The sequence below is a fragment of the Notechis scutatus genome, chromosome 8 (assembly GCF_049901735.1).
Source record: "Notechis scutatus isolate UNSWTSFEM ecotype Mainland chromosome 8, rNotScu1.2, whole genome shotgun sequence".
Lineage (NCBI taxonomy): Eukaryota > Metazoa > Chordata > Lepidosauria > Squamata > Elapidae > Notechis > Notechis scutatus.
The window spans coordinates 21,699,391-21,976,705 of record NC_142016.1 but is presented as its reverse complement, the minus strand read 5'-3'; the positions used below and the strand labels follow the sequence as shown (position 1 = coordinate 21,976,705).

At 45.4% G+C, this 277,315-nt stretch overlaps 2 protein-coding genes across 2 annotated transcripts; one reads left to right on the top strand and one right to left on the bottom strand.

The window, feature by feature from the left end:
• The first annotated feature begins 72,563 nt into the window (after positions 1-72,563).
• CADM4 (cell adhesion molecule 4) lies at positions 72,564-235,029 on the top strand. Its single transcript, XM_087971087.1, has 9 exons — positions 72,564-72,721; positions 216,754-216,900; positions 217,169-217,321; positions 219,151-219,285; positions 220,457-220,618; positions 224,317-224,407; positions 227,259-227,431; positions 229,182-229,310; positions 232,405-235,029. Exons 1-9 carry the CDS (start codon positions 72,643-72,645, stop codon positions 232,512-232,514), a joined length of 1,179 nt encoding a protein of 392 aa, XP_087827213.1. The 5' UTR covers positions 72,564-72,642; the 3' UTR covers positions 232,515-235,029.
• Positions 235,030-244,937: 9,908 nt separating this feature from the next.
• Positions 244,938-263,342, bottom strand: LOC113421145 (cell surface glycoprotein MUC18-like). Its single transcript, XM_087971080.1, has 8 exons — positions 262,832-263,342; positions 255,326-255,450; positions 254,142-254,343; positions 252,795-252,937; positions 251,817-251,982; positions 250,913-251,048; positions 250,543-250,643; positions 244,938-245,366 (listed from the first exon to the last, which is right to left on the bottom strand). Exons 1-7 carry the CDS (start codon positions 262,908-262,910, stop codon positions 250,556-250,558), a joined length of 939 nt encoding a protein of 312 aa, XP_087827206.1. The 5' UTR covers positions 262,911-263,342; the 3' UTR covers positions 244,938-245,366; positions 250,543-250,555.
• Between the last annotated feature and the right edge of the window lie 13,973 nt (positions 263,343-277,315).

The following is a 277,315-nucleotide window of genomic DNA, read 5'->3' as shown; positions in this document are numbered from 1 at the left end:
TTCTGACCATTGTTTTTCAACCTTGACAAGGTTAAGAAGCATGGACTTTTGACTCCCAGAATTCCCCCGTAGAATGGGGAATTCTGGAAGTTGGAAGTCCACATACCTTATTGAGCTTGAAAAACACTGTTCCAGATGTTTCTGTATATTGCTCTGTTTGGAAAACTGATACCTCTTTATTAAATCATTGTCAAATGACATCTCTATTCCACCATGTAGTTCTCTTTTTGTTTGCATAGTCTTTTTTTTTTTGCTGCAGGAGAAAAAAAAAACTTTTGCCTACAGCTTCTTTTTGCATCACCCACTGTGACAGCTACTTTCGAGTCCTCTCTGACTGCCAATTTTATCATTTCTGTCTTCTGCTTTTACCTATCTTTGGTTTGTCAGCTTTCTTTTCTTTTCAAAATGGAGACAGAACAACCTTAAACGTCATCAACTTCCCCTTGTTCTCTTCCTCAATTACACCCTCTCTAAATGCAGCACATCCACATCTTCTTAACATTAACTTGCCCACTGGCTTGGAGAACACGATAAGAAACTGTTTTGGAATTTAAAAAAATAAAAATAACAGTTCCATTTTTCCTCAGTGGGCCTTCCAAAGAAAAATATCAGCTTTCAGTATCTGTTTTCATGTCCCATCTTTACAGAAGAGCTCTGGCGCTGGCTCTTTCAAAGAAAATAAATTACTCTCCCTTGGAGACCGTATGAGTAGAGGGCTAACCCCAGGGGTTTTCTTCCTCAAGTTTATGAATGATTTAAGACCTCCGATTCTGGAATCAAACTGCCTCTTTTCAGCCTTAACTGTAGTTTTAAAGGATGGGGCTGAAGCCCCCCCAGAGTGTTCTCCGTGTAGCTTGATGCTAATGCGTTCTTTCAGAATATCTCTCAGGAGCTCGGCATTTTACAAACTCAATTAAGAATTTGTGCCACTCCTGGGAAAAAGGGAGATCTCAAGATACCGTGCAGTCAAGATGTGGACATAATGGAAAAATTGGGTCAGGTACGCAAAGCTCGCCTGCGCTGGCCAACCATTGCTTTCTGGTGAAAATGTTTTTAATAAGAACAAAACAGCATAGAGGCCGTGCTTAACAACCGTTCGTTTAGTGACCATTTGAAGTTGCAACAGCATTGGAAAAAGTGACTTCTGGTCGTTTTTCACACGGCCTTTGTGGTCACGTGACCAAAATTCAGACACTGGGCAACTGATTCATGTTTATGACCGTTGCGGTGTCCCTTGCTTCACGTGAACCCTGTCATGTCTCCGTCCCATTGGCTGTGGAGGAAACTGGGGAAGGGCAAAGTCAGGCTGGGCAGAGCAGGGGCGAGGTAGAACAAGGGAGAGGAGATTCAGATGAAGACCAAGGCTCATCCCCTCATCCTAGGGCATGCAGGGAACACAGAGGAGAGCAATATGGGTTGCGTGGTGTACGAAGAAGGAAAGGGCTTAGATTCCCTTCACAGGGCACACCTGGGAATGGAGTTTAAAGGAGAGGCTGTTGGGAAGGCCGTTTGCCGGGAACAAATGCTGAATTCATCTAGCGTTATGACGGTTAGCCTGCATTCCTGGCATTCCTTCTGTCTTTGAATTATTGCCCTGCTTCTGTGTGCTTATCTGCCTTGCTGGAATTATTGGACTCCTTATTTTGCCTTGCTGGAGTGATTGATCGCATTCATTCTGCTTACAGCATTTGGATTGGAGCATCTGCAGCCAGAGGCTGTTGTAGGTTCATGGGAGAGTTTTTCTTCAGGCCGGAGAGTAACCGGGATGTTGGAGGCAAAGTTGGAGCAAATAAAGGGACTTGTACCTTTTTCTCTGGCTGTGTTGCCTTTGTGCCACGCCCCAGGTCATCACAATCCCCTTTTGCAACCTGTCAACCAAGGCCTTTGAGGAAGACTGATTCACTTAGCACTTGTGTTGCTGACGTTAACAACTGCAGTGATTCACTTAACATTTGGAATTACATTTTTTAAAACTTTCACATTCCTTAAAAAGTTGCTAAGGTACAAAAAAGCTGGATTAGAGGGATGAGTTGGCATCTTCCAAATGATTGGGATATACTTTGTGTATAAGATATCGTCGCTTATTGAAGAGGAAATGTCGGCATGCTTAGGAGCGCACAGGAGGCATGGCGTGAGAATCTCAGTTAATGGCAGAGCACATGAGCCACCATAATTATAACTATTTAGTAGTGGATGCCACTGTTTTCACTCCTGGAGGGTCACAGTGTAAGTGGGCAAAACAGCCCAACATTCCTTGGAATTTGGGGAAAACATTGGAAGAGAAACGTTTCGTATCTACTAAGTAATTACACACAGCTAGTAGGTTAACTCCCCATTTAACATTTACAAAGTACAATTTAGAAGTAACCTCCGGAGGTCCTATGAGACTACAATAGAATTTCTTGTGACATTGGGACTCGGCTTTTGCACCCTTGTTCAATAGGATAGGATTGTGAGCTACAGCAATTAGGTGGCTTGCAAGGGATTTTTTTTAAAAAGAAGGTTGGTAATGGGTAAGGTTATCTATATATATAAAAGTGAAATACCACTCATGCATCATCACAAAATCTCCAGAACCGTAAAGCCTACAAACTTGAAATTTGGCACATATGTTCCTCTCGGCTTCTAGGTGCTCACTAAGAAAGGATTTTTTGAAACGACCATCAGAGCCTTAGAATTTCATACATTATTATTAACACGCTCTGATGCTAAGGAGTTCTAATTCCCCTCCCCACCTGAAAAGAAATCTGTTCCAAATGCAAAACACAAGCACAGGAGAGGAGTTTCTGTTTCAGTTTTAGTTTCACAGCACCAAGCAGCTTTAGGACAGAACAGTTGAGCTAAGCCATGCCCAGGCTCCTTGTCACAGGAAATAGTTTCAGTTTCCAAATAGCCCTCAACTCTCACACACTGAAAGGACGCTAGCCAGATGAATACCAACGGATGCTGGTAGGCAGAAGGAGAATTTTTTCTCACTTTATTTTCCTCCCCCAAAACTAAGCCCGACCACATAGTTTCGTAGCGAAGCACAGGTATCAAACTAATTTATCCATAAATGCACATCTAGGCATTACATGTATGGAATTAGAAAATAGCTGAGCATAATTCTACATTAATGGAAATTTTTAATAGTGAATCTGGGTTACAGATATAAGTACATGGGCTGCAGAGATGTTTTAGTATTAGTGGCTGACTCCAATGTTAAATCTCTTATCCTTTCAAAGCCAAAACAATTTTGGGGGAAAAAATGCAAAGAGGATCAGACTTCTGTAGTCTCTCAGTGGAATAACTTTTGGTCCAGTTTTGGGAGAGGAGAGAAGTTAGAAAAAAAAAGTTCAGGTTCAAAATTGGGCTGGATCCTGACAGAGACTGAAGTGAGGGGGGAGGACCGCAAATTCTACCAATGAATTCCTGTGGAGGAAGACTTGGGCATCAGCTTGAAATGCTACCAACTGCTCCATTGTAAGCCTCCCTTCGTCTTGGTCATGGGATCTAGAGCAGAGCTACGATTAAATTCCCTTTTTACAACCCTTAATTCAGGGGTGGGATACGACAGGGTTAACTACCGGTTCGGGATTTACGAGGTTCAGTGATTTATGATGTGCTTCCCTGCATGCTGCGAGCCACGCACCTGTAAATCGTCATCAGCACGCTGCTTGCAGAGAAGCAGCCTTTGAAACAGCCCTCTTTTCCTGCTTTTTTAACTGCAGCTGTGCCTCGCACGGCAGCTGAAGTTGAAAAATCAGGAAATAAAGATCAATTGAATTTCTTGGGGTTAAGATACTTTCACATTCCTTAAAAAGTTGCTAAGGTACAAAAAAGCTGGATTAGAGGGATGAGTTGGCATCTTCCAAATGATTGGGATATACTTTGTGTATAAGATATCGTTGCTTATTGAAGAGGAAATGGCGGGTGGACAAAAACATCAGCAGACATAGAACCGGTTCTATGTCTGCTGCTCTTCAGAGCTACCAGTTCTACAGAGGTGGACAGAACTGGTAGAAACCCACCCCTGCCTTAATTCAGGGGAGAGTCGGGGAGACTGGATGGAGCTGAGCATTTACTGACTGGATGCCCTTCCTGACACTTACCCAGAGTCTGCAGCAAATATTTTTTTCTTGGCGCCCTAGGAAAGAAACATCTGCTGCTATCTAGGATTGAACTCTCAACCTTCTGAGGGGGAGGTAAGCATCTTCACCACTAGGCCACCACACCGCTAGAGCAGAGCCATGATTAAAGAGTAGAAAAAAATCATATGGTTGGTTTCTGCAAGCTTTCCTGATTCTATCTGGCTCCCACTCTTCAGCTAAAAGAGATTCCCTTGTTTGTCTTGACAAGCGGGGCAGATGGAAACATTGGGTGGAAAATAAATAAGGGGAGAAGCAACCTAGAACTAAGGAGAAGTTTCCTAACTTTGAGAACAATTAACCGGTGGAAAGGCTTGCCTTCAGAAGTTGAAGGTGCTCCATCATGGAGGCTTTTAAGAAGAACTTGGACAAGCATTTATCTGGAATGGTGTTGGGTCTCCTGCTTGAACAAGGGGTTGGACTAGAACACCTCCAAGGTCCCTTCCAACTCTGTTATTTTCTGTTTAACCACAAATGGCAGGAAATTTGTGGGTATAAAGCCCCAGCCTGTAGCTTTGCAGCAAAACTGACTTTAGCAAAGCGTCGAAAAGAGGAGGAAAGGAACTTCTTGTGATTGGAAGGGGTTTGTCATTTATTTCCGTCAAAGACAGCTGAAGGTAGACTTCCGATCTTGACCCGGCTAATGAGTAGATCTCTGGCAAACCAGGGTTTTTAGGCACCTCCTGGCTTCCAGGGATCTCTGTAAATAAAAAAATAAAAAAAGCCCTTGGGGTTCCATGAAAAATTGGCTCTCAGAAGCCTGGACAAGGCCTGCTTGTTAAATGCTGAATCTCTCGGCAAGCAAGATGTTTGTGCACGGGACTGAGGGGAAATCGTGTGGAATGTTGGTTGTTTTTTTTTAATATGCTGCAGCCTCTCTCCTCAGTTGCCTTTGAAAAGAGCCCCTTCTGGAAATAATTAGAGCTGCTAAGAATGGTTAATTCAATATACCTAGCAGCGGGGGGCTCAATAGGCCTTTTCCCCCGCCTGCCACTCCTTTGCAACCCATAAAGAGGCATGAAAATGGGGAGATTTACAGCCTTCAGCATGGTGGAGCATTGCAAATGTTTTTTTTTTTTTTTAAATGGCGCCTTCCTCCAGCCAAGGCAGCAAAATGCCATGCCTTGCGAATACAGTTGCAGCGAATCTGGACGCAGCAGCTGTTGTTTACCACTGCATGGTTTGTGTGAGGCAGGGGGGCACTGTTGTGGCTGAAATTTATCGCTAGGGGAGGCAAAACACTTCTGCAGGGGTCTTCGGGGTGCTGTCTTTAAATGATACCCTATAACTCTGGGGTGGGTCCTGCATTGACAAGGTGCCCCTTTGCCTTCCACTTTAATCAGACCTGGCCATTTTATGGCCCTCTGCAGGAGTGGGATTCAAATTTTTTAACAACCGGTTCTCTGGGCATGGTGGGCGTGGCTTGGTAGTCATATGACTGGGTGGACGTGGCTTGGTAGTGATGTTATTGGCTGGGCGTGGCCAACTCAATATCACTCACATCGAGGCACGCATCTCCTCGCTTGGCCTCTCATGACTGTGGGGATGCTGCAACAGTCATAAGTGTGAAAAATGGTCATAAGTCACTTTTTTCAATGGTCACTCCACACAAGCAAAGTACCAGCAAAGGAGGGGGGGGAAACTCCAGAGAAGTTCCAGAGACAGGAAGTCTAGTCCTGCCAAGAATGTAATAAGGGTTAACCGAGAGGCAGTTTCTGTAAGCAACACCAGAATGTTTCCTTCCTGCCTTCCTTACAGGATTAGGCCAGGAATTTCTTCTAACAAACGGTTCTCCGAACTGCTTAGGATGTTAACAACCAGTTCTAGTGAATAGGTGCGAACTGGTAGAATCCCACCCCGGCCCTCTGGCTCTTTGGCCAGTGGTGGGCTTCAAAAATTTTAGCAAACGGTTCTCTGCCTGGTTGCTGGGTGGGCGTGGCCATGGTGGGTGTGGCCTAGTTGCCCTCCTGCACCATGGCGGAGAGGGGGCGTTTTTGCCCTGCCTGGGCTCCGGAGACTTTCCTTGAACCTCCAGGAGGGAGAAAACGGCCTCCCCAGGTTCCGGAGGCTCTCTGGAAGTTGGAAACGAGCCCATTTCCAGCCTTCCCAAACTTCCAGGGGGTCCGTTTTTCTCTCTCCCGGAGCCTCCATGCGTGCCCTGCACTTACCTGTGTCCAAAACGGGAACTCCTAGGAAGGGAGGGGCAGGGTGGGTGGCAGGAGTGGGATTTGGGAGTTCTCTGAACTGCAGAGAATCTTAGCTAGGGGCTCTCCCGAAGCCCCCAGAAGCCCCACCCCTGCATTTGGCTGTTCCTGTCCAGATCATATGAGGTCAATCAGAAACTAGAAATCAAATGTCAATCCAGGTCCTCGACTTACGACAGTTCGTTTAATGACCCAAGCTACAACGGCACTGAAACGAAGTGACTTACGATCGTTTTTCACACTTATGACTGCTGCAGCCCCCCTGGCCCCCCCCCAGGGTCATCTGATCAAAATTCAGACGCTTGGCAAGCGGACTCCTATTTGCCACGGTTTCAGTGTCCCCGTGGTTGCATGATTCCCCTTTTACGACCGCCTGATGAGCAAAGTCAACCGGGAAGCCCAGATTCATTGAGCCACCATGTTACTAACTGAACAACTGCAGCGATTCACTTTACAACTCTGGCAAGAAAGGTTGTAAAACAGGGCAGAATTGACTTAGCCAATGTCTCACTTATTAAGAGAAATATTTTGGTCGTAAAGTCCAGGATGACCTGTAAGTGTACGCCACGCCTGCAATACAACTGCATTGCTTTTAATTTGATAGGGACTGTTGCTGATGTTTTTAAATTCACATATGTGCACGTGTGCATGTCCACACACCTTCTCACACAGCCCTCCACAGGTCTGGCCCTCCACAACAGCCCCAGTTTTTGATGGGGCCCTTTGGGAAAATGAATTGCCTGCCCCTGATTTAAGTAATTAGAGTTGGAAAGGAGAAACGAGGAAACAGGGATAAATCTTCATCAACAAGGCAGGATCATGATTCATTCCATAGTTGTAGCCTTCATCAACACAGGGCATGATTGAGTAAATGGCTCCAATGATGTTTTGAGCATCATTACGGTTTCATTGGGATTAGTCTGGCTTAAATACCAAGGTGGGAAGGATGTAGGAGAGATTTCAAATGAGCAGATCTTCATGCCAACGGAGCTCGGGAAAAATAAATAAATCGGAGATGCTTCCTGCATTTGGATTGGGGGAAATGTGCACTTCCCAGTTTTAAAATATCACCAGGTTGAAAAGTTTGGTCCCTTGTGACTAGAAACTCAGTGCTCAGCCAAAAGAAGACCTTAAGACGTGGACATTCCTGCACTCAAAAAAGACATGATTTTTTTTTTAAATTTGACTTTCAAATTGTCATGTTCAAGGCCCAAATGTGTGCTGCTTGAACCTGCCCGCTTCTGATTTCCGACAGAACTGACATTTAATAAGAGTTGAGCACAACGTAGGTAGAGTTGGTACAAGCTGGTTTGGGAAGGCGTCGTTGATTTTCAAGACAATTCCCTTGTAGAGATTTTAAGACTGTGGGGCTGGATGCGATCCACCAGATGGCACTCGAGTGAATCTTTTTGGGGCTGCTTACCCCAAAAAGGAGATTTTAACACTCACCCCCCCACAAGGTTTAGGGCAGTTCTTCCGCTGTGGGGAATTTCAGTAGCCCGCAACCACGATGAGAGAAAGCTGTCTCCACAACTTCTGTTGCTTGGTATCTAAATGATGAGAAAGAACCTCCATCAAGAAGGAGATTTGACCGAGAGCAAAACTTTAGAAAGATGTCCCTCCTTGGAAGTCAGATATCTGAGTAAAAATGATCCCAGAATTTTCATCACCTGAGGCTGAGTTTAGGGGTGGGTGGGAAATTGACATTTAGTAGAGTTGAACTCAGCTAGGGAGAAACTGGAGGCTGTGCGCAGCCACGAATGATGGAGACTTGAGGGATGCTCAGGCATAAAGAAAGAATCAAAGATAGCAATGCTTTCAAGAGTTTGAACATTAGCAATAGCCATAGCCCTTAGACTTATATATTAATATCACAGCCCTCTCTAAGCGGCTTACAGAGTCAGCATATGGCCCCCAACAATCTGGGTCCTCATTTTGTCAACCTCAGAAGGATGGAAGGCTGAGTCAACCTTGAATCGGTGAGGATCAAACTACTAACAATGGGCAAAGTCAGCCTGCAATAGTAACTGTCAACTCATAAAACATTTCTATGCCCATTTTATAGTTGACAACAGAAGGGGGGGGGCGTTCTTTGCAGGAAGCAAAGACGTTTTGAAACTCCAGCCTCATGGACATTGCAGTATCTTAGTTGGTATTTGAAGACTCTTGCGTTGTAAAATATTTCTAGGTAACCTTATCTGTTATTTTTGGCAGCCTCACACAGTTTTGGCAAGACTTGCGCTTATCACAGTTAATTAATTTGCAGCAACCTTTTAATCGGGGATTTGTTAGAATCATTAAAAGGTTTCTGTTCACTTTGGTTCGTGTTGGTTTTATTGGACAAGGGTTTGTGTCAGAACAAATTCTGGCAACTACATTCTAAACACTGCGCCACCATGGCTCATGATCAGGCAGGACACGGCAGCTACCCCACATGGCAGGGGCTGCCTGGCTGTTCACATCTGTAAGAGGACACGGGCACCTGGGCTACCAAATTTGTCCTGCACCAATTGTCCATGCCCACCAATAACTACAGGTGGCTCTTGATTTACAAACATTCGTTTAGTGATCATTTGAAGTTACAACAGCACTGAAAAACAGTGATTTGTGACTGCAGCTGATCCCATGATCAAAATTTGGACATTTGGCAACTGGCATGTATTTATTTAATGTTGTTAAACTCACTTAATGACTGTCTTGCTTGGCTCAATTTTGGTCGTAGGTCAAAATAAGATTAATGAAATAAAATTTAGTTGCTTTTGTCCACCTGGCTGTTGTATTTGGCATGGACAAAGGAACTTGTCCTTGGTCCACAAAATTTCTTCAGCCAGCTCATTCAGACATTCACATTCATGAACTAATTGTAATCTTTATTATATCCCCAGGAGATAAATCTGTAATATTATCTCCTCTATGGTAGAGACACTCATTTGTATTAATATATGCATGCTTTGTTTAATTATTCTTGGGAGTTTTTTGCTATGGTAGTTAGACCTCATTTTTGAATATATATAATTTATTCAAAAGAGTGCTGTATGAATTTCTGTTTTCAATTGATCGCTTAGAGGATTCCCATGAGGATGGAGCCAAAATGATATTCATAGTTAATAAATATTAATTAATACATTTAATATTAAATAATAATATTATTAGTTGGTATTTTTGGGAGAGCTAGTTTCTTCTCCTTTCTGGAGCGGGGTTGCGTTTTCCCTTCCATTGGTTATACACATTTTAAGAATTATTTATTAACTGGGTTTCTTCAGCAACTTTGAAAACTAAACACACTTCTCTGTTGTGAAGGGGTGGTGTTTGTGTTGAGTGTGTCATCAGTCACACTGCCGACAGAAAGATAGTTCAGTTCTCTTTCCTTTTGTTAAGCGATTTCTCCTTGTAGAAAGCTTTGTTAATAATTCTGACATTTTTCTCTCTACATTTTTCTCAGTGAAGTGAGGAACATGTCAGGCAAATTTTTTAAAAAGCATTTTTTCTATTCATGCTGCCCGTCTATGAATATACATTCTGATATCCTGAATGCATAGTCTTTAAATCACAAAAATGCGGGATAATGGCGCTTCTCACAAGTACTTTTGTACATTTGAAACCCTGAAATTAGATCTTGCAAGAGCTGTGATAGTCATGGTTGTATCTTTAAAAGGAGAGGGGGGAAAAACCCCACTGGATACTGCTTAAGAATTTCAGATGCTTCTAACTGCCTCAATATTATGCATTTAGTGCAGTCCCTGTCGTAGAATATTTTAAAATGTATATCCATAACTTGGGGAAAGACTTGGGTTTTGAGAGAAGACATTTCTTCTGGTTGGCTGCTGAATGTAATTTTAAAGGTGCACATAATTTGTAAAGGCCACAAAGTAATCTGGAGGTATTTTAGATCAGTTTCATTTGGAGATCACTCAAGATCAGAGGTGGTATTCAGCAGCTTTTGACCAGTTCTGGAGAAGTGTTAGTGGAAATTTTGAGTAGTTCGGAGAACTGGCAAATACCTCCTCTGACTGGCCCCGCCAACCCCATCTATTCTCTGCCTCCCGAGTCCCAGCTGATCAGCTGGGTCTTCTTTTGTTGCCCTGCACAGGAGAACGGAGCTGGAAAGCAGGTTAGTGGGGTGGGGAGGGAAAGGGGTTTTTGCAGTAATCTTCCCCTGCCATGCCCACCAAGCCACACCACGCCCACCAAGCCACGCCCACAGAACCAGTAGTAAAAAAATTTGAATCCTACCACTGCTCAAGATGCAAGATGAAGACTAGTCTTCAACAACAGGGCCGAGAAGAAATGAACGATAACTCTACAAGAAGCCATGATTTGACCTTGGTTATTCAAGAGGGCAGGACACAAACAAGCACTCTTCTGTTCCAGGAAAGTGGATGTTGGTTAAATATTAGGAACAAAACTTCAAATACAAGTAGTCCTCTATTTACAACAGTTCGCTTTTAGTGACTGTTCGAAGTTACTACAGCACTGGAAAAAGGGACTTATGATGCTTTTCCACACCGATGACCATTTCAGCATCCCCATGGTCATGTGGTCAAAATCCAGACTCTTGGCAACTGATTCATATTTATGACGGTTGTCGTAAATTGAGGAGAACCTGTAGTAGGTTTTAACACTTTCTTAAGGAAACGGTGTGTTCTGCTTCATTAGGTATGTTCCGGTTGACACTGGATAGACAATTGTCAGGGTTGTTTTAATTTGAAAACTTCACTAAACCTAAACAGAACGTAGAACATTCTCAGTGTCCAATTCTATCATTCTAATCCAGCAGTGATTCCTTTTGTGTTCAAATACTTGCAAGAAGCTATGTAAAAGGAGATAATGTGCCTATAGAGATTGATGTTCTGCTTCGTTAAGGCCATTAGTATGTAACTGATAGACTTGTCCCTTTTCCACATCACCTAAACCAGGGGTCTCCAAACTTGACAATTTTAAGAATTGTGGACTTCAACTCCCAGAATTCTGGGAGTTTAAGTGCATGAGTCTTAAAAGTTGCCAAGTTTGGAGACCCCTGATCTAAACCAAGCTTTCTCAATTGCCTCAGCTTTAAGATGTGTGGACTTCAATTCCCAGAATTCCCCAGCCAGCGAGGATTCTGGGAAATGCTCTCCACCCACCTTAAAGCAATTGGAGATTGACTGACATAAACTATTAGTCCTCACCATATTCTGTGACAATAAAAGGCCAGGTACGTTTTAAAGAATTCTGGGAGTTGAAATCCATCTTAAAGTCATTCAGGTTGAGAAACACTGTGATATAATAACATTCTGGACTTTCAATCGGCTCAGGGAAGGCCCTTGCAATAATGGAAGGTTCTGTAAAATTTGTCATCATGATACCAAGTGTCCGAAATAGGAGTAGGCTTCTCTGGTTTGACTTTAGTGCAGAAATAGACTGTCTTTTTTAGTCCTGGGGGAGTAAAGGTGAGGGCTTCCTGGCTTGACTTTTGCATTTTGTATTTTCAGTTTTGCATTTTTGCATTTTTGCAGATACTGGTTTGGGGTTGTTTACATTTTATACCTTGTCGTGGGGTCTGATTGGTCCTTCTGCCTGCCTGCTGTGTGCGGATTGGTGGAAATTGGGAATTTTAATTCATGGAAGAGCGGGCGGCGAAGGAAAAAAATTATAATGAAAGGAGCTGCCCGTGCACACACAGCGAGAGGAACTAATATCTTCACGCTCTTGGTTTACATCTGTTTTTATTTGTTTGGCTGGCATGAGCGCACTCTCCGTGCTGCTCGGAGTGGATTAATGATCTTGTAAGCACACAGACTGTTCAGTTCTTACAACTGGCGCGGTTAAAGTGTGTTAAAATAAATGCCACCCTTCCTACCCACTTCCTGAATTTACGCTTATGCCTGCATGCTAATCCTCCGAGATGCTTTGGAATTGAATTATTCTAGCCTAAACTGTGTAGGCGGCTTGTCCTGCCCAACCCCTTGGCTGCCATGTTCAGTACGAGACAGGACGGAGTGGGCATCTCTTCTCGGAGAAGCTACTGAAAGGCACAAAATGAGGTAAATATTAAAATACAGGGAGTCACCCACTTACAACCGAGCCCAAATTTTCTGTGGCTAAGCAAGACAGCGGTTCAGTGAGTATTGTCACCTCTCTTGCCATGGTTGTTAAAGTTGGTAACATGGTGGTTAAGTGAATTAACCATCTGTGAATGAGTTCACAGTGTCAACTCATGACATTCCTATGCCTGTTTTAGTAGTTGCCATAAAAAAAAGGGGAGGGAAGAAGGAAATTTGGAAGAGCAATGCAGCAGTTTGAAAGCGAAAATACATTCCAATTCTTATCTTTAAAAGATTGTAACTAAACTACCAGAACTTTTGCCCGCGAATATCTTTAATTGGAGGACGTGAATGATGACACCCAGCCCGTGAACAATTGGAGAATCTGGTTGATGAGACACCCGGGGGGAGGGGGAAAACAGGGTCACAGGTGACTGCAAATTACGTATGCCAGAGTTGGCTTGCTGTCAGGATTCCAGCAATCGCCCTAATTAAATCATGATACTCGAGCCAAACTTCAAAAAACTTCAAAGGATGTATTAGACATCCAGGGCAGCGCCAGTATGTCGCCTTTAATGAATCCTTTGAAGTCTTTATCCCTTTAAGAGGTGTTTATATAAGGCTGACATTATAGAGGGCGTGTTCTCTCTCCTTGTGTCCTGTATTCATGGCAGAGTTCTCCGTGTAGAGTTAAGATTGATTGCTTGTCAGGTATTTGCCTACCACGTATATTTCTGTATATGTCTTGTATATAAACCACTGTTAAATGTCTTAAGTCTCTGTGTGCTGTGTTTTGCTCCTGGGTTGTCTCCCAATCGTAGTCACACTACAAACACTCAGACAATCTGGCTTCCTCATTGACGTTGCTTGTCAGAAGGTCGCAAAAGGGGATTGCGTGATCCCAGGACATTGCAACCGTCATAAATATGAGTCAGTTTTGCCAATTTGAATTTTGATCACCTGACTGTGGAGATGCTACAATGGTCATAAGTGTGAAAAACGATCCTACGTTACCCTTTTCAGTCCCGTTGTAACTTCAAATACAGGTTAATTCTCGACTTACAACAGTTCATTTAGTGACTGTTCAAAGTTACAGCGACATTGAAAAATGGGACTTATGACCATTTTTCACACTTATGACCTTTGCAGCCTCTCCTGTGACCACGTGATCAACATTCAGATGCTTGGCAACTGGTTCGTGTTTATGACCTCTGCTGTGTCCCAAGGTCACGTGATCCCCTTTTGTGACCTTCGGACAAGGAAAAAGTCAATGGGGAAGCCAGGTTCACTTAACAACCGGGTTGCTAACTTAGAGACTGCAATGAGTCACTTCACAACCCGGGCCAGAAAAGTTGTAAAAATGGGGCAAAACTCACTTAACAAATGTCTCACTTAGCAACAGAAATTTGGGGCACCATTGAAGTCATAAGTCGAGGACTACTTGTAGTCACTACATGGTTGTAAGTCGAGGACTGTATTATACAATCCTGTATTATACAGATAGTCCTCAACTTAGGAACAGTCCCTTTGTGACAATTTGAAGTTATAACGGACCCTCCAAAAAGGACTTACAACCCAATTCCACAGTTCTGACAGCCACCATTCCCATTGTCACATGACCCCATTTTGGTTGCTTAGCAACCAGCTTGTATGCAACCATTTGCAGTATCCCACAGTCGTGGGACACAGTCCACTGTTTTTGCTGGAAATCAGCGTTTATTTCTGGTTTCCAGCAAAATTTAGCCCCATAGCGAACAATCAGTTTGCTTAATAATGGCGGTGTTCATTTAATGACCATAGCATTCTCTTAATGACTGCAGTTTTGTTTTAACAACCGGCACAAACCAAAGTTGTAAAATCATGTCGGTCACGTATGTGATGACTTGCTTTCCGGCCGTCGTGACTTACAACTGTAATTGCCAGGCCCATTTACAGCCGTAAGTCGAGGACTCTCTGTATCTTCCCACAGTCCTAGAAAGAGCTGAAGAGGCATGAAAAGAGATTTCCTATATTTAAGGCTACTGTCATTCGTGATCGGTGTTTCCAAAGAGCAAGACACACCTTGTCAAAGCTTCAGGCAGCAGGGAGCCGAAAAGTTGTACCTGCCAAAATCCCCATATGCTCCCTGGAATGGCGCAGCTTGGCCCATCCGTGGTCCACCAAGACCCTGTTGCTTTTTGTCATGCAACTCTGGACGCAGGGTTGCAACAAGAATTTTAAAAAAAGGGGGGGGGGGCGATAATGTGGTTAGAAAAAAATGTTAAGATGGCATAGAAATTTTTTTAAGCCAGAACTATTTTGGTTAGGCATAATAGCAGAAAAATATGATAAGGAGAATGTATATTTAATATGACATGTTTTAGACAAGACACGGACACAAAGACAGTTTTTCCCAGAATGCCAACACTCTGCTAAACAACTAATTCCCACAATATTGTCAAATTAACTACTAAGACTGTATTACTATTCTTTTCATTCTTCCTAGTACCTATCTCTTCCCACTTATGACTATAACTGTGTTGTTTGTATCGTTACAATTTATATTATTTTATTTGTTTCCTAGTATGATTTGATTGCCTATTAGTAACCTATGACTATCACTAAGTGTTGTATCATGATTCTTGATGAATATACTTTATTTTTTTCTTTTATGCACACTGAGAGCATAGGCACCAAAGACAAATTCCTTGTAAGTCCAATCACACTTGGCCAATAAATAATTCTATTCTGTTCTATTCTATTCTATTCTATTCTATTCTATTCTATTCTATTCTATTCTATTCTATTCTATTCTATTCTACTCTACTCTACTCTACTCTACTCTACTCTACTCTACTCTACTCTACTCTACTCTACTCCATTCCATTCCTATTCCTATTCCGTTCTGTTCTATTTCATTTCATTCCATTCCATTTTTCTATTCTATTCTATTCTATTCTATTCTATTCTATTCTATTCTATTCTATTCTATAACAGCGGCAAGAATTGTATTTGCACAACATTGGAAAAGTGAGGAAACACCTACGGAAGGAGATGCAATTAAGAAAAATATTGGACTGTGCAGAAATGGACAGATTAACGTGGAAGATAAAAGAAAAAAGGAGACACAAAGTACTTTTGAGCTTGGGACATATATTATCAATGGTTGGACAACAGAGATCGAAATTAGGAACTTAAGATGTCAATGAATTGACCCAGACAGTACACTGTTCTTTAAGCACATATTGTATGTAAAGAAAAAAAAACAATAAAATCTTTCTCTCTCCCTCCCTCTTTCTCCCTCTCCCTCCCCCTCTCCCTCTCTCCTCCTCCCTCCCTCTCTCCCTTCCCCTCCCCTTCTCCCCTCCCGCCCTTCCTCCCTCTCTCTCCCCCTCCCTCCCTCCCTCTCTCCCTCCCTCCCTCTTCCTCCCTTCCTCCCTCTCTCTCCTTCTCTCTCCCCCTCTTCCCACTGTGACTACCTGTCAATTATCAGGTTGCCAGGATAGGGTGGCCTCTGGCATGGTTGCCAAGGGTAGCCATTAGGATGGTTGGCAAGCTGATTTCACAAAATGGCCGTCCTCTTGGCAACCCGAGGATCTTTCCCTGGCCCTGAAGATCTCTCTTGGCCTTTCGGTGTGTCTGGAGCGCAGAGTGTTATCAGCGCTCTTCACTGGCCTGGAGGAGATTTAAGACTTTCATTTGCAATTAGAGGCATTGAACCTATACTCAATACAGAGGACAAACTTTGCTCTCATAATGGTTTTCTAAATAGGCTTCCAAATCGAGAAAGCCACCGCTTATATGCCAGGAAACGGAGTCCCCAGTGTGCTGTACATAGGGCTCGCGATGGCTCCGGCGAGAAGCTGATGACAAGACCTTATAAAAGGATCAGAACGGTGGTTGATTCCAGGGTTCAGAATATTTTTTTTTCTAAAAAGGGCTTTATATGTTGATCCTTTACCCCTGCAAAAAGCCTTTAAAAATCCTTCCTCAAGGATAAAGGCTGGTCTGTTAATGATATCTCCTCTAGTCCTTACAGATGAAAGGGGAAGTGAACAGGCTCTGGAATTACAACCACAATCAAAGCCAAAATTTCTGTTGCTAAGTGAGACCATTGTTAAGTGAATTTTGCCTCATTTCACGACTTTTTTTGCCACTGTGGTTTAAGTCAACCATTGCAGTTGTTAAGTTAGTAACATGGTTTGTTAAGCGAATTTGGCTTTCCCCACTGACGTTGGGGAAGCCATGACCCCGGGACACTGCAACCGTCATAAATATGAATCAGTTGCCAAGCATCCAAATGTAAATCCTGTGACCATGGGGATACTGCAATGGTCGTAAGTGTGAAAAAACAGTCATAAGTCATTTTTTTCAGTGCCGTTGTAAGTTCAAATGGTTACTAAATGGTTGTAAGCTGAGAACTACCTGTATAATACTGGGAGTTCTCGACTTATGACTGCGACTTTGAACGGTCAATAAATGAATAGTTATAAGTTGAGGACTACCTATAATCAATTGATTTGTAATGTTTTTGCTGAGAGCTTTCTAGTCTTAATCGTTTAATAGGTCGCAGATTCTGGAAGTTGGACTACAGTCATGGAGTTTTCAACTTATAATGGTCCTAAGTCATGACGGTTATAAAATGGATCACCAATCCGATTTTATGACCTTTTTTGCAGCTGTCATTAAGTAAATGTGGCAGTTCTAAAGTGAATGCTGTGGTCGTTAAGTGAACCAATTGTTCTCTATGGGCCAGCTTTGCGGAAAACCAGAAAAAAAATCCTAGTTTTAGGCACAAATGTCGTAAAACAAAATCATGTGATGAAGGGATATGGGCAGACGTTGCAACTTTAGAACCAGTCAGGCTAGAGGTAGTATTCAGCAGGTTCTGACCAGTTCTGGAGAACCGGTAGCGGAAATTTTGAGTAGTTCGGAGAACCGGCAAATCCCACCTCTGACTGGAGATTTTACAGTACCCTTCCCCTGCCACGCTCACCAAGCCATGCCCACAGAACCAGTAGTCAAAAAATTTGAATTCCACCACTGAATCAGGCCATATGTCCCTCCAGGAAGGTCTGTTAAAATGAATGGTCACTAAGCAACTGTCATAAATTGAGGACTGTCTGTCATATTGCATTCAGTTTTGGTCACCATATTACAAAAAAAGAGGTTGAGACTTTGGAAAAAAAAGTGCAAAGAAGAGCAACTAAGATGATTAAAGACCTGGAGACTAAAACATATGAAGAATGGTTGCAGGATGTGGGTATGGCTAGTCTAGAGAAAAGAAGGACTATGGGGGTGATATGATAGCAGCATTTCGGTATTTGAAGGGCTGCCCCAAAGAAGGGGGGGGAGTCAGCGTATTTTCCAAAGCACAAGAGGGCAGGACAAGAAACAATGGATGGAAACTAATCCAGGAGAGAAGCATTTCCTGGATTAAGGAAAAACTTCCTCACAGTGAAAACAATTAACCAGTGGAACTGCTTGCCACCGGAAGTTGTGGGTGATCCAACACTGGAGGCTTTTAAGAAGAGACTGGACAGCCACTTGTCTCAAATTGTATAGGAACTCCTGTTTGAGCAGGAGTTGGACTAGAAGACCTCCAAGGTCCCTTCCAACTCTATTCTGATTGATGGAAAAACCCCATAGCTTCAGAAAGTAACAAGAATTGGAAGGACCCCGGCTGTAAAAATCAAAGCCAGTTTAATAAATGGAAAGCTAGCTTTCTGACAACAGCTGGAGGAAGAAAACAAGGCTACTCACAAGTAGCCAGGTGAAAATTAAGTTGTGCAGAGTCTAAAATAGTAGCGAGAGAGTCTAGATGACCTTGCTCTAGCCCTGTCAATACATCCTGCACCGAGTCCAGCTTGGCTGAAGGAAAATAGCGGATCTTCCGACATTTAATTTATAAATATAGGAACATACCTGCAAATAAGCCTCTTCTGATGCCAAGGCATATAGCTGGAGGCTTCTATTTTCTACTCTAATTATGCACTGATGGAGTTCTTCGCCATCTGTTCTATTTATTTATTCTTCAAGAGGCAGCGCCGCAGTTTTTACAACTAGGATATGTACTCTTTCACTTAAAGCTTATGCTGGAGGAGGAAAAAATAAATAAATAATAAAACACCCCAGCACAATTCCTCAACAGCAAACAAATCAAGAGCAGACATGGCAGCTCAATTTCCTATGCAGGAACAAGGAGCGTTGTTGTTTTTTTAAACCAGTAGCGCAAACTAGTTCCTCATACACAGCAAGCCATGGCTTGTTTAGCATGGATCCTAAACCACCGTTGGCTGGATTTATCTGGCTCGCTAAATCGCAAGCCTTGGTTTGTAAATGACAACAGCTGGAGTTTCAAAGGTGCTTTTTTTTTTTTTTTTTAAAGGGCAACTGGACTTCCTTGGTTTTTTTTCCCCCCTTGGAGACGTTTCGCTTCTCATCCAGGAAGCTTCTTCAGTTCTGACTGAATGGTAGAGAATGGAAGCGTTTATATGCCTTGCAGTCATCTGGTTGTTAGTCCTCTTTCTGAGAATCATTGAGTCAGAACTGAAGAAGCTCCTTGGATGAGAGAAGTGAAATGTTCTCAAGGAAAAAAAACCAAGAAAGTCCAGTTGCCTTTTGGAAAAAGCAGCTTTGGGACAACCATGACCTGGATGACTGAGAATCTCCATAGACAACAGCTGGAGACACACCAAATTCTCAGTGACAACAACTGGAGACACACCAAGTTCTCAGTTATCTTAAGCAGGATATAGGAAGGATGGTTGATGGATGATCTCCAGGCTGAGGAGGAGTTTGTCTCTCAAGAGCTACACACGTTATCAACACAACTGTGTGATTAACTTAGCTGGGCTAGATACAGGTAGTTCTCAACTCGTGTCCATAATTGTGCCATAATTAAGTTCAAATCCTGCCTTAGCCATGAAAGCTAGCTAAGTGACTTTGGACTAATCACAAGGAGACTGGGAGTTCTAGTCCTGCCTTAACCATGAAAGCCAGTTTGGTAACTTTCATTCTCTCTCAGCCCAACCTACCTCGCAGGGTTGTGTCAACTTATAACACATTTCTATGCCTGTTTTAGTAGTTGCCATTAAAAAAGGGGGAGGAGGAAGGAAATCTGGAAGAGCAGTTGAAATTGAAAGTACATTCTAACTCTTATCTTTAAAAGACTGTAACTAAACTACCAGAGCGTTTTCCCAGGAATATATTTAATTGGAGAATGATGACACCCAGCCCGTGAACATGCTTAATTGGAGAATCTGATTTATGAGACACCCGGGGGAGAGGGGGAAACAGGGTCACAGGGGACTGTAAATTACATATGTCAGAGTTGGCTTCATACAGGGCAGTGCCAGTAGGTCGCCTCTAATAAATCCTTTGAAGTTGGTTGAAGTTTGGCTCAAGAATCATGATTTAATTAGGGCGATTGCTGGAATCCTAACAGCTCTTGTTATGGGGAAAATAAGAGAAGGAATGTGTATTGGACATGTTTACTGCCTTGAGTTATTTGTGATTATTATAATGGGATAGCAATAGTACTTAGAGTTGTACACTGCTTTACAGTGCTTTACAGCCCTCTCTCTAAGCGCTTTACAGAGTCAATCTTGCTCCTAACAATCTAGGTCCTCATTTTACCCATCTTGGAAGGATGGAAGGCTGAGTCAACCTTGAGCCTGGTGAGATTCGAACTGCCAAATTGCAGGCATCCGGCAGTCAGCAGAAGTAGCTTGTAGTACTGCACTTTAACCACTGCGCCACTGCGGCTCATACAAATTATTGGAACACAAATTAATTAAATAAATACACACAGACATATATACATTCAGAACTACAACTGCATGCCTTAAAATGATGCCATACGTGTAATGCAATGTGCCTCGTGAAGACCACATCTAAGCACTAACATTCTGCACCCAGAGTCCTCCACTGATTCCAATACCAAGGTTCTCATTTGGTTAAAAGATAAAACAACACAACGTAATTGGCTTTAGGCTAGGAGCAGTTCAGAAACACACTTCAAAAGGAAAAGTGCATTAATCCTTCAGAGCTGCAATCCATCTTCTTTGTATAATAGGGACTCCAAGCAGCATTTACTGAATGTCACTCGGTGGGCAGGAGGCTTCCCACTCAGCATTTACCAGACCCCAACCTGATTAAGATGGCCACGCACTCTTGTGTCATTTCACACAAGGCCCGGGGTTGCGGTTGAAATGGCAAGCTCTGCCACAGTGTTCATGAGCATTTAATTTGATAGAGATTTAATTCGAAAGACCTCGGAGAAGAAGCGTAATCCTCAGTGGCAGCGCAGACATTTTGTACTGCTACATTTTCGAAAGGCAAAAAGAAAAAAATTGAAAGTACATATAAAAGTACAACCTAGGACAGGGGTCACCAACCTTTTGGACCTCAGAGACCACCAAACTCATAATTTTAAATCCCGTGGACCAGAGACCCTGGGAAAATACAAAAAAAAGTCTGCAGGAAAATTCCCCGCCCCTTTTTCCTACCAATCAATTGTTCTTTATTTGGGATCGCAGGATGCTGTCTCTAGCTCTGTTCTCGGGGGTGGGGGGAGAGAGACTTTTGGCTTCCTGCAAGGAAAGCAGCAGAAGCAGCAGACGTCTTTCTTTCTCTCCCCCAAACTCTGCCAGAAATGAGTCTTTGTGAGACTTGTAATGCCGACGTAGCCTCTTGGAACAGGAGGCCTTGCAGGGTCCCAAAGACTCATTTCTGGCAGAATTTGGGGAGAGAAAGACTTTTGCTGCTTTCCTTGCGTGCAGCCAAAAGCAGAAGAAGAAAGAAGCAGAAAGAAGCAGCCTGGTGGCCAGGCCAGGTGTGTGGGATGAGTGGGGCAAGTTCCCCCACTCCGCCCTTTCCCCCCTCCCTTCACTACCTCGTGTTGTTCACAATGCAAGCGATGCAAGCCTTGTTTTCCCGCGCAGCCTGGATTAATTGCTTTGGGGGTGACACTTCTCTGTGGACCACCAAAATTTTCTCATAGACCACCAGTGGTCCCCAGCCCACTGGTTGGCAACCATTGACCTAGGAGCATGTCTGTCTAAAGATAGTTTGTAGCATCCTTAACCAGATTGCTATTATTACCTTTCTTGGCAGTTTGTGGCGGGAGATGTATGGCCATAAAAATAGCCAAAAAAGCAAAAACAATAATGCTGAAAAGATTTACAGTAGGGGATCCAATCTTGTCAACTTTAAGGCCTGTGGACTTCAACTCCCAGAATTCCCCAGCCAGCCATGCTAGCTGGGAAATTCTGGGAATTAAAGTCCACAAGTCTTAAAACCGCCAAGGTTAGATGCCCCTGATTTACAATACTGAATTAGCAAACCCATCTCAGATTCCTCAGTGTGTTATAAATATGCCCTTAGTTTTTGGGAACTATCTTTTTTTTCTAAAGCAAGTACACAATACAGGAAGTCCATATTTAGCAATTGCCTCATTTAGCCATTATTTAGTTACGATTGTGATGACAAAGTAGCTTCATGACCAATCCTCGCATTTATGACCTTCATGGATCCGTAAAGCAACGGAAAGCCAAAGTCGGATTGTAAACAGATTAGCGGTTTGACTTAGCGACCGCTTTGCCTAATGACCGAATTACTGGTTGTAGTTACTAAACAAGGATTGCATGAACGTGGTTTAAATCTTATCTTCTGGAATGCCTTACAAAGTAAAACACAGAACATCTGATTCATTTGTGTAAAACAACAGATTAAAAGTTTTCTTTTCAGCTCTACTTTGAGGGCAGCTGGACAAGATGTCATAAGCAATTTTGGTTTTCATTTTCCAGTAGAAAGCAAATCTGAACTGAGTCTTGGCTGTAAAAATGTCACCACAACCTCACCTGCTTTTTGCACTTGTGTCAATGTTTCACACCCTGCGTTCACACCCAAAGAAAGGTTATTGTTGCAGAAATGAAACATCAAAGGCGAACACCCTTCAGTGACCCAGGGAGACCCATTCAGTCAGGGGTGGGCTTCAAAAATTTTAGCAACCGGTTGTCTGCCTGGTTGCTGGGTGGGCATGACCATGTTGGGTGTGGCCTAGCTGGTCTCCTGCATCACAGCAGGGCAGGAGCATTTTCGCCCTCCCCGCATGGGCCCTGCACTTACCTGCTTCCAAAATGGGCCACATGGGGACTCCTGGGAGGGGAGGGGAGGGGCCAGCCAGAGGTGTGATTTGCCGGTTCACTGAACTGGCCATAAAATTAGCTATGGGTTCACCAGAACCGTGGAGAACCGGTAGTAGCCCACCCCTGGATTCAGTGTATGAATTGCTTCCTGTGAGAAACATACAGGGACAATTGACTTATGACAATTCATTTAATGATGAGAGAAAAAAATTATAAGTTACTCTTTTATAATGGAACTTTTATGTAGTTAGACTAGAAGATTCTTCTTTGCTCTTTCTGATGCTTTTCTGTTAGCTTCCTCTTTTTCTTTTTCTGCATAGAACCCCCCACCCTAAAATCTAAAATGAAATAAAATTGAAATAAATGAAATAAAACCTAAAATGAAATAAAATTGACTTTACCCCATTCCTAAGAGTTCTCTAAGGGGCGTGCGTAAGTGCACCATTGTGCCTACCGTCCCTGTCCTATTGTCCCCATTTATTTGTACCTATTTCCTGTATTCTTACTCATATTTATTCTTATACCTATTATCTTGTAAGCAATTGACAAATAAATAAATAATATATATATATATATATATATATATATATATATATATATATATATATATATATATATATATATATATATATATATATATATATATATATATATATATATATATATATATATATATATATAACAATAAGGGACATCCTCCCAAGGTAAAGCCCAGCAATAAAACAAGATAAGACACTGAAACACAGAAAACAATGTCGTGCTGACTCTCAAGCTTATAGTTTATCTCATTTTAGAATATAGAGAATAAGGGGTGTGTGTGGAGGGCTTCTTAGGCTATTCTCCAAAGCACCAGAAGGCAGGACAAGAAGAATGGATGGAAGCTAATCAAGGAGAGAAACAACCTAGAAATGAGAAATTTCCTGATAGTTAGAACAATTCATCAGCAGAACAACTTGCCTCCAGGAGTTGTGAATCCCTGGAGGCTTTTAAGAAGAGATTGGACTGAAATGGTTTAAGGTTTCGTGCTTGAGCAAGGGGTTGGACTAGAAGACCTCCAAGGTCCCTTCCCACTCTGTTATGCTGTTATTCTGTCATCAAGCACCCTAAGAACCAGCATCAACATCTTGCCGCACTGGTTACGTGTGAAAGTGCCGGCATGATGCTTGTGTTCCTGATAGATGCCATGTCCTTACAATCTGAGAATACATTCTCTGTTTCACCCATCCTCCCTTCGTAGTAATAAAAGCTTTCGGGCCAGTGAACACAGCAGAGGGAGAGAAGAAAAATTAATATCTGGAACTTCAGCCAAGTGAATCTTATTGAATTCTTGTTACTGGGCTTATTGAAGAGTGTTTTCAGGGGTTGACACAGTGGTAATGCTGCAGCCTGGCAGAAGATGGATTGGAGGATTGCTGAGCCACTTGTGCAATTGGAGATCTATAGAAAAGTAGCAGGCAGCTATGACCTAAAAAACCCAGATGGGCCAAGATCCTGTTTATCTCTTTAGAGCCATAATATATTCTGGGGGGATATGGCAATTCTGATTTGTTTTTATTTCTTTGTATTCCACTTTTATTATTTTTACAAATATCTCAAAGCATAGAACATATCCAACATACATTCCTCCTTGGACAAGAAAAACCAAATGCACAGGTATGGTATAGGTCAGTGATGGCTAACCTTTTCATCGTTGCGTGCCAGCATATACAATCTTCCAATATTTAAGTGGCTGCCACAGAAAGAGGAGGGGGACAACCTATTTTCCAAGGCACCTGAAGGCCAGACAAGGGATAATGGATGGAAACTGATCAAGGAGAGATTCAACCTGGAAATAAGGAGGAATTTTCTGACAGTGAGAATAATCAACCAATGGAACAGAAGTTGCCTTCAGAAGTTGTGGGAGCTTCATCCCTGGAAGCTTTCAAGAAGAGACTGGACTGCCATCTGTCAGAAATGCTGTAGGGTCTCCTGTTTGGGCAGGGGCTGGTGGACTAGTTGACCTATAAAGTCCCTTCTGTTCTGTTCTGGTTCTGCATGACCAGGGATGATGGAATGGGTTACACTTGGATAGATTTGGAAGGCACCCAGGTCTTACTTTGTTTAGCATGAAGCACATCTTATACTGTTTGTGCTAAAATAAGTGATCAGTAATGCAGTGTTGAAATACAGATAAGTCCTCAACTTACGACTGTAATTGAGCCTGGCAATTATGTTCGTAAGTCACGATGGCCGTAAAGCACCTCATTATGTGATAACCTGATTTTAGGATCTTTTTTGGCAGCAGTCATTAAGCGAACTCATTGTTCACTATGGGGCATTTTTGCTGAACCAGAAGTAAATGCCGAGTTTTGGCAAAAACATTGTAAATCAAGGGTCTTCAAACTTGGCAAGTTTAAGACAGGGGTGGGTTTCTACCGGTTCGAACTGGTTCGGTAGAACAGGATGTTAAAGTTACACCTGGTTCACCAAACCAGTATTTCAACCAACTGGCTGTCCCCACCCACCCCTCCCCTCCCAGAACTCTCCATGCGGCCCATTTTTGGTGGAGATAAGTGCAGGGTCCACACGGAGGCTCTGGGAGGGGGGAAAAACGGGCCTTCCAGAAGTCCAGAAATGGGCCTGTTTCCGGCTTCCAATTGGTCTCCAGAGCCCAAGGGAGGCTGTTTTTGCCCTCCCAGAGGCCCGGGGGAAGCCTCTGGACTCTTGGGAGAGTGAAAACGGCCTCCCTCAGGCTTTGGAGGCCCACAGGAAACAGGAAGTTCCGGTAGGCCATGCCTACCATGGCCATGCCCACCCAGGAACCGGGTAGTGAACCGGTTGATGGGATTTTTGAATCCCACCCCTGGTTTAAGACTTGTGGACTTCAACTCCCAGAATTCCTGAGCTAACATGACTGGAGGAGGAATTCTGGGAGTTGAAGTCCACAAGTCTTAAAGCTGTCAAGTTTGAAGACCCCTGTTGCAAATCATGGTTACATGACCTTGGGATTCTGCAACGGTGGCCATGGGGACAGGGAGCCTGGCCATCAGAACTTTGGAACTGGCTCACAAGTACTTTTGGGGCATGGTAATCCATCATAACCTTGAACTGTCATATGTCAAGGACTACCTGTATAGAGCAATTTGTTCTGCATATCTGTCCAATAAGTACAGTGCAGAATGAGACTCTCCTTGTTATAGAAATTTCTCAATTTGGCAGCTTTAAGATGTCTGGATTCAGAATCTCAGAATTCCCCAGTCTTGCTTTATCTCTCTTGTTTCATGTACTGCTTCAAGCCCGGCTAATCGCGTGAGTGAAAAGTGTGAAAAATCAGCATCGTAGCAGTAAATTCCCCATTCTTTCCTCCTCACTTTTAAATGAGGTTTACCATTGGCTTCCTGCGACGTTTAAACCAGAACCAACCACCAGTTTGGCTTGCCGTATGAGCAGCGCTATGGAGTTTTCCATTCTGCAGTGACTGAGAGGGCGGCCATTTGGCGATAAAATGAATCAGTAACCCAGAAACCTCAATTAAAAACCTGGGAATAGCAGCTAAACGGGCATCTGCACATATGCTGAAGGCATCGCCATGCAAACTTAGTCAGGAAGGACTTCAATTTGCTGTTATATTGAGCTATAAATCCACTTGTCCTTCATGGATTCTGATTCTTCTAGAATTCTAGAATTTAGCCATAAGACAGTCAGCTTATAGTGGTAAAGGTGGCTCTCTAGAAGTTAGGAGACAGTGAGTTCTAGTCCCGCCTTAGACATGAAAGCTGGCTGAGTGACTTTGGACCAATCACCATGAAAGTGTGAGTTCTAGTCCTGCCTTAGTCAGGTAAGCCAGTTGAGTGACATTGGGCCAATCACTAGGAGGCTGTGAGTTGTAGTCCCCCTTAGGCATGAAAGCTGGCTGGGTGACTTTGGGCCAATCAACAAGAAACTCTGAGTTCTAGTCCTGCCTTAGGCATGAAAGCCATCTGTGTGACTTTGGGCCAATCACAAGGAGATGGTGAGTTCTAGCCCCACTTTAGCATGAAAGCCATCAGGGTGACTTTGGGCCAATCACAAGGAGACTCTGAGTTCTAGTCCCGCCTGAGGCATGAAAGCCGTTGGGGTAACTTTGATCCTCTTAGCCCAACTCTACCTCACAGGGTTGTTGTTGTGGGGAAAACATGTGGAGATAGGAACATGAGGTATGTTTATTGCCTTCATTTACTTATACAAAGTAATAAATGTAGGATAAAAAAATCTAATAAACAAGAATGAACAAGAATGAACAGAGAACTGCCACGAAGAGTGTATGGTCTTCTTTTACACCGTTGTATAGATAAAACAAAATACTTTTTAAGACTGTAAGAATGAAGGACATTTCAGGCCACCAGGGACATCAAACTGACTGGTACTCACGTTGTACATAATAATTAGCAGAGTAATTAGCAGACTAGGAGCATATTGTGAAAAAAATTCCCATTGTACAGCTGTAGAAACCAAAGCCGGCATATCTCAGTTCTCCTGTCCATAAATCAGTCAAGCTTTGTATTGCTTTCTTGCAAATCCAATTCAGACAGAATGCTGTGGTTGCCATCTTGACTTTTTTGACCTCTTCCCTGTGGATCCTGCTTGGGGGGGAAACTGCATGATGGGAATTCATGCCAGCCCTGATGTCGGCTTACCATGTCATTCCCAGAAGAGGTGAAACAGTTTCTTCAAAACCTTCCGCTTGCATTTTTTGGAAGGTTTTCCCGCCCTCCCCTGCTTGCTGTCTGGAGGGACAACAACATTAGTATATGCCCCTTGACAGTAGAGCCCCAAAAGGAAAATTTACCTCAGACTGACAATCTTCCCCTTTGGAGCATCGTCTTCTTTCCCCTTCCTCGGCGGGAGCTGTGCAGTCAAGGAGCGAAGAAAATATTTAAGTGAAGTTTTATGAGGGATCCCCCTCCTGCGCATTCGCTTAATTTGATATGGAATGGCAGTCTGCAAAGATACACATTACCAGTTGGCATCTGCTATTATGTGGCTGAATGTTTCTCGCTAGGTTGCTTTGCCTGCTTTACAGGCAGAGGAGAGCAAATCAAGAGGAAAGTCAGAATAACACAATAATGGGGTTGGAAGGGACCTTGGAGGCCTTCTAGTCTGACCCCCCGCTCAAAACTCATGTACCATTCCAGACAAATGGTTGCCTAATCTCTTCTTAAAAGCCTCCAGTGTTGGAGAACCCACAACTTTTGTTCCACTGATTAATTGTTCTGACTGTCAGGAAATGTCTCCTTAGTTCTAGGTTGGTTGAACATCCATTGCTTCTTGTCCTGCCTTCAGGTACTTTGGAGAATAGCTTGACTCCCTCTTCTTTGGGGCAGCCCCTGAGATATTGTAGCACTGCTATCATGTCTCTCCTAGTCCTTCTTTTCATTAAACTAGCCATACCCAGTTCCTGCAACCGTTCTTCATGTTTTAGCCTTCAATCCCCTAGTCCTCTTGGTTGCTCTTCTCTGCACTCTTTTTAGGCTAGGCATCTCAGCATCTTTTTTATATCATGGCGAACAAAACTGGATGCATTATTCCAAGTGTGGCCTTATCAAGGTATTATAAAATGGTATTAACACTTTGCGTGATCTTGATTCTATACCTTTGTTAATGCAGCCTAGCAGGGGTGCTTACATTGGGGGTGTTGCTCTTCTGTGACTTTTTAGGGGAAGGGGTTGCTCCTGATTTTGCTTCAGGATCAAGAGGAAAATGGAGGAACATTTCAGCCAAAGGGAGAATCCTTAGCTTCCCTGGAGAGGCCTAAAGAACATAAAAATGTTGTAAATGTAACCGCAGTTGGAAATACCCAGAGACCTTGGCATGGAGTAAGATCAATAGAGTTCTAACCACAGCTAGGCATTACAAATTAATTATTCCAAGCAAATAATATCTTTATAAGTTTCCAGTTTGTTTCTGGTTGTAGTTCAAGAGACTCTTGAACATTTAAACTCTGTTCTGTTCTGTTCAGTGGTGGCTTGGAGATGCAGGAAATTAATATTTTAGTTCCTCATCTGTGATCATTCTACAGTGTTGGCCTCCAACCTTTCGGGCACCAGAGATCGGTTCCATGCAGAGAGGTTTTTTCCCCCCGGACCAGAGGGGTTGTGGTTTTGTGTGCTGCCTGCATCCCCATGGATTGGGGCTTTGCTTGTTTACGCAACCTGGTTTCTGGCATGCCACAACCAGATGCTTGTCTATGGACCAGGGGTTGAGGGACCCCTGATCCTCATCTACAGAGGTCTTCTTTCAGCAATTTGGCAACCTGAGATGGAGATCTCAGAAAAACCTCCTAAGAATCCATCCTCATTTAAGCCCTATCTTAATCTGCAACTTTGCCATTTACATCTGTTTTAAGGTTTTCGCACCATCAGGCAAAACCCTTTTCACATTCAGTGGTTTTTTGCAACTTAAATACCTACCCCATATATTGGGCAGTGTTTTAATGTTGCTTTTTAAACCTGCTGGTATGTTTAAAGGTTTATTTGATCTGATGTATCTTTGTATGATTCCCTCCCCCCCCTCCCCGTTTTCTAATAGTTTCAGGGCTGCTTGATTGAATTATTCCCCGTGATGGTCAACTGATTATATTTTCTTTACATTGGTTGCAGGACAATAATTACTGGGCTGATCCTAAATTAAAAAAGGAAATGAACACAAATGCCACTTATTTTTCCTGATGGGAAAAACCTAGAGGGTATAGAGGCGATGAAACGAAAGAGGGGCAGGTAAGGGGCCCAGGAGGAATCTGCTAACTCTTGATGCTCCTTCAGGATCTGAAGACCACCCCTTTAGAAGCCCCCTAAAATGTCTGTATCGTTTGTTTTCTGCTCAGGATGCAAAAATAACCAAGATTAGTCCTGAAACATCAGAGGTTCGTGCTTTGCATCTTAAAGGTTCATATTATGTGGACTTTAGAGGCCACAGTGGCTCATTTTAAGAGTCTAGAATGGAGAGAGATGTTGGCAGGAGACCAAGCCTTTCTGAATCTCCTATTGACAGAAGTCCCCCCCCTCCCAGCCTTCAGCACCCCCCACCCCACCCCTGTTTCAGCTCTTTTCAGCACCATTGCCTTGGATAATTTTAGGAAAACAGAAACGCTCCATGAACAGCGCTAGAATTAAGCCCCAATTCCTTGCTTCCTCCTTCGCTTCACTTTCCTCCATCAGCTCTGCGAGGAAGTTGATGCTCTTTTCAGCTACTTCACGTCAACGTCTCCACACTACACACTATACTACACTACACTACACACACACAAAGTTCTCAGCGTTGTTCTTTTCTAAGGCTCTGAGTGCATTAACTAGCCGCTTGCCAGAAAAAAATCCGAGAGACGGTTACTCCCTGCTTTTTTGTCCGCAACTCCAGGAATGGAGGGCTTTGGGTAGCCCAGCTGAATCTTATATAATTCATTAGCTGATGATAGGATCAGGATTCTTAAAAAATTGATGTACACTTAATTTACAGCCACGGTTGTGGATTCCCCCACCCCCATGCACGCATTTTCTTTGTCCTGTGCTAGGATTATGCTCCTCGATGGATGAGAATATGCAAGAGTGATGCATTTCGCTCCCACGAAGGGGATGACAAAGAAGGATAGATGAAACATGTGTTCCTTATCCCACAAAATGGCTTTTCGGCTCATTTTTCAGCTTTCCTCTGAAAAGGAGGACATGATTTTTCTCCTCCCTCCTGACTTAGCTCTTCTAGGCTACCCAGCCCATGGCTCTTTTACCCATGGCTGCCTTTGCAGTGGGTGCAACCTCTGAGTTAACAAGCAAGAAACTTACAAATGACCCTGATTATACGAAGCAGGTGAGAAGAACAGTAACTTGTGTATTTACTTTATTTTATTTGTATGGCATCTATTCCTGGAGGCTCTGGGCACCTCAGCATAAAGTATAATAATATTTCTGAAGACCTCCAAATAACGAAGTGGTGATCATATAAAACTGGAGACTAACACGCTCTCCCCAATAAAATGTAGGGCTGCGGTGGTATATTAGCACATTTTGTACATTTGGCTTTGCTGTGGGGGCTAGGAACTGTAAACTTGTTTGGGGGCACATCTTAAATGCCCCCACCCATTCAATTTCAGCTAACAGCTGGAGAGCAATGGGCATATTTTGCTTTCAACGAGGGTGTAGTGACTCCATCAAATTAATTGGAATATTTAGGAAGGAATGCCCTGTCTTGAATGAAGGCTATAGAATATTGGTCCAATTATCTCAGGATTGTTTTATCATCCTGATTTTCCACATCCTCAAATTAATGTCTTCTTCAGTCCTACCTGAAGATGCGCTGGGTAATGAACCTTGTTGATTCATTTTGGTTCAATGCTCTGGAACAAAATGAATATTTACCATAATCCTTATGTCACCAGACCAGTAAAAGATGGGGAAGGCTAGTTACTGTGGTGGGAAAAAGAGAAGGATGAAACAGAAGTCGGCCAGAAATGCAGGAGCTTCTTAGATTGATACCAAGGTGCAGGGTCTGTTTTAACTCTGGGTAGGAAACCTCTGGAAATGGCTTCTGTCCTTTAATTCGGGGGGTCCCCAAACTTTCTGATTCTGTGGACCCGTGGTGGTGGCTGCTGTTGTGATTTCGGTAGTTTAAATCCTGTGCATGCGCAAATGAAACTTCACTCACCACTTTGGGAGTCTCATTCCCAAAAGTGTGCGGCCTGGTAGCAGTCTGTGGCCCAGAGGTTGTAGACAGTGGTGGGATTCAATTTTTTTTTTACTACCGGTTCTGTGGGGGTGGCTTGGTGGGGGTGGCAAGGGAAGGATACTGTGAAATCCCATTCCCTCAACACCCCACTAACCTGCTTTCCAGCTCCGTTCTCCTGTGCAGGGCAACCAAAGACGACCCAGCCGATCAGCTGGGACTTGGGAGGCAGAGAATAGATGGGGGCTGGGCCAATCAGAGGCGGTATTTGCCAGTTCTCCAAACTACTCAAAATTTCCACTACTGGTTCTCCAGAACTGGTCAGAACCTCCTAAATACCACCTCTGGTTGTAGACCCCTGCTTTAATTCTTTCCCTTATGAAAATGGTGGCTGTAGGTTTCCTGGCACTTTCCTTTTTGTGAGAAAACTTCCATTCAATTGAGCTCGGTTGGGGGAAATGTTTCTTCAGCATCTTGTGTCAGACTTGCAAATTAGCAGCTGCCCCCCCGTCCTTCCTCTGGCTAGGAGTGGAGAGGAAAAATTAGGTTGCCCCTCGTTGCAATTCACATGGTGTGGGAAGAGAATCCGTCTCGTGAATGTCGCCACAGAAATGGGTCTGTGTGGGAGGCAGAACCTGACCGCGAGTTCCCACCTGCCAGCCTTTGACATCAATATTTGTAAACTTGAAAAATATAATCAAGTTGGGTTCCCCTGCTCTTGTTTTGCTTACTTCTGATTTTTTTTTTTATGATGTTAAAAATGGCAGTCAGGAGGGATAGAATCTTCCCTAAGAAATTCTGTGGATTTTGGAAATTCATCTGCCATTTTGAAGTACTTGTGGAGCAAGGAATATGCAGCCCATTCTATATTTGAAGCCTGACTTTACTTATCAAGAATAACTCCCTTTTACGACTCTGTATTCCCTTAATTTAGGGAAGATTCAGGGCCATTAGATGGAGCTGAGCATTTACTGACCAGATGCTCTTCCTGATACCCATGTGGCGTTCACAGTAGATATTTTTTCTTTTTGCCCTAGGAGAGAAATATCTGCTGCTACCTATGATTGAACTCTCAGCCTTCTGAATGGGAGGCAAGCATCTTCACTGCTAGGCCACCCTGCCACTCATTTTACTTATCAAGAATATATGTCTAAAAATAAGGTTGTCTCAACATAGGAGATTGGGCTGGGCGAACATTACGGGTTTTAAAACACTCTTGAGATAAGAAATCAGGAATCAAATTTTGTGCCTTACTGTGCCGAACTATGATTATTATTGTAATTTCATCAATGTCTGTATTTTGAAAATTGTCCAGCAACTTCAATCCATTACTCACTGCTGCCTTTATGTAGTTACTACTGATGAAGTTTGATTTTATGGCCAAATAACTTTATCGGATCCAATTTTGTATACTGAGCCTACTCTTCATGACTACTTTTCAAATAGACACCTTCTCATTTCTTCTTTAGTAGTATAATAAAGTTGGCATATTCATGTGCACAGATTGATAGAAGCGTAGTGTTCGTGGCCATAAAAACAAACCAGGAGATGTTATCTCCTAGGTTCCAATTTTGCCTCCCTTCATTTGAATTTGCATAAGTTATTCTAAAAGATTTGGCAATTTTGTTGAGAACCAAAACATGGAATTGGGTAGGATGGAGAAGATGGTGCAAGAGGGCATGATAGATTTGGTAGGGCAATCTTGCCAGGCTGGTATTTTCCATGTTTGGTTGGTTTTCAATCCCTAGTTAGGATCAAGTTAGCTGAGAATAATAAATAAGAAAAATGGTAGACAGCTTATCTGGACACACCAGGTAGGAGAATCAGTTTTATTTTGAGGGGTCCTTGATGCTGTCTGAGCTTGGTTATTTTCTTGCAGACGTTTTGTTACCAAACTAGGTAACATCATCAGTGCTAGCAGGGAGTGGCATTTGCTCTCATTTTATATACTAGTGGCTTGGTGATGTCTTGGGGCGTGGCACAAAGGCAACACAGTCAGATAATCAGTAGGAGTCTCTTTATTAGTTCCAACTTTGCCCTCAATGTCCTGGTTACCTTCTGGCTGGAGAAAAACTCTCCCAGGAACAGCCTTTGGCTGCAGTGAATCAAGTCCAAAATGTGGTCAACAAAAACTGTATCTGTAAGTCCAATCAAGGCAAGGTGAGGTAGTTAGTCCAGCAGGGCAGGAGAAGGAATTCCAGACGTGAAGGAATGGCAGTAATTCAACACGGTTGGGAGGTTGCCAGGAATGCAGATAACCAAAGTCAACACAAGATAAACTCATGTTTGTTCCCAGCAGACACCGCACTCAGCCCGCATCTCTTTTAAATTCTCTTGCCAGGTGTGGCTAATGAAGGGAATCAGGGCCCTTTCCTCCCCGTAAGCCACACAACCCACGTTGCTTTCTTCTCCGTTCCTTCCTGCATGTCCTAGGATGAAGAGGGGGTGGGCCTGGGTCCTCTGAACTCCCTCTCCCTTGTTATATACCCCAATGGGGCCACATTCCCACTCCCTGTCAGTTGTTCATCTTCCTCCTCAGATTCAGACTCCGACAGGGGCATGACAGGCTTGCCACATCAGTGTTGGTGGTAGTGGTCTTGGTGGCTCCGTGATTAGGGTGTTGTTTATTTTTAACTTGTTTGTCTGAGTTGATAGTTTCTTGATTGGGGTAATTATTTATTTTTTGATGGTTGGTCTGACGTTATCTTGGTTCATCTAGGTGTTGATTGCTGGTGAAGAGGTCTTTTGGATTTTTCTTTCCTTTTTGGCTTTTTGATGATCTCTTTTGAATGGTGTGTTGTTTATCTTTGTGTGCCTGTTCAGGGCCAATTTGTCTGAGTGTCAGGCTTCCAGGAATTCTTTAGCGCTTTTTGGACATGGCTTGGTCGAGGATGCTTACAGCTTCTCATCTGAAACTAGGGTTAAGTCTTCCTGTGTGTTGTGAAATTTTGTTTCATTTTGTACGATGCAGAGGTGGATTTAAAGCCTTGCTCAGCCCCAAAGGCGGATGACAGAACATTTTATGAGATCAAAATCTCCACAGCTAAGCCCTGGTGCAGAACTTCATAGTAGTGTTAGCTAAAAGGAGAAGTTTCTCAGTTCAATGATTCAGACCATCCTATTGTCCCTCTACACATCCCATTGAGCCATACTCATAGAGGGTACAGCAGACTGTACCAATCCTCATTACAGATGTGGGGAACACATGCCTTTTAAAGATATTCTGCAATATAAACACGCCTTTAAAAAAAAAGCAAGTATAAAAAAGTAGACAAGAGGAAGAGGCTGAATTACACATTTCCTGCCTATAGGGCTGCATTGCTATGTGCAAGGAAGGGTTTTGTTTGAATGCATGGGGGCATTCAAAGAGATGTCCCCCCCCCAACCTGCAGTTTGAGTGAGGATTCTGCTCCTTTCTTCGGCTTGGTGCATAGATGCAATCTCAGCCCTAATCAGGGAGATACCAAGGGAATGGATGTAATGTCCAGGAACTGGCTCCAAAGGTAGACTAAGACCCAGTTTAGAGGAGGATTTCCCCCCTGCCATCTGCCACAGAAACCCTGAAATCTGAAGTGTTGTTGCCTTTCCTCTGTAAATATTTTACTCTGTAAAAATTTTCTCCTCTTCCTAAATATGGCTAAATTCGACATTATATTTGTCTGTGAAACATGGCTCAACGCATCTCAACGCATCTCTAAATAAATAAATAAATAAAATAAAACAGAGAGAGAGATGGAGGGAGAGAGAGAGAGAGAGAGATACACACACGCACACTTATATGTATATATGTATACATATACATATATAACAAAACACCGTACTTCAAATGTAGTACTGCCTACTATCCAATGTGGGCTTTGTATTTTCTTTGTGGGATTTATTTTTAATGGGTCTAATTTAAATGCCACCATTTTTCTTCGTCCAAAAAACAAGCAATTGCTTTTGAAGAACTAAGCAGACAAATTCTTTATTGGAGGATCCAATATAATAAGTACTTTGTATTTATTATAAAAAAAATACTTTATTTCCTCTTCCTCCCTCTCTCCCCCCCTCCCCCCCTCCTCCTCCCCTCCCCTCCCTCTCATTCTTCCCCTCCTCCCTTTCTCCTCTCCTTTCCCCTTACCCCTCCCTCGCCCTCCCTCTCTCCCTTCCTCCTCCTCCTCCTCCCCTCTCTCCCTCCCTCCTTCCTCCTCCTCCTCCTGCTGTTATCTTTCCTTTAAAAAGTCCAGGGAAAACGTATTTTAAAATAATATTAAGAGGGTTTTTACAAAGGCCTCTTTGAAGCTTCTTCCGCCCCTCTCCATCTTTTCTTTCAACTGCATCTCTGCCTTGGCCTCTGGGCAACTGTTGGTTTCTTTTCCCTGCTGTGTAGCTTGTAGAAATGTGGCTTCCTGCCTTGTTTACTGTTTATTTGAGTTCCAGAGTGATTTACAGAGCCAGCATAGTGGTCAGCTTTAGGAAAGCCGATGGCCTGGGCAAGCTGCGAGCTCCTGGCTTTGCTCAAATGGGCCCATTTACCGCTTGTTCTCGGACAGGGTTGGGGGAGGTTTATTTTCCTCCCCAGCCGCTCTTCCTTGTTGCCTTTTTCTTGCCTTTTCAAGCTCTTCTCTGACCTGCAGGAACCGGCCTTTGAATCAAGCATCGAATAAGCAGAGATTCCCTGAGTCAATTATCTCAGCAAGCTCTCTAGCCACCGGTGATGATCAGAGACGGAAGGAGCTCTTCTCCGTGGCCAGCTTAGAAGACCGAAGACCAATCTTCCTTCTCCAATGAGTTCTCAGCGGCTCTTGGCTGATTCATGTCTGAAGGGCCTATAACCACAGAGGCTAATGTGCCTCCTGCGTTTATGCTTTTACATCTGCCCAGGTCTTTGGTTCCACGGATAACTGGGCTGGACCGCCAAGACTGCACAGTGAAACTGCGAAGAAGAAAGGGTGTGTGGGGGGAAACGGAGGTTGAAGAAGGTAGGAAAGAGCCAGAGGAAAAGAAAGATGAAGGAAAGAAGTCAGCAGGTGCCAATTATACTTTTAAGGCTACCTCTTCTTTTCAGGTACCTTTACGATACAGGAAACGTCTCTCCTGCAGAGGTTTCTGGGGACAGCGTTGATGGCGTCTAATTGCCTCTTGTCAATTGAGGCCAGTGCTGCTCCTGGTGTCCCGAAACCTTCAGAAGCAGAATGAAGTTTTCTGGCTTGTAATGGTGAGCGTAAGGAAGCAGCTGGACAACTGAGACAAACCTCAACACATCCCCTAGCATCAGGAAGGAAGGATGGGAGGGAGGAAGGGAAGGAAGGAAGGAGAGGGAGAGGGAGAGAAGGAAGGGAGGGAGGGAGGGAGGGAGGGAGGGAGGGAGGGAAGGAAGGGAGGAAGAGGGAGGGAGGGAGGGAAAGAAAGGAAGGAAGGAAGGAAGGAAGGAAGGAAGGAAGGAAGGAAGGAAGGAAGAGGGACGAGAAGGAAGGAGAAGGGAAGGGGAAGGGGGCAGGAGAAGAAAAGAAGGAGAAGGAGAAGAAGAAGGAAGGGAAGGGGAAGGAGAAGAAGAAGAAAGAAGGGAAGGGGAAGGGAAATACTTTTTTTTGCTACTTTATAAGCTCTAGTCCCCTGTTGAAGCTACTTGCTTCATGCCTCCCTGGTTGGACTACTGAAGGGAATTACCCTGCCTTATAGGACAGGATTTGTTAATAGAAAAGAGTTTGAGATTTGGAGGAGAGTTGAAAGATGAGTTTCTTCCAATGGGTAGAGTAAAAATCACAAAACAACTACCTAGCAGAAGTTTGGGGTACATCACAGCTAAACTGGAAAGAGATTGGATCTCCAGCATGGTTGATTTCCTATTGGCATAAAATTATCCCTTGGAAATTACTTTATTGTGGACTGCGATGTCAGAATCAGGCATGAATTGGGAGTTCTCTTTATCAAGATTTATTATCATGAAAGAATAACACTATAAGAATTCTAGCAAGGGAACTAGTTTTCTATTTAGAACCAATCTACTTCAGTACATATTAAGGTGGAGACTTTCTGAGTCTTTCCCTCCCCGTTTTAAGTTATATCAATGGGTTCTGTTTGGGAGATCTTTAGCTGGTGGTTTACTTAAAGGTATCAGGAATCTATCCATCAGAGAACCAGATCTTACAAGTCATTTTCTCCCAACCCATCTCATGTCGGGCCATTTTTGCAGCCAATCCAAATTCCGCTTCCTGCCAAAAGCTAGATGAGTAGCAGAATTTGGCCACCACTTCAGAAAGTCCACCTTGATCCCAATATGTGATCTTGCTGTGGCTGACCCACACCTGGTGAGAGGTGATGATTTGAAACAAACATACCACCTTGCTATTTAATGAAGCAAAGATAACAGAACTGGAAGCGGCCTCAGACTTGGAAATCAATGCTGCTCGGCTTAAACCGGTTATCTTTTGCTCAGGGCAGTAAAGGTTGGAGCTGTAAAAAAAAAAAAAAAAAAAAGGAAAAGAAAGGCAGCCCCTAATGTCTTGCAGGGCCAACTGCCATCCATGGCGAGGAAAAAGCAATGGTGGTATATTTCATGTTTATTCATCAGAAGGTCCACTCAGCAGTTCCAGCCCCAAACGGGATTGCAATACAGCGATTGCCCACGGCTGCTGAAGGGTTTCGTTATCTATGTGCTCCAGAAAGAAATTAACAACAACAGGTGGTATGATTTAATAACTCCTGTGTAATAACATCTGTCAAAAAAAAAAAAGGGTTGAGCATATTTGGCCAACGTTATGAAGTACTGCTTTTAATACTGCTTTACAGTTGGCAAAAGCAGCCAGGATTTCCAGCTCTGAATTTCACAGAGAACATTATTTTGTTTGCTACAGCAAGAACAGCAGAACAGCTGTCCAGATGTGTAGAGGTTCATCTTTTTGAATTACTGGCAGAGCTGGAAGAGATAGAAGGACGTTGGAAAGCTCTAAGTGAAAAAGCTTTGCTAAAATTTGGCTTTTTCTCTCCTCAACTTCTTGTGCCTTTGTCAAATGGTTGGTTTCGAAACCTTTGAAGACAATGGGGAGAAGGAGGAGGAAGAATAACAGGATAACAGAGTTGGAAGGGACCTTAGAGATCTTCTAGTCCAACCCTCTCCTCAAAGTCCCACCATTTACCGCTGTCTCTTTATAAGAAGAGAACAGAAGAGTTGGGAGGGACCTTAGAGATCTTCTAGTCCAACCCACTGCTTAGGCAGAAAACCCTATACCATTTCAGACAAATAATTATCCAATCTCCTCCAGTATTGGAACATGTACAATTTCTGGAGGCAAGTTGTTCCACTGATTAATTGTTCTGACTGTCAGGAAATTTCTCCTTAGTTCTAAGTTGCTTCTCTCCCTGATTAGTTTCCCTCCATTGCTTCTTGTTCTGTCCTCAGGTGCTTGGGAGAATAGGTTGACTCCCATTTCTTTGTGGCAGCCCCTGAAATATTGGAACACTGCTATCATGTCTCCCCTAGTCCTTCTTTTCATTAGACTAGACATACCCAGTTCCTGCAACCATTCTTCGTATGTTTTAGCCTCCAGTCCCCTAATCTTCTTTGTGGCTCTCCTCTTTCAGGCAAAGCATTGTCCAATCTCTTCTTGAAATCCTCCAGTGATAGAGCACCCACAACTTCTGGGGGCAAGCCATTCCACTGATTAATTGTTCCCACTGTTGGGAAACGTCTCCTTAGTTCTAGCTTGCTTCTCTCCATAATTAGTTTAGCATGGATTTCCATCTTGGATTCAAAGCACCACATTAACGAGCAGGTTTGCATATCCTGGTGAGCCATGCTTTGGTGTAACTAAGATTTGCTCAAGCCGAAATGTCTAGTTCACTGATGATAAGCCATAAATCATAGCATTCAACTCAAACCAGGCAAACTCCCTGGGCAGCTTTGGAAGAGTTTGGACTCGCCATCCTCCAGCCCATGCCAGCTCCGAGTTTTAATCATGCTGAAATATCTACCTTTATTATAATGAAAATTCATGACTTGTTTGCTCCTGAATGGAATTGTCGAAGCTGTGATCCAACAGATGTCCAAAGGGTGGTCAAAGCCAGATCATTTCTGCCTAGAGACATTTTTTTTAAAACGATTATGACAAATGTGATCTTTTGTGGGTTTTTCTCCCTCCACTACAATGAACATTTCTGCTTAAGCTATTTCGTCTTCTTTTTCTGAAATAGTTTTAAATCAATCAATTCTGCACTCATATGGCCCATTCTTTCACTGAAGCATGAAGAGCTGATATTTCCCCAATCCTTTTAAACTCCCCCTATGCCTTTTATTTTGCATTTTTTTTGGATGTTACTATTGTTTGGAACAATCAGTTTACGAGCTACTCGAGCTATACTATCTGCAATGCAAAAATCTGATCAGCCACTGGAGGGCAGCAAAAAGAGTTCCACAAAATGCCTGGCTTTGCTGCCCTCTAGTGGTCTCCAAGAATTTTGCACTCTTTATACAATAGCGCTAGTTAGTAGAAATTCAGTGAATTAATCCATCTTTCATCCCCTGTACATATTTATTTGCCAAACAAAATGTTTCCGTTTGCACTGTCAAAGTTGTTGAGTTAATGTGTCCCTTGCTTGAAGAAGAGTGTGCAGTACGGGTGGTGGTGGTGTGTATGCCGAAAACTTGTGCAAAATTCTTAATGATTTGTGTGAAAGTATACAAAAGTTTGAACGAGGATATTGAGTTCAGTGGAGCCCTGTTCCCCTTAGATGGCTGGAATACCGCAGGCATAAAAAGTCAGTTTGATGTATGTGTGTGCTTTTGTGTGTGTGTGTGTGTGTGTGTGTGTGTGCGTGCACACTTTCGGAATGTGTGGCTCCTTTGACAGTTGGTCACATACAGGTAGTCCTTGACTTATGGCCACAATTGAGCCCAGAATTTATGTTGCTAAGTGAGAAACCCGTTAAGTGGGTTTTGCCTCATTTTATGACTTTTCTTGCCACATTTGTTAAATGAATCGCTGCAGTTGTTAAAACAGTAACACGGTTCTTAAGTGAATCTGGCTTCCCCAGTGCTTTTTGCTTGTCAGAAGGTCGCCAAAAGGGATCACGTGAACCCGGGACACTGCAACCATCATAAATAGGAGCCAGTGGCCAAGCATTTGAATTTTGATCCCATGGCCGTGGGGATGCTGCAATGGTCGTAAGTGTGAAAAACGATCTTAAGTCACTTATTTCAGTGCCGTTCAGTGGTGGGATTCAAGCATTTTTTACTACTGGTTCTGTGGGCGTGGCTTGGTGGGCGTGGCAGGGGAAGGTTATTGCAAAATCCCTGTTTCCTCCCCACCCCACTAACCTGCTTTCCAGTTCTGTTCTCCTGTGCAGGGCAACCAAAGGAGACCCAGCCAATCAGCTGGGACTCGGGAGGCAGAGAATAGATGGGGTTGGCGGGGCCAGTCAGAGGTGGGATTTGCAGGTTCTCCGAACTACTCAAACTTTCCGCTATCGGTTCTCCAGAACCGTTCAGAACCTCCTCAACACCACCTCTGGTGCCGTTGTAACTTCGAACGGTCACTAAACAAACCGCTGTAACCTGAGGACTACCTGTATTTATTTTCTTCGGCTCATTGGCCAATTCTAGGAGGAGAAAGTAAGTCACCCCCTTTTCAACCCAGGGAAGAAACACTTGGCCGGTGTCACTGAAGGCGTCGGCTTGGTGCCTTTTATAAGCTGCCTCCCCTCCCTTCTGGCAGGAGGAGGAGGAAAGGACCGAGGTGGCCAGGATGGTAACAGCCTAGCACATTTGCTGTCTCAGATGAGGTAAATGGAGTGAGGCCGCCCGAAATGCTAGCAGCGTGAATCTATTTTACAGTGAGCAGTTGCAGAGATGGTCATTTGGGCCCATTATCTGCCTGCCTGGATGTTCCACCTTTGGAGCAGGCTCTGGCGAACCAGCAGGAGTTCAGCTTCAGTGCCACGGACAGGCTGGCATTTCTGATGAGGAAAGAGGGCAAAAAAAAAGGTGGGGGAAGCCCAGCGCTAAACCATCCCGAATCAAGCTGCCTAGAAGGCATCACAAGCAGACCTGGTCAAAACTTGGCCTTTTCCCCCCCCCCCTCTTCGCCTTCCTCCCTGGGAAACAGATTAACGTGAACGTCAAATTGTCCTTTCTGATTAATGGGGCTGCGTGAAGGCCAGTAAAATGGTTGAGTCATCCAGGTAAGGAGGAGATGCAATAGAATAATGAGAGGTAGAAGGGACTTTGGAGGTCTTCTAGTCTGCTCATGCAGGAGACCCTAAACCCGCGATGACGAACCTTTTCCACGTCGCGTGCCAAAAGTGCGCTCGCTCGTGTGCCTGCACCGATTATGCAATGCATGCGCAACTCCCCCGCCCAGGGGTGGGATTCAAATTTTTTAACAACTGGTTCTGTGGGCGTGGCTTAGGCGGTGGGCCTGGCTTGGTGGTCATGTGACCGGGTGGACATGGCTTGGTGGTCATGTTATTGGCTGGATGTGGCCAACTCAATATCACTCACATCGAGGCACGCATCTCCTCACTTGGCCTCTCATGAATGTGGGGATGCTGCAACAGTCATAAGTGCGAAAAATGGTTATAAGTCACTTTTTTCAGTGCCATTTTAACTTTGAATGGTCACTCCACACAAGCAAAGTACCAGCAAAAGAGGAAAAAAAACTCCAGAGAAGTTCCTGAGACAGGAAGTCTAGTCCTGCCAAGAATGTAATAAGGGTTAACGGAGAGACAGTTTCTGTAAGCAACACCAGAATGTTTCCTTCCTGCCTTCCTTACAGGATTAGGCCAGTAATTTCTTCTAAAAACTGGTTCTCTGAACTGCTTGGAATGTTAACAACCGGTTCTAGCGAATAGGTGCGAACTGGTAGAATCCCACCCAGGTGCGTGACCCTCTGCGCATGCACCACACATCTCTGCATGTGCGTATGCAACCCCCACACATGCCACATGTGCGTGCATCTCCCCCCGCGTGCATCTCCCCCTGCGCATGTGTGGCAGATACCTGACAATCAGCTGGCTGGCGTGGCGCGTGCACGCATGCGCAGTGGGGTTCTTCCGGGAGACCTTTCACATGCTGGCAGAAGTGGCTCTGAGTGCCACTTCCGGCTTGCATGCCATAGGTTCGCCATTACGGCCCTGAATCATTCCAGTCCCTTCTCCCAAACCTCCAGTGTTGAATGGTCTTATGGAGATTCTCAGTCTTCCAAGTCATGGTTGCCCCAAAGAACAGAAGAAGCTCAGGGGTAGGATCTGAGTGGTGTAACTACTGGTTCGGTGTTTTACATTTTGCGTGCGTGTGTGAAACGTCGTCAGCTTGCTGCCTGGACAGCTGAGCAGCGCTGCGTGCAGGGAAGCAGCATTTGAAAAAGCGCTTTTCTTCAGCGCAAAGCAGCTGAGGTTGAAAAAGCAGGAAATAAAGGTCAGGTAAAAGCCCGGGCAGGCGGGTGGGCCAAAACAGCAGCAAACACAGAACTGGTTGTGTGTCTGCTGCTCTTCAGAGCTACCGGTTCTACAGAGCCAGACAGAACTGGTAGAATCCCACCTCTGAAGAAGCTGCTTGGATGGAGAAGCGAAATGCCTTCAAGAAAAAACAAAGGAAGTCCAGTTGCCTCTTGGGAAAGCACCCCTGGAGGCAATAACCTTCCACTGGTTGTTTGTGTTGTCCGGAAATTTCTCCTTAGTTCTCCTCTAGGTTGCTTCTCTCCTTGATTACTTTCCATTCATTGCTTCTTGTCCTGCCTTCGGGTGCTTTGGGGAATAAGTTGACTTCCCCCTTTTCTGTGCCAGCCCCTCAAATATGGGAAGACTGCTATCATATCCCCCCACCCAGTCTTCTCTTTATTGGACTATAAATATCCAGTTCCTGCAACCGTTCATCATATATTTTAGCCTCCGTATGGATAGAAGTGGTGTGGTGGCCTAGAGGTGGAGCTCTCGATTTACAATCGGGAGGCTGTGAGTTCGATCCTAGGTAGAGGCAGATATTTCTCTCTCTGGGCACAGTGAAAATATATCTGCTGGGAAAAAACTCCGCATTGGTGACAGGAGGGGCATCCGGCCATTAAACACTCAGCTAGCTCCATTCAGTTGCCCAGATTCCACCCCATAAAGGATTATGGGGTCCTTAAAATATGATGATGATGATGATGATGATGGATTGTCTTTCAGATGAATGGAGTTTGGAGTGGGTCAGAGTTTCCCCGGAGGATCAGATCCATCAGTTACAGGGACGGACACTCCAGAATGCCTCAATTTCTCAGCTCTCCTGTACGGAGTGCTTTCTTAGAAAGTGTGGTCTGGCATCTATATCTTTTTCGCATCTGAGATTGGCTCTCAAGAAAACTATCACAGCGTTTTGTCCCTATATTGCACTGTGTTTTAGTCGCAATGTTTTACCCTTGGAATAATTTCAAAAAGATACATTATTTAGTACTGGGTTTAATTTGCCTTTAGCTTTCCTCTCTGATCTGTAGGGCTGTTTTTAGGGCTGTTGTGTTGTCTGGAAAAGGATAAAACTGCCTACTGTAAATAAACCGTTTCCAAAAGCAGCAAATTTGCAGGGAAGTGTTGTGTTGCCTTGAAGATCAGGAGGTGGCATGTGTTTTCCATCTGAAAGGGTCAATCTGGGAAGCCTCAACGACGTTAGTGACTTTTTAAAGGTATGAATCAGTTTTAAAAATCACAGCATTTGGAAACAAATGCCAGCAAACTGTTAAGTTGTCGTGAATGCCAAAAAAAGCAAATGAACAAAAAAAATTCTAACCCCAAACCCACCCCTAAAACGTAAGGCGGAACAGCCAGCAGGGAGTGGAAGTGTGGCTCCTGGGGTTGTGGAGGAGGCTGGAGAAGGGCAGAGGCCGGCTGGGGCAGTCAGAGGAGTCAGAGGAGGACCCAGGCTCATCCCCTCTCCATCCTAGGGCACGCAGGGAGGAGAGGATCAGGGGAAAGCGTGGTCTACTTGGGAGGAGAGCGCCACGATCCTCTTCATGGGTTGCAGGTGTGAGAGCTGCATAAGAGTTTGGACCTGCGTGCTAACAGATGCTGGAGACAAATTAGTGTTTTATTCCTACAGAAGCTTTATCTTGGTTGGCGTTCTTCCAACGGACTGTACCTGGTTATTTATCTTCCCGAAGTTTATCCTTGTCTGTCGTGGAACTTTTATTCAGCGTGGTTTGTTTTTGGTTTTTGCTTCATTATCTGCTCTTTGAATTTGAACTGTGTTTTCTTTCGTTTGGAATGTTATTTTGAAAATAGTTTAATCTTCAATTGTGAACAGTTAAGCAGTGAAGCCAAGTTGAAGGCATTAAAGGACCTTTATTTGCGTTTTGGTTTTTGTTATATTTCTGATACACTCCGGGTCATCACAACTGCTATCATGTCACCCACTGGTGGGATTCAAACTTTTTTTACTACCGGTTCTGTGGGTGTGGCTTGGTGGGCATAGCAGGGGAAGGTTACTGCAAAATCCCCATTCCCTTCCCACCCCACTAACCTGCTTTCCAGCTCCATTCTCCAAAAAAGACCCAGCCATTCAGCTGGGACTCGGGAGGCAGAGAATAGATGGGGGCGGGGCCAGTCAGAGGGGGAATTTGCTGGTTCTCTGAACTACTCAATATTTCCGCTACCGGTTCCCCAGAGCTGGTCAGAACCTGCTGAATATACCACCTCTGATGTCACCCCAATGTGCAGTTTTTAATCATGACTGCATGATTCACTCAATAACCCCAGTGGTTCATTAACAACCCTGGCAAAAAAAAAAAAAAGGTCATAAAATTGTTCGGGACTCAGTTAGCAGTAGAAAATCTGGTTCCAATTGTGGCCATAAATTGAGGAGTACCTATATACTGAAGTCTGAATATCCTTCCTGACTTTACAAACTTGTGTTTCCTGTTAATATTTCTTTCCCTCCAACTTCCTGTGACTCTTAATGTTCCCACTGGAGGCTGCTGTATCTTCACGAGGAGTGGAAATCTTGCTTGCTGGAGCACCCGGGGACCATACAGATAGAGATATGGCCTTGTTAACTTGGTTGTTTTTCTTTCTTTCTGTGGAGGTTTTCAACTGCAGGACCATTTGTAGACAGCCATTAAAGAATCTTCTGCCAAGAATGGCTGTGTGTTGTGAGTTGTGCCCTACTCACGGGGCTGCCTCTCTTGAACCATCACTGGAGGTGTGCGTCCTTTTCACAAGCTCCTCTCTCTCTCTCTCTCTCTCTCTCTCTCTCTCTCTCACACACACACACACACACACACACACACACAGGGGTGGGATTCTACAGGTTCACACCTATTCTCTAGAACTGGTTGTAAACATTCTAAACAGTTCGGAGAACCGGTTGTTAGAAGAAATTACTGGCCTAATCCTGTAAGGAAGGCAGGAAGGAAACATTCTGGTGTTGCTTACAGAAACTGCCTCTCCGTTAACCCTTATTACATTCTTAGCAGGAGTAGACTTCCTGTCTCTGGAACTTCTCTGGAGTTTTTTTCCCCTCCTTTGCTGGTACTTTGCTTGTGTGGAGTGACCATTCAAAGTTACAGTGGCACTGAAAAAAGTGACTTATGACCATTTTTCGCACTTACGACTGTTGCAGCATCCCCACAGTCATGAGAGGCCAGGCGAGGAGATGCGTGCCTCGATGTGAGTGATGTTGAACACGCCCAGCCAGTCACATTACCACCAAGCCACACCCACCAACTAAGCCACGCCCACAGAACCGGTTGTTAAAATAATTGAATCCCACCCCTGCACACACCCTTCCCAGTTGAGGGCCTGGCTACCGGCTCGCTTCCCTTCCCAGCTTAACTCTCAAACATAACTCCATCCCATGTGTTGCTAAATATTTAAAGCATTAATAGGCTGCCTTGTTTCATGGCACATCAGCACGATCAAAGAACATGTCAGTTATAATAAATACGTATCAGACTAACAAGGAATGTCAGAGTTTGAAAGATTGAAGAGGTTGTGGGGGGGAACCTGTTAAAACGTGAATTTAAAAAAGGGAGATTTTGCCTCCTTGTACAAAAAGCTGCAGACTTAAACATGCAATTAGTCCTTGTCTTACAGGCATTCATTTAGTGGCTGTTTAAAGCAGGGGTGGAATTCAAATTTTTTAAAAACCCGTTGTGCGGGTGTGGCTCAGTTGGTGGGCGTGGCTTGGTGGTCATGTGACTGGCTGGGTGTGACCAACTCAACATCACTCACATCGAGGCACGCTTCTCCTCACCTAGCCTCCTATGACTGTGGGGAGGCTACAACAGTCGTAAGTGTGAAAAATGGTCACGTTTTTCAGTGCCATTGTAACTTTGAATGGTCGCTCCACACAAGCAAAGTACCAGCAAAGGAGGGGAAAAAAACTCCAGAGAAGTTCCTGAGACAGGAAGTCTACTCCTGCCAAGAATGTAATAAGGGTTAACGGAGAGGCAGTTTCTGTAAGCAACACCAGAATGTTTCCTTCCTGCCTTCCTTACAGGATTAGCCCAGTAATTTCTTCTAACAACCGGTTCTCCGAACTGCTTAGGATGTTAACAACCGGTTCTAGCGAATAGGTGCGAACTGGTAGAATCCCACCCCTGCTTTATTCCCAAATCAGCTCTTGTTCCTCAGCTGTTCCCTTTTTTGGGCAGCTCCGTCATGCATACACTGGAAACAGGTTCCAGCTGCTCTTCTGCCTCACTGATGTCCAACTCCGAAGGCAGCTGATAACTGTCAGACGGCCCTGGCCCCATCTCTGCTCCGACGCAGAGCACTTGTCAGAGATTCCAGGACTGGCCCATTCCTCCCCAACCTCCTCATTGTCCAAGTCTGCTGCCAGCTCTGCTGGCCACTGGCGGGCCACAATACAGTTCTCCTGAAATGGGTTTCCAAACCCCAGTTATGGGGCACTCAAGTAAAATTGATTCCTTCCATTCTCTCTTCTTATTGGCAATATACCCTTTCCCCCCTTTGCCCCCCGTGTAACTATTAAATCAGCTGAATCCATTTAGATCTTGCTGACTATCTCAGGCTTCCTATAACTGTGGACCATGATTAACGCGCCAACACCAGGGCATTATTCATGTTCGCTGTTTGTATGCCTCTGGCTGGAAAACCTGCTACTTTTGAGGAGACATCTGTTAGCTTTAATTTCACTCTAGTCCTAGGTTGCTAGTACATTCCTTCAGTTTTTGACAATTAGATTGCAAATACAGTAGGGATAGAAAACCTTCCTCATTCACCTTGGGGAGAATGGAAAGAATCTATTAGAAGCTGAAGGACGTCACATAGCAGCTTTTAACAGAGGAGTTCCTGACCTGCACGTTTTTAGAAATACGAAATGATAATAATAATCTGGTTGAAAATCTATATCAGTGCTTCTCAATTTTGGCAGTTTAAGAGGGGTGAGTTTCAACTCCCAGCATACCTCAGCCAACATGGAAAAGCCATAATCCAGACAAAAATACATGCCAATTGGCAAGCAGGCAAATTTTGATCACGTGCCCACAGGGACACTGCAACTGTCGTAAGTGTGAATATCGATCACTTTTTTCAGTGCCGTTGTAACTTTGAATGGACAATAAATGAATGGTTGTGAGTCAAGGATTACCTAGCTGTGGGGAGGGGAGCAGCCATGGCAAAAGAGAGACCCCCTATAACCAGGGGTGGGCTTCAAAAATTTTAGCAAAGCGTTCTCTGCCTGGTTGCCGGGTGGGTGTGGCCATGCTGGGCGTGGCCTAGTTGGCCTCCTGCACCATGGCTGGGGGGGGGGCGTTTTTTGCCCTCCCCAGGCTCCGGAGGCTTTCCTCAAGGCTCTGGGAGGGTGGAAATGGCCTCCCCGGGCTCCAGAGGCTCTCTGGAATCCGAAAACAGGCCCATATCCGGCTTTCCTGAACTTCCAGGAGGCCCATTTTTTGTCTTCCCCGAGCCTCTGTGTGCACCCTGCACTTACCTGCATCCAAAATGTGATACGTGGGGACTCCTGGGAGGGAGGGAAGGGGTGGGCAGGGCCAACCAGGGGTGGGATTTGGGGGTTCTCCAAACTGCACAGAATCTTAGCTAGGGGCTCCTCCAAACCCTGTGAACAGGTGTGGGATTCTACCAGTTCACAACTATTCGCTAGAACCAATTGTTAACATTCTAAGCAGTTTGGAGAACTGGTTGTTAGAAGAAATTCCTGGCCTAATCCTGTAAGGAAGGCAGGAAGGAAACATTCTGGTGTTGCTTACAGAAACTGCCTCTCCATTAACCCTTATTACATTCTTGGCAGGATTAGACTTCCTGTCTCAGGAACTTCTCTGGAGTTTTTTCCCCCTCCTTTGCTGGTACTTTGCTTGTGTGGAGTGACCATTCAAAGTTACAATGGCACTGAAAAAAATGACTTATGACCATTTTTCACACTTACGACTGTTGCAGCATCCCCACAGTCATGAGAGGCCAGGTGAGGAGATGTGTGCCTGGATGTGAGTGATGTTGAGTTGGCCACACCCAGCCAATAACATGACCACCAAGCCATGTCCACCCAGTCACATGACCACCAAGCCATGCCCACCACCTAAGTCACGCCCACAGAACCAGTTGTTATAAAATTTGAATCCCACCCCTGCCTGCGAAAGCCCAACAGCCCAACCCTGAATTTAACCCTTCAAGACGTTCCTGAGAAACAGCTAAAATTCTGTGGAGATTCTTAGTCATCCAGCTTCTTCCATTCCCTGCTGTGCTGCCAGGGCTGAAGAAGCTTTTTGGATGAGAAGTGAAACGTCTTCAAAACAAAAACAAGGAAGTCCAGTTGCCTCCTAAAGAAGCACCTTTGGGTTTCCTGAGAAATATTTCCTGGCACTCTGTTTGTATACTTAAATCCTATTATTGGCTACTCTAAAAAAGGATCCCTTGCTTACCACTAGATCTGCAGAAGAAAAGATAAAGAAAATTTTCCCCAAACTTAAATCAGTTCTTGAAACAAATACTTGCCAGTTAGAAAGATACAATTTCTAAGATCTGTCAAATATGTAAATAAAGTAATATTTTTTCCCCCCTCTGGCACATAATAGGCTATGGATGCAGCCCGGGTGGCTTTTTGCCTGCACTGTCTATATTTAGAACATGCCAATAACTCATCAGTTTCTTCTTTCAGTTCCCAGACCTTAACTCATCTCCAGAGTCTAATGTCCTTGGGGCTTCCTCTCCCCACCATCCTTTTCCATTAGATTTACCAGATAGACATTTGATCTGCCAGAAGCAAAATTCTATTTGTAACCTAATTGCAGATTGCAACCAGTCGTTTCTTTTCTTTACAAGATCCAATCTTTTTACAAGATCTTTTATATATACTGTATGTATGTGTATGTGTGTGTGTGTATGTATGTATGTATGTATGTGTATATATATATATTTGTTTTCGTAGATTTTCATGGGTACAGGTATGTAGGTCTAGGTGTGTTCGGGTCTTTTCCCGTGTAAGATTAAGAGTATCTTGGCGACGTTTCAGCGAGAGCCCACTCGCCATCCTCAGGCTGGTGCTTTCGGCTTCGTGCCAGTGCAAGCAGTGTGTGATCGGAGCTGCCGTCTCTCTATAAATGACCATAAATGAGACGGAAGCTCCGATCACACACTGCTTGCACTGGCACGAAGCCGAAAGCACCAGCCTGAGGATGGCAAGTGGGACCTTGCCGAAACGTCGCCAAGATACTCTTAATCTTACATGGGAAAAGACCCGAACACACCTAGACACACACACACACACACACAGACACACACTCACACATATATATATAATGATTCAGTCTTTTATTTTACTTGCCCAGTTCAATCCTCTAAACCAGGAGTCTCCAACCTTGGCAACTTTATCACTTGTGGACTTCAATCCCCAGAATTCCTCAGTCCTCTAATCCAGTGGTCCCCAACCTTGGCAACTTTAAGACCTGTGGACTTCAACTCCCAGAATTCCTCAGCCAGCTTTGCTGGCTGAGGAATTCTGGGAGTTGAAGTCCACAGGTCTTAAAGTTGCCAAGGTTGGAGACCTCTGCTCTAATCCAGGGGCTGACTGAGGAATTCTGGGAGTTGAAGTCCATCAGTTGTCACATTGCCACGATTAGAGACCCCTGCTTTAAACTTTATTGGCAGAGATCTGGGTGGCTTTAAAGACAGTCACAATTTCCAAAGTGACCCATAGCTCTGTCTCTCATCGTGCTTTAGTGTTTTCTGATAAGAAATGCTATTGTGTGTTTTATTTTTCTCGTTTTTAGAAAGAGCTGTGTCATTCCTCCCCTCACCCTCCTTTGCCTCAAAGAGGGTTGAGTTTTTGTCCCGTTGTTGTTTTTCAAAGTTTTTCTCCAAAGTTCTCTGACCATTGCGAACTTAAAAATCCAGAAGCCTTCGATGTTGCATCAAAGCTAGTGGTGGGATTCAAATTTTTTTACTACCGGTTCTGTGGGCATGGCTTGGTGGGCATGGCGTGGCTTGGTGGGCGTGGCAGGGAAAGGATATTGTAAAATATCCTTTCCCTCCCCACCCCACTAACCTGCTTTCCAGCTCTGTTCTCCTGTGCAGGGCAACAAAAGAAGACCCAGGCGATCAGCTGGGACTCGGGAGGCGGAGAATAGATGGGGGCGGGGCCAGTCAGAGGTGGGATTTGTTGGTTCTCCAAACTACTAAAATTTCCACTACCGGTTCTCTAGAACCGGTCAGAACCTGCTGAATACTACCTCTGATCAAAGCCCTGCCTGTCATTTAGGAAAGGCTCTATCCATAAAACACTGCTTCAGGTTGGGGTGACATTAACTGTTAATTAAAAGAATAGAACATATCTGATTTGGGGGGCAGAACCCACCAAACAGTACTCAACTTGCCTATGTATGCCCCAGGCTGCATTGATTTTAAATTGAAGTAATTTTAAATAAAGTATTTCAATCGCCAAGGGGGGGGAAAAAAGGCCAATTTAAATAATTGATTCCAATCACATTTCCACGTTTCCGAATTCGTTTGTTTCTTGAGCATGCAGGCAGATGAATTGACTGTCGTCGCACTTGAAACATACATGTCTGAAGTTCAGTGGGTTCTTCAAGCTAATCGTACGGATATCTCCTCCCACTTCTAGCTATGTAGAATCCAGGCTTTTTTTGCACGATGAAGTTCAAATTTGCTTAAGAAAGCAGGTATGAAACGAACGACCTTGCTTTGCCTGAATATATCTGCATATGTGAACTAGGTCAGTGTTCCTCACTTTTGGCAAGTTTAAGATGGACTTCAACTCCCAGAATTCCCCAGCCAGCCCAAAGAATTCTGGAACTTGAAGTCCATCTTAAACTTGCCAAGGTTGAAAAACACAGATAACAGATAATCAGAGTTGGAAGGGACCTTATTGGTCATCTAGTCCAACCCCCCGCCCAAGCGGGAGACCCTACACCATTTCTGACAGAAGGAAGTCCAATCTCTTCTTGAAGGTCTCAAGTGATGGTGCTCCCATAACTTCTGAAGGCAACTTCTGTTCCATGGGTTGATTGTTCTCACTGTCAGAAAGTTTCTCCTTATTTCCAGGTTAAATCTCTCCTTGTTCAGTTTCCATCCATTATTCCTTGTCTGGCCTTCAGATGTTTTAGAAAATAGCTTGACCCTCCCTTGCTCTCTGTGGCAGCCCCCCAAATATTGGAAGACTGCTCTCCTATCTTCCCTGGTCCTTCTCTTTACTAGACTAGCCAAGCCCAGTTTCTGTAACTGTTCTTCATATGTTTTAGTCTCCAGTCCCCTAATCATCCTGGTTGCTCTTCTCTGTATTTTCTCTAGAATCAATATCTTCTTTATAGTACTGGATGCAGTACTCTAAGTGTGGTCTTACTAAGGCTTGATAGAGTGGAATTAGTACCTCTGAACTTAGTAGTAACAGATTAGTAACACTGAACTAGGTAATTTCAGAAACTATCTGCAGCAAAAGTATTGCATTGTGTATTTTATGCACAGTGGTGGAAGAATAATGATATTTCTTTCCACCATGAGGGAATGATTTTGAAAATGTCAGCATTTGCAGAAATGGTAAAATTGACCTGTTTGGTCAAAGAACAAACCACTTTTTTTTTTTGAACAACTGCAAATCTGATACTGTATGGACTTTTTGACGAAAGAAGGAGAAAAAAAATGAATGGACGATTTATGGATTTGAAGACTGTGAAAGAGGCAGATTAAAGGAGCAGGTGATAGAATTTGCAAGATGTTTAAGACAAGGGAACAACAGTAGGATTTTAATTATCTGTTGAAAAGGAGGCTGGAAGTCATTTCTTAATATTTCTTAAATTCAGTTTTCTATGGAAATGTTTAATAAATATAAATAAATATTTATGCAAAAGACAAGGATGATATTTATATTATTAAATAAATGTAAATATATAATCTAAATATATGATGAGGAAGTAAATCTACACAGGCATCAGTGGATGTCTAAATATTGCTAATAGTAATACTCCTAATATTCCTAAATATCCCTGATTTTTACCCTAGGAAGTACCTAGGTTTGAATCAATTGTATTTCTATTTGAAATCAGTAAGCTGGGTTTTGTGTGTGTGTATGTGTATACAGGTAGTCCTCGACTTACAAGTGAAATTGATGCCACAGTGATCATAAGTGTGAAAAACGGTCATAAGTCACTTTTTTCATTGCTGTTATAACTCTGAAAGCTCACTAAATGAATTGTTGTAAATTGAGGACTACTGTACAGTAGTAGGTAAAGGTTCTCCTCGCACATACTTTCTAGTCATTTCCGGCTCTAGGGGGCAGTGCTTATCTCTGTTACAAAGCGCTGTCTGAAGACGTCTCCGTGGTCATGTGGCCGGCATGACCAAACACCGAAGGCGCACGGAACGCCATTACCTTCCCACCAAAGGGGTCCCTATTTTTCTACTTGCATTTTTTACGTGCTTTCGAACTGCTAGGTTGGCAGAAGCTGGGACAAGGAACGGGAGCTCAACCCGTTACGCGGCGCTAGGGATTCGAACCGCCGAACTGCCGACCTTTCTGATCAACAAGTTCAGCGTCTCGGCCACTGAGCCACCGTGTCCCTGTTGTACAGTAGTAGCCAGTGCCTAACCTGAGTTAAACAGCCTTTGGGTCTTTCCCTTCCCCCTCTTAGGGAGAGATAATCTCTAAAATGGGAAACTTATTCCCCGGTTTTGCAGAAAGCGAACAATATTCAAATTGCAAAGCCGTTTGCATTTTTCACGCAACCGGATTAATTATTTAAAATAATCACCCTTCTTTTAAAAGGCAATAGAAGATAATTAAAAGCCGGGCGGATTTGCAAAATCATGACAGCGGAATTGCAGGGTCCAAGAAACTGCTTGTAGAAATACCTTCCAAGTTGCCATTCTCTAAAGAAGAGAATCTTTTTATCCAGCTGCTCCTTTGAAATTCCAGAGGTTTTTAACCCCAGGTAGCTTTTAGATACCTTAGATCCCGATTTGGACAAGAATATCAGGATAAGTCTGATATTCTTGGAAAGATGCAAATTCACACCTGCTTTTCTTTCACCCTGAGCTGACTTTCTGCGATTGGTGTCTGGAGCAATGATCCATACTCTATTCCCAACTGCTCCCAATTTGTGTGTTCAGGCAAAAAGGAGGACAGTTAATGTGCCCGGAGGATTACATGGATGAAAGCTGGGGCAGGCAATCTTGTGTCCACCAGATGTTTTGGACTTTAAGCTCCCCTGCATGCTGACCATTGATCAAGAGCTGGGGGATTCTGGGAATTTGAGTCCCAACGCATCTGGTAAGTGCCACGTTGGGTCTGGCTGCCCTCTACTAAACCTATGTTAATGGGAGACTTATTTCAGAGTTGGAGTGATGGTTAAGGAGCCAATGTTAATATCCTTGAGAGAAAACAGATTGTTTATTTTGTAGCATCACAACATATTTTTTTTCCTGGAATAAACAAAGTGAACCTGCCTTGATTGCTGGACTTGCAAAACTAAGAAGCAAGGATCGTGTTTTGCTTGTGAGTCACAATATTTTATTTTATTTATTTTGGTTTGTCAATCGCTTACAAGATAATAGGTATGAGTATATACATAGTTATGAATACATGGATACATATAAGAAAGATAAAAGAAACAATAGGTTAGGGATGGTAGGCACGTTGGTGCGCTTATGCACCCGCCCTACAGACCTCTTAGGAAAGGGGTGAGGTCAATAGTAGACAGTCTAAGGTTAAAGTTTTTGATAAAATATGGTTAATTCATACATAAGACAATGAACGAAGATGCTCTGACTTGTAAAACAGGTTCTGACAATGCAACTAACTGAAGTGCAAACTATTTCTGGGTCTGTGCTTATCCAACAAGCCATGACTTGTTGGTTATTCAGAACTCCTAGATCAGTGCTTCTCAACTTTAAGATGTATGGACTTCAATTTCCAGAATTCCTCAGCTAGCTCTGGGAGTTGAACATACATCTTAAAAGTTGCTAAGATTGTGAAACACTATTCCTAGATATAAAAGCTTTAATGGAAAACAAGGCTCAGTCCTTCCTGGAAATTCGATTGATTTCCTATCCCTCCCCCCTCTCTCCCTCCCCCCCTCTCTCTTTCTCTCTCCTTCCCTCTCTCCCCCTCCCTCCCCCCTCTCTCTTTCTCTCTCCCCTCCTCTCTCTCTTTCTCTCTCCCTCCCTCTCTCTCTCTCTCCTTCCCCCTCTCTTTCTCCCTCCCTCTCTCTCTTTCTCTCCCTCCCCCTCTCTCTTTCTCCCTCCCCCTCTCTCTTTCTCTCTCCTTCCCTCTCTCCCCCTCCCTCCCCCCTCTCTCTTTCTCTCTCCCTCCCTCTCTCTATTTCTCTCTCCCTCCCTCTCTCTCTTTCTCTCTCCCTCTCTCTCTTTCTCTCTCTCTCCCCTCTCTCTCTCCTTCCCCCCTCTCTTTCTCTCTCCATCTCTCTCTTTCTCTCCCTCCCCCTCCCTCTCTCTCTCTCCCTCCCCCTCTCTTTCTCTCTCCTTCCCTCTCTCTCTCTCCCTCCCTCTTTCTCTCTCCCTCCCTCTCTCTATTTCTCTCTCCCTCCCTCTCTCTCTCTGCACGTTGTTTATCCATGTTACGGGTTTCCATTCTCGAACCAGAATAACAGAATAACAATCCGTTGCCAGTAGCCTCACAATGACCCACAACCCTCTTCTGACTTTGGGAGCCTGGGTACGTTCTGACTCATTCTGTTCCAAAATGGCCACAGGTTGCCTTGCGTCTCCATACATTTAAAAAAGAAAGAAAGAAAATAAATCGCACCTGTCTGTTCATAAGACAGAAAATCAAGGCGGCGTCAACGGGCGGAAACTGCAAAGCCAACCAAGCCACTTTTCCTTTTGGAAGACCTGTTTGGACAGCTGAGAAACCCCGGTAGTCGAAGACAAGGGTCTCAGTAATTGAGGAAACAGGTCCACGTATCTGAGCCAGAAACAAACCCACTCAGCTCTTGAACATCGTTGGTGTCAAGGAGGTGAGCTTCCAACTCATGATAAATTGTGGCATTGACAGTTCTGAGCAAGCAACCTATCTGGCATATTTTTCATAAGCAAAGGGGCCAGGCAGTTATTAAAAGATTGCTTGGGTTTTAACCTTGCTTTCCATCAACTGTGAATTAATCTATAAATGGGGAAGAGAACGAGACCAGCCTGGGCAAATACTGCTTGAGGTGGCATTTGAAGGGAGCCCAAAAGTCGTCACCTCCATTCTAATTGCCATTCCGGACAGCCACTCTGCAAACAACGGAGCCCAACCCCTGGGGAACGTTGCGTTTTGCCATGCTGGTTCCCATACATTTGTAGGTCGGCCTCCTGCTTCCTGCAGCCGAGGTCAGAGGGGAACGGCTGCAGCTGCCAGCCTGCAAAAACATATCTCTGGCCCTGCAGTTAAAAAGAGCATCGTACTGCCAAGGTGCCTTCCAAGCTTCACATTTTACTGTTTATTGAATGTCGAGGAGGAAGTTGATGGAGTATCTAGGTTGGTAAAGGTTTTCGTGGATTTTACTCCCCGTGGTATCCATGGTGGTTTTAAAGCTCCTGTGATTTGTAGGTGAGCGACCAGGTGGGTAATTTTGCTTTGTGCTGTTTTTTTTATTTTTTATTTATTTTTATGTGCATATTGAATTGTTGTGGTGTTACGCTTTATCGGGTTTTGACTTTCACCTAAGGCCCAAGGGAATCCGTTTTATAAGGGAATTAATGCATCTAAATGTATAAATAAAGGTAGACAAATATATTAGAGCACAGGTGGCAGAGGTGGTATTTAGTAGGTTCTGACCAGTTCCGGAGAACCGGTAGCAGAAATTTTGAGTAGTTTGGAGAACAGGCAAATCCCACCTCTGACTGGCCCCGCCAACCCCATCTATTCTCTGCCTCCTGAGTCCCAGCTGATCGGCTGGGTCTTCTTTGGATGCCCTGCAGAGGAGAACAGAGCTGGAAAGCAGGTTAGTGGGGTGGGGAGGGAATGGGGATTTTGCAGTAACTTCCCCCAGGAGTAGGGAGTGAATGGGGATTTTATAGTATCCTTCCCCTGCCATGCCCACCAAGCCACGCCCACCAAGCCACACCATGCCCACCAAGCCATGCCCACAGAACCAGTAGTAAAAAAAAAAAATTAACCCCACTACTGATGGGTGGGTAACTATGAACCCTTTACAACCTGTGGACTTCAACTCCCAGAATTCCCGAGCCATGCTCCTTGCGCTTCATAATCATTCCAATTGCTAGAAACCTTAGAATTGTCATTATTTTGAGGCATTCTTATCCGGATAGATCAGGGGTTCCCAACCTGGGGGTGCGAGACGATATTCCAGGGGGTGTGAGAAAAGTCCAGGTAAATAATAGGATATTGGCTATATGTTGGCATTTTTATTTATTATGCAATGGATTAACTTTGTTTTCATTTTAGAGTTAAGTATCGTTATTTAGTGGCTGTCACATACATAGCTGAAAAGATTCAATCCTACCATATATTTAACGCGTTCAGTAGTTCCTAAAGTCTAAATTTCAGGGGGCGCGAGGTTCGAGTGAAATTTCTTTAGGGGTGCGGGGCGAAAAAAAGGTTGGGAACCACTGGGATAGATAATCGATGGATGGATAGATGCATGTAGGTTTTATTTAAAAAAAAGAAAGCTCTCACAGGTAGTCCTTGACTTGGAACCGGTCACTTAATGACTTTTTCAAAGTTATGACAGACTTAAAAAAAAAGCTACTTTTGACTTGTCCTTGAAGATATAACCACCACAGACCCAGAGACACAGATAGTCACATGAAGGTATTTCAGGTGCTTGGCAGCTGGTTTACATTTATGATGAGTTGCAGTATCCTGGCATCATGTGACCATGATTTGTGACTTTTTAGCCATTTTCTGGCCAAAAATGGCAAAAATCACTCATTGGATATGCTGGATTCATGTAATGACATGATTTAAAAAAAAACATGGTGACTCATTTTACAACCATCACAAAGACAGTTGTAAGTTCAAGTCCGGTCATAGGGCACCTTGACTAATGACTGCAGAGTCAACATTCCAGGCTCCGTTGTAGTTGTAAGTCAAGGACTAAACCATATGTTTTTTATCAGAGTTTTATCTTCTCTTCCCCTCTTCTTTCTCTGCTGAATGCAGAAATGCAATCAAGAATCCAGATCCCAGGGGTAAAACCTGGAGGAAATGAGCATGTTTGGTCTAGCAAAGTAGATATGTAGATTTTCTTTGTCGAGCATTTCCCTGCATTTCCCTTGTGTGACTCAACAGCACACTCGAAGGTATTACACAAAATCCTCTGAAATATAGACAGACGCTGTAGAGGGCGAAAAGAGTTCTTCAGCGGGAAAAATTGATGTAGCAACAGTTCTCCACTGACAGAAAATGAGAAAATCCAGGTAATCCTCGTTTAATGACTGAACGGTCATATAACGACCGTTATAACAGGGATAGAAAAGGAGCTTGGTGACCATGTTTAGGAAGTTCGCAGGTCTGTAAAGCGAAGGAAAACTGAACTCAGATCGTAAGAACCGTTATGGTTTTGCCTTGTTTAACAGAGATGCCTCTTTCTCTGTGTTAAAGCAATGGTTGTCAACCGGTGGGCCGGGAACCACTGGTGGTCCATGAAAATTTTTTGGTGGTCCACAGAGAAATGTCCCCCCCCAAAGCATTCTCCCCAAAGCAATTAATCCAGGCTGCATGGGAACACAAGGCTGCACCGCCCACATGCCCTGCCCACCTGTGGGCCCTCACCTTTGGCCGAGTGCAAACCTTACCTTGAGTAGAGCCACACGAGCTGGAACTGGAAGGTAAGACCAATGGCAGGGGAGGGAAATCCGCCCCGGGTTGGCTTGCTGAAGTTGGTGGGAAAGCCGGTCCCATATTCCAGAGCTGCAGTAGTCACAGGACTGGCCCTTTGGTCATCCCGGAGCAGCTCCTCCAGTCCATGGCAGGCCGATGCACCCGGGTGGAGGAGCAGCTGCTCTGGGATGACCAAAGGGCCAGTCCAACAGCTCTGGAATACGGGACCGTCTTTCCCACCAATGTCAGCAAGCCACCGTCAGTCAAAATTCATATTAGTGGTCCACGGGATTTAAAAGTATGAGTTTGGTGGTCCCTGAGGTCCAAAAGGTTGGCAACCGCTGTGTTAAAGTATAAAGAAGGAGTCCACACTTAGTGAGCACAATTAGATGGGCCAGTCAGTCGCTAAACACTGTGTTAGCTAAGTGGAAAATCATGGGACAGGCTAATGGCCTTATTTTCCCTGTGGTTGTGAACCGAATCGCCCATCAATCAATTTTGCAGCTACTAAGATTGTTGGACGAGCAGGCAAAAAAATAGCCAGGGGAGGGATTGAAGCCTGGGAAACGGGCTTCAGTCAACAGGAGTGCTGATTTGCCAACCAGCTTATCAAGTACTTTAGAAGGTAAGGGTTGAGCAGCACAAGCAAACGACAGCCAACGACTTAAAAGCCAGCCATCAACACATCCCAATCAACATCTAAAAAGCCACATGCAACAGGCAGCATAAAAATACCACACACAGAGCAGCACACACTCTGCTAGAGAGAAGTTCCCTGAAGATGGGCTCCAGCACAAGCCCAAAAACTCGGAAGACAAAACCACTGGTCCCAGTGACTGACCCAGACTGGATCCTGCAATCATCCTGGGACCACCATTTTACTTCTGCATTCCATACTGGGCTATATTAACTCTGCACGTCACAAGTGGGATGCAAAGCCACGGGATGATGCTCCCATCATAAATGCACGTTGGGGTTGCAAACTATGCAAATGGAGATCACATGGCCACAAAATGCTGTGAGAATTGTTCCCTAGACTGCTTTTGTTTTACACAATCGTAACTTTTAAATGGTTGTTAAACGAGGCAGCCAGTAAGTGAGAACTGCTTTGTTTGCATAGGACAGGGGTGTCAAACTCAAGGCCCGTGGGCCGAATCCAGCCCATGGAAGGATTAGATCTGGCCTGCAGGGCCTGCAAACAGCAAAGCACCGGCCTGTGGTGCCTCTGCTAGTGAAAATGGAGCTCAGGGTGGAGGGGGCTGTGTGCTAAAATCAGAACAAAAGGAGAAATGTTTCCCCTTTTTGTATTTGAGCATGCAAGAAGGGACAGAAAAGGAGAAGATGAAAGAAGGAAAGAGAAAGAAAGAGAAGGGAAGAAGGAAGAACGCAAGGAAGGAAAAATAAGGAAAGGGGGGAAGGAAGAGGAAATGAGAATTAAGAGGGAAGGAAAAAGAAGAAAAGGAAGGAAGGAGGAAGGAAGGAAGGAAGGAAGGAAGGAAGGAAGGAAGGAAGGAAGGAAGGAGATAATAATGAGAGTGAGGAAGAGTCTCAGGGAAGTCCAGCCTTAGCACTTGGCCGCCACAGTACCCCTGACACGAGTCCTGTGTCACACCCACCATGGCCCACCATGCAGCATCCCCATAGTCACATGATCAATATTTGAATGCTTGACAACTGTCATGTACTTATGACGGTTGCAGGGTCCAGGGGTCAATTTTTGTGACTTTCTGAAAAAGCGAAGCCAATGGGGAAGCCAGATTCACTTAACAACTGTGTTAGTAACTGCAGCGACTCATTTAACAACGGTGGCAAGAAAGGTCGTCAAATGGGACAAAACTCATTTAACAACTGTCTCGCTTAGCAACAGAAATGTTGTGGTGGTAAGCCGAGCGCTGCCTGGGCTAGCATTAGAACCAACAATCCATCAGCCTGCTCTTTTCTGGACCTGTCAATCTTATTTTTGTTTGCAGCAGTGCTGGACAATTGGCAGGGCAGAGGCCAACCTTGGCAGATGTAAACATCTCGATCTTTACCCCTTTCCGCTTTTGCCGCTGTTGTCTGTCCGCCTAGAAATTTCCCTCCAAACTCACTTCCATCCTTCTGGAAATTCTGATTTTTGGGAGACCTGAGGAAAACTGTTCCAGGCTTGATGAGAGTGATTTTAGCTGAGTGTCTCCCTGTGCTTGCAGAAAACGTAGCTTTACCTTTCCCGAGTTTCTCAGTTTTGCAAATTAAGTGCATCTTTGGATGAATCCGGTTCAATTAGAGCAGCGAGATGGGCTGCACGTAAATTTAATAAATAAATAAGTAAGTAAGTAAGTAAGTAAGTAAGTAAGTAAGTAAATAAATAAATAAATACTTCCCTTATGGGGTTCGGGTGGGGTGGCGCAGTCTGGTGTCACTCTGCAACACCCAACGAGCCTCAAAGAACCTGAAGAGAAGTTCCAGGAAACCAGAAGCAACATTAACTAAAAAGAAAAAGAAAAAAAGACTTAACAATTCTCCCAGCGCGTCTGATGATGTGTTTGCCTTAAATGAAAACTGACGCATTTTCAAAGGCAGAGCGTACGAAAGCTGGCTCGGTTTGAAGGCTGCCACGGCGGAACAGGCCCGTAAGCCATCAAGTGGAAGATTACAGGAGACGCTTCTGGGCTGTAGCTTTGAAAAGGTGATTTTCTTGAGTCGGTTCCAGCTACTTCTGCTCTGCGGGGGAACCAGGGTTCTCAACAGCCTGATAGTAGAAATACACCTTCCCTCCCCCCCCACCCCCCACCCCCCACCCCGCAATTAAATTGAACACAGAAGGCAGAGTAAGTGGAAATGGAAAGACTAAGTTACGTGGTAGGTAGGTCCCTGGTTGAATTTCTAGCACTTTTTTTTTTTTTTAAATAAAGTTTATTAAATTTTCACCTTTAAAAAACAAATTCTATATACATTTTTGTAGTTATTTGAGACATCATTTATACCATTCTCCTATACGTCCATATATATATACATTATTTACAATGACACTGTTGGAAAAATTATCCTTCTGGGTTCAGTTCCAATTGGGGGAAAAGAGACTGGAAATATGGAGGCTGTTTGGAAAGATGGTTTAATGGTGGACAGGACGACCTGGCTTGGAGCTCCAAAGAAGGAAGGGCTGAGATGCTGAGAGTCCCTGGGTTTTATACCCTCTGTTGGGATTTGAATTTGAGCTTGTATTCTGATTGGTTGTCAGATTCCCATGGGGCCTGAATCCCAGGCTTGGTTGAGCCTTGCTGGATGATGATGTAATGAAAAGGGCTTTGGGCAATTCCTATATAGCTCCACCTGGAGATCTTTGTTATGTAAAATAGGCTGGCCTAGCCCAGAGTAATGGCCCATTAGCAAAGGAGGGGGGAGGGGCTGAGTTTCTACTTCTGAGTTTCTACTCTTTTTAGGGGAAATATTATGCCTTTTTAATATTTCCTAGGATATTTCAATTTGCTAGGAGAGGGATGGATTTTAACTTCCAATAACGCTTTAAAGTCAGGGGTGGGATTCTATAGGTTTGCACCTATTCGCTAGAACCGGTTGTTAACATTCTAAGCAGTTCGGAGAACTGGTTGTTAGAAGAAATTACTGGCCTAATCCTGTAAGGAAGGCAGGAGGGAAACATTCTGGTGTTGCTTACAGAAACTGCCTCTCCGTTAACCCTTATTACATTCTTGGCAGGACTAGACTTCCTGTCTCAGGAACTTCTCTGGAGTTTTTTCCCCCTCCTTTGCTGGTACTTTGCTTGTGTGGAGTGACCATTCAAAGTTACAATGGCACTGAAAAAAGTGACTTATGACCATTTTTCACACTTACGACTGTTGCAGCATCCCCACAGTCATGAGAGGCCATGCGAGGAGATGCGTGCCTCGATGTGAGTGATATTGAGTTGGCCCCACCCAGCCAATAACATGACCACCAAGCCATGTCCACCCAGTCACATGACCACCCCACCAAGCCACGCCCACAGAACCGGTTGTTAAAAAAGTTGAATCCCACTCCTGCTTTAAAGCTTCTACTTTTGCATTATATTTTCTTTCTATTTTCTAACCAGACATACCATTTTTCCCAGGCCATATAGAATTCTGTATCTTCCCGCTCCTGCAATTCCATTGTGAATTTGTTCATTTCTGCACAATCCATTACTCTTTTTATAATCATGTTATCTGTGGGTGTACTATCTAATTTCCAAGTTTGAGCATATAGTATCCTAGCTGCTGTTAAGATGTGTATCATTAGACATTCATCCTCTTTCGTATATTCTCCTTTGGTTATCCCTAATAAAAACATTTCAGGTTTGGGTACTATCTTTAGGCTGCAGACTAGCACTTGGCAGGACAGCCATGTAAGCCCTGAAATACATACATGTAATCCTTGACTTACGACAATTGGAACCAGAATTTCAGTTGCTGAGCGAGACACGTGTTAAGTAAGTTTTACCCCATTTTACAACCTCTTAAAAACCGCCAAGCCAGGTGAATTTTTTTAAAAATGAGTTGCACCCAATTTTATGGCCTTGTTTTGCCATGGTTGTTAACTGAATCATTGCCGTTGTTAAGTGATTCCAGCTTTCCCCCATTGGTTTTGGTTGTCAGAAGCCGGCTGGGAAGTTGGCAATCACGTGAACCACAGGTGACTGCAACCATCGTAAATGCATCTTGGTTGCAAGCACCAAAATTGTGATCACAGGACCATGGGGTTGCTGCAATGGTCATAAGATATGAGGACTGGTCATATGTTGCTTTTTTTCCCAGTGCATTGTAACTTTGAACGGTCACTAAATGAATGGTTATAAATTAAGCACGATCTGAATTCAGCTGCCATGACATGCCAATCGGGGTGGGCTGCTGGGGGTTCACAGGGGCTCGGGAGAGTCTCTAGCGAAGACTCTGCGGGGCTTGGAGAGCCCCCAATAACCTCAGAAAGACAAGCAGCAAGGGAAAGCTCTTAATAGGCTTAATTGAACTTCTGGGCATTCAGCCAAGAGCATTTCACACCTCATAAAAGTGTTGCAAGCTAGATAAACAATCCACTCAGCACTTGCGAGGGAGAGCCATTGAGAAAATCAGATAGCATAGCCACTAGTCTCCGAGGGGATTAATTCCCAAATAATAAGAATCACGTAACTCACCAGAAGCTCCACTAAGACTCCCAAGATCCCTCTCACAGTCACTGCTATTAAGCCTGGTTTCACCCAGTCTTTTATTTAAGTATTCAACGCATGGAATAATAAACAACTTTTTGGTATATTATCTTTTTTTAGGTAGTTAGAGCAAAGAAGTGACGTCGAGTTGGTCACACCCACCCAGTCACATGACCCCCCCAGCCACGCCCACTCAGCCAGTCATGAGGGCAGAGAGCCCCTTGCTAAAAAATTTGAAGCCCACCCCTGGTGCCAATCCTTTACAACAGGGGTCCCCAACCACCGGTCCGCGGACCGGTACCAGTCCGTGGAACAAGTCCTACCGGGCCGCTGGTTTGCTGGGCGCCGCCATCTTTTTGATGAAAAAGTGCTTCCGGTGAGCTTTTCTGGGTAGAAAGCTCACCGGAAGCACTTTTTCATCAAAAAAAGATGGCGGCGCCCAGCTAATGCCGGTACCGGGCCGCGCCATAAATAAGGTTGGGGATCACTGCTTTACAAGGATTGGAACTGGGGCACCAACTGTTCTCCTTGTGAGCTTCTGAGGAAGCCAATCTCAGACTTTGAAGAAACAGGATAGAAAAAAATGTTGTCACTTTCAAACTGTGAAGTTGTATTTTATGCTCTAATAAACCTTAATAAAACTTTAAAAAACAACAACACCTGAAGTTGGAAAAGAATCCCCAGAATACTCTGGATAGCCAACCAAGACAAACAATAGATTGTGGAACAAATCAATGAGGAGTGTTCACTGAAGGCACAAATTATTGTATTTTGGATTTGTTATAGGAGCTAATATGAAAAGTCTATAATGCTGGGAAAGATTGGAAGGAATGAGGAGAAGAAGAGGATGAACAGCACGATGAATAGATGGGGGTACGACAGCAATGGGTGCACCGCTGGATAACCTGAAGGGCTCACCTGGGAAGAGATCTATCTTGCTACTTGCCAACATTGGCATGGTGCGGTGGTGGGATTCAAATTTTTTTACTACTGGTTCTGTGGGCGTGGCTTGGTGGACATGGCAAGGGAAGATTACTGCAAAATCCCCATTCCCTCCCCACCGCATTAACCTGCTTTCCAGCTCTGTTCTCCTGTGCAGGGCAACAAAAGAAGACCCAGCCAATCAGCTGGGACTCGGGAGGCAGAGAAGAGATGGGGGCGGGGCCAGTCAGAGGTGTTATTTGCCGGTTCTCCAAACCACTCAAAATTTCCACTACCGGTTCTGCAGAACTGGTCAGAATCTGCTGAATACCACCTCTGGCATGATGGCGTGGTGGTTAGAGTGCAGCATTGCAGGATAATTCTGCCGACTGCCAGCAATTCGATTCTGACTGGCTCAAGGTTGACTCACCCTTTCATCCTTCCAAGATCGGTAAAATGGGGACCCAGATTGTTGGGAGCAATATGCTGACTCTGTAAACCACTGAGAGAGGGCTGTAATGCACTGTGAAGCGGTATATATAAGTGTAAGTGGTATTGCTATTGATTTGATGGTCAATCAATAATGGATTGGGTGAGCCATGTGTGTCTTCTGCTTGGCTTATGTTTCAGGGACTGCCAAGTGTGGTCAGTGTAAGGGCTCCAGTAGTTACCCCCCATTTAAACCATGAGTCTGTAGCCAGATTTTCAAAACGTAAAGATTTATTAGGAGTAAACATGCCAGCGCTGCCTGGGTGTAGCCAACTCTGAGACACATCATTCACTGTCACCCTTGACCCTGGTTTTCCCCCCACTCCCTGGGTGTATCATAATTCATATCCTCCAATGGGACAATCCATAGCCCAGAGTCATCCATCATGCTCTCCAGTTAGAGTTTTGCGTGGCAGAAACTTCAGTCACCTAGTTACTATCTTTGAAAACATTTATGGATTGCAGTTTCAGTTTGCAAGCTGCTACACTGCTCCCCCCTCCCTTTCTGTTGGCAACTCTAAACAGACCAGAGAAATATTTTATGAGTTGACAGTCAGGCAACTTCGAAGTTCCTGTGCACAGCCTTTCTAGGATTCCTTAAATTTGATCTGGGTTGAATAAACGCAGATTATTTAAGTCCTGCTTGTGACTCCTGGCTTCCTCTTTAACTCTGGAGCCCAGAAGCCCAAGAATGACACCAGGGTTTGTCTCTTCTCACAAGGAAGGAAGATGCCTTGGGAGCAACCAAACGTTAGTGCTGGGTGTGCGAGAAACTGTTGCGGATTGAATAGCTTGCATTGTAACCTGCTTGACTTGTGTCGTTGTGGTATAATACAGGTAGCCCTCGACTTACGACCACAATTGAGCCATGTTGCTCAAAGAGACGTTTGTTCAGTGAATTTTTCCCCATTTTATGACTTTTCTTGCTGCTGCTGTTCAACGAATCACTGCAGTTGTTAAGTTAGCAACGTGGTTGTAAGGTGACTCTGGATTTTGCATGCCAAGAGGCAGAGGTGGTATTCAGCAGGTTCTGACCAGTTCTGGAGAACTGGTAGTGGAAATTTTGAATAGTTCAGAGAACTGGCAAATACCACCTCTGACTGGCCCCGCCCGCATCTCTTCTCTGCCTCTGTCTTCTTTTGTTGCCCTGCTCAGGAGAATGGAGCTGGAAAGCAGGTTAGTGGGGGTGGGGACGGAATGGGGATTTTGCAGTACCTTCCCCTGCCACGCCCACCAAGCCATGCCCACAGAACCGGTAGCAAAAAAGTTTTGAATCCCACCGCTGCCAGGAGGTCGCTTCCAACACTGTTAACAGCTGGTTATCACACATGACCCCGGGACACAGCAATGGTCATAAATACGAGTCAGTTGCCAAGCATCTGGATTTTGATCACATGATTATCGGGATGCCGCAATAGTCAAAAGTGTGAAAATGGTCAAAAGTGGCTTTTTTAAAGTGCTGTTTTAACTTCGAATGGACACTAAACAAAGTGTTGTAAGTTGAGGACTACCTATCTGTCTATATTCTGATTTCCTCCTAGTGAGGACCCTCAAATTTTCCAAAAGCAGATCTTGCATGCAATGAAATTTCATTTTAATTTGTGCCAATTAGTGTACATTCAAAGGGACAATAAAGTTATTGTTCTGTCCTGTCCTGTCCTGTCCTTTGCTTGTAGATCCTTCAAAACAAAAAGGCCCTTCTAGGAACCACAGAATGGCAACCTGAGACGGTGACCCATTATTTATCCAGGAGCTTAATTTACTTAATCCCTTCATCCATTATGTATAATTCCTTCATCTGTTCAAATGAAGAGTTACTATTAATGGGTTACACTTCAACGAGGATTCAAATTTGACCACGGTAGGTAGGGATATTCTCTGTCTTTTATTACTCCCAGTACAGAGGCTATTCTTATAATATGGAACCTGACATGCAGACCTCTGGGGTTTTTCCTTTTAAATCCCTTAAAATCTTCCCTTGCTCCTGTCGGATACTGAGGTGTTCTCTGCTTGCTGATTTCTACCTGGATTACATCTGCTAAACTTCCAGAGTCATGCCGTACAAAGTGACAATTAATTGTATGGTATGAATTTTATCTTGTAGGCCTTGAAATTTTTAGGCAGTAACTTTCTTGCAAATTTGAAGCTACGGAGTTTTCCACAGAGTGGTTTTCTTTTGTGTGTGTGTGGCGTGTGTGTGTGTGTGTGTGTCAATTAATTGAAGCTGTGTTCCATTAGCTATCAAAGCATGATGTAACATGGTTACCTTTTTATAGCTGGAGGGAACTTCATTCTCTTTTAATTTGGGGGAGTTTCATTTATAGGAATATCAGCTTGTTTATTAAAGGAAGGCGCATCTCAGGGCAAAAAAGTCAAGACATCAGTTATTACGATGAAATTAAATACTGGTCCTCTTTCACAGGTATCACAGTGTGAGAGGGAGCTTTGATTATATGGCTGTGGCCACCATCTTTTTTGCATCTATCCAAGCTGATATTCTGGGCTGCATGCTGTTCTACCGCTCTGCCTTTTTATTTTTATTTCTTTATATCCTGCCTTTATTATTTTTTATGAATAAAGGCAACAAACGTATTTAATACTCCTTCCTCCTATTTTCCCCACAACGATGACTCTGTGATGTGGATTGGGATGAGGAAGAGTGTCAAGTCAAAGGTCACCTAGCTGGTTTGAATGCCTAAGGCAGGACTGGAACTCACTTGTTTCCTGGTGATTGCCACAAAGCCACCTAGCCGACTTAAACACCTAAGTTAGGACTAGAACTCACCGTCTCCTGGTGATTGGCCCAAAGTCGTCCATTCAGTTTATCTGCCTTAGGCAGGACTAGAACTCACCATCTTCTGGTGATTGGCCCAAAGTCATCCATTCAGTTTATCTGCCTTAGGCAGGACTAGAACTCACCATCTTCTGGTGATTGGCCCAAAATCACCTAGCTGGCTTTCATGCCTAAGGTGGGACTAGAACTCCCAGTCTCCGGGTTTCTAGGCCAGCACCTCCACCAATCCACCAAACTGGATCTGCTGAGTTCAGAATATTCAGTAGGTCTAGATTTGATTGCTGCCATAGCCTCAAGCCACATTTGCAGCCTTTCGACCCCGTAGTTCTCTTTCTGCAGCTAGTTGTGGTTCTTAAATGAACGCACACACAAAATACGTTTGATGGCTCTATCCGCTCCTTCTCTTTGAGAAATTGTACAGGCTGAGCGGGAGCCAGCAGAACAAAGAGTTACCTGCTTCTTTTGGCCTTCTTGTTCCCTCCTTGGCGACTGCAGTGAGGTCAGTTTTTGAAAGCAGAAGGAGAGATCTTTAGCTGCCTGCAACTTGGGAACTCACATGTGGCGGCTTGCCAAAGTTTGAATCTTAGCTTCTTGGAAGACGTGAAGGTATTAGCTGGCCTGGCATTTGGTAATGGGAATCCTCCATGGATTGAATGGGGAGCATTTTCCTCTAGCAATCCTCCATTCACTTGGCTCATTGATCTCGCGAAGGCAGCTCCAGATGGCATGGTTTTTTTTCCAGTCCCGATTCATTCCAGGAGTATTAGAACTGACGGTAGAATCATCTTTATTTCTGTGATCTTCAATGGCTGGGAACAGACATTAGATCACAATGTTCCCTCCAGCTGAGCATCTGAAGGGCGCAAAAGTTACCATCCAAGCAATTCTCCTGTTTTCACAGCTGCAGGGTTTCTCAACCTTGGCGGCTTGAAGAGGTATGGACTTCAACTCCCAGAATTCCCCAGCCAGCCACAAGCCTGACACGAGTGACGTCGAGCTGGCCACACCCACCATGACCATGCCTACACACAAACACACACACACACACACACACACACACACCAAGTTCAAACAAAACCCTGATGTGGCCCTCAATGAAATAGAGTTTGACATCCCAGTCCTAGGTAAACACTAATTCTGATACTGATCAAAGTCACATCTGCCCTAAAATTTTCTTTATACCACTAACTGTTTTAAAGGTAAAGGTAAAGTTTCCTCTTGCACATACGTGCTAGTCGTTTCCATCTCTAGGGGGCAGTGCTCATCTCTGTTACAAAGCCAAAGAGCCAGTGCTGTCCAAAGACGTCTCCGTGGTCATGTGGCCTGCATGACTAAACGCCTTCGAAGGCGTACAGAACGCTGTTACCTCCCTACCAAAGTGTGGTCCCTATTTTTCTACTTGCATTTTTACATGCTTTTGAACTTCTAGGTTGGCAGAAGCTGCTGGGACAAGTAACGGGAGCTCACTCCATTATGCGGCGCTAGGGATTCGAACCGCTGAACTGCCAAGTTTCTGATCAACAAGCTCAGCTTCTTGGCCACCGAGCCACCGCGTCCCCAAGTAACTGTTCTAGATCTTCCTAAATATACTTGATGCCCCTGATCTGGGCCTGATTAAGGAAAAAGTACAAGGGACGGTTCCGCTGTGTCTTTTATTTGGAATCATAGATGCAATAACCTTGCCTGAGGCCTATCTAACCCCCTGTTGCAGAAGAAAAGTAGTATTTTCACGGATGGTGCCGGAGCTCGTAACCAGCTTCCTTCAAAGCTGCAATAACAGTTTAACAACTATGAGGAAGAACTTTTATTGTGGAAGCATTAAATGTTTTTGCCTAATGATCGAAAATAATAAAATCCTAGCCTTTGACAGTTAAGAGAGCATTAAAAGAAAATAGACGGGCTGGCATATAGGCAGAGTCTCTTGTGCCAGAGGATCGACTGAAGGCAGGACAAGAAACCACGGATGGAAACTCATCAAGGAGAGAAGCAACCTAGAATTAAGGAGAGACTTCCTAACAGTGAGGACAATTAATCAGTGGAACAGCTTGCCACCAGAAGTTCTGAGTGCTCCATTCTGTTATTCTTTAATCTTATATCAATTAATCAGTGGAATAAGTTGCTTGCAGAAGTTTTGGGTTCTGCAACATTGGAGGTTTTTAAGAAAAGACTGGATAGGCACTTGTCTGAAATGGTATAGTTCTCCTGCTTGGACTAGAAGACCTTCCAGCTCTATTCTGATTGATTGACTGCAGTTTATTTATATTTATTTATATAAGGAAAGTTTGGTAAAAAGTTTGGGAATATTGTCAAACTGAAAATTCTCTCTCCTTCTCTAGAAGCCTAGAGTTAAAAGATTTGCTGAGGTCACTAAATCCAAACCTTCTACGGTAGAGATTCTCATTCTTGGTCATTTTTAAGATACATGGACTTCATCTCCCAGAATTCCCCAGCCAGCTGGCTGGGAAATTCTGGGAGATGAAGTCCATGTATCTTAAAATGGCCAAAGTTGGAGAAAACTGTTCTATGAGAATATGCATGAAAACATCCCGAGCAAAACTTTGTCCAGTCACATCCAGCAAGAAGAATTCAGCAGTTCACTTAAAGTTATATTATTTATTTTAAATTGAGACCTTCCAGATATTTTGAATCTTCCCTAATTTTAACTATTGGGGTTTATTGAGGTGGCAAAATAGCTAGAGAATTCCTATCCTATCCTAGTCTAAAATTAGAGATTGCCTATTCTTATTTAAACAAACTGGTTTCATAAACTAAAATAACTCAAGTTTTTAAAATTATGGTTTGTTGAATTTGTTACGGTTGTCTGGAACTGCAAAATAGGCAATACCAACAATTGAAGTGGAAAATGCTTGAGTTTGCAACTTTGCACAAGACACGAGGACAAAGGCTGTGTGCAAAAAGTAATATATAAAACCCAAAAATACACATTGTGGCTTAGTGGGTAAACCAGGTTAGAGCGTAGCCCTCTTCTGCACAGCAAGAATGTGAAACAAACAGCATTCAGAATAGCATCCACATTTAAGCAAATGTATTTAAGAAGGAATGGAAAACAATAAAAGTGAGGCAATATAGAAGGAAGACTATTTTCATTGTTCTCACTTTTCTTTTTCAGGGGGAAGTGCTGATTTTTAAAAAGAAAAGTAATAGATATGGTCTGGCAATCTATACAACTTTTCTCTAACACAATCTGGATGTGTCCCCACACAGGAGCCAGTAAGCATTCGACGAAATGGGAGAATCACTTTTCCTCATTGAAAAATGGGACTGGAGAGTATAACTCTGCTTTCAAGATTAGCTTGATGGATTGTGAAGAGGTGTACACTCATGTGCCATTTCTGGAGTTCCTCTGTGTAAAAATAGAGCCCAGCCCATTGTTAATGCTTAGTTACACAGCAAGGATGGGAGAGTGAATGAAAAAGCCATTAGCTTTGCATTTTGTCAAGGAAAAACGGGTGTTTTTTTTTTAAAATAAAAAGACAGCTCATCAAGAATTACGTGTCTGGCAATTCTGAGACGGTTCCCAGGAGCATTTTTCCCTCTATGCCATGTGAAATATGTACTGCTTTGCAGTGCGTATTTTACCATTTTTAACACCCTTAATGTACCTTTAATTTACTGCTCATCTTTCTTGTGATCCGCAATCTCCAACAGAGCACACACATATTAATTTCAGTGACATACCGGGCATGGTAGATAATAATAATAAAAACAATAGCAACAATAACAGCAAACCGTACCTGCGATTTATTTATTTTTAAAAAGATTGCTCTTTTTAGGCTGATTTAAGGATTGATAGCGATTTGGGGGAATAGCCCTGACCGGAGCTGTTGCGACTCATCACCAAAACGATTTTCAATTTTTCTAAAAAAGGGAAAAAAGTTTATGCATTCATCAATAAATAAATACATATTAAAAATATAAATATTTTAAAAATATATTAAAACATTTGTGCATGCAATAAATTATATAAATACATAATTTATTATATATATATATTATATATATGATAAGAATTTTATATATATATAATTTTATATATATATATATGTATGTATGTATGTATGTATGTATGTATGTATGTAGGTCTAGGTGTGTTTGGGTCTTTTCCCGTGTAAGATTAAGAGTAAGGGTTTTACAATTGTTTTGTCTGACTCACAGAGGAACACAATACAGAAGCCTGATGATGGCAGATGAGATTCTACAACTTTAAAAGCACAAGTATAATGGGAAAATACCCGAACAAAGCTGAATAATATATATGTAATACCTGAACAAAGCTGAATAATAATATATATATATCAAATTGATAGATACACATTATTTATTTATTTATTATTATTTTAGATAATGTATACAGCCCTGGCTCACAGAGACTCTAGGAGGCTTACAGATAACAATGTAGAAAAAAATAAATAAAATAAAATAAAATAAAATAAAATAAATAATAATAATAATAATAATAATAATAATAATAATAATAATAATAATAATAATAATAATAATAATAATAATAATAATAATAATAATAATAATAATTTTTTAAAAAGCCCCTCCCACCCTTCCCAAACTTCCCAGCATTAGTCAGGCTGGGTGCCAATCCCGGTGGAGCCCCTCCTCCCCCTCCGAAAGTGGGGGGAGGGGTTGGAAAGCGCCCGCCTCCCCGCTCCCTTTCCAGCCCCTCCCTTCGGCCCTCCCTCTCCCCCACCCCTCCCCGCCCTCCCTCTCCCGCATGGGAGTTGTAAACAGTTGCCTCCCCTTCTTTCGGCAGGCCCCGCCCCCTCCCGGTCCCCCGCTCGCATCTCATTAGCATAGATTAACGCCGGCGGAGCCGGAGTGCAGGTGCGGAGCCGGCGAGAGGGGAGCGCGAGGCGGCAGAAGGGAGCGCGGCAGGATGCGGTCGGCGCGGAGCTGCAGGCACTCGCCTTTGGCGGCCGCGGCGGGGATTTTGCTGCTGTGCCTGGCGGGCCGAGGTAAGCGCTGAGGCGGCGGAGGCGGCGGAGGCGGCTCCGTCTCTCGCCCTGCCTCGCCTCCTCCCCGGGTGGCTTCCCTTCCAACCTCGCCCGCTTGTGTCCTCTAACCGCGAAACCGGCGCTCCTTGCGGGAAGCCGGGGAGGAGGAGGACGAGGAGACCGGGAAGCGGGGCAGAGCCGAGCCGAAAGACCCAGCCGGGCAAGGGAACCGCAGCTGGACCCGGCGTGCCCTCCTCCCGGGAGCCGAGGATCGGGCGCTCCCCTCCCCGTCGCCCCTTCTTTCTCCCCGCATCGGGCTGACCCTAACGGTTCCCCCCCTCCTCCCCGAAGACGGTTGCAGCAGCGAAGGGCCTCGTGGGGCTGGAAGGGGGCCGAGCGGGAAGCGAACAATGACCGAGCGCTCGCTCGCTCGCTCGCTTGGCCGGGGCGCGCTGCAGGGGCCGCGCTGCGCTCAGCCGCCCGGCGAGGCTTTTGTTAAGACGGACCAGCGTGGCTCTCTGTGTGTGTGTGTGTGTGTGTGTGTGTGTGTGTGGTGGGGTGCGCTCGCACGGGGTGTCCCGTTCCCACTTCGGCGAGCCACGCGTGGATGGCTTCGGGGGGTCCCTTCCCCCCCCCTATTCTCTGCCCGATAGAGGGGAGGGGGGGTTGCCTTGGAAGCCCCCTCCAGCCCCCTCCAAGAGGTCGTTCCTTCCTTTCAACTCCTAAAATTAGATTTTGGGGAGCGGGGAAAGCGGGGGGGGACGACACACAGGTCTGGATTCCGTGCTTGCTTGCGCCTATTGCGGAGTAGAAGTGTGTATGTGTCTCTCTCTCTGTGTGAAAACCTCACAATTTCTGAAGCCCCCCACCGATTTTTATTCCCCCCCATCCGTTTCAACTCGGATGCTGCTCTGGGATTCCAGTTGTGGGGGGAAGGAGGGTTGCTTGTTTGGTGGTCGCTTCCTTTTGTTGGCGTCTAAATTGTGCTTTTATTTTATATTGTATATTATTATTATTATTTTGCATCCGGCTCCGCTCAAATGGATCGTGGGGCTAAAATAAAAAAAAAAAGGCAGCTAAATAGCTACATCATCTCTCTTCTACCCCCCTTCTCTCTTTCTCTCCCTCCACCCCCCTTTTTTTCCCTTTTGCCCTCATTCTTCTCTCCCAACAGCAGCAACCGGGTGCCTGCCACGAGTTCCCTTCCCCCCTCCCATAGAAGGGGAAAAAATATATCCTGTGAAGGCGTCCAGCCTCAATTCCCATCCATTCCCAAGCCGGCCCCCTTTGTCCCATTTTTTCCTTCCTTCCCCCCCTTCCCTGCAAGGCCATGTGGTGGCTTGACCGCTGAACCCCCTTCTCTCTGTCTCCCCCACAACGACCTTCCTTGGACGTGGCTCTGATTAACGGGGAGAATTGTACAAGGGAAAAATGGCGTTTCCAAATCACACACCTTCCCCCCCCCCACCGTCCCCCACCATCCTGGGTATCAATTCCCATCTGATGCAGCAACCCCGGGGAAGGGGGGGTGGCTGGGTTTGACGGGAAGAGAGAACAAAGCCCCGGGAAAGTAAGATTTTTTTGGGGGGGGTGGGGGAGAAAAAGAAAAAAAAAGAAAGAAGACAAGTAGGAAAAAAAAAACATTTTGATATCCAGGAGCAGCCTGGTCGATTTGAATTTAAGTACAAGGACTTAAGTGTCCCTTTGATTCCAGTGTTTCGGTTTAATGGCCTTGTGGAGGGTCTGAGCTGAGCCAGAAAAAGGCCCTTTTTTTTAACCTACCATCTTGCGGTGGGTGGGAAACTCATAGTAAAGGTCAGAAACCCCAGCTTTACCAGAAGAGCGCTGAACTTTTACTTTGTAAGTGGCTGGCCTCTCAATCAATCAATCCATCGATGGATCCGCTTTCTCTTTGGCGAGGTCAGCTTTTGTTCCGGGCAGAAGTTCCCAGGCAAGTGCAGCCTGGTGGAAGCCTGCAGTCTTTCTCCCAGGTGTGCAAGTCTTCCAGGCCGTTTCTCTCGCTGTGATCTTTTTTTTTTTCTTGCGAAGCCATCCACCTCTCTTGTCCTTCACCACTCAAGGATGCAATTATAAGGCAGGCCGGCGAATGGCTCGGACGAGAAATTGCGTGTGGCAGGAGGCAAATGGGGCTTGAAGTCGAGTTCCGTGTTTGCGAGCGTCTGCGGGTGACCTTTACATGTTCTCCTACCCATCGTCTATCAGCTGGTTAGGTACTTTTCAGCTTAGGTAATTGGTTTATTTCATCACCATAATAAAATGGGCAGAGACGGTGAAAGGGGGCTTCTGGGCTAGTCTGGCTTGCTCTTCAGCTGGGAGGGCCAAGACATTAAAATATATAAATATATATATATAAATATATATATATAAATATATATATATAAATATATATATATATAGAATAGAGTTGGAAGGGACCTTGGAGGTGTTCTAATACATTTAAATGTTAAGTCCAACTTTGCTTAATAGCAAGTATTTAAAAATTGGTATTTTTGCAGAACTCTTCGTGCGTCATTTCCTAGTATGTGACCTGGGTTTTATGATGAAATACATCTTTAGGAAAAGGAACTTCAAAATGTAAAACGTTCTTGTTAAAGATACGTGTGCATTTTATTAATTTTGGGACAAGCCTGTTAAAGCGTATCCGATCCCTGGAAGCTTGTCTTCAGAAAATGTGAACTGTTACAGGGCAAGCTGTTTGGGAGAAACCATCCAAAATTGCTGATGGACTGAGAAAAGCCTTCGTTGTTTTTTTTCTTTCTTTTCTTTTCAAATATAGTCTTTTCAGTTATTCTGTTCCCCAGGATAAAGCAACCTGGCAGATTTTGAGTTCAATTTCAACCAGATTTTCAATTCCGCTTTTGTTGATGCCGTTTATCATCATCAGGGCAGACCTAAAAGCCCAATTATTTATTTATTGTAAGCTAGTGCTTCAGGCTTGGCGTTTTTCTTTTTCTTTTGGGCTGGAAAAGCAGCAGAGAAAAAAAAGTGTGAATGCTGTACATGCATGAGTCGCTCAAAATAAAACTGTTGGATGTTCCCTGTGTCTCCCATTGCTTGGTTTTAAAAAAATAAAATAAAATAACAGGGACAGAAGATTTAGCAACTGGAAGAGAGAGAGAGAGAGAGGGAGGGAGGGAAAGAAAGAGAGAGGGGGGAGGGACGGAGAGAGCGAGAGAAAGAGAGCGAGAGAAAGAGAAACCCACAAGTTTTGAAGCAGAGAAGGGCATTTGAAAGGCAGAAGCTCTGGCTGCGAAATGAAAGGGTTTGTTCAACTGAGATGGGAGATATGGCCAGTGTTAGATGGGCTCGTGCAAGAGGGAGTAATGCTCAGCCAGCGGGGGAAGTGATAGCAGAAAGTGCCTGTGATACGGGGAAGAGAGGAGGGGGCGAGGATCTGGTTGCAAAGAAAATGGGAACTGGTCTTGACTTTAATTTTGTGACTTTGCAACGAACTCTCTTCTGTTCCTTATCAGAGGCAGCAGGTCCCTGAACTGGGTAATTGCATTCTGCTTTAATCAATAGCTGGACTAAATCTACTTTCTAGGTCAGGGAGAGGAGGGTGTGTTTTTCTGCCCCTCCTCTTTCTCCACTGCTCCTTCCCTTCCCTACTTTACACACCCTTCAGGCCGCAGAACTGGAATTAAGGGTGTGGGGCAGCCACCGGGACCAGAGGTATGACAGGAAATTGTCTTCAAAGCAGCCTTTGGATGGGTTAATTAATTAGAGGCTCTTGCAATTCTCGAGTTTGGAAGGACAGGGCTAGCGTCCTGGGGTTTGTCCAAGGCCTTGGGGCTTGTAGGCTCATTAGATGTTTTTAAACATACGTAATACTCCTTCCCTCCTCCCATGTTCCCCACAACAACAACCCTGGGAGGTGGGTTGGGCTGAGAGAGAGGGGAGTGGCCCAAAGTCCCCCAGCTGACTCTTTCATTTAAGGTGGGACTAGAACTCACTGTCTCCTGGTGATTGGCCCAAAGTCCTCCATTGACGGAAGCCATTCTCTCTGTAGAAAAAGAGGCATATGCTTATCAGAATAAGACATTCTGCACATGCTTAAAAGTGCTGTGTTTGGCATTTCCATTTCTATTTGCAAAGCAAGTGACCTAGTCTGTTGGGTTTCCTTCCTTCCTTCCTTCCTTCCTTCCTTCCTTCCTTCCTTCCTTCCTTCCTTCCTTCCTTCTACACTCCCTCCCTTTCCTCCCTCACTCCTTCCTTCCACACCCCCTCTCTCCTTCCTTCCTTCCTTCCTTCCTTCCTTCCTTCCTTCCTTCCTTCCTTCCTTCCTTCCTTCCTTCCTTCCTTCCTTCCTTCCTTCCTTCTACACTCCCTCCCTCCCTTTCCTCCCTCACTCCTTCCTTCCACACCCCTTCCTTCCTTCCTTCCTTCCTTCCTTCCTTCCTTCTTTCCTTCCTCCCTCCCTCCCTCCCTCCCTCCCTCCCTCCCTCCCTCCCTCCCTCCCTCCCTCCCTCCCTTCCTTCCTGGCAATCAACACTGAAAATGAAAGTTCTCTGGCAACCAGGCTTGTCAGCTGAATATTTTCAGAATAAAAGACTTTCTAGAAAAGCAGAAATAAGACAGCTGTTATTATTATTATTTTTACATAGCCTTGAGAAGAGAAAAAAGAAACAACAGAGCATCTCGTATGTTCTGTATAGATTTATGAGCTTCTGGTAGAAGGGCCAGTAACTCTGACATAAAGGACCTTGGGTAGCAGCTGAAGTTCCTTAAAATGAACAGTGATCCACATTTTGAAGACTTTCCTTTCCCCTGCCAAGGAGCAGCCGAAACTCTTTAAAAAGGGCTGGGATTAAGAACATACCTGTGAAATGGAGAACCTCCATGGAGCATTGTATAGAGTTTGCAGTTTGGCTACTGTTGAAAAGGAAGAGTTGGTCTCCTTCCTTCCCCCCCTGTAATTGCTCATTAATATGCACATTAGGACACCCAGCCGAGCATGAGACCCCCCACTGTGGGAGCACACTCCCAGGTCTGTATCCAAAGAGAACACACTCTCTCTTTCTGTGTGTGTGTGTGTGTGTAAGTAAGAGAAAACCACAGGGTCCTGCAAAAAAGGAAGGGGGGGGGAGACAGTAACTGAGCCCTTTTTATGCAAATGTGCTTACAAAACACTTCCTTTTGTTTGATGCCAGAATTAATTGTTGCGAGATCTTTTTTTTTTTTTAATGCATAAAATAAATGACTAGAATGCAGCAAGTGTTTTCCCCCTTTCATCCTACTTGCCCTTGCTCTTTTGGGTAATTGCAAGGGTGGAATACTTGGTAGAAGAGAAACAGATTTTCCACTAGGCTAACTTTTGTGAGAGCTGGAATCTGGCGCTAGATTGGAAAATGTCGAGTGTAAAAAGGTGCCCTGGAGAATGCAAGGCCTGCTCTTCCCTCACTTTTGTATTGCCTTTATTATATTGATAATAACAAATCGGATGGGAGGAGAATTGACGCCTTTGAACTGTGGTTGCTGGGGTACATTACTGCATGTACCATGGACAGCCAGAGTAACTAACAGAGAAGTGTTAAATGACATAAAAGAAGGTATATGATAGTGTCCCAATATTTAGGGGGCTGCCACAAAGAAGAGGGGGGTCAATCTATTCTCCAAGGCACCTGAAGGCAAGACAAAAAAACAACAACAATGGATGGAAAATAAACAAGGGGAGAAGCAACTTAGAACTAAGGAGAAATTTCCTAACTTTGAGAACAATTAACCGATGGAAAGGCTTGCCTTCAGAAGTTGAATGTGCTCCATCACTGGAGACTTCTAAGAAGAACTTGGACAACCATTTGTCTGCAATGGTGTCAGGTCTCCTGCTTGAGCAAGGGTTGGACTAGAAGACCTCCAAGGTCCCTTCCAACTCTGTTATTTTCTGTTCTACATTGCTGGAAGCCGAAATCATAAGGCTGTGTCTCACTTAGTTAGGCCATGTTATGCAATGCACAAATTCATTGGCAATGATGCTAGGAATGGTTAGTGGAACGAGAAGAAGGGGCAGGCAAAGACCATGCTGGCTTGAGAACATCAAATCGGATGCAAAGTTGAACATACAACCGTTGAAAGAATCTGTGCTTGCCAGGGTGGCATGGAGAGTACTTGCCTATACAGTCACCCAAGAGTCGGACTTGACGAAACGGTTAAAAACAACAAACAATAACAAATCCATGTTGGAAGGAGGGGAATGTAGGTTACCTTGGGCTTACAGATCCCTCTTTTAAGCAGGTGAAAGGTTTTTGCTTTTTTTTAAAAGAGGAACCAAGAGAAAAACAGAGCATCTGTAGTACACCTGGAAGCAAAGTTCCCTAAATTTCCACATTTTGCAGAATCCCAGGGAAGACAGAATGAGCTTTGACCATGCGGTTCCCTCTATGCCTTGAAAAGATTGATCTGGTTGGGGTTTTTTCCCCCTCTTTTAATGTCATCCCTCCAACTTGTCGTCTTGAAAAATTGCATTCATTGGTGGTTGAACATGGTGTCTGGAATGTTGTCATTCCATAGCAGAAGGCCATGAAATGCTCACGCGGCTTGATTGTGTGTGTGAAGAAGGAGTGTTTGGCGGTTATTGTGGCAATTTTTAAATGATGTCCTAACCGATGACTTAGGACAACGTTTCTCAAGTTGGACAACTTTTTAAGATGTCTGGACTTCAGCTCCCAGAATTCCCCAGCCAGCTTTTTGCTGCATTCTAGAAGCTGAAGTCCAGACATCTTTTAAGTTGCTCAGATGGAAAAAACACTGATTTCGCTATCCCTTTGAAAGCACACAAAGACAACTTGCCTTGGAAAAAGCACGAAGAGTGACATTTTCTTCCCAGTTTTTTTGGGGGGGAAAGAAGAAGAAGAAGAAGAAGAAGAAAAAAAGCACACTGCCAGTTGCAGATGGCGAATTCAAAAGAGCGATCTGCAATTTGGCAATCACGGAGGATTTTAGCTTCAAATGGCAATTTCTTTATGCGTGTGGTTCTTGTTCCTTGATTGGTTTTTGTGCGTATCTGTATGTGTGCTAGGAAGGGTTGATTTGCAGGGAGCAGAAAGCGGGTTTGTTTGCACCCTGCTAAGTCTCAGAGGATGCGGGGTATAGCGGAGGGGAAGATAGCCCTTTGTTATGGTGCATCTGCCTTTGTTTCGGAGAGATGGAGGATGGGAACTTGATGTTAAAATGGGAGGTGAAAACTGGAAATAGAAAACTGATGGCCGGGCTGGGCCCATAACTTAGGTTGGCTGGAGGTCCTTTGGGAATAGGCTTTCCACAAGCCGGTTGCTAAGGGAGTCTTGCCGAATTTTACATCCTACTTGTCATGGTTGTTAAATGAATCCTGGCAGCCATTAAGTGGATCATGCAATTCTTCAGCAAGTCCAGTCCCCCCTCCCCACTGACTTTGCTTGGCTGAAGCTGGCCAGGAAGATTGCAAAAGGTGATCATATGACCCCGGGGTGCCTCAACCACTGTAAATAACATGCCAGTTGCCAAGCATCCAAATTTTGATCATGCGACTGTGGAAAGTCAGCACCAACCCCTCTCCTAAAAGAATGAAATATTTTGAGAAATATTAAAAAGGCAGAATATTATATTTCCCTGTTTGAGAAATGGAGAAACATGCGCTTGGAAAGCAGCCCCCGCCTTCCTTAATAGCCCACAGCGGATGCCAGCACTTTAAGAGAGAGGTAGCTCTATTCATAGGCAAAAAATCCCTGCAGCAAGGTCTGAACAAAGATAGGATTAGCCCTCAGTCACAATAGGAATTGCCCCAAAAGATCCTTCATTGCATCAGCCGAACTTCAACCAAGCTTAGCTCAGACAAACTCCTAGGATTTGTAGATGGCCCCATGGGGGTCTTGACAGCAGCCCATAGAATACATGCTCTTGCACAGGAATAGGAAGCTCAAGTGCAAAGCCCAAGAGAAAGTATAAATAACCCCCTACTCTCAACTCCATGTGGTCAGCTTCCCAGGACCTCAAACCCAGGTGGTTCTGCTTCATCATTAAACCGTCTTTCCAATCAGCCTCCATGTTTCCAGTGTCTTTCTCCCCACTTGGAACTGAATCAGGTGGATTCCAATGTGACCATGGCATTGCTGTAACAGTTGTAAGTGTGAGGACCAGGTCTAGGTCATTTTTCCCCCCCAGAGCCATTGTAACTTTGAATTGAAATGAACGATTGTAAGTTGAGGCTCCCTGTCCAACACCTTTCATGAATCTGGTAGATCTGGTGGAACACCTTTCATGAATCTGATGAATCTGCTCTTTGCTGAGGCAGCTCGTTCTGATTTCGGACGAAGGAAGGGATCTCGCAATAGGAAATTGGTGACCTCTGGCATGATCTAGACCCGTGACCCCCAACTTTTTGGGCACCAGGAAACGGTTCCTGGGAGAGAGGTTTGTCTGTGAACTGGAGGGAGCATGGTTTTGCATGCTGCCTGCACCCCACGAATGGGGCTTCGCTTGTTTGCACGGACCGGTTTCTCGCATGCCACGGACCAATACCGATCCATGGACCGGGAGTTTGGGACCCCTGATCTAGATTCCCAAGTCTTACCTTTGAAGGAGGCAGCTTCTGATCGTAACCCCAGTCATGCAGTGGAGCTGTGCACTTAAGTCCCTTTCTTCCAAACCGAGGCCCAAACTGCCTTGCATGGCAATTAGACATCTGGAAGGTTTGCTTTGCACCTGCTGGAATATTGTACAAAATGGAACTGAAGCTGCTCTTTGGAAAAGTCTCTTCATCAGGATTGCTCTCCATTCAGCTTACAGGCTGGGGGAAAAAAACTTCTGGGTGCAGGAAGAGATTTTTTGGAGTGTCTGTGCGAGCACAGATAGTCCTTGACTCTCAGACTTTTGTTTAACGACAGTGAAAAATATGATTTACTATGGTTTTACGAGACCGTTGCATCCCTGCGGTCATGTGATCAAATTTCGGTTGCTTGGCCATTGGTTCATCTTTAAGACGGTAGCAATTGTTCTGACCTAGGCTTCCCCGACAGCATGAAGCCTAGTCCTCATCCCGATGAACCCCTTTTATTTAATTTACGATGAATTTCCTCTCCCAACAGTCTTTCAAGATAGTTCCCAATTACAGACCTTTATCAGGCTTGGACAGTGGCCAGGCCAATATCTTTCAGACCCACAATCCTTGGCAAGCATGCCAGAATGAACTAATTGTCTCCTGCAAAACCCTATTCCCCTTTCGCTCCTCTTTTTTCCCTATGGGAGGGGCCCTTCACCGTCCACCTGTGACTTTACTCCCAAGTCGGCCCTTGTTCCTTAGCTGTTCCCTTCTTCTGGCAGCTCTGTGAATGCACGCACTGGGAACGGGCTCCAGCTGTTCTTCTGCCTCACTGATCTCCGACGCCGAAGGGAACTGATAACTGTCGGACGGTCCTGGCCCCATCTCTGCCTCCGACGCAGAGCCCTCGTCAGAGCCTTCCCCAGACTCCAGGACTGGCCCATGTTCCTCCCCAACCTCCTCACTCTCCGAGTCTGCCTCCAGCTCTGCTGTCGGCTGTCGGGCCACAACCACAATGTCCCAGAATTATGTGATTCCCTTTTTGCGATTTTCTGATAAGCAAAGTCAGCGGGGAAGCCAGTTTCACTTAACAACCCTGTTACTAACTTAACAACTGAAGTGGTTCACTTGACAATTGTGGCAAGAGAACAATGGGGCAAAAGTCACTTAACAACTCCCTTGCTTAGCAGCAGAAATTTTGGGGTCGCAACTTGAGGATTACCTGCGTAGAAGAGATAGTTTGGGACGCCTCATTTATGCAAACCCCCTTCGCTCCTTAATGCAGCTTTTACTTTCAGCATCATCGTAAAGAGCAGGTTTCTCTTTAAAAAAAAGAAAAGAAAGAAATCAGGTACCTGTCACCTTTAATTTAGTTTGAGACCTGGAAAAAGCCTCTGGGGCAGTTTTTTTTCTTTCTTTCACGTGGAGAATGCTAAGAGAGTTGGCTCTCCTTTTCTGATACTTGGGTGATTCCCTCCTGTGCACCAGCCAAGAGAAGGGTGGATGGGTGGGCAGAACTTTGCATGCACGGTGCCAGGCTGAGCCTGTTTTACGCAAGGCAGGAGGACTTTAGGCTGTAGGTACCAGCATCGTGTCTAGGATGGCAAACAGGCTTTCTGCTACTTTGCCCCCCAAAAATACACTCCAGAAATCAGCCCTGTTCCCCTTTTGCTCTTGTCTCAAATCTGAAGCCTGGGTTTGGTTCTCCCAATAGAAATCAGCTGGTTGGGGCCAGTGAAGGCAAAAATCAATGGTTCCCTTTGTGAAAGAAATTAAGGGGGGAGGGGCGAGAGAATGCCTGTGTGTGTGCAGCCTTTTGCATACCATACATTTTCCCCAGGCCGTTTTTTATGGTCTGCATTGTCCAGGATTAACCAAGGAGGTTAAAAAAAACAAAAAACCTTTTGGGCCTGTCCAGAATGTCTGTTTTTTTTTGGGTTTAGCTAAGCCAGATGTATGAATCAACTCTTGTGCATGCATAAACTCTAGATTTTGTCGCCTGGGTTTAGGTGTGAATCAAGCCAGCTTGTGGGTTACTCAATAAACCAGGATCATCAATAAATAACAAGGCAGCTGTTTGTTAGTGCTGTATGTGAACACAGAATAGTGCAGCTTGAAGACTCCTGGGAGGGTGGCAACATTTGGGGATGGAGTCTAGGCTGACATCTGCTCATTCTCAGGGAGGCCAAATGTCCTTCAGAAGTTGTGAGAACTAGCGGAACTGAAGTGGCATTTTTATTTATTTATTTTTTATTTATTTGATTTGCCAATTGTTTACAAGATAATAAGTATAAGTGTATACATAGTTGTGAATACATGAAATGGGTACATATAAGAAAAATAAAAGAATAAGAGAAACAATAGGACAGGGACGGTAGGCACGTTGGTGCGCTTATGCACGCCCCCTACAGATCTCTTAGGAAAGGGGTGAGGTCAATAGTAGACAGTCTAAGGTTAAAGTTTTTGGGGTTTGGGGAAGAAACTACAGAGTCGGGTAGAGTATTCCAGACATTGACCACTCTATTGCTGAAGTCGTATTTCCTGCAATCAAGTTTGGTGCGGTTAACTTTGAGTTTGTATCTATTGTGTGCTCTTGTGTTGTTATGGTTGAAGCTGAAGTATTCATTGACAGGTAGGACATTGCAATGTATGATTTTATATACCATGCTTAAATCAGACCGAAGACGGCGTAATTCAAGGTTTTCTAGTTCTAGAATTTCAAGTCTGGTGGCATAAGGTATTCTACAATTTCTGAGCTTCCAGACGGGATTTGCACCAGGCAAACCAAATCAAGACAGTCGTTGGATAACTGTCTCTTTAAAAGAGGAATCAGTCTAGGATCCCCATGGAACCACCAACAGAATGCAAAAGTGGAAGGACACTTTGATTCCCACAATGGACGAATGGCTGCAGAAGTTGATGGAGCTAGCAGAGATGGCTAAATTGACTGCTTTGAAAAAACCATTGCATTTATTTCTACTTGGAAACCGCTTCTGGACTTTGTGCTTGAGGTGGGGGGAAAAATGAAACTTAGATTTGGGGTTTTACTAATTAGATAGTTCGTTGTTATAGAAATGGCTAGTTTATATTACTATGTAAAAGTAAAACGTTGAAGTTTGATGCTATTATCTTATTCTATTGCACCAAAGGGAGTTGGAAGTCAGCACCATTTTTCCCTTTTGCCCTACACATTTTCCTTCCCTTCTCCATTATTTTCCCACTATTTTCTTTTGTTATCTTTTTTGTATTTTATATTACAAATGAACAACAGCAACAATAATAAATGGAATCCCTATGTAACCCCAAGCAGAATAATAGCATTTTCTTTCCACTGAATCTACCTTGCAGGGTTGGTTGTTGGACAATGTTTGTCAACCTTGGCCAACTTGAAGATGGATGGACTTGAACTCCCAGAAGACCTAGCTGGGGAATTTGGGGAATTGAAGTCCATCCAACTTTCTAGTGGCCAAAGTTGAGAAACATTGTTTTAGGAAATTAGAGAAGGTGATGGAGGGAGAGAGAACCTGAGCATGAGCAATGAAATTTCATTTTAATGTATGCAGATTAGTGTACATTCAAAGTTACAATAAAGTTAGTCTTAAGTTCTAAGTCTAAGATCTTGGTGTGTGTTGGTGTGTGTGTGTGTGTGCAAATGAGCCATGGTGGAACAGTGGTTAGAGTGCAGTATTGTAGGCTACTTCTGCTGACTGCCAGCTGCCTGCAATTTGGCAGTTCGAATGTCACCAGGCTCAAGGTTGACTCAGCCTTCCATCCTCCCGAGGTCGGTCAAACGAGGACCCAGATTGTTGGGGGCAAGAGGCTGACTCTGTAAAACGGCTTAGAGAAGGCTGTAAAACACTATAAAGTGGTATATAAGTCTAAGTGCTATTGCTATCTTGGATCAAAATTAGCCATGGCTGACTCCTGCATCAGATAAATATATTAGAAATTAACCCAGAGTTGGGAAGGACCTTGTAGGTCATCTAGCACAACCCCCTGCCCAAACAGGAGACCCTACCTACAGCATTTCTGACCAATGGCAGTCCAATCTCTTCTCGAAAACCTCCAGGGATGTGAAGCTCCCACAACTTCTGAAGTCAACCATGGGTTGATTGTTCCCACTGTCAGAAAATTTATCCTTATTTCTAGGTTGAATCTCTCCTTTTGAGGAGGGGAGGTCTCTGAGGAACTGTACCCACCTCGACCCCTATTTAGCAAACTCCCCTGCGCCTCTTATCCCTGCCCTGGAGGCGTTTTTCCCCAGGGAGGGAAGCAAACCCATTCCAGAACTAAGGAGAAATTTCCTAACTTTGAGAACAATTAACCAGTGGAAAGGCTTGCCTTCAGAAGGCTTTTAAGAAGAAATTGTAACAGTCGTTTGTCTGCAATGGGGTCGGGTTTCCTGCTTGAACAAGGGGTTGGACTAGAAGACCTCCAAGGTCCCTTCCCACTCTGTTTTCTTGTTCTACATCGCTTGGAAGCCATTCGCTTTCCCCGCAGATTCCCAAGCAGGGCTCCTCCCGCGATCAGGAGCGGCGGGGCACTAGGACCCGGCAGAAACGGCGGCGAGGCTGCTGGCGCGGCTCTCTTAGCATGCAGCTCACTCCTCGCCTCCCACCTCCTTCCATTCAGAAAATAGGATTTTTTTTAGAAAAACAACCTCCGATCGGGACCGCGCAAGGTCATCTATTTGGGGAGGACCGGGCGCTGCACAGGGGGCGAGCAGCCAAGGGAGGGAGGCTGCTGTTTTGCTCCGCCACCCCCGAGATTTTTTTGTGGGTGGGGGGGGGCTTCAAACACCCACTCCAAAACCCACAACTTTCCCTTTCTTTTGGGCTGATGCGAGAGTGAAGGGTAGCTAGCTGCCTTTCCCTCCACCCCCCTCCGCCCCCTTGCAGCCTCGGTGTCAGGGAGACAAGTCAGAACTAATTATGCAAGTTAATTAAAGGTGATGCACATGCATTTAATTCTGCATAATCGGTTCTTCTCCTGGCATTTGAGGTTTGGGTAGGTGGTGGTGGTGGTTGTTTTAATTTTTAAAAAGACATTATTCCAGAGGTGGGATGGGGCATGGGGTGGTGGTGGAGAGTGCAGCGAACTGCTTAATAGCAGTTGGCCTGCTCATCTCCACCAGGGAGGTAGCAGCCGGTGCCCAACTCCCTGGCTGTGCCTGGGTGAAGGGTTGGCAGCCATGCCCACCCTGCGTGTTTACATCTTAATTTCCACCCATGTTTTTTTTTTTTTTCCTTTCCACGGGGAAACTATTATGCCCTTAATAGTGTTTCTCTCAGACTTTAATCCTTCCTTGGGAAAGGGCAGGGATGGCCTGTGTGCAGTAGAAGATTCCGCCCCCCCGCTCCCTTCTGTTTTGCTGCAAAATTAAAAAGGAAAATAGCAAACGTTAGAAGCCCCTAATGCTAAATCTCCAGAAGCCTTTGACCGCCCCTTTCTAAGATGTTCTATATATAATCACCAAATCGTGAATTTGCACCGTACGGTTAGTCCTCGGTTTACCATGGTTCATGTAGTGACGGTTTGAAGTTACTACGGGACTGAAAAATGGGCTTACAAGTGGTCTTTGTGCTTTGTAGTATCCCCACAGTCATGGGGTCAAAATTTGGGTGCTTCCAGGGGTCACGTGATTGCAATTTGCAATCTTCCTAGCTGACTTCGGACAAGCGAAATCTAGAACAGAACAGAACAGAACAGAATAGAATAGAATAGAAGCTGGAAGGGACCTTGGAGGTATTCTAGTCCAGCTCCCTGATCAAGCAGGAGAAAGTAGAATTGACAGACTAGAACACTGGGCCATATCTAACAAAATGAAATTCAATGTAGAGAAAAGTAAAGTCCTACACTTAGGCAAGAAAAACCAAAAGTACCCTTATAGACTGGGTGAAACCAGGCTCAATAACAGGAACTGTGAGAGGGATCTTGGAGTCTTAGTGGACAACCAGCTAAATAGGAGCCAGCAGTGTGCAGCAGCAGCCCAAAAAGCTAATGCAATCCTAAGTTGTATTAACAGAAGGATACAGTCAAGATCAAGGGAAGTATTAATACCACTCTATAAAGCCTTAGTAAGACCACACCTAGAGTACTGCATCCAATTTTGGTGACCACATTATAAAAAAAATGTTGAGACTCTACAAAAAAGTGCAGAGAAGAGCAACCAGGATGATTAGGGGACTGGAAGCTAAAACATACAACGAACGGTTGCAGGAACTGGGCTTGGCTAGTCTAGTAAAGAGAAGGACCAGGGGAGACATGATAGCGGTCTTCCAATATTTGAGGGGCTGCCACAGAGAGGAGGAAAGGGCCAAGCTATTGTCCAAAGCACCCGAAGGCCAGACAAGGAACAATGGATGGAAACTGATCAAGGAGAGATTCAACCTGGAAATAAGGAGAGATTTTCTGACAGTGAGAACAATCAACCAATGGAACAGCTTGCCTTCGGAAGTTGTGGGAGCGCCATCAGTTGAGACTTTCAAGAAGAGATTGGACTGCCATATGTCAGAAATAGTGTAGGGTCTCCCGCTTGGGCGGGGATGGGTGGACTAGATGACCTACAAGGTCCCTTCCAACTGATTATCTGTAAATCTGAATAGAATAGAGAAGAGAATTCTTTATTGGCCAAGTGTGATTGGACACACAAGGAATTTGTCTTGGGTGTATCAGCTCTCAAATGCAATAAACATGAATTTGGATAAAGTCCAGGAGATTTATTTATTTATTTATTGAATTTATATCGCTGCCTATTCGCCCATGGCGACTCGTGGATAATATAGATAAGATAGTGGGGGACAGGTGGGCCTGGCGTGCTGTTGTCACGAAGAGTCGGCACAACTTAGCGACTGAGCAACAAGAAATACTGTTCTTCTTTAAAAAAGTAACCCAGTAGGTAAACTAGCTTCATGGTTAAACCAGCAGGTAGGTAGATTATAGGTAGTGTTTCTCAACCTCAGCATCTTAAAAGGTGTGTGGACTTCAACTCCCACAATTCCCCAGGCGTCTGAGCGACTAAGTCCACATATCTTCAAGTTGCCAAGAGTGAGAAACCCCGGGTGTAGAATAGACTTCGGAACAAACTTGGTGAGTCGAACGCTAATTTCCACCGGAGGCTTTGTGATTATCTGATCTGTTCTGATTGAATGTTAGCAAGGGGGATAAAAAAAAAACCCAGCTTCCTCCCAGCCAGAGCAATTTAATGGCGGAGGCAATTAGACACAGAGGTGATGGGCTCCCTTCCCCGAATGCTGTCAAGCTGAGTCTTCATTGCCGTGGGCCGTAGAGGGTTTAATTTGGATTTTTTGCACTCTGCGGCCAACAATGGCTTATTCTGAGCGGGTGCAATCGGTTTGCAAAAATTTCTAATTTCAGGAATTTAACCCTTTGCTTGGGCTGGTAAGCATTTAATCTCCCTTCCTCTCCCCCTTACCTCTAAACCCCCGTTTCTTCTCCTCTCTTCTCCTCTCTCTAAATCCCCGTTTCTTCTCCTCTCTTCTCCCCCCTCTAAACCCCCATTTCTTCTCCCCGCAACCTCTAAATCCCAATTTAGTCATGGTACAACAAGACATCTTGCATGTCAGTTGGGTGTAGATGTTACCCGTAACCCCGTCTCCCTTAAATAAACATGTCCTCTTGCTGCGGAGTGTTTTAGGAACTCTTGTCACCGGGTTCTGCAAAGAAGCAGGAAAATTAATATGATGTGACCTTTCTTGCCGTCTGGGGCAGGGGGTCCAACTGAAGCCAGTCCCTTCCAGCTTTGGCTCTGCCTACCCAGACTGGGAACAGTCTCAGTGTCTGATGAATGAGGTGTGAATTGCTTCAGATAAAGCCTCCCTCAAGCTGTGTTCGCACTTGTTCATCCTCAATTCTGGCTCTGCCACCCGGTTCCTGCCGAACTGCGAACATACTGGCAAAGCAGGGACCAGAATAGCACAAAAAACACTTGCCCCCTTGGGAGACCCTCGAAGTCTCAAATCTCACATAGGCAGGTTTTCGGGATGGGCAGGGCCCCCCAAAAAACTCCTTGGGAAATGGCTGGAAGAATTTCCCAGCCTCGGTGACAGGATAGGCCTTGACTTATGACCATTTGTTTAGTCACCGTTGGAAGTTATGGTTTGCTCGAAAAAGGGAAGTTAAACAATTAAACAGACAGATGAACAGAGTTGGAAGGAACTTTGGAGGTCATCTAGTCCAACCCCCACCCCACCCCAAGCAGGAGACCCTACATCATTTCTGACAAATGACAGTCCAGTCTGCTCTTGAAAGTCTCCAGTGATGGAGCTCCCACAACTTCCGAAAGCAACTTCTGTTCCATGGGTTGATTGTTCTCGCTGTCAGAAAATTTCTCCTCATTTCCAGGTTGAATCTTTCCTTGATCAGTTTCCACCCATTATTTCCGGCAACCCTCCACCCGCAGCCTTCCCGGGCTCTGTTTTCGCTGGAAGAGGCACTGCGGGCCAGTCCTTCGCTTTTCAGAGGGGGTAGCAAACCAAACTAAAAACAAAGCAACAGGAAGAAATGTTTCCCCTTTTGCATTTGAGCATCCAAGAAGGGACGGGAAAGGGAAAGAGGAAAGAGAAAGAAAAGGAAGGAAAGATGGGAAGAGAGCAAGGAAGGAAAAAGAAGGAAAGAGAAGAAGGAAGAAGAAAGGAGAACGAGGAAGGAAGGAAAAATAAGAAAAGGAAGGAGATTATAATAAGGAGTTAGGGTAGGAGGGAAGTCCTGCCTTAGCACTTGGCCACCACAGGTGCCTCCAACACAAGTGATGCAGTGGCTCAGTGGCTAAAAAGCTGAACTTGTCGTTCAGAAAGGCCGGCATTTCGGCGGTTCGAATCCCTAGCGCCGCATAACGGAGTGAGCTCCCGTTACTTGTCCCAGCTTCCGCCAACCTAATAGTTCGAAAGCGTGTAAAAATGCAAGTAGAAAAATAGGGACCACCTTTGGTGGGAAGGCAACAGTGTTCCGTGCGCCTTCAAAGGCGTTTAGTCCTGCCGGCCACATGACCACGGAGACGTCTTTGGACAGCGCTGGCTCTTCGGCTTTGTAACAGAGATGAGTACCGCCCCCTAGAGCCGGGAATGACTAGCACGTATGTGTGAGGGGTACCTTTACCTTTAAGGTCTGAGGGAAGTCCTGCCTTAGCATTGGCCACCACAGGTGCCCCCAACACGAGGGATGTCGAATTGGCCATGCCCCCGGGGCACGCCCTCCCCTGAAGTCGAACAACCGTGATGGGGCCCTGAATGAAATCGAGTTTGACCCCCCTGGTCTAGTCTCTTCTTAAAAACCTCCAGCGATGGTGCACCCATGATTTCTGGAGGCAAGCTGTTCCACGGGTTAATTGTCCTCACTGTTTTACGTTTGCTTGCGACAGGAAAAGGTGTTGTGTGTCAGAGATTGATAAGCCCAAACGGGGTAGGGTTGATCAGGCTACCGGTCCTCCTGAAGGCGACAGGAGAAGGAAGTTAAGCCTTCTGGGCTACAGATTGCAAGACACGCCCTGTTTGTTTGCTGCCCGCTTTGCTGGTTCTCCCCATCCATCATCGCGTAGTTATTAAAGGACAACATTAATGAAGAGATGGCAGCCAGAGAGGCGATTGGGCAGCTAGGACAGCCAAGAGAAGCCCGCTCTGGGCACGCTGCCTTGGTGCTGTCTTAGAAATGGAAGAGACCCATAAAGCTTTTGACCTCCGTTCGGCTGTGTGCTAGGTGCCTTTCGTTCCAGAGAGGAGTTCCAGGTGCTCTGGCCTTCTGGCAGCCCATTAGGCAGCCTGTGTATCTGGGAACTGTTGCAAAGCTGTTTCGTTCCAAACAAGAGACCTGGTCCATCTGGGCCTCTGCCATGGACCCAGACTGGTGGCAGCTCTCCAGGGGTGCAGCCAATGCAGTTTCCCAGCCCCTACCTCAAAATATTGGAGCCCAGGCCTTCTACGGGTAGTCCTCTGTTTGCAACCATCCGTTTAGTCACTCTCTGAAGTTACACAGCATTGAAAGAAGTGACTCAGGACTGGTTCTCATCCTTACGACCAGGGATGGGATTCTACTGGTTCGGCTCAGTTTGGCTGAACCGGTTTGCTCCAAAGATCAGCTGCTGGCCTCACCCTAGCTCCATACTGAACGTTATTTCCTGCTTTCGAAGCACAGCTGCATCGCGTGGCACAGCTGATTCAGTGGTGGTATTCTACCGGTTCGACCCAGTTCGGCCGAGCCGGTAGCAGCGATGAGCAGCGGAGACCAAACTGGTTCTTTCTGGCACTCTGCTGTTGGGCCCGCCTGCCCGGGCTCCCATACTCATCTTTATCCTCTGAATTTGAAGCGCAGCTGCTTTGCGCAGCCCAGAAGAGTGCCATGCGGCAGCGGATGAAGCGACCAGAATCGTGCAAGCTTGCAGGAGGCGAGTTAGAATGCCTCTGCGCCTGCGCAGAGTACGTGTTTGGTGCGCGCACACATGCAAAGTGTGTGCACGCGTGCAAAGCACGCCCACCAAGCCACACCCACCAAACCAGTGGTAAAAGTATTCGAATCCCACCACTGAGCTGATTGCCACTTGTCAGCTCTTGAAGACACAGGGAGAGTACAAGAGTGCAGGAGAAGGTCAGTAGGAAAGCCTCTGCGCGCGTGCGAAGTGCGCCCACCAAGCTGCACCCACCGAACTGGTGATAAAACAATTTGAATCCCACCACTGCTTACGACTGTTGTAGCATCCCCACATTCACGTGTTCAGAATTTGGGGGCTTGGCAACAGGTAAATCTTTACAATGGTTGCAACATCCTGGGGTTGTTTGATGGCTATTTGGGGCCTTCTCCGCCAGTATCTGACCAGCAAAATCAATAGGGGAAACCTGGTTCACTTAACAACCTCCTGATTCACTTAACAACTGCAGTGATTCGCTTAACAACCATGTCAAAGATGCCATAACATCAGATACAGCTCACTTAACAGCTGTTTTGCTTGGCTGGTCCCAATTGTGGTCATAAGTCAAAGTAGGTACATGCAAAGTATATGCCCAATTATCAAGATGTGGTCCTGTTTAAAAGGAAGACTGTTCTACCTGAGGACATAGAGTTACCTTTTGCCAACTAGGACTTTTTAAAATCAGAATAGTTTGCCTTGGCTGGTGGTAGCTCTCTAAGGTTTCGACTTGAGTTTTCATCAGCTGGGTCTGGATCTCCAAGTTCCTCCTTGTTTTGAGGTTCAGCTCTCCCCCAATTGGTCCTTTTCAAACCCTAACAGGTAATCCTGAGACCAATCACACAATTGCTCTACTTTCTGCTAAGCTTATTACAGGCCTTTGTAACTGCTTTCAAATAATGCTTTCCTTTGTAGATTGATAACTGATCTCTAGTGGGATGAAATGGTCTCTGAGCCTTTGGTATAGACCGGGGTGTATGTGTCTCCAAACATGGCAACTTTAAGGCTTGTGGACTTCAACTTCCAGAATTCCCCAGCCAGCCACACTAGCTGGGAAATTCTGGGAGATGACGCCTCCAAGTCTTAAAGTTGCTAAGTTTGGAGACCCCAGGGGTAGACTACTTTAATTGAGGGTTTAATGAACACTCTGTTTGGTATCATCCATATATTTCTGCATATTTTGAGATGGCTGAGGGGAATTTTGTACATTGGATGGCCTGATATTATTTTCACAAAAATGTGCAAACTTGAGTTAGGCTGAGCTGTGGTTACTATGGTCCCACTGTCTGTTTTCAAGAATTCAAACTAAGATTCTCCCTAAATCTAAGCACAGGGAATACATTGTTCTAGTCAGAGAGACTCCCAATTTCTGCGAATAGGTTTCTCTCTCCCAGCAAATGGGGGCTATTCCTTAGACCAAATACCTCGGCAGACTGATCTTACATAAATAAAATAAGATAGATATGTGCTCTACAAATATATATGGGTCTCATTCTCCCTTATGGCTCCCCAGAGGATAAACCTCCTTCACAGCAGTGTATTTCTCAAGATTCTCTGCGGAGAAGTAAAAAATTTAAACTGCCATCACTTTTGATGATTCAGACACATGGATCTGCCTATAACAGTACCAGAAAGGTCTTTTTTGATGGAATTCGGGCTTCATAGCTATTCTGGAAGGTTGCTTCCTATTTATACGTCACCAGCCCTTCCTAAGAACTTAACCTGAGGTAGAATAAGACAGGTACCTGAGTGAGATAGCGAGAGGATCAAAGGACAGTCCTCATGACCCAAAGGTGCTATTTCCAAAAGGCAGCTGGACTTTCTTGGCTTTTTTCCTTGAAAATGTTTTGCTTCTGATCGGAGATGCTACTGGTTCACGCTGGTTCTTGCGAACTGGTAGTTAACATTCTGCGCAGTTCTGGCACATCACACCATTGGCTGGCCCTGCCCCGGCTCATTTTTGGGCTGTTTTTCGGGCCAAAACCAGTCCAGAAAATGGCCTGAAAACAGCCCCCAAAACAGCCCAAAAAACGGGCATAGCAGGTGGCCGGCCAGTGGTGGGATTAGCCCCAACCAGCTGAATCCTACCTCTGCCTTTGAGACGAGTGGCCGGGAGGCGGGGCTCGGTGTGATGAGTGACATCATCCATCCAGTCACATGACCAACCAGCCACGCCTACCCAGCCAGAGAGTTATTCCAATCCCACCACTGCTTCTGATCCAAGAAGCTTCTTCTTCAGGGAACTGGTGAAGCTTCATGGATGAGAAGCGAAACGTTTTTGAAGAGGGGAAAAAAAAAAACAACCAAGAGAAAAACCAAAGAAAGTCCAGTTGCCTTTTGGAAATAGCACCTTTGGGACAACCATGACCCAGATGATTGAGAAGTTCCGCAGACATGGTCCTCATGACTTCACTGTTGACCATTTGATCCTCCAGAGTTGGCAGTAGTAGGATTTCCTTTTTTCCCACGCTGTTGATCAGCCCTGTTCATTCTCCATTTCTTGTTGCCTTGCAAGCTACTCTCCTGGGAAAAGACCCTTAGTTTGAGGGAGCAGGAGGAGAATCCAGTGCTCCTGTTATTACTCTGCTGAAATGATGCATGCTGATACCACTGCATTGCAGTATTTGTTGGAACAGAGGTATTTGCCAGGTGAAACAATTAGCAGGTAAGATCTTACGCCTAGAATGGGGTGTAACAAGGAGTTGGCCCAGTATGCCCTAAGATCTGTTTGCAGGAATAGTGAATTACCCTATCCCCTCTCCAGAATCAACATAAGTTTAAATTGCTTCTGTGTACCCAGTTTTTTTTTTTAGGAATGCATGCTATCATGTCTTACTTCTTAGGTAGCAAAATAACTTGGAATGACCAAGTCAAGAGACTTGGAACTGCCCAAGATCCTCTGGGGGACCTTGGAGCTGATCAAGCAGCCAAGTTCAAATCTTCCTGGTTTGAATTCCTCTGTTGTCCACTCGATCACATTGTCCACCTCTGGTTTTCAAAGGAAGGTTTGAGCATGAAGGTAACTTTAGGAAGTTAGTTTACCTGTCCATGGTGCTGCAGGAGAAACCCCTCTTTAAAATGTTGATTTCTTTATGAAAAAGGTAAAGGTTCCCCTCGCACATCTGTGCTAGTCGTTTTCGACTATTTCTGTTACAAAGCCAAAGAGCCAGCGCTGCCCGAAGACGTCTCCATGGTCCTGTGGCCGGCATGACCAAACACTGAAGGTGCACGGAAGGCTGTTCCCTTCCCACCAAAGTGGACCCTATTTTTCTACTTGCATTTTTTACATGCTTTCAAACTGCTAGGTTGGCAGAAGCTGGGACAAGGAACACCATTACGCGGCGCTTGGGATTCGAACCGCCGAACTGCTGACCTTTCTGATCAAGCAAGCTCAGCGTCTTAGCCGCTGAGCCACCGCATCCCTTGATTTGTTTATTACAAATACGTTTTTCATCGAGACAAGACAAAAATGGCGAAAGGGTGACAGTTTGGCCCAAAGGTGCTTTTTCAGGAGGCAACTGGACTTCCTTGTTTTTTTCTTTTGAAGACTTTTCGCTTCTCCTCCAAGAAGCTTCTTCAGCTCTGACCGGATCATAGTGGGGATATGGAAGGATTTATATTCCTTGCAGACAGCTGGTGACAGTTTGGCCAACCAACTTTCCTGGCTGGATTAGAAGTCTTGGGGATCCCAAATTGCAACACATTTTTTTTTTTTTTTTGCTTTACGTTGCATCCTCTTTCGGAGCTGTGATTGCGTCCCTCTTGTTTGGTTTCAATTGCTGAGCTTAATTGTTTTGATGCCTCCCCTATTATCTTGACTAAACATTGCCGTCTGTAATTCGGGGTCTACTGCTAGCTCGGCACTTTGCTTTCAAGATTGTTTTCTTTCCTTTAGGCTACCAGGTTACGAAGACGAAGTGACCTTGGAAGTCAGCAAGGGGAGCTAATTATTTTATGTACAGAGGATGCTTGCTAAGCTCGTCCCTGTGGACTCTGTTCGAGCCAGCTTTCTCTTCCTTTTGTGCGCGGAGCACTTCGGGAGATGGAGAACGCTGGGACCAGAGTGAAATAGAGGCCTCTGGGAATTGAGGCCAGCCTGTAGCTGCATTGAGCGCTGATGGTGTGGAAGAATTAACAGGAGGCCACCTGGCTTTCTGGGAGCAGCTTCCCATCTGTTTTAGACAGGGTTTGTTGGGAGGCAAACCTCTGGGGATTTTTAGGGTGAATGTATGTGTGTGTGAGGGAGAATGACCTTGGGGAAAGAGAAGAAGAGATGCCACCTAGGAAACAACCAGAGAAGAGAGGCAGGAGCCCCCAGTTGGTCAACGGTTGGAGGAAGAAACTTAGGGAAGGACCTGTCCTAATAGATCAAACAATTAAAACTGGTGGCAGGAAGTTTGTGCTTTGGGGTTTGCAAGATTCTATCTATTAGAATGAAGTAGAATTAGTTCATCTAGTCCTGTTTCCTGTCTGGTTTACCTGAGAGGGCTGACAGGTAGAGAGATCTGTTTGGTAGAGCATACTTTTGCTCATGATTTGATGCAGGTGTGCATAGCCTTGTAGGTAGGAAGGGAGGTTCCTTGTACCATAAATTACCGCATATACTTGTGGATAAGCCCATCTTCGGAGATGCCAACCCTTGAAATTTTTGTATGGTTTAATTTTCACAATTGACTGATCTGCAGGTGGCATGTTTTTCATGGTACTTTGGTTAAAACTTTGAGGGTCATTATATCCATGGGTAGGTATATCCGCGAATATAGGTGGGTACTTTTCAAAAGTATTAAGGTATATACTTGAAGACAGGCCCATCCATTAATAAGCTGAAGTCTATGTTAGGAGTGTATTTTGGCACTAAAACTCTTGGCTTATGTGCAAGTATATACGGCAATATACACATGATCTTATGGTCAAAACAAGTCGATCATTTGGGAATAATTGGCAGGCTTCTATGCTTGAGGGATTTGAATTAATTTGTTCTGTAAATACCTTTTTGTGGGATGTAAATTATATACAATAGCACTTCGAGGTACATACTGCTTCACAGGGCTTTCCAGCCCTCTCTAAAGCAGTTTACAGAGTCAGCATCTTGCCCCCAACAATCTGGCTCCTCATTTTATCCACCTTGGAAGGATGGAAGGCTGAGTCAACCTTGAGCCTGGTGGGATTTGAACTGCCAAACTGCAGGCAACCGGCAGTCACCAGAAGTAGCCTGCACTCTAACCACTGCGCCACCATGGCTCGGTATATGGACTAGTAACTCCTGTTCCTGAAATAGTTGTTCCTTTTTGGGTTAATCTTTCCCAACTTTGGGCTCTACAGATGTTTCAGATCGGGCTAAGAATTACGTTAGTTGAAATTCCAGAATTCTGTGATTCATGGTTCATTGCAGTGCATGACTTTGGCCAAGATGGCTGATTCAATACCCAAGTAATCCTCAACTTACAACCACATTTGCGAGCAGGATTCCTGTTGCTAAGCAAGATGGTTGTTAAATGAGACATACCCAATGTTACGGCTTTATGAATGATGCAGCCATTAAGCAAATCCAACATCCTTCATTGACTTTGCTGGTTGAACATGGTAAATGGTGATCACATGACCCTTGGGCTCTACAGCTGTCCTAAATACAGGCCAAGTTGCCAAGCACCCAAATTTTGATTGCTGCAGGCACATTGCAACAGTTGTGCCAAAGGTGCTTTTGCAAATGGCAACTGGACTTTGTTTTTCCTTGAAGACATTTCGCTTCTCATCCAAGAAGCTTCCTCAGTTCTGACTGAGTCAGAAATCACTCAGAACTGAAGAAGCTTCTTGGATGAGAAGCGAAATGTCTTCAAGGAAAAACAAACTCCAGTTGCCTTTTGAAAAAACACCTTTGGGACAGCCATGACCTGGATGACTGAGAATCTCCATAGACATTTTGCAATAGTTGTAAGCGCGAGAACCAGTCCCAAGTCATTCTCAGTGTCATAACTTTGGTCGCTAAATGAATGACTGTAAATCCAGGACTACTTGTATTCCAGTTTGTTTCAATCATGGCTTGATGATGCAATATATGGACTTATGTACCTCGTTTCTCCAAAAAAAAACCACAACCTACCCTGAAAGTAAGTCCTAGCTTGATTTTTTAAATATGTGCTCAATATAACCCCTACCCTCAAAATAAGCCCTAATTAAGACCATACCCATTCCAGAGTGTACGGGTAAAAATTAAGCTAGGGTGGGGATGTGGGGGTGGAGCTTCCCTATTACTTACCTTCAGACAGTTGTAGCCAGGCTTTGCAAAAAATTATAGGACAGGGTCTTATTTTTGGGGGAAACACTGTACAAAGGACTCTCTGAAACTCTTTTCAACCCAACATGGTTTTTAAAGTTCCGCGCCTTGGGAACATAGATTGTATAGCTTTCTGAGCAATACGCTACAAACTCAATTTCAAACCTATCATTTAGGGCAATCATTCAGTTAAAGAATCTTGATGTGGTTAATTGTATGAGTTGTAATTAAATCTGAATAAATGCGTCTATGAATAAAACAATAGTTTTGATAGGGGGGGAAAAATTCCCTTTTGGCTGCCTGTCTGTGTCACAGCAGGTAGATATCCAATGCAACCAGTTTCCTTCTTGGTGGGAAGAAATATGCCTCTTCTAAAGAAATGTTTTTCAATTGGAAAGCATTTTTTTAAAAAAATTAGGAAAGCAAAATCTCGCCAAAGGAAAGCCGTATTTGTTACAAGGGGGGAAAAAACCCACAAGATTTCTTTTAGGGTGCCCGTTGGTTTACTACTACATAAGGTTTTGTGCACTGTAGTTAATTTCCTCAGCTGCTTGAGCTCTGAGTTTATATGCAGCGATGCTCAGGGATGGGGGGAGAGGGAAGGAGGCTCAAGGAAAATAAAATGCCAAAACTGCCAGAAATGGTGATTAAATTATTAGCAGTGACCATTCAGAAAACAGTCTGCTTGAAGTTATGTATGCAGGCAGTCCCGGACTTATGACCACCATTGAGCCCCAAATGTCTGTTCTTAAGTGAAACATTTGTTAAGTGAGTTTTGCCCTATTTTATGACCTCCCTTGCCACCGTTGTTAAATGAATCACTGCAATTGAAAAGTTAGGAATCCGCTTGTTAAGTGAAACGGGCTTCCTCATTGATTTTGCTTATCAAAAGGTCGCCAAAGGGGACCGCACGACCTTAGGATGCAGCAACTGTCATAAGGATGAACCAGTTGCCAAGCGTGTGAATTTTGATGACGCGATTGTGGAGATGCTTTAAAGGTCGCAACTGTTGTGGCCTGCCAGCGGCCAGCAGAGCTGGCGGTAGACTTGGACAGTGAGGAGGTTGGGGAGGAACATGGGCCAGTCCTGGAGTCTGGAGAAGGCTCTGACGAATGCTCCGTGTCGGAGGCAGAGATGGGGCCAGGACCGTCCGATAGCTATCAGCTGCCTTTGGAGTTGGACATCAGCGAGGCAGAAGAACGGCTGGAGCCTGTTCCCACTGTGCGCATGCACAGAGCTGCCAGGAGAAGGGTTAAGGAACAAGGATTGACTTGGGAATAAAGGCTCAGGTGGATGGTGAATGTCCCCTCCCATAGGGAATAAAGAGGAGCGAAAGGGGAGTGGTGTCTGCAGGAGACAATTAGCTCAATTCATTAGGGTGAAGATCTGTTCCCGATTTCTTGCCAAGTAATTACTGCTGCAGCACGGCATTTGGAAAGTATTGGCCTGGCAACTCTCCAAGCCTGATACAAGGTCTGTAGTTGTGAAATCTCACGAAAGACTGTCGGCTAGGACTTTGCTGGAGAGGAATTCACTTTAACCTACATAAAAGAGGTTTTATCGGGACGAGGAGTCTGCTTCATGATCTTGGGAAGCCGAGGTCAGAACAGCCACTGTGAAAAAAGTCACTTTTCAGTGCGGTGGTAACTTTGAACGGTCACTAAAGGAACCATTGTAAGTTGAGGACTATTTGTAGATAGGATAAGCAGTTCGCCCAAAGAAGATTTTTTTACCTGCTCTGAAACTCTCACATCTTGGATTAATTGGCATGTTTTTATGATTCCAAGGATGACTACAAAAGTCGGTGTAAAAAGGCTTTTTAAAATTTGCTTTCCTTTCCCCAGTGGCTTTGGATGTTGGTTTCAAAGCCACCGGACTCTCTCAGCTGGAATTCATTTAATGCACGCGAGGATCTCCTAAAAAGCAGCTTTCGTATTAATATAAACGAACCATTTGTTTATCGGTTACCCGAATATTTGGGGTGCCTTTCAAAGCACTTTGATTTTTCCAATTGATGGATCAGAAGGGTTTTCACACTTTTGTGGTGCTGTGGTGGTTCCTCTGTGAGTAGAATGAGTGACTTCATGGAGGCTTACAGTCGGGTGAGGAAGAAATATGCCTCTTTTAATAATTAAAATTTTAATCCAATATCGCAAGGCTTCTCTGTCAGGGGCCCAGGCAAAAATGAGAAGCGCAGGCCAAGATATTTTTCGGAGACAGCCTTTCGTCTCCTGGGTCTTTTCTTTAAAAATGTTGGTTGTGACCCAGACATTGAAAATCCAAGATCCAAGTAATCCTCAACTTACAACCATTCATTTAGTGGCCGTTGGAAGTTATGACAGCACCAAAGAGAATGACTTACGGCTTGTCTTTGTGCTTATCCCCATGGTCACGTGATCAAATTTCAGGCGCTTAGCAACCAGTATGTGTTTATGATGATTGCGGTGTCCCAGGGTCATGTGATCATCATTTGTGGTCATCCCAGCCAGCTTCTGACCACCAAAATCATTGGGGGGGCGAGCCAGATTTGCCCAACGACCACACGAGTCATAGACGATAAAACACAGAATATTCACTTAACAATTGCAATGATTCACTGAACAACCCTTGCAAAAAAGGTCATAAAATCAGGCACCTTTCACTTAATCACCGCCCTGCTTAGCAACGGAAATTCTGCTCCCAAGTGTGGCTGTAAGTTGAGCCAAAGGTTATTTTTCAAGAGGCAACTGGACTTCCTTGTTTCTCTTAGAAGATGTTTCACTTCTCCTCTCGAGAAGCTTCTTCAGCTCTGACTGGATGGTGGGGAATGGGAGGATTTTATACTCCTTGCAGACAGCTGGTTATTTGCATTCTTTTTAGAGAGCCGTTGAGGCCACCTGGAGGTTTATCTGTGTCATCAGGGTCACCTGAGAGGTGCAAATGGATGTGGAGCCTTCTTGGAACTGTTGAAAGGACCATTTGCACTCCTCAGGTGATCCTGACGACACAGATAAACTTCCCGGTGGCCTCAAGGACTCTCTAAAAGAATGCAAATGACCAGCTGCCTGCAAGGAGTATAAAATCCTTCCATTCCCCACCTTCCAGTCAGAGCTGAAGAAGCTTCTTGGATGAGATGTGAAACGTCTTCAAAGAAAAACAAGAAAGCCCAGTTGCCTCTTGGAAAAAAAAAAAAAAAAGCACCTTTGGAACAACCATGACTGGATGACTTGAGAATCTCCATAGACAGTTGTAAGTTGAGGACTACCTATGCATCAGATTGGGTGAGGCTGTTGTCCTAAAAACCAGTTTATTGGGGCAGAAGTCATGTTTCAGATGCGCAGACTTATATATGAGCAGGGGTGGGATTCAAAATTTTTAACAATCGGTTCTGTGGGCGTGGCTTAGGTGGTGGGCGTGGCTTGGTGGTCATGTTATTGGCTGGGCGTGGCCAACTCAATATCACTCACATCAAGGCACGAAGCCTGGCCTCTCATGACTGTGGGGATGCTGCAACAGTCGTAAGTGTGAAAAATGGTCCTAAGTCACTTTTTTCAGTACCACTGTAAGTTTGAATGGTCACTCCACATAAGCAAAGTACCAGCAAAGGAGGGGAAAAAAACTCCAGAGAAGTTCCAGAGACAGGAAGTCTAGTCCTGCCAAGAATGTAAAAAGGGTTAACGGAGAGGCAGTTTCTGTAAGCAACACCAGAATGTTTCCTTCCTGCCTTCCTTACAGGATTAGGCCAGTAATTTCTTCTAACAACCGGTTCTCCGAACTGCTTAGAATGTTAACAACCGGTTCTAGCGAATAGGTGCGAACTGGTAGAATCCCACCCCTGTGTATGAGTAAGCATGATACATTCATGCTGTCAGTGTACCAGTTTTGGGATTTGGAGGGATTTCTGAGAGTCGCCTCATCTGGTTTGGGACACACGCACCGTACCCTCTTGAATTTCCTCGTCCCCATGAGCGATCTGCTCCGCTGTGCCTTCTTGGAAAGACAGAGGAAGCATTCTGGAGAGGTGAGCTGAGCAATTTTGAGAAAGCTTTGGGCTGATTCTAATCTGGAACGAAAGCCCAGGATTAAGATGGAACGGTTAGAGTAGCAGTTCTACAAGTGCGCTTCGGAGGAACTGGCCAGTGGTAGAGACAGACTGGCAGTTCCTTTCAATCCGATGGTTTTACAACATTGTATGAAAAATGGAGCTGGGGAGGAGGTAGAGAATGGGTTGTAGGTTTGGTTTTTTTTTTGGCAAGGAGGGGGAGGAAGCTCTCTGCGTGCTGTTTTTAAAATGTCTCCATTCCATTCCACCCGAAAAGCCAGGTACAAAAAAAAACCCACGAGAGACGCAAGCCCAATAAACACAATTAAAGCCTTTGATATCGCCAAAGCAGACAAGTCGCTTTCAAGATAAATGGCGTGTTATGGCCATACCAATTTCCTATAAAGCTTAGGGCAAGAGTTAAAAGGCCTTGTTTCATGGGAAGCCTGACATGACCACAAATGGGAAATGGGATTTGAAGCAAAACCTCATTTGCATTATTAGCTTTGCACAGTTAAAGCCAAGTTGGGTCCAGAATGTGCCGTGGCATGGCACAGCTGTGGGGCGTAGGTACAATTTGTCCAGATTGGAAAACTGCATTCCCCGGCAGTTTATTTATTTTTTTGTAAAATGAGCCAATTTGCTCCCTCCTGCACCCCTCCAGAAAGCAGTCCTCAAATGGAGGGGGTGTTATGGTGGTGCTTTTTCTGTGGTTTCGTTGGATGGAACGAGGCTTGCTATGGGCCAGAGGTGGCATTCAGCAGGTTCTGACCAGTTCCGGAGAACCGGTAGTGGAAATTTTGAGTAGTTCGGAGAACCGGCAAGTACCACCTCTGACTTGCCCCACCCCCATCTATTCTCTGCCTCCTGAGTCCCAGCTGATCGGCTGGGTCTTCTTTTGTTGCCCTGCACAGGAGAACGGAGCTGGAAAGCAGGTTAGTGGGGTGAGGAGGGAATGGGGATTTTGCAGTCTCCTTCCCCTGCCACGCCCACCAATCCACGCCCACCAGATCACACCCACAGAATCAGTAGTAAAAAAATTTGAATCCCACCACTGATACACTGGAGCAAGAATGGACAAGTGATGAAACACACATCCTGATGTAAACAGAGGTGGTATTCAGCAGGTTCTGACTAGTTCTGGAGAAGCGGTAGCGGAAATTTTGAGCAGTTCGGAGAACCGGAAAATACCGCCTCTGACTGGCCCCACCCCATCTATTCTCTGCCTCCCATTGAGTCCCAGCCGATTGGCTGGGTCTTTTGTTGCCCTGCACAGGAGAATGGAGCTGGAAAGCAGGTTAGTTGGGTGGGGAGGGAATGGAGATTTTCCGCAACCTTCCCCCAGGAGTGGGGTGGGAATGGGGATTTTACAGTATCCTTCCCTGCCATGCCCACCAAGCCATGCCACCAAGCCACGCCCACAGAACCGGTAATAAATTTTTTGCATCCCACCACTGCTATGGGGGGACTGTTTTGTGCCAAGCCTGAGCTTGTCTTCCTTGACTTTTCTGCTGGGAAGTGAGATGGGTGTTTGAAGGAACGGGCTCATGGAGGGAGATGTCTGCCCTTCTGCTGTTATGGGGATGAGGAGATTGCGAGTTTGAGAAACTCAGGCATCATCGTTGGGAGGAGGGCTCAAGGAGTTAGTCTTGTTGTTAGTTGCAGAGTCATGTCTGACCCATCACGACCCCATGGACAATGTTCCTCCAGGCCTTCCTGTCCTCTACCATCCCCCGGAGTCCATTTAAGCTCACGCCAACTGCTTCAGTGTCTCCATCCAGCCCCCTCCTTCTCTGCCGTCCCCTTCTTCTATTGCCCTCCATCGTTTCCAGCATTGGGCTTTTCTCCAGGGAGTCCTTCCTTCTCATGAGGTGGCCAAAGTCTTTGAGTTTCCTCTTCAGGATCTGGCCTTCTAAAGAGCACTCTGGGTTGACCTCCTCTAGGACTGACCGGTTTGATGGCCTTGGAGTCCAAGGGACTTGCTGGAATCTTCTTCAGCCCCAGAGTTCAAGGGCCTCCATTCTTTGGCGCTCAGCCTTCCTTATGGTCCAACTTTCACAGCCATGCATTGCAACTGGGAAAGAGCCTTGACTCTACGCACTTTTGTTGGCAGGGGGATGTCTCTGCTTTTTAGTATGCTGTCTAGATTTGCCATAGCTTTCCTCCCCAGGAGGAAACATCTCTTAATTTCTTGGCTGAGGTCCCCATCTGTGGTAGACTTGCTAAATATACACAAGAGGGCTAGGCCTGATCTCCACCGCCTGAATACCTTTATGCCTTACCTGGTTTTTCCCAGGCAAAAGCTGCCAGGCTGGGGAGATTCCTGTAAAATAGGCATAGAACAATGAAGCACTGTAAAGAACTTCACATGTATGGATATCTGGTTGTTTGTGCCTGACAGCCACCCCATAACAGTACCAGAAGCAACGCTAGATACAAGTCAGTGCCTGCAGATGTACAAATGTATGCCTCATGTTTGATGACATATAAGCCAATTCCCCATGGAAATGCATTTTCCGGGCACGATCAAGAATAATTTTTGTTACTCCTTTTCAAAGAGGGTGGAAAGATGGGAGGTGAAGGAAGTGTGTGTGTCTTGCTTTGTGGTGTGACTGCGAAGCACAGTTCCACGTTTTTCTCCCCTTGGCAAACATCCACTTCAATGTATCTGCTACCTGATTATTTGAGAGCATCTGTCTAATCAATTTGATCATTCATCTGATTAATGATAATTATTCATTCATCAGGTTGAGTGATAAGCTTCAAAGATATAGGAAGGAAGTCCTGTAGGGAATCACAATTTAAAATGGTTAAGTTGGCAATGAGTTCTCTCCCCCGTATCTTTTTTGCTTTTATTTCAGATGCAGTCTCCATAGTTGGTACTGTCAAGCGACTTCCAAAGCCCAGGGGTTTTGCCGTCCTTTCCACTCCCCTGCCCTGATTTTTGCCAAGCCCTGCCCCTCCCCTCTACAAGCATACTGTGCAAATAAAGACAAGAGTAGCAAGGAGAAACAACAGGAATCATTGATACTGTAGTGCAGGAGAAGAACAGGCAGAACTGGGGTGATGGTGGAATTAAGTGAGGCATCAGCCTAGAGTTGTTATGTTCCCACAAATGGTCTATGTCCAACCCCTCTTGAGTTCCGTTGAACTGGCAGCAATTTTTATTGCTCATTGCTGGACTAGATTTTTATGTATAGATAGGATTAAGCAAGAAATCTTCTAAACTAGAACTTACATATGATCCTGATCCTTCCTGCCTGACAGTTACTGGCCCATGTCGTGGTGAGGCTTATAAATTAGACCAGACGAAGGTGGCTCAGTGGCTAAGGTGCTGAGCTCGTCGGTCAGAAAGGTCGGCAGTTCGGCGGTTCGAATCCCTAGCACCGTGTAACGGAGTGAGCTCCCGTTACTTGTCCCAGCTTCTGCCAACCTAACAGTATGAAAGCACATAAAAAATGCAAGTAGAAAAATAGGGACCACTTTGGTGGGAAGGTGACAGCCTTCTGTGCACCTTCAGGTGTTTAATCATGCCGGCCACATGACCACGGAGACGTCTTCGGACAGCGCTGGCTCTTTGGCTTTGTAACGGAGATGAGCACCAGTTACCCCTAGAGCCGGAAACGACTAGCACGGATGTGCGAGGGGAACCTTCACCTTTAAGAAACCAATGCCATGCATGTCAGATCTATTTTATTGTTAACAGTTCTAGTACCAAAATTGTGCAAATCTGAATGTGGTCCCTCCTCCCTCCATCTTCATGTAAACTAGGGAGAGTCAAGTCCGAGAGATTTTCTCAGATACTTTTCTGCTTTGGACTCAAATTTCTCTTCTCCGACTGTTGCCTTGGTTGTGGCTGTTCCTTCTGTTCCTTAAAATCCTCCTCCCATTGCAGACGGCGCTGCTTCTCTTCTTCTCGAAATCCCCACATCTTACAGTTCAGGAGGTTGAGAAACATTGTCCTGGGCTGCTTCAGTGGGTTGGGACTGGTTCTTACCATCTCTTTTAGTTTTGACGTCTTCCAAGTAGCATCAACCTAGAACCAAGGAGGACTTTCCTGACAGCGAAAACAATTAATCAGTGGAACGGCTTCCCTCCAGAAGTTTTGGGAAGTTTTTAAGAAGAGATTGGACAACCGTTTGTCTGAATTGCCATAGGGCAGTAATGGCGAACCTTTCCAGGCATCGAGCGCCCAAACCAGAACGTGCGTGCATGAATGTGTGTATGCCGGAGCGCCGGAAACCCAAAGACCAGCTGGCCGGTGTGTGCATGCTTGTTTTTTTTTTTTTTGCTGTTTTTTTGCCATTTTTCGGGTTGTTTTTGGCCGTTTTCCAGGCCATTTTCCGGCACTTTGCCACCTGCAAAGACCAGCTGGATGCGCCAGAAACCAGAAGAGCAGCTGGCGACGGCTGGCGTGCCCACAGAGAAGGCTATGCATGCCACCTGTGGCACATGTGCCATAGGTTCGCCATCACGGGTATAGGGTTTCCTGCCTGAGCAGAGGGTTGGACTAGAAGACCTTTGAGGTAGGCCCCTTCCAACTCTGTTATTCTGTTATCAGTTTCTCTTCTCCCCTGATTTAGCCTTGATGCTTGAGCATAAGCCCCAAATCCCTCTTCTCTTGGGGGAAATACGTGTCTTTTCTTCTTTGGCAGCTCCAGCCAGAGGGGTTGTACACCTCTTTCCTCAAGCCCATGCTGGCAAGCTCCAGTTTATTAAAGAGAGGCCCTGGGATCTGGTAGTTTTACAGTAGCTCCTTTGGACTTAAAGGCCGAGAAAACAACAACAACCACACACAAAAAAAACACCCCCAACTTTCTTACTGGAATCTGGGACAGAATTTCCATGTATGTCAGGGTGTTTGGGAATAATTCCAGGATGGTTTAGAGGTTAGCACAGGCTGCTGGGAGCCGAGACTGGTTTTGAATGCTAAAAATGGTTTCTTTAAAAAGCAGTTATTCATGAACACTCTCTAATTACTGTGCAATATTCCTGACCTGAGCTAGAGAAAGGATCCCAATTTAAAAACAAAAACCCTTGTTATGGCAGGTTTCCAGGGGATGGGAACGTTTAAACGTGGGGAGGGGGGCAACCATTTTGGGGTGCCAGAGCCACCTTGCTCGGTGCATCTGGGGCTGCTTATTCACACACACTCCTCCAACCATCCCTTGACACGCTAGACCAGCAGTCCCCAAGCTTGGCAATGTTAAGACTTGGGGACTTCAACTCCCAGAATTCTCCAGCCAGCATAGCTGGCTGGAGAATTCTGGGAGTTGAAGTCCCCAAGTCTTAACATTGCCAAGTTTGGAGACCTCTGCACTAGACTGTTCATCTAGCTGGCTGGAGAATTCTGGGAGTTGAAGTCCCCAAGTCTTAACGTTGCCAAGTTTGGAGACCTCTGCACTAGACTGTTCATCTAGCTGGCTGGAGAATTCTAGGAGTTGAAGTCCCTAAGTCTTAAAGTTGCCAAGTTTGGAGACCTCTGCACTAGACTGTTCATCTAGCTGGCTGGAGAATTCTGGGAGTTGAAGTCCACAAGTCTTACAGTTTACAAATTTGGAGACCTCTGTGCTAGACTGTTCATCTAGCTGGCTGGAGAATTCTGGGAGTTGAAGTCCACAAGTCTTACAGTTTACAAATTTGGAGACCTCTGCGCTAGACTGTTCGTTATGCATGCACACTGATAACAAAAAACACCCCTTCCCCTTTCCAAAACTGACCATCAGTTCTTCATTGTGGGAAAGCAGGGATTTTAGTTTCTGGAGAGGTGGGATAGGCGACGAAAAGCACACTCTAACCTTTCCTGCTACCATTTTCCTCATTCCTTCATCTTCCTTGCAGGGATGGGGAAGAGCCAAATGGCTTCATTTCTCCTCTATCCGTTTCTGTCGAACAGCCAGCAAAAAGGAACGGCTCTGATCTGGTCAGAGTTTGCCTGCTTTGTCTCCGGGCATATGTGTGTTCGCCTTGCATTTGAGAATTGGGGCATAACCTGGATCAGGCTAAGGGAAGCAGAAAAGGGGCCGAATGGCTGAAGATAGCGATTTGCTCCTAGAGATAAACAGCCTGCAGCAGATGGCAAAAAAAAAAGGAAAAAAAAAAAGAAGCCATTGCATCCCACAGAAGTCAGGAATGGGTACATCAGCTCCCAGCAGTGTGTGTGTGTGTGTGTGTGTGTGTGTGTGTGTTTGTGTGTGTTTGTGTTTCAAAGATGGTTTGGATTCTGCAGGACAAAGGGAAAAAAACCAGGCCTGTTAGTTAATATTATACGACAGGGGTCTTCAAACTTGACAGCTTTAAGACTTGCGGACTTCAACTCCCAGAATTCCTCCTCCAGTCACGTTAGCTCAGGAATACTGGGAGTCGAAGTCCACAAGTCTTCAACTTTGGGCCAATCACCAGGAGACGGTGAGTTCTAGTTCCACCTTAGGCACGAAACAGGTTGGGTGGCTTTGGGTCAATCCCTTTCTCTCTCTCTCTCTCTCTCTCAGCCCAACCCACCTCACAAGGTTGCCGTGGGGAAAAGGAGGAGGAGGAAGGAGCGTTGGATAGGTTTCGCTGGCCTGGAGTTCTTTATGAAAAGAGTAAAAGTCAAGATATCCCTAAAATAAACGGAATCCTTCGCTTCAGGGGCTCCTTATATGCTGACTGAACCGAGTTTGTGAAATGGGTTTGCTGCATCAACATCAGGTCTTGCCCGTTAAGAGCGAATAGCATTTGATAGGCAACTTTGCAGGGGTGGCATATAGGCCATGCCACACACGTCCACCCCTGTTCCTAATAACCAGAGAGGCCTGGGGTTGCACAGCAGGCGCTGTTGTTTGCCTGTGTGCAGAGCCAGGCAAATAACCGCCAACATCTCCATGTGGCCAGTTGGGTTCTTTTTTGTAACGATCAATCTTTAATGATCCTTCATTCATCGGAGCTTCTCCAGGGGTGGGACAAACACCAGGAAATATGTCCCAGTTATGGCTGGAGGGAGAGACGGATCATCTTTGGTGTGCTTATTCAACTGAAGGGGTTCAGGGGAAATTAGGCACCTGCATTTCTGCCCCATTTGTGTGTGTGTGTGTCTGTGTGTGTGTGTGTGTGTAGTTCTCGATCTTTGAATTGAGGGTTCTTCCATTTTCAGCTCTATAATTACACACACACATGCACACACACACACACACACACACACACACCCCACATTCACAGGTTGAGGAGGTTAGGTTGCACCCAGTATTTCCTCTCCTGCTAGCTGGGTAGCATATCATTGTGATGAAGGGAATATAATTGTTTTAAGCAGAAAAAGAGACATCAGTTTGTGTCAAGTTGCTGTGTTTTTCAAATGTGGAGATGCTTTCCAAGTGTGGGGCACCCACCTCTGGCTCTTGGTTTGCAGGCTGTGGATAATGGAAGGTTTAGTTCAACATGTCTGAAGGGAGAGTGGTGAAATTTGTCTCTGTTCTATTTTCCTTCCTTCCTTCCTTCTTCCCTCTCTCCCTCCCTCCTTCTAAAGCCAAGATTTCCTTCCTTCCTTCCTCCCTCCCTTCTTTCCTCCCTCCCTCCCTCCTTCTTTCCTTCTTCCTTCCTTCCTTCCTTCCTTCCTTCCTTCCTTCCTTCCTTCCTTCCTTCCTTCCTTCCTTCCTTCCTTCCTTCCTTCCTTCCTTCTAAAGCCAAGATTTCCTTCCTCCCTCCCTCCCTCCCTCCCTTCTTTCCTTCCTCCCTCCTTCCTTCTTTCTCCCCTCCCTCCCTCCTTCCTTCCTTCTGAAGCCAAGATTTCCTTCCTTCTTCTCTCCCTCCCTCCCTCCCTCCCTCCCTCCCTTCCTTCCTTCCTTCCTTCCTTCCTTCCGAAGCCAAGATTTCCTTCCTCCCTCCCTCCCTCCCTCCCTCCCTCCCTCCCTTCCTTCCTTCCTTCCTTCCTTCTGAAGCCAAGATTTCCTTCCTCCCTCCCTCCCTCCCTCCCTCCCTCCCTCCCTCCCTCCCTCCTCCCTCCTTCCTTCCTTCCTTCCTTCCTTCCTTCCTTCCTTCCTTCCTTCCTTCTGAAGCCAAGATTTCCTTCCTTCCTCCCTCCCTCCCTCCCTCCCTCCCTCCCTCCCTCCCTTCCTTCCTTCCTTCCTTCCGAAGCCAAGATTTCCTTCCTCCCTCCCTCCCTCCCTCCCTCCCTCCCTCCCTCCCTCCCTTCCTTCCTTCCTTCCTTCCTTCCTTCTGAAGCCAAGATTTCCTTCCTCCCTCCCTCCCTCCCTCCCTCCCTCCCTTCCTTCCTTCCTTCCTTCCTTCCTTCCTTCCTTCCTTCCTTCCTTCCTTCCTTCCTTCTGAAGCCAAGATTTCCTTCCTCCCTCCCTCCCTCCCTCCATCCCTCCCTTCCTTCCTTCCTTCCTTCCTTCCTTCCTTCCTTCCTTCCTTCCTTCCTTCCTTCCTTCCTTCTGAAGCCAAGATTCCCCTCCCTCCCTCCCTCCCTCCCTCCCTCCCTCCCTCCCTCCCTCCCTTCCTTCCTTCTGAAGCCAAGATTTCCTTTCTCCCTCCCTCCCTCCCTCCCTCCCTCCCTCTCCCCACTCTCCACCCTCCCTCCCTTCCTTCCTTCCTGCCATCCAGTGGGGGGTGTTTCTGGGTAAATTAAAGATACAATTTAAAAATTCATATTTAGGACTTAAATTCTAAAGCAGAATTCACAGAAAGAAAGCACAGGTACTCCTCGACTTACGACAACAGTTGAACCCAAACTTTCTGTTACTAAGCGAGACATTTTTTGAAGTGAACCCCCCCCCATTTTTACGACCTTTCCTTGCTGCAGTTGTTAAATGAATCATTGCAGTTGTTAAGTTAGTGACACGGTTGTTAAGTGAATCTGGCTTTCCCATTGACCTTGCTTGTCCGAAGGTCGCAAAAGGAGATCACATGACCCCCTCCCCCAGGGACGCTGCAACCATCAAAACGATGAACCGGTTGCCAAGCACCTGAATTTTCATCCAGTGACCATGAGGATGCAGCAATGGTCATAAGTGTGAAAACCGGTCCTAAGTCACTTTTTTCAGCGCCATTGTAACTTTGAAGTGTTGTGAGGATATACCTCTACTAAATAAAGCCAAGATCTTCCTTGGAGCCGCAGAAGGTGACTTGTTGTTGTGATTTATCATGTTGGCATTGGTATTAAGCACACACCTCACCTTAGTCTGGGTTCAACTCTGTGTACTTTGAGTTTCGATCCATAGTAGCTTTGTGATCACCTCTTATTTTTGCCCAGTTGTTCAAGATTCCTCCAAGAATTGAGTTGGAGGGCGGCTTGCTCTCAATTTATTTCCCTGCAGAATCTTCTTGTGCTGCCCGGCTGGACCCTTTTTTGGATAACTCACAAAGGATGTTCTCCCTTTTGTGCACAGAGAGAGAAAGGGAGAGGGAGAGAGAGGGAGGGAGGGAGAGGAAGGGAGAGGGAGGGAAGGAGAGAGGGAGAGGGAGAGGGAGGGAGAGGGAGGAAGGGAAGGAGGGAGGGAAAGAGAGAGAGAGGGAGGGAGGGAGGGAGAGAGAGGGTGGGAGAGAGGGAGGGAGGGAAGGAGGGAGGGAGAGGGAGGGAGGGAAGGAGGGAGAGAAAGAGAGAGAGAGAGGGGAGGGAGGGAGAGAGAGAGGGTGGGAGAGAGGGAGGGAGGGAAGGAGGGAAGGGAGAGGGAGGAAGGGAAGGAGGGAGGGAAAGAGAGGGGAGGAGGGAGGGAGACAGGGAGGGAGGGAAGGAGGGAGGGAGGGAGAAGGGGGAGGGAGAGAGAGAGGGGGGGAGAGAGGGAGGGAGAGAGAGAATGTAGAATGTTAGGTTGAGAAAACCATTGGCATTGGCCAAAACGGAGGGTGGGAAAAGCAGGAGAGAAATATTTAACCGCACAAGCATTTTTGGGACCCAGAATATGTTGCTATTCACAGTAAATAATTAAATAAAGAACCTTTGTTTCCGTGAGAGAGAAAGTAAAAAAAAAAAAACATCCATTCATCCTTCAGGGCCCAGCATCTTTCTGGTTGCAGGAACAAACGCAGGGCCCAGCAAAAGGGCAGCCAAAATCCATACTTTCCACCTTCTCCGTAGGAGCTCTTATAAATAGCTCCTTATGCCCCCCCTCTCTCTTTCTCTCTCTCTTTCTCTCTCCAACTTTAATGAGGCCGTCATAAAATTAGCTTCTCCGGGAGCAGATCACGTTGAGATCTTCTTCAGATTCCCAAACAGGTCGAGCAGCTTCTCCAGAGGCAGAGCTGGGTTATCAAAACATTTGGGGGCACCCGAGATGAGGGCCGGGTCCTGCCTTTTGTCGTTTGCGCCCCGTCAATCTTCCGGAAGGAGGAGCATGTGCCCCCCACCCTGAGCTAACTTGGCTCCCTTCCCCCTTTCCCCATAATGCAAGCGACAGATTTAAATAGCTGGAGGATAGAAAGTTAATTCCGTATTCCGACATGCACCTCCACTTCCCATGTTTCAACAATCTGGTTGTCTTATTTTATATTTCCATTTAAAGCTACAGTCGCACAGTTTACTTAAATCAGCCCCTTGTTTATGCTGCCTCGTCTTAATGTGTTTTTCACCCTCCTCTGTCCTGTTGTCAGGGCGATACTTTCCTGATTTCCCTCTCCAAACGGGTCTGTCCAGATAGATCAGGAGAAGCCGAGGCCGTAGACCAGGGGTGTCGAACTCAATGCCCAGGGGCTGGATCCGGCCCCGCAGGGTGCTTACATCTAGCCTGTGGAAGGAGGGGGGCGCCCTGGAAACAGCAAAAGACTGGCCCGCGTTGCCTCTGCCAGTGGAAACGGAGCTTGGGAGGGCTGTGGGTGGAGGATTGCAGGAAACTGTCACAACCTAAAATGGAGCTCGGGAGGGTTGCAGGAAACCATTGCAACCTAATGTAGCTCAGGAGAGCGGTGGGTGGAAGGTTGCAGGAAACTGTTGCAACTTAAAACGGAGCTCGGGAGGGCTGCGGGTGGAAGGTTGCAGGAAACGGTCACAACCTAAAATGGAGCTCGGGAAGGTTGCAGGAAACTGTCACAACCTAAAATGGAGCTCGGGAGAAGTGTGGGTGGAAGGTTGCAGGAAACTGTCGCAACCTAAAACGGAGCTCGGGAGGGCCACAGGTGCTCCTCCCAAGCTCCATTTTCGCTGGCAGAGGGTTGCAGGAGGCCGTCACAGCCGAAAATGGAGCTCGGGAGACCGTTTTTGCTGACAGAGAGCTCGGGCTACGCAGGCGCCCCTGACACAAGTGACGTTGAGCTGGCACACCCACCCTGGCCACGCACACTCCACCCACCCCCCGGAGATCAAACACAACCCTGATGCAGCCCTCAGGGAAATCGAGTTTGACACCCCTGCCATAGACTAGGGGTCCCCAAGCCCGAGGCTACTGGGCCACGACTTGTTTGGAACCGGGCCACACAAGAGGCAGCCAAGTGTGTGCGTGTGAAGCTCCCTTTGTGCACACCCGCTGTTTGCACAAATGGAGCTTCACACGTGCATGCAGGTGCCTGCCACTTGCACAAATGCAGCTGCGTGGTTGGAGACCGTTGCCCTAAACCATATATACATCCAAAGAGGAGGCTATACCTGAATAAGGACTTATATTGCCCTCCCACGCTTAAGATTCCGGGCCAGAAAAATGGTAACTTGTGCTTCCTTGTGACCGATCAGCCCAGGACAAGAACAACCAATGTTGCAAAGTTGTGCCTAAGCACAAGCTCTGTTTGCTGCAAGGAATCGGGAGGCCATTATTCTTGCTTTGCCTGCAGTAGTATTTCCAAATCTATTTTGTCTTGATTGTATGGATATTTTTATCTTATACTCTGTCTGATCTATGATTGTAATAAATTTGTCATCCTCATTCCATTAAAGGTGGATGTGTCCTTTTATCTTTTTTTCCTCTCCATTTCTTTTTAAAGCCACGGGCTCAGTTGAAAAGAAAAAGGGGACACTTTTCTGAGGACGGAAGCAGTAGGGGTACAGGCAGTCCTCGACTTACAACCGGAACTGAGCCCAAAATTTCTGCCACTAAGTGAGACATTTGCTAAGGGAGTTTTGGCCCCATTTTACAACCTTTCTTGCCATGATCGTTAAGTGAATCAGTGCAGTGGTTAAATTAGTTATGCGGTGGTTCAGTGAATCTGGCTTCCCCACTGCCTTTGCTTGTCTGAAGGTCACAAAAGTTGATCACATGACCCCGGGACACTGCAGCCGCCATAAATATAAGACAATTCCCAAGCGCCTGAATTTTGGCCACGGGGGCTGGGGCTGCAATGGTCGTAAGTGTGAAAAATTGCTGTAAGTCACTTTTTTCAGCCCCGTTGTGACTTCGAACAGTCACTAAACACACTGTTGTAGGTTGAGGATCATCTATTATCCTAGACATAGCCAACTTCTCTTGTGGATGCCCCTGGATGGGTTTCTCTCTTTTTCATTCTGAAAAAGAAAGAAGGAAGGAAGGGATGGATAGGAAAGGAAAGGAAAAATTAAGGAAGAGAAAGAAAGAAAGAAAGAAAGAAAGAAAGAAAGAAGTAAGGAAGAGAAAGAAAGAAATAAGGAAGAGAAAGAAAGAAAGAAAAGGAAGGAAGGAAGGAAGGAAGGAAGGAAGGAAGGAAGGAAGGAAGGAAAGAAGGAAAGAAGGAAAGAAGGAAGAAGGAAGGAAGAGAAAGAAAGAAAAAAAGGAAGGAAGGGAAGAAGGGAAGAAGGAAAGAAAGAAGTAAGGAAGAGAAAGAAAGAAAGCAAGAGAAAGAAAGAAATAAGGAAGAGAAAGAAAAAGAAAGAAAGAAAGAAAGAAAGAAAGAAAGAAAGAAAGAAAGAAAGAAAGAAAGAAGAGAGAGAGAAAGAGAATGTTGGAATGATGGCTGAGCAGCAAATTTGCTTTGACAGTAATTGGTGGCTGTATTTTGGGATGTGACTAATGATTTTACTAAGGTTGAGAAGGGAAATTATTTTACGTTCCTTCACATTACTGGCAAGTTGTTTGGTGGATTTCACTGCCTGCCTTGTCATCTCCAATCTGATGGCTTTGTTTTTTGCGGCGTCTTCCTTGCTCAGTTGGGGAGGATGGGGGCCATACGCCGAACACACTCTGCACCCGCATTCCTTTCCTTGGCGGTGATGTTTTTGGGGTGAGACAGGCCATAAGGTGACAATTTTGTCCCTTGCTTTAGGATTAAAAACAGTAGAATCCTGGGGGAAACAACCAACTGAAATAAGTTTCTTTTTTTTTGCCATGACAAAATCTGCAGCAGGGTTATGTATAGCTTTGTCCTCCTACTCCAAGCTCTGAAGATGCTACCCTCTTGGCATGGAATTGTCTTTAATGGCGGTATTAGGCAACTCAACTCCATCCATCCATTGCACAGCAATTCCGAATCCCCGAAGTGCTTTGCAAATAAGTCCGCCAGGGCAAACAGTCCTCCGCAGGGAAAATAAATAAATAAATATATCTACAACCCACATTTAACTGGTTGAGTGCTCACTTCTCCCTCTTTCCCAGGTACTGTGGGAATTATAGTTTTTCTGGAAAAAAAAAAGCATCAGAAAAACAAAATAAAACCCAGGCTGCTAGCTGAGTTTTACCCGTTCCTAGGAGTTTTTGAGGGCAAGCCTTCCCTTCTTAAAAATGTGACTTCGGTATGTGTCCAGCTGTTGCCGTGCACGTCCAGTTTTGTTCATCCAGGCTTTGTTATGTGTGCGGTTGCTGCTGACCTTTCATACCAAATATTTGTCTTGCCTTTTGTCTATGGAACTTGGCTCTCGGCTCTCCGAGGGAACAGATATTGCTTAGTTGCTAACAGTATATTTTGCTCCTAGCGCCCTCCCAAGCAACATGCGTCTGAAAAGATTGTCGGTTTTATATTTTTGTTAAAGAAAGGTGCATGCATTGGGCCAAAGAGATGGATGTTCCCAAATTTGCCATCTTGGCATAATTGCTACCATGTTTTCCCGAAAATAAGACCCTGACTTATATATTTTTTTTGCCACTAAAAAAGGCACCAGGTCTTATTTTCGGGGGATGTCATCCACTGACTAACCTCACTTGCGCGTGTCGCCCCTGGCCTCCTTTTCACTGTCAGAGGCTTTCAGGAACATCTTCTTCTGTGGCCGGGAAGGCTTTCCTGAGGGCTTCTGCAGCCGATAACAGAGTTCTGGATCGATCCAGAGCTTTCTTACCAGCTACAGAGGCCTTCAGGAAAGCCTTGCCAGCCTTGCCGGCTGCAGAAGAAATGGGTTGGCAAGGCAGGTGTCAGGGGGTGCGAGGCCTGGCTACAACTGTCCAAAGGTAAGTAGTAGGGCAGCTCCATCCTCCCCTTTCCACCCTAGCTTAATTTTTACCTGTGTACTCGAGTGGGCGGGATCTTAATTGGGGCTTATTTGGGGGATAGGGCTTATATTGGATGCTCATGTAAGAACCAAGCTAGGACTTACTTTCAGGGTAGATCGTATTTTCAGGGAAACAGCGTAATATCAAGGAGGAAAGGAGGACAATTTGGATACTTCATGCCAGGAAGATGATATGGGATAACACAATTGGTGGCAGGATTTTAAAAGACCTGGTTTGGGGAGGGGGGGAGGGGAAATGACCTACTTCTCTTTTCTTTCGCTGAAGAATTGTGGGTTCCTTTTCACTGTTCGTTGCAAAATATTTTTATTATTATTATTGGGTGTCTTTTTGAATTGCACCTTTATTATTATTTTTTATAAATAACTCAAGACAACGAACATCGTGTTCTCCTCTTGTTTTCCACACAACCACAACAACAATCCCGTGAGATGGGTTGGGCTGAGAGAGAGAACGATTGGCCCGAAGTCATCCTTCTGGCTTTCATGTCAGGCAGGAAACAACTTTAAATGCTTTTGGCATTTTTTCAGGACGTTGGAATACAGACCAGGAGCTGGGCTGGTGTAAGGAAATAATAGAACAACAGAGTTGGAAGGGATCTTGGAGATCGTCTAGTCCAGTGATCCCCAACCTTTTTTATGGCGCGGCCCGGTACCGACATCAGCTGGGCGCCGCCATCTTGTTTTGATGAAAAAGTGCTTCCGGTGAGCTTTCTACCGGAAAAGCTCACCGGAAGCACTTTTCATTAAAACAAGATGGCGGCGCCAAAACCAGCGGCCCAGTAGGACTTGTTCCACGGACCGGTGCAGGTCCGCGGACCGGTGGTTGGGGACCCCTGGTCTAGTCCAGGGTGTCCAACCTTGGCAACTTTAAGACTTGTGGACTTCAACTCCCAGAATTCCTCAGCTGGCCGAGGAATTCTGGGAGTTGAAGTCCACAAGTCTTAAAGTTGCCAAGGTTGGACACCCCTGGTCTAGTCCAACCCCCGTCTAAATCCAACCCCCGTAAAATCACCAAACTGGTAGTTAACACTGGTCAGACCCCACCCCGGCCTAGCCCTTCTTTTCATTAGACTTAGACATAACCCACTTCCTGCAAGCATTCTTAGTATATTTTATCCTCCAGCCCCCTACTCATCTCTGTTGCTCTTCTCTATGCTCTTTCCAAAGTCTCGATGTCTTTTTAAGGTCATGGCTTGCAACCCAAACATAGAGGCAGGACAGAGCGGCATGGGGTTTTCCTCATGCTGGTGTGGCTGAGCACCCTGTTTCTTGCAGCTCCAGGGAGGGTCTCTCATCTGTTGCTCTCTGATTATTTAACGTCATTGCTGGACATGATGGCCAACCTTTGATTAACATTACTTAGAACCAACACTCTTCCTTTGGAGGTCAGAATATGATGGTGATGTGGAAAAATGAGTTGGATGTCCTTGCTTTACTTTTTCTTTAAAACCCTGCAAGAACTCTTGGTTTATTAGGGCAATGGTATTGCTAGGTTTTTTGTTTTTTTTAATCTTGCAGATTGCTCTAAATCAACTCCCTCCCTTGAATAGCAGCTATTTTTCCTGCTGGGAGAAACAAAATACAGGCATCTGACTAATTCCACCCCCCCCTTCTGCTGCTAATAGCAGGTTTGGGAAGGAAGAGAGAATATTTTGAGAGAGGAAACAATAGGAGGAAACTTAGATGATGCCTTGAGATCCTGAGTCACATCTGTTTCCACCCTCAGGGCACCTTGCAAATGGAAGATTTCTAGTTTTCAGCAGACCCCGCAGTAGATTTGCTTTGTTTCGAGAGCAGTTTGGGTCCCGAACAGCTGCACTGCAGGCTGGAGATCAGTGGGGGAGGGGCATTCCTCCCCCAGTCCCATTGATGGGGAGGTGACCAAAATAATGACCACTGGGATTGCATTTCTGCTGGACCTTCATCAGGGCCAGCCAGCGGTTCACAAGGGACAGTTGGATTTATGAACTCGGCGTCAGAAAGGTGCATTGAGCGGATGTACGGAGAGCCAGTTAGGTCTAGGGGTTGAAGGCACCAGGCTAGAAAATGGGTGATCCTGAGTGCAAGTTCTGCCTTAGCTATGAAAGTTGGCTGGGTGACCTCGGGCCTATCACCAGGACACTGTGAATTCTAGTCCCACCTTAGGAATGAAAGCCAACTGGAGGACTTTGGGCAGGGGTGGGATTCTACCAGTTCGCAGCTGTTCTCTAGAACTGGTTCTTAACATTCTAAGCAGTTCGGAGAACCGGTTGTTAGAAGAAATTAGTGGTCTAATCCTGTAAGGAAGGCAGGAAGGAAACATTCTGGTGTTGCTTACAGAAACTGCCTTTCCGTTGACCCTTATTACATTCTTGGCAGGACTAGACTTCCTGTCTCTGGAACTTCTCTGGAGTTTTTTCCCCCTCCTTTGCTGGTACTTTGCTTGTGTGGAGTGACCATTGAAAAAAGTGACTTATGACCATTTTTCACACTTACAACTGTTGCAGCATCCCCAACAGTCATGAGAGGCCAAGCGAGGAGATGCATGCCTCGATGTGAGTGATATTGAGTTGCCCACACCCAGCCAATAACATGACCACCAAGCCATGTCCACCTAGTCACATGACACCAAACCACGCCCACCAACTAAGCCACGCCCACAGAACTGGTTGTTAAAAAATTTGAATCCCGCCCCTGATAGATGTTGTGGACATGTTATTTGTAAAAATAATCTAATAATAGTAATAATGATGATGATGAAGGTCAGGACATTTCCTCATCCCATCAGATCTCTCTTCTCCTCTTCCAATTTCCTATGGAAGAAAAGGCTGATTGAACATAATTGCAGGCCTCAAAACTGCAGCCTGCCTGGCTTCCCATTTCAGCCCCCCCACCTCCTCAGCAAGCCGCATTTGCCAATAAAACTGCAACCTTGAGACAGGTGTGGGAGGTGACGTGTGGTTTGGAACCAGCCAACTGGGGACAGCAGCCAAAGGAAAGACAGAGAAGAAGTATAAGGGACAAAGCACAATATAAGGAAAGGTGCAAGGCACTGGCTGTTAGGAGGTGGAGAAAGGAAGGTAGGAAGGAAGGAAGGAAGGAAGGAAGGAAGGAAGGAAGGAAGGAAGGAAGGAAGGAAGGAGGAAGAGGGGGGAGGAGGAAGAGAAGGCAGGCAGGAAGGAAAAAAGGAAAAGGGGGAAGAGGAAGAGAAAGAAGGAAGGAAAAAGGAGAAAAAGGAAGAGGGGGAGGAAGAGGAAGGAAGGAAGGGAGGAAAAAGAAGAAGGAAGAGGAGGGGGTGGGGGAAGGAGAGGGGAAGGGGGAGGAAGAAGAGGAAGAAGGAGAAGAAGAGGAGGAGAGGACAAGGAGAAGGAGAAGAAAAAGAAGAAAGAGGAGGAGTAGACTTGGAGAGAGGAGACTTAAGACCAAACAGGCTTAAGAAAAACATGTTGATGTAGAATAGCAATAAGGCAGAACATTGTATGTAGGCAATTATAACAAAGTTGTAAGAAATAGTCCCAACATTGGCAAAGCAATAGTAATTGAAGAGTAATATGTATTATAGTAGTAATTATCACTTTAATTATCACAGGCTGGCTGAGGAATCTTGGGAGTTGAAGTCCACACATATGAAAGCTGCCAAGGTTGAGAAAGACTGGGATACGAACCAGTACGCTATTTGTTTTTTTTGTTTTTTACAAATTAACTATTTGTTTTTACTAATTAAAACGTCTCCCTAATCCTTATAGGGAGGTATAAAGAGACAACCTTTCCAAGGAACAGGTAGTTCTCAGCGTTCAACCACAATTATGTGATACTGCACTATATCAGGGGTTTTCAATTCAATGTATAGAATGTGAAGGATGTGTGTTTGTGTTTATTTTCACAGTTGTCGTGTACATTGAAGATGGTATTTAATTTTGTGGTACGGGGGTGCAATGACAATAAAGTAAATTTTATTAGAATAGAATAAAATATTGAGCCCAATTGAGTCCAAAATTACCATTGCTAAGCAGGCAGTTGGGAAGTACCTCATTTTGCAACCTTTTTGCCACCGTTGTTTAAGCCAACGGCTGCAGTTGCTAAGGGAATCATGCAGACGTTAAGCGAATCTGGCTTCCCCCTGTTGGCTTTGCTTGTTGGACACTGGCTGGGAAGGTTGCAAACGGCGCTCAAATTTTGATCATGTGACCACAGGGATGCTGCCACGCAAACGGTCATTAAGTATGAACACCGGTCATATTTTTTTTCAGTGCGGTTGCAATTTTGAACGGTTATAATGGATACACTTAACGGTTACACTTCAATGAATGGTTGTAAGTCCGGGACTACCTGTGTAGCACTTGTGCGTCTCAGGTGAGTCCAACTGGGCCCAGTTTAAAAAAAAGAAAAAAGACTGGAAAGAGACCAGCAGCTTCTGAGTCGCAGGTCAGAGGGGAGAAAAACTGGGATGCGAATTGGGTTGGTCTGCTTGATTCCCAAAGGTGTGAGGCAGGGGTGGGATTCAGCCAGTGTTACTACCGGTTTGGTGACTACGTTTTACGCGTGTGTGTAAAAAAACATTAAGCTGTGCCACCTGGACAGCTGATAAGCGCTGCGCGCAGGTGCACAGCATTTGAAAAGCCTCTTTTCCCCCCCTGCTTTCTCAACCTCAGCTGTGCCGCGCAAAGGTTGCAAAAGCAGGAAATAAAGGACAGGTAAGAACCCGCGCAGGCGGGTGGGCCAAACAGCAGCAGACGACAGAACCAGTTCAGTGTCTGCTGCTCTTCAGAGCTACTGGTTCTATAGAGCTGGGCGGAACTGGTAGCATCCCACCCCTGGTGGGAGGGTTTGCAGGAAAGCTTCCCAGGAAGAGAAATGCAGACAGGTCTCCAACTTGTCCCCTGCCAGATCCCGGGGTCAACCTGGCCAGGCGCATGAGGAATGGAGATCCCAGCGGGCCAGAGGGAGAGTGAGAAGGCCAGGCCGCTGCCAAGGGCAAGTGTGCGTAATTCATTCCTGCTTGTCAAGATTTAATGCAACTCTTTCTCTCCCCGGAGACCCCTGGTGCTCTCAGAAGCTGCCCCTGCTTAGGAGGCAGAAAGAGAAAGCTCAAAGGCTGCCAAGGGGAGGAGAGGGCTTTTCACAGAACCACAGAGTCGGGTGGGACCTTGGAGGTCCTCTAGCCGAACCCTCTGCTCGAGCAGGAGACCTTAGACCATTTCAGACAAATGGCCGTCCAATCGCTCCTTAAAAACCTCCAGTGATTCTACTAGGTAGAAAGTAGAAATTGGGAACATAGTATTATGTATAACTGATATAGAATAGAACACGTTATAATGACCATGGATGCACAAACGTTAGAAGTTGAAAGATTATGTGATTACGTTCGGGGTGGGCTTCAAAAAATTCAGCAACCGGTTCTCTGCCTGGTTGCTGGGTGGGCGTGGTCATGGTGGGCATGGCCTAGTCGGCCTCGTGCACCACCTTGGCCTGGGAGCGAAAATGGGCCATGGGGCGGGGGGGCGTTTTCACCCTCCCCGTGCTCTGGAGGCTTTCTGGAGGCCAGAAACGAACTTCCAGGAGGCCTGCTTTGTGCCCTCCCCAAGCACCCCCCAGCCTTTGCTTGAGCCCTGCACTTACCTGTGATCCAAAATAAACCACGCGGGGACTCCTAGAAGAGGCAGGGCGGGGCGGGTGGGGCCAGCCAGGGGTGGGATTTGCCAGTTCACCAAACTGGCTATGAAATTAACAACCAGATCCCCCAAACCGGTGTGAACCGGTATCAGTCCACCCCTGATTATGCATATCTAAATAATAATATTAGTAACAGTAGTAGTACTGTGTTTAAAAAATATTGACCCAGACAATACATTGTTCACCAAGCATTTATGGATGTTAAAGAAAAAAATATTTAAAAAACTATTTTAAAAAAAAATCCCTCCAGTGTTGGAGCACCAACAACTTCTGGGCACAAGCCCGATTAATTGTTCTCGCTGTGAGAAAATTTCTCCATAGTTATACGTTGGATTTTTCCTTGATTAGTTTCCATCCATTGTTTCTTTGTCTGGCCTTCAGGTGCTTTGGAAAATAACTTGACTTCCCTCCTCTCTGTGGCAGCCCCTCAAATATTGGAAGACTGATATCATGTCTCCCCTGGTCCTTCTCTTCCTTAAAGTAGACATATATATATATACCATTGTATGTTTTAGCCTCCAGCCTTCCTTATCTTGGACCTCCTCACCATATGCAAGATTGAAATCCTCTCCACCCCGTGAGGCTACAGTTCACTGCATCTTATTGTGATTATTGGATTTTTGTTTTGTTTTTTTTAAATCTTGACTTGCAAATTTCACTCGGTTCGAAGTGTGCGGCTTGCTTTCTCCAGCCTTCCAACATTTTGTCAATCCTTCTTTGTCTGCCTGGCTGATTGGAGGGAGAGGCAGTCACTTGAGAAGGCGGTCTGTCAGTCCAACTAATGGGGAAAAAAATGCTCATTGCCATCAGAAAAACAAGATGTTGAAAGAGGGACACCCCCCCCCTCCCAAAAGCCATTGAAACCAACCCACTGGACTAAGAATAAGACCCTTGTCAAATAGATGGCATTCTTCCCTCCCATGGATTGCAGGATCCAAACCAGTGGCTGCTCTGATGCCAAAGTCTAGAAGAGGCAGAAGGACCCAAGGAACAGAATAACGGAGTTGGAAGGGACCTTGGAGGTCTTCTAGTCCAACCCCTTACTCAAGCAGGAAACCTTATACCAGGGGTGTCCAACCTTGGCAACTTTAAGACTTGTGGACTTCAACTCCCAGAATTCCTCAGCCAGCAAAGCTGGCTGAGGAATTCTGGGAGTTGAAGTCCACAAGTCTTAAAGTTGCCAAGGTTGGACACCCCTGCCTTATACCATTTCACAGTCCTGGAGTAAAATGTCCTCCTTTGTCACTCAATTGGGTATTAAGTAGGTGTACATCTTAAACCATGGCGCCAGCGTGGAGAATTGTCCTTGGAAAGTTCTCCGGTTGAGCAACTTCAGGATGCTGAAGATAGCCCTGATTTGATCCCCAGACATGCCTTTAGGATAGGGGTGAGGTTCGGTGGGGCAAATAAATACAGTAATGCTCTACTAATAGAATATTCATAGCCCCGGGTTGAACGGTGAGGTCCTTGGTGCTCTTTGAGCTTGGTTGTTTTATGGCAGATGTTTCATCACCCAACTAGGTAACATCATCAGTGCTAGAAAGGAGCGGGGTTTGCTCACACCAGCGTCTTGGTGCCGCCATTGGTCCGGTTTGGCTTGAGAGCAAACCCCGCTCCTTTCTAGCACTGATGATGTTACCTAGTTGGGTAATAAAATGTCTGCAAGAAAAGAGCCAAGCTCAGAGAGCACCAAGGATCCCAAGTCCACTTTCCTCTTCCTCCCCCCCTGCAAACCTCACCAGCACTGAAGGTATTATCTAGTTGGGTAATGAAATGTCTGCAAGAAAAGAACTAAGTTCAGAGAGCATTAAGGATTCCATAGTCGATCTCCTCCTCCTCCTCCTCCTCCTCCTCCTCCTCCTCCTCCTCCTCCTCCCTCCTCCTCCTCCTCCTCCTCCTCCTCCTCCTCCTCCTCCTCCTCCTTCAGAGAGCATTAAGGATTCCACAGTCGATCTCCTCCTCCTCCTCCTCCTCCTCCTCCTCCTCCTCCTCCTCCTCCTCCTCCTGAGAGCATTAAGGATTCCACAGTCGATCTCCTCCTCCTCCTCCTCCTCCTCCTCCTCCTCCTCCTCCTCCTCCTCCTCCTCCTCCTCCTCCTCCTCCTCCTCCTCCTCCTCCTCCTCCTCCTCCTCCTCCAAAACCTCACCAAAACTGATGATGTTCCCTAATTTGCGAAATAAAACTTCTGCAAGAAAAAGTACCAAGCCCGGAGAGCACCAAGGACCGCGTACATTAATGACCTAGCCAGGGTCGCGTGCTTCATTCCTGATTTTTCCGGTTAGAAAGCATCATTTGGCTTCCTTTGGCACATGGAAACCACTTGCTGGCTTCCTCGAGAGGTCTCAATTATACGCTTTAATGAAATAATCCTTGGGCTGCTGCCCAACTGGTTGTGAATGCCGCCCCACCGCCGGTGTACTCCCCGCTCCCCTTCCCAGATGCGTATCTTCCTGAGGGTCTTCCTTCTCTCCTCCCACCTCCTCCCTACCGCCATGGCATTGGCTGGCACGGGGCCTGGCAGCCTTCTCCTGGCCCCTCCACTCCCTCGCCTCCTTGTGCTTAGAAATGAATCAAGTCCTTGGAATGAGGCCTTAATAGATTGCTGGCCTCGGTGCCAAGTGCTAGCGAGGAGACCTTCCCTGCGCCAAGAAGGGGCTATCTGATCACACACACGCGGGGAGTGGGGGGCTCTTCTTCCACTTGGCAGCAGAAACACCAGAGTCTGCAAGTGGCTCTGGAGGAAGAGCTCCGAGCCCAGCCTGGTCCCTGGGTTTCTTGGGGTGGGGAGAAGGCGGCGGTTGGGTTCCTTCTCAGGAGGATGGCTTCTTCTGACTTCCATTCTCCCTTCAGGGCGGGGTTGGGCTTTAAACATTTTAGCAAGGGGTTCTCTGCCCGGTTGCTGAGTGGGCGTGGCCTAGTCGGCCTCCTGCACCACCGGGGGGCATTTTCGCCTTTCCCGGGCTCTGGAGGCTTTCCTCAAGCCCGTGAGAGCAAAAATGGCTTCCCTGGGCTCCAGAGGCTCTCCGGAAGCCGGAAACAGGCCCGTTTCCGGCCTTCTAGAGCTCCTGGGAGGGGCGGGGGAGGGTGGGTGGGGCCAGCCAGGGATGGGATTTGCCGGTTCACCAAAGCGGCCATAAAATTATTTTATTTATTTGTTTGTTTGTTTGTTTGTTTATTTTGTCAAGCAATTATAGGATAACAGGTATAAGTATAAACATAGCTATGAATACATGAAATACATATAAGAAATATACAGTATATAAGATATATGTAGGATACATATAAGAAAAAAAAGAAAAACAATAGGACAGGGACGGTAGGCACGTTGGTGCGCTTATGCACGCCCCCTACAGACCTCTTAGGAAGGGGGTGAGGTCAATAGTAGACAGTCTAAGGTTAAAGTTTTTGGGGTTTGGGGAAGAAACCACAGAGTCAGGGAGAGTATTCCAGACACTGACCATTCTGTTGCTGAAGTCCTTTCTGCACTCAAGTTTGGAGCGGTTAACCTTGAATTTGTATCTGTTGTTTGCTCTTGTGTTGTTATGGTTGAAGCTGAAGTATTCATTGACAGGTAGGACATTGCAATATATAATTATATATTATATTATATATTATATATAATTGTATATGTTATACTTAGCTATAATTAGCTACCGGTTAGCTACGGGTTTGCCCAAAGTGGGGCGAAATGGTCGCAGCCTACCCCTGGATGGGTTGGTTCTTCTGGCCTCCATTCTCCTTTCAGGGTACGATTCAAGAGACAGTTCTAAAGCAGAGGTGTGGATGTCCTTTGGCGCTCCAGATGTTGTTGGAACAGATCCCCCAAATCCCTGGGTGGTTTGGGATAAACGAGCCTTGCAATCCAACCAGGGTTCGTGCCTCACCTGGACGCGAGAAGGAAGAACCTGAGTGCATTCAGGGGTTTTTTTGTGGGTGCTTTAAAAAAAAACAAAAAACAGCTGTTGGCCAGCTGGCCTTGCAGAGGCCAGGAAACCTGTGAAACGCTGGGCTTCCATTCCGAAGGAAGTTCTACTGCCGCAGTGGTGCTCCAGATGGTTTTTGCATTGTATGGGCTTGCACGCGCATGTGTGCGCGTTTTTGTCTGTGGAGGATTGTATTCCGCAGCCCACAGAGGCAGGCAGGCAGGCTGGATGCTTTGTTTTTTGTTATTTTTGCAAAAAATGAGGGAAGACCTTGATGAATGGGATAGATCTGAAGGCCGTCTCAGCCCGTCCTGCAGAGAATCCTCCTCCCCCTCTCCCTGCCCTCCGAGTGTCCATCAACGAAATTGGGTGGACTGGGCTGATTTTGTGGGTGCACAATGGTCCATTCTCTGTTCCCTGGCTGGGATAAGGGGCCCCCTGTGCGGAGATTGAAGGCACACAGAGCTGCCTCTCAGGCCTTTGTTCCCAGCCTGGAGGCCTGCTTTTCTTCTCCTCTTCTCCCGAGCACAGATGAGCCAGGAGCTGTCATCTCTGCCTGGCACCAGATGAAAAGGGAGGGGAAACAGCCCAGCAGCTCTCAGGAGAGAAGCATCGATTTCTTATCCTGGAGCCCCTGGGGGAGACGGGAGGCAACGTGTTGTGGTTCTGATGCACCTCCAAGGGCAGGGACACTCTATCTGGGGAGCAGGTGGCTTTGGAAAGAAGCACCCGGAAGCTGGGAGCTGATTCTGGGTTGGTAGCCTCCTCTGGGAACAAGGTCCTGGCCTCGGTGAACCTGCTTCTCCTTAAAGGGAAAGGTTCCCCTCGCACATACGTGCTAGTCGTTCCTGGCTCTAGGGGGCGGTGCTCATCTCCGTTACAAAGCTGAAGAGCCAGCGCTGTCCGAAGACGTCTCCATGGTCATGTGGCTGGCAGGACTAAACACCGAATGCGCACTGAACGCTGTTCCCTTCCCACCAAAGCGGTTCCTGTTTTTCTACTTGCTTTTTTTTAATGTGCTTTCAAACTGCTAGGTTGGCAGAAGCTGGGACAAGTAACGGGAGCTCACTCCATTATGTGGTGCTAGGGATTCGAACCGCTGAACTGCCGAGTTTCTGATCGACAAGCTCAGCGTCTTAGCCACTGAGCCACCGCGTCCCCTAGTGCTTCTCCGTAAGATAACCTAAAATAGATCTGCTCTCGCTTCAGGTAGTCCTTGAATTAGGACCGCAATTGGCACAGGAAAATTCATAATTGAGCCAGATTGTTAAATGAGGCATCACCTGACCACAATTGGCAATCTTCCCAGCCAGCTTCTCCGTTGCCTCCTTCGGTGGTCACGTGACCCTGGGATGCTACAAACCATCATAAATACAAGCCGGTTGCTAAGCACTCACATTTGGTGTCCACGATGATGCTTCCAGTGGTTAATTGTCCTCACGGTTTCATCCCAGGTCGCTTCTCTCCTTGGCTATGGGTATCTCCCATTCCATGGTTTCTTTTCTTGCCTTCTGGTGCTTTGAAAAATAAGTTGACCCCCTAAGAAGTTAAGAAGCAGCCCAACGCCGTCATCCTTGAAAGCCAACCGGCCACAGTTGGTGAAAGGCGTAGATTCTTCGCTTTAACATCCTCATCTGGAATCGCCAATATACTCAGTGGCGCTTCCCTGCCTCCAGCGTGCTGCCGCACAATAATTTGCATGACTGCCAAAGCAATTCAGAACTGCTTCACCTCCGTTCTTGCCCGCAAGGTTCACCTGACCTTCTCCATCGGCATATCAGCAGGTTTCCCTTGAGCTCCTGGTGCTCCGGGTTGTGGGTCTGTATGCGTGCGTGTTTTCTCTCCGGGAAAGCACCAAAAGACCAGAACCTGGGTGCTGCTTTACAGCCAAGCATCTGCACATGACGTGGGAGCCAGCCTGTTCGGTGTTGGTCTGTTGCAACATATTGTTGCAACAGGCTAACATGGCCACCCATCTGGAAGCATATTTTGTGCGAGACGGAGTATCGTGGCTTTCTCGTATCTCTTGACGATTCCTAGAAACCGTGCCAGGGGCTGGTGGATCGCAGATGCGGCCCTGTCTGGGCTGAGCCACACCAGCTGCTTCCAAACTGGCCCAGCATGACCTTGATTTAAAACCATCCCTTGCTGGGGCTTTTTGAAATGGCATCTCCATCACCTGGGCTGGAATAATAATAAAAAAAACAACCCTCCGATTTACTCATCGGCACCCCGTGTTTACCTGGAGTTCCCGACAGATAAATAACTGCTTTTTAAACATAGGAGGCTGTAAAAGGCTGATAATTCCAGATGGAGTGAACGACATTGTTAAAATATAGGAGGTGCTTAAATTTGATGGAGGAGAATATTAAAACGAACACCACCTCTCCTCTTTTTCTCCACGATGGGATTGCAGAGAGAGCTGGCGAAAGGCCCGCTTCCCTGCTGAAGCTGCAGAATTTTAAGAGGGGAGGACAGTTTTGTCTAAAGGGGTTCCACCTTGAAGGCTTGAGCCACGAAGAGCATTTCTGGAAGCCTTTGGAAGAACCTTGAGCTCCGGGTCTCAAGAAGAAGATGGGTTTGGCTACCATGAAGGAATGACCAGGGGAGAAGATCGATTGTGGCATCTTGACCAGGACACCACACCGGCTGTTGGGCTGCAAGAGAAGGACAGGTCCAAAGTCACCTCGTGAACTTCTCTACGCCTGAGGAGGATCTGGCAAGAAAAGCCGTCAAATGGGGGCAAAACTCACTTAACAAGCGTCTCGCTTAGCAACGTAAATTCTGGCTCAATTGTGGCCGTAAAGTCGAGCACTACCTGTACTCCTTTCCCATCTTGGTGCATTCTAGCTGTCGACCATATCCATCATCCCGAGTCACTACTGGCCATGCTGATGGGAACAAAATGCCCGGAAAGAACTCAAATTGTAGGGGGAAGGCTGTCAAGCAGATAAATAAGAGCCCATTTTAAGCAGCTCTTTGCTTTTTTTCCGTGACCCACTTTGGGGGCTGACTTACGAGCTGGTGAGGATCGCTGGCATCTGGGACCTACACAACATGCCAGAGTGGAACATTGCGATCTCTGAATCGAGACTCTTTTGTTTGGGATCTTTCGTCACCGGGTTTGTGTGTGTGCATGCGTGCCAGATCCTCAGATGGGAGAAGGTGGGTTTTGTTTTTGTTTTTTTAAATGTTTGGAGATCGCAGTTCATTTAACAGTTTGTTCTGTTCCATTGTTTTAAAGCTCCTTTGGGCTCCTTCCCATCCAAATGTAAAAAAAATAAAATAATCGGCCACCAGCCAGCCAATCCAAACGACGTGCTAAAAAGAAAAAGAAAAAAAAATGAATCCCCTTCGCTTAGTGTGCCTGTGTCAGAGGGACAAAATTTACATTTATTTTCTTATTTTGCCTACTTCGGGTTCGGCAGGACAGGTAAAATGAGGAGGCTTGGCAGAGCACTGAAGCCGCAACCCAATCCCAGATGCTCAAGAGGCAGCTAGCTATTCCTGCCTTCCCTGGTATTTTTCGGCAAGGGTCCTCCCGCCCCTCCTTTGCAGTGGGGGAAACAGCTTTTCTTTTGATCATGAAAACAGATTCTCAGTGGGCTGAATTATGCCACTGGGAGCATGCTTTGTGCTCTCTCTCCCCCACCCCCCTTGGAGATTCGGCAGCATCGCGGTTTAGAAGCAACTTGGTTTATAGGTCAAAAACGGAAGGCTGCAACGAGGGCTTGAAAAGCAGCAGTGGCCAGCAATTCCAGGGGCCAGAGCTGGGAAATACGGGGCCCGGGGCCTGTTTTGGGCAGCTCGGGATGGAATGGAAATCCCATCCCCAAAATAGGGCTGGAGGGAGCCAGTGAGGCTTTGCAGCAAATTATCTCCCAGTTGTGGCATTCTTCCTCCTCCATTCTTCTTCCTCCATACTTCTTCTTCCATTCTTCCTCCATTCTTCCTCTCCATGCTTCCTCCTCCATGCTTCCTCCTCCGTTCTTCTTCATTTCTCCTCTTCTGTTCTTCATTCTTCCTCCTCCATTCATCTTCATTCTTCCTTCTCCATTCTTCTTCCTCCATTCTTCTTCCTCCATACTTCCTCTCCATGCTTCCTCCATTCTTCCTCCTCTGTTCTTCATTCTTCCTCCTCCGTTCTTCTTCATTTTTCCTCTTCTGTTCTTCATTCTTCCTCCTCCATGCTTCCTCCTCTATTCTTCCTTCTTCCTCCTCCATTCTTCTCTATGCTTCCTCCTCTGTTCTTCTTTGTTCTTCCTCCTCCATTCCTCCTCCTCCATTCTTCCTCCTCCATGCCTCCTCCTCCTCCTCCTCCATTCTTCCTCCTCCACCAAGGCTACTCATCCCTCTGAAAGCTATGCCCATCTCGCTTGCCTCCAAGATAAGACAGGAAACTAATTCAGACCCTGCTGGAGAAGCAGCCCTGTGAGATGCTTCAGCAGGTAAATCCCTTATCTCAGCCTTTGCAGCTGGGATCTTCTCTGCCTGCTAATGACACCTACAGTTGGGTTTTCTCTGGGCACCAGAAGGGCTGCCCAAACAGCCAGGAAAGGGGCAAGCTCAGACCCTGCTTCCCGTTCTCCCAGTCTGGGCCAGAGACCTAGCAGGCATCCAAGGGAGAGTTTTGCAAGATTAAATTAGAGCAGGGATTCTCAGCCCCAGGGCTACGAACCAGCCCCGGGCCGCAATACGCCAGAAACCGGACCGTACAAACAAGCGGAGCCCCATCTGCGGGATACAGGCAGCATGGAAAAACCTCTTTCCACAGAACCGATTGCCAATGCGCAAAAGGTTTGGGGCCACCGATGTAGAGTGAGATTGGGAGATAAGTATAAGCACAGATCGTTTTTGGTGATACAGGACTATTCACAAGCTTGGTCATAGGTTTGTCTTTTAGCCAGCCTATCACCATACAGTCATAGGGCTGGAGAAGGGACCTCCGAGGTCTTCTAGTTCAACTCCCACCCACCTCTTGCCCAAGGCAGGTGTCCTTATATCATCCCGGACAAATGGTTGTGCAATCTTTTCTTGAAAACCTCCATGATGAAGCCCCCACAGCTCGGGGAGGCAGGCTGTTCTGTTGATTAATCATTCTCACCATCAGGAAATCCCTCCGTATTTCTGCTTGATTATTATGTTGCTAAAGCGCAACCCAAGAGACAGTGTGATACCTTTCTATAAAAATCAAGCTAAAATACCGTGCAGTTAGCCAGAATCCTGGTTTTATTTTGTTCTGAACAAGCTCTGTGCTGGTATAGATTTCTTCCCTTCTAACCAGCATGGCTCTCAAACAACCAGGAATCTTTGCAAGGTTTTTTGAGGGAGAAACAGCCTGGTGTGGACAAACAAGAGGGTGCCAACCTGCCAATTCTTCAAAGTGAGCAACAATAGCGCCCCGTACAACTTTGTGATTACGACTGACATGCTTTAAAATCCTGAAACTTTTTGAACAGCAAGGGCAGACATTGGGAAGGAGGGAAGAATTAGAGCAGGTTCTCACCAACTCGCAAATTCAGATACCAAATGTGTATACAGAGTTGGAATATTTTTCTCATGTCAATATTGTTCCTTCACACATGCTTAGCTACCTTGCAAACTCCATCCCAGGTGGTGACACACCCTGGTTTGAAGGAACAGCGAGGGGGCATTTATTCTGGGGATTGTGTGTAGTCCTTGTCTCTTGCTACCCTAATTTAATGGAACTTAACTTCCCTCTTCTTTAGCACTTACCTTTCTGAGCACTAAGCTTTGAGGCTAGCTCTCTTTTTCATGGTGGTGAGAATTCAGGAGAACTTCTGATGGCCACAAAGAAACTGGAGGGATGTACAGGCAAGGAAGCTTTGCACCCAAAGCCGGGTTTAGGACAATAGCAATAGCACTTGGACTTATATGCCGCTTCACAATGCTTTACAGCCCTCTCTAAGCAGTTTTACAGAGTCAGCCTATTACCCCCAACAATCTGGGTCCTCCTTTTACCTACCTCGGAAGGATGGAAGGCCGAGTCGACCTTGAGCTGGTCAGGACTGAACCCCTGGCTATGGGCAGAGCCTGCTGTACTGCATTCTAGCCATTGTACCACCATGGTTGGATGGATGGATGGATGGAGAGAGGGAGGGAGGAAGGGAGGGAGGGAAGGAAGGAAGGAAGGAAGGAAGGAAGGAAGGAAGGAAGGAAGGAAGGAAGGAAGGAAGGAAGGAAGGAAGGAAGGAAGAGCAATAGCACTTAGACGTATATACCACTTCACAGTGCTTTACAGCCCTCTCTAAGCAGTTTTACAGAGTCAGCCTATTACCCCCAACAATCTGGGTCCTCCTTTTACCCACCTCAGAATCTTGAGCCTGGTGAGATTTGAACTGCCAAACTGCAGGCAGCCGGCAGGCAACAGAAGTAGCCTGCAGTACTGCACTCTAACCACTGCACCATTATGACTCAACACGCTGCCGCCAACTTGCCGTCGACATCTTGCCACAACCATCTCGCCACAGCCATCTGTCTGCGGCCAACTCACCAAAAGACAAGTTGCCGCAGAACAATCCACGTGGGATAACTCAACACGAGAAACACAATTTTTGTCAGTGGAGATAATGTCGAAGCAACAGTGCTGGATAACATTTATCGCGTTGAGTTATCCCGTGTGGATTGTTCTGTGGCGAGTTGGCTGTGACGAGTTGCCCCATTTCTCCCAAAGCCAGCAACTCTTTCCTACAATTAGCATTGGATACGACCAGCCTGGAGAACAAAAAAACGTGTTTGCTCAATGCCAGATGTGGCCCTTTTCATTTATTTGGCAACAGGAACTCCTGTCTTTTCCCTCCCGATGAAAACAACTGAGTTGTTAGTTTTCAGTTCTGGAGGGTGACATAGCAAGTTATCTGTTTTAATCAACCCTCCCTACATTGCACTCAAGGAACAGTAGGAAAGGACACGTGCCCCAAAAGAAACTTCTGCACTTGTGCAAAATATTATCACATTTCAAACACATCCAGATTGGCGCTGATGCAAGAAACGTCCCCTTTTGCTCAGTTTAAGCTGGCTCTTTGGCCTGCTCTTGCCTATGGCCCTGGCTATAATAACGATTTCCCACCCCCACTATGCTGGAAGGTGGGCTATATCTGGATGGAAAGCAGATGTTTCCAAGGGTGTTTGTTGCCAGCAGAAAGTTGTGTGTGAAGTCTGGAGCAAGAGAGAAGAGAGTATGAAATAAGAAAGAGTTGGATAAGAGACTTAAAACATCTAAATACAGCTTTCCCAAACTGTTTTTTTGCGGCTTGTTAGACTGGCTTCCAAAATTTCCACCCAACACAGCCAAAAAAAGAGAAGAGAATTGTGAGGGTGCCAGGTTGGGGAAATCTGGTGTGTTGCACGAATATAGCTATAGAAATATGTCCCCTTCTTTGGCCCAGCTCTTTCGAAAGAACGGCCCTGTCTGATGAAGAAAAATGAGTCAACGGCAGAACAAAAGACCCCCTTTATCTATTTCTTGTGGGCAGCTTTGACACTTCTGGGTTTCGGCTTTGTGGCTTGCAAAGAATGCCAGGTCAAGCTCCCTTCCGTGGAGGGCGCCACTGAGTCAGCGGCACCTTCAAAAGCCCCATTCTTTATCCACCCCAGAGAAATTCCAGGAGGACGTGTTGAACGTCTTGCAACGCCAAAGCTGGAAATGTTCCCAGCCCAGTGTGCGTTTCCTTCCTTTTTCCAGTTAAAAAAAAAAAGAGAGAGAGAGAGAATTTAGGGGTTGGGTGGACCTACCCTACAGAAACCCAGGGCAGATGAATGCCCACCTTTGATCTCAGCCCTGCCCTCTGATTTCAATAGGACCCAAATCTTTGTAGAGGCGGAAAGGGGGCGCGGTGGATTTTCTACGTTCTATTCTCTACGACGGAGAAGAAAAAAGTTGAATGCTCTTTCTGTCCAAGCCGCCTTCGGTTGGCTGTGTGGTGTTTTTATTTATTTATATTTGCTCACGGGGAAAAAAAAAAAGGATAAGGTCCTAAGGGGAAGCGAGAAGGTGTGGTAAGGGTCTTCCGGGAATTATGACGGCTGTCAGTATGCCAAGTGACGGCTGGCGATTGGCTGGGATCCGGGGAGCTGGTGTATTACAGGAAGGATGGAAGTGTTGAACGACATGTAAAATGACAATTGCCGTTGTATTAATCTAATACTTGCAGGGTCTGTGTCAGGCCACTTGGCTGGGAGCAGAGCCGAGACAGGTGGGGGAAATGAGCGAGGCTTGTCGTAAGCGGCCAACAACGCAAGGTTGCATGCCCTCCGTGCACTGCAGGGCCTTTGGAGGGCGGTTGGCTGGCAGGAGAGGCCTTGCTTGGATGTAATTGCTGAATACGCCAACACTGGCTTTTACTGAGAAATTGTGTGTGTGTGTGTGTGTGTGTTTGTGTGTGTGTGTGTGAATGTCCCAGGAGATGGAACCTCACCACTGGCCTTGTTATCCTTGTTATAAAGGTGTTGAAAAAGGTTCAGAGAACAGCAGCTAAGACAATCGAAGGCCCGGAGACTAAACCATACGAAGAACGGCTGCAGGTTTTGGGTTTGGCTAGTCTAGAGAAAAGAAGAATTAGGGGTGACATGATAGCAGTGTTTCAATATTTGAGGGGCTGCTGCAAAGAAGAGGGGGTCAAATTATTCTCCAAAGCACCAGAGGGCAGGACAAGAAACAATGGTTGGGCATTAATCAAAGAGAGAAGCAACCTGGAAATAAGGAGAAACTTCCTAACAGTGAGGATAGTCGACCAGTGGAACAGCTTGCCACCAGAAATCATGGGTGCCCCATCACTGGAGGTTTTTAAGAAGAGACTAGACTTGCCTGAAATGATATAGGTTCTCCTGCTTGAGCAGGGAGGCTGGACTAGAAGACCTCCAAGGTCCCTTCCGGCTCTATTCTCCTCCTCCTCCTCCTCCTCTCTCTCTCTCTCTCCCTCCCTCCCTCCCTCCCATCCTCCTCCTCCTCCTTAGATTCTTCTTCTTCTTCTTCTTCTTCTTCTTCTTCTTCTTCTTCTTCTTCTTCTTCTTCTTCTTCTTCTTCTTCTTCTTCTTCTTCTTCTTCCTCCTCCTCCTCCTCCTCCTCCTCCTACTCCTCCTCCTCCTCCTCCTCCTCCTCTTCTCCTTCTTCTCCTCCTTCTCCTCCTTCCTCCTCCTTCCTCCTCCTCTTCCTCCTCTGCTTATTTCTGGAGACTTTGCTGAAGATGGAAAAAAAATACAGGTAGTTCTTGACTTACGACCATCATTGAGCCCAAAATTTCTGTTGCTAAACAAGGCAGTGGTTAAGTTCAGCCCCCATTTTTTTGACCTTTTTTTGCCACCATTGTTAAGTGAATCAGAATAACAGAGTTGGAAGGGACCTTGGAGGTCTTCTAGTCCAACCCACTGCTCCAGCAGGACACACTGTATCAATTCAGACAAACAGTCATCCAGTCTCTTCCTAAAAACCTCCAGTGATGGAACACCCACAATTTCTGGAGGTAAGTTCTTCCACTGATTAATTGTTCTGACTGTCAGGAAATTCCTCCTTAGTTCTAGGTTTGCTTCTCTCCTTGATTAGTTTCCATCCGTTGCTTCTTGTCCTGCCCTCAGGGGCTTTGGAGAATAGCTTGACCCCGCCTCTTCTTTGTGGCAGCCCCTCAAACCTCGGAACACTGCTATCACGACACCCCTAGTCCTTATTTTCATTAAACTAGACATATGGAATGCTCCTCCTCCTCCCTTATTCCCATCTTAGAATAGCAGATGATTCAAAATTCTGATTGGGATATAATACTGAGTCACATTAAGAGGAATTGATAGGTCTCCTGTAACCCCTCAGCAAGTTAAGATGGAAATATTACTCAGGAAAAAAATATGAATAATGTGGTACAAAATCAGGTGCCCGTGGGATGCCGTGTGCCTGGCCCGTATCAGCTGGAAATGATGGTGATGAACATATCTCGATGGGCAACAGATTGAAAAAGGGTCACCCAAGTGAAAAATCAATATGCATCGGTAAATGAGAGGATTAACAAAGCAATAAGCTAATGGGAATTCATTGGGACTTTTTTAAGTCAGCCTGCAATTTCTCTCCAAGAATGGAATATATAATTGAAATCCCTCATTATGCCTGGTCTCTTGCTTGCTGTGAGATTTTTTAAAAAAAGAAAGAAAGAAAATAGATAAAAAAAATTTTCCTGTGATATCTACCATCTTCCTCATTTGTCTTTCCCCCTCCTCTCATGATTATGGGATGTTTTCCGCCCGGTACTCATAATTTGTGGCTTTATTTTTTTCTTTCTGAAGTTTAAAAACATTTTTTTAAATCTTTCATTTTTATCTCGCTTTAATCTGCTGTTCTTTTGAATGTGCATGGCTGCGAGAGATTTATGGGTGTTTTTTTTATGATGTAGATGCATTTGCAAGCCTTTGGGCTGTTGTGTATGATTTGGAGAAGCGGAAAAAAAACCCCCCACACCAGCGATGATCTCATTATCAAATTGGGCCACTGTTGTCTGTTAAAACTCTCACCCAGAGTGAGAGAGAGGAAAGCTCGGAAGGTGTTTAAAATATTCTTTTAATTAAATAAATGAGAGGTGGGTGGGCTGGAAAGGAGGAAATGAAAAACACAAGGTTTTCAGAATCTTTGCCCAATAAAAGGAATTCCAAAAGAGGAAGAAAGAGAATGTGGGTACTTGATTTTGCTTTGGGGGGGCACCTGCTCCCCTAAACCTTTTCATTTTGGGGACTGGATTGCACAGGGGTATATTTGAGGTGGGGTGGGGGTATGTGCTGGGGCTCACTCCTGAATCTGCACCTTTCCCCAAACCTGTTACAGGTGCAAAACAGATGCTGCTTGTATGCAAAGAAACCTCAACATATGAATAATTAGTCAACTAGAAAGAAAGGCTACCGGGAAATTCTGTTCCCTTTCCCATGTGAAGAACGGTTGCAGGAACTGGATATATCTAGTTGAAAAGAAGGACAAGGGGAGACATGATAGCAGTGTTCCAATATCTCAGGGGCTGCCCCAGAGAAGAGGGAGTCAAGCTAATCTCCAAAGCACCTGAGGGCAGAGAAGAAGTAATGGGTGGAAACTAACCAAGGAGAGAAGCAACTTAAAACTAAGGAGACATTTCCTGACAGTTAGAACAATTAATCAGTGGGACAACTTGCCTCTAGAAGTTGTAAATGCTCCAACATTGGAAGTTTTTAAGAAGAGAATGGATAACCCTTTGTCTGAAATGGTAGAGGATTTCCTGCCTAGGCAGGGGATTGGACTAGAAGACCTCCAAGGTCCCTTCCAATTCTGTTATTCTGTTCTATTCTGTTCAGTCAGTTGTGCAGAGGCTGTAATTGGTGGGTGCTTTTAAGACTCTTGTGGCTCTTACAGAACTGTGCAGGAGGGGAGGTCAAAAAAGTCAAGGTGGCGATCAGAAGCACATATTAAAAAGGGCGAGGTTTTGATCAGATGGCCGAGTTACCATCTTGACTTTATTTTTCACACACACACACCCCTTGCAAACAGCCCTGCTCTCGTTTCATTTGGTCCTCCCATCTTTTGACCACCATTGGGCTGATCATCCCTCCACTGCTAAACTGCCTTCCGAAAGATGAGGTTCCTCCTGGAAGTGGAGCCTTGATCTCAGTGAAATAGGACCCCTCATTCTTCATTTTTGATTGCCTGGAAGAGGGAATTTCAGCAGAAGGAAATGTTTTCTCTCCCCCCCCCCCCATTCTTCTTTCAAAACATTTCAAGTCAAGGTGTGGAATCTCTAGAGCAGGGGGCTCCAACCTTGGCAACTTTAAGCCTGGAGGACTTCAACTCCCAGAATTCCCCAGCCGAGGGAAAAGACCTCTGCTCTAGAGCCACCAGGTTTATGTTGGTGCCTGAAGCAAAACCCCTTTAAATATTTACCTCTGGAAGTCAAAGCCGAATCCAAACAAGTGAGTTAAAAATAGGAATACTTTATGTAACTTAGAAGGACCACCCTCTCTCTCTCTTTCTCTCTTTTTCTCTCTCCCTCCTTCTCTCTCTCTCTTTCTCTCTGGGAAATATCCTTCTTCTCTCTCCTTCCCTTCCTGAGGTGCTTGTCTATCTTTGTCCTTCTTATTTCCCTTCTTTGTAATACGTCAGTCAATCCGTTGTTTTTGTTAGAGGCTGAACAATTTCTTGCAGAATCAGGGGGAGGGATTGCTCACCGCTTTCTGAAATAAGAGATCCTGGATGAATGGAACAAATGTCCTTGAACAAAGGAGTCCTTGACTTACAGCCATTCCTTTAACAGCTGTTCAAAGTTACAGTGGCACTGAAAAAGGTGACTGACGAATGGTCTTCCCACTTAAGGACCATGGCAGCATTCCCAGGGCCATGTGGTTAAATTTCAAGTGCTTGACAATTGGTATATATTTATGAGCCTCGGTGGCGCAGTGGTTAGAGTGCAGTATTGCAGGCTACTTCTGCTGACTACCAGCTGCCTGCAATTTGGCCGTTCAAATCCCACCAGGCTCAAGGTTGGTTGACTCAGCCTTCCATCCTTCTGAGGTGGGTTAAATGAGGACCCAGATTGTTGGGGGCAACAGGCTGACTCTGTAAACCGCTTAGAGAGGGCTGTAAAAGCCATGTGAAGTGGCATATAAGTCTAAGTGCTATTGCTATGACAATTGCAGCACCTTAGAATCATCTCATCAACATTTGCGACCTTCCCAGTTGACTCCTGACAAACAGTGTCTTTGGGGGAAGGTGGATTCTTTTAATGGCAGTGTGATTCGCTTAACAACTGCGTTGACTTGCACAACCATCATGGCCAATGTCACAAAATGGGGGCACAACTCATTTAATAATCCTCTTCTTCCTAGTATTATTTCTGTGCTATGGCAGGCTCTGCTTCTTGGCATATTGGTCTCCATTTAGCTCACTCCAGTACTGTCAACTCATAAACATTTTGTATACACGTTTTATAGTTGACAACAGAAAGAAGGGGGGGGGGGTTTCAAAGAGCAGTGTGGAATCGAAAGTACATTCCATTAATATTTTCTTCAAAGACTGATTAGATGGCTGAAGCTTCTGCCCTGAAAAAATCTAACTGGAGAGCATGATTGATGATTCTTGGCTATGGACATTTTTCGTTGGATGATCCACCCAGAAGGGTGGAGTGGGGGAAAGCAGGATCAAGGGTGACAGTGAATTACGTATCTCAGAGTTGGCTACACCCAGGTTAGTGCTGGACGTAGAATGTTAACTTCAAATAAATCCTCTTTAGTTTTGGAAGTGTGGCTCGAGGCTCATGATTTAATTGGAGTAACTGCCGGAATCCTGACATCTTCACGCGTGACACCTCACATTTCAGGCCTTCCTTAATGTGACCCATCCACCATTTCTTGGGTCTATGCTGGGAAACAATCATCTTGCTTTTAACAACAGAAAATTTGATCCCCAAATAGGTCATAATTCAAGGACTATCTGTAGACTTTCCCTCTTCATCCTTCGTCTGTGTTTCCTTTCTCCCTCCCCCAAGGTGGTTGGCTGGGTTGAGTTAGAATGTGAATAATGGTAGTCCAGTACACTGTACCTCAACCTGGGTTGCTTGAAGATGTGTGGACTTCAATTCCCAGAATTCCCTAGCTAGCATGGCTGACTGAGGGAATTCTGGGAGTTGAAGTCCACACATCTTCGAGCCACCAAGATTGAGAAACACTGGGTCCAGCATATAGGCAGAATGCGTAGACGAGGAAATGCCCTTCCAGTTTAACCTGGGTAAACTCTTGTGACTGGCTTCTGGATAAACAGCATAATTGGGTCGTGTGAAACCGAACTCGGGCTGGAACAGAGATATCAGAAGCGATTCCTTCCTTCTGCATTAGATTATCCTTCTCTGGGTGACCTCCCTTCCTTGTGTCAGTTTCAGGGAAAGCTACACTGGGATCATTGATTCTGTTTGCCATCCCGACTGCTGTCTGCAGAGAATGGTGTACGGGGAGTGCTTTGATCTGTATTCTCCCGCAGCGGCTCTTGGGGGACATTGGGGGAATACTTGGAGATGTTCAGAGCCCTGTTTAGTCTCGAACGCATCACTTCTGAATAGTAAATGCGATACGGAACGAAGGCACACTCTTTGGTAAATTGAACGTGCGTTCTAATCAGTGTGGGCTTTTTTTTTCCCTTTCCAATTTGCAGGCATGAGAAATTCAAATGCCCTTCTTAGCGTCATTTGTAAAAAGCACTCTGTTTATACAGCATGCATATCAACAAAGAGACAATAGCGTGTCTTTTTCTCTCCCCCCCCCCCATGCTGTCAAGCAGCTTCAAGTGCTTTCAAAAACAAAATAAAGGCATCGCACCTTAAGATACCCGTATCCAATCCCACCAGCGTATCACAACTTGGTATTCTTCCCAAATCCTGCAGAAGTGTTTCACTAGACGTGAGTCCTCTTGTAAACCACTTCACTTCTCTTCAAAATTACAGTCCCCGGCTCTTATTTTTAGTGCCCTTTATATATTTTAGTATTACTATTGTTTTCTAGAAAGGGGAACTGAGGCTGGAGAATAGAGGAGATGGCTCACACCAATCATTATATGTCAAAGGAGAATTTGAAATGCAAATTTCTCCACTTCTCCAGGTGGAGCAGGATTTTAGAACTAGCACAAACCCAGAAAGACAGCATACAAGTCGCCCTTGATTTACAACTATTCATTTAGTGACCATTCGAAGTTACAACGGCACTGAAAAAAAGTGACGTATGACCGTTGTTCACACGTATGACTGTTGCAGCATCCATGTGATCACATTTCAGACGCTGGGCAACTGACTCCTATTTATGACGGTGGCAGTGCCCCAGGCTCAACAACGGTAGCAAGAAAAGTTATAGAATGGTGCGAGACTCACTAAATGACCGTCTTGCTTAACGACAGAAATGTTGGCTCAATTGTGGTCATGGGGACTCGCTGTAATGGATTTCTTCCTGGCTGGTACATAAATGGCTGAAGTTCAACAGGTTTGGATTGGAACATGCCAGGAATCCAGATATTTCATTTTGCCCGAGTTTGCAATCCAATTCTTGCTGATGAAATAGGGACTTGCCAATTGAAGGACTAGCTTCTTATCTCTCCGTTGGTGATATTTCTCCCTAGTCTTTGGGGCAGTGTCCTCTCTTTGTCAGGCTTTTAAAATTTGCTTTCCCAAAGGGATCTTCAAGCCTTCCATCAATTAATAGTTTTCCCCTTTAGCTTAACAGCTTATCTCCAACGTTGTCAGGCGAAGATCCCCACACAGAGGAAATTGTAAAGAGAACTTGCCCCCTCGCAGTTCTTAGTTAGACCGACAGCCTGGATCCCTAGAGATAACCGTGTCCATCAAGTCAAAAGGAGAGACTGTCTGAGCCAGTGTTTTACAACCATGGGCGCTTTAAGAGGTGTGGACTTCAACTCCCAGAATTCCCCGTTCCAGGGGAATTTCTGGGAGTTGAAGTCCACACCTCTTAAAGTGCCCAATGTTGAGAAGCATTGGTCTATGGGCTTTGAATGTGAAACACCCATCATCCTTGACCATTGATCATTCTATTTATTTATTTTATTTCAGAGGTCTTCAAACTTGACAGCTTTAAGACTTGTGAACTTCAACTCCCAGAATTCCTCCTCCAGTCATGTTAGCTCAGGAATTCTGGGAGCTGAAGTCCACAAGTCTTAAAGTTGCCAAGTTTGAAGAACCTTATTTTTATTTTTTTATATTTTATTTTATTTTATTATTTTATTTTATTTTATTTTATTTTATTTTATTATTATTTTATTTTATTTTATTTTATTATTTTATTTTATTTTATTTTATTTTATTTTATTATTTTATTATTTTATTTTATTTTATTTTATTTTATTTTATTTTATTTTATTTTATTATTTTATTTTATTTTATTTTATTTTATTTTATTTATTATTTTTATTTATTTGTCAAGCATGTTTTAGATAACAAATATAGTTGGAAACATGAGTACATGAAAAAGAAACATTAGGACAGGGGCAGTAGGCACGTTGGTGTGCTTATGCGCACCCCCTTACAGATCTCTTAGGAATGGAGTGTGGTCAACAGTAGACAGTCTAAGATTAAAATTTGGGGGTTTGGGGAAAAGACCACAGAGTCAGGTAGTGAGTTCCAGGCATTGACCACTCTGTTGCTGAAGTCGTATTTCCTGCAATCGAGTTTTGTGCAGTTTACCCTGAGTTTGTATCTATTGTGTGCTCGTGTGTTGTTGTGGTTGAAGTTGAAGTAGTCATTGATGGGTAGGACATTGCAATGGATAATTTTATGTACTACGCTTAGGTCAGATCGAAGGCGTAGTTCTAAGTTGTCTAAGACCAACATTTCAAGTCTGGTGGTATGAGGTATTCTGTTATGAGCAGAAGAATGGAGGACTCTTCTCGTGAAATCTCTCTCAATTGTATTAATGTCCGATATGCAGTGCAGGTTCCAGACGGATGAGCTTTTATTCGAGAATTGGCCTAGCAAATGTTTTGCATGGTTGAGGTTAATGCGGTTAACCTCATCAAAATTCTGGTTGAGGTTAGTGTGAGGTAGAGTTTTCAGATGGTCTTCCTTCTGGATCCCCTTTGCCCATCAAGACCCTCCCAAAGAGCCCGAGTAAAAGGGTCCAAGCACCTTCGGATGACGGATCCTGCAGATTCGTTACGCACCAGAGGAAGAAATAAGTTGGTCTTGTCCATCCTAAGCCTAGCTGTCAATCAGCTGGGTTGGCTGAGCTTAAATTCCAGCGCTTGGGAAAGAGAATGAATAATTGCTCTCTTGTTCACCCTTCGCTCTTCCAGGCCAAGCTTCTTATATTATGGAAGGGAGGCAGAGGCTTGGCACTCCTTCCCCCTGGCACAGAGCAGGCACAACGGGGGGAGAGGAGGCGAATGGCATTCGTTGCCTTCCCTAGCAACCTGCCAAGGTCTCTTTTTTTTTGGGGGGGGTGTTCTCCTTGATGCTATTTAAGAAATCCTTGTTAAAATGAGTCAGATAGGTTATATATCTTTTTTGTCCCCTCCAGAGGGAGGGGATGAAGTTAAGGTGGGGCTGGAAAAGAACCTGGAGGCAGGTGCGTGGGAGGAAGGGAGGTAGTAGCACAGGAAAGCACAGTTCGGGCGATGGGGGCTTCTGCAGAGCTAAGCTTATTTTGGGGCAGTGGGTGGTTGACCTTGGCAGAAAGGAAGATGACCTTGGCAGTTCTGGCTGGCTGCACAGGAGATTCCAGGGAGGGGCGAAAGGGGGAGGGGGGAGGGCGATAAAAGGAATGAGCTGACACAGCAATAACTTCACCACCATCACCCCCCCCCCCCCATCACCGTTCCACCACTAAGTCAGAGTTGTGGTACCTAGCAACAGCCAGTGGGGGTGTTGCTAAGGCAACCAGACCAGGGATGGTGATGTAGCAGCTTCTTGTGACATCAACAGGGATGAAAGCATCTGGATAACCTTCAGATGGGGGCACCACCACTCTCGATCCCTATTTCGGGTTCTGTTTTGGAGAATTTTTGAGGGGGGCAAGGTGGTGAAGGAAGAAAGGGGAGAAACCCTAAAAGGTCGACATCATAGATGTGGCTTCCAGAAGGTCAAAATTGTCCCTGCTGGTCAGCAGTTGTGTTCAGCTGCATTTCTACTCTGTTGCAGTTGTTACACTGCAGGTGTGAGTATCTATACGTTGTAGGTGTTCCAGAGAGAGAGAAGAGGGAGGGAGGGAGGGAGGGAGGGAGGAGGAAAGAGAAAAAGAAATGGAGGGAGAGAGGGAGGGAGGGAGAGAGAGAGGGAGAAATGGATGTGTGTACACAGGTGGAAGATGAAGGTGAAGCTTTGGATGCTTTTCCAGTAACCCAAGTAACCATATTTAAAATTTGCAGCCCTGTCCTATGCATATTTACCCAGGGGAGAGGAAACCACCACCCCTGCTAAGTTCAGTACAATTTATTTTCCTTTGCCAGGATTCTGAGATTTAATTTGTAGAAAGGCATTCCAGAACTCAAATTAAGACTGTCTGCCTTTAGAGCAGAGGTGTGCAACCTTGGCACCTTTAAGTCCTATAGACTTTTAACTCCCACAATTCCCCAGCCAGCCAAAGCCAAGACAGCTGGGGAATTCTGGGAGTTGAAGTCCACAGGTCTTAAAGATGCCTAAAGTTGGGCACTCTGCTTTATGGAGGCTCTTTCCCTAAATGGGAAGCAGGGCTAAGATTACCGGGAGTGGAAAAGAGAGAGGTTTTGAGCTTGGAGACATCCTTGTTTTTTTTCTTCTAACCAGCTGTCCAGTTGTATAAGTATCTGAGGGAAGACAAGAACCCAAGCTGACCGTCTTCTCTTCTCCCCTCCATTATTTATTTCTGGCTGGTTTTCCTGTGACAGTTAGATAAGACAGGAGATTAGAAACTACATCATATCTCATCAAACCACTGGTCTATCAAGGGCACCCCTACATAAGACTTTGCTCTGCTCCAGAATCACCTCAGGGGTCCCCAACCGTGGCAACTTGAAGACTTTTGGACTTCAACTTCCAGAATTCTCCAGCCAGCAAAACTGGCTGAGGAATTCTGGGAATTGAAGTCCAAAAGTCTTCAAGTTGCCAAGGTTGGAGACCCCTACCTTAGTATCTCACTACTAAGAGCAGCTAAGATGATCAAAAGCCTGGAGATAAAAACATATGAAGAACGGCTGCAGGATTTGGGCTTGGCTAGTCCAAATAAAAGAATTGGGGGTGACAGGGTAGCAGTATTCCAGTATTTGAGGGGCTGCCACAAAGAAGAGGGGGTCAAATTATTCTCCAAAGCAGAAGAAACAATGGATGGAAACTAACCAAAGAGAGAAACAACCTGGAATTAAGGAGAAACTTCCTAACAGCGAGGACAATTAACCAGTGGAACTGCTTGCCACTGGAAGTTGTGGGTGATCCAACACTGGAGGTTTTAAAAAGAGACTGGACAGTCACTTGTCTGAGATGGTATAGGTCAGTGATGGCTAACCTTTTCAGCTTGGTGTGTCAAAAATCGGGAAAAAGTGTAGCCTTCCTCGGGTCGTGTGTCACTTCAAGAAATATCAATAATTTGGTTTATGACGGACTGGGCTGGGATGATCACACAGGGCTGTGAAACTCGTCTCCCTGGTCTCAGGGCTGCAGGTGCAGGATGTGGGGATCGGAAGGCCACCTTACAGGGCTGCGAACCTCATGGATCTCCTTTCCTCCTGTAGCGTTCCTGAGGTAATGAAACTGACAAACCTCAGTTTATGGCGGTTAAAACTGGTTCTCTGCTGCAAAGGTCTCGCGGCAGCGCTGACACCACGCCTCCACGCCACAAGCAGGGAGCAGGGATTGGAGCAGAGCACAGGCAGCCTCTAAATGTGCAGGTTTTCCCCACACCAACAGGCGTGTCAGTCAAAGTGCCTCGGCGTGTCACGAGTGACACGCGTGTCATAGGTTAGCCATCACTGGTATAGGTTCTCCTGCTTGAGCAGAGGGCTGGACTAGAAGACCTCCAAGGTCCCTTCCAGCTCTATTCTATTCAGATACATCTCTTTCATTTCCCTACAGAGGTTCAACCATTTTAGGAGTTTCACATCTTTGTAAATTCTCCTCGAATCTCTAAATGGGTTATTTCTTGGCAGCAGTGGGGGAATCACCCGAGAAATGCATCAACAATGAACTAATTAACACGGCCAGCTGAAAGAAAGCTGAACAGATTATGTTTTTTCTTGGTGTTTGGAGGCTGATGGTGAAGGAAGATGATAAAAGATCAGCTACAAATAGCTGTGAGGGATTGGGGAATGGAACATTGTCCATTCTGACTGGCAGGGACTCTCCAAAAGAAGCTCTATTTTTAGTTTTTTTTTTTCTAGATAGTTTTTATCCCGTCTTTATTATTTTATAAATAAGTTTTTACAAACATATATCATAGTCTTTCCATCTCCTATTTTCCTCAACACCAACAACCCTGTGAGGTGGGCTGGGATAAGAGAGTGTGACTGCCCCAATGACACCCAGCTGGCTTTCGTGCCTGAGGTCGGACTAGAACTCACAGTCTCCTCGTGATTGGCCCAATGTCACCCAATCAGCTTTCATGCTAAGGTGGGACAGGAACTCACACTCTCATGGTGATTGGCCTAATGTTAACCAACCGGCTTTCATGCCTAAATTGGGACTAGAACTCACATTCTCCTGGTAATTGGCCAAGATCTACACCTCACAGTTTCTTGGTGATTGACCCAACCTGCTTTCATGTTAAGGCAGGACTAGAACTCTTGTCTCCCAGTTTCTAGGCCAATGATTTAACCACTAGACTTTTGGCTTTCTATATTCTTGATGCTATTCTTAACAACATTCCCTCTCTGTTGCTGTAACTGGGGCCTGCTCATACTCTTGTAATCAATAATTTCAATCTCTGAAGCCAAAGGAAACCAGTTTCGTACCTGGGAATAGTAGAAAAGATCTTGGCAGAGCTTATTTTTAAAATGCCAACTTTGCTGTTTACTTAAATATTCTTTCTTTGCATGCTGTGTGTATAATTCTGATATCTTTATATTTGGAAGGGGGGGAAAAAACTCAAAGAGATGGGAGAGGGATAAAGAAGAGAAGAGGTGGGAAGGGACAAGGAGAACCGGGTGGAGAGTAAGAATTTCTTGAACTTCCTTTGATTTGAACCCTGTTTTTTCCCACATTCATTCCGTGCTCTTCCATCTTAGAAGTCCTTCTGTCCGTCCATTTCACACGCAGCCTGACAATATCTTGGTGAATGGGGAATCCGTTCAATTGAGGGTTGTCATCTCCGGATTTTATTTTTCCGCACAATATATTAATTTATGTACTTCCCTGCTGCCAAATGTCAGTAAGAGTGACCAGCTGCTGTGGCTGGCTTTGAAAACAAGATACAGGCCACTTAATTGGAGGGGACGAGGGCTGCCCGAGACAATGATTTGAAGATGGCTCGACGGAATCTGCATTGTCTGAGACAGTCCCACTTCTGAATACCAATTGCCTGGGTTGAGAGAGGACGATGGTTTAGCTTGGCCTTGGAAGCTCCTGTTAGCTAAGAGGAAAGTACAGCTTAAGGCAAGATTTGGTCCTTGGGGAGGTGGCCAGTTGAGCTGCTTCATTTTAATTAAGGGATGGGGGAAGAGAGGGGTGAGAGTCCTTTGTGGATAAGCGAAGATTTGCTAATGAAGAGCAGGTGTCTCCTAATCAGGGTTAGAATTGTGGAGCCAGTTCCAATTATGATTGAAGAATTAATTGCATGCAAGCAAAACAATCGCGGGCCACCAAGAAAACTCCCATATGTTACCTGCCTGTGGTTTGACTGGGGCTCCTTGACTTACAACCATTCATTTAGCGATTGCTCAAAGTTGCAGCAAAATAATGACTTAGGACTGCTCCTCGCCCTTAACAACCATCATAGCATCCCTGTTGTTATGCGATCCAAATTCAGGTACTTGACAGCAGGCAGGTATGTATTTATAATGGTTGACAGCATCCCAGGTTCATTTGATGCCAATTGTGACTTTCCCAGCTGGCTTCCCGCAAGCAAAGTCAACAAAGGAAGCCAGATTCGCTTAACGCCAGCATGATTCACTGAACGACCACTGCAATCTGCTTAACAACCGTGAGCGAAAGGTCATAAAGGAAAAAATAAGTACAGATACATCATCACGCACTATGTAATTCTATGGGGTTATGTGGTGATGATAATTCACAGTTGTTGAACCAACTGTGTTCGTGTCATGAAAAATCAAAGCAGCCAGAAGTATTTTTGAGTCAATTTGGTCTCCCAAACTTGGGAACTTTCCCCTTTAGCTTAACAGCTTGTCTCCAATGTTGCTGGCTAGGGAATTCTGGGAGTTGAAGTCCACAAGTCTTAAAAGTTCCCAAGTTTGGAGAGCCTTGATCTACTGGTCAAGGCACCGGACTAGAAAGCAAAAGATGGTGAGTTCAAGTCCCACCTTAGGCACGAAAGCTGGCTGGGTGACTTTGGACCAGTCATTCTCTTTCAGCCCAACCCACCTCACAGGGTTGTTGTTGTTGTGGGGAAAACAGGCAGAGGAAGGTGTGTTAGATATGTTTGCGGCCTTGAGTTATTTGTAACAACCATAAAGGCGAGACATAAATAAATAAAATCAAGTGTGTCTCACTGAACAACCGCCTTGCTTAGCAACGGGAACTATAGTCGAGGACTATATGTACGGTCTTGGAACACTGATACCAGACAACGACTGGATTTCTGCTCAGGCACAGAGAGGCCCCTCTGAAGATCGATGATAGTGTAAAGCAGTAGTGCCCAAACTTTCCGGCTTGGGGGGAAAAAATGGAGCTTTGTGTGTGCGCTCGTATAGCCCAGTTCCGAATGGGGCCACAGCCTGGAAGTGGGCCGTGACCCAAGAGTTGTGGACCCCTGGGATAAAGAGCAAATGTGAATGAAGCCTGGCTCTTCCTTGAACAACCCCCAGAAGTCTCTCTAATGCAGGGGTGTCAAAACCAATTTCATTGATGGCTGCATCAGGGCTGTGGTTGATCTCGGCGGAGGAGGTGCGTGGCCAATTGGGTGGGCGTGGTAAACTGGGTGGGTGTGGCCAGCTTGATGCCACTCCCCAAACCGCTGGCATGTTTCCTCTTCGTATTGGGTAGACCAGGCCGAAGCTACGCCGGCCTGATCCAGTGGTGGCATTCTACCGGTTCAGCATGGTTCGGCTGAACCGATAGCTCCGAGGATCATAGGTGAGTGAACTGATTCGTTCCAACGATCAGCTGCTAGGCCCACCTGCCTGCCTGTCCCAGCTCTATTCTGACCTTTATTTCCTGGTTTTGAAGCTCAGCTGCTTCGCGTGGCACAGTGGATTGCTACGTGTCAGCTGTTGAAGACACAGGGAGAGTGCACAATTGTAGGAGAAGGTCAGTAGCAAACTCTCTGCGCATGCGTAAAGCACCCCCCCCCCCATACCACACCCACAGAACCAATGGAAAAAAATAAAATTTGAATCCCACCACTGGCCTGATCTTTCCTGTTCGCACTGGGTAGACCAGTGATAGCAAACCTTTTTTAGCACCAAGTGACCAAACCAGAACACATGTGCAATGTACGGGTGCCGGAACACCACACGCATGCCTGCTTTTTGGCCATTTTCAGGCCATTCTTTGGGCCATGTTGGGGCCATTTTCAAACCCTTTTTTGGGTCAGACTGTTTTTCAGGGCAGTTGTGGGGTATTTGGGGGCCACTTTTAAGGTCTTTTTCAGGTTGTTTTTGGCCAAAAACGGTCCAGAAAAATGGCCCTGAAAAAGCCCCCAAAACTGCCTGAAAAACAGCCTCTTTTCGGGCCGTTTTCCGGTGCTCTGGCACCCGCAAAGACCAGCTGGCTGGCATGCCAGAAACCAGAACAGCAGCTGGTGATGGTGTGCGTGCCCACAGAGAGGGCTCTGCATACCACCTCTGGCACGCATGCCATCACGGAGGTAGACCTTGGACGGTCTGCAGGCCGGATCCAACCACATCACGGGCCAGCTCTGGCCCCGCGGGCCTTGAGTTGGACACCCCTGCTCTCAGGCTTTCTCCCAAGCTGGTTGCAGACAGAAGAGGGGGGCTCTCAGAGTTTAGGGAGACCCCCAGAGTTTCCAGCCCTGCTGCTGACAGTTCCCGGGGATTGCAAGTTGACTCCTCGGGAAGAGACAGAATGACAAATTGGAGGAAATTCGAGTGGAGCCGCACGATGATGAATGCATCACTGCAAGGCAGTTTGGGAGAGATTTACAGGGCTGGAGACCTAGTTCTGGTGTTCCTCAGGGCGGGTGGGGGGGATGTGAGATGGAACCGGGGTGGGTTATACATGGGCTCTCTCGGCTTGCAAATTTGCAGGCATTCCTTGCCTTCCTGTTGACAGAGGTAGAGGCAGGTTTTATAGATCTGCTAAAATCTCGGAAGAGGCTCTGAACCCCCCCCCCCCCACGGGTATATACGTTTGACAGGTGACGGTGGGGTTTACATTGTACAGGTAGTCCTCGACTTACAACAGTTCATTTAGTGACCCTTCAAAATTGCAATGGCAGTGAAAAAAAGCGACTTACGGCAGTTCTTCACGCTTGTACGGCTGTTGGAGCATCCCCAGGGTCACGTGGTTTACATTTGGAGGCTTGGTTATGACAGTTGCATTGTCCACGGGGTCACGTGATCCCCTTTTGGGACCGCCTGGCCAGCAAAGTCAACAGGGGAATGTCGGATTCACTTAACGACCGTGTTAGTAATGGAACAGTTGCAGTGATTCGCTCAACAAACATGGCACGGAATGTCGTAAAAGGGAGCAAAACTCAATAACAACATACACTTTGAGCTCAGTTGTGGTCGTAGGTTGAGGGTTACCTGTAGTCCTCAGCTTATAGCTATTCGTACAGCAACCATTCAAAATTAAAATGGCATTGAAAAATGTGACTTATGACCGGTCCTCGCAGTTATGACCATTACAGCATTCCCCACGGTCACGAGATCCAAACCCTGGTCTACAATGATGGCTTTCTGAGCTACATTCCACAATATCCATCTTACATCTGTCTTTTTTTTTTTTTAAATTAAGGGAGGGCTATTGCACTGTCTGTAAAGTTTTAATCCTTCTTTAAAATCATCTTAAGTAAGCAGTCTTTGCACATCTTAGGGTGATAAATTTTGCAAATTACTTCTAATCAGCTTTATTCGGTGACTCCCATGTTTTGGGTCTATTTATTCAGAGCTGGATGAGATGAGACCTTCTCTATTTATTCTCTTCACATCATTAATAGCTGCATTAAATATTTTCTTCTGCACACATCCTCATTACGAATTCAGGTAACTGAGAAGTTGAAATGGAGAGGTGAAAACCTACACGCTTGGATTCAACCTCCCAGGATCACCCCTTTCCATCTTTCAGGACATTTCAGAAGAGTTGTTTCCAATAAAAAAAAATATTTTCCTTTTCAATTAAGCACTTTGTCACAATTTCCGCTCCAGGCTAAATTGTGGTTAACTATTTCGTACTGAAGGAAAAAAAAAGACAGATTATGGCTTCTAATCCTGACTTTTCAACAAATTCTAGGATGTTCAGCTAACTATGATTTGGGCTGATTCAGTGGTATAGGAAATGTCAGTTAAACTAACAAGTTGCGAGTTTAAACAAGTTGAAAGCTATGTTGTGTGCCACAACTGGAGAGAAAAGTGAGGTGTGCTCAAATTGTCTTGCTTGTTCACACAATACCATTCTCCTGCCCCTCTTGTCTTCAGGATATGTTGAAATCAAACTCCCATATTGCAATGACAACTATTGGAAATTATTAAAGTTGAAATCTAACACACCTGGAAGGCACAGGTTGGAGGAAGATTGCCGTAAAGGGGGTTTAGCTTGAAATACATTCATGTTTTCCTTTGGAATATAGTAATAACCCTGCAACCAGGTTTTGGATGTGAAGCACAAGGTGGCCATTAGAGGGCAGCAAAGTTCTAGGGTTTTCCGTTCTCTCTGCTGCTCTCCAGTGGTCAGCCACATTTTTTCAAGTTGGATCTGCAAAAGTGTTTGAGGAACACAACTGAAGGGAGTTGATTGCAGTGGTGGGATTCAATTTTTTTTACTACCCGTTCTGTGGGTGTGGCTTGGTGGGCGTCAGAGGTGGTATTTGCTGGTTCTCCGAACTACTCAAAATTTCCACTACCGGTTCTCCAGATCTGGTCAGAACCTGTTGAATACCACCTCTGGAGTTGATGGTGTCGCTCTGATAATTGAAAAAAAATTATTGATTTGCAAGCTCCAGTAATGGAAGTCAAGGAACAGGGTGAAAAAACTGAGACCATGATTAACCAAACCAATGATAGCACGTACAGCAATCTGCCTTAGAATTGCCCATTTTCAGGCACAAAGAATCAGGAACTCTCTCTGAGTTCAAAGCATTTGAAGAGTTTATTATTGATACCTATATACAAGAATCTAGTCACAAAGCTAACTTGGTGCTAGATATAGGTCAAGGGAATCCTTGGGAGGCTGGACTTGGGGCTGCGCAATGATTCCAAACTGATGATGCGTTTAACTCCGCCTTCCAGCTCTGCCTACTTATCTGCTCTACCCACAAAGATATTAAAATGGTAGTTCACTTATTATTATTATTAAAGGAACCAGAAGTCAAATAATTTGCGGCAGACTAGGCCCTAACAATCATGGCAAAAGAATATTGTAAAATTGGGATGGCCACGTGACGACTCGCTTAATGACTGCATCGCATAGTGGCAGAGGATTTAAACTAGATTAACCGTGGCCAAAAAATAATAATAATGTAAAATTGGGATGATGACCTGATGACTCACTCAATGACTGCAGCATTTAATGGCGGAAGTTCTGATCTACTCGCAGTCATAAATTGAGGACTACTTGTACTGTTGATATGAACTGAGGTAGGGATGGGAGGGATGAAGACTAAGAAATCAGATCTGTTTCTTACCTTTTGCAATGTTAAGATGGAGGGAATGGGAGACGCTCTGGTGTGGAGCTTCACCTTTAGCAGGAAATCCTGCCATAATCCAGCTCTTCCTTTCTATAGGGAACTCTGTTGGGAAAGGTAGAAAGAATGGGATTTTTTTTGTCTGTATGCTAGTTTGGGGGGGGGGGGAACCCCTAGAAAAAAAAGGCAGAATGATAGACTTGTACCCATTGAAGGAGCAACCTCCGTTCACTCAGCTGCCAGGGCAGTTTTCAAGATTCCCTTCGCTGAGCATCTGACATTTTTGGAGAGCGAAGAAAAGCTGCCTGTTGAGAACTGGCAGACAATCCTGATTTAGGTCCTAAAATTCTTTATTTGGATAATCAGCTATTCACACTACGCCAACAAATATGGGAAGCATAGAATTGTCCATGTCTTATTCCACTCCAGAGTTGGTTACCTCCTTTACTGAAAGTGTAACCTATCTAGCTTTTTTTAAAAGAGCGTTTACTCTCTTTAAAAAATAAAGTCTCTTATGGTTGTGGTTGTGTGACTAACCATGTTTTTCCCAAAATAAGACCCTGTCTTGTATTGTTTTTGGCCACCAAGAAAAGGCAACAGGTCTTATTTTGGGGGGATGTCATCCACTGACTAACCTCATTTGCGCGCATCGCCCCTGGCCTCCTTTTCGCTGTCAGAGGCCTTCAGGAACAACTTCTTCTGCAGCTGGCAAGACTTTCCTGAAGGCCTCTGAAGCCGATAACAGAGCTCTGGATCGATCCAAAGCTTTGTTATCAGCCACAGAGGCCTTCAGAAAAGCTTTGCCAGCCTTGCTGGCAGCAGAAGAAATGGGCCGGCGAAGCAGGTGTCAGGGTGTACGAGGCCTGGCTACAACTGTCCAAAGGTAAGTAAGAGGGCAGCTCCACCCCCCATCTCCATCCTAGCTTAATTTTTACCCATCCACTCTGGAGTTGGTAGGATTTTAATTTGGTCTTGTTTTGGGGGTAGGGCTTTTATTAGGCGCATGTGTAAAAATCAAGCTTCCTTTCAGGGTAGGTTGTATTTTTGGGGAAACAGGTTATATGTTACATTGGCTTGATCCATTTAGGAGCCACACAGGTAGTTCTTGACTTATGACCAGAATTTAGACCAGAATTTCTGTTGCTAAGGAAGGCAGATGTGGAATGAGTCAACTCCCCCCTGATTTTATGACCTTTTGTCCATGGTTGTTGAGCGAATCACTGCTGTTGTTATGTGAACCATGCGGTTGTTAAGCGAGTCTGGCTCCCCCCCTTTAACTTTGCTTGTCGGAGGCCTGATGGGAAACTTGCCAATGGAAATCAGGGTGACCTTGGCACGCTGCACCTGTCCTAAATATATACTGGCTGTCAAGCATCTGAAATTTGATCCCATGACTGTGGGGGATACTTTGATGGTCGTAAGTGCGAGGAACGGATGCAAGTCACTTTTTTCAGGGCTGTTTTAACTTCAAGTGGCCACTACACTAAATGAATGTTTATAAGCCAAGGAATACCTGTATAGGTTAACTTTCAGGATGTTCCACCAAGAATCTTGAGATCGCTACCCAAGAATTGGTCCCAAACCTAGCCAGGTGCATGCTGATTCTTTCAAGCTGAGTTCTTTATTGTGGTGCCCCCCGCCCCCCCGCAACTTTTGGGGCACCAGGGACCAGTTCCCTGGGGAAAGGACTGTAGGGGGTGTGGTTTTGTGTGCTGCTTGTTTTGGGACTTTGCTTGTTTGTGCGGCATGTCGTGGCCCAGTGTGATTCCATGACCGGAGGTTGGGGACCTCTGCTTTATTGTTTCACACCTATAGACAAAATCTTGCCAGTCTCAGGACTGTACTATCTGCATCTACAATCATCATCTTCTTTTAATGACCCCATAATCCCTTACGGAGTGGAGTCTGGGCAGCTGAATGGAGCTAGCAGAGTGTTTTAATGGCCGGATGCCCTTCCCTGTCACCAATGAGGAGTTTTGTTCAGCAGATATAGTCTCAGTGTGCCCAAAGAGAGAAATACCTGCCTCTACCTAGGATCAAACTCACAGCCTCCTGATTGTGAGGTGAGAGCTCCACCTCTAGGCCACCGCACCACTCCACTGTCTGCATCCACAATATACTATGGGGAACTATTAGAGAGGAGCTGCCCTCACCCTCGTTCTCTCACACATCCTATACAGGCTGAGTTGCCTCTTACTTCTCCGGAACGCTCCCCCTCCCTCCTGGGAATCCACCTCCTCACTCCATTTCATCACAAAATGATGATGGCTACCATCCAAATACTTCTGGGAGGGTAATTGGTAGATGAAGATGGCTTATTGATCTTGTGTAGGGTTCCCCTTTTGGTACCTTGTACTGTCACTGGTGGCTGTCACGGTAGCAGTGGCCGCAGTGAGCTAATCAAGGCAACACACTACGGTTTAATGACGGGTGTGTGAACCAGCCTAATCACACTTTATTAAGCAAACAATAACCAGCAGAGTTGCATTTGTGCAAAATGAAAGCCAGGCCATAAGTTCCTGGATCTGCGGTCTCAGGACACTTCCGCCAGTTCAAAAGTAGCTTCAGATGTTTGCAATCTCATGGCGTTGGCTGTGCTCAGGATTCGTGCCAATTTATTTCTGGCAGTTTTAGGTATTTAAAAACCACAGTAAAATTAGTCTTTTCTTTGAAACGGCGCTACTATCAGGGAGTGGGTGGTTCATTTCCCACTTTGGCACACCTGATTATCTGACTCCCTTGAATTAGCAGCGTTTTTAAAGAGAAAAATTCCTTAATGCAGTTGGAGATAGAAAGTGGGGACAGTTGTGTGTGAGGACTCGTCATAAGTCACTTTTTTTTAGTGCGGTCGTAACTTTGAATGGTTGCTAGACAAGCGGTCATAAACTGAGGACTACCTGTAAAGCCGAGACATAGACTGAAGCTTTCTTAGGCAGTACAGGTAGCCCTTGACTTAATGACCAAAATTGAGCCCAGAATTTGAGTTGCTAAGGGAGAACTTGGTAAAGTTGAGTTTTGCCCTGTTTTTTCAACTTTTCACACCACGTTTGTTACGTGAATCACTGAAGTTCTTAAATTGAGTAACCTGGTTGTTACGTGAATCGGGTTTCCCCATTGACTTAGCTGATCAGAAGGTCGCAAAAGATAATGACATGACCCCCTGCCTGGGACACCGTCATAAATATGAGTTAGTTGTCAAGCATCCAAATCAGAGGTGGGATTCAGCTGGTTCTGACCAGTTCTGGAGAACCGGTAGCGGAAATTTTTGAGTAGTTCGGAGAACCGGCAAAACCTGCCTCTGACTGGCCCCGCCCCATCTATTCTCTGCCTCCCTGCCATGCCCACCAAGCCACGGCCACAGAATGCCACGCCCATAGCTGATTGGCTGGGTCTCCTTTGCTTGCCCTGCACAGGAGAACAGAGCTGGAAAGCAGGTTAGTGAGGTGGGGAGGGAATGGAGATTTTGCAATACCCTTTCCCTGCCACGCCCACCAAGCCACGCCCACAGAACCGGTAGTAAAAATTTTTGAATCCCACCACTGATCCAAATGTAAATCACGTGAACGTGGGAATGCTGCAACGGTTGTTAAAGTGTGACAAATGGTCCTAAGTCGCTTTTGTCAGTGGCGTCGTAACTTCAAACGGTCACTAAACGAACTGTTGTAAGCCAAGGACTTCCTGTGTAGCCAAGAGCTGTGATTTGTGATGCACAGGCTGGTAGGTGTGAGTGATGGCAAACTCTTTATGAGCTGATGGGAGCCCCAGCGCCCGCTCAATCCATGAAGAATTGTGAAGAAGTGAATTGCTTGAATGAACTGGTGGTGAACACTTTTGAAAATCAATTCCGGAAAGCTTTCGAAGGAGATGTATTAAAAATGTCTTCAGATTTATCACTGCCTGCAACAGTAGTTCTAAGAAATAAATTGAAGAGCTCTCAAGTTATTGAGACAAATCTTCCGGATGGGCCTTTTCCTCCTTGGGTGGAAGCTGTTGTGGATGGCGATGAAAATATTGTCACCGCGCCAACCGTCTGTGCCCACCAGTGGTGGGATTCGATTTTTTTGTTTAGTACTGGTTCTTTGGGCGTGGCTTGGTGGGCTTGGCAGGGGAAGGATACTGCAAAATCCCATTCCTGCCCTACTCCACTAACCTGCTTTCCAGCTCCTTTTTCCTGTGCAGGGCAACAAAAGAAGACCCAGCCAATCAGTTGGGACTCGGGAGGCGGAGAATCAATGGGGGCGGGGCCACTCAGAGGCGGTATTTGCCGGTTCTCTGAACTATTCAAAATTTCCGCTACCGGTTCTCCAGAACTGGTCAGAACCTGCTGAATATACCACTTCTGGTGCCCACCATAGCCTGTCTCCTCTTTTTCAGGTTCTTTCAACTTCCAGCTCAAGCATTACATTATTTAATAGCCCACAACTTGTGCAACAAACTTCCAGAATCTTGTTTTTGTTGCTTGCGTGAGGCCGCAAAGGAAGGCGGGTGTGCGGACTTTTCTGTTGTGCGCGGACGTCCGTATCATCAGTTGTACAATCCCCAATTGCAAGCGTAATGTACTTTAGGCGAAACATTGATTTTTTTTAAAAAAATAACTTCACGTCAGCCACTTCGAAAACAAGGAAAATAATAATGAGGCTCTAATCTGGATTGAGAAGATGTTTTATACCCCAAATCTCTTGCCGCTACTATTATCCCCCAAGAACATTCTCCTTATGAGAAATAATGTGAAGTCTTTTTTAAAAAAGAGAGAGGGACAAGGAGAGCGTTAAACCTCTTGCAAACGTGAGTTCCTGAGTTCGAGTTCTGCCTCAGGCATGAAAGCCAGCTGGGTGACTTTGGGCCAATCACCAGGAGACGTGAGTTCTAGTCCTGCCTTAGGTATGAAAGCCAGTGTGTGTCTTTGGGCCAATCACCAGGAGACGTGAGTTCTAGTCCTGCCTTAGGCATGAAAGCCAGTGTGTGTCTTTGGGCCAATCACCAGGAAACTCTGAATTCTAGTCCCACCTTAAACATGAAAGCCGGTTGGGTGACTGTGGGCCAATCACCAGGAGACTAAGAGTTCTAGTCCCGCCTTGAGCATGAAAGCCAGCTGGGTGACCTTGAACCAATTGTCAGGAGATTGTGAGTTCTTGTACCGCCTGATTGTGAGTTCTTGTACCGCCTTAGGCATGAAAGCCAGCTGGATGACTTTGGGCCAATCATCAGAAGACTTGAGTTCTAGTCCCGCCTTAGGCATGAAAGCTGGCTGGGTGACTTTGGGCCAGTCCCTACCTACCTCACAGGGTTGTTGTTGTGGGGAAAATAGAAGGAGGGAGGTGTGTTGGATAGGTTTGCCGTCTTCTGTTTATTTGTAAAAATAATACAACCTCAACTTACAACCATGTGAAGTTGCAATGGCAGTGAAAAAAAGTGACTTCTGATGACCAATCCATGCACTTTCAACCGTTTCAGCATCCCCATGGTCACATGATCAAAATTCAGGCACTTGGCAAGCGGCCCGTATTTATAATGGTTGCATCGTCCTGGGATGGATGGGTCTTACGATCACCATTTTTGGCCTTCCCAGCCAGCCTCCAACAATCAAAGTTAATGGAGAAACCGGATTTGCTTATTGCTGACTGGGGAATTCTGGGAATTCAAGTCCAGGAGGTCCTAAAGTTGCCAGGATTGGAAAGCCCTGCTCCTGTGATGGTGAACCTTTGGCATGCATGTCACAGGTAGCACGCAGAGCCATTTGTGTGGGTACACGAGCCCCAGCCAAACTTACCTGCACTGTGCATGTGCATGCCTCCCAGCTGATTTTCGGCCTGTTTGAGGCCATTTTTGCCCTCCCGGAGGCCCGAGGGAAGCCTCTGCAACCTCGGGAGGCCGAAAAATGGGCCCGTTTTGGCACTTCCGGTATTTCCAGAAGGCCCATTTTTTGGCCTCCCGAGGCTGCAGAGGCTTACCTCGAGCCTCCGGGAGGGCGAAAATGACCTCAAACGGATGAAAAATCAGCCGGGAGGTGCGCACATGCGCAGTGCAGGTAAGGGGGGGGGGCGGATGTTGCATGCGCAGAGGGGTGGAGCACATTGCATTGTGGGTGCAGGCAAGCGCACAAACTTTCAGCACACCACAACAAAAAGGTTCGCCATCACTGCCCTCCTCTATACAGTAATTATAATAGATTCTTGAATTATGTCTATCCCTCCGTTAAAAACTTGCTTCTCCAGAGCTCCGAGATGGAAAAAAAAAACCTCATAGACTGTTTGATTGAGGTGACTCTACAAACAACAGCATCTAATACATGTTAAGTAGCAAACAGCCATGTGCCTTGATCTATTTAAGGCCCATTTTTCCTCTTTCAAAGTCTCTTTCAAAGATTCATTTTCAGGTCTGGGTAAATCCTAAGTAGGATTATGCCATCCAAAACATGATTGCAAAGCCAAACCATAAATCCAGATTTGTACGTTAAAGTTATTTTCCCTCTTGTTCTCTGAATAAATTATGCAAATGAAGCCAAATTTATTCTGCCTGTATTAATAGCTTAGGATTGCATCGATATAGAGAAAACCCCCAAGCAGGATATATACATTGGGTAAAAACTGGTGGTTTTGTTTTTTTGGTCTCATTCTTGTATGCATGCATTAAGAATGGTAAAAGCACGCCTATGTGCATTTTTAAAATTTGTCAGGAGCGTTGAAATGTCCTGAGGTTTCTCCTTCTTACAACAACTCAGATGAAATGTTGGCTAGGAATTTTATTTATTTTTACCCGCACCATTTCACAAGGTTATATAATGTTGCTCGCTTGTTGATAGTAAAATTGTTTTTTGATCCACCTGTGTCATAAAATTTTTAGCAGGCATAGGCACATTTCTTTGCACCTGGGAAGACTAAAATAGGGCATCTCTAAAATGTGATTTCTCCCCCCACCCTCCATCGCTCAGAATAGGTTGTGGACATCTGTGATCCCACAAAGCTGGCTGTGCTTGTCAAAAATTGATTTATTTCTGAGTGTAGTAGCCAGTGGTGCACTGCTGAGGGTCCGCAGGGGTTCGGGAGAGCCCCTAGCTAAGTTAACAGAACCTCCAAATCCCACCCTACCCACCCCATCCCGCCCGTTCCAGAAGTCCCCACATCGCCCATTTTGGATGCAGGTAAGCGCATGGAGGCTCAGGGAGGGTGAAAAATGGGCCTCCCGGAAGTTCAGGAAGGCCAGAAATGGGCCTGTTTCCAGCTTCCATAGAGCCTCTGGAGCCCAGAGAGGCTGTTTTCGCCCTCCCAGAGGCTTGAGGAAAGCCTCCGGAGCCCAGGGAGGGCAAAAACGCACCCCCCCCCCGCCGTGGTACAGGAGGCCAACTAGGCCACGCCCACCATGGCCACGTCCACCCAGCAGAGAACCCCTTGCTAAAAAAATTTAAGCCCACCCCTGGTAGTAGTCCTCGACGTACCACCACCATGAAGCCTGCCATTCCTGTTGCTCAATGAGTCAGTTGTTAAGGGAGTTCTGCTCTGTTTTATGACCGGTTCTTTTTTGGTCATGGTTGTTAAGCCAACCTCTGCAGTTGTTAAGTGAGTCTGGCTCCCTCCGAGGACTTTTGCTTCTCAGAAGCCGGCTGGGGAGGGTGTCAAATGGTGATCATGGGACCCTGGAACTGTCATAAATACATGTGCGTTGCCAAGCGCCTGAATTTTGATCACATGTGACCATGGGGATGCTCTAATGCTCGTACGTGTAAGAATTGGCCATAGGTCAATTTTTCCAGTGCCATTGCAACTTCCAATGGTGGGCAAACAAGCAGTTGTAAGTTACACCATATTGGAAGCCACAGAAAACTATTATTATACCATATTGGAAGCCACAAAAAACGATAATTACTCCATATTGGAAGCCGCAGAAAACGATAATTACTCCATATTGGAAGCCTCAAAAAACTTAGAGAAAATGCTACAATTCTTGGGAACTTGTGAGTGGTTTATTTACACATTTCCAAAATCTCTTGCCTGCCTCCCCCCTCCCAATTCCTTATGATTTCTACACCTACGAATTGCTCCAATGTTGTTGGTTTGGTTTGGTTTGGTTTGCATAGTAGGGCCAAACAAATGGATGATGAAAAGAATACAGATAAAAGGGTCCTGCAAGCCATTTATTTTCCTTTTGTGTGGAGACAGGTGTGATGGGGTTTTTGTTACTCAAACAGCTCGGGGCAGAGCAATAATTAAGTGAATTTCTTTGTCTCCCTGTTTTCTGTGTTTCGGAGTCAACTGAAATTAACACAATCACTGGTTTTGAGGGATTGGGGAATACTAATAGTGGCCGTGGGGACGTTGATGTAGATCTGGGCCAGGCATTAGGATAAATCAGATTTGTCGTGAAGTTTAATTCAGTGGATATTAGCAAATCCAGCACTACTATGCTGCAGTCATGAAAGTAAGTAAGTGGAGGAAGACTTATGGCCACAATTGAGGTCCAGCGTTTCTGTGGTTAAGTGAGACATTCGTTAAGTGAGCTTTGTCCCATTTTACGTCGCTCCTTGCCACAGTTGCTAAGTGAATGACTGCAGGTGATAAATTAGTAACCTGGTTGTTGAGCGAGTCTCACTTTCCCATTGATTTTTGCTTGTCAGAAGGTCGGGACACAGCAACAGTCATAAGTATGAACCCGTTGCCAAGCCTCTGAATTTTGATCACATGATCATGGGGGAAGCTTCAAAGGTCGTAAGGGTGAAAACCGGACATAAGTCACTTTGTGACTTTGAACAGTCACTAAATGAACTGTTGTAAATCGAGGACTACCTGTACAGGTAAGTCCTTGATGTACGGCCACAATGGGAACTAGAATTTCGGCTGCTGAGCAAGATGGTTGTTAAATGATCCTGCTTGATTATGAACTTTTCACCACCATTGTTAAGCGAATCATTGCAGTTCAGTGAATCATTAAGCAAATCTGGCTTCCCACATTGATTTTGATTGTCTGAAGCCGGCTAGGAAGATTCCAAAAGATGCTTGTCAACTCATAAAATATTTCTCTGGCCTTTTAGAGTTGCCAACAGAAAGGGAGGGGGGAGCAGTGCAGCTGCTTGCAAACCAAAAGTGCATTCCATAAATGTTTTCAAAGCTGACTGAAGTTTCTGCCGCAGCAAAATTCTAGGTGGAGAGCATGATTGATGACTCTTGGCTATGGATGTGTCCCATTGGAGGATATGAATGATGATACACCCAGGGGGTGGGGGAAAACCAGGGTCAAGGGTGACAGTGAATTATGTGTCTCAGAGTCAGCTACACCCAGGCAGTGCTGGCATGTTAACTCTCAATAAATCCTTTTGAAGTTTTGGAGGGGGATAATAGTAGCGGCAAGAGATTTGGGGTATAAATGGGGGTAACTGCCGGAATCCTGACAATGCTCACATGACCCCGGAATACTGCAACCATTGAAAATATAGATAGTCCTCAGCTTATGACCACCGATTGCGTCCAAAATTTCTGCTCCTCAGCAAGACAGTTGTTAAGTGAGTTTTGCCCCATTTTACGACCTTTCGTACCACAGTTGTTAAGAGAATAACCACAGTTGTTCGGTGAGTTTTGCCCAATTTTACGAACATTCTTGCTACAGTTGTTAAGTGAATCACTGCAGTTGTTAAGTTAGTAACATGGTTGTAAAGTGAACCTGGCTTCCCCGTTGACTTTGCTTGTCCGAAGGTCACCAGAGGCGACCGCATGACCCCAGGAAACTGCAACTATCATAGATATGAGTCAAGTGTCTGAATTTGGATTACATGACCATGGGGAAGCCGCAACTGTCATAAGGGTGAAACATGGTCATAAGTGTTATGGTTCGCCAGCAGCCTGTGCAGATGGCTGTGGAATCGGACAGTGTGGAAGAACGGAGACCAGTCCGGGAGTTTGGGGAATACTCAGACGAGGGTCCTGCGTCCAATGCAGAGATGGGGCCAGGACTACCTGGGAGTGGTGTGCTGACTCTGGAGCCTCCGAAGTCTCGCAGCAGCGAGGCCGAGGAACAAGGGGAGCCTGTTCCCAGTGCGCGTGTGCGCAGAGCTGCTAGAAGGCAAGAGCAGCTGAGACAAAAGGGGAGACTTGGGAGTAAGGCTTGGGGGTAATTGCCCCTCCCCTAAGGTATAAAGGACAGGCAAAGGAAGAGAAACCTTTGCAGGAAGCAACATCATTCACTCTGGTCGGATTAATCCTTGAAGATCTGTTTGGACTTTGTACTTTGGTTGGGTTTATATAGCACTCTAGTTGTTGGCAGCAATTCAAAGGGAAAAAAAGGTGGGTGCTTATCTCGAGGGACTGTTTGGGACTCATTACTGGCTGGGAATGAAAATAATTCCCAGCATTGAAATAAAACAAGAGTTGTTTTAAGTAAGTATGTGCTTAATTACCGTCTCGGGAAGCCTTGGTCAGAACAATAAGTCACTTTTTTCAGTGTTGTTGTAATTTCGAACAGTCCTCAGAACGAACTGTTGTAAGTCAAGGATGACCATGCTGATTGCCAAGTGCTGAATTTTGAACACATGACCCCAGGGTTTATGCCACTGTCAGATATGCGAGGACCAATCACTTTTTTCAGGGCCGTTGTAAGTTTGAACAGTCACTAAATGAATGATCGTAAGTCAAGGACTACCTATGTTTCTTTTTTAAAAAAATTGTACTGGTGTCTTTCCTGTACAGATCTAAGAAAGAGTGGTAGGACATTTTTATTCGCTTGGGTGCAGAGAGAATTCTAATTTGTTTCAGTGGTTACGAATGCAAAACCTGGAGGTGGTGATTAAATAAATCCAAGACTATCAAAAATAGAAAAAGGTTTATCCTTTTCGGCTTCAAGGTGGGGGAATAAGATGGGAATTATTTTTAGCATCTTTAAAGAGGAGCGGTTTCCTTCTGTCACGTTCCTTAAGCTGTGTCAGCGTGTTTTTTATTATGATTATTTTGTTGCTAATTCCCTCCGATCACAAAAATCTTTGTGGGTGGATCGTGTGTCACAGATTATCTGTACTAATGCCGTTTTAATAGCTGGGGGTGAAAAGGTGGAAAATGAATGAACGTTTTTGCTTTAAATAGTAATTAAAACTCAACTTTGCCTTGTGTGTTGCGTTGGTGCAGCCTACAGGTGTGTAGTACAAAATCTGAGCCAGATATGATACCATGTGCATGTTAGAAGACATGCATTGATGAAAAAGAGAGGGGGGGAGAGAGAGAGAGAGAGAGAGAGAGAGAGAGAGAGAGAGAGAGAGAGATGGATAGATGGGTAAAGAGCAGGTCTACATATGAAGGTTCGATTTAACTGATTTATTGCTAATCATATCTATGTACATGAATCTTCTAAGCACTTGGATAGAATTGGATAAGGGTCAATGGCAGTTGAGAGGAGGGGGGTTAGACTTTGTGAATATGTCATGATTTTAGGCTGATTCCCTCCTTTTAACCCCCTCCTTGGCTCTGCCAGTTCTTCTCCTACAGGTAGGTAGGTAGGTAGATAGATAGATAGATAGATAGATAGATAGATAGATAGATAGATAGATAGATAGATAGATAGATAGATAGATAGATAGATAGATCAGAGGTGGCATTCAGCAGGTTCTGACCAGTCCTGGAGAACCGGTAGTAGAAATTTTGAGTAGTTCAGAGAACCGGCAAATCCCACCTCTGACTGGCCCCACCCCCATCTATTCTCTGCCTCCCATTGAGTCCCAGCTGATCATTGGCTGGGTCTTCTTTGGTTGCCCTGCACAGGAGAACGGAGCTGGAAAGCAGGTTAGTGGGGTGGGGAGGGAAGGGGGATTTTACAGTATCCTTCCCATGCCACGCCCACCAAGCCACGCCCACCAAGCCAGGCCCACAGAACTGGTAGTAAAATTTTTTGAAGAAGGATGGATGGATGGGTGGATTAGGTACATAGGCACATAGATAGAACAAAATTTATAGGAAGCACCCCCTATTTCCATGTGTCTGATAGCAAAGTATTTGAATGGGAAATAATTCACCAGAGGCAACCCAGGACTGCCTTTGGGTAGCTAAGCACAGGAGGAGTTTTGGCAGACGGAAGGTGGGTGATTGGTATGAAAATATTGCTACTGGGGTGGGGGGCTTCATTTCTTCCTTTCCCCCAATCAAAGAACTTGGCATCTCCCAGTTGCACTCCCTCCCTCCCTCCCTCCCTCCCTCCCTCCCTCCTTCCTTCCTTCCTTCCTTCCTTCCTTCCTTCCTTCCTTCCTGTGTTTCTTCACCTTCCTTCCTTCCCTCCCTCCCTCCCTCCCTCCCTCCCTCCTTCCTTCCTTCCTCCCTCCCTCCCTCCCTCCCTCCCTCCCCTCCCTCCTTCCTTCCTTCCTTCCTTCCTTCCTCCCTCCCTTCCTTCCTCCCTTCCTGTGTTTCTTCACCTTCCTTCCTTCCTTCCCTCCCTCCCTCCCTCCCTCCCTCCCTCCCTTCCTTCCTTCCTTCCTGTGTTTCTTCACCTTCCCTCCCTCCCTCCCTCCCTCCCTCCCTCCCTTCCTTCCTTCCTTCCTTCCTTCCTTCCTTCCTCCCTCCCTCCCTTCCTTCCTCCCTTCCTGTGTTTCTTCACCTTCCTTCCCTCCCTCCCTCCCTCCTTCCTTCCTTCCTTCCTTCCTTCCTCCCTCCCTCCCTCCCTCCCTCCTTCCTTCCTTCCTTCCTTCCTTCCTTCCTTCCTCCCTCCCTCCCTCCCTTCCTTCCTCCCTTCCTGTGTTTCTTCACCTTCCCTCCCTCCCTCCCTCCCTCCCTCCCTCCCTCCCTCCCTCCTCCTTCCTTCCTTCCTTCCTTCCTTCCTTCCTTCCTTCCTTCCTCCCTTCCTGTGTTTCTTCACCTTCCTTCCTTCCCTCCCTCCCTCCCTCCCTCCCTCCCTCCCTCCCTCCCTTCCTTCCTTCCTTCCTGTGTTTCTTCACCTTCCCTCCCTCCCTCCCTCCCCCCTCCCTCCCTCCCTCCCTCCTTCCTTCCTTCCTTCCTTCCTCCCTCCCTCCCTCCCTCCCTCCCTCCTTCCTTCCTTCCTTCCTTCCTTCCTTCCTCCCTCCCTCCCTTCCTTCCTCCCTTCCTTCCTGTGTTTCTTCACCTTCCCTCCCTCCCTCCCTCCCTCCTTCCTTCCTTCCTTCCTTCCTTCCTTCCTTCCTTCCTTCCTTCCTTCCTTCCTCCCTCCCTCCCTCCTTCCTTCCTTCCTTCCTTCCTTCCTTCCTTCCTTCCTGTGTTTCTCCGCCTTCACATCTTGAAGAGGTCTGCACTTCAACTCCCAGAATTCCCCACCAGCAAGGAATTCTGGGAATTGAAGTCCCGACCTCTTCAAGATGCCACATTTGAGAAGCCCTGTCCCCTCCCCTCTCTTGCTCTCCAGCACCCCTTCCTTCGGCTAATGGGTGGGTTTCCCCTTCCAGCTGCCTGCACAGCTGGAAAGAGGCTCCTGGAATATCAATCAGGCCCCAACGGAGAGGTCAGAGCCGTGCAAGGGGGAGAGCGGTTGGGCTTTCAAGGCTGAGCAACCCAGCCGCATTTCATGCTCCGGGGCTCCTTTTTCCCCTCTCCCCTTCCCAGATAGCAGAAGTCCTCGTGAGCTGAATGTCTGATTTGCTTTTGACGCTGGTGGCAGGAGACGCAGGGGGAAGGATGGCACACAGGGGCGGGAGAGATGTCAGGGTGCACAGGCAGAAGTAGCAGCCAATTTGGGGGGGGGGGGACTGGGCCTTTAAAAAAAAAAAAAAAAACCAGGTAGCACCTGAATTATGGAAGGAGACAAACAGAGCAGCTGGGAGCTGGGTAGAGTTAATTCAGGCACGTCTCTTTTGGTTTTTCCAAACTGCGGAAAGCAGGCAGCTCCTTCTCGTGCGGTGGTGACAGCAGCAAAAAAATAAAATAAAAATAAAAATGGCCCTGTTCAATTTCCTCCTCTTCCCCCCCAACCCCCGCTTTCTCTGCTGCTATTCAAGGGCTGGATTGATTTCGGAGTTCCATCTTCTTTTGAAAATGGCCATTTTTCCTTGGCCTGACCCTGGTTCCTGCCCTTTTCTCAGCGCAAGGCTTTTTCCTGGCTCCAAAATGAAGTGAAACAATTGAAATATTATTGCTTTTTTTTTTTTTTTTTCATTTGCTCCTTAGGAGGTGATTTAGTAGGTAAGTTTTAAGGTTCGGCGGAGTTGAAATGGTCACCTTCCTCTCCCGATGGTAGGGTAGTCCTCGAATTATGACCACAGTGGAGCCCAACATTTCTGTGGCCAAAGCAAGACCATGAAATGAGCGCGTCTCATTTTATGACTTCTATTATGTTGTTTGCAAAACTTTTTAATAACGATTTGTGGAAGATAAATGGAACATCCCTACAATGATTCATTTGTTTAAAAAGCCAAGAAATATTGCCTGATTAAGCATGGATACCACTTGCAGTCATAAAAACATTTAACTGACCTGAAGTTGAAATCTTTTTTCTTTGGGGATGCTTAAAAAAAAGTAAAAAATAAGCAGAAGGGGGTAATCTGAAAAGAGGCAAAGCTGCCAGTTTTCTTATTCATTCAGTTAAACGTGTTTCCGATTCATCTTTTACGCTTTTCTCCCAAACTTTTTTTTTTTTTGACCTATTTTCATTTTTAGGATTGCATCAACGTCTCTCCTTGCTTGCAAGCTTGTTATTATTATTTTTTAATCCCTTTTAAAAGCTTCCTAATGAGCTCTGGCTGCCTTCAAACTCCGATTGTTCTTTTTTAAAAAAAAAAAAAACACACAACCAACCAGGAGATTAAATTGTTTACCACCTGGATATGTGGAGCTCTTTGGAGACAGACTTGTGTTGAGATATATTGAGATGCTTTGGCAGATGAGTTTGACTTCTACTTGTTGTTCGAGGGGGGCGAGAGGTCCATTCATAAAACCATTTTGACATGCAAGGGGGCAGGCTGCCAGAATCAAAACCTACTCTGTGTTGGGTTTTGTGTGTGTGTGTGTGTGTGTGTGTGTGTGTGTGTGTGTGTGTGTGTGTGTTGGTCTGCCCTCCACTCAAGAGCAGAGTGTGCTCTCTCCAATGTGCTCATTGCGCTAATGAACTATGATCGCAGCATGTCAGTTGGTACATTCAGGAAAGCGGGGCTCCTGCCAAGCATGGCAACGGCCGGCGTAATTGATCCAAGCTGATTTCCATATGTAGCTTTTGTGGATAATTATTTCCCCCGGCTAAGACTTTGTAAGTCACCAATTGGATGAGGATTGTGTCTTCCCCATCCTGTAATCTTTGGTTAAGCAGAGATTTACATTTCTTTAAAAGTCTGGAAGGAGATGACCGTGTGTGTTTGTGTGTGTTTGTGTGTTTCTTTTTTAAAAATTTTCTGGCGTTAACGTTAGTATCGTTTGTTCTTGCTTCACTCTTAAATCCTCAGGGTTTTGTAAAAGAAGCATTCCTTTTCTTCCGTGTGCAGGTAGTGCTTGACTTTACGACCGTTCACTTAGTGACTCTTCAAAGTTCCAATGGCACAGGTAGTCCTCGACATACAATGGTTCATTCAGGGTGTCAAGACTCCGACATGCACCCCCCATTCAAATTATAAGTCTCTAGCCGCATCTCTCAGAGTCAAAAAGATTGATTTATTAGGAGTTGACATGTTGGCGTTTCCTGGTTGTAGCCGACGCTAAGACACATCATTCATTTCCCCCTTGACCCTGGTCTTCTCCCCACCCCCTGGATGTATATTCTCCAATAGGACACGTTCATAGCCAAGAGTCATCAATCATGCTCTCCAGTAATAATCTTGCCCGCCAACAGCTTTGGCTGCCTAGCAATTATCTGAAGCATTTCTGGAATGCACTCCTTTCCCCCACTCCCTTTCTGTTGGCAACTAAAAAGACCAAAGAAGTATTTTTTAGTTGGCATAGGGACCGTTCAAAGTTACCACGGCACTGAAAAAAAAAGTGACTTATGACCGTTTTTCACAGTGGCGACTTTTGTAGCATCCCCATGATCACGTGATCAAAATTCAGGCGCTGGGCCTCTGGTTCGTACTTAGGACCATCGCTGTGTCTCCGGAGGGTCACGTGATCCCCTTTTGCGACCTTCTGACAAGCAAAATCAGCGGAGAAGCCAGATTCACTCAATAACGGTGTTACTAATTTATCCAGGACGGGGATTCCCTTAATAAAACTGTGGCAAGAAAAATCATAAGATAGAATTCACTTTAACAACTGTCTCACTTCATAACAGAAATGTTGGGCTCAACTGTGATCATAAATTGAGGACTAACTGTAGACATTTCAGCTCTGGTTCCAAAGATTGCTTTCCACGTTTGGATGCAGAAGGCATCCAGACACCTTTTTCTTGGATTTGTTGTTGTTAGTTGCGAAGTTGTGTTCGATCCATCATGACCCCATGGACAACGTTCCTCCAGGCCTTCCTGTCCTCTACCATCCTCCGGAGTCCATTTAAGCTCACGCCGACTGCTTCAGTGACTCCATCCAGCCACCTCATTCTCTGCCCTCCCCTTCTTCTTTGGCCCTCAACCGTTCCCAGCATTAGGCTCTTCTCCAGTGAGTCCTTCCTTCTCATAAGGTGGCCAAAGTCTTTTGAGTTTCATCTTTAGAATCTGGCCTTCTGAAGAGCAGTCAGTGTCATGCCCCTGTCAGAGTCTGAATCCAAAGAGGAAGACGAACAGCTGACAGGGAGTGGGAGAGCGGCTCCATTGGCTGTGGAGGAAACTGGGGAAGGGCAAAGCCCGGCTGGGCAGAGCAGGGGGAGAGGTAGAACAAGGGAGAGGGAGTTCAGAGGAAGACCCAGGCCCACCCCCTCTTCATCCTAGGGCACATCAGGAGGAACGGAGAAGGGAGCAATGTGGATTGCATGGCTTATGGGAGAGGAAAGGGACCTGATTCCTTTCATTAGCCACACCTGGGAAGGGAGTTTAGAAGAGATACATGCTGAGTGTGAGACATCTGCTGGGAACAAACGTGAGTTTATCTTGTGTTGACTTTGGTTATCTGCGTTCCTGGCATCCTCCCAACCATGTTGAATTACTGCCATTCCTTCATGTCTGGAATTCCTTCTCCTGCCCTGTTGGACTAACTACCTCACCTTGCCTTGATTGGACTTGTAGTTACAGTTTTAGTTGACCACGTTTTGGACTTGATTCACTGCAGCCAAAGGCTGTTCCTGGGAGAGTTTTTCTCCAGACCAGAAGATAACCAGGACATTGGGAGCAAAGTTGGAGCTAATAAAGGGACTCCTACTGATTATCTGACTGTGTTGCCTTTGTGCCACGCCCTGGGTCATCACAGTCAGGGTTGATCTCCTCTAGAATTGACCGGTTGGATTGCCTTAGGTGTCCAAGGGACTCGCAGTAGTCTTCTCCAGCACCAGAGTTCAAAGGCCTCGGTTCTTTTCTTGGATGGTGGAGACGTTTCTGCGCAAAGCAATTTTTAATCTCATCGGATGCAGAAGCATGGCTGAATTTCTCCCCAGCTCTTCCACTGATGAATCCACTGGAGCAGTAGACCACGCAGAGATGCCGCAGTGATTTCCCTTGAAGTGGTTGCTTTGCGCCGGCGGAATCCGTTTAATTACATTTCTCCCAGCACACCAGCGGTTCTGCTGCAGCGCCACAGCGCACACAGTTGGGGAATTAATGTTTTAAAACCAGAGCGCTAAGTGGGAGATGGTACACCCCTGGCTTCTCCCATCAATTCTGTCTCTAGCTATTCTCTCTCTCTCTCTCCCTCCCTTCCTCTCTCTCTCTCTCTCCCTCTCTCTCCTTCTCCCTCCCTCCCTCCCTCCCTCCCTCCCTCTCTCTCTCTCTCTCTGCTCGTTCCTGCCATCTCTTACACACTGTTGAGTCCCGCTAGCAAAGAATGCGAGGGACAGAACCAGAACAAATGGAGACTGAGAAAGGAATGGATGGGTTTTCACGTGTGATAAAGCTGAAACATTTTTGAAGTAGGATTCATATTTTAATACAGAAGATTCTGAAAACGGAGATTAAAAAGGAAACCAGCATTTTTTTTTCCTTTTGGGTCTAATGGAGAAAGAACTGGAGCAAAAAATTTGGAAGTTCGTTACTATGTATCAGTGATGGCTAACCTTTTCGTCGTCACATGCCAAATGTGTGTGCGCACGTACATGTGCCTGCACCCATAATGCAATTCACACGTGACCCCCCCTGCGCATGTATGCGGGACCCACCATGTACCTCTGCGCATGTGCGACCGACCCATCTCTGCGCTGCACACCTCTGCTCATGCGTGCGCAACTGCCCACGTGCCACCGCCCTGCTGCGCATGCATGCATGTCTCTCGTGCATGCGTCTCCCCTCACGAATGTGCGTCAGATACCTGACAATCAGCTGGCTGGCAGGCGCATGGACAGATCTGTTCTGGGCAACGGCTCATTTGCCAGCAGAAATGGCTCTACCTGCCACTTCTGGCATGCATGCCATACGTTTGCCATCACGGCTATATATGTTGACTGCAGCAAGACTATTGCATGTGCAAAAATGGAAGGACACTTCAAACGGTCACTAAATGAATGGTTGGAAGGGGAGGACTTCCTGCAGTGGAATGTAGTCCCAAATCACAGGAGGGAGGGGGGAAGGAGCGCTTTCACAGAGAGCAGAGAGATAAATCAGCTTGGAAATGGTATCGGGCAGGAAGAGGGTGCAGGCACACACATGCGCGTGCACACAGAGTAATTCACCAGGTATATCTAATAGTTATGCAGATAGTTGCTCAACTCTGGCAAGATTAATGTCAGGCCCAAGGAAGCAAGAACAACGCAGGGAGTTTGTTCAGGGTAGTTTCTTTATTGTTATTTGCTGTCGCAGACAGAACCCGGCTCGTGAATCATATTATATCCCCTTCAAACATTGCAGGCCATGGAACCTGTTAAGGAAACCAATTAGTCCCAGAAACCCCGTTCATGAGGCCAAACTCTAGAGACAGAATATTGGGTAGGTTGGAGTGAAGTTGTTAGGTTCCTTCCCCCCCCCTGCCCCCCCACGTGTTTTTTGTGGAGTCTGTAGGAATCTGAGAGTTCTGCAGAATGTAGTTTGAAAAAAAACTCACCTGAATCATACAGTATAAGCAGCTGAGATCAAAGAAGGGTCCTTCCTTCTTCCTTCCTTCCCTTCCCTCCCCTCTCTCTTCTCCTTCCTCCCTCCCTCCCTCTCCCTCTTCTCCTTCCTTCCTTCCACTCTTTTCCTCCCTCCCTTCCTTCCATCTCTTCTTTCTTTTCCTTCCTCTCTTCTCCTTCCTTCCTTCCTTCCTTCCTTCCTTCCTTCCTTCCTTCCTTCCTTTCTTTTCCTCCCTCCTCTCCTCCTTCCTTCCTCTTTTCTCCTTCCGTTCCTTCTTTTCCTTCCTTCCTTTTTCTTCCTCCCTCCCTCCCTCCCTTTTCTCCTTCCTTCCTTTCCTTTTCCTTCCTTCCTTCCTTCCTTCCTTCCTTCCTTCCTTCCTTCCTTCCTTCCATTCCTTCCTCCCTCCTTCCTTCCTTCCTTCCTTTCTTTTCCTTCCTTTCTCCTCCTATTCCTCCATCCCTTCCTTTTTCTTTCTCCTTCCTTTCCTTCCTTCCATCCTTCCTTCCTTTTCCTTCCTTCCTTCCTCCCTCCTTCCCTCCCTTTTTCTTCCTTCCTTCCTTCCTTCCTTCCTTCCTTCCTTCCTTCCTTCCTTCCTTCCTTCCTTCCTTCCTCTCTTCTTCCTTCCTTCCATTCTTTTCCTCCCTCCCTCCCTCCTTTTCTCCTTCCTTCCTTTCCTTTTCCTTCCTTTCTCCCTCCTATTCCTCCATCCCTTTTTTTCTTTCCTTCTTTCTTTCCCTTCTTCCATCTCTTTTCCTTCTCTTCTCCTTCCTTCCTTCCTTCCTTCCTTCCTTCCTTCCTTCCTTCCTTCCTTCCTTCCTTCCTTCCTTCCTTCCTTCCTTCCTTCCTTCCTTCCTTCCTTCCTTCCTTCTCTTCTTCCTTCCTTCCATTCTTTTCCTCCCTCCCTCCCTTTCCCACAAAGATTCAAGATTCACATATTTATCATGCCATAAAACCACCCTTCTTTAATTAGGGGCCAGAATACTAGGTGTCATCTCTTTGAGGGGAGGTTAGGAGACGCTGATGTGACTTTCATGGATGCAGCTCGTTTTTACCTACTGCATCAGCTGCGTTGAAGTCTCAGGGTGCTGAAAGGGTGAGGAAAAATTATTGTGTGGCATCCATATTCATAGGGGAGTCTTGTGGATGCTTGTATTTCTAGTCTGTAAATAATTCTTAAATGGTTGCACTGCAAAGTATAAGCTGAACAGATCAACTTCCTTCTACCTCGGATATCAAATTCATTTTGCGTTCCTTATATTTGATGACCCGTTATCAAATACCAATAAAATAGCTTTTACAGAGATACCTAATAAAGCAAAGAAACAACTCCAGTAGTAGTAGTAGTAGTAGTAATAATAATAATAATAATAATAATAATAATAATAATAATAATAATAATAATAATAATTACAATAACCAGTAAAACCTGCATTTCAAAATTAGTTAAAACAGTTGGCAGCAAAGGAAGAATGAAGAATAGAATAATTGAGGATCAAAGGCAGGTAAATATTGGCTATGTGAAGACATGCACACACACCCTCAAAAGAACATATAAAATTTAAATGCATGAACATTATTTAAACCGAAGGGCACAAAGTAACGTTCCACCAAAAATCATATAATTAAAAATCCTCAACGGCCCCCCCCACCAACCCCCACCAACACCAACCACCAAAAAAACCCCCCCATCCCCCCCCCCCCCCCCCCCCCCCCACCGGCGCTGTTTATTTAAAACCGGGAAACAGGGCAACACAAAGTAACCATTGCTCCATCATAGGTCATGCATTTATTAATCTGCATGACTGAGCTGCAGAATGGGGCAAAAGTTAGCAAAAACAAAACAAAACCCTCTAACACTGGAGAATTTTAAGAAGAGACTGGACAACAATTTGTCTGTAATGATGTAGGGTTTACCTGTCTGAACGGGGGGGGGGGGCGGGGGTTGGACTAGAAGACCTCCAAGGTCCCTTCCAACTCTGTTATTTTGTTAGTGTCATAAGAGATTCCCTCCATGTATTTCTCTGCAAAATGGACTCCCTGAGTGGACCAAAACCCACCATTCTTCTGCAAACCTATTAACACCCCCCCCCCCAGAAAATTGTGATTTATTATAGGAATTTATTATTTATTACTTGAACCCATGCTCTTTGTAGCAGGGGGAGGGGAGTGTGTGGTAAAGGGTCTCTCTCTCCCCCCACCCTTTCCTCCCCATTCCATAGGCCCCATTGGAAGCCTATGCATGGCATGGTGCCAGGGCTATGCAAATGGCTGGTCGGCATGGCAACCAGTATCAGCTGCTGATGAATAGAGGCAGGAAGGTGGCATAGGGGTCCTTGCAAAACCTCGGTGCTCTTTTCTTCTTCATCAGGGTTAGATTGGCGTTCACACTCCCTTCCTGTTAAGGGGCTCCTTTTGCAGCTGGCGGGTTCAGAAGCCTCCCAATCAGTTGGAAGATACTTTAATAAGGGAGGCATAATAAGGAAAGGAAAACGAGAAGAGGAGTTCTGGAGCTTGCCTTTTACCTGCTAAGGGTCTTGGGGCTCAGCTCCTGGCCTCCTCAGATTGGACGAGAAAAAATTGAGGATTAAAGCCCCAGGAAGGTTGAGTCTGGTCGGGGCCAATGGTTTGGGAGCTGAACTGTATAAATCAGAGGTCTCCAAACTTGGCAACTTTAAGAGTTGTGGACTTCAACTCCCAGAATTCCTCAGCCAGCTATGTTTGGGGACCCCTGGTATAGATGATTCATAAAATTCAATATATTTATTAGATTTTTTTTCTCTCTCTGCATTACGTCAAGGTAACTCAAGGCAACAAACATACGGTACATAAGGCTTCTTCATCCTCTTTTCCCACCGTATACTACGACAATTCAGTGAGATGGACTGGGCTGAGAGAGAAAGAGAGAGAGAGAGAGAGAGAGAGGAGAGAGAGAGAGAGAGAGAGAGAGGTCCCAAGCCAGTTTTTCATGTCTAAGGCAGGATTTGAACTCACCATCACCTGGTGATTGGCCCAAAGTCAGCCAGCCACTTTCATTCTTAAGGCGGGAGTAGAACTCATGGTGATTGGCCCAAAGTCACCATATGACTTTGACGCTTAAGGCAGGACTAGAACTCCCAGTCTCCTGGTAATTGGCCCGAAATCACTCAGCCAGGTTTTATGCCTTGGGTGGGACAAGAACTTTAGTCTCCTGGTGATTAACCCAAAGTCACCCAACCAGGTTTTTATGCCTTAGGCGGAACTGGAACTCACACTCTTCTGGTTTCTGGTCCAGCAACTTAACCATTACAGCAGCTTGGGTGTGATGCACATTGGACTTATTCAACTGAGTGCCCTCCAGAAGTGCAGCATCAATTCTAATTGTTGGCATCATTAAACTGCTCATTGTCATCAAACTTTTTATCTTCTACTCCTCTCATTGCACATATTAAGCAAAAAACCCTCAATTTTAGTCTTTTAGGCATCTTATAACATCCGGAAGCACACAACGAGCATCTCAAACCATGGCTGCCCAGGGTTTGAGTTTCATCTACAGACTGGTGAATGTGGCCAAGCCCAGTTCTGCTACCTGTTCTCCAGAACTGGTCAGAACCTGCTGAATACCACCTCTGCACTGAACATGAAAGAAAATGTAATAACCACCAAATCTCTGAAGAGATATACTTTTTAAACTAGTATAGAATCTAAAGTAATTTTTAGACTGGGAACTTGAAGAGCACCGAAGGAATTGATTATGGATATATTTGTGTTCCTCTGTGCTAACCCTAACCCTAACCCTGTGTTGACCCAGAGGCAAGAAGATTTTAAACCTGAGAAGCAGGCCTCTAATTTTTGTTTTTTATTTTATTAAAGGAAACATCTTTGGGAGATCAAATTTGACTGAACATTAAGATAATAATGGAATAAAAGTAACCAGCCACCGTAGACTGCTTCTAATAGCAGTAAGATTTGCATCCATTAGCAAATCATAATGTTTATCCCTGGGCTGTGAAAAGCTTCACTTAGTGATTTCGGCACATCAGATTGCTGTAAAAAGCAGAAATAGCAGATCAGATGCCTGTATTTTTCCCCCTGTTCAGTTGATGGAGCTACCCAGAGGTAAACATAGTCATGTTCTCCAGCTGTTCGGGATCGACATCTGTCATAATTACAGTGACTCAACGTCCTTTATTACAAAAGACCCGGTCCTTCCTTTCAGAAAGCTGTCCATCAGGCCAATTTCATTTAATTATTTATTTTCTTGGTTTGGTTCTTGAATTATCCTTTGTAACAAGCAAAGTTATAAACATAACAATTGATTTTTTTAAAAATTCTTATGAACCTCTTTCAGATTTGCTTCTTTCTTCAGGTTTGCACTTTATTATTTTTCCCCCCCCCCAAGAAAATGTGGTTACTGTGGATATTCAGCGAGGATGCTGATACAGGATTATGGAATTAAAGAGCTCCCAAAACAAGCCATGTTGATGTTTCCTTGGTATTAGATTAACATAGTATGCTGACCTGGTCTTTGTAGTTTGAAACATAGTTCGGGAGCAAACTTTAACTATCAGCCAAAGAATAAGAATGGCGGATGTAATTGAGTTCATGCAAAACAATATATTGATTCTGTAAATAGTATCTTTTTCTTCTGTCATGCTGCTGCATCTCCTTAGCAATACCCTTTCCTCCGCCTATTTTCCCAGCCACCCCATCAGGTGTGTAGGGCTAACAGCGGATGACTGGCCCAAAGTCATCCAGACAGCTTTCATAGCCAAAGGCGGGACTAGAACTCCCAGCCTCCTGGTGATTGACCTAAAAGTCATTCAACCAGCTTTCATGCGCAAGGTGGGACTAGAACCCCAGTCTCCTGGTGATTGGTTCAAAGTCATCCAGATACCTTTCATAGCCAAAGGCGGGACTAGAACTCCCAGCCTCCTGGTGATTGACCTAAAAGTCATTCAACCAGCTTTCATGCGCAAGGTGGGACTAGAACCCCCAGTCTCCTGGTGATTGGTTCAAAGTCATCCAGATAGCTTTCATAGCCAAAGGCGGGACTAGAACTCCCAGTCTCCTGGTGATTGACCTAAAGTCATCCAACCAGCTTTCATGCTCAAGGTGGGATTAGAACTCCCAGTCTCCTGGTGATTGGTTCAAAGTCGTCCAGTCAACCTTCATGCCCAAAAGCAGAACTAGAACTCACTAGTCTCCTAGTTTCTAGGCAGCACCTTCCCCGTTACACCAAACTGGCTTTGCTTTTCTGCATGGATACAAAAGTTGTAGCGACTGTACCGTATATAAACATTTTCTCCTGGGACATCCCAAGTTTTTACAGGATCAAATGATGGACAGATGAACAATATAGCAGATCAGGCCTTGCGTTCAGAATGGTTGGCAGCAGTAACTGTCTTGCAGCCTAATGCACTATTACAAGAAATCTCGCAATCTATTTGAAAGGTGCGATTTGGAGAGGCTGTTTCCTGCAGTAGAGGAAGCAGGTAAAGCTGAGATAATGGCAGATATGCCACCTTTGGCAAACAGTGTCTATTTTTGGTTGGCACTTGCTGATTTCATTATAAATGTGTGCAGAGGTAAAATTGCCCATCGCTTGGCGATGCAATTGACATTTCTTTTTAAAGCTGGTTATTTTGTAATGGGGGAAAAATGGAAATCAAAACAGCACAGTTCAAAATCAGCGTTAAATGCAGATGGAAGGCCCAGGCGGAGGTGAGGAACTCACAGTTCAAGGGATCTAGAGTTTAACCAACTAGTAGAAAAATAAAGTCAGGCAAATCAATAGAGAAAGATTATAGTAATGTGAAAAGCAGAATCTAGGCCAGGGGAGGAGTGTCCAACTTTGGTAACTTGTGAACTTCAACTCCCAGAATTCCCCAGAGCCAGCCATGTTTGTACCTCAGACTATCAAAACATTGTTTTTATCTGCCTTAGTGGATTGATCAGCAGTGGTGGGATCCAATTTTTGTTTTCTACCGGTTCTGTGGGCGTGGCTTGGTGGGCGTGGCAGGGGAAGGGTACTGTAAAATCTCCAGTCAGAGGCGGTATTTGCTGGTTCTCTGAACAACTCAAAATTTCCGCTACCGGTTCTCCAGAACTGGTTAGAATCTGCTGAATACCACCTCTGGATTGATGGAGACCCAGCTTTTTAGCCTGAGGTACATTAACAACACATTTACTGAAGTCCTCAATACAGATAGTCCTCAACATACGATCACAATTGAGCTCAACATTTCTGTTGCTAAGCAAGTAGGTGAATTGTGCTCCATTTCATGACATCATCATCATCATCATCATCGTCGTCATTATTATTATTATTATTATTATTATTATTATTATTATTATTATTATTTTGCTACAACTTTTTTGCTACAATTGATAAATGAATTGTGTGGTCCTTAAGCAAATCTGGCTTTCTCCCATTGACTTTGCTTGTGAGAAGCTGATTGGCAGATGGTGATCACATGACCCTGAGACAATGCAGCCGTCATAAATACATGCCAGTTGCCAAGTGGCCCGAATTTGGATCATATGACCATGGGGATGCTGCAACGGTCATAAGTTTCAAATGAAAAGTGGTCATAAGTCACTTTTCCCCCCAGTGCTGTTGTAACTTCCGTCACTAAATGAATGGCTGTAAGTCTAGGACTACCAGTAATCTGTTTTGACGAGGGCATAATTCACAGGCCTGCCTCCTGAGTAAGTTCCGAGGACAACATCAGATGTGTATCTATGGAGATTCTCAGTCATCCAGGTCAGGGTTGTCCCAAAGATGGTTTATTTTTTTCAAAATGGCAACTGGACTTTCTTGGGTTTTCCTTGAAGATGTTTCGCTTCTTATCCAAGAAGCTTCTTCAGTTCTGAGTTGAAGAACTGAACTGAACAGAACTGAGGAAGCTTCTTGGATGAGAAGCGAAACATCTTCAAGGAAAAAACAAAGTCCAGTTGCCTTTGAAAAAGTACCTTTGGGTTCATCAGACATGTATATTTTTATGGGTGTGTGTGTGTGGCCCTCAAACTCACACGTGATTGTTGCTTTTCCCCTGCCAAGGGATAGTTATCTTGCTTGATGTATTTTTTCCAGCAAAAAGAAAACTGATGAATGATGGTTGAAGTGTTCAATGATGACCCCACAATACTGTACTGTACACACTCTTTCCTATGTCGCTTGTTTGATCTGAATCTCTTTATTTCCTAAAAGGACTTAGCTGAAGCTCTGATCTCACTATAGTCCACATTAGATTACTTCCACAGCAAAGAATTCGCAAACTTTCTCTTGCTAGTAAGCCAAAAACCAAGAAAATCATATTATGTTGATCAAGGTTCAGTAAGCACAGCCATGGTGGATTGTGAGCCATGTTTTATAATTGAACACAATGTGTGAACCCAACCATTTGTGACTGATTGATTGATTTATTTTTATGTGTTAACAGCAAACACAGATAGATTTTCTCTCGGAGTCTCTTTTCCCAACCTGCTGCTTTGGGTCTCATAATTATGTATTCATTGCTACTCTAACTGAGTTTTTCCACCTTACTGCTAATTGTCCTTCTCTTCTCTTCTCTTCTCTTCTCTTCTCTTCTCTTCTCTTCTCTTCTCTTCTCTTCTCTTCTCTTCTCTTCTCTTCTCTTCTCCTCTCCTCTCCTCTCCTCTCCTCTCCCCTCCCCTCCTCTTCTCTCCTCTCCTCTCCTCCCTTCCCCTCCCCCTCCTCTCCTCTCCTCTCCTCTTCTCTTCTCTTCTCTCCTTTTTTGTTTCTCTAATTTAATGAAAAGAAGGACTAGGGGGGTGACATGATACCAGTCTTCCAATATCTTAAGGGGCGGCCCAATTTTTTCCCCAAATGACCTGAAAGCAGGACAAGAAGCAAGGGTTGGAAATTAATCTGGGAGAGAACCAACATAGAACTAATGAGAAATTTCTAGACAGTGCGAACAATTAATTGGTGGAAGGCCTTGGTCTCCAGAAGTTGTGGATGCTCCAATATGGGAGATTTTTAAGAAGAGATTGGACAACGACTTGTTTGAAATGGACTAGGGTCTCCTGCTTGATCAGGGGGTTGGACTAGAAGACCTCCAAGGTCCCTTCCAACTCTGTTATTCTTTGCTTTAACTTTTCCTAGCATTTTCCCTGCTTCTCATAATGTATCCAAAATAGGTTTCTATAGAGAGTCTCAGTCATTCAAGCCATGGTTGTCTCAAAAGTGCTTTTTCAAGACGCAGTTGTACTTTCTGGTTTTTCTTTGAAGACATTTTGCTTCTCATCCAAGAAGCTTGTTCAGCTCATCTTCAAAGAAGAACCAGAAAGTCCAGTTGCCTCTTGAAAAAGCACCTTTGAGATATCCAAAGTAAGATAAGTTGAGGCTGGTCGTTTCTACATTCCCCAGTTTTCCACAATGCTAACAGGAATAGAACTTTCCTAACTTACTGCACCTCTGTATGGTTTGCCAATTGCACAGTAGCAGATAAGACAGCACTCCAGAAGATCATTGGTTGCCCTCTCCCCTCTTTCGAAGAGCTTTATGGCTCCCGCTGCCTTAGGAAAGTTCAAAACATTCTCAAAGATCCATCTCATCCTGGGAACCTTTTTTTTTTGAACTATTACCATCTGGCGTCCGGTACAGGAGAATAAAAACAAGGACAAATAGGCTGAAAAACAGCTTCTATCCCAGGGCAGTAGCTCTGTTGAATTCCACTGATAGTGCAGTGTTGGTGTGGTATTGGGGGGTTTCAATTCAATGTGTGAAGTATGAAGGATGTTTGTTTGTGTTCATTTTCATGGTCACTGAAGATGGTGTTTGATTTCGTTGTACGAGGTGCAATGACAATAAAGTAAACTAAACTAAACTAATAGGAGTTCCCCGCCATGTGTCTCATATTAAGATTTATTGTTCTTAGAAATGTAGAAGTAGAAGATAAGTGGAGGTATTTTTACAAAGATGGAACATTTGGAGTTCCCTAGAGGTAGAACTTTGAAAAGTCAGTCTTTTTTCAGCTGTTCACAGCTAACTCCAGGTAGAAAACCCATCTCTTTCGAGCTGTTATAAATGTTTAAGTGACATTTTTCACACCCTGATCTGATCTATGTACAGATAGTCCTTGCTGAAAGACTGTTCACTTAGCAACGATTCAAAATTATAGCGGATCCTCTCTAAAACAACTTACGACCCGGTTCCAGAGTTCTGATGGCTGCAGACACACACCTGTATGACAGCAACCAGGTCATCTGTATAGCCAGGTATAGCAGTCTCGTGACTGCAATTTATAATTTCCCCCCCAGTTTCCAGCCTTTTCAACTGCTACCAGCAAAAAAACGCCCGGAGGAACATATGGATTTGCTTAACGACATGGTGCTCATTTAATGATCAATGCAGAAAAGTCATAAAATCGAGTCCAGTTGTGTGGCTACTGCCAGTGGTGGGATTCAAAAAGTTTTAACACTGGTTGGGTGGGTGTGGCTTGGGCACGCTCTGCGTGCACGCACACACTTTGCATGCACATGCACACCAAACACGCACTTTGCGCAAGCGCAGAGGCATTTCAACTCACCTCCTGCACTCTCCCGGTCGCTTCTGTGCCACGCAAAGCAGCTGCGCTTCAAAAGCAGAGGATAAAGGTGAGTATGGGAGCCCGGGCAGGTAGGTGGGCCCAACAGCAGGAGAGAATTGCTGCTCATCGCCGCTACCAGCTTGGCAGAACCGGGTCGAACCGGTAGAATACCACCACTGGATACCGCGACTTATGACTTACGGTGGAAATTCTGGGATTCTTTACAATTTGGCTATCTGTATTCTCCTAAATGAAGGCGAATATATGTGTCCCAGAATAATGTTGCAGGATCCAATCTGGATTGGTTACCGGGACCCGAAGTTTTGTCTTCCGAGCTTTCAGATTCGTGCTGGAGTCCATCCTCAGACCCAGAATATATTCTGCCCAGTCTCCAAATTTAAAAAGCGATTACAGATTATCCACCCTGTTCTTCCTGCGGATGAAAAATTGGCTGGCAAACTTGTCTACCAAAGCAGCGATAGGAACATCGCAGCATTGTATTTAAAACAGCCTGGTGCGCCGCAGATGCAGCCACTTTCTGAATCTAGAGCAGAGTGGGATGGATTTTGCTCCGGTGCTCATGATATGATAAAAACCCAATAATTATAGCAGAGATCTTCTCACTTGTCTTACAAAAAGGAATAAGCAATATTTATCCAGGGCCTCTTTGTAACTGTGCTCCCCAACGAAGGATTGAATGTGAGTTTTTGGGGACAAAGAACAGGGGAATAAAATGGTGGCAGGGAGGTTGAATATATTCCGGTGCATAAGTATTCCCTTTTTTTTCTTCTTCTCCAAACGCACTTATCAAGTTGCATGTGGAAATTAGTGGACAAAAGCCCAGGTGTTGTTTTCCAGCATTTGCTTTCAGTCACAATCAAGCGAGCTTGTGTCTCAGCCTTTCTGGTTGTAATTATATTTGGCCGCCATCTGCATCACCTCCTTTCGTTCCATGTTAATTCAAGGGGTGGGGGGAGGAGGGAATAAAATATTTCACTTTAGTTGTTGGGGTTTATTAGCATGGAATTTGTGTGGATGACATCCCGAGCCAACTGTCGCACTTGCTCCGAGTGCCAGGATTAGGACCTTATTGGTGTGGCATTAGGAAACCTAGCAAAGTATGGTCAGGATAGAAGAGAATATGTGTAGCTCAGGGTTGAACTGTGGGGTCCTTGGTGCTCGCTGAGTTTGGTGGTTTTCTTGCAGGCGTTTCATTACCCAACTAAGTAACATCATTATGCTAGAAGGGAATGATGATGGAGGAGGAGGAGGAGGAGGAGGAGGAGGAGGAGGAGGAGGAGGAGGAGGAGGAGAATAACGACTGTGAGGTCCTTGGTGCTCTCTGAGTTTGGTGGCTTTCTTGCAGGCGTTTCATTACCCAACTAAGTAACATCATTATGCTAGAAGGGAATGATGATGGAGGAGGAGGAGGAGGAGGAGAATAACGACTGTGAGGTCCTTGGTGCTCTCTGAGTTTGGTGGCTTTCTTGCAGGCGTTTCATTACCCAACTAAGTAACATCATTATGCTAGAAGGGAATGATGATGGAGGAGGAGGAGGAGGAGGACAATAACGACTGTGGGGTCCTTGGTGCTCGCTGAGATTGGTGGTTTTCTTGCAGACATTTCATTACCCAACTAGATAACATCATCAGTGCTAGAAGAGAATTGGGTATGGGGAGAAAGAGGGAGAGGAGGAGGGGGGGCAGTGGGATCCTTGATACTTTCGGAACTTGGTTCTTTTGTTGTGGACATTTCATTACCCAACTATTTAAAATCATCAGTGCTAGTGAGGTTTGTGGTGGGGGGTGTGTGGAGGAGAAGGAGGAAGGAGGACTTGGGATCCTCGGTACTCTCTGAGCTTGGCTCTTTTCTTGAAGACATTTGATTACCCAAGTGGATAACATCATCAGTGCTAGTGAGGCTAGAAGGAGGCGGAGGAGGACTGTGGAGTCCTTGGTGGTCTCTGAACTTGGTGGATTTTTCCCCCCGATGTTTCATTAGCAAACTAAGTAACATCATCACTGCTAGCTATGAAGGAAACAATGAAAATAACAATGAAACATCTGCAACAAAACCACCAAGCCCAGAGAACCCCAAGGGATCCCAAGGTGTGATCAATTATGCTCCAAGAGTTCCCCTTCCTTTTCTTTAACATCCCAGCTGTCTTTGCAGGAGATGGCTAGCCCAGCCCACCCTTTCTGAGGGGTTAAAAATGTTTCTGTGAGAATAAAAATTAAACAATGCAGGGACCTGTTGGGCTTTGAGCCACCCCAAATGAGGTGGGGGGAGGTTAAATCTTTTCCTTGTTCCACCCACTGGGCTGCATCTGCACCCAACAGCTGGCAAAATTTGGACGACATTTGTCTGAAATGATATAGGGCCGTGATGGCGAACCTATGGCACGTGTGCCACAGGTGGCACACAGAGCCATTTGTACGGGCACATGAGCCCCAGCCAAACTTACCTGGACTGCGCATGCGCGCGCGCCTCCCAGCTGGTTTTCGGCCCGTTTGAGGCCTTTTTCAGCCTCCCAGAGGCTTGAGGGAAGCCTCTCCAGCCTTTGGAGGCCGAAAAACAGGCCTGTTTCATCACTTCTGGTACTTCTGGTTTCGTCACTTCCGGTATTTGGAGGCTGAAAAATGGGCCCATTTTTCGGCCTCCAAAGGCTGCAGAGGCTTCCCTCAAACCTCTGGGAGGCTGAAAAAGGCCTCAAATGGGCCGAAAATCAGCTGGAAGGCATGCGTAGTACAGGTAAGGGGGCGGCGGTGGGGGGGCTTTGTGCACACATGTGCAGGGGTGGGGTGCGCATTGCATTGTGGGTGCCGGCATGCGTGCGCTTTCAGCACTCCACAACAAAAAGGTTCGCCATCACTGATATAGGGTCTCCTGCTTGAGCAGGGGTTTGGACTAGAAGACCTCCAAGGTCCCTCCCAACTCTGTTTTTCTGTTGAAAGAGGAGACAAAACCAGGAAGAAACAAAATGCTGGAATTGGAGCATCTCATTTCACGTTTCTCTGCCATCCTTCTCTGGAGGCCGAAAGGGACATGCTATATCGATTAACCCCAGGTCTAGGTTCAGAAGAGACACTGAATTGTGGCTTAGAGGAGTAAACCAAGGCCCTGCTCCTTAGCCACAATTTAACCCATGATCTGAGCTCAGACCACATGCCACGACTAGCCAAAACACGGCCGTCATGTTGTGTGAGTCAAGAATACACAAGGCCAAGAGACAAGGAAGGCCAAACAGAAATTGTTGCTTTCTCTCACAAACATATGTGGAAACAGAGATAGTCCTTGACATATGACCATAATGGAGCCTGGCCATTATGGCCGTATGTCCTAACAGTAGTAAAAAAAACAGGTCAGTCGATTTTATGATCTTCTTTGTGGCGGTTGTTAAATGGTCTTTAAACGGACCAGCGGTTTTCTGTGGGTGCAGTTTTGCCAAAATTGGAACCAGTGCCAGGTTTTGGCAGAACTGTCGTCAAAATGGTTACGTTACCATGGGACACAACAAATGTGGTTGTGTGGCCAAGAGGTTGAAGTTCTATCACGACGGAGGGGACCATCACAACTTCAAATCCAAATCATAAGTCCCTTCTTTCAGGTTGGTTATAACTTTGAATAAGCAACCAGTTATAAGTCAAGGACTATCTGTAACCAAATTTTAGCTCCTACACCAGCTGCATTGGTTGGTTTTCACAATGGGTCCAGTTTCTCATACAGCCTCTTGGGAAAATTAATTGCCCACTCCTCATTTATATATATAAAAGTGAAATATCCCTCATGCATCATCACAAAATCTCTGGAACCGTAAAGCCTACAAACTTGAAATTTGGCACGTATGTTCATCTTGGGTTCTAGGTGCTCACTAAGAAAGGATTTTTCAAAAGGACCATCAGAGCATTAGTATTCGTATATTATTATTATTAACACGCTCTGATGCTAAGGAGTTCTACTCCCCCTCCGCACCTCAGTTTCAGTTTTAGTTTCACAGCACCAAGCAGCTTTTGTACAGAACACTTGAGCTAAGCCACACCCAGGCTCCTTGCTGTCTCCTTGTTTACACAGCAAATACTCTTTCACTTTCCAAACAGCCCTCAACTCTCTCACACACTGACAGGACGCTACCCAGATGAATACTGGTAGGCAGAGGCACAATTTCCCCCCCTTATTTTCCTCTTCAAAAACTTGCCTGATTGCATAGTTTCATAGTGAAGCACGTCTAGTCTATCATAAGCCTCTGAAGTTTGTCACTTTCTTCAGGATGTCCAAAACATACCAGAATCAATGCCATCGTTCATATTCAGATGCTCCAATTACATCCCTGCTCTGTTTTCAGATTTTATTTCATTGGAATAGAATACTTTGGGAAAGTAATGCTCCTTTTACCACGGTCACTCAGCAGTTGAAATAACGTCAGCTGCTCTCTGCTGAGCATTTAAATGTGATTTTCCCACAGTAGATTCCAAAGTTCAGGAAGTGAAAAAAAAATTAATAGCGTCCCCTATGAAGAAAGATTGAGGCCAGGGGTCCGTCCAACCTTGGCAACTTTTCAGACTTTCAACTCCCAGAATTCCCCAGCCAGCCATGGGGAATTCTTCCAGCTGGCTGGAGAACTCTGGGAGTTGAAGTCCACAAGTCTTAAAAGTTGCCAAGATTGGACTGTGCAGTCTTTGCCGTTCCAGCACAAGGAATTAGCATTGAGGGAAAAGCAGTAAAGAATGTGTCAGAAATAGGTGAAATCGGAGAAGGGAAACAAATTGAAGGAAAGGGGAGGGCTCCCCCAAAGATTTTTCTCACACAGGAATATAATTGATGGATGGCGATGAAAGTTTGCACATTTCTCTCTCTCTCTCTCTCTTTCTCTCTCTCTCTCTCTCTCTCTTTATGGCAAAGGAAGGGAGGGTTTCCCCCCCCCTCACCTTAGCATCTTAGGAAATTCTAAATGTCATTTGCACATGTGGAAAACAGCTGCATCGGAGGTGTTGAAAGAGGCCAAGGGTTAAAAAAAAATGGTTCCACAGAATTGCGCACAAGTCACTTTTTCTGACTGGCCCCTATCCTGAAATTTCCCTTCTGTCTTTTTTTTTTTTTTCTTTTTCTAAATTCCGTTTTATTCCACCGACAGAGTTAATTTCTGAAGGCTTCTGTGTTTTGCAGAAAACTCAACTGGATCCTTTCAGGCCCAGATTTTCAGCACATCAGTGGCTTTGTATTACCCAAACTGGACTTTAGGTGATATAGGAGGAAGGGGTATTAAATATGCAAGCCTCCTTGAGTTGTTATAAAAATAATAAAGGTGGGATAGAAATGAAATAAATACAATGGTCAGAAGAAGCCACAGAAACCAAAATGGGTGCTATCTATTTAAGCAGTGAGCTATCCAGGTTGGGCTTCTGCTTATCCTTTTCCTAGCGCAAGGCTGAAAATTAATCTCCTGTTTGCTATGTAAAACCACCTCTTTTTTCGCTAGGATTCACAAGCAACCTGTGATGTTTGCTTAAGCAGTAAGACTTAAGATTGCTGTAAAGCCTCTTTTGCTGTAAAGCTTCTCCGGTAAATTCATGGACAGATAGATCTGTGTTGGTTTTTTGGCAGTTGTATGGACGCGAGTTGCCATTGTATTTTCTATTATGATTTGTTGCACGGTGAGCCAGATTAGTATTTCTCAACCTGGGCCACTTGAAGATGGGTGGACTTCAACTCTCAGAATTCCCTAGTCAGCTTTGCTTTGCTGGCTGGGGATTCTGGGACTTGAAATCCACATGTCTTACAGCGGCCCAGGTTGAGAAACACTGAGGAGGAGGAGGAAGAGGAGGAGGAAGTGATGTTCTGGTGATGATGAGGGGAGGAGAAGAAGATGTTCTAGTGCCTCCACCCCCACCGCCATTCAAGTAAGAGTTAATCTAACACAGTTTACTTCAGGTCAGCCAAGGTTATCTGTATGCTACCGAGCCAGGCAATATTTGTAACTTTTAGCACTTTGCAATGGCACTTAAACTTATATGCTGCTTAACAGTGCTTTTACAGCCCTCTCTAAGCAGTTTACAGAGTCAGCCTCTTGCCCCCAACAACCTGGGTCCTCATTTGACCCACCTCGGAAGGATGGAAGGCTGAGTCAACTTTGAGCCTGGTGAGATTCGAACTGCCCAAATTGCAGTCAGCCGGCAGTCAGCAGAAGTAGCCTGCAGTACTGCACTCTAACCACTGTGCCACCAAGGCTCTTTTAAAATAAAATTACTATTATTTATTGATTGATTAGATTTTTATTCCTACTTTATAACTTTAAAGTAATTCAAAATGGTGAACAAACATAACACTCCTTCCTCCGTCTATTTCCCCCACAACAACAGCCCTGCGAGGTGGTTGGGCTAAGAGAAAGTGACTGGGCCAAAGTCATCCAGCTGGCTTTGGTGCCTCAGGCAGGACTAGAACTCCCAGTCTCCTGGTAATTGGCCCAAAGTCACCCAGTCGTCTTTCGTGTCTAAGGCGGGATTTAACCTCCTTTATCCAAGGAAGATCTTGGAAATTGCATCCCTTTGCACACTGACCTCCAAATAACACATTTGTTACATTAATGCTCCCTACTAACCTCTAAAGTTAACCTCGGCTAATCAAAAAGCAAAGTACATGCTATACCCAAACGAACCATCTTAATGTTGTCATCTGGTACAAACAGCATCATAAGACAATTTGCTGGGCAGCTCAAATTAGGCAGCCCTGTAATATAGTGTGGTGTGCCAATCCAGCCAATGGGACTTCCCATTACATATGATTTGTGCTTGGACTTTGCCTTGGGCTCAGCATACTTCACACTAATTAAGGCGGCAATCCTCCATTGCACTAGGGAGTCAGTTCCATTAAACTGGTTGGGTTTCCTCGGAGAATAACATGCTTATCTTTTTGCCATCCGGATTTGCATACCTCATTGCTTGAAGCCTATTAGGGGATTGCTATAAAATGGAGACCTGGGTCCAGGCTGGCTCCGGAATTCTGGGAGTTGAAGTCCTCAAGTCTCAAAGGAGCCATAGTTCCCCAACTCTAGGTACTGTAAGGTCTCTTCACTTCTGCTTTTCCTCATTCCTGTCTAAATCCAGCATGAAAAAGCGAAGAATCGTGGAAAGGGTGGCCCGGTCTTAATGAACAGTTGCTTGTCTTAATCAGTGTGATTGCTTTCCTAGGGCTTTTGGCCTTGACTTGTTTATTTAATGGACTAACTGAGCTGCTGGTTGATAGTTAAGCTCTCAAGCAGATTAGATGAGTCTCTTCACTGCCCATTTACACATATTCCTTACCAGAGTGGCGTTTCTGTTTTCCACATGTGACATTGTCCCTCCTCAAAAAAAAAAAAATGTGAAGAAAGGAAGTGGCAATTGTTCGTTTCAGTGAATAACAGAGTTGGAAGGGACCTATGAGATCTTCTAGTCTAACCCTCTCCCTAAGCAGCAGACAGTATACCATTTTGGACAAAGGGCTGTCCAGTCTCTTCTTGAAAACCTCCAGTGTTGGAGCACTTACAACTTCTGGAGGCAAGCTGTTCCACTGATTCATCATTCTCACTGTCAGAAAATTCCAGGTTGCTTCTCTCCTTGATTCGTTTCCATCCATTGTTACTTGTCCTGCTTTCGGGTGCTTTGGAAAATAAGTTAACCCCCTCTTCTTGGTGGCAGGCCCTCAAAGTAGAAGGCTAAGTCTTCTAGTCCAAAAACTTGTTCAGGCAGAAGACCTTGTAGCATTTCTTGAAAACCTCCTGGGATGAAGCACCTACAACTTCTGGTGGCAAGCTGTTCCACTGGTTAATTGCTCTCACTTATAGGAAGCTTCTCCTTAGTTCTAGGTTGCTTCTCTGCTTGTTTAGTTTCCATCTGTTGCTTCTTGTCCTGCCCTTCTGGAGCTTTGGAGAATAGCTTGACCCCGTCTTCTTTGTGGAAGCTGCTCACGTATTGAAATACGCTATCATGTCACCCCTAGTCCGTCTTTTCACTAGGCTGGACATATGGATGCTCCAGCGAGTTTTTAAGAGGGATCATGGGTTTAAAATCCAGACTTTTGCAAAACCTGGATTCAAACCCTGACAAACATTTGTTTTAACTACTTACTATCTCCGCAGAATGTATGAATTAGATTCTTTCAATTGTAGCAGTTTTTTTTTAAAGGAAACAGAGCCATAATAATGAAGTAACAGAAGTCCTTGTTTAACGACCACAGTTGGGACATTATTTAGTTATTTATTTAGGAAATGTGTTTGGTGCCCATCTCATATCCAACAGGTTTGGGCGGCTTAGCAATGAAGCAGTCATTAAGTAAAACTGGGCTTACAATCCGACTTCAGCTTTATAGACCTGCAAAGGTCATAAAATGGGGACATCGGTCGCGAAGGTTCTGTTTTCATCATAATTGTAATTGTGAACAGTTAAGTGAGGCCTACTTGTTCTCCTATTGGCAGATCACGTTCTACCGATAACTGGGCCCCATTAACCTGGGTTTAGGACTGTTCTGTGATTCCAGTATCCTGGCCAATCCTGGGAAGGCACTTCTGCCGTTGGTCTCTGGGGGAAGGCATGCCCTTGAGATAATCTTGGTTTGTAAAATATTTAAGAGGAAGGAGGGATAAAATGGTAATTATTATCTATTGGGAAGTCGGAAGCCACTCATAAATTTCTTCAGTGTATCTCTTTCCTTCTTTTCCTGGGTTCGTTTGCTTCTTTCCTTTGTTTCATTTACCTTTTATTCTAGGAAATGATTCTTTCATATAAATAGAAAAAGAGATCATTCTGTTTTGTTCTGAAGGTTTTTCTAGCTGACATTGAAGAAATCGGTATCAGAGAGAGAGAGAATTGCTGTCTCTGCAAGCAAAGACAGAATATCAGAATAACAGGGTTGAAAGGGACCTTGGAGGTCTTCTAGTCCAACCCCCTTCTCAAGCAGGAGACCAAATACTATTCCAGACAAGTGGTTGCCTAATCTCTTCTCAAAAGCCTCCAGTGATGGAGCACCTACAATCCCTGAAGGCAAGCCGCTCCATCAGTCAGCTGCTCTCACCACCTCTCCCCAGTTCCATGCTTCCTCCACCTCCTCAGTCAGCCACCAACCAACCAAGCATCCGTATAAAAGGTTTTCTGTCCTGTTTATGTTCTGCCCTCAAGTCTTGGGGGTGGGGGAAGTCTGCAGGTCCCAGAAGCTCTGCAGGTTTCAAAAAAGGAATTTAGGTAAGAATAGTCCCTTCCCCCAAAAAAATAATAGTGGTACCTTCTTAAAGAGAAAAAAAAAGTCAAAAAGAGGGCTGTGAAAATATCTACAGACCCCTCACATCCTGGACATAAACTGTTTCAACTCCTTCCCTCAAAACGACGCTATAGAGCACTGCACACCAGAACTAGACACAAGGACATTTTTTCCCCGAACACCATCAAATAATTCCCACAACACTGTCCAACTATTTACAAAGTCTGCACTATTACTATTAATCTTCTCATCACTCCTTATCACCCATCCCCTCCCACTTGTGACTGTATGACTGTAACTTTGTCGCTCGAATCCTTACAATTTATATCGACTGTTTCCTAGTATGATTTGATTGCTTATTGCACCCTGTGACTATTATTAAGTGTTGTACCTGATGCTTCTTGACTCTTGACAAATGTATCTTTTCTTTTATGTACACTGGGAGCATTTGCACCAAGACAAATTCCTTGTGTGTCCAATCACACTTGGCCAATGGCCTATTCTATTCTAATTCTATTCTATTCTATTCTATTCTATTCTATTCTATTCTATTCTATTCTATTCTATTCTATTCTATTTGTGAATAATGTGTGTGTGTGTATAGATAGGTACATAGATGGATGGATGGATAGGTAGGTATGTAGGTGGATAGATGGTGGACAGATGATAGATGGATAGATATAGATAGATTAGGTAGGTTGGTAGGTAGAATACATATTGTTTCCTAGTATGATTTGATTGCTTATTGCACCCTATGACTATTATTAAGTGTTATACCTGATGATTCTTGACTCCTGACAAATGTATCTTTTCTTTTATGTATACTGAGAGCATTTGCACCAAGACAAATTCCTTGGGTGCCCAATCACCCTTGGCCAATAAAGAATTCTCATTGTAAAGAAATCCAGCAAAGTAGAAATATCCACGTGTTATGGTTGGCGGGGTTACGATTGGGGTATCTGTCCCCCCACGCCATCCTTATCTTCCCTCCCTCCCCCCTTTCAGAAGAGCCAAAACCCCCTCCTCTTTCTCCCCTTCCCTCACCCAGTGAACCTGCACACTTTCTGTCTACAAATGCATCAAGCTCATTAATGCTATTCCCATGGCAACTCATTACGATGTTAGAGGAGGAGGGAGAAATTACCAAGAGGTTTAAAGGAACAAAGTGTTCTGTGACTGAGCCTGTCCTGCCCACCCCCCAATCTGCTTTGCCCAGGAGCTCCCCTTTCCCTCCCCTTCCCCCCAAAAACACCTCTACCCCATCGCTCCTGTGCTCTGTCTGGAGAAGCGAGGAAACCTCCTTCCTGAAGTGTTTTTCAACCTCGGCCGCTTGAAGATGTCCGTGGACTTGTTCAGCTCCCAGAATTCTGCGAGTGGGAAGCCCACTGATCTTCAGCTGCCAAGGTTGAGAAACGTTACCTTTGTTGCTGCTTATTGACTTGGTTAGGAATTACGAGGAGTGCTGGACTTATAAACAGTTCGTTTAGTGACCATTCAAAGTTACAATGGCCTTGAAAAATGGGACTTAGGACCGTGCCTCACACTTTTGGCCTTAGATTGCTATTCCTGCTCCTTCTTTGTTGTGCTGACCTTATTATTATTTTTTTTAAAAAATGCTCAGGTCTTTTAAAATGCAATAATTAAGCATTTTCCCCTGTCCTAACTCTATGACAGGGTGAACATGACCTGCACTTACTTGTTTTCTTTCTTTCCTTCCCTTCTTTCCTTCTTTCTCTCTTTCTCTCTCTTGTTTCCTTCTTTCTTCTCTTCTCCCCTTCTGTCCCTTTGTCTCTTTCTTTCTTTCTTTCTTTCTTTCTTTCTTTCTTTCTTTCTTTCTTTCTTTCTTTCTTTCTTTCTTTCTTTCTTTCTTTCTTTCTTCTCTTTCTTTCTTTCTTTCTTTCTTTTCTTTCTTTCTTTCTTTCTTTCTTTCTTTCTTTCTTTCTTTCTTCTTCTTTCTTTCTTCTTCTTTCTTTCTCTTTCTTTCTTCCTCCTTCTCTCTGTATCTCCTCCCTCCCTCCCTCTTCTGTCTACACAACCCAGGAACAGGGCCCCTAAAAAGAGAGACTGAGTCTGGGCTTCTCCTAACCTGAATTGAGACCCTGCCTCTTTCCTCCCCTCCCCTGGCAGCCTTGAAATCGGGGTCTCTCTTCCAACCCCAGAGGGATGGCTGCCAAACCAAGGCAGAGATGCCAAGGGAGAAAAGAACAGCCTGCCCTGCCCAGTGCTTTGAACGGAGTTGGTGAGCAGCAGCCAACTCAGGAAGTTTTTGTGGCATGAAGCAAAACACGATGTGCTAATTGCTCTACACTGAGTTGCTGTTCAGAGGAAAACTTCAGTGCTCAAAGGTTGGGAACCCTCAAGTGAAGAACGCTAGAATGGAAGGAAGGAAAGGAAGGGAGGAAGGAAGGGAGGTAAGTTTAGGAAAGTGTCTTAACTACAGTAGTCCTCGAGTTACAAACCAAAATTGAGCCCAAAATTGATCACGTGAAGTGTTAATACCACTTTATAATGCTTTGGTAAGAGGTTGAGACTCTGGAAAGAGTGCAGAGAAGAGCCACAAAGAGGATTAGGGGACTGGAGGCTAAAACATTTGTAAAACAGTTGTTGGAATTGGGTATGTCTAGTCTAATGAAAAGAAGGACTAGGGGAGACATGATAGCAGGGTTCCAATATCTCAGGGGCTGCCCCAAAGAAGAGGGAGTCAAGCTATTCTCCAAAGCACCTGGAGGGCAGGACAAGGAGCAATGGGTGGAAACTAATCAAGGAGAGAAGCAACTTAGAACTAAGGAGACATTTCCTGACAGTCAGAACAATTAACCAGTGGAACAACTTGCCTCCAGAAGTTGTGGATGCTCCAACACTGGGAGTTTTTAAGAAGAGATTGGATTTCAGAAAAATGGTACAGGGTTTCCTGCCTGAGCAGGGGGTTAGACTAGAAGATCTCCAAGGTCCCCTCCAACTCTGTTATTCTATTCTATTCTAAATCAGAAAGAGGCCAGAAGGCTCTGGTTGTGTTTTGTCTGGCAACTAAGCTCATTAAAGAGAGTTAGATTGTGCTAATGGGCATCCATCTCAACTTTTATTCTGGGCCATTCCTTTCCCGATTATTGTTTTACTTGAGTGGTTTTTAAAATTCTAGCTCTCCAGCAGTGAAGCGCGATATGAGCACTGACAATAAATAATTACATTTCTTTAAAAAGAAGGAAGAGGGGAAGGGGACAATTGAAGACCCCTGATTGATTTGGGGGGGGGGGAAACCCCCAGAAAGGATTAGCAAAAAGGATCGCAAGCCCACAGTGCACGCCCATGCTCGCCACACGTCCCGTTTGTGCATGCATCTTACAGCAGTAAACAAAAAGCACAAAAGACCGAGGTAAATGCTGGGGAGAAAGTTAAACAGTTCCTTGGTTTGAATGCAGGCAAGTGAATCTAATGGAAAATAATTGCAGGACCCTGTCAGTCTGAACAGAAAAATAAGAACCGATTAAGGTAAACGTCAATTACTTTGTCTGCTAAGAAACCACCCCTCCTTCCTCAATTACTCTCCCAGTCACACTGGGGAAGACGGGGAGGGCAAACCTGGTATCTGGTAAACAGAAGGCAATAAAAATCTGAGCATCATTTGGGGTGGATAAGATCCGAAGGAATTGCTGCTTTCTTTCTTTTTTCTTTTTTTCCTTTTCACTGTGAAATCTTTGTAATTGTTGTTGCTTTCATCTCCCTTTCTTAAGGGTTTCTTTAACAGGATTCTTGAAAGGGAAATGGACCGGAACTGTGCACAATGCACTTCTTGCTTCCCTGGATTTTGAGAAAAAACACTTCAAGCTTGAGTTCTCCTTTGCTTTTTCTTCCTTGCGTGGCCAAGGTCTTGCTTTTTTCTTTCACGCCCAAGCTGCGTCTGGCAAATTGCAGAGTGCTTCGCAAAGGGATAACTCTTGTTTACGTCGTTTGGCACAACCAGGATAGAATAGAATAACAGAGTTGGAAGGGGCTTTGGAGGTCTTCTAGTTTAACCTCCTGCCTAGGCAGGAAACCCTATACTACTTCGGACAAGTGCAGGGGTGGGATACAAATTTCTTAACAACTGGTTCTGTGGGCGTGCCCCGATTTGTGGGTGTGGCTTAGTGGTCATGTGACTGGGTGGGCATGGCTTGCTGACTGGGCGTGGCTTGGTGGTCATGTGACTGGGTGGGCGTGGCTTGTATGTAAATATTGTAAATATTTGTGTAAATGTTGAATCTTTTATTTAGAAAAAAGAGCAACTTCTACCCAAAATGAGGGCAAAGCAGGCCGGCGGATTGAGTTGCTTGCAGAATCACAGAGTCACTCGCAGATCTACCTTTCTGCAACCTACTGCCTGAGTCTGCACTGAAAAATAGAAGCTTCAGTCCTAAGGAAGGTTCAGCGCTGCTTTAAGGCAGTGGTGCGATTTGCCGGTTCTCCGAACTGTGCAGAATCATAACAACTGGTTCCATAGAACTGGTCCGAATTGGTAGAATCCCACCCCTGGACAAATGGTTATCCAATATCTTTTTTAAAACTCCCAGTGTTGGAGCATTCACAACTTCTGGAGGCAAGTTGTTCCACTGATTAATTGTTCTCACTGTCAGGAAATTTCTCCCTAGTTCTAGGTTGCTTGATAGTCTATGGAGATTCTCAGTCGTCCAGGTTCATGGCTGTTCCCAAAAGGTGCTTTTTCAAGAGGCAAATGGACTTTCTGCTTTGAGTTGAAGAAGCTTCTTGGATGAGAAGCGAAACGTCTTCAAAGAAAAACCAGAAAGTCCAGTTGCCTCTTGCAAAAGCACCTTTGGGACTTCTAGATTGCTTCTCTCTTCGATTAGTGCCCATCCATTACTTCTTTTCCTGCCTTCAGGGGCTTTGGAGAATGGGTTGACACCCCCCCCCCTTGTCTTTGTGGCAGCCCCTCAAATATTGGAAGACTGCTATCATGATCACCCTTTAGTCCTGGATGTGTATTCTCCAATGGGACACATCCATAGCCAAGAGTCATCAGTCATGCTCTCTAGTAATATTCTTGCGTTCTGACAACTTTGGGCTGCCAGGGTGATTATCTAGGCACTTAAGGAACGCACTATTTTCCCCCACTCCTTTTTTCTGGCAGCTAAAAAGACCAAAGAAGTATCTTTTGAGTTGACAGTTGCTCTCTTGTTTTGGGGAAAACCGGAGGAAGGAGCATTGTGTAAAGCACCTTGAGCATAGTCACATGATCAAAATTTGGACCTTTTGCAACTGGCTCCTGTTTATGACTCTTGAAGTGTCCTGGGATCTTGTGATCCCCCTTTGTGACCTTCTGACGAGCAAAATCAATGGGGAAGCCAGATTCACATAACAACCATGTTAACAACTGCAGTGATTGACTTAACAACGTTGGCAAGAAAGGCTGGAAAATGGGGCAAAACTCCATGGACAACTGTCTCGCTTACCAACAGAAATGTTGGGCTCCATTACGGTCATAACTCGAGGACTACCTTAGTACAAAACTACAGGTGGAATGCCGTTCTGATAAAGGTGAAATGAGGACATATACGCTAACTAGGTTGTCCTCATTTGGCAATTTCCATTGATGGATGCATGAATTTTAAGATTGTTTACAACATAGATTAAAACAATAAATGAGTGATGAACAGAGCACCCACGAGAAAAGGTGGTATAATGAAGGCTTGCTTATGTAATAGGTTCATCTGTCTGATTGATTAACAGAAGCAGAGTCTGTAAAATAGCCAATTTGAGGTAGCGATTAAAGGTGTCAAGCCAAAAACCAGGCGCCTGTGAGTTCTAGTCCTGCCATAGGCCTGGACGTCCAGGGGTGACTTTGGGCCAGTCACTCTGTCCTAAGGAAAAGGCAAGGGCAAACCACTTCCTAAAATCTTGCCTGCATGGATTGGTCCAGGCCAGGGGTGGACAGTTATGGCTCCTTTACAACTCGTGGATTTCAACTCCCAGAATTCCTAAGAGTTGGAGTCCACAGGTCATAAAGGAGAGCCATGGTTGTCCACCCCTGGCCCAGGCTGGAGTCAAGACTGATCTATAGGCACACATTAACTCTCTCACACACAAATCCACACAATAGGAGGTGTTGCTGGCTGCCATTGTTTTAAAGCCCAGCGTGGCTTAGGAGCTGGATATCTAGAACGTGTTTCTCAAAATCAGCAACATGCTGACTGGGGAATTCTGGGAGTTGCAGCCTTCATGTCTTAAATCATGTTGGCTAGGGAATTCTGGGAGTTGAAGTCCAAACATCTTAAAGCATGATGGCTGGAGAATTCTGGAAGCTGAAGTCTACACATCTTAAATTTGCTGAAGACTGAGAAACCCTCATGTAGAAAATTGGCTTCTCCCAGTGGTTCCTGCCCACCCGATAAGATGAGAAATGGCAAATTCCCTCTGAAATTGGTTCTCATTTGGAATGTCATCTTCAAGGAATCTTGGGGGAAAACCTCCAGGATCCCATCCTTCTTTGGAGCAGCAACCCTTCCATGCTCAAACTTGCTCCACACTTATTGGGTTTTTCAAAAAGCCAGAAAGCTATTCAAGAGAGTCTTCAAAGTATATTCATGACCTCCCATTATGGATCTGGATGTTGTTACATGTTTCTTGGACAGCCGTGGTGTTGTTTCGATCTTAGTTTTGTAGCCGGTGTTATTTTCACATCTGGTATAACGTCAGCGTCATATAAATGGGAGTCGGCCAGTAAGTAAGAACTAATTGATATAGTGGTAAGAAGCAATGGACTAGAGGCTGGGGAATCATGAGTTTTAATCTTGCTTTGGACATGGATGTGTAAGGAAGAAAAATCGAGAAAAGACGCTGGAAATAAAATGGGGGCTGGTTGGAAAGAAGGATTCTGTTTATTGATGAGTAGAACAAATAACAGCATGCGGTTCTGGGGCAGCTGACCAAAATGGTAGAATGAGTGGATGGATCTTTATAGGTTTCTGTGACGTTGAAGTTTGAACTGTTCTGGGGATTGTGCAATGAAGAGGCTTTTGTGTCTTTTGCTAAATGGTGATGGATTAATCAATTACTATTATGCCCTAAAAGGTCATGTCCTGTTCTTAGAATTTAGGTAGAGGAGAATGTAAATGTTAATCCTATTGCTGGAGGTGAAGGTCTTTGGTTTGTGAATAGGCTGGCCCAATCCTTCTTAATGAGCACAAAATATCTGCTGGGGTCTATTAATAAAGACAGGGGCTGCTTTCCATCTTTTATTGTTGTTAGTTGTAAAGTTGTGTCCAACCCATTGCAACACTATGGACAACATTCCTCCAGGCCTTCCTGTCCTCTACCATCCCCCGGAGTCCATTTAAGCCCATGCCTAATGCTTCAGTGACTCCATCCAGGCACCTCCTTCTCTGCCGTCCCCTTCTTCTTCTATTGCCCTCCATCGTTCCCAGCATTGGGCTCTTCTCCAGTGAGTCTTTCCTTCTCATGAGGTGGCCAAAGTCTTTGAGTTTCCTCTTCGGGATCTGGACTTCTAAAGAGCAGCCAGGGTTGACCTCCTCTAGGACTGACCGGTTTGATGGCCTTGGAGTCCAAGGGACTTGCAGGAATCTTCTCCAGCCCCAGACTTCAAAGGCCTTCATTCTTTGGCGCTCAGCCTTCCTTATGGTCCCACTTTCACAGCCATGCATTGCAACTGGGAAAACCATAGCCTTGACTCTACGCGCTTTTGTTGGCAGAGAGTTTCCCTCTTTAACGGTATGTTTCTCCATATTCTGCCTCTTTTAATATCCCCCAAAATATTTCATTCTCAGGGCGGGGGCTTCCCAAAGATGTCAATTGGAGCCTTGGGCCAGTCATTTTCTCTCAGCCCTAGGAAGAAAGCAGTGGCAAACTGCTTCTAAACTCCTTGGCAAAACAAAAAACAAAAACTCCAAAGATTTATCGAAGGGACCAAAAAGGCAAGAAAGCAAGCAAACGAAAGCAGTGGTAATAAAACACAGAAGGATTCCAAATGAAGTTTGAGTTTTTACGGACCATGCGTAAGATAGGAGCGAACAAGGCCCAGAAGATATCCATGTTTGGAAGCAGCTTCAATGCCAACTTGAAGCTGTCATCTCTAACATGTTGGCTTCTTTTGTTGAAACACCAGGGATGCGGTGCAGGCACGTGCTTAAAACTGCAACCATCCCCCAAACCCTCTCGAGTTCTGTTTCTTAACGTTTGGAAAACCACGGGTAAGAGGATGGCTGCAAAAACCTACAGAGTGCAGGTGTTATTTACACACCCAATTTTCTTGTGGTTGATCGTAGATGGTTGTGTGGCCCATCCGAGGCGATGAGCCACGTCTGGATGGCTTTGGAGTCATTTGCTCATTCTCTTCTTTAATTTTGAGACATCCAAGGGGACACATTGTTAGGGAAAAACAATGACATTTCCGTTTGAGTGGTGAATCATAACTTGATGAGAGGTGTCGCTGAACGCTAGCATTCCCTCTTATTTTTGTTTTGATGATGCCTTATTTGCACAATTCCTCTGTGGTGGGAATGTTCCTGTGCAATTATGGCACTAATGTGGGAGAAGTCAATTAGCTTTGTCCCATTAAGTCAGCCAAGCCTTTCTGCCCACAAACAACTTAACCTGCTTGTGAACCTTCAGCCTCATTTGCAGGTGCTAGAAGGTGGCCCCGTTGTCCCCTCATTAAGGGCAATGGCCTTTGAGCATGCGCGGAGGGCTCTTCTCCCACCACAGAGGAATTGAAACCATTGATTGCCTGCTGGTGTTCACGTCAGTCTTTGCAATCCAGTCTTTGCAATCAATTGTTTTGCAGCAAAACTGCCCCAGCTGAACCCTACATTTTTAAGTGGGGTGCTGAAGAAGAGTCTGATTCTAGCTTAGGTTCTTAGCTTTGTACCCTGTTTCCCTGAAAATACCCTGAAAGTAAGTCCTAGCTTGATTTTTACACGCACGCCCAATATAAGCCCTACCCCCCAAATAAGTCCTAATTAAAATCCCGTCCACTCCAGAGTGGACGGGTAAAAATTAAGGTAGGATGTGGATGGGAGGTTGGAGCTGCCATCTTACCTTTGGACAGTTGGAGCCAGGCCCCGCACACCCTGATACCTACCTCGCCGGCCCATTTCTTCTGCAGCTGGCAAGGCTTTTCTGAAGGCCTCTGTAGCTGATAACAAAGCTCTGGATCGATCCAGAGCTCTATTATCGGCTGCAGAGGCCTTCAGGAAAGCCCTGTTGGCCACAGAAAAAGGTTCTGAAGGCCTCTGACAGCAAAAAGGAGGCTGGGGGCGACGCAGGTAAGTAATGACATCCTCCCAAAATAAGACATGGTGCCTTTTTGGGAGCAAATAATACAAGACAGGGTCTTATTTTCTGGGAAATACGGTAGATGTGACTTCTGGTGGATTTTGTCAAGCTCCAAAACCCAAGAAAGACAGAGTTACTTCTCAGTGGTTCCTTGCCTAGGGACAGAAACCTTGGCCAACTAAACCTTGGCCAATTACAGCTGCAATCCTTGACTTGCAACGGTTTGTTTAGTGACTGTTCAAAGTTACAGCTACACTAAAAAAAGTGACTTATGACCATTTTTCGCACTTACGACCGTTTGCAGCATCCTCATGGTCACGTGATTTACATTCGGATGCTTGAGACCTGACTCACATTCATGACGGTTGCAGCATCCTGGAGTTATATGATTACTTTTTGCAACATTCTGACAAGCCAAGTCAGTGAGGAAGCCAGATTCACTTAACAACCGTGTGACTAATTTAACGACGGTAGCGAGTCACTGTGGCAAGAAAAGTCGTAAAATGGGGCAAAACTCACTTAACCAATTTCTTATTTAGCAGCATCGATTCTGGGCTCAGTCGTGGTCATCAGTTGAGGACTACTTGCTAGTACTTGTACTTGCTTCATGAAAGTTGTAATCTGAGAACTTCTAGGGAGGACCTACTTTGGTCTTCTTCCTCCCAACCAAACTGTCCCTTTGTCCTCAGGAATGAAGCTATCCCCTCCTTCAGTTATACGGGTAGTCCTCAGATGACTTTTAGGGATTGCTCGGAGTTACAACGGCAGTGAAAAAAAAGTGATTTATGAACCACTTTTCACACTTATGGCCCAGTGGTGGGATTCAAAATTTTGTATTACTGGTTCTGTGGGCGTGGTTTGGTGGGCGTGGCTTGGCTTGGTGGGTGTGGCTTGGTGAGCGTGGCTTGGTGGGCATGGCAGGGGAAGGATACTGCAAAATCCCCCTTCTCTCCCCACCCCACTAACCTGCTTTCCAGCTCCATTCTCCTGTGCAGGGCAACCAAAGGAGACCCGGCCAATCAGCTGGGACTCAATGGGAGGCAGAGAATAGATGGGGTTGGCGGGACCAGTCAGAGGGGGTATTTGCCGGTTCTCCAAACTTCTCGAAATCTCTGCTACCGGTTCTCCAGAACTGGTCAGGACCTGCTGAACACCAACTCTGCTTTGCACCTGTCCCTGCCGGCCCGGGCCTGTCCCAGGAATCCTGGTGACTTCTATCTAAAGATTGTTGAGTGGCCAGATCACTTGGCAGAGAACGACAGATGGTCTCAATCCAGGGAAATTTCGAAGGCCCATTAAAGCTGAAGGATTCCTGCCAGGTCTTTATAGGCATGGCATATCCCAGAGACAGCTGTGAATGGTCTGTCTATAGAGCTAGGGATGCTACTGCACTTCTGCGCTACTGCAGCCAAAATATTGAAAAAAAGATGCGTTTGATCTTCTCCCTCGTTTCCCTCCAACTGGATTTGCACGCTTTTGATCTTGCCATGCTGGTTGCCCTCCCCTGCTGTCCCCCCCATCCATCCCCATGAAAGCCAGGAAGAGCTATAGAACAGCAGGCAGCCTGGGAATCTGTGCCTCGCACGGCAGCTGAAGTTGAAAAAAAAATCGGGAAATAAAGGTCACGTAAGAGCCCGGGTGGGCAGGTGGGCAAAAACATCAGCAGACATAGAACCGGTTCTATGTCTGCTGCTCTTCAGAGCTGCCGGTTCTACAGAGATGGACAGAACCAGTAGAAACCCACCCCTGAGGCTGGGGAAGGGCAGAGGCCGGCTGAGCAATCAGAGGAGGATCCAGGCCCATCCCTTCTCCATCCTAGGGCACGCAGGGAGGAGAGGATCAGGGGAAAGCGTGGTCTACTCAGGAGGAGGGGGCCATGATCCTCCTCATGGGTTGCAGCTGTGAGCTCTGTATAAGAGTTTGGACCTGCGTGTTCGCAGACGCTGGAGTCAAATTAGTGCTTTCTTTGGATGAGGTTTATCTTTGTTGGCGTTCTTCCCATGGACTCTCCCCGGTTATCTTCCTGGAATGTGTGATTAATCATCTTGGTTTGCCTTGGAACTCTCCTCAATGCGGTTTGTTTTTGGTTTCCTTTTGCTTCATGATCTACTTTTTGAATTTAAACTGTGACTAATAAAACAGCGAAGCTAAGTTGAAGGCATTATTACAAGACCTTGATTCATGTTTTAGTTTTTGTGTTATTTTTGAGACGCTACGGGTCATCACATCTCCCCCCCCTATGCATGCACGGCATATACCCGACAATCTGCTACCTGGTGGAGGCGCACGCACATGCATGGTGGATCAGTTCCAGGTGACGGCTTGCATGCCGGCAGAAATGGCTCTGCGTGCCACTTCCAGCACGCATGCCATAGGTTCGCCATCACGGGTATAGGGTCTCCTGCTGGAGCAGCGGTTCAGACTAGAAGACCTCTAAGGTCCCTTCCAACTCTGTTATTCTGACTGTGGAGTGAGGCTTGCAGACAATCTTCTCTCCATCTTACGTGGAATGCAGGAGGTGGTATATGTGGTGACAGGGTGAATGATGAAGACTTCGAACGGTGCAGGATTGAAACCAAGTTTGTGTCTTTCCTCCGTTTCTGCTTTTTTGTTCTGTTTAGCATAAAATCTCTGATATGCCGTTCCCCCTTGATATGACCCAAGAGAGAAAGAAAACAAATATTAAACGGCAGATGCCCTTGCCTTGAGGGAATTGTTTACCCATCAGCCTATTCTCCTGTATAAATCCCAGCAGAATTCATTGTCTTGGATGACGTTTTAAACCGTTGCTTGGCTAAATTACTGGGGTTGGTTTTTTTTCCATATCTGTTGAAAAATGCCAGAATTCCTTTGGGAGCACAACAGTGTACACAACAAATGAATAATTGCTTTTATTTTTTTTATTTTTTAAAAAAAGTGGGTTAAAGCCTTTATAGGCCCTTCCCTCAACTCAGACCACGTAACTTTGTCCATTTCGGTGGGATGTTATAAGACCATCTCCAGAGTCCCATTTCTGAGGAGTTTTTTTTCCCCCCAGACGTATCTGTTGGTCTCATTGAACACCTCTAATTACCGCGTTTCCCCGAAAATAAGCCCTACTGCATCTTTTGGAGCAAAAAAGGAAAATATAAGACCGGGTCTTATTTTCAGGGAAACATAGTACCTGTTATCCTTGGCTTACAACTGTCCATTTAGTGACTATTCAAAGTTTCATTGGCACTGAAAAAAAGTGACTTGCAATCGTTTTTCACACTTAACAATCGTCGTAGCGTCCCTGTCTTCATGAGATCAAAATTCGAATGTTTGGAATGTATTTATGACGTTTCTGACAAGCAAAGTCAATGGAGAGAACAGATTCACTTAGCAACCCTGTTACTAACTTAACAACTGGAATGATTGACTTAACAACGGTGGCCAGAAAGGTCGTAAAATGGGACAAAACTCACGGAACCATCTTGCTGAGCAACGGAAAGCAAGGGGCTCAACTGCGGTCCTAAGTCGAGGAATACCTGCATCTGATGCTGTCACATCACCTTGTCTGACTGAAGGTGGGGGCAACCCCCGCCCACGCAGGAGACCCTACACCAGTGATGGTGAACTTTTTCATTGTGTGCTGAAAGCATGCACGCGTGCTGGCACCCACAATGCAATGCACCCTGCCCCCCCTGCGAATCCGCCCGCAACGCCCCCACCCTTACATGCACTATGCATGCGCACACCTTCCAGCTGATTTTCAGCCCGTTTGAGGCCATTTTCACCTTCCCGGAGGCTCAAGGAAAGCCTCTGTGACCTTGGGAGGCCGAAAAACGGGCCCTTCAGAAATACCAGACGTGCCCATTTTCAGCCTCCGGAGGGCCTCTGGAACCCAGGGGAGGTTGTTTTTGCCCTCCCAGAGGCTTGAGGGAAGCCTCTGGAGGTTGGAAACGGGTCCGTTTTCACTTCCGGTATTTCCGGAAGGCCCGTTTTTCGGCCTCCCGAGGCTGCAGAGGCTTCCCTTGAGCCTCTGGGAAGGTGCAAACGGCCTCAAAGAAGCTAAAAATCAGCTGGAAGGTGCATGCATGCGCAGTGCAGGTAAGTTTGGCTGGGGCTCGCGTGCCCCCACAAATGGCTCTGCGTGCCCTAGGTTCTACACCATTTCTGACAAATGACAGTCCAATCTCTTCTTGAAACTATCCGTCCTTATGAATCTCCCCATCATTTGCTGGTGCTATTTGAGGTTATGTCCGCTGCTCGGGAATTTTTCAAACTTGGCACCTTTAAGATGGGTGGACCAACTCCCAGAACCCCGCCCCCCAGCCAGCCAGCCATGCAAATATGCAAATTTCCCAAATATGGCTCAGCTGGCTAGGGGAATTCTGGGAGTTGAAGTCCCCCCCCCCATCTTAATGTTGGGGAACACTTGATCTGGAAGAAGATTGTTTCTGTTCTGGATCTTGTTGCAGCTGATTGGAACCTGCTGGAACTGGACAAAGGACGGAGAGAGTCCTTCCCTTTTTAGACCTGAGAATAGAATCCAGGATCCTGAGAACCAACGTTGCTATGTGAAGAACGCGACCCTTGTCAACTCTGGAAGGGAAGAATGCATTAAGCAGCTGGTGGAAGGAATGAGCTGAAGAAGGAGAGGGATGGGTGGCAGGGCGAGGGGGGGGTAGGGAAGGATATTTTCAAAGCTCCTTCTCATTGGCTGGCGTTGAATTATGGCCGTCTGCCAAGGACACCGCTGTGTCCCCTGTCCGTTTGGGCGCACTCCCGCCCAGTGGCAGCCTCGTTTCCCATCAATCAGCTCTGGAGATTGCCGTAGAGATTGTTGGATTGGGAAAGAAACCCATGGAGACGGAGCGACAGAGCAGGGGATGGTCTTGGTCAAAGGGCTAAGAGCCTTGGAGATGCTTACGGGTTGCTATGGATGGACCGAAGACGAGGGCTCTTTCTTTAATCCCTTCCAACTCAGTGGAGTCATATTAAAGCAGGGGTGGGGGAAGCTATGGCCCTTTTATGACTTGTGGACTTCAACTCCCAGAATTCCTGAGCCAGAAATTCCTGCTGGCTCAGGAATTCTGGGAGTTGAAGTCCACAAGTCATAAAGGGGTCATAGTCCCCCCACCTCTGTATTAAAGGGTTGAAAAGAATCCTAGAAGCTACGAGTTCTAGATGAATGTTTCTTAGCGACTTTCAGGTGTGTGGACTTCAACTCCCAGAATTCCCCAGCCAGCCATGGGGTCTTTCCAGAAGATTCCATGCTGGCTGTGGCATTCTGGGAATTGAAGTCCAGACATCTTCAAGTTGCTAAGGTTGAGAAATCCTGCTCTAGGCTATCCCTAGTTTAGTTTTGTGAAGTGGCAGGCCTCCTTGTTCGGAATATTTTTATGTACTCTTACTGACGTTTTGCTTGGTTTCCTTATTGCTAACAGTCCTTAGCCTGACTTTTGATTATTTGTTAGTTTATAAGTAACTTCAAGGTGGCAAACATACCTAGTACTCCGTCCTCCTCCTATTTACCCCATAATAACAACAACTCTGTGAGGTGGGTTGGGTTGAGGGAGAGGGACAAGCCTAAAGTCACCTAGCTGTCTTTCATGCCTAAGGTGAATCTAGAACTCACCATCTCCTGGTGATTGGCCCAATGTCACCCAATTAGCTTTCTTGTCTAAGGCGGGACTAGAACTCCCAGTCTCCTGGTGATTGACCCAAAGTCACCTAATTAGCTTTCTTGTCTAAGGCGGGACTAGAACTCCAAGTCTCCTGTGATTGGCCCAAAGTCACCCAATTAGCTTTCTTGTCTAAAGCAGGACTAGAACTCCCAGTCTCCTGGTGATTGACCCAAAGTCACCTAATTAGCTTTCTTGTCTAAAGCAGAACTAGAACTCCCAGTCTCCTGGTGATTGACCCAAAGTCACCTAATTAGCTTTCTTGTCTAAAGCAGAACTAGAACTCCCAGTCTCCTGGTGATTGACCCAAAGTCACCCAATTAGCTTTCTTGTCTAAAGCAGAACTAGAACTCCCAGTCTCCTGGTGATTGACCCAAAGTCACCTAATTAGCTTTCTTGTCTAAGGTGGGACTGAAATTCATTATCACCTGGTGATTGGCCAAAAGTCGGCTTTTATGCCAAAGGTGGGAACTAGAAATCACCATCTCATGGTTTTCTAGCCTGGCGCCTTAGCCATTAGGTTAAATTGGCTCACCAAGAATAAAAATAAACATCTCCTAGAATGGCTTACCGTTTAATAAAAATTCACAGTGCTCCTTTCCTCAGATCAGCACTCTAAAAATTCACAACCCAAGAAGGAAAATAAGACGAGGAGAACAAAGGGGGGAAAAACAACCGTGTTTTTGTGAAAAATTAAAAAAAATGCAGCCTGCCAAAATCATGTTAAATTTATTCAGAATGAATAAACATACTTTTTAAAAAAGAGTTCATATTGATAGGGGGGCTGTTCTTTTTCCTTCTTCAGCTTTTAGCAAGGAAACGAGGAGGCATTATTTGAACTGAATTTCTGTGAAAGGACACACAATTCCTGTGTTGTTTGGTATCTTGCTCACTCTTAGATACAAGTGAAGAAGAAATAACAAAGATATCTATTTGCGCCACTGATGGATCATTTGTGTGGCACTGGTGGACCTTTGTGCCTCTCGCTTCGAGATGAACAAAAAAAACCTTCACATTAATTTTGCAACCATCCTGTTGTCGAACATTCTGTAAAATGGAGGTTTAACCTCCACTGAGAAATAGCTTTTTTTTAAAACTGTACTGGGTGGTCCTTGATTTATATCTTTGTTTAGCGACTGTTCAAAGTTGCAACATCACTGGAAAAAAAGTGACTTGCGACCCTTTTTCACACCGTTGCAGGATCGCCACAAGTCACATGATCAAAATTCAGACGCTTTCACAACCATGTCCTGAAGATCATAGGATCCCTTTTGCGACCTTCTGGCCATCAAAATCAAAATGGGGAATCCAGATTCACTCCACAACTGTGGGGCTGACGTAACACCTGCAGTGCTTCCCTTAACCACTCTGGGAAGGAAGGTTGTTAAAACGGAGCAAAATTCACCATTGCCTCGCTTAGCAAGAGAATTTTTGGCCTCAGTTGTGGTCGTAAGTCAAGGACTACCTGTACTCTCATCTTTATGCGTGAAAGCCAAAAGATAAAATAATAAGTGAACCCTGTCGCATTTGTTGGAAAAAGAGCTATGAAATCTGCATGCTTCTCCACCTTCTGCCCTTCCTCTCCTACCAAATCCAACCCTGCTGTTTTTAATTTCTGGCTCCGCTTTTCCGATTTATTCTCCCGTCATGCTATTAAGTGGACAAAAGCCCAATTTATTTCCCACACGCCTAAGTCGGGTTATCTTGTGGCTTGACATTTGGTTGGCCAAGGATGGTGGTGACCCCACCAGGGAATGAAAGAATATTCCTTTCTTAAACAAAAAACAACAAGGATGTTTCCGCCTCGTTGCTCCGGAGGCCATGCTTTTCTCCCTTCAGGAGGTCCGGCAAGTTAGCCGCATTGAATGCAGCCGCAGGCTAGCGTTCTCCGCTGGCGTAGCTCAGCCAGAACCGTTGTGAATGAATTGTTGCCCTGCTGTTGCGGAATGGAGCGTGCGTTGATCAAGAGCGCTTAAAAATCAGCCTGAGAAATTTGACAGATTTATTAGTTCAGGTAATGGAGCTATATTTGCTGGATGCATGCGCCTTGCAGGGAGGTTCATGCAGCAAAGAACTCACCGCTCCAGATGTTTGTCAGAGGTGGGCTGCTGGGGGGGGTTCACAGGGGTTTGGGGGAGCCCCTAGCTAAGATCCTGCACCGTTTGGAGAACCGCCAAATCCCACTCCTGGCTGGCCCCTCCCCTCCCAGGAGTCCCCACGTGGCCCGTTTTGGATGCAGGTAAGGGCAGGATGCATGTGGAGGCTCAGGGAGGGCAAAAAAAAAACAACAACGGGCCTCCCGGAAGTTTGGGAAGGCCGGAAATGGGCCTGTTTCCAGCTTCCAGAGAGCCTCCGGAGCCCAGGAAGCAGGGGTGGTATTCAGCCAGTTCTGACCAGTTCTGGAGAACTGGTAGTGGAAATTTTGAGTAATTTGGAGAACTGGCCAATCCCGCCTCTGACTGGCCCTGCCCCCATCTCTTCTCTGCCTCCCATTGAGTCCCAGCTGATCGGATGCGTCTTCTTTGGTTGCCCTGCACAGGAGAACGGAGCTGGAAAGCAGGTTAGTGGGGTGGGGAGGGAAGGGGGATTTTGCAATAGCCTTCCCCTGCCATGCCCACCAAGCCACGCCACGCCCACCAAACTGGTAATAAAAAATTTTTGAATCCTACCACTGCTGGGGAGGGCAAAAACGCTCCCATCTCCGTGGTGCAGGAGGCCGACTAGGCCAGAAGTCTCCAAACTTGGCAACTTTAAGACGGGTGGACTTCAACTCCCAGAATCCTCCAGCCAGCATAGCTGGCTGGAGGATTCTGGGAGTTGAAGTCCACCCGTCTTAAAGTTGCCAAGTTTGGGGACCCCTGGACTAGGCCACACCCACCATGGCCAGGCCCACCCAGCAACCGGGCAGAGCACCTTTTCCTAAAAATTTTGAAGCCCACCCCTGCTTGGAGCGGGTTGGGCAGTCCAGCCAAGGAAACCATCCCTTTGCTCCCGCCTGGGCTTATTCCAGAGGCAGAGATAATGTAGACATATTACTTGGACAGAGCTACCCGTCTCTCCTCCCAGCCCCGTACTCTTCGGTCCTCTTTTTTGCTGACACAACAAATTAGCGTATTTCTCCAAGAGGCGCAATCTTTTGGACGTGATTTTTTTTTCCCCCCTCCTCTGCAGTTCCCTTAAACATGGACGTGCACTCCTTACCCGAGCTGGCCCCGAGCTCTTGGGGACAGATCAGAGGGGTGGTCATGAATAATAATCGTACTGTCTCTTGCCTCTCTTCTTGGGTCTGCTATCGGGGGGCAAAGTTGCTTGGGAAAAAAGAAGGGAGACTCTGCAGAGGAGGCCTCAGGTCAAACCTATCAGTACTGGCTGCCATTCCGGAAAGTTGGTTGGTCCAGATTGAGCAACCGGACTCTGAAACTGGTGCCCAGTTTTGTCACAGTCAAAAGAGAGTCAAGTCTTGGTGGTCCTGGTCTTTTGGTCTGGATTTGTTGCTCTGGAAGATCCTTTGCGGTGGCCGGTTTAATTCTTCCATCTCTGGCATGGTGCCCTGTTGAATGGGTCGGCATCTTCTAGTCTTAGCTTTAGCAAGAAGCATATGGTGGAAACGTCTCCCCAGGAATTCCAGGCAGGCGCAGTGGATATTGGATGTTGGAAGGAGGCAGTGGTGGGTTTCAAAGAGGTTTACCCCTGGTTTGGTGGGCGTGCTTTGCACATGCCAAATGCACACTTTGCACACGCACAGAGGCTTTCCTCCTCGCCTCCTGCAATCCCTGTAGCTCCAACAGCTGACATGCAGCAATCTGTTGTGCCACGCAAAGCAAAGAAGAGAATAAATGTCAGTATGGAGCCCAGGCAGGCAGGTGGGCCCAACAGCAGCTCATCAAAGAGAATTGGTTCAGTGTCAGCCGATCTTCGGCGCTACCGGTATGCCAGAACCAGGCCGAACCGGTAGAATAGCACCACTGGAAGAAGGTGATAAAGACAACAATTGGGAGAGGAGAAGGATGCCTTACACTAGAGTAGAACCTGACATTGCTTATCTCCACAGATAATAGAATAGAATTCTTTATTGGCCAAGTGTGATTGGACACACAAGGAATTTGTCTTGGTGCAAATGCTCTCAGTGTACATGAAAGAAAAGATACATTCGTCAAGAGTCAAGAATCAAAAGGTAAACACTTAATAATAATCACAGGGTGCAATCAGCAATCAAATCATACTAGGAAACAGTCAATATAAATCATAAGGATACAAGCAACAAAGTTACAGTAATACAGTCACAAGTGGGAGGGGATGGGTGATAAGGAGTGATGAGAAGATTAATAGTAATAGTAGTGCAGACTTTGTAAATAGTTGGACAGTGTTGAGGGAGTTATTTGTTTAGCAGAGGGATGGTGTACGGGAAAAAACTGTCCTTGTGTCTAGTTGTTCTGGTGTGCAGGGCTCTATAGCATCGTTGAAACAATTTATGTCCAGGATATGAGGGGTCTGTAGATACGTTCACAGACTTCTTTTTGACTCATGCAGTATACGGGTCCTCCATGGAAGACAGGTTGGTAGCAATTGTTTTTTCTGCAGTCCGAAAGTCTCTGCCTGTCCTGTTGGGTTGCAGAACCAAACCAGACAGTTATAGAGGTGCAGATGATAAGACTCAGATACACGTCTATGGAGATTCTCTGTCATTCAGGTCATAGTTGTCCCAAAGGTGCTTTTTTTTTTTTTTTTTCAAAAGGTAACTGGACTTTCTGGTTTTTTCTTTGAAGACGTTTCGCTTCTCATCCAAAAAGCTTCTTCAGCTCTGAAGTCCATTCTCCACCATCCAGTCAGAGCTGAGGAAGCTTCTTGGATGAGAAGCGAAACGTCTTCAGAGAAAAACCAGAAAGTCCACAAAGATTGCTTTCACCTCTTCCTTCCACTCTTCCAGAGAATGAAATACCCTTTTATTCTCTCTTTTTGTTTCATTTCTTCATTAAAAGATAACAGTGCCTTTTTCTCAGGTGAGATATGAGATGTTCAACAGAGCTTTTCACTTTCTGCAAATCTCTTTTAGTTCCCTTTTTAGGCAGGTGGGTTTGAGTCCAAATATAAGTAGCCTCGGCTTACAACTATTTGTTTAGCCACTGTTCAAAGTTATGATGGTGCAGTCCTCACACTTACGACCATCATTGTGTCCCCCATGGTCACGTGATTAAGATTTAGGCACTTGGCAGCTGATTTATTATGGCTGCATCATTCCAGGGTCATTTGGGACCTTCCCAGCTGGCTTTCAAAAAGCAAATTCCAAGGAGGAGCTGGATTCGCTTACTGACTATATGATTTACTTAACAACTGCAATGATTCACTTAACGAACCTGGCAAAAAAGGTCATAAAATCGGACACCCTCACTTGACAATCGCCTTGCTTAGTGATGAGCATTCAACTCCCAATTGTGATTTTAAGCAGGAAGTAAAAATTAAGGCCCAGGAAGAAGCAGGAACATAAGAAGATGGTCAAAAGCAATTTTTTCCCCCATAGCACCAGAAACTCGGTCCAGGAATAACAGGTGTAGGTTTGCAGCGACCTGAATTTCCTTCAAAGGTCCAGCTCCGCTATCAATGTCAGCCTCTTCTCACAGAGGGTTTAATTGGTTTTCCTACACGTCGCAAAGGATTGGTTTAGATAATCTTGGGATCCCTTCCAACTCTCTAACTCTGTGAAAAATCAAAGGAATTGGGGATGCTCTGACTTGAGAAGAGAAGGCCCTGGGGGGAATATGGTAATGAAACCTTATAAAAAGATTTCAGATTAAAAGAAAAAGGTAAGATCTGTTCCCTATCGTTTCAAAGCGTGGGCTACAACACAGCGATCCCCAACCTTTCCAACTTGGGGGCCCCGGCCTTTTGTGTGTCTGTGTGTGAGTGGAAGGCACACACTTGCATGCGAACCTCCCCTTGAGCGAGTTTCTCTCTCGTGCTTGTCCACCGCTCGTGCAAGTGGCGTTTCATGCATGTGTTCTTGCCCATTTCTCCCGTGGCCGTGGCCCAGTAGTGAATTGTGGCCCAGGGGTTGGGGACTCCTGCTACAACATACAGATGGTCCTTGATTTATTATCCCAATTGGGACCAGATTTTTTTGTTATTAAGCAAGGTGATTGTTTAATGAGTATAATCTTTTTTTTTTTTGCTGCAGTTCAGAGGTGGGATTCAGCAGGTTCTGACCAGTTCTGGAGAACCGGTCGCAGAAATTTTGAGTAGTTGGGAGAACTGGCCAATGTGGGACTGACTGGCCCCACCAACCCCATCTATTCAGTTGCAAAACATTTGAATTTTGATCGCGTGAACGTGGGGACGCTGCAACGGTGGGAGGTGTGAAAAATGGTCCTAAGTCCCTTTTTTTTCAGTGCCGTTGTGATTTTGAACGGACACTAAATGAACTGTCGTAAGTCGAGAACTGCCTGTGCTTTTCTGGCAAGGGGTGCATCGTCCATCTGCTGCCCATCTGCAGGCTGGAGAGGTGGGAGAGGAGCGTGGGTACCACCACGAGGCATCCTGGAAGGATAAAATGTACTCCCTCATAATCTGGGCCATGGTTAGAGTGGTGCATTGGCCTAGAGGTGGAGCTCTCGCCTCCCAACCAGGAGGCTGTGAGTTTGATCCTCGGTAATCAGATAACAGATAATCAGAGTTGGAAGGGACCTTGTAGGTCATCTAGTCCAACCCCCTGCCCAAGCGGGACCCTACACCATTCCTGACAGATGGCAGTCCAGTCTCTTCTTGAAAGCCTCCAGGGATGAAGCTCCCACAACTTCTGAGGGCAACTTCTGTTCCATTGGTTGATCGTTCTCACTGTCAGAAGTTTCTCCTTATTTCCAGGTTGAATCTCTCCTTGTTCAGTTTCCATCCATTATTCCTTGTCTAGCCTTTGGGTGCTTCAGAAAATAGCTTGACTCCTTCCTCCTCTCTGTGGGGCAGCCCCTCAAATATTGGAAGACTGCTACCATGTCTCCCCTGGTCCTTCTCTTTACTAGACTAGCCAGGCCCAGTTCCTGCAACCGTTCGTTGTATGTTTTAGCCTCCAGTCCCCTAATCATCCTGGTTGCTCTTCTCTGTACTTTTTCTAGAGTCTCAACATCTTTTTGTATAATGTGGTGAACAAAACTGGATGCAGTACTCTAGATGTGGTTTTACTAAGGCTTTATAGAGTGGTGTTAGTACTTCCCTTGATCTTGACTGTATCCCTCTGTTAATACAACTTAGGATTGCATTAGCTTTTTTGGCAGCTGCTGCACACTACTGGCTCCTATTTAGCTGGTTGTCCACTAAGACTCCAAGATCCCTCTCACAGTTCCTGCTATTGAGCCTGGTTTCACCCAGTCTGTGTGTGTACTTTTGGTTTTTCTTGCCTAAGTGTAGGACTTTACTATTCTCTACATTGAATTTCATTTTGTTAGATATGGCCCAGTGTTCTAGTCTGTCGAGATCCATCTGGATCTTGAGCCTATCTTCTTGGGTGTTAGCTATTCCGGCTAGCTTAGTATAATCTGCAAATTTGGTAAGTTCCCCTTCTATTCCTTCATCTAATAGGTAGAGACAGTTATTTATCTCTCTGGGCACAATGAGAATATATCTGCTGAACAAAACTCCTCATTGGCAACAGGAAGGGCATCCGGCCAGTAAACGCTCTGCTAGCTCCATTCGGTTGCCCAGGCACCACCCCACAAGGGATTATGGGGCACGGTTGAGGAGAGACACAGGCCTTTTCTGGAGGCATTTCCTGCCCACGTTTGCGTGTGTGCTCTTTTGTCCTTGCACCTGTGAGTTGTTTGTGTGTCTTTTGTCCCCATCTCTGCTCGCCCCTATATTGCTTTGAGACCTGCCTAAATGCCAAAACAACATTCACAAAGTGGAGGTTGCAAGGGTAGAATCGGAACCAGGTGCCCTTCGGGTATCTTGGGACAGCATCAATTGTTGTCTTCGGGCGTACGCAGATGGTGATGGGTACGGATGCTTTTCAGACTTTTAATTCTGTGGTTGAACGGCGCGATGATGTGATACGGGGTGGAATGGGGGAGGAATAATTGACACTGTGTAATCATTTTAAAGTGAGGAACTTTGCCACTCAAATGCATAATTTATGCAACCTGGGGGGGGAAAAAGAGTCCTTCTGAATGACAAGAGGGGGTTATCTTCAGGCAGAAATATTTGTGCGTGGTTTTCGAGACGCCGGATAAACACTTTTTGGTGAGGCCACCTTGATACTGAATGGCCAAAGATCACATCCCTTGGCTTGGAACGGGCTGGCTCATCCTCTCTCTCCAATTGGACTGTCCCAGTCCTTGGCTTACAATGGTTCATTTATTGACCGTTCGAAGTTACGTGAAAAAAAGGGACATGACCGTTTTTCACAACTTAAGACCCTGGGCCATGTGATTCCCCTCTGGCAGCCTTCTCACAAGCCATGGAGAAACAAATTCACTTAACAAATGTGTTACTATCTTAACAATTGCGGCGATTCACTTGGGTGTGGTGAGAAAGGTCGTAAAATGGGACAAAATTCACTTAACAACATAAAATCTCGCTTAGCAACATAAATCTGGGGCTCAATTGTGGTCATAAGTCGAGGACTAGCTGCAGTCCATCACCCCAGGTCCTCTTCTATCAGAACACTATTTCTCACATCCTCTCTTCTTTGATAGACCTTTGCATCCCCACATTTTGAATAGAGAACAGAACAGAATCGAATGTAGCATAAGAATAGAATGGAATAGAAATTAGAACAGAAATCAGAATAGAATAGAACAAAGTAGAATAGAAAGTAGAGTAGAATAGAACAGAACGTAGAGTAGAATAGAAATTAGAATAGAATAGAATAGAATATATATATAAAAAAGCGAAAGATCACTCAACGCATCATCACAAAATCTCCAGAACAATAAAGCCTACAAACTTGAAATTTGGCACGTATGTTCCTCTTGGTTTCTAGGTGCTCACTAAGAAAGGATTTTTCGAAATGACCATCAGAGCTTTAGTATTACGTATATTATTATTATTAACATGCTCTGATGCTAAGGAGTTCTACTCCCCCTCCCCACCTGAAAAGAAATCTATTTCAAATGCAAAACACAAGCAGAGGAGTTTCATTTTCAGTTTTAGTTTCACAGCACCAAGCAGCTTTAGTACAGAAGAGTTGAGCTAAGCCACGCCCAGGCTTCTTGCTGTCTCCTTCTTGCTCACACAGCAAATACTGTTTCAGATTCCCAACAGTCCTCAACTCTCTCACACACTGACAGGGCGCTATCCAGATGGATGCTGGTAGATAGAGGCAAATTTCCACCCCCTTTTTTTCCTCCCCAAAAACTAATCCCAACCACATAGTTTCGTAGCAAAGCATGGGTATAGAGCTAGTATAGAATAGAATAGAGTAGAACAAAATAGAAAGTAGAGTAGGGTAGGGTAGAGGAGAGGAGAGGAGAGGAGAGGAGAAGAGAAGAGAAGAGAAGAGAAGAGATCAGCTATTATTCTATTCTGTTAGTCTTTAATTAACAAAAACCCTCCCCAAAATGCATGGAGCGAAAGTGTTGCAGTTAAGGCTGCAGATAAGTCCCAAGTTTAAAGCTCAGTTTATGTCGCGTTTGTCTTGTGCAGGGTTGTGTACATTGGCTCTTGGCGTTCAGCATGGATAATACCGGTGAACCTTGGAATCGTGCTAAGCCTATTAACGTGGAGGTGTCCACCATTTAGCCTTTATTTAACATGGCTGAAGCATGCTGTGGGAAGAACACCGTTCTAACACTGACCTGGGCCCTTTCTGCCTCTGTGCTGTTTATAAAAAGGGTTTAATATTTTACATGTCCTCCTACAGGCAGGGAAAGGGGATTGTTAAGAGGTATAAAAAAATACCTGTCGGGACTGGGTTCATTGAAGCGCTGTGTATTTTCCTAAGATTGCACGCAGTCCCCGAAATGCCTGCATGAGTCCATGCAACCTGCTATTTTTTTAATGCCTTATAATCCACACACCTGTGATGAGGCTGTTCCTATAAGGAATTCTCCCAACAATCCCTGTCATGCCCTCCTCTTTTCACATTTTACTTTGCCGGTTTTTGTGTTACTCCAATGTGCTCTTGTTTATGCCTCTGTGGAATTAATAGCTGACTTGTGAGGATGGGAAGGATGATTAGTTAAGCTTCAAAAGAGGAGAAGCCGGTCTTCCCTCTGGCTCTTAGCTCCTTGGCAAGGCTATCCACCCGCTGACCACTGACCATTATCTTTCAGATTATAGTCTGCATAAAACACTTAGGCAGATGAATATTTCTCGATGGCCTCACATAAACAAGCCAAAATTATAATAAGGGATCCATGGCGCTCTCTGTTTTCTTGCAGACTTTTCATTATCCAAGCTAGGTAACATCATCAGTGCTAATCACAGCACTAGCATTCAAGGAGTCCTCGTTGTGTAAGCCCGAGCTATAAATATTTCCTTTATTGGGACAAAATTATGATAAACACACATGCACGTACACGAACACACCCCAATGGTGAAGCTGGGCCAGCCATATTCAGGCAAAAATGAAGATTATTAGATAAACACCAGCTAATAGTAAAGAACTCTTACTCTCTCCTGGCATCGAATGGCCAGGGAGGGTTTTGCAACCCAGATATAGCAGCCGAAGTTGATTTTTCTGTCTCATTTTTTGACCTCTTCTGTTCCCCTCTGAGGTTTGCTCAGAGAACACGCTGGAAGTCTCAGTAAATAAGAGCCGCGGTGGCACAGTGGTTAGAGTGCAGTACTGCAGGTTACTTCTGCTGCCTGCCGGCTGCCTGCAATTTGTCAGTTCGAATCTCACCAGGCTCAAGGTTGACTCAGCCTTCCATCCTTCCGAGGTGGGTCAAATGAGGACTCAGATTGTTGTGATGACCCAGAGTATATCAGAAATATAACAAAACCGAAAATGTAACTAAAAGTCCTTTTAATGCCTTCAACTTGGCTTCACTGTTTAATTGTTCACAGTGGAGGAGTAAATTGTTTTCAGAATAACATTTCAAAGGAAAGAAACACAGTTCAAATTCAAAGAGCCGATAACGAAGCAAAAACCAAAAACAAACTGCATTGAATAAAGTTTCACGACAGACCAGGTTAGATAATTGCCAACTTCAGGAAGATAACTAGGGACAGTCCATTGGAAGAACGCCAGCCAAGATAAACCTTCTTTAGGAATAAAACACTAATTTGTCTCCAGCGTCTGTTAGCACGCAGGTCCAAACTCTTATGCAGATCTCACACCTGCAACCCATGAAGAGGATCATGGCCCTCTCCTCCCAAGTAGACCACATTTTACCCTGATCCTCTCCTCCCTGCGTGCTCTAGGATGGAGAGGGGATGGGCCTGGATCCTCCTCTGACTACTCAAGAGTCAGTCTCCACCAGGGGCATGACGATTGTTGCGGGCAAGTGGCTGACTCTGTAAACGGCTTAGAGAGGGCTATAAAGCATTATGAATTAGTATATAAGTGTAAGTGCTGTTGCTATTGCTAAGTCATTTCTTAGGGATGTACCTTGCTCATCCTTATTTTGAGATAGTTCTCACCGACACGGAATTTCCAAAGCTACTTTGATGCCCCTCAACTATGCCCTTCTCAAGAAGTTGTTTTTGATAAGGATAGGTCCACCCAGTAAGCAGACTTCCTTGATGATGTCCCAGATGTCCTTTCTCCAGGAAACAAAGCTGGTAACAACCCCTTCTCTCTTTTTCTCCATCCTAGTTAGAGCTCAGGAGGTCCAAGCCGAGAATGTCACGGTAGCAGAAGGCGGGCAGGCTGAGATCAATTGCAAGCTGCACCAATACGATGGCTCCATCGTGGTGATCCAGAACCCATCTCGGCAGACGCTCTTCTTCAACGGCACACGAGGTAACCTTGTTTCTAGGCTTCAAGGTGTCAAATTGTGGGGCTGCTGGGGATGGTATCTCGGTTTGAGCTAAAGAGCCACAAAGAGTTAGAGCACATGAAAGTTGGGTCATCTACTTTCTTGATATGTCCCTTCCGTGTTGATCTACGAAGTTGTCCAGGGCTGGAGTGTTCAGAACCATGACTGTGGCTTGTTGTGACCTGGGAGAAGATGATTCTTATTTGTTTTATTGGTCCACCACTGAGGCATTTTCCCTTCTGCTCCTTACAGCCTTGAAGGATGAACGTTTCCAGCTGGTGGAGTTCACCCAAAAACAGGTCCGCATTGTGCTCTCCAACGCCCGTCTGGAAGATGAAGGTGGATACTATTGCCAGCTGTACACAGAAGATACCCACCATCAGATTGCCATCCTTACAGTGCTGGGTAGGCATCACCCTGCTAAGCTACTGGCTGGCTGGGGAATTTAGGGAGTTCAAGTCCAACAAGTCTTAAAGCTGCCAAGGTTGGACACCCATAGTCCAGTCTTTTAAACTGAATATCCCCTCCCACACCACCCCTGGGGCTGCTCCAGATTAAAACCAGCAGGTCTTCTGGGATCATCCATCATCACTGGTGTCTTTCAAGAAGAAAAGGTGTAGAATCTCCTGCTTGGGTTGGGGTGGGGTTGGACTAGATGATCTACAAGGTCCCTTGCAACTCTGTTAATCTGTTAAATCCTTTGAGATTACAATGCTCAGTTGAATCAGTTGCTGCTTGATAATGTGCTTAGGGGAACCCTTTGTCTCCCCAAACAAGTTAGAAGGTCTGTTCAGTGTGTATTCATCAATAGTGTCACATTTTGGGTCTATTTATCCTAGCTCTTTTATGTTCCAATTTCCACCTCTTGCTTCCAACCATCTGTAAAATCTATTCCATGTATTGTAGGACTCAGTTTCCTCTTTATTTTTTTAGTTCTAGAGTTAATCTATCTAACTTTGCGCAAACCAGTATTTTCTTTATTATCTCTCTTTCTAGAGGTGTATTTTCACCAGTGGTGGGATTCAAAGTTCTATGGCCGTGGCTTGGTGGGTGTGGCAGGGGAAGGATACTGTGAAAGCTCCAGTCAGAGGCAGTATTTGCTGGTTCTCCAAACTACTTAAAATTTCCTCTACCTGCTGAATACCACCTCTGGTTTTCACTCTTCCATTGCTGGAAGAGTATACCATTCTTGCTGCTGTTCGGATGCGTAGTATTAAATAAATTGATCCTTTGTTGTAGCCCTCTGTTGTAATTCCTAATAAAAATAATTCCGGCTTGAACTCTAGTTGTCTCACCATTTGTTCTAGCCACTCCTGAATCTGTCGCCAGAATCTCCTTACATATTGGCACGCCCACCACATGTGACAATATGTGCCTGGTAATTGCTTGCCGGGTATTTACCCATTTCTTAAAGCTCATCCGTCTAAATTTCACCCCTCTAACTCAGACTGCAGACGCCCCAAAGGGAAGGGGAAAAAATCAGGTATGTTTTGGAAGCTGCCAGTACAAAGGACATCCTAACATACGATTGTCTAGACAGACTTCAATGGCTGTCCAGAATTTCAGACCCGTCTTCTTTATCCCTCTCAGGAGAGCTTAGAGATTGAACCTAAGATCTTTAGCGCGTTGAACATGTGCTTTGATGCTGAGCTGTAGCCTTCCTGAAAGTCACACTTTCGGGAATCTACCAAACCTGCCAGACAAAAGACTATTTATTTAGAAGACACAATCGTTTTTCAAGGTCAGCCTTTGGCGGTAAGGGAGCCGATAATCTTCAGACAGGGAGAGAGAAGATTTGGATTCTTCCTTAGCAGAACATCAGCGGAAGCATTGATGCAGATGAAACAAAACCTATACCTCCTTTTTTAGAAAAAATAAATAAATCTGATTTTGCAAGCATGAAATGTTGGGGAGGAACAAATGGAGGTTAAGGGATTTAGCAAACCCTTGTAATCTTCAGAAACGCATGCCCACCTCTTGGGTCCTCTCTGTTTTTCTCCTTAGCTTCATTGTAGAAGGCTAAGTTCTTGTTTTCCTTCCTAAAATGACCTTCTCAGAATTGAGAAGCTTGGGTTGAAGACATCTCCTCCCACTATGACTAGCCGTTGAAATATTAATTAGGAAAGTTGCCTCATTAGAGGCGGTTCAGGTACTCAGGTGAAGGATTCAGCCATGGGGTGTGAGATGATGGAGGGGATGACTAATGACCTGCCTGGTTTGGCTTCTTCTTCCAGTTCCCCCGGACAGTCCCTTAGTGGAGGTGAAGGAACAGGCGGTAGAAGGAGGAGAAGTTGAACTCACCTGCAGCGTTCCCAGGTCACGCCCTGCGGCCACCCTGCGCTGGTACCGGGACCGGAAAGAGATAAAAGGTGTCATTCCAAATGCTGAATTGGGCTCCCTGTGGAAATCCCGTGACAAATAAAATAAATGTATTTCCTGGAAAGTGTGAATCCAGGCACTCTGTCGGCGTTCGGCCCGAAGGCAGCTTGGAATTCCAAGTCAAGGAATATCCTATTCTTCCACTTGATGTCCTCGAGATGCCTTGGGTGATGAGGGAGGATGCTTCTCGCCTTACATGTCTATGGAGATTCTCAGTCATCCAGGTCATAGTTGGCTCAAAAGTGCTCAAAAGATAACTGGACTGTTTTTTGAGGAAGAAGAAGATGTTTCACTTCTCATCCAAGAAGTTTCATCATGGATGGAGCTTCTTGCATGAGAAGCGAAACAACTACTATTTTTTTCTTCTTCTTCTTCTTCTTCTTCTTCTTCTTCTTCTTCTTCTTCTTCTTCTTCTTCTTCTTCTTCTTCTTCTTCTTCTTCTTCTTCTTCTTCTTCTTCTTCTTCTTCTTCTTCTTCTTCTTCTTCTTCTTCTTCTTCTTCTTCTCTTCTTCTTCCTCCTCCTCCTCCTCCTCCTCCTCCTCCTCCTCCTCCTCCTCCTCCTCCCTCCTCCTCCTCCTCCTCCTCCTCCTCCTCCTCCTCCTCCTCCTCCTCCTCCTCCTCCTCCTCCTCCCTCCTCAAAAACAGTCCAGTTGATATATATATATATATTCGTAGATTTTCATGGGTACAGGTATGTAGGTCTAGGTGTGTTCGGATCTTTTCCCGTGTAAAATTAAGAGTATCTTGGTGACGTTTCGGCGAGGTCCCACTCGCCATCCTCAGGCTGGTGCTTTCGGCTTTGTGCCAAAACATCGCCAAGATATTCTTAATCTTACACAGGAAAAGACCCGAACACACCTAAACCTACATACCTGTACCCGTGAAAATCTACGAAAACATTCTATATAGTTAAGCTAGTGATTTGGGTTGATGCTGCTCGGCCATTATGTATGTTAACTTTTGTAATGTTTTAAATTGTTTTTATTTTGAGTCCACCCAGAGTTCAACTAACTTATCTTAACAACTATCCATATAATACCTATCTGGAAGCAGAAGTCCACAGATCTTAAAAGCTGCCAAGGTCATACACACCTCTGATTTAAAGGGGAGTTGTTCAGTGCTTGCTAGGGTTATCTGACGGGATGTTTGTGTGCATTTCAGGAACAAGCAGCAAGCAAGAAAATGGGAAAGTGTTCAGCATCACCAGCATGGTGCGTTTCCGAGTGGATCGCAAGGACCACAGCAGCATCGTGACCTGCGAAGCCATCCACCCGGCACTGCGTGGCCAGCGGAAGCAGACGCAGTATGTGCTAGATGTACAGTGTAAGTGACTGCTGGAGCTCCCTAGGGAGGGAGAGGGGGGGTGGGAGAGGTATGTTGTAAGCCAGGCTCAGGTGAGCAAGATCGAGAAATGGAGCCATGTTGCATTTTGCATCCTGGTTGCCCCCACTTCCCCCCCATGTCTTGTTTGAATGAAGGAGGCAATCATTATGAACCCTCCATGGCTTCATGTTCAGAGGAAGAAACTAAGCAAGGACCAGGCCTAACGGACAGGCTGTTAAAAAGTCTGAAGTATTTTCAGGCTTGCAAAATTATATTAAAGTAGAATTAGTTAATCTAAGTCGTGTTTCCTATTTGGTTTATTGGGGTGGAGGGGGCTGACAAAAAAGGATACCCAAAAGTCAGGGGTTTTAAAGGGGACATATATTCCACTAAGATTTCATTCCAACCACTACTTGTCCTTTACTTCAGCCCACTAACTAATTGGTGCAGGATCCAGGAAGATGATCCCTACGGAAAAACACTTTTAATAGAGTCACCTGTTTACCTTGGATTAGATTTGTCACAATTCCAGATTCTTGTACCACTTCATCCTGCAAGTCTTTCCTGCGAATTGTTTCTTCCTCCCCCCTCAAATATCGATATTAATTCTTGGCTTATTATTTTAAAATATTTTATTTAGCTGTTCCACTTGGTTATGCTTGAAAAACAGCTTCGACTACGTTATGCCCTCATTTTGATTTTTTCTTTTTATTCTGCTTTTCTGCCTACTAGCAGCTTTCCAAGGTTGTTGACAATAAATAACGTGTAGGGTATTTTTTTTTTAAAGGCATTGATGATGGATGCCGTTTCTGAGGGGAAAGTGATGTAAAACATTCACACTTCTGGCTATAGAAATTACAAATCCAGCATGTAAAGAAAGAAGGAAAGAGATAGATAGATAGATAGATAGATAGATAGATAGATAGATAGATAGATAGATAGATGGATGGATGGATGGATGGATGGATGGATGGATGGATGGATGGATGGATGGATGGATGGATGGATGGATGGATGGATGGATGGATGGATGGATGGATGGATGGATGGATGGATGGATAGATAGATAGATAGATAGATAGATAGATAGATAGATAGATAGATAGATAGATGATAGATAGATAGATAGATAGATAGATAGATAGATAGATAGATAGATAGATAGATAGATAGATAGATATAGATATAGATATAGATGATATAGATATAGATATAGATATAGATATAGACATAGATAGAAAGATATAAGATATATAGATAGATATATTTTCTAACAAAGCCTGGGATTTGAAGGGTTCTGCGCCATATTTTGGATATATACAAAAAACCAGTAGTAGTAGTAGAATAGAAATAGAATAGAAGAATAGAATAGAATAGAATAGAATAGAATAGAATAGAATAGAATAGAATAGAATAGAATAGAATAGAATAGAATAGAAGAGTTGGAAGGGATCTTGGGGATCTTCCAGTCCAACCCCCTGCCTAGGCAGGAAACCCTACACCACTTCAGACAAATGGTTATCCAACATCTTTTTAGAAACTTCCAGTATTGGAGCATTCACAACTTCTGGAGGCAAGCAGTTTCACTGATTAATTGTTCTGACTGTCAGGAAATGTCTCCTTAGTTCTAAGTTGCTTCTCTCCTTGATTAGTTTCCACCCGTTGCTTCTTGTCCTGCCTTCAGGTGCTTTGGAGAATAGCTTGACTGCAGCATTTTCAACTGGGGAGCAAACAGCAAGAGCAGCTCTCCTAGATCAGATTAAAAACTCATCTAGTCCAATATCCTATTTTCCCATCGATCAAGCCAGATGCCACTGAGAAGCCCAAAGCAGCATTTGAACAAGTACACTCTACCATAGTCTGATTAGCACAGTAGTTAAGTGTAGGCTGGGTGGTGTGACATGAAGTAGACAGATAGCTGGCTTGAAAATCTTAGGTCAAAGAGCATAGAGAAGGTTCTTCATCAGAGGGGAGCGAAGATGCCCCTCGGTTCAGCCCCGGCTCTCCAGCATTTTAATGACTTTTGATGTGGGAGTAGAGAGAATGCTGATCACTTGTGGATGACCCTTGTCTGGGCAGGTTAGCTAATATTCTAAGGAGATGGAAATAAAATTCAAAACAATCTTGATCAGCTGGGAAAGGGGGCAGGAAGCAGGGCTGGGACGCGGCCGGTATAACAACCGGTTCGGTAATCGCGCGTGAATAGCAATGCAAAAATCCTTACCTGCTATGTTACTTTGGGGGAGTAACACAGCTGAGGAACGGCAGATCTGCTCTTCCACGCTGATCAGCTGGGATGATAAAGGCCAGTACAGCACAGGGGCAGGCGGGCGAACCCACACGATTGTCGGAGCAAACTGGTTCACTCCCAGCTGAGGAGCTAGGGGTTCGCGCAAACCGGTCTGAACTGGCAGAATCCCATCCCTGGCAGAAAGGAACTGCGAGGCCAGACACTTTGTCAAATGCAAAGGTGATATTTTAGGAGACAGATCAATTGCACCACTTCAGAACGGGGAATTTCTGGCTTGGCTCTGCATTTTTTTTTTTTGCGGAGAAGAACTTACGGGGTAGTGTAGTAGAGACAGACACCTGAGACAGTCCTGTGATATGAGTCAAAAAAAGGAGGGGGGGGGGAAAAAGGCAACCTGGAACTAGTTCAGACAAGTGTGAGGAGACGGTCAGAGGAGTGGAAACTAAACCTTGTGAAGAGAGATTAAAAGGAACAAGGATAGCAACTCATCAAAAATCTGAAAGGCTGTCACACGCGGAGACAAATGCCAGGATTCCTTCCCGAGATCAGAAGGAAATCACAGGAGCACCTTTTCTGACTCCCACACTGGATTCAAAGGCTCACAAAAGTTGCAGCTCCCTCAAGCTTCTGCCTTTGATTCAAATCGGTATGTCGGAATAAGGGCGACCGGGCTGTGATATTTTTTTTTTGCTTCCCTGAGTTCCCTCCGACAATGGCTACAAAGAGACTCCTTCAGTGAGCTGTCAGAAACATTTTGAGCCAATCTGAGCATTTCTGACAAAAGCCAACTTCTGTCTTTAATTTGACAACCCAACTTCTGTCTTTAATTTGAAAAGCCACTGAGGGGAACGCAGCTAATCCTGCAATGGACTCAAAAAGAGGATTTATGACCCGAATCCAAAGTGCCAACAATTGCCTCCCTGCCACGCAATCCTATTACCTCAGGTGCTCAACAACCTGGTTGCATTTATGGCCATTTGTAGCATTCCCATAGTCACACGACGATAATAGTTTATGCCCCAAACCGGCACTTACAATAGATTCGCTTAATGACCAAGGCATTTGGTCAGTGACCGACATATTCACTTTCTACCACCACGTTAGCTTAACAAGCACCACAAAGGTTGTAAAATCGAGTTAGTGATGTGACCGATCCCTTTTATGACTCTTACGACTTATAACCATGATGGGCATGTTCCATTAAGGTCGTAACTCGAAGGTTACCTGCAAATAATTCAGATCAGGCTGACCGCATTCCTACATCTGTAGGAACAGTTGCTCCTATACTTTGCATCTTGAAGCGTTTTGTGCATTTTTAAGCCAAGAAAAGATGGGAATCTTCAGGATCTTTGAGAATCAGGTTGCCAGCAAATTTTGTACTGCATACAAATTATTATTAGAGTATTATTATTATTATTTCTGTTATTTTTTTCTTCTCTTTTTCTAGATTCACCCACAGCCAGAATTCATCCCCCTCAGGGAGTCATGAGGGAAGGAGACACCTTAATTCTGACTTGCGCTGTAAATGGCAACCCGCTGTAAGTCCTTCTTCTGGGTGGAAAAAATAAAATTTTGGACTTATTTTGGTGGCAGCAGGAAAGAATCTTGTGCAAAAAAACAGGCTTTGGGAAAAGGTAGTACATGGTCGTGGTAGCGGTTACTCTGATTTTTACTGACATTTATTTAAAAACCCAAATCTGGTGCTGAGAAAAGTGAAATTGGCGGCCCCTAACAAATGAGAGCTGTCAAGTAAGATATTAGAATATTTTGGGCTTCATCAACCAAGGGTATTGATTATTAGACAAAATCTGCCTCTGTCTGCATTTTAACTAAAACAATATATCAAAAATCCAACTTTTCACAAAAGACTCTTTTACTTTTGGGGCTCTTGATGCAGAGCAGCTGATCAGCCAGCTGTTCCTGGAGAGCAGCTGATCAGCCAGCCTGGGAACCTCGGAGAGAAGTTGTAGATTTCTGGTTGTCAGCAATCATGGCCAGTGGCCATTGGGTGTGGAATTCTGGAGCAGTGTTTCTCAACCTTAGTAATTTTAAGCTGTGTGGACTTCAGCTCCCAGAATTCCCCAGGCAGGACATTGGGAAGACTGTGAGTTCTAGTCCCGACTTAGGCATGAAAGCCGACTGAGTGACTTTGAGCCAATCACCAGGAGACAGTGAGTTTTAGTCCCGCCTTAGGCATGAAAGCTGAATAGGTGACTTTGAGCCAATACAATCACCAGGAGACAGTGAGTTCTAGTTCTGCCTTAGGCATGAAAGCCAACTGGTGAGTTCTAGTCCCACCTTAGGCATGAATGCCAGTTGGGTGAATTTGGGCCAGTCTCTCTCTCTCTTAGTCCAACCCACCTCACATGGTTGTTGTCGGGTAAATGGGAGGAGGAAGGAGTATTAGCTATGGTTGCTGCCTTGAGTTATTTATAAAAATAATAAAGGCAGGATAAAAAATCTACTGAATAAATTTCTCACCCTCCCTGTAGCCCAGAGTATAGGATGCCTTAGAAAAGAACTGGGAAGATTTTAACTTTGAAGGTTCTGCCTTTAAAAAGCAAAACTAAAACTAAGATTTCAAAGTCTACTATCTGATTCCATTTCCAAAACAAGATTTTTGAAGATGTGTGGACTTCAATTCCCAGAATTCCTCAGCCAGTATGGCTGGCTAAGGAATTCTGGAAGTCCCTACAACTTCAAGTGGCCAAGGTTGAGAAACACTGCATAAGAGGAGGAGGAGGAGGAGGAGGAGGAGGAGGAGGAGGAGGAGGAGGAGGAAGAAGAAGAAGAAGAAGAAGAAGAAGAAGAAGAAGAAGAAGAAGAAGAAGAAGAAGAAGAAGAAGAAGAAGAAGAAGAAGAAGAAGAAGAAGAAGAAGAAGAAGAAGAAAACTTCAAGACCCCATGCAAATCTAAATCATAATTTCTACTATTCAATTGATCCAATTTAGTGATGGAAAGCCCTATTATTATTATTTTTTGCCACTACAAATAAAGCAGCTGACAGCCTTTTTTATCAAGTGCAAACGATCCCATCCTCTTCCAGGAGATGTTGATTTTAATTTTGACTTCTCTCTGTTTTGGAGCATCAGCTGTTTCAAAAACAGTGTGTGCGTGCATGTGTGAAAAATGAGACAGGGGAGACAGTGTTCACAGCCAATAGCAGTTTAGAAAAGGAATAGCCGTTGGTGGCACGTGCACATTGAGTCAGTTTTCTCCTCCAACGATCGGGTTTGGCATGTTTTTATATAACCTTGGCGAAGGAGACGCTGTTTGATTAAAAAAAAAAAAAAGAATATGGAAAAACAGGACAGGAAACAAACCTTTGCTTGCTCCCCCACGCAGTGTGTCAACAATTCTGGTCTTTCGTCTTTTGTATTTTGTTGCTAATGCCAACAGACACAAGAGGGGACAGGATTTCTGTCCTTCACAGATTGGCTTTGAAGATTGGATTTAGTGTATTTAACCAATCAGCAACTGATAATTGCTAGACATGGATATCGGATCTGGGATCAATTAGGCTTACTTTGGGGGGATGATTTTGGATTGAAGCTGTGGTACTTTTTCTTGGAGTCGATTACCATAATAGTTTGTTAACAGAAGGTTTGGGGGATTTTAATCTTGCCTCTTCCCCCCCCCCCATTATTATGGATAATCTTTATTAATTTTTAATCATTATTATTCGTATCACTACTGTCTTCCCTCTTAACTATTTTATTATTGATATAAAATTCTTTTGGCCTGTTTTGTAAGGGGTGGGAGATTCACCCAATCAGCTGAATGCTGATTCATTCTATTAATCAGCATTCAACTAGGAAGGATGCGACTGGATGTGTATGTGTGCTTATCTATTTTTAAAAGACACCTTTTAATGTCTTCTTTCTTGTCTTTTTTTCTTTTTTTCTTCAACATTTTGGTTTTTTGTATTTTAACTTTAAAAAAAAAAATTAATTTTTTTAAAAAAAAAAAAAAGGATTCCTGCCCTGGCCGGGGCTGCCATTAATATTATAAAGCCAGCCATTTTGCCTAAATGTCTGCTTCGGGTGCTGAGACCCAATCCTCATTTTTTTTCCGCCACCCTTTTGTGAACAAGCTGTCCTTGCCGCTCTCCCTGACCCGCCTGAATGATGGGTACAATTCCTGGGCAGAGTTATTACTTGAGTGCCCCTTGATCCAGCTGCTGCCTCACGTGTCCATCTATCACCTGGTCTGGCAGCGAATAACCTTGAAGAGAAAAGAACTGCTTTTTCAAAAGAGTGTGTGTGTGTGTGTGTGTGTGTGTGTGGAGGTGGCAAGGATGCTACGCTGGTGGCCAGAAGGCGGCACCAGAGAAGCGGGCTGGGGAGGTGAGGCATGGTTCTGATAGATTCTTTTGGGTGCCCCTTTCAGGCCCAGAGACATTAAATGGAGCCGAGCAAATGAAACGTTGCCTGAGCGAGCTCTGACAGAGGGCGAAGTCCTGACTATTCCCAGCCTCAGCATGCTGGATAATGGCACCTACTCGTGCCAAGTGGCCAATAAACATGGACGGTCCTCGGACCAATACGTGCTGGTAGTTTATGGTAAGTCAAAACAACATTTTTGCAGCTTCTTCCGTTTCTGCCTCAATCTAGAATCGTGATGGTGAACCTATGGCACGTGTGCCACAGGTGGCACACAGAGTCATTTGTACAGGCACGTGAGCCCCAGGCAAACTTACCTTACTGCGCATGTGCGCGCCTCTCGGCTGACTTTTTGAGATGTTTGAGGCCTTTTTTGGCCTCCCAGAGGCTTGAGGGAAGCCTCTGCAGCCTTTGTAGGCCGAAAAAAAGACCTGTTTCATCACTTCCTGTATTTCCGGAAATACTGGAAGGGACTAAATGGGCCCATTTTTCGGCCTACAAAGGCTGCAGAGGCTTCCCTCAAGCCTCTGGGAGGCCAAAAAAGGCCTCAAACAGCCCGAAAAATCAGCTGAGAGGTGCAGTGCAGGTGAGGGGGCAGCAGAGGGGATCGCACACGCATGCGCAGGGGGCGTGGGCGGCCACGTGCATTGCCTTCTAGGTGCTGGCACGCGAGCGCACAAGCACGCACACAATTTTTGGCACAGGAGCCCAAAAAGGTTAGCCACCACTGACCTCACATTCCCGATCTTCTGCAGCTGCTCCTTTTGGTCTTTGTGGTCCCAGGTCCAGCCCTCGCACTTGGGTCTAAGACAGGGGTGTCAAACTCAATTTCATTGAGGGCCACATCAGGGCTGTGGTTGATCTCAGTGGGGTGTGGCTGACTGGGTGGGTGTGGCCAGCTTGACGCCACTCACTGGGTGTGGCTGACTGGGTGGGCGTGGCCACCTGGATGGGTGTAGCCAGCTTGACACCACTCCCCAGACTGCTGGCCCAATTTTTCCTCTTCGCATTGGGTAGACCGGGCTGAAGCCCCTTACATTTTCCAGGATGGTCTCGCGGACCAGATCTGACCAAATCGCGGGCTGTATCTGGCCTACGGATCTTGTTTTTGACAGCCCTGGTCTAGGACAACTTGCCAGGGCCAATTTGCAGCAGGACAGTTTGTCACGGAACAGGATTTAACACTAATATCGAAAGAAATGTTGGGATATAATCATTCAGTAAAGGATTCGAAAGGAGGGATGAAGTGATATGTGAACAACAGAAATTAAAATGATTTTTAAGATTATTTTAACTAATTAAATTGAATCGTTGAATTATCCTGTGTTGAGTTGTCCTACGGCAGAGGTCTTCAAACTTGGCAACTTTAAGACTTGTGGACTTCATCTCCCAGAATACCTCAGCCAGCTATGGAAATGGCTGCTGACTCAGGCCCTTGGCTCCCCACTGCCAAGAGGGAGGGTGACCAGAAATAGGAAAAATGGAGGAGACCAGTGGTGGGAATCAATTTTTTTTTTTACTACCAGTTCTGTGGGCGTGGCTTGATGGGTGTGGCATGGCTTGGTGGGCATGGCAGGGGAAGGATATATACTGCAAAATCCCCATTCCCTCCCCAGCCCACTAACCGGCTTTCCAGCTCCGTTCTCCTGTGCAGGGCAACCAAAGGAGACCCAGCCGATCAGCTGGGACTCAGGAGGCAGAGAATAGATGGGGTTGGCAGGGCCAGTCAGAGGTCGCATTGGCCGGTTCTCCAAACTACTCAAAATTTCCCCTTACCGGTTCTCCCGAACTGGTCAGAACCTGCTGAAGACCACCTCTGGAGGAGACCCTTCCTTCCTCCTTTCTTTTGCAAAGCAGCCCAATTTTTTTTGCGAGAGGCATTTCTCCCTTTCGGTTCACGCCTTCAGCACCTTCTCTCTCTCCTTGGCAGATCCTGGGGCTATTGTAGAGGCCCAGACGTCAGTGCCCTATGCCATTGTGGGGGGTATCCTGGCTCTTCTCGTCTTTCTTGTCATCTGCGTCCTCATCATCATGGTTTGGTGCTCCATCCGGCAGAAAGGTCAGTAAGCGGGAACCCAGGTGGGTTTCTTAAGTAAACCTCGTCCCTCAGTGCTGGCCAGTAGGAAGCTGGTGTTCTTTTTCCGATTGCTTCTCGGTGGGCCTTGCAAGCATGAATTTGGGGGTTGAGCGTTGGGTTGAGATGCTAATGCCAGGTGGGACCAGCTCTGCTCGATGTCTCCCCCCCCCTTGGGAATGTGGGAAGGAGGACATGACACCTCTCTGCAAGCTCCCCCACCCCTGTGTCAGATTCCAATGCTAAAACATAGAACCGACACAGCCAAGAGAAGCTTCCTAGTGCCCATTCACCTGCTTGGCCTCTTCTGCACTATGGCCGGCACCAGCTGTTTCTTCCCCAAAGCCCCTGAAGGCAGGACAAGAAGCAACAGACGGAAACTGATCAAGCAGCCTAGAACTTAGGAGAAACTTTCCGACAGTGAGAACAACTCATCAGTAGAATGACTTGCCTGCAAAAGTTGTGGGTGCTCCAACCTTGGAGGTTTGACAGAGGAGATTGGACAGCCATTTGTCTGAAATAGTATAGGGTTTCCTGCCTGAGCAGGGGGTTGGACTAGATGACCTCCAAGGTCCCTCCCAACTCTGCTATTCTGTTATTCTCAGTGCGGTTACCGAATGCAGAGACCCATTAGGAACCACTGAGTGGAAGAAGTTGGCGATGGACGGTGCCTAGTGGTACCCAGTACCTATTTATTGATTGAAAGAACTAATATAGCAACTACCTCACGGTGTTCCTAGGCAGCGGTGGGATTCAAAAAATTTTTTTATTACTGGTTCTGTGGGCGTGGCTTTGGTGGGTGTGGTCGGGGAAGGATACTGCAAAATCTCCCTTCCCTTCCCACCCCACTAACCTGCTTTCCAGCTCCGTTCTCCTGTGCAGGGCAACCAAAGGAGACCCAGCCAATCAGATGGGACTTGGGAGGCGGAGAATAGATGGGGGCGGGGCCAGTCAGAGGCGGTATTTGCCGGTTCTCCGAACTACTCAATATTTCCGCTACCGGTTCTCCAGAACTGGTCAGAACTGGCTGAATACCACCTCTGATCCTAGGCACAGTCAATAAAAACAAGATTAAAAACAGAGCAAGCCCTTTCCCACCAGGTGAAAGAATAATCATATTGTGGACCTCCATTCAGCCCTCTTCTAGCCCATTTTCAGGGGGAAGTACCAGGTCTTCTCTGTCTTTCAGAAGGCTAGAAGATAAGGGCCCCTGAATCTCAGTAGACTATTCTGAAGGTCTGGGGCGTCTACAGAGATGGTGTGCCTCCGAAGCCCCCCTCCCCAATAGAATTTCTATTCTACCTGACCTAGTGGGATGAGCAGATACCTTCAGCCTCACAAATAACTTGGCCTTGGACATGCCTTAAATAATGTGCCAGAGCTAACAGCATGTAGGTGTGTGAGTTGGGTTGAAATACGATGGCACTCAACATGATCTACGAGTATCATGGTTTGCTGGTTCTCCTGTGGCTTGCAAGAGTTATTATGGTCTGCCTTCCTGGACTGAAGCTGCTGGGGTTTTTTTTTGGCATCTAGTCGAATTGGATTCAGCCCTGATGGGCTGTGATCTCATTTCTAATTTTTAAAGACGAATCTTCCAGGAAAGGCAGTCTCATCTTGGAGCCACAGCTGTAAAGACTTCTGTTGCAGCCACACAGCTGCTGCTATGTCTCTTCTGGGTCGCAACCTCTGAAGGGCACTGGATTGACAAAGGCTCTCCAAACATAGAGCCAGATCCCTGGCTGGCTCTTCCTTGTCATCTTTGCTCTGTTGCCCAGAGAATAATAACAAGGTTATCCTTCCAACCTTGTTAAACCTGAAGCATTGGGAAAGGCTGCATGACATGATCAGCCCAGTTTCTTTTCCTGGAGTTTTCTTTTTGTGGAAGGGAGGTCTCTAGAGTTGAGGTCTGCAGTCAACTCTTGCTTCTTGTTCTTGCAACCATCCTTAGATCACCCCTCAAGTTGATTGAAGGGTGGTCCAATCGGAGTGGCATTCTGGGTTGGTTGGTTGGTTGAATCAACTTCGATAGCCACCTCAACCAGCAACAGTTGTTGAAATGTGTAAAAAAAAAGGTTCCTCCAAGGTTCCTCATCGTTTTATCCCTTGCCCTGCATCCAAAGCTCATCTGATCAACTCCACCGATGTCAGCAGGGAGAACAGCCATCATGTTTAATCCTTCGGCTTCCTTACCTTCCAATTCACGGAGGAGCAACGCTGATTTTCATTTCTCCCCCCGCTGCTTAAGATATTAAAAAAGCGGCAGAACGCAAGGGAACCTTCTATTCAACCAACAATAATTGTGCTAGAATCACCTCTAGGAGAAGAATCAGTTGTAGGAGAGAGACTGGTAGAGCCAGGGGGAGGAGCAGGGATGGGATTCAAAAATCCCAGCAACCGGTTTGCTGCCCATTTGCTGGGCAGGCATGGCCTACCGGAACTTCCAGGAGGGCCGGTTTTTTTGCCTTCCCAAGGGTCCAGAGGCTTCCCTCGGGCCTCTGAGAGGGTGAAAATGGCCTCCCCTGGGCTCTGGAGGCCCTCTGGAAGCCGGAAACAGGCCCGTTTCCAGACTTCCGCTACTTCCGGAAGTTCCATTTTTCCCCCTCCCAGAGCCTCCGCGCAGACCCTGCACTTACCTGCATTGAAAATGGGCCACATGGAGACTCCTGAGAAGGGAGGGACCCGACGATCGGTTCAAATACCGGTTTGGGGAAACCAGATGCAAATTTAACATCCGGTTCGTCCAAACCGGTAGAATCCCACCTCTGGGGAGGAGTCAAGAGGGTCATCAGTTTAGAATTTTTATGTTGTCACAAAAGGACAAAATCTAGCCCCCTCCCAACCACCACAGACCCTTATTTAATTCTACCCATGTGCAAACCAATACTGTGAGGCAATTCCTATGCATAAGTTTGAGCAGTAAATTAGTAATTTTGCACTTTGACTACAGACCTGGTTGTTTGCATCTGACACCAACTTAAGGATCAACTAGACAAGAGTGGAGGCAGTTTGGGGGACGCGCTTAATCCACATACCTCCTCTCTTTCCCCCACTCCAACCCCCTTTTCTGCCCTCACAGGTTCCTACTTGACACACGAGGCCAGCGGGCTGGATGAGCATGGAGAAGCCCGCGAGGCTTTTCTGAACGGCGGAGATGGTCATAAACGCAAGGAGGAGTTTTTCATCTAAGCCAGGGGAAGGAAGAGGAGGAGGAGGAGGAGGAAAAGGGGGGAAGGGGTGTTGGGAGAAGCTGGCGAAGGAGGGGGTGCACTGGAAAGGGGAGAGGGTTGCAGAAAAGCTGTTGTTCCGGCTGTGGGTGGGTGGGGAGGACTGGCTTCCAAAAAAAAATTGGGAAAAAATGAACGAAAAGATGCTTTAAGGAATATAAAGCCCCCATTGTGTACAAAACCGACCACCGGCGGCTCCCACTCTCTTTCCCGGTTTGATTTTCCAAAACCGAGGATTTTTTTTAAACCCCTCCCCTTATCCAGGAAGCTCCACCCCCACCCCGAAACTCTCTGCCTTCAGATGCCTCTTTCCACCAAAACCCTTTCCTCCCCACCCTGTTCATTTGGTAGGGCTGGGTAGGCATGCTTAGCACTGTCCGCCCCCCCCACCTCCAAAAACAAAGTGGGGAGGGGGCAGAGCTGCTGCATTTCCCCCCCTTTTGGGGTGGAACCAGTACTTCGGGGGAGGGGGATGTTTGTAAATAAAGTCCTAACGGGAAGTGGAAGACACCCCACCCCCCCAATGGGAGGTTGAAGGCGAGGGACATCCCTGTGCCCCCCCCCAACCCTCCCAAATTGCTTGTTAGGTCCGACCTTCCCAGGTATTTTAGCACTGAGATTCACAGTATTTGGGGAGGGAGGCAGGGCTAATGGGGGGAAAAGGTACCCTGGTCTTCTGGATGGATGGAGAACCCTTGACCTGGAGTTCTGGGTTCTGGATGACCCTGAAGACCTTGTGTCCGTGCTCCTCACCCTCCGCTCTTCAGGAGTGCCGGCGTGATGGCCGTCTGCCACGAGGGGCATCTTGGGGATGTCTTTGGGGTGGGGTGGGGTGTCTCTTTTCGGCTGCATGCTTTTCCCGGTCAGGGCCGGGCTGCTCAAGGACTCCTGGGCTGTCAGAAGCAGGTTTTATTTCTTCAAAGCCATGATAGTTTGGGGAGGGTAAAGGAGGGAGGGGGAGGGAGGACGAGGACAGGGGGAGGGGGTGTCTGTCTGTCTGTCTGTCTCATCCTTGTTATTGTGACATTCTTGGCCGGAGGGCAGGAATTGGGACCCCACAAAGCCCACCGGATCATCCACTTCCCACGCCATGTTCACCTCGTCATCTGTCCCATCTGGACAGCACAGCTTGTTGGGCCAGCTTCTGCGGGAGGTGGAAGACCTGCCTGTTTTTATTGTTACGTTTTCAAGTCCGGCCGGCTGAAATATATTGGTGAATGCAGATTAAAGTTGACTTGTCTCCATCTCCTCCTCCTTTCCTTTTGACCACACGGGGAGCCCCTAGGCCAGGAGTCTCCCACGTTGGCCGCTTTAAAGACTTGTGGACTTCAACTCCCAGAATTCCTCGGCCATCTTTGCTTCAACTCCCAGAATTTGCTGGCTGAGGAATTCTGGGAGTTGAAGTCCACAAGTCTTTAAAGCGGCTAAGGTGGGAGACCCTTAGCCTAGGCTACCCTCTCCTCTTTCTCTTCCTCTTCTTCCCTTCTCTCTTCCCCCCACCTTTTTCTTTCTCTCCTTTCCTTTTTCTCTCTTCCTCTCCCTCTCCCCTTCCCTCCTCCTCCTCCTCCTCCTCCTCCTCCTCCTCCTCCTCCTCCTCCTCCTCCTCCTCCTCCTCCTCCTCCTCTCCCCAGTCCATCTCCTTCAGAAGAAGCTGATTTTGGACACTCTGCAAAACGAAACAAAACAAACCAGAACCAGAACCAGAACTCAGCCCCAGGTTTGGATCCTGTTTCAATGAACTTCACCTTCTAAGATGGCAGCGGTGGTAGAAGATGGGTTCAGGAGCCACTGTTTAAAAAAAACGCCTGCTTTGCCCCAGGGGCAATTGAAACGGACTGCTGTGGATTTAAAAGAGGAAAAAAAGGCCTGGAATAGCTGAATTTTGGTGGAACGCCTTTCCTATCTCACCGTTCCAAAAGCAGCTGCCGTTCCCCGGGCCTTCTCCTTGTGCTTTGCCCAGGTCCAACCCTCCACCCCAAAAAAGGGGGCATTTCCAACACATTCTCTCAACTTCTGACCACGTCCTAACACCTGGTAATTCCCGATGGTTCCTTCCAGGTTTTTTGCCGACTTTTTCTCCGTTTGTGCCAGTAAATGCCCACCCTTCCCTGCCAATCTCCTGCAAATCTCCCCCTCCCCTCACCCCTTCCCCTTTGTCTCTTGTCCGGGGAGAAAACTTGCAAAACAAAAACAGAAGAAGAAGAAACTGACCGTGTGATTCTGTGTCCGTCTCTGGCTCGCAGTTTTTTTATTTTATATTGTTTGTGTCTTGGAAAGAAGGGGAGATTAAAAAAAAAAAAGGAAAAATATAATAATTAATATATAACTGGGGATTGGGATGTGTATAGAGGGGCTTATTCCTCTGCAGCCCAAGACTGTTTCCCCCGTGCCCGAAAGTTAATATATATGTAAATATCTATGTCTGCCTTTTAACCACCTTTGATACTTCAATAAATCCCCCTGATTAATTCTTTTAACACCAGTGGTTGTGCGATCCTTGTTCATCAGCGTGCGAAAGCCTGCAGTGAAGGTTGCAGAACAAAGGGGGTGGAAGGGGGAGTGGGCAACCGGTACAGAATGGGTTACATCCCCTAGGCCAGAGGTGGGGAATGATGGTTCTTTTATGACTTGTGGACTTCAACTTCCAGAATGAAGCATGGTTGGCTCAGGAATTCTGGGAGTTGAAGTCCACAGGTCATGAAAGGGCCCTAGTCCCCCGTGCTGGCTCAGGAATTCTGGGAGTTGGAGTCCAGAGGTCATCAAAGGGCTCTAGTTCCCCGTCTTGGCTCAGGAATTCTGGGAGTTGGAGTCCAGAGGTCATCAAAGGACCCTAGTTCCCCGTGCTGGCTCAGGAATTCTGGGAGTTGGAGTCCAGAGATCATAAAAGGGCCCTAGTTCCCCGTGCTGGCTCAGGAATTCTGGGAGTTGGAGTCTAAAGGGCCATAGTTCCCCGTCCTGGCTCAGGAATTCTGGGAGTTGGAGTCCAGAGGTCATAAAAGGGCTCTAGTTCCCTGTCCTGGCTCAGGAATTCTGGGAGTTGGAGTCCAGAGGTCATAAAAGGGCCATAGTTCCCCCAACCCTTGTGCCAGGCTATTTTCAGTTTCAGACATCACAGGTGCCCACAGTAAACACAGCAATGGGGTCTTGTAGCACTTGTAGTATCTCTGCCCAGCCTGATGCCCTCGGAAAGAGCCATCGCTGAATGCGGCATTTGACTGCTTCTCTCTTGTGGAAGAGGAGACGGCTTTGAAGGGCCCTGAAACCCTCTGAAATACAGGTTAGTCCTCGGCGTACGACCCCAATTGAGGCCAACATTTCTGTGGCTAAGCGACACATCTGGTTAAGTGAGTTTTGCCCCATTTTATGATCTTTCTTGCTACATTTTGTCCAACGAATCACTGCGGTTGTTAAAGACAGCAACCCGGTGGCCGAGTGAATCTTGACTTTGCTTGTCAGAAGGTCGCAAAAGGCCCTCAGAGGAGGACCCCAAGATACTGGAACCATCATCATCACTTTGATCACGCAAGCATGTAAGGGTTGTAAGTGTGAAAAAAACAGTCATAAGTCGCTTTTACAATGCCGTTCTAACTTTGAACAGTCACCTAAGTCAAGGATTACCAACAATTTGGAAGAGGTTGACATTGTTACCCAACTGTGCAATACCACGAGGACTTAAAAAGCATGGGGGTTACTTACATTTTAAACACTTCATGACTGTCGGAGGGAAGGCTGAGTGAATCTTGAGCCGATCAGAATCGAACTACTGGCAGCTGGCAGTCAGCAGAAGTAGCCTGCAGTACTGCATTCTAACCATTGTGCCACCACGGCTCTTGGTAGTACCAACAAAGCCCCAGCATTGTTGGTAACAGTGGTGGGATTCAAATTTTTTTACGGTTCTGTGGGGCGTGGCTTGGTGAGCATGGCTTGGTGGGTGTGGCAGGGGAAGGATACTGCAAAATCCCATTCCCTCCCCACCCCCACTAACCTGCTTTCCAGCTCTGTTCTCCTGTGCAGTGCAACAAAAGAAGACTCAGCCAATCAGCTGGGACTCGGGAGGCTAGATGGGCCCCAGTCAGAGGTGGGATTTGCCGGTTCTCCGAACTACTCAAAATTTCCGCTACCGGTTCTCCAGAACTGGTCAGAAGCTGCTGAATACCACCTCTGGTCGGTACCGTATCCATAATTAGACATTACATTTATGCTTCTCAAGTCCTACTTTTTAGTGGTGGAATTTAAAAATAAAAAAATAAATAAAGCAGGAATATCAGCTGTGCCACATGACTCATACCCTTGGACTTCAATATTAGACTGTTTCTAGAGATTACTTCTATTTTCAGAAAGGGAAATGAGAGATTTGCTTACTTCCCCAAGCATCCATATGGATCACACTACAGAAATAGATCAGCCTAGATCTTTGCTCTGAAGCATCTTCCCTTCCAGTTCATTTAGTGACCATTTGAAGTTACAACTGCACTGAAAAAAAAACAACTTATGACCATTGTTCACACTTAATCACCATCGCAGCATCCCAATGGTCATGTGATCAGAAGACGCTTGGCAACTGGCTCGTATTTATGACAGTTGCAGTGTCCTGGGCTCATGTGTTCACCTTTTGCGACCTTTTTTATATAGTTTATTTATACATTTTCAATTAATATATATGTGCTTTGTGAACAGTGTATTGTCTGAGTCAGTTGCTTACATAATAAAGTTTTCCCATCTCCCAATTTCTACTTCTATTATCCAACTATTTATAAAACAAATCCCCTATTTGAAAATATTCTGTATCTTCCTTCTCTTTCATCTTTAATGTCAGTCTATCCATTTCTGCGCAATGTAATTTTTTTTTTAAATTACATCTTCTTCTCTTGATGTTTCCTCCTTTTTTCAATACTGTGCAAATAATTTTTTGCGACCTTTTGACAAGCACTAAACAATCATGTTACTAACTTAACAACTGCAGTATTTCGCTTAACAACTGCGGCAAGAAAGGTCGTAAAATGTGGGCAACGCTAATTTAAAGTACTGTCTCCCTTAGCCACAGGGATTTGGGGTTACAATTGTGATCGTTAAGTCGAGGATGACCCCTAGAATCTTTGGCAGGTCTTTTCCAGTGGTGGGATTCAAAAACTTTTTATGGGCATGGCTTGGTGGACATGGCAGGGGAAGGCTACTGCAAAATCCCCATTCTCTCCCCACCCCACTAACCTGCTTTCCAGCTCCGTTCTCCTGTGCAGGGCAACCAAAGAAGACCCAGCCAATCAGCTGGGACTCGATAGGAGGTGGAGAATAGATGGGGTTGGCAGGGCCAGTCAGAGGGGGGATTTGCCAGTTCTCTGAACTACTCAAAATTTCCGCTACCGTTCTCTGAACCGGTCCAAACCAGCTGAATACCACCTCTGGTCCTTTCCTTTCCCTGCAATCGCCATTAATGTGCTCTTTGCTCAGCTTTTACTCGAGGTCGTCATGTCCTCGCAGCTGCGTCTCACCGTCTTGCGGCCTTTGTTGCTTCCACACCCTGTGCCCACATTTTGCGCTGCTCGTGGTTCAGCCGAAGACTTGCAACAAACAAACATTTAAGTCCGATTCAGCTGGAAAACAGAGCCGGCATTCTGGCGCTTCACATTTTCCGCTGCCTTCCATTTCTTTCCTTCGCTCTGATTTTTATTACTCCAGAGGGTTCCTGCCCAGCTGCCATCTGTCATCCTGTACAAAACTCTTTTCTGCCGGAAAATATTTCAGCTGGGAACTCCCAGGGGAAAAAAAATATATTTTAAAACAATCGGAGAAGTGGGTGGGTGGGGATTTAATGTTAAACAAGATGGTATAAATTCTGCGGTTTGTAGCTCTTTTTAAGGAAGCAACGACGGCACCGAAATACTTGGGGCAAAGCAGCAGAACCTGCCCAACCATGCACCATGCTTCACTAATGTGCAACAATCGTTTCCCCACCAGAATTAGCCTCAAAGGTCTTTGGCTGAGTGTCCGTTCTTTGGATTACATCACATAATCACAACTTTCCTCTTGATTTCCATTCTAGATCAGTAGTATCCCATGGACTTCCCCTTGCCATAATTTCAAGTGGACATACTTCCCGCACATTACATTACAGAATAATTGCGTTGGAAGGAGCCTTGGAGATCTAATCCTTTCCCCCAAGCAGAATATCCTGTACCAATCTGGCCGAATGGCTGTCCAATCGCTTCTCAACCTCATGTTTTTCTTTAGTAGAATTTTATGTACCCAATTGCCGGTTTTCAACCATCTTGATTTTTTTTTAAAAAAAAAAGTCTACCTAACTTTCCCAAGTGGTGTTTCTTTCCCCCTCCCAACTTTCATTAGTCCCGCTGAATGCCAATAGCCCACAGCGGATGGGAACTGTAGTCCAATCTGGAAGGCATCATGCCGGGGAAGGCTGCAGTAGCAATAGCGCTTAGACTTATATATCACTTTGTAGTGCTTTACAGCCCTCTCTAAGTGGTTTACAGAGTCAGTGTATTCAGAGGTGAACTTCAAAAATTTTAGCAAAGGGTTCTCTGCCCAGTTGCTGGGTGGGCGTGGCCATGGTGGGCGTGGCCTAGTCGGCCTCCTGCACTACAGCAGGGAGGGGGCGTTTTTGCCGTCCCTGGGCTCCGGAGGCTTTCCTTGAGCCTCCAGGAGGCCAAAAATGGCCTCCCGGGCTCCGGAGGCTCTCTGGAAGCCGGAAATGGGTCTGTTTCCAGTCTTCCTGAACTTCCGGGAGGCCCATTTTTTTCCCTCCCTGAGCCTCTGCACATGCCCTGCACTTATTGCATCCAAAATGGCCCGAGTGGGCGGGGCCAGCCAGGAGTGCGATTTGGGGGTTCTCCAAACTGCACCGAATCTTAGCGAGGGGCTCTCCCGAAACCCCAGCAGCCCCCTCCCTCCCCCACAAGCATATTGTCCCCAATATGCTTGGAGTCTGGATCCTCATTTTACCCACCTCAGATGGAAAGCTGAGTCGGTCTTGAGCTGGTCAGGCTCGAACTGCTGGCAGTGAGCAGAATTAGCCTGCAAGGCTGCACTTAACCCATTGGCACCACCTGGGCCCTGCATCCTTAGCCCTCATCTGAGATGCACAGGCTGTGGGATCCTATTTTTGCTGCTTGCCAGTAAATTTATCTCAGCTTTTTATCAACTGTTATACACACCATATTGGACAGGGAGAGCAGCTTTTCTAAATGGTTATTTTAGATGATCGCTAAAAAAAAAAAAAAAAAATGCTCGAAGGATAGAAACGGATCCGTTCTTCCTGCCCTTGTACTGGCCTTTTGATTTGCAATGATTTCCCAGGTTTGTGGTCCCATGTTGCTCTCCTGCCCTTTTGAATCAAAACCAACGGGCTTGTCTGTCCCTAATGCTAAAAATTATGGCAGCTGCCAGAGCCAAGATGGATGGTGTCTGCTCACTGGGGCAGCAAACTCATCTTCAGAAGGAAATTGTTCTTAACGAATCTCATTTTCCTCATTAATAGGTGAGCATCTTTGCAGCCTTCTGCTCCTTGGTTTCATTGGTTTGCCTAATCCAATCTACCTCCAGCCTTTCGGGGGATTAGTAGAAGAGGGTGTGAAGCAGAGGTGGGATTCAATTTTTTTACTTCTGTGGTTCTGTGGGTGGTGGGCTTGGTGGGCGTGGCAGGGGAAGGATACTGCAAAATCCCCATTCCCTCCCTACCCCACTAACCTGCTTTCCAGCTCCGTTCTCCTGTGCAGGGCAACCAAAGAAGACCCAGCCAATGATCAGCTGGGACTCAATGGGAGGCAGAGAATAGATGGGGTTGACGGGGCCACTCAAAATTTCCGCTATCGCTTCTCCAGAACCGGTCAGAACCTGCTGAATCCCACCTCTGATGTGAAGCCTCCAACATGAAATCGTGGGTTACGGAAGGCTTTCCTATCTAAACATGGGCCCCCTTCTCTATGAATCCTCATCAGCTCACGTGTGCCATGCGTGTGGGCATAACTGTTGGCAGAGGTATTGTAGGGTGAGCCATTTGCTGCTCTTCTTGTCATCCAGGATTATAGTGGGAGGCTGAAAACAAGATCTAAATTAAGCAGTGACGTAGGTTGGCATCAGGAGGGCAGGAGACGAGATGCCAGTTTGGCCAGGCCTAGAAACCAAGAGACAGTGAGTTCTAGTCCCACTTCAGTCATCAAAACTAGCTGGGTGACTTTGGGCTCACCATCAATCGACAGTAAGTTCTAGTCTGTGTTAGGCCTGAAAAGTGGCTGGGTGGGCCAATCACTGGGAGATGGTGAGTTCTAGTCCTTAGACATGAAAGCCAGCTGGGTGACTTTGAGCCAATCATCAGGTGATAGTGAGTTCTAGTCCTGCTTTTGACAGGAAAGCCAGCCAATTTTGGCCCAATCATCCGGAGGCAAGAGAATTCTAGTCCCGCTCTAGGTATGAAAACTGGATAGGTGACTTTGGGCCAATCACCAGGAGATGGTGAGTTCTAGTCCTGCCTTAGGCAGGAAAGCTGGCTGGGTGATTTGGGGCAAACACCAGATGGGTGGATGGTGAGTTTTCTTCTTGGTGGCCTCCTGGCAAGATTAGTTGGGGTTGTTTTTTTGTTTTTGTTTTTTGAAAAAAAAAATATTATTCAATCTCAGGGTGTTCGTTCCTGTTGGGAAGCTGAATAGTGGCTGAGTGTCTGCAGAACAGATCCAGAGTACAAGATGGAAAATGAAAGAGGAGCTGAGGGACCTTGGCTACATCCTCTTTTATGGCAAGGAAGGGAATCCTGGCAGAGCAGTCTGATGGATTTGCTCAGGGTGGCCCCATGTACGACCCATTCTCAAGCGCCATTTTTGCCAGCTACTTTCTAGCTTCACGGTTTGAGGGGACACCCAGGGGCGAAGGCGAAGCCCAGGTGGCAAGGAACTTGCCATTTTAGGTGCCTCCGTTTCTCTGAATCGGATGATGTCACCACCTTCTCCTCTTCAAAAAGGCCTTGCTCTTTTACGATCTAATCTTTTATACAATCCGAGAGAAAATTGACCCAGGCTGTCAATCGTCCCTCCGCTGTCGAAACATATGCCCACCTCCCTCCCCTGAAAGGATGCCCTGTTGGGGAAAGGAACTGGAATGTATTCAGTTTCCAGATGACAAGCATGACATGCAAATCTGGAGCAGAAAATACAACCCTCACACACACACACACACACACACACAAATCCCAAACCCTTAACTGGCTTCATTGCTGCTTGTTATAGAGCTGTCAAAACACAGGCGCCTTGATAAAGGCGGATAATGTAGATTTCACAATGTCCTAGGCAAAGCTAGGATAAGCTAAATGAAGACTGGGTAGAAATCTAACATGTCGTCTTGTCCTCACATGTTTTACGAACCGGATTATCACCTTATGTCAGAACACGGTTGATTTCTCTGGCTGCGGCAGGCGACATGAGTACAGCTTAGCTTTAGGGTTCAGTCTGGTGTGTGAATCCAGCCTCTGGGTCTCTCTTTCACGGCTTGGCTAAAGTACTTCCTGTTTGCGTTTACAATGGGCTGCCCTAGATTGCAGATTGTCTGAGTGCCAGTCAGCCCCTTAGCTAAGACTCCGTTCTCTTTTTTACAGCCCAAATATCATTATCAATAGCAATTATCAACTTCTAATAGACCCAAATTTCTCAGCTGAACAACTTTCAGAAGTGTGGACTTCAACTCCCAGAATGCTGGCTGAGAAGTTCTGGTCCACACGATGGCTGGGGAATTCTGGGAGTTGAAGTCTATGTGTGACGGTTGGGGAATTCTGGGAGTTAAAGCCTACGCATGATGGCTGGGAAATTCTGGGAGCTGAAGTCTGCATGTGATGACTGGGGAATTCTGGGAATTGAAGTCTATGTGTGATGGTTGGGGAATTCTGGGAGAAGTCCACCTGTGATGGCTGGGGAATTCTGGGAGTTGAAGTCTGTGTGATGGCTGGGGAATTCTGAAAGTTGAAGTCTATGTGTGATGGGTGGGGAATTCTGGGAGATGAATTCTGCATGCAATGGCTGGGGAATTCTGGGAGCTAAAGCCTATGCATGATGGCTGGGGAATTCTGGGAGCTGAAGTCTGCATGTGATGACTGGGGAATTCTGGGAATTGAAGTCTATGTGTGATGGTTGGGGAATTCTGGGAGAAGTCCGCCTGTGATGGCTGGGGAATTCTGGGAGTTGAAGTCTATGTGTGATGGTTGGGGAATTCTGGGAGAAGTCCGCCTGTGATGGCTGGAGAATTCTGGGAGTTGAAGTCTGTGTGATGGCTGGGGAATTCTGGGAGATGAATTCTGCATGCAATGGCTGGGGAATTCTGGGAGTTGAAGTCTACATGTGATTGGTGTGGAATTATGGCGTTGAAATCTGCATGTGATGATTGAGGAATTCTGGGAGTTGAAGTCCACCCAGCTTAAAGTGGCTCGGATTCAGAAACCCTGCAACAGTGCATGAGATTCCCTGCTGCTTATTATATTCCATGTTAACTTTCACAGGTTCCCTCTTCCCTGGGGGATAACAAGACCCTTCTTAAAACTGGACTTCATTTTGTTTTAACTATATTTCGGAAAAGCAAGCAATAGCTCCCCCCCCCTCTTCCCCCCCGAGAACAAGAACATAAATTCTGAAAGGCAACCCAGTTATCTTGGATCTTCTATGGGTAACTAGGGGTTACGGTAGTCCGGGTGGTACCTTGACAAAGGGACGGATGGATGCTTTTGGGGGGATGCAAAACACAACCCCTAACCGTAATCATCACCCCCTTGCCCAATTTGTTCTCCCAGATAATGGGGGCACCACTGATTTGGAATGATGGAGAGGCCCAGCTTTTGAGATGGAAGAGACGGCGCAGGATTTTTTTTTTATGAGCGCTGAATATCCAACGGAGGCCTTTTATGATTGGTTTCTGTACCAAGTTGGGGGTATACCGCTCTACGCTGTCTTTGGCTCAGCCTGGTTTATAGGCCCCTGGGGCGCTGTAGACAATGCGGGTGATAAAAAGGGGTGGGAGGAAGAGAAAAAACCCTGATGCCACTCGCTCCGAACCGCTACCGTGGCAAGATTCTGTTATTTTTTATTTTGATGAACGGAAGTGCTGGATTTGGGGGGGAGACATTTAAACTGCATAGTGCGGAGACAGCATGATATATACCGGTTCCCCGTACACCAGCTGTCCCTCCCCGTTTTCTCTGCATGCGCTCGTATGCAAATAATAGCAAAACACCGCTGAAAATTCAAGGCGTTATTACCTTAAGACTGAATTGCAAAGCTCTAACAAAAAACACCCCTCAGGGTCATGATGCAGAGCTTCAGAAAACTCTGGATCACAGCAAGAGTCTAAAATAGGGGTCTCCAATCTTGGCCACTTTAAGCTTGGCGGACTTCAACTCCCAGAATTCCCCAGCCAGCTTTGCTGACTGGGAATTCTGGGAGTTGAAGACTGCCAGGCTTAAAGTGGCCAAGATTAGAGGCCCCTGGTCTAAAAGGAGAATGATTAAAACAAAAACCAAAAAAACGTCAAACAGATTAGATGTTGGACTGCACTCCAGGTCAAAGAGAGACCTTCTGCGAGGTTCCTAAAATAATAAGCGGTTGTTTTTTATCCCTCCATGTGTTCTCAATGCTGCGTTTTGCAGAAAAGGCGAAGATGTCTTTGCGGGCTCTTGCAGCGGGGCCTACGGAGGACCACACGTGAAATGTGAGGAGATGGGGTGCAGAATATATCACCACAAACAAGGAAAATGAAACACCACATGGTTGATAGAGTGTTAATCGGCCTCCCCTTCTCCCTCCCATTTTGGGAGGCTCTGACCAGGGCTAGGGTTCAAAATTTTTAGCAAAGGGTTCTCTGCCCGGTTGCTGGGTGGGCGTGACCTTGTTGGCCTCCTGCACCACGGCAGGGGGGGGTGCACTTTTGCCCTCCCCAAGCTCCGGAGGCTTTCCTCGAGCCTCTGGGAGGGTGATAACGGCCACCCCGGGCTCCGGAGGCTTTCTGGAAGCCAAAACCAGGCCCATTTCTGGCCTTCTCAAACTCCCAGGAGGCTCATTTTTCACCCTCCATGAGCCTCCGTGCGCACCCTGTACTTACCTGCATCCAAAACACGACATGTGGGGAATCCTGGGCGGGGAGGGGTGGGTGGGGCCAGCTAGAATTGGGATTTGGGGGTTCTCCGAATTGTGCAGAATCTTAGCTAGGGTCTCTCCCGAACCCCTGCAAACCGCCAGCAGCGCCACCCCTGACAAAGACCCTCTCTTGCTTTTGGAATGTTAACTTTGTCTTTCATAATCGGAGTCTTCCTGCCTTGGGTAGGATTTGTTTTGAGTTTTTAAATAAGGCTTCTCTCTTTATTACAAATTTTCTTCTGCTGGAGAACAAGCGCTACTGTAGAAAAGAGCCAATGCTTGTTTATTTTCAACAAACAAAAGGTATAATAATCCAGTGCCTTATTCTTCATTCATTGACTCTTAAGTTAAAAAGTAAAAAATATAAAGAGACAGTATCTGTCCAAACATGAAAGAAATAATGTTTGTCAGGGTAGATATTGGCCAAATGAGCCACAGGGGAAAAAATAGTATTTTAGCTTAGAAAGAATGGCAGGCAAAGAGCAGCTAATGTAGCTGGAAAGGAGAGATTCACAGGCACCCCGATATCACTTCTGCCCCCCTCAATTTTTCCAAACGGGTCCCCCCAAAAGTCAGGATAACAATTCCCCTAAATATACACAAAAACAACCAGTTACTGTACACTGAGGATTATTGCTGCCAGTCTATAATCAATACAGGAAAAAAAGTTGGATCTTGAAAAAGTTCACTTCATCCTATGGAAAGGGAAAAAACAAAAAAGGTTAACACAGCTGGTAGTTGTTGCGAAGGATATTTTAACTCAGTGTTTTTCAAAATTTGACAACTTTAAGATGTTGTGTGGACTTCAACTGCCAGAATTCCCCAGTCAGTGTGGAATTCTGGGAGTCGAAGTGCACCCATCTTAAAGTTGCCAATTTTAAAAAATCTGATTTAGAGGGATCCTAAAGGTTTAATGAACAGCCCCTGGCTTGATATTCTCCAGATACAAAAGTATTACCTCACACCCAAATCCTCCAGTTCAGTGTTTCTCAACCTTGGCCACTGTAAAATGTGCAGACTTCAATGTCCAGAAATCCACACTGGCTGGGGAATTCTGACAGTTGAAGTCCACATGTCTTAATGTTGCCAAGATTGAAAAACACTGCTCCAGTTAGTGCCAACTGGTATAAGATACCCAAACAAACTCCATGAGGAAATCCTAACTATCTCCAGCAACAGCACCTCACTGCTCCAACTTCTACAGTGGTGCTTAAAAATAGATGAATCCTTTCGAACGTTCCAATATTCCTGCATAAACATGACCTAAAATGAGATCTGTTCTCTACATGTCCTAAAACAAGATGTTCTGACCCAGGAACCAAGAAACAGACGCTTTGTCCCGAAAAATCCTTTTTTATTTAGTTACTGTGAATTCATGGCATTCACACACAGAAAAGTCCCGCCAATAATACTTCCACGGATTAATTGTAAGAACAGATCTTATGAGTCCTTGGATAGTTACCAGGCCGAGAGCTTCCAGTCGCAAAGCTGTAAATTAAGAAGTCTCTGTGAGGCACGAACCAACCATGATAAGTAAATCTTCCAAGCGAAATAAGAACTATTGTCTCCTGCAACCACCACTCCCCTTTTGCTTCTATTTATTCCCCAGGAAGGGCCCATTCAGCGTCCACGTGTGCCTTTCTTCCCAAGTCAGCCCCTGTTCCTTTGTTTGTTCTCCTCTCCTGACAGCTCTGCGCATACACGCATCTGGAACAGGCCCCAGCTGTTCTTCTTCCTCACTTATCTCTGACTCCGAAGGCAGCTGGGAAATGTTGGATGGTCCTGGCCCTATCTCTGCTTCCAACATAGAGCATCCATCAGAGCCTTCCCCAGACTCCAGGACTGGGCCAAATTCCTCCCCAACCTCCTCATTGTCCAAGTCTGGCAGTTGGCAGACCACAACACAAGATACAGACAACCCAATTAAACAACCCCCCACACACACAACATTATACTTATTCATTGATTTGTTGCAGGAAATGATCTCCTAGGCTAATTTTAGGAAGTGTAGAGAAAGGGTCACGTTTGAGGCCATGTTTATGGTGGAATATCGAATGTTCAAAAGGGTTTGCCAACTTTTAAGCAGAATGTCAGGTGATTTTTTTGTGTGTGTGCTGACCTTCCTATCTCTCTCAGCATTCTAAAGGAGAGCCAAACAATTTCATTTTTTTAATAACAGTCTTTCTTTAATATCTTCCCACTGCTCTTTACATCTGTTTTGCCTAAAACTGTACTGAAAATCTGTTCAAGGAGATTTTGAGAGAATGGCTTCCCGAGCCTTTAAAAAAACAACTACAACGATATAAATAAATTTGCAAGATAAGTCCTCTCCTTTTTTAAGCTGCCTGAACTATAAAGTCAGATCGACCTCAGGCAATGCCACGGGGGAAGCATTTTTAAAACCCTCCATAGATTTCTGAATGATCAGATTCCCCTCCAGACACCAACATATCAAGGAAAAATGTCTGCCCATTTCCCCCCAAACGACATATTTTGTGAGTTGGTTTATACAAATAGTCCTTGGGTTATGACTGTAGCAGAGCCTGCCTATCATGGTCACAAGTTGTGACCATTGTGAAACAGGTTGCCTATGTGAGTAACCTGATTTTTTGCTGGGGATCGTTAAAGTGACCACCATGGTCGTAAAGCAGGTGTCCCCAAATCTGGCAATTTTAAGACTTGTGGACTTCAATGCTCAGGATATGCTGGCTGAGGAATTCTGGAAGTTGAAGTCCACAAGTCTTAAAGTTGCCAAGTTTGGAGACCTCTGCCCTAAAGCGATCACTGCGGCTGTTAAAAAAAACCAATGATTTTTTTTAGGCGCCAATTTTACCAAAACAGAAGTAAATGCCAAGTTTTGGCAAAATCGTCATAAAATAGTGACCATGTGACACTGCCAATGGTTATACATGCCAGCTGGCCGGCCAAGTGCCCAACATGAAGTCATGTGATGCCGGGGCAGCCATTGAAACTTCAGAACTAGGTTTTAAGAACCCCCAGGGAAGTTCATTGTGATTTCAAATGGTCATAAGATGAGGACTAGCTGTACTCTTTTATGGAAATAATTATGAAGAATTATCAAGAATGAAATCACGGGACTTCCGGTTTGAAGGGCTTTGGCGACAGACAGAAATCCGCGATCGTGCGCGGTTTCTGTCTGGGCTCGCCGCTGGAACGCCCCGAGCCGGCTGGTTTTGGGGCTAAGCCACCCTGTAGAGGTGGTGAAGAGGGGGGAGACCGCCAGCAGGGTTGAGGAGAGCTGCATCTCTCCTCCTCAGCTGGCCATTACTCCCTTTCCCGAAGGCGGTTGCAGCGGTGGTCAGAAATGGCCACCACAAAGGAGAACTCGACCGGAAAAGAATGTGCAGGAGGAAGATAAGAAGTGAAAGTTTTGGCTGACCGGGTTAAATTGTAAAAGCAACAACTAAGGTACCCTGGAATTTAAACTTACAAAAAATAACATCGCTCCCAAAGAAGAGTCGGAAGCAGCGAAGGAAAGTTGAAAGGGAAAGGTTTAGCTTTTTTTTTCTTCTCTCTCCTTCCCTATACTGACAACTAAGAGACTTAAATAAGAAATCGGAAAAATCCGCTTTGACATCAATAGGCAATTAAGCTGAAAATAAAACAAAATGCCAAAGGGATAATAAAGATTTCTGGACATTAAAAATTTTCTTTTTCATAAGCAGGAAGGGAGAGAAAAAGAATAAGGGCAGGATCTGGAAGAGGGAGGAGACTGCCTGGAATAAAAAAGAATCTACAGTAAAACTTCAACAACTTCTAAAAGATATATTTTAACTGAAACTTTGCAACTAAATAGTAACCCCAGGAAGAGAAAGTGAAAAAAAGAGCAAAAAAGAAACAGCTTGCGTGTGTTTGGATTATTTGGTGATCTTTGGATTCTTGGTTATTATATTTGAATGACTAAAATCAATCGGGTGGTTGTTTAAAAATTTATACAGTGGCACCACTTCTGGATCAATTGAAAATGGAACTTAAAAAGTACAAAGAAGATGCACAAAAAGGGAAGGGTCCTTTTGGCTTCATTTTTGAATTCTTAGAAATGGCGATTTGGAACTATGAGAAACAACAAGAAACGACTGCAAAACAAGAAGACTGGGACAAAGAAGAAGCCATCTTTAATGAACAAGCAATTTTATGTGAGGAAGAAAAAGGAAAGGGGGGGGGGAAGAGAATGGAGAATTTAAGACTTAAAAAAACAACCAAAGAAAAGAAAAATAATTCAAAAAATAAGTATAATACTGGAAAGCAACAGAAAAGGGGAATACAGAAGAGAGAAATAGAGGTAGAGAGACAAGGGGGTAAAAAGGGGAGAGAGAAGAAGATTGGGAAGAAGGAAAGGAAAAGAAGTTACAAAGGACCGGAGCAAGATATAGAGAAACAGGACCTATTTAGAGATAATGGGTGAAAATCTAAATGAAAAAGGGATTCTCTAAAGGTACATAAGATTGTATTGTTATATTAGTAATAGAAATAACTTTAGAAAATTGGAAACAACGTATGATTAAAATGAGGGATAAAATAGTTAGTGTAATTTAGTGAAATGTTTGTGAATAAAATAAGTGAAATAAAATAAATGAGAAAATTGAATTAGGAAGGAACGGGAACATTTTAATTAGTTAATGTTTTATAAAATATAAGTGAAGGGGGGGGGAATTAACTATGGAAAGCTTATAATTGTTCCCATAGAAGTATGATATTTAATTGAAAAGTAATGTTAAAGATGTTAAGACTTTAATGAATATTAATATTAATGATAGAATTGAATTGGAATGGAATGTTTTAATTATATACATTTATAATTTTTTCTTTTTTTTTAAGAATACAGTGTGTATTTTAAGAATGTACCAAGCAGAATCCGAATGGAAGTTATGTATTATATTGAATGTTACAACTTTAGGGAAAAGATATAAAGGCGTCATACTCCAATCAGTAACTATAGGAGAAATTTTGTTTAATGAGAAAAGATAATAGATAATTCAAACAGAACAGACAAAAAATATAAATACAATGATTTGAATTGAGATGAGATAATTAAAATAAAATTGAGAAAATTAAAAGAGGGGAGAAGCTATGCAGAAAATGTAAAATGGTAATAAGATATGGAATAGAATATAAAAATGAGCATGAACCTGAATTTGTGTCTGTACGAAGAAATGTAACCCGGGATTACGCTACTTTCAAAAAATATGTTTTATTTGTATTTTTTTTCTCTTTGTGAAAACTCAAATAAAATTTACAAAAAAAAAAAAAAAAAATGAAATCACAGATAAACACTCCAAGTGGCCTCAATGACCCTCTAAAAGGATGCAAATGGCCAGCTGTCTGCAAGGAATATAAATCAGGGGTGTCAAATTTGACTTCATTGAGGGCCGCACCAGGATTGTGTTTGACCTCTGAGGTGAGCATGGCCAGGGTGGGCTTGTCACTCATGTCAGGGGCACCTGTGGAGGTCCGAGTGCTCTGAGAGGGAAAATGGAGCTTGGGTGGGTCATGCGTGCCTCCTCCCCAGACCCTGTTTCCGGCCGCAATGGCCGCTCTGTTTTTGTTGGCAGAGGCATCCCGGGCTGGTCCTTTGTTGGCAAATCTAAGCACCCCACAGGCTGGATCTGGCCCCTAGGCCTTGAATTGGACACCCCTGTTATAAATCCTTCCATCCCCCACTATCCTGTCAGAGCTGAAGAAGCTTCTTGGATGAGAAGCGAAATGTCTTCAAAAGGAAGAAAAACAAGAAAGTCCATGGAAAAACCATGACCTGAGGATGACTGAGAATCTCTGTAGACTTTGATCAAGGATGAAGAGATCTTCCCAGGATTTAAAAAGAAATAGATCGCGCTATACAAGTTTACTAACCGGTGTATCTGCTTCACATCACCAGAGGCTGGGTGTCTGTAACAGAAGGCACAGAGTCGAGGCTCCCTTTGTAAATGGGGGTGCGCTGGCCAGATTCCTCCCTAAAAAGAAAGACCAACATTTAACTGGTTGTCCCCACTGATGCATAAATACACAAACTGAGAAAGATATGGCCTAGGCTGGTCTGAGGAACGAGGCAAACTAGGTTACCGGTCACTCCATGTTTGTTTATTGCATTCTCACTTCCCAGGGGTAGTCCACAAATCTCCATTAAACTCAGGCGCAAAAAGAATTCCAAATCCCCACCTGGGACCAGATCAGGCACGTCCCTGACCACCGCAGCCCCCAAATAATCCCACCGGACACTCACAAAGCCATTTTCTTCAGGGCAGCTGCCCGGTGACGCGGAATAAGGAAAGCGAAGACCAAAATCAACAGCAGCAGCAGCACAGCTGGTAGGGCCACCGCCAGGGCCAGCATTGGGGTGCTGAGGGACAGCACGGACTCTGGAGAAGACAAAAGGGTCAACATCAAAATGGGAACCAGCCTCAGTGCCCTCCACCCACCTGCCTCCATCAGAGGGCAGAGAAAGGTGGTGGTCAGCCCTGCCCCTAGGATCACCCACAGGGGGACAGGAGCTAAGGTGTTATTAAAAGAGGAGTGGCACCAGCAAGCCTTCAAATTAGGCAGGGCTGGTTCCACAGGGTGGTTTTCCTGAGGATTTTTCCCCCCATAAAAGACGTGCCAGATTACACGGAGTGTCTGAAATCCTAGTAGGTTTGAGGGTGGAGGTTCGTTCTCTGAGGTTGTGGGTTGGTTTTCGAACGTTTCATTACCAGCCTAGGTAACATCTTCAGCGGAGATTTAGGGGATGTCATGAACTATGTTTTACAAACCTCCATGGTTGTGTCCACACAGCAAGCTAGTCTTTGCTGAGTACATTTTGGCTGACTTTTTCCACAAAAGAGTCACCCAAGATCTCAATCCCACAGAAAGGTGTCTGCAAGTAACTCCCACTAAACAGTAGGATTTAATTTCTAGGTAATCGTATGCTGCAGGGCTGGACTGTAAATATTGTTGTCTGTGGCAGCAGGAAAAGAGAAATGGGCTTGATTGGGCCCAGGAGTCACTGCTCAGATGTTCCTAAAGATGATGGATCTCAACAAGGGACTCCAACACCTGATGGGCTCTTTTCCAGAAAGTTCTCCCAACAAATACGGAAGATACCAAGTGGCCAGACTTCATAATGGACACCCAAATTCAGGGCTTCTCACCAAAACTGAAGCTGCGTTTGGGGCTCTCCACGAGCAAGCGGATTGATTTGCTCTTGGTCAACTGTGGCAAAGTTGGGTGGTGGGCTTGGCAAGTATAGGTCCCGGCTTGCTCCTGGGTTACCTTGTAGATAGTTAAGGAACCTGAGGGCAGGATCCAGTCATCGCCCTATTTATAGGAGAGAGAGAGAAAAAAAGAAAAGAACCATTAACAGAAAGCTTTTGATCTACCCAATGAAGCTATGAAACTCGGCTAACTTTCTGACACCTGCAAAGATGATTTGGGAAAGTTGTCTGTGGAGATTCTCAATCGTCCAGGTCATGGTTGTCTCAAGGGTGCTTTTGAAAAAAGGCACCTGGATTTTTTAGGTTTTCTCCCCCCCCCCCTCGTTGAAAACACTTTGCCTTTTCATCCAAGAAGCTTCTTCAGTTTTGGCTGGATGGTGGAGAAAGAGAGCTAACGACCGACATGCAAAGAATATAAATCCTTCATCCCCCGACATTTAGCCAGAACCGAAGAAGCCTCTTGGATGAGAAGCAAAAGGTTTTCAAGAAAAACAACAACAAGAAAAGTCCAGTTGCCTCTTGAAAAACCACCTGTGGGATGATTTGGGAAACTTTGACCACAAAACAACCTGGAGGGAAAGAACTATGCTTAAGAACCTTCTCTCCCACAACTTTTGGCTACTCTCCAAAGCACCAGGAGAAGAAGCAACGGATGAAAACCAATCAAGGAAAGAACCAACCTAGAAACGAGCAGAAATTTCCTGACCACGGGAACCATAAACCAGGGGAACGACTTGCCTCTAGAAGTTCTAAACGCTCCAACACTGGAGGTTTTTAAAAAGAGAGTGGATAATCATGGGTCCTAAACGGTTTACGTTATCCTGCTTGAGTGGAGGGTTGGACTAGATGACCTCTACGGTCCCTTCCAACACTGTTATTCGGTTCCATTCTGAAGCCTTTGTCCCGCTCCCTTACCTCTCGAATCCACTCGTAGTGCGGTGTCTGGGAGGCATCCGCTGAACACTGAAGCTGCAGGCTGTCGTCTTCAAGGACCGATATGGAGTCCCCTACGGTACCACACCAGGAGTTGGAATTGCTGACAAAGACCTTGTGCAGATCTGAGGAAGGGAAGAAGACATGGAAAGTCAGATCTCTTCCTTTCCCATCATCCCCGCCCCTTCTCAATTCGGAATGACAGCCTGGTAGGGGGTTCAGGGACTCCGTTGCTGGGGCTCCGAAGCGATTTTCCATCTATCCCACCCACGCCTACATATATCATTCTGTAAAGAACCAGCATGGCTCCACGTCGGTTGCTTCTGCTTCTAAATCTGTCCTGTTAATGGAGCCGTGCTGGTTGAGAATAAACCGTGCCTGCAAGAATATTTTTTTCCCCCTCTGCTCATAAAAGTGCTTTTTATTGGTGTTTCAAATCTCTCTCTTTCCATTCTCGGTCTTCTTCAGGTAAACACTCCACTGCAGATCCCAAAGATAGGCAGACTGTGAACTGCAGGAGTATAGTCTATGTCAGGGGTCTCCAACTGGCTGGGGAATTCTGGGAGTTGAAGTCCACCAGGCTGAAAGTTGCCAAAGTTGGAGAACCCTGATCTAAAAGGAAAGAGTAACACAATCTCCTAGTCCTTATCTCCTGTTTATCTACTGCCCTCTGGTGGCTAGAAGGACAGCAGCCAAAAAAGCCAATGCAATCCTAACTTGCATTAACAGTGGGATACAATCAATATCAAGTGAGGTACTAATACCACTCTATAAAGCCTTAGTAAGGTCACATCTAGAGTACTGCATCCAGTTTTGGTCACCACCCTATAAAAAAGATGTTGAGACTCTAGAAAAAGTTCAGAGAAGAGCAACCAGGATGATTAGGGGACTGGAGGCTAAAACATATCATGAACGGTTGCAGGAACTGGGCTTGGCTAGTCTAGTAAAGAGAAGGACCAGGGGAGACATGATAGCGGTCTTCCAATATGTGAGGGGCTGCCACAGGGAGGAAGGGGATCAAGCTATTTTCTAAAGCACCTGAAGGCCTGACAAGGAATAATGGATGGAAACTGAACAAGGAGAGATTCAACCTGGAAATAAGGGGAAACTTTCTGACAGTGAGAACAATCAACCCATGAAATAGAAGTTGCCCTCGGAAGTTGTGGGAGTGCCATCACTTGAGACTTTCAAGAAGAGATTGGACTCCCATCTGTCAGAAATGGTGTAGGGTCTCCTGCTTGGGTGGGGGGTTGGACTAGATGACCTACAAGGTCCCTTCCAACTCTGATTATCTGTTATCTGTTAAGGGGAATCCAAACCCCCACATACACTCCATCTGCAAGTCCAGTTCATCCGAGATGGTGGTGTTGTCGGTGGCATTCAGGCTGGTACAGCGGTAGGGTCCGGCGTGCCAAGATTGGATGTCGCTGATGGTCAGCAGGAGGCGCCCATTGTCATCATTCACAGTGATGTCATAAAACCAGCAACGCAAGTCATGAGATCCATCCAAAGAGATCCAAGAACGGAGCCACTGGAGATGGGAGAAAGAGCAATGTTGATCGTGAGCCTTAAATTGGCCAAAGCTCACTGTTTGTGGCTGGGGGATTCTGGGAGTTGAAATCCACAAGGATTAAAGTTTCCAAGGTTGGACACCCCTGATTTAAAGCTAAATCTTATTGGTATCGTATTTTGATTGTTATTGCTCTGTTGCTTTGCATGTACATTGAGAGCTTCTGCATCGGAGACAAATTCCTTGTGTGTCTAATCACACTTGACCAAATAAAGTACACAATACTATACTATACTGTACTGTACTGTTCTGTTTGATTTTACATTCTGTTCTATTCTATTATTCTATTCTATTCTATTCTATTCTATTCTATTCTATTCTATTCTATTCTTATTCTTATTCTTATTCTTTTCTATTTTCCATACTATTCTTATTCTAATTCTTATTATTTTCTATATTCTATTCTATTCTATTCTTATTCTTTTCTATTCTTTTCTATTTTCTATTCTTATTCTAATTCTTATTTTCTCTATTCTGTTCTGTTCTGTTCTGTTCTGTTCTATTCTATCTGATTCTGTTCTATTTTCTATTCTATTCTATTCTTATTCTTATTCTTTTTATTTTCCATACTATTCTTATTCTAATTCTTATTATTTTCTATATTCTATTCTATTCAATTCTCTATTCTATTCTATTCTATTCTATTCTATTCTATTCTATTCTATTCTATTCTATTCTATTCTTATTCTTTTCTATTCTTTTCTATTTTCTATTCTTATTCTAATTCTTATTTTCTCTATTCTATTCTATTCTATTCTATTCTCTTATTCTTTTCTATTTTCTATTCTATTCTATCTTATTCTTTTCTATTCTATTCTATCTTACTCTTTTCTCTTTTCTATTCTATTCTTATTCTAATTCTAATTCCAAAAATAAAAAAAACCCCAATAATTATAATTCTATTAACAAAGCCTGGCCAAAGCAAATTCTTTGATTAGCCTACCTTGCTATATTTTTGGAAGGTGAAGTCCGACACATTATCCCCAGAATTGATTAGGCATTCCAGAGTCACATTGTTGCCCTCAAGGATGGGGCCCTCCTGGTCAATCAGACGGATGGTGGGGAAGCCTGGATTATAAAGGTGGAAGGAGAGGATTAAATTGCACAATCTTTTTTCTTCTCCCTGTGTCATTTTTTTTCCACTTGGAGCAACCCTCCGACCCACCATTTCCCTCCCACCTGCAGATTTAAGATCTCTAACCCTTCTTTCTCCAATTTGGGGGGTGTTGCTCCTTACTGTTCACCCACAGGCTCAATCCAGTAGGAGAACAACGGAGGTGGAAGGGACCTTGGAGGTCTTCTAGTCCAACCCCGTTATCATTCCGAACAATCTCTTCTTGAAAACCTCCGGTGATAGAGCACCCACAACTTCAGAACGGCAAGCCCTTCCCACAGATTAACTGTTCTCACTGTCTGGAAATTTGTCAGGAACTGTTAGGAAATAGCAGCATGGAAAATAGTGGTGGAGAGGATCACAGATAGTAGGATCCTTGGTGCTCGTCTGAGCTTGATGGCTTCCTTGCAGACATTTCATGGCATTGGTGTTACCTAGTTGGGTCATGAAACAGCTGCAAGAAAACCACCAGCTCAGAGAGCATTAGGACCTACCCTGCTCCTTCCCCTCCCTCCCTCTTCCTCCTCCTCACAAGCTCCACTCCCTCTGACCCTGATGACGTTCCCTAGTTGGGTCATGAAACGTCTGCAAGAAAACCACCAGTTCAGAGAGCATTAAGGACCTCACAGTCCTGCTCCTTCCCCCCTCCCTCCCTCTTCCTCCTCCTCACAAGCTCCACTCCCTCTGACCCTGATGACGTTCCCTAGTTGGGTCATGAAACGTCTGCAAGAAAACCACCGAGCTCAGAGAGCAGCGAGGACCTCACAGTCCTCCTCCCTTCCCCCCTCCCTCCCTCCTCCTCCTCCAAGCTCCACTCCCTCTGACCCTGATGACGTTCCCTAGTTGGGTCATGAAACGTCTGCAAGAAACCACCGAGCTCAGAGAGCAGCGAGGACCTCACAGTCCTCCTCCTTCCCCCTCCCTCCCTCCTCCTCCTCACAAGCTCCACTCCCTCTGACCCTGATGACGTTCCCTAGTTGGGTCATGAAACGTCTGCAAGAAAACCACCGAGCTCAGAGAGCAGCGAGGACCCCTCGTTTCAACCCTGAGGCTACAAATACTCCCTTTTCTAGAGACCATGGAGACTCCAGAAAACAAAAGCAAAGGATCGTTGAACAAATCAATCTAGAGTTCTTCCTGGAAGCCTGAATGGCTAGGTTCAAAATATCCCCTTTCAGACACACATGACGAGGAAGGTCTTGCTGTGCAGAGAAGGGCTGGAAAGGCAGCCGGATGGATGGGCTCACAGTTACAGTGGTAATGGGGCAGGGGTGGTATTCAGCCGGTTCTGGAGAACCGGTAGTGGAAATTTTGAGTAGTTCAGAGAACCGGCCAATCCCACCTCTGACTGGCCCCGCCCCCATCTATTCTCCGCCTCCTGAGTCCCAGCTGATTGGCTGGGTCTTCTTTGGTTGCCCTGCACAGGAGAATGGAGCTGGAAAGCAGGTCAGTGGGGTGGGGAGGGAATGGGGATTTTGCAGTATCCTTCCGCTGCCACACTCACCAAGCCACGCCACACCCACTAAGCCACTCCACGCCCACCAAGCCACACCCACAGAACCAGAAGTAAAAAAAATTGAATACCACCACTGTAATGGGGCAGGGGGCACAGTTTGACAGACCTGATAGACCAGGTTATGGACCAATTATCATGGAGAAAATCCATCTGCAGGAAGTCCTCGACTTACAATCCTTCCTTTAGTGACCACTGAAGTTATAACAGCCTCCCAAAAAGTGACTTACGACAGGTCGTTGCACTTAAAACTGCTGTAGCATCCCTACGTTCACTTGATCGAAATCTGGGCGCTTAGCAACTGGCATGTATTTGCAACAATTGCAGCATCTTGGGGGGGGGGGGTGTCATGAGATCATCATTTGCGACCTTCCCAACCACTGGAGACCAAACGAAGTCGATGGGGTAGGCTGGATTCACTTAATGACAGTATGATTCGCTGAAAAATGAGAGTGACTTGTGGTAATAACGTCATAAAATAAAGGTATGGCTCACTGACGATTCTGGTGCCAACTCTGGTTGTAAATCGAGGACTGCCTGTAGGACGTGGCTTAGAGTTAACACTGACTTGATGGCACATAATCAATCAATCAATCAGTCAATCAATGCACCTCTTGCTACCCGCCAATAGATTAGCAAAAAGAAAACAAAACCTTCAAACAGTCCCGTGGCCCCAAATTCTTTTTTTATTAATCAGCAGCGCAGATTAACAAAATTTATCCTATTATATCCTTTGCAACAACCCTACAGAAAAGCACCTGTATCCCCAAATTTAAAAATTGAGAATTGAGGTTGGGAGAAACTGGCTAGTCTAAAACCACATTTTTCCCTATCTGCTTTGCCTCTGACACTAAGATCTTTGGCAGTTTTCTACTTTGAGTGTTGCACCAGGATGGCTCAGAGTGATTGGTGTTGGAGTGACATCAGATAACTTGAGTTATCTTCACTTTTAGAAGCTTTGCGGGTGACTCTGGGCCAATCACACCCTCTTTGCCCAGCCAACTTCCTAGCTTATTATGGAGGGGAAAGGTGAAGGAACGCTCAAAAATTTACAAAATTGCAACCCTGAGCTTGCAAATTTTGACACCTGCTGCAAATTCTACTGTGCTAACCAAAGACAGGGTATCAATCTAACCAACCGGCAAGCTAGTATAATTCAAGAATTCATGGTTTTAATCTTGCCTTGATATTCAGCGCAACCCAGGAAAAGTTGCAGGCAAAAGTGAAATCTGGGATGTTTCGCTGGAGATAATTCAGGACAGTTTACTTCTTAATAGCAGCCTCATTTCTTCCCTCTCTTTGTTTGTCCTGCTGAATGTTTTCTTCAAACAGATCTTACAGATCTGGCCCTTTAATCCAAATGAACTTCAATTCAAGGTCAAGCAAAAGAGCATTTTTAAAAAGCCTTTTGGTACCATCCATGGCAGTGGTGGGATTAATTTTTTTTTTTACTACTGGTTCTGTGGGCATGGCTTGGTGGGTGTGGCTTGGCGGTCATGGCAGGGGAAGATTACTGCAAAATCCCCATTCCCTCCCCACCCCACTAACCTGCTTTCCAGCTCTGTTCTCCTGTGGAGGGCAACCAAAGAAGACCCAGCCAATCAGCTGGGACTCGAGAGGCAGAGAATAGATGGGGTTGGCGGGGCCAGTCAGAGGTGGGATTGGCCGGTTCTCCAAACTACTCCAAATTTCCGCTACTGGTTCTCTAGAACTGGTCAGAACCAGCTGAATACCACCTCTGATCTATGGGGTATTCTTGTCAAGGATATGGAACTGGGCTGCCATTTTTCACTCTAATGGACCATGTTTGTTAGAACTCTTTACTGTGACCTGTCCATCTTGGGTGGCCTTGCACGGCTTAGCTCATAGACATCTCTGAATCGCACAAGCAACTTTGCCGCAGCAAAGCAGTGACCCATGAAGGTGGAAAACACCCTTCATCAACTTTTAAATTAACAAATCAGTAATGTATTTTTATTGCTTTTAGAAACATTTATGGTTTTATTGCTTTTAGTGTTCTAAGGCAGGGACCCCAACCCCCGGTCCGCCGCCCTGGGGCGCGCCCGCCACTTTGAAACCGGGGACCGGTGTTTTTTTAACCCCCCCCCCCCCCGGGTGCCCCCCCCCCCCCCCACCCCCCCCCGCTTTTCGGAAATCCGAAAACCTGCCCATCTTTTGAAAAATTTTAAAAACCCACCCGGGGGGGCTTACGAGCCCCTGTTCTAAGGTGCCCGGAATTGCTTCGAAGCTTCAAGATAACGTGAAGTATGAATACCACTTTATAATGCCTTGGTAAGGCCATACTTGGAATATTGCATTGTATTGTGGTCACCACAATATAAAAAAAAAGATGTGGAGACTCTAGAAAGAGTGAAGAGAAGAGCAACAAAGATGATTAGGGGACTGGAGGCTAAAACATATGAAGAACGGTTGCAGGAACTGGGTATGTCTAGTCTAATGAAAAGAAAGACTAGGGGGTGACATGATAGCAGTGTTCCAATATCTCAGGGGCTGCCACAAAGAAGAGGGAGTCAAGCTATTTTTCCAAAGCACCTGAGGGCAGGACAAGAAGCTATGAATGGATGGAAACTAATCAAGAAGAGAAGCAACCTAGAATTAAGGAGGAATTTCCTGACAAGCAAGCAACTAAGACAAACCTGAGCACAACCAAGCCCCCACCTGAACAGAACACTCCCCCAGCCAATCAGAGCACAGCCAGGCCCCCAGCCAATGAGAACACACCCCCACCCAATCAGAACACAGCCAAGCCCCCACCCAATCAAGTCAAACCCCCACTAGCAGTTAAAAGGAAGAAGCAGCTGCAAGCTCACATTACTCTGAGAAGCACAGAGCTGAAGACAGAAGCCTGAAGATGATGAATGAGACTTCATCGAAACGTTGCCTAGATACTTCCAATCTTACGCGGGAGAAAACCCGAATAACCAAAGATCCATATCTATCTATCTATCTATAATAATATAATATAATATAATATAATATAATATAATATAATATAATATAATATAATAAATATAATATAATATAATATAATATAATAAATATAATATAATATAATATAATATATATATATATATATATATATATATATATATATATATATATATATATAAATATATATAACATGACGGGGAAAATATTAACAAAGCCGGAATGCCATACATGTAAGTACCCACGAAAACTTAAGAATATATATATATATATATATATATATATATATATATATATATATATATATATATATATATATATATATATATATATATATATATATATATATATATATATATTTTTGAATGACAGACAAGAAAAAAAGGAAAGATATAGATATAGATAATAGATAGACAAGAAAGAAAAAGCTAGAAAGGAAAGATATATAGATAGATAATATAGACAAGAAAGAAAGAAAAGACAGACAGACAGACGATAACCCTTTTCACAAACATGTCCCAGCCTGATTAGTTAAGCTCTGCTAAACCCGAGTTCCCTGTGAAGCCAGGAAGAAAGTTGCCGTCTTCAGTGTTGCTCCGGTGCCGTTTGAAGCCTGGAGGGAAAAAGAAAACTGCTTTTCCACCCCCATCTCCTCTCCCCACCCCCATCTCCAACTCATGAAAAACTCCTCCTCTCCGAAATGTCAACATTCAACTGCGGTTGACTTTAAAAAAAGAAAAAAGGAAATGCTTGAGACCAAGATTACACATGTCCGATGACAACAGAATGTTTTCTCGTGACCCGCCTCACCTCTTCCAGCGACTAAAGCCGGAGCCTTTTTTTTCCCCCGCCCGAAACGTCTGTCCTACCTCCCCGCTTCCCCCCCCCCTCCCCCCCCCAAACCAGGGGTCTCCAACCTTGGCAACTTTAAGACTTATGGACTTCAACTCCCAGAATTCCTCAGCCAGCAAAGCTGGCTGAGGAATTCTGGGAGTTGAAGTCCATAAGTCTAAAGTTGCCAAGGTTGGAGACCCTGCCCCAAACGGAGTCGGGTGAGTCAGGTTCAAAAAAAATCAAAATGGTTAACCCAGCAGAAAATGGGTTTTTCTTTTTTGCATTGCATTGCACTGCAGTCACGCCCCTTTTCCCGCCCCCCCGCTTTTCCCCTCGTTTGTAAACCCTGGTGGGGTTATTTGTCGGATTGATACAGCCTTCTTGCCTTTCTTGCACAATCAAAGCGGCTTGCACAACCTTTGCTCGTCCGTACGGAGGTTAGGACGGTGCAAGCCAACTCAACGAAAAGTGAAAGTCGGGCCGTGAAGAAGCAGGAGGCTAAGGGAAAGTCCCGGAGGTCGGGATCCTAAACAGCCAGGAGGGATCTGGAGTTGCTCCTACTCTCCCAGGTGACTTTTTAAGGAACTCTTCCCCCCCCTCCCCCTCCCCCCAACCACCTTCCGTGCTGCCCTGGCCCAACACACTCCTCTGTTCGCAACAGAAGACCCTACACCCCCAGACTTGAGATTCTAGGCTTAGACAACCTTTGAGCTAAAGATTGGCCTTAAGCATAGTATATAAAATCATATGTTACAACGTCTTATCAGTTAATGAATGTTTCAGCTTTAACCGCAACAACACAAGAGCACACAACAGATATAAACTCAATGTAAACCACTCCAAACTCGATTCCAGGAAATACGATTTCAGCAACAGAGTGGTCAATGTCTGGAACTCACTACCTGATTCTGTGGTCACCTGCTCAAACCCCCCACTCCTTTACCCACAAACTAACCTCTGTCGACCTCACCCCATTCCTAAGAGGTCTGTAAGGGGCGTGCATAAGCGCACCATCGTGCCTACCGTCCCTGTCCTATTGTCCCCAATTATTAGTTCCTATTTTTTTATATTTAAAGCTATGTTTATTCTTGTTTCTCTTGATATTGTAAACTTTTGACAAAATAAATAAATAAAAATAAATAAATGAATATCCTTATTATGCAACATTTGCACTATTCCCCACTATCCTGCCAGAGCTGAAGAAGCCTCTGGGATCAGAAGTGAAACGTCTTCAAAACAAATAACCAAGAAAGTCCAGTTGCCTCCTGGGGGTGGGGGGGGAGCTTTGGGAACAATCAGGACTTGGATGACTGAGAATCTCTACCGACCCTATTTCCACCCTTTAGCCCAGGGCAGAGTCTCCAACCTGGGCAACTGTTAAGCCTGGAGGACTTCAACTCCCAGAATTCCCCAGCCAGCTCTGCTTCCAAGGTTGGACACCCCTGATCTAGGCTCTCCTGCTGGAGCAGAGGGTTGGACTAGTCCAGAGGTCTTCAACTTTGGCCATTTTAAGCTTGGCGGACTTCAACCCCCAGAATTCCCCAGCTCTGGCTTAAAGCAGCCAAGGTTGAAGACCTCTGGACTAGAAGACCTCCAAGGTTCCCTTCACAACTCAGTTCTTCCGTTGTTTTACTAAATCCCCTCTCCCGTGAGCCCGGGGAAGAATTCTGTAGAGTAGGGCTCTCCAACCCTGGCAACTGTTAAGCCTGGCTGACTTCAATTCCCAGAATTCCCCAGCCAGCTCTGCTTCTAAGGTTGGACACCCCATGATCTAGGCTCTCCTGCTGGAGCAGAGGGTTGGACAAAGCTGGCTGGGAAATTCTGGGAGTTGAAGTCCGCTTGGCTTAAAGTTGCCAAAGTTGGAGAGCCCTGTTGCCTTGACTAAGCTTCTGAGCGACCCCGGCGGCTTGGGTTCACACAACCCTCTGACCCCCCACAACCGGGAGCCTCTTCCGTGGCGTGAACCCAGCCTGCCTGGCTACCTGCTTTCCCGAGGGAGGAGGAAGAGGGGGCGGCGGTTATCCCGCGATCCGACTCACCTGCTTGACCCAAGCGGAGGGTCGCGCTTAAGGCCACGGCTAAGAAGAGCCAACAGCCCCAAGGACCAAACTGCGCCATGGAGCTCCGACGGCTGGGCTTCCTCCTCCGCTTCGGCGCCGGGGCTGAAACAAAGCAGGAAAGGAAAGGCGATGGCGCGGGGAAGGGCTTGCGGGGAAAGTCCGACAGGGCCGGGCAGGGGAGGCGAGAAAGTCGGGGGCTACCAGGACCGTCCTCTTGCTCTCTTGCGCTCTCTGGGGCTTTTGGAGCAGCGGAGGCGTCTGGCCAAGGCTGGGCGCGAGGGGCGGGGAAGGGAAGCAGTAAACCGGCGAAACCGGTTCGAGGGACTCGGGTCGGGCAGGGCGCAGGAGGAGTCCCGGAGGGGGCGGGGGCTGCTGCGTTGTTTTGGGGTGTGTGTGTTTGTGTGTGTGTTCTCTCGGTTGGCTGCTTTCCTCGTCCTGCCGGGTGAGAAGCGCCTCTACTGCTGTTGCTGCCTGCCTGCTTGATCTGTCGTTCGACTGGCCGGCCGGCTGGAGGGACGGTTGGACGGACGGACAGCTGGGCGGCTGGATTGATGGATGAATGGACGGTTGGACGGCTGGATGGACGGACGGACGGAAGCTGTCCGGCTGGCTGGCTGGCTGCCTGGATGGATGGACGGTTGGATGGATGGATGGATGGATGGATGGATGGACGGACAGCTGAACGTCTGGCTGGCTGGCTGGATGGATGGACAGCTGGATGGACGGATGGACGGATGGTTGGATGGATGAACGGACGGACGGATGGTTGGATGGATGGACTGCAGGACAGATGGACAGCTGTCTGTCTGTCTGGACTGCAGGACAGATGGACAGCTGGCTGGACACCTGGCCGGATGGATGGACGGATGGATAGACAGATGGACAACTGGGTGGCTGGATGGATAGACAGATGGATGGATGGATGGACAGCTGGGTGGCTAGATGGATGGATGGCCAGCTGGATGGGATGGACAGCTGGGCAGCTGGCTGGACAGCTGGGCAGCTGCTGGACAGATGGACAGATGGGCAGCTGGCTGGACAGATGGACAGCTGGCTGGATGGATGGACAGATGGACAGATGGATAGACAGCTGGGTGGCTGGATGGATGGACAGATGGATGGATGGATGGACAGCTGGGTGGCTAGATGGATGGATGGCCAGCTGGATGGATGGATGGATGGACGGACGGGTGGACAGATGGATGGATGGATTGACAGCTGGCCAGATGGATGGATGGATAGCTGGCTGGATGGATGGCTACCTACTGCGGCTCACTGGACTCCGAGTCCAGAATTGTCCGCCACAATCCCCCCGCAGCTTCATTCTAACTGCCGCCCGGCACCTCCGAACGCCTCGTGAGGCGTTACCATTGCCTGGTGGGTCAGTTGCTCCCCGCTGCCCTTGCCTTGCCCTGCCACTAGAGGGGGGCCACTGGCCCAGGCGAAGTCTGGGCAAATGATGGGATACTCTGCTGGGGATTGCGTGTAATGGTGAAAAGGTTGCACTAGAATTTGAAAGGCGGCAAGTTCTGATTCTCCCATAGGTGTGAAATCCAACTGGGTGACTTTGGGCCAAGCACCAAAGATCCGTAAGTTCTAGTTGGGTACAAAAGCCGACTGAGTGACTTTGGGTCAGTTACTCTCTCTCAGTCCAACTCTCCTCACAGGGTTGTTGTGGAGAAAGTAGGAGGAGGGAGGATTATGTCCACCACTGAGTTGTATAGGAGAAATACAACATGCACACAATAATAACGGCAAACTGGACAACTGGTGATCACTTCAGAGGCACTAGTTTCATTACCAGATTTCTCCCTGCCTTCAACAATGGCAGAGATTTTAATCTACTGAAAATGTATTTAAAAGCCGTGGGAGGCTTTCGGAGATGCATCTGTCTTGAAAGTAGCCCATGTTCCACTATATAGTACAAACAGTAGCAGCTGAATACAGGAAACGTTTTACGGCATTTTGCATTATCTCGTAAAAATCACGATCATTTTAAATGTTCTAAAATGTTTGAATTCCATGGGAACCAGGGGTCCCAGATTCTATAAATTAGTCCATTTGAGATACTTTGGTAAAAAAAATAATCTGCCCTAGACATTGGAATGCATGACCCAGTAAAAAGTTACAGATGCAGCATTCACTTCGCTAACGTTTCACTTAGCAACGTAAATTTTTGGCTCGGTTGTAGTCGTAACTTGAGGGCTGCCTGTCTATGACTAAGAGAGAGAGAGAGAGAGGCCAGAGAGGAGCTGCTGGAATTGAGAGAAGAGGGGAAAATGGTTATCGAAAACATTGCGGTTTCTCAAGGTGAAGTAATTTAAACCCAGACTTCTTGTCTCTGGGAATTTCCACCAGCCTAGAGAAGTTGCAAATTTGCACAACCCGGCCTTCTTCCTCCATTTCTGCTGGCACAAACGCTGCACAGCACGCAAGGTTGTAGGTTTTCTCTGTAAGGCCTTCAGAAAAGATAAGTGAGGAGAAAACAAAAGTGATGGCTGCACTTCACAACAAAGGCTTATGATTTTTGAGGATTTATTTTATTTTTTATTCTATTTTTGCTTTCGAATTGGGACTCTGGTGAAGAGACCAGACCAAATTCTGGCCCAAGGAAACACAATTTAGGGGAGCCTGAGCTGCAATCTAAAAATAATTAAAATGAGAAATTCCTGTGCCGGATGCCAGGGATCTTAACAACTGCCTCACCACAGAAAAGTCAACCACTTCCTTGTTTTGACAAGAGAGCCAAAGAAGAGGTGTGTGTGTGTGTGTGTGTGTGACTTATTATGAAATCCCTGCTGGGAAAATGGTAAAGAAGAAGAGAAATGTTTGAAGTCATGTTCAACTCCTGGGGATTTCAGGACAAATCTGCTATATCCTGTTTTCTTGGCCTTGGGTTTTATTATTGCCTCCTGGGAAGCTTTCGCCTTTCCATATTTGACTTTTTAAACCTTACTGTCTTTTCTCATGGTTGCCCATCCAGCTAAAAACCGGCGGAATATTGCTTAGGTTTTTAAATCAGCCAAGCTTTGTTGTCGTGATTGTAATTATTACCGTAAATTAATAAAATCAGTCTCGTGCCATTTGATTTTTATCCTACCTTTATTCTTCTCAGTAATCCAGGTCATATAATCATCGCAAAATTGCCTTTTTTTTACTTATCAAAAGGCAACTGGACCGGTTTTTATTTGAATAAAAATAAAAAACAAAAACAAAAAACAGTCCAGTTGTCTTTTGAAAAACAGCACCTTTGAGATACTTCTGTTCTTGTTTATAAACAGTGCCAACATACCTAATACCAGTACTCCTTTCTCCTCTTTTTCTCAGGACAACAACTCTGTGAGATAATTGGGGCTATGATGTCTTTGGTTGTGGCTTTGTAGCAGGGATGTCTGCAAAATACAATTTTAAAAAAAATCAAAATGGCTGTGATGATGAGATCAAAGTGAGCAGAGCTTTAATTGCATTGTGGCTGCCTCCATCTTGATTTTTGCATGCATGATATGTTAAAAACGCATGGGGCTTTGATTGCCTCATCGTATCTATCATCTTGAGTTTTCGTATTATGTCTTGCAGATCCTCTAGCTTTCTACCGCTGGAGAAATCCTGGGGAATGAGCCAATTCGGTGTAGTGGTTCAGGTGCTGGCCTAAAAACCAGGAGACTGGGAATTCTAGTCTCATCTTGGGCATGAAAGCCAGCTGGGTGACTTTGGGCCAATCACCAGGAGACAGTGAGTTCTAGTTCTGCCTTAACTATGAAAGCCAGCTGGGTGACTTTGGGCCAATCACCAGGAGACAGTAAGTTCTAGTTTCGCCTTAGTTATAAAAGCCAACTGGGTGACTTTGAGGCAATCACTGGTAGCCTCTGAGTTCTAGTTTCACCTTAGTTATGAAAGTCAGCTCTGTGACTTTGGGCCGCTTGCTCTCTCTGAGCCTAACCCACCTTACAGGGTTGTTGTGAGAAAATAGGAGAATGAAGGAGCATTATGTATGATTGCCATCTTGAGCTACATGTAGTAATAAAGGCAGGATAAAAAAAACCAAATAAATAAGCAGATAGATAGATAGATAGATAGATAGATAGATAGATAGATAGATAGATAGATAGATAGTTGATAGATAGATGATAGGAGATAGACAGAGAGACAGACAGACAGATAGAGACAGAGATAGATAGATAGATAGATAGATAGATAGATAGATAGATAGATAGATAGATAGATAGACAGACAGACAGACAGACAGACAGAAATAGATGATAGAGACAGACAGATAGAGATAGATTATAGAGAGGTAGATAGATAGAGATAGATGATAGAGAGATACAGAGATGGAGATAGATGTTAGACAGACAGACAGAGACAGACAGATACATAGAGTAGATAGGAGAGAGATAGATAGACATAGAGACAGACAGACAGACAGACAGAGAGAGATAGATAGACATAGATACAGACATAGAGACAGACAGACAGACAGACAGACAGACAGAGACAGAGATAGATGATAGACAGACAGATAGATGACAGACAGATACATACAGTAGATAGATGAGAGAGAGAGAGAGACAGACAGAGAGAGAGAGAGACAGACAGACAGAGAGACAGACAGACAGGTTTATCAGCTTCCCTAGCATTTCAGAACTTTGTCCAAGAATGCTCGCTTTTTGCTTTGGTTCAAGAAGCATCTGCCTACCGTTTGTCATACGAGGAAGTGCACACGGTATTCTATTAAAACGCAAAGCGGTTTGAGACCGGATCTTTGAGAACAAGTTGACTCAACTCCCTGGATTCTGCCATAGGTGGGGAATTTTGGAGGTCAAAGTCTACGCATCTTAAAAGTTGCCAAGTTTGAAAAAAAAAAAACAGACTTCAGTTAGATGGGAGAAAGGTGAAGTGTCCACCTGACTCAAAGAAAAATATAAGGATCTCTTCCCAGTTGAGCCAAGTGCCTGGAAAATAATATAGATTCCTCCCGTATTCCCCTCGGCGTCTCTCCCAGCCATCCCGCTTTTTTTTTTTAAACTTACCAAAGGTTTTTTTTTGCCTTTGATCATTTCACATCAAAAATACGGCACAGCTAGACAAAGGATCAAAAGCATGTTTTTTAAAAAAACAGGGTAAAATCCGCAAAGGATATATGGCTGTACAGTAGGTTGGTGTGTGCATCTATAAAGATAAAAATCTAGATAGATGTAGATTCGTGTCTGTGTTTGTGTGTGGGGGTTTATGCATGCTTCAGATAATCTTGTCTCCTGATAACTGCATAGGCAAGTCCCTGCAGGGGTTTTTTTTGGCAATTGATTTGCCATTGCCTCCTCCTTAGGCCTGAGAGGGGGTGACTGTCCCAAGGTCACTCACCTAGCTTTGGACTCAAAGAACTAAAATTCAGGATCTCCCAGTTTCTATCCTGGAGTCAAATTGGTATGCAGATATTTCTTGCCATACTGTAATTTTAGATTTTCAAAGTCAGTGCCCCCCAATACTACCAAGGATAGATACATTACACCAAGAATTATGGCAATGTTGTATGATTATGTGTGAATGGGGCTTATTCAGCAAACCATGGTAACCCTAACAATGGTTTGTCGCTGCATATGAAGCCAGCTGCTGCTCATTCACACACAATAAATATAATCAAAAGGGAGCAGACAATCTAATATAGTAGTCCTTGAATTACGGCCATAATTGAGCCTAAAATGTATGTTGTCTAGTGAGACCTATTCAGTGAGGTTTGCTCTATTTTATGACCTTTCTCTCTAGAGTTCTTAAGTGAATCACTGCAGTTGTTAAAGTAGTAACATGGTTGTTAAGTGAATCTGGCTTCCCCATTGGCTGTGCTTGTCAGAAGATCGCGAAAGGGGATCATATGATCCCGGGACACGGCAACCGTCATAAATATGAGTCAGAATTTTGATCATGTGACCATGGGGATGCCCCAATGGTCACACGTGTGAAAAATGGTCACAAGTCACTTTTTTTCAGTGCCATTGTAACTTTGAACAGTCACTGAGTGAACTGTTGTAAGTCAAGGACTACCTGTATAATTATGTGTAAATCAGAGGTGGTATTCAGCCGGTTCTGACCAGTTCTGGAGAACCGGTAGTGGAAATTTTGAGTAATTTGGAGAACCGGCAAATACCACCTCTGACTGGCCCCACCCCCATCTATTATCTGCCTCCCATTGAGTCCCAGCTGATCAGCTGGGTCTCCTTTGGTTGCCCTACACAGGAGAATGGAGCTGGAAAGCAGGTTAATGGGGTACAGATATGGTATTCAGCAGGTTCTGACAGGTTCTGGAGAACCGGTAGCGGAAATTTTGAGTAGTTTGGAGAACCGGCAAATACCGCCTGAGTGGCCCCGCCCCCATCTATTCTCTGCCTCCTGAGTCCCAGCTGATTGGCTGGGTCTTCATTTGTTGCCCTGCACAGGAGAACGGAGCTGGAAAGCAGGTTAGTGGGGTGAGGTGGGGAATGGGGATTTTGTAGTATCCTTCCCCTGCCACGCCCACCAATCCACGCCCACTAGGCCACACCCAGAGAACCAGTAGTAAAAAAATTTGAATCCCACCACTGATACACTGGAGCAAGAATGGACAAGTGATGATGTAGCGACAGAGGTGGTATTCAGCAGGTTCTGACCAGTTCTGGAGAACCGGTAGCGGAAATTTTGAGTATTTACACTATCCTTCCCCTGCCATGCCCACCAAGCCACGCCCACAGAACCGGTAGTAAAACATTTTGAATCCCACTGGTGTAAAATGGTGGCTTATTCAGCAAACCATGGCTTATCAGTGGCTTATCACTGCATGTAAAGTCAGTTGCTCCTCATTCGCACAGAATGAACAATATAACCAAAAGGCGGCAGAAAATATATCTATAATATATGGCAGTCTTTCTGTCTAATGTGGCAGTCCATTTGGGCATTATGAAAGTGTTAAAATAGCTTTGGTTTTGGTAGCTGTGGTAAATCAGCTCCAGATATTAACTCCGGGCTAGTTGGCTAGCAAAAACAAACTGAGTTTGTTTAAAATATCATTAACTTTACAGTGTCAAGGATCAACCAGAGGCAGGTTGGAGGATAGAATCCTACGCCCATCACCATTAACCATTATCATTTAAGATGGTCCCATAGCTCACTTTTCCAATTTAAGATTGCATTCCCAAATGCTTCTTGCAGTAACAAACAGAACAATCCGTTTAAGATGTCTTAATAAACAACATGCTTTGGGGTTTTTGGGGTTTGTTTTTTTTTGGAGTTAGCGAAAAGCCACATTAAAAAAACAACCCAAGAACACAATTCCATAAAAACGGCACTTAATCCCATTCATTTGAGTTGCTGTTCTATCGAACCAGACTTCTGTGAGGGCAAACCAGGAGTCGTAACCTAGCACTTACAATTTAATTTAAAAAAAAAAAGCGTTGGCTGCCTTCGCCAAGGAAGAAATAGAAATAGAAGCCTTCTGCCCAAGGGCATCACCCATTACCTTCTTTCAAGAGATGGTCACGGTACAACAGCGAGGAAGATGGAGTGGGTTGGTTAAATAGTAGTAGTAAATACTGTTAGGGAGATGGCTTTAGACCCCATTTTTTGAATAACTTGTCGAACCTGCTTGCAACAGAGTCAACAGTCAGGAAGAACGTGGTGGGATTCAACTTTTTTTGTGGCTTGGTGGGCACCCTTTGTGTGCATGCAGAGGGTTTGATACTGACCTTCTCCTGCAATCCTCTCCCTGTGTGTTCAACAGCTGACACACGGAAGAGCCTCTGTGGCACAGTGGCTAGAGTGCAGGCTACTTCTGCTGACTGTCAGCTGCCTACAATTTGGCTCAAGGTTGACTCAGCCTTCCATCCTTCCAAGGTGGGTAAAATGAGGACCCAGATTGTTGGGGGTAATGTGCTGACTCTGTAAACCACTTAGAGATGGCTGTAAATCACTATAAAGCAGTATATAAGTCTAAGTGCTATTGCTATTGGTATTCTGCTGTGCCGCGCCCAGCAGCTGACCATCGGAGCGAACTGGTTCGCTCACAGATGATTCTTGAAGCTACCGGTTCAGCCAAACCAGTAGAATACCACCCCTGGGTACCACCATGAACGATGAGGATTCATAGCAGAGCCAGAAACTGGCTCTTGTTACAAGGTAGATTTTGGATCCTTGTGAAATTTTTAAAAAACCAAACAAGATATTTGTAGATTGCCGTAATCGGAAGAAAGGAAAAAAACAAATCCTGACCTGACCTCTTAGGAAGGGAAGAGAGAGCATCCATCAGTGACCACAGATCATGACCATAGAGGTTCCTGCAGCATCTCCTGTTGTCTTTCAGAAACTCTGAGCTTCGATGACATCACAGAGCAAATGTGCGGTGGGTTGCCAGTGAGGGCTTGTGACTAGAAGTGGTCAGTTGCTGATGACCACAGTATGGTCATCATAAATTAAATGTGTGGCTCAAGAGACCACAGGATGGCCTGTGTAACGGATGCCGCTGGAGGAAAACAATGAACAAATTCTTTTGCTCTTTCTTTCTTTTTTTATAGTCAACTATATCCTGTTAGTTTCTTACTTCCCATAGAACAACATAGTGAGAGAAGGAAGTTGCGCATTGGGTTTTTTTCAGAAAAAAAGACACATCTATTGTGCCTCAGTACAAACCTAAATATGTCAGTTTTCATTATGGATTCATCAACAAAGGGCGATACGTGGCTGGTCTTGGTTGATCTCAAAGGCTTCTCATGGAGAGCATGTGGAGAGGAGAGCACAGGATGCCCATGGGAGGATGGGGTGGGACGAAATGTCAAGAAGGCAGATCAGTTGCCACCTATTTTGACTTTTTGTCGGAGCAGCTGGAAAACCCACAGTTGTATTTCCTGGAATGAGGAAGTGGACAGGGTCCTCACGGTGCGAGTTCAGCTCATTGTTAAATCTTCTCAACTTTCAGATGTGTGGACTTCATCTCCCAGGGTTCCCTTGCAGGCTGGCTGGGGAATTCTGGGAGTGCAAGCCCATCCATCTAAGATCCATATCCCTCTTCACTTGTGTGAGTGGGTTCCGCTTGTGGTGAATTCTTTGAATGAAGGTTTCTTTTGCCTTTGAAGGAAGCCTGGGAGAAGGTCTCCAAGAAGGCATCACTGGACCTTACTATTTTTGTCCAGCATTGAACCTCCTTTTTTGTGACTATTGGTTGAGAAAGCAGACTGTTCTACAGCTTCAGAGGACCCTGAATGAAGTGGATTTTCTGGTTCTCTTTCAATCAAGAATCAGATCTTGTATGGGATAGAAATGGCATTGGTTTCTGGTGAGAGTAGCATGAGGGTTGTGCAACCATCTTAAATTCCACTTGACCTCTTGATGACTTTCGATACCTTAGACGGTGGTAGGGGGCTGGGGGCTAAAGCATACCAAGAACAGTTAAGGGAATTGGGTATATATTTAGTTTAATGAAAAGAAGGACTAGGGGTGACATGATAGTAGTCTTCCAATATCTAAGCCATAAAGAAGAGGGGGTCAACCTAGTTTCCAAAGCATCAGAAGGTATGTCAGGGTAATGAAGATTTAATAGCTGATCAGCTGATGTAAGGCTGTAAGCCAAGATGATGAACTGAGGATGAGTCAGCAGGGTACTGCTGCTTTAAGAAGCTGTCTATATAAGGGAAACAATGTGGGGGCATCTCTCTCTCCTCGTGTTCTATCTCCATTATAGTTCTCTGTGTAGAGTTGAAGATTGATTGATTGCCTGGTATTTGCCTAACACTTGTATGTAGTATTATAGTAATCTTGTATATAAACCACTGTTAAAAGACAAAGCCTCGGTGTCCTGTGTTTTGCTTCTGGATTGTCTCACAATAGTAGTTACACTGTAAACACTCTGACAAGGTAGAACAAGAAGCAATGGATGGAAATTAATCAAGGAGAGAAGCAACCTAGAACTAAGGAGAAATTTCCTGACAATGAGAACAATTAATCAGTGGAATGATTTGCCTCCAGAAGTTGTGGGTCCTCCACAGGGGTGGGATTCAAAAATTTTAACAACCGGTTCTGTGGGCGTGGCTTAGGTGGTGGGTGTGGCTTGGTGATCATCTGACTGGGTGGACATGGCTTGGTGGTCATGTAATTGGCTGGGCATGGCCAACTCAACATCACTCACATCGAGGCACATATCTCCTCGCCTCGCCTCACAAGACTGTGGGGATGCTGCAACAGTTGTAAGTGTGAAAAATGGTCATAAGTCACTTTTTTCAGTGCCATTGTAACTTTGAATGGTCACTCCACACAAGCAAAGTACCAGCAAAGGAGGGGAAAAAACTCCAGAGAAGTTCCAGAGACAGGAAGTCTAGTCCTGCCAAGAATGTAATAAAGGTTAACGGAGAGGCAGTTTCTGTAAGCAACACCAGAATGTTTCCTTCCTGCCTTCCTTACAGGATTAGGCCAGTAATTTCTTCTAACAACCGGTTCTCTGAACTGCTTAGAATGTTAACAACCGGTTCTAGCGAATAGGTGCGAACTGGTAGAATCCCACCCCTGGTCTTCTATCACTGGAGAATTTTAAGAAGAGTTTGAACAATTATTTGTCTGAAATGGTATAAGGCTTCCTGCTCGTGCAGAGGGTTGGACTAGAAGTTCTCTAAGGTCCCTTCCAACTCTGTTATCCTATATCCTTCTGGATCAACTCAGAGCATTGGGGTGGGCAAGCATGATCTTTTCTAGTCTAATTGTAGACTTCCCAAGTCACTTCTTTGTAAGGTAGGCAGCCATATAAATTTAACAAACATTAAATAAAAATAAATAAAATGAATTGACACTTCTGATTATCTGGCAGGGCCCTGAGGTGTGAGTTGATTTACCACCCCATTTCAAAGAGAACTGAGGAGTTTCACACAGCCAAACATCACTGAGAATTTAAAGGCAGTTAAAAGAATCTCATTAAGAGGAACCAAAATTTCCCAGGCTGGGAAGATAGCATCTAAACTGAGATGGGGGAAAAAAATCCCTTTGCTTTCAAGAAAAAAGGAACGCCCCCCCCCCACCCCCGCTTTTTAAGTTCTGAGAAACAGTGAGACACAATGAAAATGCTCCGTTTAGTATAAGGTTAGCAAATATTTGATTTTTTTTTTGAAAATGCAGACTTTCTTGTCAATGGAAAATTTTTGATAAATTAACCCCAAGAGCTTCCTTGGCCTTATTTACATATTGTAATATGATTTCAGATTTGGGCCTAGCGCAATGGCTGAAGCCCTTTAAAATTTTAGCAATGGGTTCTCTGCCTGGTTGCTGGGTGGGTGTGGCCATGGTGGGTGTGGCCTAGTCAGCCTCCTGCACCATGGGGGGGATGTTTGCCCTCCCCGGGCTCCGGAGGCTTTCCTTGAGCCTCCAGGAAGGCGAAAACAGCCTCCCCAGGTTCCAGAGGCTCCCTAGAAGCCGGAAACGGGCCAATTTCCGGCCTTCCCGAACTTCTGAGCGGCTCGTTTTTCGCCCTCCCTGAGCCTCCTCATGGGCCCTGCACTTACCTGCAATCAAAATGGGCTGTGTGGGGACTTCTGGGAGGGGCGGGCGAGGCCAGCCAGGAGTGGGATTTGGAGGTTCTCCGAACTGCACAGAATCTTAGCTAGGGGCTCTCCTGAACCCCTGCGAATCCCAAGCAGCCCACCCCCGTTTATAGCTCAGTATGCTGCTGAAACACAATGAATTGTGGTCATTTAATAAACCATAGTTAAATCAGGACCTAGCCCAATATGCTATGCAAACCCTCAAGCTTAGCTCATTTACATCTGGTGGCAAAATGTTTTTTCTTCTGCTTCAGCTGTGATTGTTCACTATCTGTTGTTCCTCTGCTTGTTTGTCCGTCTGTCCATCCATCCATCCAATTTAGAAATTAAAAAACCAACAAAAACCATGCTGAAGTAATTAACATGACAGGCCAGGGTAATAACTTGCAGACTTCCAAAAGATAACGAGGCACACACAGTTGGGAGGATGCCAAAACCCAGATAAGCCTCGACAAAGATAATGCATGCTTTGCTTCCAGCAGCTTTGCCATGCACAGTTTGCCCTTTTAAACAGTCTTTCCAGCTGCAGCCCATGAAGGGGATCAGGGCCCTTTCCTCTCCCATAAACCATGCTGCTCCCTTATCCGTTCCTCCCTGCATGCCCTAGGATGAAGAGGGGGTGGGCCTGGGTCTTCCTCTGAATGCCCAGCCGGCCTGTGCCCTTCCCCAGTTTCCTCCACAGCCACCGGAGCCACACTCCCACTCCCTGTCAGCTGTTCCACCTCTCCCTTGGAATCAGATTCCAACTGGAGCATGACATATAAGTATGAACATAACATATAAACATATAAGTATAAACAGGTATAAGTATATACATAATAAATGAGTATGCATAAATGGGAACAGTGGGACAGAGACGGTAGGCACGCTGGTGCACTTATGCACGCCCCTTTAAAGATTGCTTAGGAATGGAGTGAGGTCCATGGTAGACAGTTTAAGGTTAAAGCTTTGGGGGTTTGAGGATGTAACAACAGAGTCAGGTAGTGAGTTCCAGGCATTGACCACTCTGTTGCTGAAGTCCTATTTTCTGCAATCGTGTTTGGAGCGGTTTATTTTGAGTTTATACCTATTGTTTGCCCGTGTGTTATTGCAGTTGAAGCTGAAGTCGTCGTTGACAGGTAGGATGTTGTAGCAGACAATTTTGTGTACTAAGCTTAGGTCAGACCATAGGCGGCGTAGTTCTAGGTTGTCCAGGTCCAAAATTTCAAGCCTGGTAGTATAAGGTATTCTAATCATTAGTGTCTTCTCTGTTTTCAGACGTTCTTGTATATCTGGCTAATTTAGAAACTGCAGGACAAGCACCAAAGCAGGAGGTACACTAAAGGAAGGTGCCAGGGCTGAGATAAATAGTATTCACAAGTGCTAAAATTGTCCCAGTTAATCATTTACAGCATCAGTGGGTCCTTTCTAATTCAACCATGGTGAACCCAGAGTGGTGAAGATGGTGTTCCATGGAGCTGGGCTCACAAAGTTGTTGTATAGCCCTTCAACCTGGCTCTCTTCCTCCCATCTTGAAGTTGCTAATCTCAGGCAGCAAAGGGAAGGTTCGATATTAATGATGATTAAGTGTCTAGCAGGTTATTGGGTGCTTGCCAGGATAAGAAAGGGAAATAATTATCTAAATGGGATTAGAGCAGAAGGTTTGTTATCTTGCAGCTCTTGAAAGAAAATAGAGCAGCTCTCCCTCCCTCTCCCCCTCTCCCCCAGATGTTGATTCAAAAATGTGGGTCATTTGCCCTAGACATAAATATTGACAGACACCAAATTCTCTAGAGCAGGGGTGTCCAACCCTGGAAACCAGAGGTGGTATTCAGCAGGTTCTGACCAGTTCTGGAGAACCAGTAGTGGAAATTTTGAGTAGTTTAGAGAACCGGCAAATCCCTCCTCTGACTGGCCCCGCCCCCATCTATTCTCCACCTCCCAAGTCCCAGCTGATTGGCTGGGTCTTCTTTGGTTGCCCTGCATAGGAGAAGGGAGCTGGAAAGCAGGTTAGTGGGATGGGGAGGGAATGGCCATTTTGCAGTATCCTTCCCCTGGAGTCAGGTGGGAATGGAGATTTTGTGGTATCCTTCCCCTGCCACACCCACCAAGCCATGCCCACAGAACCGGTAGTAAATTTTTTTGAATCCTACCACTTCTGGAAACTTTTAAGACTTGTGGCGATCAACTCCCAGAATACCCCAGCCAGCCATGGGAATTGAAGTCCACAGGTCTTAAAGTTTCCAAGTTTAGCCACCCACGTCTACGCAGTTTTTTCTACTGTTTGATATCAACGGCAGATTGCACACTCTGCTCTATAAGGTTATTATTCTTCAATCTTCTTTCTTTTAAATAAAGACTTGGCAGGCCTAAGGCAATCTGGAGTGAAAATACTTGCATTTAAAAACCCAGCATGTACTTCATGTGATTCTGGAATTCGTCTGGTTTCAACAGAAGGGAATCTCTGTAACTCACGGTTTAACTATGGAGTTCTTGGTCCTCCCTGAACTTGGTTATTTGCTTGCTGACTTTTCCTCCCCCAACTAGGTAAACCTCTCCAGTGCTAGCAGGCACATATATACAAACAAAAGAGACAATAAAAAAGCTACAAAGGAAACAAAAAATTCAGAACACCTCCTGCTTGCCAGCAAAACAACATGCAGATAAACAGGGATAAACTCCAGGATTAGCACTAGAACAAATAGTCAAGAGGAACCAATACCTTAATTCAGGAACTTACCAAGGAGAAAAAAACACCTCTAACAAGACAAGGCAAGCTACTATAGATAAAAAGGGAACAGACCCCACTCTCTTCTAGCACTGTAGATGTTGCCTAGCTGGATAAAGAAACATCTGTAAGAAAACAACCAAACTCAGAAATCACCAAGGACTCCACAGTTAGACTGGTACCTCAGCCTTCTCCAAATACAGGAAGTCCTTC

Excerpts from the sequence above, each read along its gene's own strand:
- CADM4 (XM_087971087.1), top strand. The coding sequence starts at position 72,643 with ATGCGGTCGGCGCGGAGCTGCAGGCACTCGCCTTTGGCGGCCGCGGCG. Across the intron at positions 219,286-220,456 it reads GGACCGGAAAGAGATAAAAG|GAACAAGCAGCAAGCAAGAA; the intron begins GTGTCATTCCAA and ends TGTGCATTTCAG. Across the intron at positions 229,311-232,404 it reads GTGCTCCATCCGGCAGAAAG|GTTCCTACTTGACACACGAG; the intron begins GTCAGTAAGCGG and ends CTGCCCTCACAG.
- LOC113421145 (XM_087971080.1), bottom strand. The coding sequence starts at position 262,910 with ATGGCGCAGTTTGGTCCTTGGGGCTGTTGGCTCTTCTTAGCCGTGGCC. Across the intron at positions 255,451-262,831 it reads CCTCCGCTTGGGTCAAGCAG|GCTTCCCCACCATCCGTCTG; the intron begins GTGAGTCGGATC and ends TTTATAATCCAG. Across the intron at positions 251,049-251,816 it reads CAAACGCAGCTTCAGTTTTG|AGTCCGTGCTGTCCCTCAGC; the intron begins GTGAGAAGCCCT and ends TGTCTTCTCCAG.